This window comes from Chaetodon auriga, chromosome 9, assembly GCF_051107435.1.
Source record: "Chaetodon auriga isolate fChaAug3 chromosome 9, fChaAug3.hap1, whole genome shotgun sequence".
Lineage (NCBI taxonomy): Eukaryota > Metazoa > Chordata > Actinopteri > Chaetodontiformes > Chaetodontidae > Chaetodon > Chaetodon auriga.
The window spans coordinates 24,156,220-24,444,577 of NC_135082.1; the positions used below are offsets into that span (position 1 = coordinate 24,156,220).

General features: G+C 40.8%; 10 protein-coding genes across 28 annotated transcripts in view; 6 read left to right on the plus strand and 4 right to left on the minus strand.

The window, feature by feature from the left end:
* Positions 1-5,498: 5,498 nt before the first annotated feature.
* On the plus strand, positions 5,499-93,156 carry ldb2a (LIM domain binding 2a). 4 transcript variants are annotated; one of them, XM_076738458.1, is made up of 9 exons: positions 5,499-5,786; positions 27,057-27,159; positions 60,125-60,297; positions 71,095-71,217; positions 76,942-77,025; positions 81,272-81,395; positions 83,449-83,502; positions 84,296-84,426; positions 91,214-93,156. In XM_076738458.1, exons 1-9 carry the CDS (start codon positions 5,655-5,657, stop codon positions 91,442-91,444), a joined length of 1,155 nt encoding a protein of 384 aa, XP_076594573.1. In that variant the 5' UTR covers positions 5,499-5,654; the 3' UTR covers positions 91,445-93,156. The 4 variants fall into 4 exon arrangements, with proteins under 4 accessions (XP_076594573.1, XP_076594571.1, XP_076594572.1 ...); XM_076738456.1 differs by having other exon boundaries at positions 83,449-83,501; positions 84,283-84,426; XM_076738457.1 differs by having other exon boundaries at positions 84,296-84,432; positions 91,214-93,151.
* A 2,023-nt stretch (positions 93,157-95,179) lies between these two features.
* On the plus strand, positions 95,180-118,334 carry tapt1a (transmembrane anterior posterior transformation 1a). 2 transcript variants are annotated; one of them, XM_076739292.1, is made up of 15 exons: positions 95,180-95,388; positions 97,418-97,548; positions 99,322-99,440; positions 100,296-100,328; positions 102,885-103,047; positions 103,433-103,568; positions 103,837-103,934; positions 104,520-104,589; positions 105,693-105,773; positions 106,482-106,591; positions 106,728-106,787; positions 106,912-106,980; positions 107,189-107,265; positions 108,583-108,752; positions 114,911-118,334. In XM_076739292.1, exons 1-15 carry the CDS (start codon positions 95,199-95,201, stop codon positions 115,207-115,209), a joined length of 1,806 nt encoding a protein of 601 aa, XP_076595407.1. In that variant the 5' UTR covers positions 95,180-95,198; the 3' UTR covers positions 115,210-118,334. The 2 variants fall into 2 exon arrangements, with proteins under 2 accessions (XP_076595407.1, XP_076595408.1); XM_076739293.1 differs by lacking the exon at positions 100,296-100,328 and having other exon boundaries at positions 95,193-95,388.
* Positions 118,335-122,376: 4,042 nt separating this feature from the next.
* On the plus strand, positions 122,377-199,622 carry prom1a (prominin 1a). Of its 15 annotated transcripts, none has more exons than XM_076738362.1 (29): positions 122,385-122,972; positions 150,770-150,828; positions 151,416-151,442; positions 156,458-156,663; positions 173,108-173,228; positions 174,043-174,106; positions 174,458-174,547; positions 174,928-174,951; positions 177,648-177,877; positions 178,004-178,078; positions 178,282-178,345; positions 178,797-178,956; positions 179,426-179,578; positions 180,182-180,305; positions 181,257-181,360; positions 182,172-182,256; positions 185,646-185,792; positions 187,036-187,107; positions 187,665-187,757; positions 189,332-189,349; positions 189,922-189,975; positions 190,056-190,136; positions 190,219-190,287; positions 190,845-190,934; positions 191,436-191,551; positions 191,913-192,766; positions 194,530-194,891; positions 195,954-195,986; positions 196,534-199,622. In XM_076738362.1, exons 1-26 carry the CDS (start codon positions 122,744-122,746, stop codon positions 191,947-191,949), a joined length of 2,592 nt encoding a protein of 863 aa, XP_076594477.1. In that variant the 5' UTR covers positions 122,385-122,743; the 3' UTR covers positions 191,950-192,766; positions 194,530-194,891; positions 195,954-195,986; positions 196,534-199,622. The 15 variants fall into 15 exon arrangements, with proteins under 15 accessions (XP_076594471.1, XP_076594475.1, XP_076594472.1 ...); XM_076738363.1 differs by having other exon boundaries at positions 194,841-194,891; XM_076738352.1 differs by lacking the exon at positions 189,332-189,349 and adding an exon at positions 193,630-193,680 and having other exon boundaries at positions 192,253-192,276; positions 194,530-194,632.
* A 2,077-nt stretch (positions 199,623-201,699) lies between these two features.
* fgfbp2a (fibroblast growth factor binding protein 2a) lies at positions 201,700-202,622 on the plus strand. The gene is made up of 2 exons (XM_076738381.1): positions 201,700-202,376; positions 202,575-202,622. The coding sequence occupies exon 1, from the start codon at positions 201,700-201,702 to the stop codon at positions 202,366-202,368; it is 669 nt and encodes a 222-aa protein (XP_076594496.1). The 3' UTR covers positions 202,369-202,376; positions 202,575-202,622.
* A 1,627-nt stretch (positions 202,623-204,249) lies between these two features.
* On the plus strand, positions 204,250-205,922 carry fgfbp1a (fibroblast growth factor binding protein 1a). Its single transcript, XM_076739481.1, has 2 exons — positions 204,250-204,332; positions 205,091-205,922. The coding sequence occupies exon 2, from the start codon at positions 205,110-205,112 to the stop codon at positions 205,740-205,742; it is 633 nt and encodes a 210-aa protein (XP_076595596.1). The 5' UTR covers positions 204,250-204,332; positions 205,091-205,109; the 3' UTR covers positions 205,743-205,922.
* A 6,567-nt stretch (positions 205,923-212,489) lies between these two features.
* On the minus strand, positions 212,490-226,704 carry anxa5a (annexin A5a). The gene is given in 11 exon segments (XM_076739491.1): positions 212,490-212,549; positions 214,345-214,467; positions 215,130-215,188; positions 215,407-215,502; positions 216,357-216,450; positions 217,536-217,586; positions 217,958-218,037; positions 218,916-219,006; positions 221,307-221,420; positions 223,067-223,161; positions 226,581-226,704. Coding segments are annotated over 11 exon segments (987 nt in total).
* A 7,315-nt stretch (positions 226,705-234,019) lies between these two features.
* Positions 234,020-237,584, minus strand: ccna2 (cyclin A2). Its single transcript, XM_076739230.1, has 8 exons — positions 237,000-237,584; positions 236,098-236,359; positions 235,792-235,898; positions 235,478-235,701; positions 235,172-235,376; positions 234,875-234,988; positions 234,615-234,748; positions 234,020-234,492 (listed from the first exon to the last, which is right to left on the minus strand). The coding sequence occupies exons 1-8, from the start codon at positions 237,213-237,215 to the stop codon at positions 234,441-234,443; spliced, it is 1,314 nt and encodes a 437-aa protein (XP_076595345.1). The 5' UTR covers positions 237,216-237,584; the 3' UTR covers positions 234,020-234,440.
* A 1,031-nt stretch (positions 237,585-238,615) lies between these two features.
* Positions 238,616-244,351, minus strand: bbs7 (Bardet-Biedl syndrome 7). The gene is made up of 19 exons (XM_076738325.1): positions 243,861-244,351; positions 243,602-243,667; positions 243,418-243,480; positions 243,136-243,311; positions 242,844-243,030; positions 242,674-242,746; positions 242,474-242,581; positions 242,257-242,387; positions 241,734-241,818; positions 241,462-241,564; positions 241,145-241,337; positions 240,924-240,998; positions 240,739-240,807; positions 240,369-240,508; positions 239,992-240,156; positions 239,649-239,758; positions 239,443-239,546; positions 239,184-239,307; positions 238,616-238,975 (listed from the first exon to the last, which is right to left on the minus strand). The coding sequence occupies exons 1-19, from the start codon at positions 243,894-243,896 to the stop codon at positions 238,842-238,844; spliced, it is 2,142 nt and encodes a 713-aa protein (XP_076594440.1). The 5' UTR covers positions 243,897-244,351; the 3' UTR covers positions 238,616-238,841.
* Positions 244,352-244,761: 410 nt separating this feature from the next.
* Positions 244,762-251,519, minus strand: tmem33 (transmembrane protein 33). The gene is made up of 8 exons (XM_076739875.1): positions 251,440-251,519; positions 250,380-250,447; positions 249,030-249,124; positions 248,716-248,903; positions 247,644-247,711; positions 247,190-247,323; positions 246,461-246,544; positions 244,762-245,840 (listed from the first exon to the last, which is right to left on the minus strand). The coding sequence occupies exons 2-8, from the start codon at positions 250,425-250,427 to the stop codon at positions 245,711-245,713; spliced, it is 747 nt and encodes a 248-aa protein (XP_076595990.1). The 5' UTR covers positions 250,428-250,447; positions 251,440-251,519; the 3' UTR covers positions 244,762-245,710.
* Positions 251,520-287,300: 35,781 nt separating this feature from the next.
* Positions 287,301-288,358, plus strand: part of phox2bb (paired like homeobox 2Bb) — a 1,946-nt gene continuing 888 nt past the window's right edge. The window contains exons 1-2 of the mRNA XM_076739684.1: positions 287,301-287,541; positions 288,186-288,358. The exon at positions 288,186-288,358 is cut by the window's right edge and continues 15 nt beyond it. Coding sequence (XP_076595799.1) covers positions 287,301-287,541; positions 288,186-288,358 — 414 coding nt within the window. The remainder of the gene's footprint in view (positions 287,542-288,185) is intronic.

The window sequence follows — 288,358 nt, forward strand, 5'->3', positions numbered from 1 at the left end:
AAGACAAAAAAAAAAAAAAAAAAAAGGCAAATGAGGGTGATTGTTTACACCAGCAGCAGCTATCAAACACAGCTACAACTTTATATTGTCACGCTCTGCTGTGAAACAGGATAAGATGTGTTCCGGGTTCTTCCGAACAGGAGCAGCACCGGTGCGTTCAGGTGCAAAACCTGTAGCACGGCTGCTAGTTTGTGCACTAAAGGCAGGCAGGCAGGTAGGTAGGTAGGGAGATAGGGTATGTTACCATAGTAACACCAAGAGGGAACCCGGCAGAAGCAGACTGTCTATATGTGTCCTGACCCATTTCCATTCTCATCCACAAGTGTTTTGTCTCCCTCACCTTGCTGGTTAACAACTAAAAGCACCTCTCCTTAATCCTTAAAGCATTTTCTGCATTTAACAAACGGTCGAGGGTTGAAACGTTCAGCTAACGGGCGCAGATACAACACTGTAAACTTTCAAGGTGCATTTGGTTTCCTTTTCAGTTCTGTTCAATCCAATTCAACTTTGTTGTCCCTGAGGATAAAAAAGCCCGATGTGAACAGAAATACAGCATAAATGCACAAAAGTGTGGAAAACAAAGTAGAGGATACTGAAGCAATAAATAAGGAACGTTTTCATCTCTTGACCTGCGCTGAAATAAGCCTCCTCCACATAGAGAGCACAGACTGGACTTAAATTAAGATTTCTTCACACTAATTTTGCTGTTTAGTAACTAAACCTTCTGCAATATGACAAATAAGCCCCCATGATTGTGAATGAAGGTGAGAACAGATGACACTTTGACCCCTGCTCCATCCAGCAAAAGATCATCAGTGATTAACATGCAAAACAGCTTTAATTGACTGAGCCACATTTGAAGTTAGTGCAGTATCATACATGATGTATTACAATCAGCACTGCTTCATTTATTATAAATATAATAAAGGAAATACCCTTTTGATGATGGTGAGGCATAAAGGGATTAAAAGTTGGGAGCATCAGGAGTGCCTTGGTGGCTGAACGGTGAACGGTTCGATTTCAGATCGGGATCTTTGTTGTATGTCGTACCTTTCTCTCTGCCCCATTTCCTGTTTGCCTCTGCTGTGCAAAAGAGCCAAAAAAATGAGCTAAATAAAGGAAAAGTTGGGATCATCCAAGCAGTTTTGATCAATACATTATGTTATCCCAAAATTCAAACATGGATAAACAGTGAAATCTGCGTTCTTTGGGTGGCGCGTTGTCTCCTAAAGCACAGAATGCTTTATGTGGTTAATCCAAAAAAACCTTTCAGGCATATTTTACATTTTTCTTGTTGTCAGCAAGTCCCATGAAACTAACAACATGTGTTAGTCCGTCTTTCAATACTTCACGACTTCCTTACCCTGTCTGTGTCGTAAATCTTTAAAAACAGATGTATAGCTTCATTTTTTTTTTTTTTTTAGAGAGAGTGAATAATTTCCTAAAACAGCTGGCCACTGTAGTTTTCTGGATATGTTATTCAAATGGGAGTGAATAATGCATTTGTTGAGGACTATTTTTAGCTGCGGATTAATACGCATTTGGTGCTCCAGTGAGTATTTTAAAGCAGCAGGATTGAGTCAAAACAAACTACAGGGTCCGTGTTCATATTAATGAAGGGACATATCTGCCAGTGCAACACTGTGGCTCACCAACGTCTTTTAATAGGTTTTTGGTGACAATGGAGCTCAATAGCACAGAGGAATAAGATACTCGGATGAAGGTAGACGGATGAATTCATCGTTGCTTTTGGTCTTTTCATTCAGACCAGACTTATCCTTTGGTAAAAATGTCAAGTGATCAGTGGGTCCGATTTTTCATGTCACTCTTTTGTTGCATCACAGTGATTTTACCTGTGACCTTGATGGTGAAGCAGTTCATCTAAATCTGTATGATTTTCAATGGAGGTTTTGAATGTGGCTGGTTTGTGTTTTTGTGTGTTTTCAGTGTTGCGAGCCACTGCGGGCTGAAGAAGAAAACCCTCTTGTCAGTCTGGTCAGTCGGTTTGCAGAGAGACACTCTGCTGTTCATCACACAAATCAGCCGAGAGCCTAACCTCACACACCTATAGGTCCTGTTTACCATCCTCTGTACAATACAACCAAATTTCTATTGAAATCTGTTAAATGAGCTGTTCACTTCAGTGTACTGTACTGCAGCCACACTTGAGTGGTAAGCGCTTTAGGCGAGCAACCAAATCCTGTTAGAAATGTCAATTGAAAAGGTCTTGAGATATTAAAAATGTAGTTTTTAATTAAAGGTTTATTAATAGATTTTTCAAACTTTTTTTTTAATTACCCGACCGGATGCCTGAGGCATTTGGATTACAACTTTTATCTCACTCGATTCAGACTGCCTCTCCCCATTCAGCCATTTTGGATTAAAAGTCAGACTTCATAAATGCTGTTCATTAATTCCCAGTGCGGGCAGTTAATGTGAGATTCGGTTGCAACGTTACGGCCGGTCTGAGTGTCTGTTTATTTTTAGATTCTTGTGGCTACTTTGCAGCCCAGGCCTAATCTGTCACAGAGGAGAACATGGAGGAAATCTTAATCGCTGTGCCAAAAAAAGATTTTCAATGCACTCTGATGTGACTGGTCTGGAAATTCAACATGTTAGCGACACATACTGTCACAGTAAATGATGTTATTGACATGTTTTGCAGGGAACATGGTGTAAAATTGTTGAAATAAATTGCAACCAATTTGTGTTATGCTGTTTGCATGCAGTGATATTAATGTGAATGCATTTCCATGTGTCATAATAAGCAAACTGTAATGATTTGAATTATAGTGTAGAGTGTACAAACTGAGGACACAAGTGTTTTCAGAAACAAAGATTTTTCTGATTTTAGATGAAAAAAACGTATTAAAATATGTCCATGTTCATTCAATAGTAAGTATGCAAGCAAGAAAATCAAACCAGAATGAATCATGGGCAATTTGTGAGATCTGATGATGCATAATTAAAATTCAAAACACACTGGCAGATACCACAAGTTCAGGTGTTCAATTTCAAGGCATTCTGGGAAATGTAGGAAGTCACAGACTAAAGTAGAAGTAGAAGGCAGACGTGGCATGTCAGGGAGTCCAGTGATCGCAAAGAACTATCTCACTCTTTGAAAATGTGGGTACTGCTCCGCACTTCCCAGAGATCATCTGCCCATCAAACTGTGTGGAGGGTACTTTGACCTCTTCGGTTGTCTGTTTGAGTTTCTGTAGGTGGCGCTCTTTACTTTGCATGATCGGCCATAGCGGCTAACGAATACAGCTAACTTCCTCACTCCTAATAAAATCGTGATTAACAAAGTTACCACACAGACTAACACAAATTAAGCATTATTCTAACCTATGAATCCTGGTTTTACTGGATTTAATGTGAATGTGGAGGTGGCAGAATGTGCATGGACATTGCACAGTGGGGGGGGGGTCACAGGGGCCCAGTGGCAGATTTTTGCCCCAGGGCCTCTTAACAGGTTAATCTGGTCCTTTAATGGGTTAATCATTATTCATATGTGTTTATACAACCTGTTCTCACTCCAAACTGGTCACATAAGGACGCTTGGTCAGGACCCCTTGGCATCACTTTTTAGGGCAATGGGTATCCCTTTAGTGTCATTGTTCAACATGCAGGGTCGTCTAATAGACTTCTATAAACGGCCCATTCTCACTCCCGGTGTGTCACATGATGGCTCAAGCACAGGACGTTCACCCAGGAGACGGGGGTTTGTGTCCCACATGAAACCAAATGGAATGGTTGATGTCTTTTGTAAGTGAGGTAACGTAACGTACAGAACTAACGTACATATTTTAAGCCAAATCGTGATGTTTTCCTAAATCCAATCAAGTAGTTTTAAAGATAACGAAAGTGTGACTGTTTCTCAACGTGAACCATGTGTTTATTATTGTTCTCAGCAGACTTTATTTTGAAAGACTAACTGGATGCTGCTAACTGGATGTTGTATATTTATTATTACGAACTTGACAGCAGAGCCCTGAATGTTGAAGAACGAGACTAAAGGCTTAGCCAGGGCTTTAGAAGGTGACACCCAGGGGTCCTGGTCAATCCTATGTGATAAGATGGGGGAGACAATGTGTTGATTCATATATAAAAGTTCTGGTTCATTACTCATATTTTAGTTTGCATATTGTTGCTGTGCTATCATATCTTTTATGATTCTACCACTGTGGGGCGCTAAAATCCAAAATTTTCAGATCTTACACATTGGCTGTACAGTAAGTCTATTTCTAACCACAGTGCAGATGTCACTGACTTAAATGAAAAATCTGTTTTAAATACATGTTTTGGCTTGTAAACATTCACGGTGACACAGTGGATTGTGGACAGACACAGCAGTGCAACCTTCCCTCAATCACAAATTATACCACTTGGTGCATAACTTGCCAGGTACTAAGATTCTGTCATTAGCAGCATTGACCGCGGGCAACATAATCAATACAATACTATGAAATCATGCTACACATAAAATGGCCTGTTTACGAGTGGAGCCTCATCAGATGTGCTGTTCAGCATGCTATCATCTGTGATTGTGATTAAGCACAGCTTTAACTCTTAGAGTGTAGATACAGTACGGCTCAGGAGGAAAAATACAGAACCCATCTTCAGACCAGAGCTCCATTCAAATCCAGCCAAGGCCAGTCGACATTTTATATTGAATTTCAGACATAAAACATGCAGGCTTTAAATGTAACCTCTTTCCTTTTTCAAGACAAACTTCCTGAAAAGTGTTTTTATTCTGATTTTTTCAAAATTATGAAAGCGACTTAAGTTTTTTTGTTTTTTGTTTTTTTGGTCAGTTGCTGACCTGGTGGCTTCCTCTTAGTGTTTCCAATACAAGAGTCAGCTTGCTGCTAGAATACTAATATCTCCTGTTACTGTAAACACCAATGTTATTTCAGCCCAAACTGCAACGGGCTCTCACCTCTTGATTCATGAATACCCTCCAGAGGAGTGTAATTAATGCTAAATTAGTGCTGATGTGCCACAAACTGTTGTTATTCTGATCAATATATTAAACCCATATATTCAGATCAGGCAATGTAACATCTGCGTGAACTGCCTGATGCATCTGCACCCATCTGAACACTGTTCTTCACTATAGGGCTCAATCAGTATTGTCAGGCTCACGTTTCATACCATTAAAACCTCTGAGATTCTTAAAATATGATTACAGACATATTGTGAACGCGGAATTTCAAGACTTTATGGTCACAATATCAGTTCATGTAAACGAAAACATTGCATCACTTTAGAGAAAACACACAAACACACACGCACGCACGCACGCACGCACACACAGGTCTTACTTGAACTTTGCAAGAGTGCAAAACTGAGTGTAGGTCTTGAGGGAACAGGAAACGACTTCCCTCCTCCCCCTTCAATTCTGCCCCCCCTCCCCTGTTCCTCCCCCTCCTCCGCTCCACTCCTCTTCCCTCCTCCTCCTCCTCCTCCTCCTCCTCCTCTTCCAGCTCCACGCTATAGCAGCGAACTAGGCAGGCCAACTTGCAGAGTGCAGCTCAGCCTCGACAGCGGCTGCTTCCCACTGGGGGTCTTCGGAGAGCATCGCACTCCCATGTGCGCTGCCGTGCCCGTTGGATGTTGAAATCGCGCCGTGCGCCTCGCCAGGAGCCACCATGTCCAATCCGACCCACGACCCATTCTACTCGTCTCCTTTCGGACCCTTCTACAGGAGACACTCGCCCTACATGGTCCAGCCCGAGTATCGGATCTACGAGATGAACAAGCGGCTGCAGGCGCGCACAGAGGTGAGCCGACCGCGGCACGGTCCCGTTTAGGCTGCGGTACTGGAGGGAGGGAAGCGGGCTGTGGAGGTCCGGTGCGGGGAGGAGGGAAGAGAGAGAGAGAGAGGGGCTCAGGTCAGCATAAAGGTCTGTCAATCAGGAGATGTGGATGATGCCAAAGTGCCAAACATTCCTGAGGTGAAAGTAAACAGGCTCCGGTGTGTAGACCAGGCTGCAAGAAATATCATCCTCTGAAGTGACGAGTCTTCAAATCTAACATTTAAGTGAGAAAAAAGGTGAAATGTGGAAGAGACGCTTTCACGTGGCCAATTAGCTTGTTTAAAATGCATGACTTCAGTGTCACCTATGTGAGCTGCGTGATCCACCTGAAGTAGGCATGACTTGTTTTAATAAAAACTAAAAATCAGGTGAAACAGTTTAAAGATGAATCAAGATGTGAAGACTTTCCCTGCACTGTTATATATAAGTGCAGAAAGTTACAGCCTATGTAAACAAAACACAGCGAGGAATTGGAAAAAAAAAAAAAAAAAAAAAAAAAAAAGGATCATTGATGTGCAGAGGACTGTTCAAGTCTAACCAGGCTGCATAGACTGAGGCAAAGAAGCCTTTTCACGTGCATTGGATGCATTTGCATACATTTCCATATCGCCTGGTTTTTACATATTTGCACGCTGTGTTCGGTTAAAAACAAGCCCAACAAGAATGTGGAGAGTTTGCCTGCTGAAGTGTTTGTGGTGTAACTGTTCGAGCAAAATAATGTGTCCCATGATTCATGATCCGCCACTGTGTTTCTGGATAGAGTTCCTCAATGAAAGTGACCCCGCTTGCAAAATAAGATGGTCTTAATATAACTGCTGGAGGGGGAATTAATTTCACGTCAGTTTGCTGATGTTTCAACTAGTTGGGCGCTCAGCGAGTGTGGCGTTCAGTGTCATTCAGACTAAACCTTTGGCGATCCCACTGTGAATTATATAGCAAGCATCTGTCTTCAGCATCTGTTCTGTGAGCACAAACGTGTAAACCTGCAGATAAAAAGTTCAGCCAACGTGTCTGGTTCTCCTCGCAAGGAACCTTTAGGGGAACAGACAGTAGCAACATGCAATAAAAAGCATCGTTTAGCAGCCTCACTGTTCACTTTTTGAACTTCAAATGTTAGGACTGTAGTGGAGGATTATTTACAGTATCCATGAATCTAACAGTTGTTTCTCCGTGGATTAAATCATCATTTGGTCTGCAGAGTGTCAGCAAATAGCAAAAAATGTCGTCATGGTGACCTCTGAAAATGACCAAAACCTAAAAATATTCACTTTATTATCACAGGCGAACCAGAAAATATTCAGAACTGAGAGGTTGGAACACATTTTTTTAAAACTTTTCTCAAAACAGGTGCCGATTAATTCTCTATCAATCAAATCAGCTATTAATCGACTCTTTGTTTCAGCTCCAAATATCTAATTTTTTAAAACAATGTGACTTCTGGTTGCTGTTGGAGGCTTTCAGGCTGGAATTAGGTTCCTACTGGGACATTAAAAACTGCAGTGTTTTGGATAAATATGTCATAATTAAATGACGTGATGTGAAATTTTTTGCAGTCATTTTGGAAATCTAGCTTTAAGGCGGGAACCCAGCAGCGTTACTGCCGCAGAATGATGCTGAGTTTCCTTAAGAGGAACTTGCAACTTTAAGCAGACCAAGGCAATGTTGCTGAGATGCAACGGCCCAGTCTGATGCATTATTCATACGGAGTGGTCCAAGCCCCAGTGGACCTCAACTCCCGTACCACACATGCCCAGACACCAAGTGCAATCACTATGCACACTCACACACACACATGCACAAACTCACAGGCGTGCACATGCATGTACACACACACATAACATGACATGTGCATGTGTGTAAACGCACTACCATATGTGTGTCCAGCACGAACAAACATGCGATTGATAACATACATGGATGCCTTTCATGATGTGAGCACATGTCAGTTTAAGCCATTACCTTCATCACCTCAGACTAAATTATATAATTGCATAATAATATAATTAGGTTTTTGTTCCCGTAGGTGTTCATAGCATCTTCAAAGCTCCTCATCTCTTTCTTTCTTTCTTCAGCAGCAGGAGTGTATATTATGTCTTCTCTTTAGCAATGTGCTTATTGTTTGATTAAAATGCAGGTGGTGAATATAATGAGGAAGAAGTAGTGTCTTATAGCGGGAAATTAATGCATCGAGTTTTGCAATTTGTTTGCATCCAGATGTGCCATACAGCTCAGTTCAGGCTTTTAGGAAAATTATATAGCAATTATCCCCGTGGATGCAGAAGTATAGCCATCAATTTACACAAACCTATTGCATGTGAAAAAATATTTGAGGCAGGGAAAAAGATTGTAATAGAAATCTCCCTTGAAAGGGCTTCATATATAATGTCTAATTGTCTCTCTAAGACAGAGAAGGGAAATCGTGCAAAAATATAGTATATGCTTGATGAGACAGACCTACTGAAGCTGTTTACTTCCTGGAGAGCGAGGTTAGCTGCTGGTCCTCTAATGATGATGCGTGCCTGAAGGGTCATTCCGCTGCTTCTTTTATCACTGAGCCGCTGCGCAGTCCATCTCCTGTAAGATGACTTTAAAAGTCAGCTCACATTTAGAAACGAGGCCATGTCAGTATCAGCGTGGGGTCAGGACGATGTTGTTACAAAACAGGAAGTTTGGGATGTTTCGTGCACACACGCACACACACACAAAAAAAAAATCTGGATTCCATTAGAAGAAAATAGCTGAATTGTCCTGCTGGATAGTTTCTTGAATATTTCATCAAGGTTTTGCCGCTAGCAGCTGTTGCAGATCCATATCCTTCTGTGTTTGATAGAAAGTGCTGGCAGTGAACGGACGCTTCAAGTATCAGTTTGGCTAAATTTGAAAATATATTACAATATTAACCACTGTGATTTGTTGACATTTGCTTTACTTTCTCATTGGTTGGGATCCCACCCAACCACACTCCCGCTGAAGGTAACAAAATACAGAAGTGGGCACAAAGCTTTGTTATTACACCAAATGTGAACATTTTCAATGTTTTATGGGCTATGCATGAGCAAATATATTGTTATTTTGATCAGTATGTTATCCTGCACAGTGACTGTACTTATGTTTTTGGTCAATCGGACTCCCTGTAAGTTGTCTCCTTATCAACAAACTGTCGGAAAACTCCAAAGACAGAAGTACAGGTAGATTTATTTGGGATTTGGGAGGATGGTGCTCCATATATAGTACTGCCAACACCAAAAACAAATAAAAAGCATTTAAAAGATGTATTTAATCATGGTTTTCAGCTGACAGAAATAATACAGCTTTTTAGGATGAAGACTCAGCATGTGTTTTGAGCTGTTAACGAGGGCAAACTGAACATCAGGGTTAAACAAATCCTTGTAGTCTACTTAGATTATGAGCAGGGGCTTCTATTGTTGTTGTCTCGTTGTGGAAGACAAATAAGATATCAAGCTGATCCAAAGAACACATAACATGGAGTTTTTCTGGTGGATTTAAGTGCGTAGAGACATATTAAAGCCATTCTTTGACTGGATTTGTTGCTAGATTTTGTTGATCCAGTCAAAACGATTTCAAGCTCACAAACAGCCGTCTTGTCAGAACTATCATCCAAGTAAAGACGCTTAATATCGTGAAAGGACAGCCATTGTTAGGGGTAAGAATTGCTCCGAGCGTACTTAACATCGTGCTTGCTGGCAGGCCGTCATAGCGAAATGACTCACTGTAGTTTGCAGTCCCGTCGTTCCGAGTAGTTTCTTAGCAGGGGAACTGACTAAGCCTCAGTATGACACCGCCTTTTAGGAAAGTGTTGAAGGAGTCGACTGAAGTCACTCCTCTCTTAGAAAGTCTTCCATTTGTCTTATTCATGAGTGTGCTTTTGAATTTGCTTGGCTGGTGGTGCAACTGCCGCTCACACTGGCAGGCGCAGGACTCAAGGACTTGACACTTGGAGGAGACTTACCCCCAGAGGAAGTTATAGTCTGTACGAGTATAAGTGACATCTGTAACAAAAGCTTTATGCAGCTAATCCTCCGGGAGCGAAATAACACGTTGTTCGAATTAGACGGAGACGTGTTATCTTGTTTTTACTCTTTTGATTCCTTACATGTGGTATTGTTGCGCGGACTAAAACTTTAAGTGGACAATGTTTGCAGCATCGTCTCTCTCATAAATCGTTTTAAAAGCCAGAGAAATGATTTTTACCATGAAAAAAAAAATCCACCCTCAAATGCTCTTGTGCCATTATAGACAGTTAAGAGTCAATTTTGGTGATGCTCAGTGCATTAGAGCGGTTGTTTTATGATGTTTTGTAGTTTACTTTTGGGTGTACACATTATCTCATCTATATGTCCGTTTCCTGCAGCCCTCAGAATGAAAAACATAGTGTTTGCTTTCAGCTATGAGGTGTGCGTGTAGGTGGAGAGAGTTGCTGTGTAGGAAAGGGCTGCAACTAATGATTACTTCATTATCTGTTAATCAATTAGTCGATCAGCATGTCAATAAAATCTCAGAAAATGGTGAAAAATCCTTTCTTTGCATCCAAGGCGATGTCTTCAAATGTCTTGTTTTGTCTGACTAACAGTCAAACAAACAGAGAGAAAATCTGTGAATCTTAACGCTTGAGGAGCTGCAAGCAGGGAATTTTTCTTTAAAAAAATCACATAGATGATTAATTAATTATTAACGCAGTTGCCAAATAATTTTCTGAAAACTGACTCATCGTGAAAGCAGCTAATCCTCTCCTCTTTACTGTAGTGATGATGATATTAGACCTGCAACCAATGATTGTTTTCATTAACGATGAATCTGCAGATTTTTTCTCAATGAAACATTTCACTGTGAGAGGTCACGCAGCACAAAACCCAGGTGACAAATTGGCTGTTTTGTCCGACAAACACCCTTAAACCCCAAATTTTTCGTCTCATAAAGTGACGAAAAGCAACAAATCTTCAAATGAGAAGCTGCTCTGAGAATGTTTGGTGTTTTTGCTCAAATTGACTTCTGATGATGATTCATCATTCATCAAAATAGCTGCAGAATAGTTTTCTTTCAATCCACTTCAGTTAATCAACTAATTATTTCCACTTTATTATAGTGCTGATGATGTCTCCCTTTGTGGGTTGAAACACTAATCCTGATGATGTTTTATATGATTTCTGCTCCCAGATTTCATCGTCGTTAATAAAACAGATGTTTGATTTTCAGGTGGAAACGCTTCCATCAAAACACGCTGAAGCGCTGTTTTCTGTTCCCTCTCAGTAACGACCTTCTCACCTGCCATGCGCTCTGAAGCACACGTGGAAATAAGGAAGAATAAATCCTAACGACACAATAAGTCCTGTGTGTTTGTCTGGGATCAGCACTCACCTTTGAACTGATAACTGTGCTGCAGCTTAAACAGTCCTGCTCCTGTGATGACACGGGTCTGTTTCTATCCCAACCTTATTACCTGCTCCATTCATACTTATTACCTGCCTGGCTGTATTTCTGCACCAGGCTGACTGCTATCCCATTACCTTCATTTTACACAATGTGAACCCGCTGTGACCTGGCAATCTAAACAGGCTTTGATGTGGATTTGATGCTATGCATACGGTGTGACCACATTGTTTCTGCGCTGTCGCTCGGGGGGCACTGGCCTCGCCGTACGGAGGCAGCTGCGATGATTTGTGGGGGAATTTGACACTTAAGCGTATGCAAATGAGGCAGCGGATTAACATTCAGAGGAGGAGCTTGGTCGACCTCAGCCGGTGTAAGGCCATTAGCATAGAAGACATTAATATTCAGCAGAAGAGAGCGGGGACACAGAATAACACTGTAAGTAAAACTACAACACAGAGGGTGAAACAGAAGGAAAACAAAAGCATTTTAATGGAGGCGCCATAATAATACCCACAGGGCTGCGTTCAGGAACCTCTCTGCTGCTGCTGACAGTGGGTCTAATGGTCACCCACTTCCTCAGTGGATAGACATGCAATCAGTAACAGTGATTGGCAGGCCATTCATTGGATTCTTGTGTCTATTTCACATAGTTAGTCTCATTCTCATTATTCAAATGGGCCCACAGACCTGACTCATTGGCTCGACCGTGGAACTGGAAGAACTGGAGTGTTCATTATGGCAAAATCCCTTGTTCCTGTGAGGGGCAAAGTGGATCTGTTCCCATCAGCACTACGTGTCAGATTGACATGAATAGGCTTATGATGTAGAGGTCAAGTTGGCACTGAGCTGTAAGGTTCACAGAGCGGGATTAAAGATGAGCCACCGAGACACCGAGAACACAGCCGGAGATTTCTTTTACTGACAATCTGCATTCAAAAGAAGTTTGAATGGCTTTAATTATTGATTAGTCTGACTATTATTTTCTCACTTAATGTTTGGTTCACAATTTCTCAGCGTCCAAGTTGCTGCCTGCAGATTGTTTCTTTTCCACCGTCCAAAGATGTCACATTTACTATCATATATAACAAAAAAAAAAAAAAAAAGCAGCAATCTTTACATTTGATTGGCTGGAAGCAGCACATGTGTTTGAACAATGAATTATAAAAACTGATTGACTGACTGCAGACATGTCAAATAAAGACATCCATCTTTATTTCCGAGCCACATTCAGTGTTCAAAACCAAAAAAAAAAAAAAAAAAACACTCAGATTTCATGTCAAAATGGATCTATTTGATCAGCTCCAATCCTAAACTGAGGATACAAAAGAGACGAGCGTGTTTATTGTTGATTTTCTTGGATGCCCATTGGCTGCTGCCATAGCAGTTACTAATGATCCAGGGCTCCGCACATTAAAAGATATCCAAATAAAACATGAATACAATCATGACAGTGAGATCCAAAGGAAAAAAAAATAGATTAAACAAAGCAGCTAACCTTAAAACAACACAACCAAATCAATAACAGCACAAAGCTATGAATGATATAAATAAATGCTTCAAATATCTCAGATCATGTGAACAAAATAAAGGCAGAGTGAGTCAAACAAATACAAATGACAGCTAATAATGACAATAATACATCTATATTTAAGAACCAAATCATCCATGAGATTCATGAAATCTGAAAAAAATCTGCAGCTATTTTAATAATCAATTAATCATTGTTATTAGTATATATTTTGAGTTATTTTTAACCAAAAATGGCAAAGTTCCAGCTTGTGAGGAGTTGCTGCTTTCCTTTGTCTAATGTGATATTTCACTGAGTGTCTTTGGCTTTAAATGTGCTGTTTGGATAAAGCAAGTAGTTTCATTTCATCATCATCTCAGCTTCAGGAAATCGGTGTTTGCTGACGTTTTACGGACCAAATAATAATCTGTTTAGAGAATGTAAGTAAATATGCAGATATTCAGCATTTCTCATGTCTTTAGCATAAAGCATCAAAGCTCAGCATTGCACGATTTGTTGCCAAAGCTTCTCATAATTTCTTTCATAAAAAGCATAAAACAGACCCTCCATCCGACCGAGAGACATTTCAACATCAACCTCAAGCAGGACTCACTAAGACGAGTAAATGCTCGGGAAGATTTTTTGCAGTGTACGTGTGTGAAACTGGCTGAGCGTAATTACCAGAAAGGTGTTGAACATCACAGTGCCCTTATCTGAACCATTACTGTTGGATTTATCTACCATCAGGGAAAACAAGCCAGCCACTGTAGGTATCACTGAAAAGGCTTCGCATGTGTCACGACTGAGTTTTAATCTTTTTGTTAATGATGTAAGAAGGAACAAAAGGCTTTAAAATCAGTTATTAAGGAACAGAATGTGAAGCATATTGTTGGTGTTTGTGACTTGTTTTCAATTAAAACTGCCCTAAGTGATGCAGGAAATCTTCACAGGTAATTTATTAATTAGTTAACAAGATACAAGTATTGATTGGGCAGTGCTGATTTTAACAGGGTCCATTAAATTATCAAATACCTTTGAGTCAAAGATCACTATTCCTGCTTCCTCCCACTCACCTAACCACAAAACAAACTAAACAGTGGAGAATAAGTCCTGAATAAGTCTAAAACATTTGTTATTTCCTTGGCCAGGACTGGCTAAACAGCTTTATTATTTATTTCTCTATCAGCCGAGTCTTGAAAATGTGCTGTTGTTATGATTCACAGACTTATTGACAATGAATGGACATCTGCTTTTGTGTGCCCGTAAAATGTTTCTCAGAGCTTTTACATTAGAAACAAAAACATTTTATATTTTCATAATGCTGCCAGTCACTGAAAGGACTGAATAACATTAGCTTCTGCCTGCATCCCCCTCGCTAAATTAAAGCATAATACCACTAAAAGGTGAGTGGACAGGTTGATAGTTTTGAAAAGAAGGGAAAAAGTAACCTTAAAATAATAAATAATCCTTAAACAACCACGGTCATTACTGTTAACTTAGCTGAATACCTTCTGCCTGTTTATCATTTCATTCCTTATAAAGCTGCTCTTTGGTGGGAAATCACTGAATAGAGACAGAAAGGACAAAACCATACATTAAATGCAGTTTTTTCACAACTTTACTGTTTCGTTTCACCCTCACCGCTCTCATAGCTTCATTTCTGGGCACATCAAGCAGCTGTTTTCAGCAAAAAACCCCTCCAAAATCAGAACCAAATCACAGTCAACAGATGGTAGAGACCAAACACAGAGCTACAAGAGAGTGAATGTTGGATTTCCATTAATCAGGGAATGATCATCTGCTCTGTCCTGCTGGATGTGCAAATAAGCAACTGTTAGCTAACAACTGTTGTGTTTATGTACATTTGACATACAAACTACGTGTGTCAAAAACACAACTTGTATCTCAGGAAACAAGCCAGTATCACATGTCATTCAGGTGTTTCACGGCTGAAGGCATAAAAGACAGTATAAATGGATCTTTGGAGTATCTTGGCACCCTTCACCAGTCGCTCCACACACTTTTTAGACTGGTGAAAACATCAGACAGGGGATGACCTTCAAACTGAAGTACGGTTTGAACATTTCCTTCTCGTTCTTCCCTCGAAAACCTTTTCTAGTGAATCTTGAGTCAAATCTATTAGGAGCAGCCTTGAGAAATCAAATATTTCAATAAAATCTGACGTCCGTCGACGTTATAAGCTTTGTGTTTTCCCTCAATGTCAAAGCAGTGGAGTTATATAGATATGTACATGCAGTATATGTGGGTTTAGTTTAGAATTGGTATTGTGTAGGTGTTGGATCCAGTCATTTTATGAGGTTTCATTCATTAAGATCAAATATATTTTGTGTTAATTATATAATTTAAGAAGTTTGTTTCTAATTAGGGTCTTTATTTTGTTATTGTAGTTTTATTATTAAACTACGATTGACATTCCTTTAAAGAGTTTTAACACAAAATGAAAATGAAAGGATGGCAGATAAATACATAAAAAAAAGTTATGGTTTAAATATGATATCCTCCACTGTGTGTACTTTATGTGACACATATTCACACGATCATCTCATTTCACCGTGTTGGTCCGGTAACGTTACACTGTGCATGGGATGCTCTGAGAGTATGTTCCCAGAAAATCATATGAAGAAAAAAAAAACAAGGTCTCCGGTCAAACAATGAGCGTCAGTCACATCCAGCAGGATGCTCGGACAATAGACCCACCTTTTTCCTGGCCCTTTCCCATGGTTCCTTCCAGGCTGCACTGTCGCTCAGATAACAGGGGAGACAGACGGGCCTGTAGTCCGTCTATGTCCTGTTGTTCTCTCTCCCCGATGTGGTTAGATAGTCCGTCCTGAAGCGAAGAGGTCACAGGCTGGATCCTTGCCTACAGCCGATGTGTTGAAGGGTGTTTAAGTGAGACATTGAAACCTGCCTTGAGGATTGTTTTTAAAGGTCCGCTGTGTGAAATTTAGTGGGACCTATTGGCAGAATACGGCAGGAAGGCACTATAATATTCATAAGTATGTTTTTATTAGCGTATAATCATCTGAAAATAAGAATTGATGTGTTTTTATTGCCTTAGAGGGAGTGGCTCCACCATATTGCACCACTGTATTTCTACAGTAGCCCAGAACGGACAAGCCAAACATTGAGTTTAGAGGGCGCTTTTCCCAAGTTTCATGGCCACCATAGGTTTTCCTACACGCATGGAAAGACAGGGGTGAGGCGAGGGACCTGGTTTTCAAACAGAACCTAGACTCTGACATTATACTGCAGTTTTTTATGGCACAGTTCAAAGGGCACGGACAACATATGCTGTTTCTTTGTGCCCTCTACAGTGACACATGTAAGCATTTTTATATGGACTGATTAGCTTGTCAGTGCCCTCCCTAAACTATCACACACAGTTGGGTTTGGTGAGTTTTAGGCACAAAAAGTACTTGTAAAGATTGTGGTTTGGTTTGAAATTACATCTTTGTTAAGGGCATTTCGCCATCATGGTTTCAATAACCACCACTCGGTTAAGGTTAAGGGATGACTGCAGGCACAGTTAAAGGAAACCAAAACTGAATTCTATTGGTAGGAAATGGGAAACAAATGGGTCTCTCCTTTTAAAGTCCAGTGTTTTATTGAGCCATCCATCATCCACCACAGCCTCGCGTGGACATGAACATATGCTGATTTGGGGGATTTGATGAAGTGAGTAAAGCTGTCATGTTTTCCTGGGGGGGGGGGGGGGAGGCAGCCTCATTTTTGCTCTTGATTGTTCCATTTCCAAGAATTGTTCGGCAAAGTTCGTCATTATCTGACTTTGTTGGAATGTGTCTCCTGCGTATTTTGCAATTGCAGTTTCTAGCTGAAGTGATGACAAGCTACAGGAATGTTTTTGTCAAGAATATGATAATTTTTAGTTGAAAGTCCTAATTGTCCATCATCCTATACTTTTCCTTTTCCCTTTTCTGTGCTGCTTAAACTGGAAGGGGGTGGACTTCATTTCCATACAGACACACAACAAGCTGGCCCAAAGAGATTTACTTTAGTCCTTTAAAATTGATTTGCTTTGATGCCACACAGCTTGTAGAGAGCAGTGTAACTTGTGCTGTATACTTATATTAAAGCTTAGAATATTTCATCATTGAGCAGGAAAAAGAGCAGCACAAGATACAGTGAACATGGGGGAGACACACTGTACTTCAGATTAGTTTCACCAGGAGCCAGCCTCCGCTCGGCGCCGGTTTCTGGCTGTTTCGTCATTTTGCTGATCAGCTGTTTGAATCCTTGATGTAGTTTAGTGTTTTTTCTTGTTAGACAAACTTAACTATTCTGAATAAATAATGAATGGACAGAATATTACAGGCCCGGACTGTTTTCATTTACTTGTTCATGTTCTTTGTACAGTTGCTGAGCATATATACTCTCCTCCAGCAGCCGTATCATCCAGGCATGAATCTGAACTAACGATCCTTCAGTCAGTCAAAAGCTCTTTGCCAAAACATCCAGCGTGCAGCCAACTGTCTGCGCTACTGAAGTGTCATTAAGCAAGACGCTGGTTGCCCAACACCTCTGGTAACATTGCACTGAGAGGATCTAGAAATTCATCATCATCATTCTCATTCTGGCACCCAAAAAATGCTGGTTTGTTATGATTATTGCAGATCACGCTGCCATTCACAGACTAATTTCTAATCCAGTGGTTTCACATTCACTACCGCTCTTCACATGATACATGACATTTTTCTCTTTTGTCAGTAAAAAGCATGTTCACAGCGTTACAATAACCTGCTTTAACACAATAAGGAACAATAACTGCTGTACAGTTTGACTTTATTCACCAAGATAGTTATTATAATTGTAGCAGTTAAAAATAATGTTATCAGATGAGCCAAATATAAACGTAACACTGTCGAGTAATAAATAAGAGCTTTTTACTCTTATATTATCTTTCGCTTGCTTGATGTGTTAAAAGTAGGAGCTAACTATAGTGACACCAGAGTACATCCTCTTAAACCGAACAATATGTGGGGATGTGATGAAATCCAGTATTGATTGAGTTTCTTGTTAGGCGTTGGGAGGAAGTGTGCCGTGTGCTGATTGTCTGTAGGTCTAATTAGCTCAGCGGTGGAGAGCACGGACTGGATGGGAAGTGTGTCCAAGCCAACCTGAATCCTCACCTTCCTTTTCATTTTAATTTCTCATGGGGGAAGTAAAGAACTTAACTTCCTTGCTTTGTTATTCATGCAGTTTGTTATTGTTTTTGTTGTTCTCATCCTTATTGATGTTTGTTGTCACTTAACGTGGTGCCATAATCGTGTGTCTCTGCTGGTGATATTGACTTATTTCTGTTTGCCCTCATTGAGATGAGGTGTTTATGAATCTCTGCACATTTCTGTTTTCCTCTTCTTTAATTGAATTCATATGTTGAGCTGGAATTAAGGGTTGTGTGACATTTGTTTTGATTATTCATTGAATAGTTTTCGTTTCGTTTCTCAGAGAACCCACAGTGATATCTTGAAATAGCCTGATTTGTCTGACCAACAGTCCAAAAGCCCAAATGTATTGAATTTACAACTGTTTATAAAGAGAAAAGCCGCAAATCCTCTAATCCAGTGTCTCCCAAAGTGGAGGTCAGGACCCCTCAAGGGGCCGACAAGATAAATCTGAGGGGTCACCAGATGATTAATGAGTAATAAATCTGCTCCATAAGATTATGTTTATTTATTTATTTGTCTTTTTTGTAAAATATTGGATAAATTTGCCTCTTCTTAAAATGATCTAATTTAAACAATCTGAATGCTTGCTGCATGCTTGAAGAGCCCACACCTCATAGAAATCTGTAATGTTTGATGAAGGGTCATGAGAAAGTTTGGAACCACTTCCATCGTGACTTCATTCTAAATGATCAAATTATCAGAACTGTTTTCAGGTTTCTGTTGATCTGGTTGATTAATAATTTCATCTCTAGTTATTTGCGAGTTGTGACGAAATTCATTTTTAGGAATTAAGCTGAAGTCCCACTCGTCAGACAGTCGGTGTGTATCTTGATTTTGTCCTTGAGCAGGACAGCAATATTAAAGCTGTTGTGGAGATCAATCGTGCGACCTCCCGGGTGAAAGCCAGTAGTGCTGAATGTATCCTGAAGTCATTGTAGCAGCTCCTCTTCATGCGTGCTTCCTGCATTAAAACAGAAGACAAACGGCTTCTGTGCATCAACCTTAAATCTACACTGTATCACCAACAGCGGCCTCTGACTGCTGCTTGTAGCTTCTGACACAAAAAGAGAGAGAGAGAGCAGGAACAAAGTAAATTGGCAGACGCGCAATTAAACGTGGGAACTTCTTCACTGACTTCATTTATAGAGAGAAAGTTCATTCCCGGTGAACGTGCTGGTGCTGTTCAAGGGCAATGACTTTTTTCCCCTGCTGCATTCATTTGCTCCTCATTTGCATAATGCTTGGCTGGTGGCTGTAATGTGGCCAAATGCAGCAACATGTTAAGTTTGCATTCGATAAAAACACTTAAGAACCGAGAGGATAAACTGCTCTGATATCAAACATTAGTTTGCACTGAGTCTGATATGATTAAAGAGGTGTTGTCTATGTAGTCTAAAGCTGTAGTTCGTGTACTTTGTCATCCAAAGGACCCTTAAGTAGAAACAGTACCTGTGGGACAGAATTCATAATGCGGTGCTGAGAAAGCCATGAAATTTCTTAGTCAAGCCAGTCGTACGTTCTACGCTTTTATAGCGCCAACATTAAGGGAAGCGCTGTAACAATTATTTTCATTAGCTCTTTTTAGAGTGATTGTTGTTTTTATCTGTTACTGATTAAAAAGAATTTAAAAAAAAATAACCCAAAAGAGCCCAAGTTGCTGTCAGCAAATTGCTTTTGAGATGGATATTCAATTTACAATGATGCAATACAGCACCAAAGTACAAATCTACACATTTAAAAAGATAAATCCAGGATTTTAATTTTTACATTTTGCACTCAGATTAATCATCTGTGGGTTGACTGATTGATGAATCAAGTAATTGTTTCAGCAACTGAATTGGATACTAAAACCTTTTTAATATTCTTTAATTGGGATTAAAATTTGAATTAGCGTTGGAGATTTTCTTGTGAATACCTAATCATGAACATTTCTGACATAAACTGCTGCAGCAGAGTGTTTCCTCCGGTGAAGGCGCTGCCACAAAACTCAAGATAATCATGATTGTGGAGAGGAGGTGTGACTTTCTCCAGAAAAAATAAATAGATTTATTAGACTTCTATTTAAAATGTTGCACCTTTCAATGCCTCTCACCATGCAATCAACCAAAAGCCACCTTGCTAAAGATCCTTTTGAAACATCTAGAGAGTCTTTGGTTCTGTTAAGTTGTTATGCTCCTCAGTAACCTGAGGCTGTTTGAATCTTTGACAACAGTAAAACTTCCTTGGCCCACCAGTCAACCGGGCTACATGCTATTCAGGAGCTGAATGGGGTTTCAGACATTGGTAATTCTCCAAGGTCAGGCCCCAGACACGCCTACACTCTTGGAGGCTTTTCTGCCACAAGAGGCTGGAAGCAGCGAAAAAAATACAGACTAACAAAAGCTTGCTGGGAAAATGGTTCATGTTAAACATAGAGACATTAGTGGTTTATGGACTGTTAGATAGAGTGAGGGAAGAAAATGGTGATCTTCTTTTATGCGGCTGCGTGAATGCACACAATATCTATGCAGTAAATAAAGATGTATGCACTGCGAGTACACTGCTGTGTATGCATGAGTATATTTTTGTATAGATGCATATACTGTATGCTGGGTGCAGTTGTGTGCTTTTATATCCAGTAAAACTTCTTTGTGTTTTCTGTTGTCATGTGTCATCTGCCTATCCATCCAGTATGGACATTTCTATATGCGTGGACTTAACCCTCAGCTCTGTTGCTATTTACTGAGGATCCTCCTATGCTGTCCCTCCAATCCTCTGGATTTCCTGTAAATCCCCGGGGCCTGGCCGGCACTGGTGATTTGTGGTCGCCTAGTGGGCAATTGACACATTGATAAATCCCCCCCAGATGAGGTGCGATCTGTTTGAATCAATAGAGCCTTATCGGCTGACGGCCGTCACGGCTGCGACTGTGTCGGTTCACCTCGGGTCCCTCGGAGTCGGCCTGATTTGTAGCATTTGACAATAAACATTGTCACGGCACGTGGTTCGTCAGAGAGTCCGCGGGTGTAAATGAAAGCAGGACGTTTTCTGTCAGCCAGCAGCTGCAGAGAGGACGGTCGACAGACAGAGAGAGGAGAGGGATGTAAAGAGAGACGGGCTGAGATTAAACAAAAAAAGGCTAATGGGATATTGGAGGACAGAACAGTGCAGCCTTCTGCTTTCATAGTAAATATGTGTCATTTACAAGTTTCTAACCTGCTACCAATGTCACAATAAAAGGAAAACTCCTAACATTTCCTGTAGTAAAGGAGGGAATGAAATTGAAGACAACATCCACGGCACCATGAGCCTCCAGTGTGGCTTGTTCAGCTTCAGCCAGAGGATTCATATGGCTTGTGTCCACTGGCTAGGCTTTAGCTGTTCTCCGGCCCGTCTGGCTCAGATCCAGCTTCTCCTCTGTCTTTAGATCCGGGCCAAACCTGGCCGGTCCACGGCTCAGCCAGCCACGTTTTACAACTTGGCAAGACGCTGTCCAAAAGCTGTCCAAAAGCTCTAGTTTGGAGAATTAATGGTTACTGATTCTAAATAGACTGTTGCCTGCATATAATGGAAAGGTTTTGAGCAACATTTAGCTTTATTAGCTAGCGCTACTAAATGCATATTTAATTTACAAAATAGGTGCTTTGGAGAACAGCAATGAAACTGTCAAGTGCCATTTGTTTTATTTTGTGAATGCTGAAACTAAATGCTGTTCATGTCGCATGGAATGTGCTTGTTATTTTCAGATTCCTCTGTTGTCTGACTGGGAGCCTTTTCAACAGAGACACAAACTAAACCATATCATCTATGGTTGGACCCTGCTGACACCGCTGTCAACTCTGCTCTTTGTGAAATACATGCTCTTTTTGGGTGGTAGGCCTGAGCCAAATATCAGTAGACTGCCAGAATGAACTACATAGAGTTAGAACAGAAAATATTGTGTTGTGAAAAGGTTCACTTTCAGGAAAATGCTTGAAAACACCTAAGAGAGAAACAATTTTAAAATCATAGTAAAAGTGAGTCTAAGATATCATACTGGAAAGCAGCGGTCATGAGGGGAAGGTTAACTAACCCTCTTCTGTAAAACTGAATAAGAGGGATTTAAGGAAGACGGTATTCTGTAAAACAGAGAAGTGGGAGCTTAAGTAAAACACTTTCCATTAAAACAGTAAGAGGAAGCTTAATGAATACCAGCGTCTATAAAACAGAGAGATGGGAGCCCTCAGGATGACAGCACTCAAAAAAAATTTATCTCCGGCACTAAATCCAGGCAGTTTAAGTCAAAATTGGGATCACGCTTTTCCATGAAATCGTCTAACCTGTTTTAGCGGGAATAGAAGTTCAACAGTCAATCAAGTGAAACACTTGATTTTCATATTGTCAACAAATCCCATGAAGGCCAAAACAAACAATAAATGTATCCCACTTTCAAGTATTGTCTGTGTATCAAAGCCTGAAATACTGTATCTTATTATTCTGTGCTGTGGACAACATACTAAGAACTTTTACTTAAGTAAAAGTGGTAGTACTACGCTATAGAAACACCACAAGTACAAGTCTTACATTCAAGTTTATGTAAGTAGAAAAAGAAGAAAAAAATAGAAGCAGCAAAATACTAAATTATTAGATTATTATTATTACTAAAAGTATCAAAGTAAACTACTAAGGTTGTAGGTGGTTGAAAAGCTCCTGCCACAGTCTAATAGTTTAATACTGCATTATAATTACTGATACATAGCAGTTGAAGCAGCTTTTAAATGCAGCAGCAGGTTGAGGTGGAGTTTAGTTTAACTGCATACTTTTGGTATGTCATATTTTATAAGATCTGCAGTTCTTATGTACTCAATAAATTTGTTGTTTTCATGTTTATCCAGTTCATACTTATTTTATTAAGATAATATCTCATGAAACATCTGTCATGAATGTTGGAGCTTTTATTTTGAAGGTGCAGCGTTGGTAGGAGGTTCCGGTAAGAGACTGTCGAAGAAAGATGTCGGCATTTGTGTTTGAAAGTGTCGTAGTTAGTGTTTGTTTGGCGCCTGACTGATAATGGCACAAGCTTTGTAAGTATTTCATTTGATATTGTGCTTGACATTTAGTGACATTCTAACGTTTTTTCATAGTTGTAAAGTTGAAAGTTAAGCGCGTGTGAGCTAGCAAGACTGCTATATTAGCTCAATGCAACGTCGTGCTTAGTGTTTAACGGTCAATTAACGTTTGCTAGCCAGAAGAAAACTGGAAGTGCATTACGTTAGCTAGCTACAGTGACGTTATAAAAGGCAAAGTATTGTTAAGTGAAATGGGTTAAAGCTGGATTTTATGTGTGATACTGCTGCCAGCTTTTCCTATGTTTTTATTTTATTCATTGTAGTTAAAATATTCACTTAACTACTTCATATTGAGTTAGGTAGCTAGCTAGTTAGCTAAACATTTTGACCTGAAAGACCTTATTGTCATTTAGTCAGTCGACGTAGTGTAATGTCAGTTGAAGCAGTGTAATGTAATGAAGTAGTGTAATGTTAGAAAAGGGGTAATTCATGACTGTAGTGTAAACAGTATCTCCAGTTGGGACAAATTGAGAGATTGTTTTGGCCTCTCGATGGGATTTGTTGATAAGCAGAAGGATATAGGACAGTAACAGCCTTATCCTTTAATGCTAAACATAGAAGGTATTTGTCACAACAGTGGTTCTAATCTCTGTGTTATGTTACTCTTATTTTGTGTAATTAGAACCAGTTCAAGGAGCAGAATATAGAAATGAACTACACAGAGCAGGATAATCCATAGTTGCCCAGTGAAATCATAGAGAGCTGCTGCTGTGAGTGTGTGTGTGTTCTATTCACCATTCGCTCGGCTGTCAATCCCAGGAGTTCCCGCCTCCTCATGGTACTGGATTATGGGTTGAACTCAATCTGAATGCAGAGTAGCACCAGTCTGTTTCTCTCTCTCTCTCTGTCTGTCTGCTTAGTCCTGGTGTGTCACTCTTCTCCGTCCATCTCTCTAAAATAGATGTATGCACATGAAACAGACACCACACACATGCTGGCTGTTCACACCTGCTGATTCTCACAGTATGACACAGTCAGTCAAACACACACTCAGACAGACACACACGGCAGCTCACGCAGTTGGTTCCCAGTGGACAGCTGGTCAGTGGCACATGCGCATACACAGAGACTACCCTGGCATGCATCCACACATCCATTTGTTGTGAGGGTGGATGATGTATTTTTGAAGTGTTCCATCATTTAAACAATTACACTGAGTGACCTAACGGGAGCGCTATAATTACTGGTTTTCACACCACACATGATGATTTCATTGAGCAGTCCAGTTTTTGATGAAACTTGGAGCATTGGCACAGTTAAATGATGATGGATTTATGAGTAGTAATCATGTTGAAGGGACAAGGATGGTCAGATGTTTCAGACTTGAGAAGGCCATAACTGCTGTAATGCTGCTTTTGTTTTCACAAAACTGAAATGGACAGTTTCTGCTTTATTTAAACATTGGCAAAAAGGCCATACATTTGCTGCATCTAGCCTCTTAGATGTAAGGATTTCCTATTTCTCTCTGTTTCATATCATTGTAAATTTGTAAAAATACAGACAACAATTGTGATGGCCATGTTTCACTCTTTTTTGAGGTTTTATAGACCAAGTGTTGAAACAGTTGGGATAAGGATGTGTCCTGCAGTTTCCAGAACCTTCTATGGGGGGGGGGGATTTATTTGACCAAAATTGACTTTTTCTTTATCCTAACAGAGGCAGCATGTTGTCACATAAAATCAGATTCTTCCTGGTAGAAGTCTGGAAACAAAAGTATTAGATTTGGATGAAAACTGAAACATCTATTTTGAAAACTTGTACTGTTTCTACAAAGGACAAATCTTAGTCTTCCAAAATACCTCATAATTGTTAAAACTGCTTTTTTTCTGAGTCTCACTTCAGTCTGTAGTCCACAGTTCATCTGATTGGTTTTCTTGCCAAAAGACTTCCCCACTAACTCATGATCACCTATTGATTGGCCAGCTGGATGAGTGTCCAGGTCTAGGTCTTCTTAGCAACATCTTTCCCTCTTTGCATCACATGCATCGTGCTTGAGACACATTGACCTGCGGGGCGCTCCGGTTGCTGCTTATTGAGCTTGACACTGCTCGATGGTGACAACGCTAATTGTCAACATCTGGGAAGTGCTTGCCGTCCCTCAGCCCTGCGCAGAATGAAACGTAGTGATCTGTCATAACGTGTCAGAGGAAATTAGCATCAGTCAAACATCGGTGGGTGTAGGGGGTAGAGCAGGGGGAGTGGAGGTTGTCCCGCCAACATTATCTGAGGTTTTTGTGAGGAGGGGAAGAGGGTGAACGGCTGTTTAGGGAGTAATTTCAGGGCAAAGAGATTTACACGTATGCATTTCCTCAGAGAGTTGCTGTCCCTGCTCTGAGAAGATGACTGCTGTTTGTGTTGCTTATCACAAATACTAGCACTAGTACTACAACTACTGCTACTTGTAGTACCACTTATACCTCTACAATTACTACTGCAACTAGTATTGGTATTGTTAATATTACAACTATTACTGTTGCTGTTACTAAAACTGCTATTATCCTACTGCTAGTGTCACAGCTACTATTACAAATAATACACAAACTGTACAGTGTGATAATAATAATAAACTTGATTTGTATAGCACCTTTTGTAAAGGACATGCAGCTCAGAGTGCTGTGAATCATGTGCACCAAGTGCTTCACATGAAAAAAGACATCCCTTTGTACAATTACTATTGCTATTGTTACTGTTGTGTTGTTGGTACCACAGCTGCTACTAGTAGATACTACTAGTAGTGTTACAACCAAAACTTATTCTACTTGTAACATTAATACTAATAGAAATGCCACTACATCTGTGGTTACTACAACCACATATGCCAGTACTATTTTACTAAAGCTGCAACTACTCCTATTGATGCTGTTACTTTTACTACTACTAATACCACTAGTACTACAACAGGTACCATAACTGTCCATAACTGTTGGTATTACTGCTCATATTACTCTTACTATTACTACAGCTACTATTCGTCTGTTATTACTCCCTCTATTAGTGGTAGTGTTTCTAATAGTCTGCTATGACTGTTGCTATTATTACCACAGCTAATACTTCTGCGAATAATACTGTCACTTCTCTGCCACAGCCAAAATGATAACATTCGAGTGTGCATCTGTTTGAAACATTTGTTTATTAATACATGAAAGGAAATAACTATAAACCACCACAACCACTGCTACTACAATAAATAGTCATAATACTCATAATAATAATGATACAAGATACAAGCTAAAGGTTTCTCCAGCTGCTGTAAAAAGTAGAGGAAGCAGTGAATTATAAAGCTGTTGGACCTCAGCTTGTAATTCAAAGTAGTCGGAGCCTCAGGCAGGGCTCTCCCAAAGTCCAGGCTTAAGAAAAGTAAAGGATGTTACCAGGCTTTGGTTTTACATCGACCTGTATGGGAGGCTTAGGTCAGCAGCCAGCATCCTTTTTTGGGATCACTTTTTTTAAACCTGAGTTGTAGACATGTTTTGATATGCTTTTAATTCATTTTTCTAGCTGTTAGCCTTTTGTTCTTATCCTTCATATTGTGATGCCTTTTTATGGCCGTGTCATAATTTGTTTTTGTATTTGACTGTTTTACGGTCCATACTTGATTGTTGAAGCCCTTTGTAAACCCTAACAGTGATTTAAATAAAGCTCATAAAATTCACTTTAATGAAAACGAACAAGGAAGCCAATCTACAATAAAGGGAATACTTGCCCTGCACTGCTGACTTCATGTTGTATATCAAAAAACAATGTTCTTTTTTTATCTTGTCTGAAAGAAAAGCCTGCATGGCCACAATATCTTTGTCTTATCAGAATGAATCAATATTGAATTTATGTAAAAAAAAAAATGCAGCAGCACAAGAGCAACAACCTGGATAAAGGAAATTCACTGAGTTATTAAATAATAGAAGAAAATGAAGAGTTTCATGCCAAACTGAAACAACTCATGGTTATTTTAGACGACGGAGGGCACACCTTTTACATACTACATATTCTGTAATTTGAGTGTTCATGTTGGTATAACTGTTCTCTTCTTTTTGTCCTTCAACAGGAAAGTGACAGTTTGTGGTGGGATGCCTTTGCTACAGAGTTTTTTGAGGAGGACGCCACTCTCACACTCTCCTTCTGCCTCGAAGATGGACCAAAGAGATACAGTAAGAGGCCCTTAGTATTTCTGAACACCACCAATAATGCAATAATTACGTTTTCAAATTGGGAATTATTGAATTCTTTTCAAAGAAAAAGTCAGCTGAAACATATTATTCTTTATGTGAGTTTAAATAAGATGCATGAGTATCTTTTGTTTTCTTTTTATTTGAAAGTGAAAAAACTCAGCGCACACCATAACTTACTGATGGTATATGCATTTATGACATTACAGTCTGCACATCCTTCATGAAAGGTAATGAAATGGGGGGGTATTTGGTATTTTCCACTTTTCTTCCCAAAATTCCTTTAAAGACCTCTAAGAAAAAAAACTGTTAACCTGAAAAGAAAAGATCTGTAGCACTGAGTCAAACATTTCTGCATTGTGCTTTTACTTGCTCCATCTTCTGACAATAGTTTTCTCTTATGTATTTGATTGCTGCACATTTGTGCACACCACACATAACTTCTGGTAACCTCTCTGTGAAAATTTCATCTCAGGCCTGTACTGTGGCCTGTGCTTTTTAGATAAAGATGTAAATGTAAACCACAGTCTTGAAAATAGACCAATTATTGGGTATATCTGTATTGAGACACTTCACAAAACATCTCCCTTTGTACAAGATCACAATGCCGGTGCTTTACGACAGTATGCTGCTATCTAGGCATTTTATTTCCAATAGGGTTTGAGACGTTGGAGGAGTCATGTCGGGCTTCCTAGCTTACAAATGTAAAAGTCATGTTCATTATCTGCACAGACATCAAGGGTAGGAAAATGATGTATTCACCTAGGTATTTATCCAGGTCTTTTTTAATTCTGAATCAATTCTGTGAAATCTATTTATAAATAATTGAGCAATGAGCTGCTGATGTAAAACTCACAAAGACTGACTGGCATGTGATGTGCGTTGTTTTTGGAAATATGACTCATGATCTACAGCCTCCAGGAGTGTATGATTCAACTTTGTCCCAGTGGTCCAGTGGACACTGTTTACATAAACATGTTAAGAGTAAAGTCTGCAACTGCAACTCCCAAGGAGGCTCCCAGTCATAGCCTTTAAAAATCAGTATTAGCGAGCTTAAGCTAAAACTTTGCATTTCAAAATAAAATATTTAGCAGTTTATATCAGTTCCCTTTTAAATTCTAGGTCATTTCGGATGAATTTGGAAAATTTGGCGTTTTGTTTCCAACAACAACAAATAATTTGCTACAGTTCGCATTTGTGCATCTGCCTGCTTCCTCTCCATAGCAACAGTGGCTGAGGCTCATTTTCGCTGTAGTATTTAGTAGGGATGGGCAAAAATAGTATTCGATTTTCACTGGGAACTATTCCACCATTCTTTGAAGATTCAGTTCTTTTTATTTTAATGATTAATGGAAAATTAAAAAATCATGACCCATTCCTACTATTTAGACCAACTACTATACCAAACTAACAGAATAAAACATGATTTCTTAGAAACAGCATTTAAATAATGAAAACCGATGGCCAGAACAAAACCTATAGTATCTTCAGATTATCCTGGAGACTCCCTCGTTTCTACGTTAATGAACATGGAGGATATCATTAAAAGGAAACTTTCACTGGGGAATTTTCAGTAGGGGAACAATACTTTAGGGTCCAACTGTGTTCTCCTTGAGTTGTTGGTGTGCTGTAGGCTACTCATTTAGTCAATTTAATATTAGTTCTTTGAGAGAAATCATGTCAGCTTTAAAGTATAGTTTTTGGAAATATGTTGTCTTGCTCAGAGGTAGCTGAAGACCAGTATGTGCATTAAGTATGAAGCTGGAGATAGGAGACGGTTAGCTTCGCAAAGTATGATGAGGGGAAACCGCTAGTCTGCTCTGTGCAAAGTTCAAAAATCTGCCCACCAATATCTCTCAAGCACACCAATTAACACACGTGCTGTTTGTTTAAACCAAAACAGAAATGTAAAAACAACATTATGAGTTTTTAGGGGACGTTAATAGCTCTAAGAGTTTCTTGGCGAACAACATTGACTTGATAGAATCTTGGCGTCTCAGTGAGGTTGAGGGCCGTTAAATCTTTTACACCATGTAACTCCCCCCAAATCCACAAATGTTTAACTGATGAGCTTTAGAGGTGTTTCCCATTCTTTCCTGTCAATTTTAACTACCTGTAACTTCTGTGTGAAGTCCAAGCTCATTGCCGTCTAGCTCTAACTCCATACTTAACTCACAGACATGAGTGGTATCGATCATCTCTTGTAACTCCCAGAAATAAAGCCTTAAAATGTTATGAAGTGTTAACCTATTGCTTTAAGTTAAATTTCCAGGTCGTAAGATTTACTCTATTCTCATAGGCTCTAGTTCAGTGTTGGTTTTATATAAAGGATGCAAGGGCCTGGATGTCAGGAAATGTTCTCAACACGTGATTCTGTGTACGGAGTTAGAAACACCAAGACTGCAGCTACAGTATGTGGTCTTCAGCAGCAAACGACAGAGCAGAGAGGCTGTTATTGAGTTTGTGATATTGTCCCCTTCATCTCATCTGCATAGGTTCATGTTTTGATATCTGAAACATATTGAATATCACACAGACATAGATAAGGACGTGGTGCTCTGAAATGAGGAGATGTGTGTAGCGTCTGCTGTATTTGTGTGTGTGTGTGTGTGTGTGTGTGTGATTCAGCTCAGTCATGGAGGAGAGAGAGGAGAGAGGGAGTGGAGGATTGTTGTGAGCTGGGCCCTGGTTTGCTTTTCAAATGTAAAAATAAAAATCCCCAGTGGTGTAGAGACGGTAACCCTGTTCCCCCGGGAACAGGAGGCTTAACACCATGGCGATGATGACTCACCGTCACTCGCGAGCGTTCCTCGATTCACATTCAGGTGTGCAACGCTACACACATGCACAAAGACACACAAACACCAGGGAAAAATCCACCACCCTCATGTACCCAGCTACAGATCTGAGTCAAAAGAAAAACTAAGAATGACACCTTCTGAAAGTGATGATGTTGTCTGTCTAGGCTTCTCATTGGCAGCATTATATATAGACAACAACAGGACAGTGAATCATACAGCGAAGACTTGTCATTGTCGCTCTCATTGTCGTAACCTTGTTAATTTTAGCTACAGCTACTGAACGACTTAGAATGATTCAGCAGGTAAGAGGATTTCAATGTCTTGCTTTAGGTTATGTAAGCGTACTTGGGAAAATGAGGTATGGGTTAACTTTCCATAAATTATTATAACGTAGACACATCATCCCGAGTCCGCTGCAGATGTGAGGCTCTTGTGCTCCATGCTAACATATTTTAATGTTTCTGTTTGGTATGGATACACCTTGGTGACTGGCTTCATTTCAAAAGTGAGAAAACTAGGAAAAGTAAGTAAGGCAATGTTTATGACACACATGCATCACTTTATTTTTGTTTTTATATCATGTGATGGTTAAAACCGGTTTGGCCGGTTAGCCTGTATTTCAAGATATTTCCATCTATTATGATACTTTTGTTGCAGCTAATGCTACTCTACAAGAAATTTAAAAAAGTAAATATGGAAATTATGGAGTACTTTTATTGTTGATTAATCTGCCAATCATCCAGTTAATCATTTGGTCAAAAAAAATTCCCATCACAGCTTTCCAAAGCCCCACCTGAGGTCTACATGTTGTGTATTTGTTTGTTTTGTTTTGTTTGTCCAGTCCCAAACCCAAAGTTTTTCAGTTTAATCTCATGGATGACTAAGAAAAAGAAACTTTTGTTATTTTTGTTCCTCCAGAAAATTACTCAAACCATTGCTTGTCAATCACTCACTCCAATTTATTTCAAGATTGAGAAATCAAAGAATATCGCAATCCAACAGTGTATGAATAAAATCTCTAATTTTATAACTGCATATCAGTAAAAAGGATGTAACCTTTTACCTGCATTCATTTTGTTTGGGTTTGAGACATTTGTTGTAGTTTGATTTTCTTTCACTTCACAAGGCAAGCAGATTAAAGTGTTTATTTCACTGTCTACTCCAATCTAAATGAATCTATCAAAACTTCCATCTGTGGATGAAACAAAGAAAACTAGAACTTCTAAGTACTTTTAAATTGAATTAAATGCAGCCATGTCTGAGTGTGCACTAAATATCCCCTTCATAAGCTGCAAGGATTTCTTTATACTGTGACTATATGATATGAACATTGTGGTGACAAAATGAACACAATAGAATAGTTATGTAAAGATAAATATACTAATATGTGGCTTGGCGTGTATCATTTGTTAAACAGTTGCAGTATTTGCATATGTGAATATACTGTTTTTTAGGGGAACAAAAACAGGATTGTCTTCTTTTCTCCCCGAAGCTTTCTTCTGCACCTTTTCTATTATACAGAATCATTCTTGTGGCGCAGGAATTTCTGTCCTGTCTGTTATCAGCGGGTTTTGACTCCAGCATCCTTTGTTTTTTTGATTTTACTGTTGGCAGTCCAGAAATTTAAGCTCACTCTGCTGTTGCGCTCAGTGTTCATCACTCTGTACAAGTGCATCAGCTAACTGCCTAACATACAAAATGTAAATGTGACCACCACTGGCCTTACTCTGAAATAATCTTTGCTTGCAGCCCTACAAAAAGCGCAGATATATGTAGTTATCGTCACGCAGGTCAGAGCAGCACTGACCAGTGGAGATGCGAGGGTGTAGGAGGTGGAGAGTGGTTACCAGTGGTTAAAAGGGCCAACCATACATGTTGGGAGAGTTACAACAAAAGGTCGTAACATTTTTCAGTGGAACAAAGTCTTTTAAGACAGTATTGAGTAGGACATGTTTACAAAGAAGTTCTCAATATGCAGCAGTATGGATTCTGGATGCGAGTCCTAAGGCTAAAGTGGTGGGGTGTGCTTATTATTTTGGAGCTTTATGCTCTACAGTATCACACAACATTTGTTATGGCATTTCTAACCTGAACAGAGAATATTTGTATCTTTTAACATCAAATATACTAAGCAAATGAAAATGGCAAGTCTTCATATATGTGTTTCATTATACAACTGCAGCTTGTAAAACACATGTTATATTTGAGTTTGTTTTTGTTCAGATGTTTCTTTAATATTCCATTTAAAACAATCATAAGCGTTTTATTATTCCATTGAGACACTTTCTGTGTAATATATGGAGGTATAAGTGTAAGAAATCCAATCCTTGTTGAAACTGAATTATGTTTTTTGAGTCATACAGTAGCTTATACGATAATTACAAGGAAACAATCATTTCACTCCAGTCTGACGTGCTCTAATTTCATAACGTTCAGCAGAGGAAAAATTAGAAAAGCCAATTTAACTAATCTGTTTTTTTTATTGCATGGACCTGTGTTAAGGTGTTTTGTAACTTGTCTCCAGCTGGTGTTCATTGTGGCTTCTCAGAGGAAATGCATCATATTGGAAATGCTTGTGTGATAATTGTTGGAGGATGAACACTAATGCATTTCAGTCCTTCATGAGCACTCTTTAGCTCTGTTGCTGTGTTTTCTATCCCGCAATTCTTTATTCAGAAATCAATTCTGACAGCTTAGCCAGGGCAGATTCATTAGTTGATAGAACATGTATCATCAACTTTGTCAATTTTGATAATCGATTAATCAAGTCATTTATCAAGCAAAACGCAAAATGTCTGCTTCATCCTGCTTCTCAAAATGTGAGGATGTGCTGCTTTTTTATTTGACACATTGAGATATTTAATCTTTCGGGTTTTGAACTTTTGGATAGTTATTTGAAGACGTTGCCTCAAGATTGAAAGAGTGAAATTATAATGGGGATTTTCACTATTTCCTGACTGACCAATTAACGAGACCATACACAATTTGACCTAAGATCAACAAAGTTTTAGTTTAACAGACGTATTGGGTCTGCTGCTGCAAAAGACTGAAGTGTGGCTGTTGAAATGTTAAGAGACCTTCTCTTAACTTGCACCCCCACTACAGTATATTTTTTCCTGTGATTGTGTGATTCAAACAGGCAACTTTATGGAGCAAGTTTCTCCAACCCTGATTAGTCTTACTCTTGCTTTAAACCATGGTAAATCCACCTCACTGTGGCTTTAGACTGTATCTCATGCAGTGCTGAAACAAATAGTAGACAAAACAATTTGTTTTCAACAGAAGATTAACAACTGATTTATTATTAGCTCAGTTATGAACCAAAAATGTTGATCAAATCAAATTCACTGATTCCACCTCCTCATACTGGAGTATTTTGCTGCTTTTCTCTATTTAAAATTATCGTAAACTGAGTATCTTTGGGTTTTGGACTGTTGGTTGGAGGAAACAACCATGTAGAACGCTTGCAGTATGTTGTTTGGCCGACTGCTTTATATTGCACAGACACCCTGACACTGCTTCCCTTATGCGTCATTGATTATCTTTTTCTCCAAAGGGTCAGCTTTTCTTTTTGAATGTGAGCATTTGTTGCTTTTTCAGTTTAATTTCGCTGTGAGCTCAGTACCTTTGGCATTGGACAGCAAGCATTTTCAAGGTGCCACCTTGGACTTAGGAAACTGTGACGGGCAGTTTTCACTGTTTTCCGACATTTTACTCAGTGGTTATTTGATTAATAACAACAAAATCAACAAATCAAAATGAAATGTGTTGCTACCTTAATCTCAAAGACAGGGTATTTTCACTGGCTGCTGTGGTTAGCATAACCCCAAATTAACAAGGTAATTTTACTTTTCTTCCAGCCAGCTGAGAATACTGAGATAGAAAACCTTCAAATGACAGTTTGGTGAAAGGGCAGAGATTTGACAGTCTTAAGAGGCAGAGCATGTGACTGCTGTATGAATAATTTCCCACCCTGTGTCACTAATAAAAAGCAAACTTCCCCAGATCGTCTGTTGGGTCTAATTGTAATCTACATGTATCAGTAACAATAACCATGTCAGAAGACGACATAAGCAGCTTATCCAGACAGATTGCATTATTTCTTGCCTCGCCTTGTTGTTGCAAAGATCTGAAGAGCACTAAATGTGAGCAGTGAGAATTTGTAGTCTCCAATATGTCATAATATTTTATAGCATCTTTGGAAATAAAACTTATTAAAGCCTTGTATTGCTATGACAGTATATTGCTTTAATAGAAGTTTATATTTTTAATGTGTACTTGTTGGCATCCCATTTCATCTGTGGAGGGAGAGTGTTTTGGTGCATTTTTGTGCACCTTTGTATGTGTGTAAAACAATTCTCCATCTTCGTAGGCCAATTATTGTTTTCTCCACCGAATATTCAGGAACTCTATCTAATTATACCCCCAATTGCCATGGCCTTAACATTCGCCCCAGTACCTTGTGTGGCTCTGCAATCTTTGAGGCATCTGATGAAAGCTGCACTCCATGATGCAATCAAAGAGCAAGGCTCATTTTAGATGTAGTTCAAACAAGAGAGGGAAAACTCTGCGTGTTTAGTGGGCTGATTCAGGGCAAACTGAGAAAGTGATTCACAACACATTTACAATTCATCTAGTTATTCTTGCATTGCAGCACGCAATAATTGCAGCGATAAAATGACCACAGCTAATAATCTTTAAGCAAGCATGAGGACATAATGAGGAGGAAGAAAACACAGGGAAACAGTTTTATACGAGTGAAGGGATGAACAAAACTGCCTCTCCATGATGGAAGCTTAACAAGGAACTCACTAGGTGCTATGAATTAAAACTGGGAAGTTTTTCATCAGTAAACACATTATGTCTAGTTGGAAATGTGATGATGTTTACATCTTAGGTCAATCTGGCACATACCAGCAACATAATAATGAGCACTTTTAGCAAGTCATAGTCTGGTCTGATTGTATCTAAAAATAGTCTTCTTATATGTACAATTAAACATGACTTCAGCAGATTTTATTCATGTGTGACATTTTGCTTTGTCAGTTTATTTTATGCCTTAGCATAAACAGCAGAAGATTTAATGCGCAGTTTCTCATCAGGGTTATACTCTGCAGTAATGACCAGGCTCCTGTATTTTGTCCCATTTATAAAACTTCTTCTGAAAGGCATTAATCATTTTACTCACTGTATCGATTCAAATGGTTTTATTCCAAACAAAAGGAATTTGTATGCTGCAAACAAAACACTTAGAAGTGTATTTAGCATCGTACTACTCTGTAGCAGACCTGAAACAAACATGATGAGATCTAAACAAACCTGGTATGGTTGCTGTTAAGCCCTCAACTTGCTCGCAAAAATGTTATGTTCTCTAAACACATTTAAAATTAAGTACATGAGAACTGGAAAATATGTCATCTTTATGTTCACTTAGATTAGTGCTGTAAAAATGTGATGTCTCCTTTGTCTCAAAGCGATATTAAAGCTGCATTTATCAATTTCTGACCACTAGGGGAAAGAAAAACTGAGAGAAGCTGGTAAGCTTTATAGCCTTATGTGGCTGTTGTGACTGTTGTGACTTACTAACTAAAGCCGAATGTTGTAACATTACCATCACTCTGGAGCCAGGTTTCTGGACACATGAGGAATGTCATTCCAATATTTTCTGCCTTTTTTGCCTGTTTTGGTCTTCTCCCTCTGAGAAAATATGAAGGTCTTTTAACTGCTAAATGTTCTACTTTGTTCACCAGCAAGTTGCCAACTGTGTTTTTCTGTGATATGGTGCTAGGCAGATTGCATTCTTGCAATTAGTGGTATTATTAGAGTTAGTTTGGTGAAAGTAGCTAAAAAGGACTGACTGAACCATACAGTAAATGTGCCATAAAATTAAAACAATATACTAAAAAAGGCTAAAAAGCTGCATAAAGCTGAAGGTTCACCACCTTTTGAAACACAGGATTGTATAAAGGATTTTACTGCATGAGCTCAGCAACACTTCGGAAACCGCAGTTCATTTGAAGATTATTGTATTCTGTTTTTAATTTACGTTTTATACAGCATCTCAACTTTTGTGGAATCAGGGTTGTAATGAGAATGATGTTTACAGATTGGGTTAATGCAGTATCTGTGCAAACGAACCTGAATGGAGGTCTGAAAGAGTAGGATAAGTCTAGTGCTGTGATCTGACTCCCTTTCTGTTGAATAAAAGATTGACAGCGGAGGGTTTGGGGAAGGGCTTGTCGGAGGGGGCTTGTATTATTGAATTGGGTGGTGGAATGAAGAGAAGGAGAGGTGGAGTCCCAAATGAAGGTATGGGAGTGGTGCAGCGTCGGCCTGCCTGTCTGTTTGTGCATGTGTGTTCATGTGTGTGCATCTATGCCTTCTGTATCTGTATCTTATTGTGAGTGTGTTTTGTCTGTTCGAGCGATGGCGAATGGTTGCGTGTGCATGTTAGTGCGCGTGTGTTGGTTCGAGAGTTAAAGGGGGATCTCAATGCTTCTGTGGAGGGGGTTGTTTTGAAAGGAGGAGGGGAGGGGGGGGGGCGGTGTGCGAAGCTGCTTTACAGAGAGATGGATAGGATGGATTGAAGGTGTAGAGCAGTGATTGGCAGGCGGGATGATGCGGCCCTGGCTCAGCTGCAGCGCTGAGATGTAGGATGCTGCTGATTGACAGTCGAGCCGAGCCTGGGAACCACAGTGCTGGATCGGCCACAAAGAGAGAGACAGAGGGAGAGAGGAGCAATAGAAATTATAGATTTAAACCAAAATATATAGCCTTAACATTTTGCTGTCTCTTCTGTTCCTGCATAGTTCGACACTGCCATCTGTTGTAAACTACGCTTGTGTTGTTTTCGTGATATTTCTGACAGTTGACAATGTGCTAATCAAGTTTCTATGTGTCAAAATGAATTGGGCAAAGAGAGAATGATGGAGAGAAATGCAGAGAGTAGGAAAGAGGACTGAATGACAGCTTACCCTTCAGAGAAACAGTGGAAAATCACTGCGAGGGTGTAGAAATCCATTTAATGCATATGATCAGGCAAAATACTGTAAGTGGTCTGCAATATCTGAATAATAGACATTTAATACAGAGTAGGGTTATTTCATCCTCCACATTAACTTTAACCTAAGGCTGTAACTATGTTTTATTTTTATTATTAATAATTTTTTAATTAAATATTTATAAATATGATTATTGTCTGACCGACAATCCCAAAACCCTAAGATACTTGGCTTGCAATGATATAAAACAGAGACATTGCTAAATCCTCACATTTGCGAGGCCAGGACCAGTTTTCCCTTTGCCAGTTTGACATTTTTGCTGGATAAATGACTTTCATAGTTAAGCATTCATCAAATTGTTGCAGATTTTTTTCTGCCACTTTCGATCCGAATTGCGATTAATTCAGAAACTTTGACAGTATTTAATTTTTTTTTAGATTACGGTCATTTAATTGTCAGTCTGTGTAGTAAAATATTGGACCTTTCTTCAAGTTCTTTTATGTATGTGGAAAAGGTTCAAAAGTGTTTAGAGATGCTGGTTGGTGAGGCCATGTAAGGTGTTTGACTTCATCATGGTCATTATGAAGCTGCTTTTAAATGACTGAATTACTTTTTTCCACGGCTTGCTGATCTATGTTTTGTGTCTCTAACCCTGTATTCAACTTTATACTGTGGCCTTGGATAGGGAAGGTTTCTAAATGACAGTCGAGCAGTAAATACCAGCTTTGTGAAGCTCACAGCACACAGGTTTTGATGAGGCTGTGTCTGAGGTGCTCATTTCATTCTGTGGTAACACAAAACAGTCTTTGTGTGTCTCTATCAGTAAGTTTTTACCAGAGGTCTACACAGTCCACACAGTCTGACCATTACCGCTGGCTCCCGCAGATCCACGATCCCTCTCCTGTCTGAACACCCGCCTGCAACAATGCTTTCTTCTGAAATCCTGTGTGCCCCGTCCTGCAGGGAAAATAAGACGCATTTAGCCCTTATAGATTTTTTTCTAAATCTAAAGAAATGCTATTACAGTTACTCAACTGTTTAATGAGCCACCTTTCGAAGATGTGAACTGAAAATAAGCCTTAGTATATGCCTAAGAACTGCTCCAACTTGAGAGACTAAGAAATGAAAGTGGATGAAAAAAGTTATGTTTCTCTAATAGTTAATGTGGTCTCTCATAAAAACCAATACAGAAAAGATGCTGGAAGGTCTAGTGTCACAAGTGTCACCATTATTATTTACAGGCCTTATCTGAATTAGAGATGGCAAATTAATTAAATGGAATTGCTGTTTATAGGAAAATGATCAGTATCTGACCAAGTAGAGATAAAGAGGTGCAAACTAAACTGAAGCATTACTTGGTAGTATAATCCTAAGTGCATCAATAATGTAAATAATGATGCACTTACTTTTTTATTTTTGTATCATGCATACAGATACGTCCAGCCTGGATGGGCTTGCACTATTCACAAAACTTTCATAATGAGATGTTTATACCTTCATGTCTACAAGACTACAATCAAATGATTACTAACAATAAGCTAGTCCACGTTCCGTTTTTTACATGCTGTTGAGACAAAATTTAATCTAAGTTAAGCAACCATTCTCACTTTGATTAGGTTTACTGTAAGGCGGTGCATTTGAATATAGAGTTAAATCTAATACAACTAGCCTCTCCTGTTCTCATGTATCTTCATGAGCTCATCTTCTGATGATGCGCCACATCATGTAATAGTATAAATATCCTGCAACCACAACATTGGATTTGGGTCCAGTAGGACATATGAGATCCCAATCCTGTTGCAGCCCTCTATTTTGACTTGAGAAAACTATTCAGCACTAAATAAGGTAGTTTATTTTTTGCTATTTGTTTGAAGTCCTTGCGACCTGTGACGCTGCCTTAATTGGCTATTAAAATGTAAAAAAGTACACATTTATTGTTTTGAATAAATATTAAGGGAATGAGTTTGAAAGTCTAATTGAAGTTTGTGGTTTTGTTGTTTTATATATAACCTCTAACTACAATGTATTGAGTTTGTGTAGTTGATTGTTTGGTCAGTGCCAGAACAAAAAGAGTTTTACTATTTCTGACCTTGTCACCCAGCGATAAGCTTGTTATTGTTGCCTCGCTGCAACCGGCCTCCTCTCCTCTCTGTGTGTGGTTTGTGCAGCCAATCAGATTGAATGCCACATGTCTGAGTTAGAGTTGAGTAGGATGAACATGGCGGTGATGTTTCTTTCACCATAGAAGCTATATTTCTATGGTGAAATGATTAATCGATCTCTTACTGTGGCAATTTCGGAGTGAGGCCAGCTCATTTTAAAGGCACCAACAATTATCAGAAGCAGTCGCTCGATTCACACGACGAGAGACAGAAGCAACATGTCTGTATGTAGCTGTCAACTCCCTATCAGGTACCGTCAATGTACTGGCATGACATAAGAAAAGAGATATGTTCCTGTCATACATTTTCCACTTTTGGTTATACCTCTTTCCTCTATTTTGCCTTGTTACCGCTTGTAACATTTGGAAATACTATTAAAATAGATAATACTGCACTGTGGAGTTTCATAGAAATGTCTCAATCATATGTTTTAGGTGCATTCGTCATCAATAATTAAATGTATTTTGTTGTTTAATTTACTGCAGTATATTAAACATTTTATGATAATGAATATTTTAAATGAGTCACTTCCCTTTATGCATGCAGCGTTTATGAAAACATACTGCCTGCAAATACAGCTCTAAGTCCCTGTGCTAAGTGGAAAATAATTTGTGAATATTAGACCATGATATAAAGTTTTTTTTAGCCTTAAAAACAGCTGCAATTAAAATTTGTAGGAATTACCATCAAAGTGAACTCCGAGTGAGCAAGAGGCAAAGACAGGATGATACCCTTATAATTCTCTTTTCTTAATCAACCTTTAACAGTCATGCCAATCAATAAGTGAGGCTTGAATTGATGTGAATCCAGTTTGGATTTCTGTTATTCTCCAAATGATTGTATAATGCAGTATGTGCGAATCTGTGGGTGTAAGCACAGTGTGCATTTTATCCGAGAGTCTGATGAAAATATACAACCGCAGACATGAGCAGGGGTTTTGTTGGACTGTTTGACCAGAGAAGAAAGAGATAGGCCTTTTAAAGACATAATGGGGTTCTTCTGAGGCTGCTGGGAATCGTAGCCTTTTCGTTCTAAAACAATATCCAATATCTGAAATAATTGACGCCTACTCTTGCACAAAAAGCCTGCTGGCATGAAAGTAAAGCACATTAGGAGATACCTGCAATTCATTTTTAGCAAAACAAAACAGAGGACTCTTTCCTTAAAATTGTTATTGTGCGCCATTAGTATTTTCTTGTGTGCCATTACTTCACTTCCACCAAATCAGTTTTGTTTATTGAGTGCTTTCAACAAAGGACTTGAAGGAAAGTATAACATTAAAAGAACACACTTCAGAGTTTTTAAGCAACAGCACCCGAGTTTGTTTGTATATGTGTGGAACAAAGCGTAGGAATAAGAAGAATGCTCTAATTTTGGAAAACAGTATGTTAAGTTTCTGCAGTTCTGCATTTATCTGAAAGAGACTTGAACCCGACCTAGTTTCTATAGAAGGAACATCCGAGAGGTCCTCTCCTTATTGGGATTATGGGCATGATAGTGGAGCAGTGAGCTATGACGTTTAGCTGCTGGCAGGAGGGCCCATAATTTACCATAAAAAATGTCCTATTAACTATTCTGGACTTTTTTATAACAACACATAACTGATGGCTAAAACTTTCCTTTACAATAACTGCAGAGTTAAGAATTTCAAGCACATTAGCTCCTCGGTTAGCAAAAGAGTCAACATGGCAAGTAGAAAAAAAATCTTTAGTTCTGCAGTGTTTTGTGTAGTCTACAAACATATAACTTGATTCTGATCATAGTGGTGTGATGTTGCACTAAATTATGAATAGGATGTTAGAAATTATTTTAAAATGCTCTGTGAATGAAGAAAATACTTTTACCCAGATGGGTACATCTTCATACTTAAATATCCTATGATTCCTGAAGTGTGACTATATTTGAATGTAGAATTAATTCACTTTCCCATAAAAGATGTTAATTTGGCTAGAAAGACGGAATACAAAACATAAACACACATCATGGATTTTATTATTACTTTCTAATTGTGAGGAAGATTCGTTGTACATACTAAGTGGAATATTTTAAAGTTGAAGAACTTCTCTGTCCTCTGGTAGTCAAATTGTAATGGTGGCACCTAAATTACCTCAGAACTAGTTCTTGTTTCTTATTGAATGTCTACACAGCTACCATTATATTTGCAGTAAGCTACTGAAGTGCTGAAAGACAATCTGGGGAAATGTTGTTCTTGTTAGACCTGCATGAACAGGGCAAGACACAGAGGATGAAAATATTGACTTCTTTTTTACTTGTAAGCTGTTTAATCACTGATTAATCAGACTCTTGGATATGGTGAGGTGAGCCTGTCGGTAGGGGGAACCCTAAAGAACTACACAAAACCAGGCCTCCTACAATATGGTATCAACCGTCTATATACAGGCTATGTGGAGAGTGGTCAGTAGGGTTGGTTTCCAGGTGGCCGGGATCAGGGTGGGAACCATTGAGTGTAGCTAACAGGAAGGGGGAATGGCTATCGGAGGGCACCAGCTGTCCGCGAGGATGGGCAGGTCCCCTGGCTTCCTGTTTCTCCACACTCTGTGTGCCCTGGAGCAAAACAAAACCAGCTTCCCCTTCCAGTTTGAGAAACAATAGATGGCGCAAACAGCTCTCCTCTGCTTCCATCCTCTTCTCCCTCTATTTCTCCTTCCTCACCTTGTCTCCATGTTGATCTCTCCTACCTTCTCCTCCTTCTCTTCTTGCTTCCCACTCTTTTCTCAACTCATCTTCTTCTTCCTCCTGTGCTACTTTGTCTCCTAAATCATTCCTCCTTTTGTATCCTCATCATTCCTTCCCTCCTTGCTTCTTCTCCATCTCCTCTTCACCCTCCTCTCCCTCCTATCTCTCTCTCCTCCTTTTCTGCCTTTCCATCAACCTCCTCTCCTTCCTCATTTTGCTTCATATTTTTGCTTGTCTGTTTTACCTGCTAATGGTTGCATATGTACAGGATATACGTGTGTATGTATCTAAGCATGTACGGTCTGTTGTGTGTGTGTTGCATGGCGTTTAGATGGTAAATACAGTGAGAATTTTTTTATTGGCAGTTTTTAAAGACTGCCAATAAAAGAGTTTTTTCTTGGTTCAAACAGGTTTGACAAACATTGTGTGTACATGGTGGAGTGGAGGGATCTAATGACTAGATTTTTCATTTGTTTATATTATATTTTGTACATACAAAACATACAGCAATCCAAATTCTGTTTGACACTATGTGATTTTTTTTTAAGGAGGGATGCCATGAAATCCCTGCAGCATCTTCAGAATTTGGAAATTGCAGTGATCACTAAGACTGTTTGAATTTACTTTATAAATCATGGTGAACCTACATGTTGTAACAAATGAAATAAACATGAAATTACATTTAAAGCATCCAGGGAAAGTCCCATGAGGTCTCTTACCCGACGCATCTGCGATTTGTTTTGCTGAAATGGAATTTGTGAATGTTTGCTACAAGTCATGATGACAAACATGCAGTTCATGAAAAAATGACGAGTGAAGTGCAACATGAGCTTTTAACAGTAGAACATTCCAGAAAGGTCAACAAGATGGGCTCTGAGAGAGAGGGAGGGAAGTTTTATCAATAATGAATAGCATTTTCATCCACACACTGGAGAGTAAAAGAAGAATTCCACCTGGAAAACGTGCGGTGTATGTATACCACACACACAGGCATGCTGGCTTGTGCACACATGCTCATATACAAACACACCGTAAAAGCGAGAGCATGCTGATACACAGTGAGGCAGCGAAGGAGTGCTTGAAAGCTTACACATCCAGCTGCAAACACACACATACACACAAAATTGCAGAACGAGGGCACACCTGGTCTCAAATACAAAGGCAGTAGAAAAAGTGTTGGCATATGTACAAAAACACACAGAGTGCACATGTACACACCCACTGATGTGCACGTTCACAGTGTAAAGTTATTGACACATGGAGAAATCCATATTTATATATAATACAGTGTGGTGGAGACCCATCCGTCTCCATAGTCTACGAAAGGACCTGCACTGCTTTACTTAAGGTATTAAATGTTTATGTGCCGCTTTTTCATCCCTCAATAACTCTTCTTTCAACACACATGCACACACACACTCACAATGGCAGAAACAGCTTCTCAAATCAGACGAGAAATTCACAAGTCAGAATGATATGAAAAATGGCTTTTTCATCTTGTTGGCTCATTCTTTTGTATATACCTGTTTGACAATAAATGGCATAAAAATGACATGATTTTAACTTGTAGTACCCAATTCTTGCACTATAGGTGTATTTCAGTGAGTACCTCATCCTTTATTCTGATTAGAAATACTGTAACAATGAATTTCATTCTTACACTAAGAGTGAGTTGCTCACCAACTGCAGGGTTGGCAGTTTGATCACCAGCTCCCCCGTCAACATGTCCAAGTGTCCTTCAGCAAGACCGCAAGTACCAAATTGCCCTTGATGATTAGACTGGCGTCTTGCATGGTAGCTCACTGCAGCTGGTGTGTGAGTGTGTATGTGAATGAGAGGCAAATTGCAAATAGCTTGCCAGTGCACCTTAAAGGCCCCCCTCATCTTAAACAAGTGCTTTAGTTGCCTAAAATCAGACATTAGTTGCCACAGGCGGATGTTGTTGAGAAACCAAATATTAAATGTTGTTGGTGAACCTGCAGATTCTTGTATGTTCAGCTTGTATGTCTCAGTTATGCTGATGGAAAGTGCGATCTGGTCGACATTACATTTTGTCCAAACCTATTTTTTTATTATTTGTTTGTTTGTTTGTTTGTTTGTTTGTTTAGAAAAAATGTTTGCTTTGAGAGTCGCCCATTTGCTTTAAATTTTCAAGACTTGCATCGCAGTGGGTGGAATTGATTGATTTTAAAACCTCCAAAAGCAGTGTTTCCTAAAGACCCCCCCCCCCCCCCCCCCCCCACCCCAATAACCATAACCCACCCCTCCCTCTCCCAGGTGAGCTGCTGAGAGCCTAGCAGGTATCACAGCCTCTTTTAGATCAGGGCTCGATTATCAGAGGCCAAACAGTGCAAAGCGATGCTCATTACCATTGATTCTTGCTCACCAGGAGTCTGAGTCACACTCAGACTGCGTGTGTTTGTGTTTGTGTGTTTGTTTGTGTGAGCTCTTAATTCACTCTATGAGGATCCCGTGATCAAGTGTTTGGCGTCTGGTTGAGCACTCAACATCACGCATTGTTGGATGATATTCTGCTTTTGTCCTCTCACAGTATGTGTGACGGGAGTTTGACTGAACTTACGGGGGAATGATGCACCTCACCGCAGAGTTCTGGCATTTTTTTCAGTGTTGCACTATTTGGTCCACTATTTGCGGTGTGTGTGGTGGTTGTGTGGTGATGGGGGGGTGTCTTTGTCTCTTCTTGCTCTGCGTGTTGTGTCCTCCCCGCGGAGCTGCGCCCTGGGGGTCGGTGTGGTTGGGGGGGTGGGGGGTGGCCCCTGTTGAATTATGGATGGAGGTGAAGAGGGGATGAGGGCTGGCCTCGGGGGGACATACCCTCCTCCTTCCCCAACACTTCCGACTCCCCCCCCCACCCTTCCCCCATCCTCTCTTTTCCCTCCTGCTTCCCTCTCTGCCCAAACAGTCGCCATCCACGCGTGGCGTGAGGTTGGATGAGGGTGACTGGAGATGTGTCTCTCTCTCTCTCTGTCTTTATGCTTTGCTGTTTTTCTTTCTCTCTTGTTACACTTTCGTCCTTATCTCTCGCTTCCTCTCCCTCACGATTTCTGCTGGGAAAGTCAAAATGATAGAGGTCCGTTCAGCCGAAACTGGTCTGCAGATGTTGAGAAAACGAGACGAAGACATAGAGTATCTATATTTTTTTTCCTCTGTAAATTACCAGCAGTATGCGGCTGCTGTTGAAAGCCCTTCTCTTGGCTTCGGTTTGGTTCTTTGTGTACTATGAGGTTTGCTCAATAGATAATATACGATATAGTTTATGTGTATTAATGAGATATACTAATAAGAAGACATTTTTAAACTCAAATGTTCAAAATATTTGAGTCTCTTTTGCGCTTGTTTCATCATATGATCTTATTTTATTGCCGTTCTTCTATGTTTTGTCAAATTAAAGTGCAGTTTTGAAGAACTGTGAAGGACATAGGGTCCATCTTCGACGTGGCGACTGTTGCACTGAAGTCACATAATAGTGAATGTGACATTTTACAGTACTATGCACAGAAGGGACTGTTTACTGTTGGTTTTTTTTCTAGCCGTGTACTCAACCTTACCCTTGTTAGCTGATAAAGGAGCAGGGAGGAAAGGAATGCCCACCTTGTTACAGCTGCATGTTTCTAAGTGCAGAACTCACATGACGTTACTCTATTTTTTAGCTCGTTAACTCAAAATGAATCTCTGTCCAACAGCATCTCAATATATATATACATCACAAGTATTGAGACAGTTGCATGTCGATCATATTTCTGAATAGCACAAAGCTCCTGTTTTCTTACTCTTTGTCAGTCTTATATAGAACAAACCTGTCTCATAAACATGAAGTTTATATTCTAATTTGCTACAGCAATGTGCAGAAATGTATTTCTCATTAACATAATAAAACATTTTTAATGGATATTTATGCAAAGTCGCAATATGTTCATTCATATGTGCTGTATCATCCTGACTGTCCTGCATCTGAAAAATGTCCACCAAAAACATATTTCAGTTTTCCCAATGCGGACTACAACCGAATATGATTACTGTTTTCTACTTAAGTACTTACCACCTCTAGAAAACCTGCTTTCTTTATGACTTTTAGGCTAATTTCAGTCATGATGCCAAATCAAAATTTAACAAAAAGCGTCTTGATTTTTATTGGGCCTCTGTATGTCTCTATGTGTAACGAGTCATGCAAAAAAAAAACAAAAAACATGCTGCATCTGTCAAAAGCATAAGAAAACTTATGCTAGGGTTTCCTTTTTTGATTAATTTCCCCATCATATACAATAATTTAAGGAACAAAGAGTTTTTGCCTTGTCTTTGGTCAAGCTTTGATCCACTGTGGTCCTGCCTTTTGGTTGCTAAAATGTTGATGGTTGTGAAATTGAACCTAAACTCATTGCTGCAGTGATAATGCAACATAAAAGCACAGATGCTCCTGATTCTCTTTTCTTTTTACAAACTATACTGAGGCATTGGTATGATTATACCTTTCTTGTCCGGGTTTGAATTCCATGGTTTGAGTGACATGAGTTTGATAACAGGGGACCTCTAAAACTCAGCATCACAGTATTAAACACGGGCCGCTCTTCTCTTTGCCACCCAGCAGCTTTCCTTTTTGAAATGTAATTTTGAACTACGTGAACACTGGTTTCCTCCATCTGAAATGTAGCAGCGTTTTAATGATGTGCTTTGGCTTGTGCGTTTCGACAATTGTGCAAAAGGGGTTTTAATGAAATCTATTATTGTTTCTCGTTGCAGGGGCAGTGGGGGAAGTGTTTACCTCACAAAATAGAATACAGCAGCCCCCAAAATGACAGGAAATACAGAGAGAGAAAGAGAGCGAACGAGAGAGAGCGAACGAGAGAGAGAGAGAGAGATTGAATTAAAGTTTTATGACTGATGAATATTTCATGTTCTGGGCAGTGATTCCCACATTCTGGTGTGTGTTTGAGCGAGTGTGTGTGTGTGTGTGTGTGTGTGTGTGTGTGTGTACACTTTTGAGTGCGGGCTCTAGTATGTCTATGTGTAAGTGTGCTTCTAGATATATGCTGGCTGTTTTTAACCCTTTCTCCACTCTTTTGGGACTCTGTACTGTATACAGTATGTTGTGTTGTTGTCAACGTGTAAACACAGATTTCAGAATTAATACAATACCCACATGCCATATGTACAGTCAAAGAGTTGGTGGGTTCAGTAATCATTCCTTTTGTCCATACTGCCCATGAAGAGATCTCTTTCTAATGCGACTACATTTTAAAAGATGGGGGAAAAGATTCACAGTCCTTGCTCTTTGAAGTATATCTTAAGTTGAGCCAAAGCTAAAGTCATGCTTCAGCAGTTAAAAGTGCATCTTCGTCCTGGCAGGCATGTGTACGAGTACTGTTAGTGTGTGTTTTGTCCCGGCAACAAGTCTACATGCAGCTACCAGGACGTATCTCTCCGTCACGGCTCAGCAAGGAAATACCAAAGGGGAAGTTTGCAATTTGGCTAAAGCTGGTTTTTATACTTTATATAACGAGGGAACGATTCGGTTTGGGCTGTATTTCAGTCGGTTAATAGTACCACGAACTACTAGATGGATGTATTGCACATAGTTAGGTAAAGCTGCAATAAGTCAATTAATCAAATTAGTAGATCGAAAGCAAATTGATCTGGACCTGTTTTGACAGTTGATTCATTATTATGTGTCTTATTTTAAAAGCCAAAAAAACAATTTTTTGGGCCCCCCTTTCTTTTAGTGCAGTAAAAACTTATTTTTGAGTTTTGTAGTGTTGATCTGACAGAACGACACATTTAAACATGTTGCCTTGAACTTTGGAAAATCACAATTTTCCGTCATTTTGTATACCAAAGGATTAATCGAGAGAATGATCAACAGATTAATTGATAATGAAAATAATCTTTAGTTGCAGCCCTGTTATCAGGCCATATCATTCTGTAATTATATGTTCTGCAGTCACTGTGGTTAAACTTTTTTATTCACTTTGTGATATAGAGTAGTGTTTCTAAACCTTTTTTTGCTTAGTGAAAAGCTATTTTTACTTTGGACCCATCAACACACGGCATGTGTTCAGCCAGAAAGTGAAACTACTTTCTTGGATTGTATTTGATAGTTTTTTGAAGCCGCAATAACTAAAAATATCCAGTAATTCACAAATTAAGTCGAGGCAAGGCAAATTTATTTATATAGCACATTTCATACCTCAAGGCAAACCAAAGTGGTTTACAGAGTACACAGGCGAAAGCAAAGAAGAAGATGATAAAAGGAAGCAAGCACATAGAATAAAAACAATAAAAAAAACTAAATTAAGCAACATTTTTAGTTTTTCATTTTATGAGACCTTGTGGGTCCTGACCAGCAGGTTGGGCTCTACTGTTACAGGACGACGATGGGAAGCGTCTCCTTTTTTCATCACTGAATGTACGAGTATTACTGTTCACATTCACAGTTCTTGTTCTCAACATGGTGTCTTCGTAGTTGCTGAGCCCTAACATGTGGTTGTATTTTTGAGAAGGTGTGAAGCACAAAACCCCCTTTTAACGTTTTTAACTTTTTTTTACAATGGACTAAAACAAGGTCACCAGTATGGACTGAATGAATGCATAGTCTCTGTCAGTGTTCTTGTCGGTATGTGAGTACTGTATTAAGGTAGAGTTTTTGAAATGTAGAGGTAGAGCATGTTTTTATTCTTTGTGTTGTTCGCATATTTTCGCATGTCCTCTGTGAAGCACTTTGCGACAGTCCTGTTTGTCAGAGGCTTGATAAACAGTTAACCTAATCGGTTTGGCAATGATCTAATACCCCTCCCCATTGACCGAGTAATGGTGGCTCATGATGGGTATTTAGATAGAGATATGAGTCTATGAAGACAGACATTTGTTTGCCAAGTAGTGTAGGCTCTCCTCAACCATCGATTAAGCTCACAGATCAATATGTCAGCTTGGTTTTCATCCATGCTTCTCTCCTTTCGACGATCATCAACAGTAGCTTGCACTGAGGGGTAATGATTGATTTTAATAGTATTTTTAGCTTAGCTTATTGATTACAACACATACTGTAGGTCCAAGCAAGCCCTGGTTTGTACACATGTCACAGGCTGGAAAAAAAAAAATAAATCAATATTACCTATCTGAGTCTGTTGATCTACTCAGTTTTCAGGTGCCATAATCTGTTTGCTTTAGCCTAACCTTATGTATAGGTTATGAGGTGGAGGAGACCAGACTCAGAAACTCGAAAGCCAGAGATTATCCTTGAGAGAGAGACTAAATCCCTGGTCAGTCATTTTAACCACTTTGGACTGGAATCCCTCAGGGAGGAAGTTGAATGTCTTAAAATGTAAAACTGTAGAGCCAAAGTGTTAAGAATCTAGATAGTCCTCTGGGAAAACATATGCTTGAAACAACAGTACAGTCCACACTAAGTGTCTGCCAGTGATCCCAAATGTATGTTTATCTTCATTCAGTATGGTACGACATGATGTCCTGTAGTGCGTTGTGGCAGATCATCCTGAAACTGCAGTGTCACCTACACATCATTTCTGGTCAGATACATAAATATTCAATGCTTTATATCTTCATAATATATTGTTTTGTAATTGCATATGTTTTAGTTGATGACTTCAACAGGAAGCAGTGTAGTTTGTAGTTTTGCCTACATATAACTTGTCCTTTGACCTTAAAGTTTTGGATGCTTTAATCAGCTACTCACACAGTCAAACGGCAGTAATTCATAAAGTCTTTGTATCACCCAGAATTGGAAGTTATGAAATAAAGGATACACATATATTCTATTATTTTAATCGTATTACCCACTCCTTGGAGAAATAAATATTCAGGAAAGGGAAAATAAAATCTGTATTTGATAGTTTGGCATGAGACCTGATCTAAGCTGTAGTGATTTGGTTTTTCCAGGAAGCCACACAGGGAACTGAGCCTCTCACCTTGTAAATGTCAGTGCTCCCTATTTTCCACTAAACTACAAAGGGAATTGAACCCCTAACCAGTAGGTGCCTTGCTCTATTTATTGAGCTCTACCTGGTCATTGACACAAGTCAGCAATTACTTGATTAATATTTGCAGGATGCAGACATTATGGATCATCCAGTTTCTCCTTGCTCTCCCCCTTCTCATTTCCATTCTTTTCTCTTCTGCACTGCGGAGAGCTGCGTTTGCTGCATAATCGCCCACTGAGTATCTCCCGACTTTCTTGCCTCCCCCCCACGCCCCTGTTTTTTAATTTGTCTGTACCAGTATGTGGTTTTGTCATCAACTACCTGGACAGGTTGGACAGAACAGTGCTGACAAGTCTGAGTGGTCCGGGTTTCACTAGTCTCATTCCAAATTGAGATAATGCCATTTACAAAAAAAAAAGGGAAAAAAAAAAAAAAAAAAAAAAGACGGCACAAAATGATTGACAGTGCAAAATTAAGACACAAATGATGGTACTTATCAAAGGATAGAAATAGCTTTAATCTATGGCTCACAAAATGATTACCCCTCAACACAGTAGATTGTCTATATTTTGCAGATATTGGATGATGAACTTTAAGTAATGACTTCCAGGTAATGACTTTCTTTTTGAGTAGAACTCCTCTTGTGTTTGCTGCCACATGGAGGGTATTTAGTGACAGCCTGTCACGCTCTCTTTTATAGTTATTACTATTTCAACCAGTCATGGTTCCAGCCTCTTACTCTCAACTTCATGAAAAATGGGATTGATACTTGGTCTTTGGTTCAGGATGAAATTCTGGGGCTGCTTCGACTCAACAACTATACAGTATTTGCTCTTTCCTCTCTCATATATAGACCTTTAACTGGAAGCGTTTTGGGCTGAATATTTGAGGCATTAACCCTGAAGCTAATGTCTGCCCACATTGCTGTAATAATAATAATACAAGATGGCTTGAATATTGTTTTATAACATTTTCCTATCTTTCGAAAGCAGTTAATCTTTTGTCATATGTACATAAAAATGAATATATAGTCTTGTCAATATACAAAGTAATACAAACAAATCAGAACATTTACTATAAGATTCACCAACTCATTCAAAGTTCTTGTCTATTTAAATGCAAAGTCTTGCATTCAAATCTATAAAAGTACTAATGAATGGTCTGTTTACTCATGAGAGATGTAAGAGGTGATGGCATAGTTCACTTATGTTTCCTGGCACATCTCTGCGTGTTTATGTGTATTTATTTTTGTTCATGCTTGTGGGTGTGCATATTGTTTACCTAGCTGCCTCTGTACTCCCAGGGTGCTTCATTACTGTATGTATATGCTGTATGTGTGTGTATATGTGTGTGTAAGTGGACAACACAGATTCAGCCAGCTCTCAGCATATAGCTCCACTGCTCTCCTGTGCACCATGAATGCCAATTGACACAGACATGAAACACAAGCACAGGCAGAATCACACAGGCACTCAGACACCCTGTGTAGTGTGTATAGTATACATACACAAACACACACTGAGAATCGCAGAACAGTGTACAAGTACATATATAGTAGATGCATATAAAAGTCCATACATATACACACTGCATATAAAACCATTGACACACATGCATTACAGCAAATGCATATAATGTAAAATGTATACAGCACAAGATAAACTAGAACCATGTTCCTACACAAACTGCCCTTGAGTTTTTCAAGTATTTACACACAAATACTACAGATGGCATCAAACCTCAATAACATTATGGGACTGAAGTCTGTCGATGCATTTAGCATTAAACAGTAGCAAAAGTTGTTTATTCATTATTTGTTGGAATAATGCCTGTTTTCGGTCAAACATTTTTTTAATCTATTTTGCATTATTCTTAGATCTATGTTGTTTAGCCAAATAATATACGTATGCCTGCCTCTGGTTTGACTACATTTAGTAGTTGAGAAGTTTGACTCGCAGTAGAATGAACTGCAGTGTTTTTTTTTTGTTTTTTTTTATATCACTACGGATACTCAGGTATTGCACTGGTAATAGTATCACATAATTCCATTCAACACTAATTCTAGCTTTAACTTTTTAGAGATAATTTTGAGTAAAAAGTTTGGTGACGTTCTGTATTTTTCTTAGACACTAAAACAACAACACCAACAATAAATTCTACTAACTTAAGTATTTGTCAGTGTAGCCAAAGCCTGAGGTCTGTTGTCCAAAAACTATTAAAAACAAATCACTGTTTCAGTGGGTGACATGTTTCTTCATTACAAAAAAACATGGGCACTGTAGTTTATTTTGAGACGGTGCCACATGCATCGTCCTGTTTTTGTAAATACTCATTAGTGCACCCAGTGTGTATTAAGAGTCGTACTCAACAAATGGACTAGTTACTGCTGTCCACCCAGCTGTTGAAGAAAATACATATTTGTGACCTGATTTTAAAGATTTACTGTGTGTCATCAGGAGGAATGAATGTGCTCGGGGCTGAGCGCCACAGGCACAGTAGGGAAAGTATTGAGAGACAGACTAAAGCAGTGTTGGTTTTGGTCTTTTGTTGGGATTTGTTGAGAATAACAACAATAGAATAAAGTTTAGCATTTTCTCTACTTACCCCAAACATGAACACACACGCATCTGCACATATTGTGTTTGTTGGTTTGATGTGTGGGCGTGCACACGGGAGGATAAATATTCATGAGTGTGACTATTAACCATATAGGTATGCATATTACTCTGGATATCTGGTTCAGTGTGTTTTTGAGTATGTGTAGTTGCCTGTATGTATTCTGTGTGTGTGTGTGTGTTTGTTTATGCGTGCCACTGTGTGTGCACCAGCCAGCGACCCTCCTTTCTTCTGACGCCCCGCTCGCTTCGGAGCAGAAAAATCACTCTTGCCGTCTCACTGGCTGACGTTGCTGGCAGGAGTCCTGGGGACCGACGGGGGGAAACGATCCCAACAAAGTGGCATGAATTAATGTGACTAATTAACACCACGTTAATTATTTGTAAATTGCATGTTTGGGTACACGTTACTTGAGAGGCATATGCTGCTTGTTGTGTTCGCCCAAACAAGTGCCAGCTAATCTGTATCTCTGGAGTGCCCCGCGTCTGAAGACGGGCCAATCAGCTCAGTGCAGGAAAAAGAAAATGTGAAGAAGAAGAAGAGAGAGAGAGAGAGAGAGAGAGAGAGAGAAAGGAAAAAATAAGTAAGATTGCCAACAAATATATTTCATGTCGCCTGGACTCCATGCATGTTTTTTTTGTCATTCTGTAGTTATTTGTCTGAAGTTTGTTTGTCTCGTGCGCTGTTGGCGAGTCTGTAATCTGACTGCCTATTAAAAGAGAAATGATAGCGGTTTCAACATGGGGCTGCAACATGGGGCTGATGAGGCGACTTCTCTTTGGCAGTGTGGTGAATGACTGGGGCTCGTCTTTTGTCTAGACTTGGTATGTCTTCACTGTTGACTTCTTAATTGTTTTAATGCTTTTACCTCGTGTTGACATATTCTTCCTTCTCTTATTTTGCAGCTGTGTACTTCTGTTTTTTGGATGCAAATCTGCATCTGAAACTAGAACTGATTAATTGATTAATCATAGTCAGTCAACAGAAAATGTTTCAGGAAAAATTAATCGCTTGAGCCATCAAGTTAAAATCCAAACAGTCATCATTTCAAATGCTTTTTTTTGTTTTATATCGTTCTCAATTGAGTATCTTTGGTGTCTTTGAATATTTTTGGATTGGTGGCTGAATAAAGCAAGCAATCTGAAAACATCACCTTCGACTCTTAAAGAGCTGCTACTAACAATTGTTTTCATTATAGATTAATCTGAAGATTATTTCATTATTCATTCACTTAATCAGGTAAAACATGAAATGCATTTGAAAGCCTAAGGTGACGTCTCAAATTACTTTTGGATAATCAAGAGTTCAAAAGCCAAAGATATGCAATTTTGTATTATTTCAAACAGAGAAAAGCAGAAAATGCCCAGTTATCTAATTTTAAGATATATTTTATTTTCATCACTGTTTTCTGAACAGTGCTTTCAAATACAGTAGATCAAAACGTGCACCTGACGTATCCGTGGTTTAATCATTGTTGCACTCAGATGTCCTTTGAAAGTGCCCTTGGGCAAGACGACGAGGCCTGCTGACTTAGAGCAACTCAGCTCAAGTGTTTGCCTACAATGTAAATACTGAGTGAGGGAGCCTAGAAAATATTTGAAGAGAGAGACAAGACTACTGCGCTTGAAATGATCCAAAACTTGCTAGCATGGCTACCATTACATGCTTATCTATCACTCTGTCACCCTGGGTTATGCACACTGGGTTTTATTAGGACAGTTTTGGTTGAGAAGACACAACCAGAACTCCTGCATGGCTTGGTGAGGTGGGCAAGAAGCAGATCTGCGTATCACCTGAGCATCCCCCCCTCCTTTCCCCTGTCTCCCTATCCCTCGCTCTTTCCTGCCGTCTCACCCTCTCTTCCTGTCTCTCTCTCCTATTACCCCTCAGTGAGCCCTTATTTTTTCATCTTCCCTCCTAGTTTCTCCTCCCTCTCTCTCTCTGTTTCTCTCTCTTTCATCCCTTGCTCATTTTTTTTCTATCCCAATCCCTCTACCCCCCACCACACACCTCCTCCTCCTCCTCCCCCTCTACCCTCCCTCCCTCCCCCTCGTCTCCTCAGAGCTCCTCCGCATTAGCAGTCAGCTCCACTCCTAGACGTACTTTGTTTTTCAACCACGGTGGAGGCTGAGCGAGGGAGGGAGCGAGATACAGAGAGCAGAGAGAGAGAGAGAGTGCAGTGCGAGTAATTCAGAGAGAGAGAGAGAGAGAGAGAGAGAGAGAGAGAGCATCATTTACACAGTCATCCACGCCGAGCGGACCCTGCAGCTCCCCCCCTCCCCTCCCCTCAGCCACTGCTCACGATGCCAAACATTTTATGTGTTATTTAGTCATGCCTGACTTTATCGAATTTGAAAAACATGCCAGTCACGGGTACACCCCCCCTCCCCTTTCCCCCTTGCCCTCCCCTTCCTCATCCCCCACACCCTCACCCAACCGCCAACATCATCCTCATCTTCCTCTCCCTCTCCCTCGAATGAGACTCTACCATCCAGGTCTGACCTCAAGAGCCTCTCGAGCCACTGTCTTTGGGGACATTTCACTTCTAAATGAAGTTTTATTCCCAGGCTTCACTCCCCCCCCTTCTCCTCCACACACATACCTCCTCCTGACCACCCACCCACCCTGGGGGAAGGGGAGAAGGAGAATAATTCCAGCCAACAGAGTGTTGACTCTAAGATGGATTATTTCTGCTTGAAATCAGAGGCCATGTGCTGCTGGATAATGTGGCCGTCCCGATTTTTTTTCTAGCTGTGTTCTAATGATAGAGATTTGATGGGCAGCAAAATGTAGAGGAACACAGAGACTTGTTCCACTAGGCGAGGAACGAGAGGCTAAAGGAAATCCCAACATGCTCGCCATCATAATCCCAAAGTCAGGATTTATGGTTGTTTTGTTTTTCCTGTTATTTAACAGTCTGGCGTGGCTCAGTGGGTAGACTGGGTCACTAACACTCAGCAGGATTAGAGGGTTGATTCCAACTTGAACCAATGATGTTAAAAAGAAAGCAAAACAAAGAAAGACAAATATACCCGTGGTGTTTAAAGGAATACTAACATGCTTCTTGACCCTTTTTACCTGACGTATCTGCGCAGCCTTATCAGATGAGCTTGTGTACCCCCCCTTCATCATCACCTCATGATCCAAGTGTGTTTATTTAAATTTATTTTAAACTGGATGCAATTGAGCACTTTAAATTGTATATGCAGACACAGTGTCCCTGGAGTAGCTGGTGTTTAGGCTTGATCAAGTTTCCATTTGTAGTACTACCACTTAGAGAGGCAGAAGCTGGACGTTGCAGTCATTTTATGCATCACCTTAAGTTAGTGTTCGAACCTCTTTGTTCATATGGTTTCTAGTTATCACACTCAGCACATGGTCTAAAGGTGTTTGAAATGACTCAGGTTGGTGCAGTCGGCCTATCATATATATTCATTAATTCCGATAAATTTACTAAACTCAGCCCCAACAAATCCCACTCATCCTCCCGAACACACATATGTGGATTTATTTTTTGTTTAAACTAAATCATCGTCATTTGTTCAAATTACCCGAGCTACTCCACAACCATATGAACCTCCTAGTAACTGCAAAAGTGCTCCTATGGGTACGAGTACCCCCGGTTGGGAATCACTGATTTGGGCTGTGCTCAGACCGACATTAGCCGTGCATAAAAACGCACAGCCACCTCATTCATTTTAATGAGGCCATTCGGATCACGCGGTGAGATGCCAATGCAGAAGCAACGGCAACAACAAAAAAAAAATCAAGGGTCACCCTGGAAGAAAGTTGAACGTCGCTCAAATTTGTCAGAATGAAATGGGGCAGCATCCGGCAAGGTGCTGCTTTGGCGGCACATTCTTTGTAGATAACTTTGTAAGGTGAACAGCGTACTTCTACTGTTAACCTCACGATCGTTGCATCAAAAACGATGGCTGCCACGACAACTTTGCAGAGCTGAAAGAAATCCTATCCCGTGGCATTAGAAACAGCTGTGCAGTGTTTTGACATCTGATCTTTAAACTCCCAGATCTCTTGCTCAAACTGATCCTGCTGCATCATATTTTATTGTCTCACAAAAACACATCCTACCTGTCCCCGCCAACACAGTCCACTACATTCTTTTAATGTTGGACTGTTTTTTTCAAATGCCCACTTAAACACTGTGTGATCAGTGTAGCTCATTGTTGTCTCTATATAGATGGGACATTGGTGCATTGTAAAAATGATCAGTGTTTTGCTAAGATCCCATTAGAGATGGGAAATCTCCAACCAAACAATTGCTGGTTCAGATGCCTTTTAAATTTGAGTGAATGATAAGCACACTGCCCTCCGCTAACTACTGGCTCTGCCCTTGAGCAAGTCAAGTTGCTGAAGTGGAGCAGCCCAGTGATGTTTGGATGAAGCCTGTGGTCGCAGTGCAGCTCTCAGCCATGCATGTGTGCAGGAGTGTGAAGCAGGGCGGTGCTGAAAGTGAGTATCTGTGTTCAGCAGAAACCCTATAGCAGGAGAAATAAAGGCTAGAAAAAGAGGCTTTTTAAGGAGGAATGTGCTGCTCGGATGTGGTATTGTAGATGGTATGGGTCGTTCTGCAAAGTGTGTCTGCACAGCTGCTCAACAAGTAACAGAAACTGCAGTATTGAGCCGTGCAGTTACCAGAAGAGGCTGCAATTTTAGTCCCAAGTGAAAGCTGTTTGACGCAGCTGCTCTCAGTTGGGGCTCTGCAGAATTTCTGATCTACATATAAAGTTGTACACATTCATCTTAATATCTATTTTAACAAGTCATGTAATGAAGTATTGGCTATAATCGGACTTTGGCAGAGAAATAATTTCAATTTCGACAATTGTTAAATCATTTTGCTTCATATTTACATTTTAAATGTCATTAAGTGTGAATATTTGATTGTTTTATTAATGTTCTATAATAGCAATTTTAACATTTTTTTGATTTTGGACTATTGGACATTTGGAGATGTCATCTTAGACTCTTAAAATCTTTAAAATTTTTATTTAATTTGAAGTGACAATAGAGGTTTTGGATTTTGGTTTCATGGTATATACTGTAGCAAAGAGTGCAGCTCTTCACCTAAAGCATGTCAGTCAACATCAAATCCTACAACTCTAATGACAGAAGGAGGTCTATTATATAAAGAGCTGGACTTCCTGCACTCTGGTCTGGTGGATGGAAGACGTGCAGCTGGATTTCAGGTTCTTAGTGGGGAGGTAGAGCGGGATTTTCACTGATGTTGCAGAGGTTGAGGAGCTCTGAGACAAAAGAACCCTTAAGCTGTAAAGCTGAAGTTTACTTCTCGGTGTGATCGTGTTGGCTGTTAAAGACATCGTGGATGGGTTCAGAAACCTTGATGAGGAAGCTTCTGTATGAAGTTTCTTTTTTATTTTTGCCAAATTAACCAAGAGTAAGCTAATAACAAAATATACAGGTAGTGTTTACAGAATCTATAGTTAAAGGCTGAGAAGGAAAGGCATTTCAGGACATTTAATACTACAAAATCCTTCCAAGTATTCAGGAATCTGTATCTTGCATGCCATCACAGTGCATCCATAATGTAATGGGAAATGTAAGCCTCTCTCTCTCTGTATCATCCATTCTTCTCCTTGAAGCCAGCTAACACAGAGGAGATAGAAACCAGACGAAGCCTGAGGGCTATAAAACACTGAAGACACTTTCTCCCTCCCTGACTCCTCCTACAGTTTTCATCATGCAGCCTGTTCATTGTCTCTTTAGGCTTCTGCAAAAAGTTTGCACTGCAGAAGTTGTCCATCTTAATAATTCAGTTTAATACTAAACTTACTCATGGAATCATATTATACTGAAAAATATGTGAAACTACGCTCTTCTCTCTGTGCAGTCTCACTTATATGAGGATTATTCAAAAGTGAGCGTATTATATGAGGTGTCACATCTTGGAAGAAGTGGATTGAGAGGCCCAAATTCATGATATTGTCAGTTGTTTCAAGAAAACCTTTAATCTTCAGATGTGTTGGAAAAAGCTGAATTTACTTCTCTGCTCTGGAAGATTTATTTGACACTTGTTTCGGGGGAAAATCAGACTCAATCTGAGAATAAAGGATTTGAGTATTTCTCTGACGGTGAAAGGGTTTCCTGAAGGCTGCCCGGTGTTCGGTGCTCAGTGAGTCAATCGGTTTCAAGACCATCCAATAGTTTCATTACACTGAGAATCTTGACTGACCACAGTGAGGAGGACAGCTGCTGCCTGATAGCACACATGTAGCAGCGAGCTCATTCAGATTTCTCATGATTACTGCCGTACTGCTAAAAATATTGTAAATGATTTGTGTGGGATTATTGCCATGCAGTTACTGTTTAGTCCCATTAGAAGGCTTTTCAGCTTTTAATGAGGCTGGATAAGGGAAGAATATGAATGGATGCATGCTCTGTATTTTTAAATATGAACATTTTTCACATTTGTATTAATGATTTAATAGATATTCTTAAAGACAAACTTTCAGGGTGTTTGGCAGGATGAAAAACGGAGACTTCTACATTGGCAGTATTACAAGCAAGCAGCTGTAATGAGCACAGAAGTCGAAGTCAAATCAGTAGACGGCTGAGCTAATCTTTCCTGTGTTCCTACAGCAGAATGATTTTTTATGATAGGAACGGGGTCATATAGGAAAAGCAGAACATCTTTACTCTCAAATATTTAATCAGTTTCATTCATTTGGACATCTGATCTGTTTTTCCTCCTCCGAGGAGCTCCTGCAGCAGATGTCCTTATCAAGCCATTTCTTGGCTGTTGTGCTCTCTTTCATCTATCATTTTTATAACCTTGAATATAATTTTGTATTTTTGTTCATATGCTTGTTGAATGTCCAGTGTAATTTGTAGTACATGATATGATATCTGTTATCTGTGCCATGTTATCATTTGATAAATACAGCGACATGCAGCATTACCAGTAAAACTACGATGACAAATATTGCATGTTGTGGTGGTACAGTGTTAGTAGGTGTAATCATTGTACCGACCTCAGTGTGTCCATCATAATATTGAAAATTGTCCAATAGCTTTCATTGATCAGAGCTGTACTGTTAAACAACCTATAAATGTTACATCTTATAAATGGGAAGTAAACTAAAAAGGTGGAGAAATGATAAATTATTAAATTATTATTATTAATTATCATAATATAGAGCCATGAGGTGGTTAGCTCACCCCTCTAAAGCTCACTGATTAACACATTGTGTCTCGGTTTAATCCATCTGCAAACCAAAATGTTAAAATAATGACTTGTGGTTTAAGAGTGAAGCTGCTCGCCGCCAGGCTCCAGCTCCATCCTTAACGCACAGACCTGAGAGTGGTATCAGTCTTCTCACCCAACTCTCTGCAAGAAAGTGAATCTTCAAAAATGTTGAACTGCTCTGTTGAGGTATGGGGGTGCTATCGGCACCAGAGCTCAGGGATCGTATCAGCAGAGATTTTCAAACAATATCCAGCCTTAAATCCTAATAGTAGCAGCAGTAACCTGTAGTTACATACAGTATATCATAGTAGTACAGGAATACCAGCAGTAGCATTAGTTGTAGTTGTTTGTAGTGGTAGTATTAGTGATACTGCATTAATGCCAGTATGTCTCCTCTCTTATCTAAGCCCACTGTCTTCTGTCCAGATCATTTCCTGTTTGGTCTCTTTCTATATTTAGCAGCTCTGCCCTTTCTTTTGTCTCCATGCAGCCATCGGCCGGACGTTGATCCCCCGTTATTTCAGCACTGTGTTCGAGGGAGGGGTCACCGAGCTCCACTACATTCTCAAACACTCCAAGGAGTCCTTCCACAACTCCTGCATCACCCTGGACTGTGATCAGTGCACCATGGTCACCCAGCACGGGAAGCCAATGTTTACAAAGGTAACGGCTGACCCCTGAGCTTCTCCCACCATGAATAATTGATCACAAGCTATGATAATGGACCCGGCAAAGTGTTTAACTGGTTAAAGAGCAAAGCCATTCACACCCTTTGATTCTTTTATCCCACCCCGTTTCATTTTGACCCAGTGTTATCAGTTCACACCTGGTGGCTCTGCTGCATGGATTAAAAAAATTCTGTATAACCTGCAAGGTTTGTGTACATTGTAAATCCCTGTTTTCTGAAGCAAAATTTGGTTTTAAAGAGTAACTTATCCCTAAATACACCTTTTGAGTTAGTAAATTATACATGCTTTATTATACTATCAATTGATTCTGTCCCCATTTTATAGCGTTCATTACAACAGAAGAATTTTCCCTCTCCCAGAGAAAGCCTAATAATTCTGATCTCTACGCATACTCCATGCATTTCTTGACTTAGTAAAGGTGTGTGTTCAAGTTGGGTATTAACTTTCTCTTTAGGGGGGACATCAATAAACCATGTACAAATTAGGACTTCATGTAGTCTGTTTTATCTTAAAGGACAGGTGAACAAATTTTCAAATTGTCTTACAACAATAGTCACATGTGAAGATTGAAACCAGCCCCCCCCCCCCCCCCAAAAAAAAAAAAAAAAAAAGTGCTTCCAGTCCAAGTGATAGGGGACCAAATCCAGCAGTCACTTACACTGGAAGCACACTAGGAAGGGATCTCTTCACAGCCTGTATGAGCAGGGGGAATGATTACAGCAAGCAAAACATGTTTATATGAGTTTCGCTTCAGGACACACTTGAAATATTGTGAATCTATCATGTAAGGTTACACTACAGAAAGAACCTGCAGTCATATGGACGGTTACTTTATGCTGAATTCTTGCATTAAACTATCTCAGCTGTAAATGGCACTAACCAGTTTTTTAGTTGAGAAATCATACAGGAAATGTCACATATAGCCATATTTACCCTCTTTACTTACAGGCATATTGGCCTTCTCCTTGACCTCACACTCCTCTGGCATTTCTTGTGTTAAAGATGTCGACAGATTCTTAAGCCCTCAGATACTCAAAGGCAATGCTTCTGGGACATGAATACAGTAAAGTCTTTGACGAGTATGCTGCGTTTTGCAGTATAAGTGAGACACAGACAGAAGAAGCGAAAAAAAGCAGAGGAAACACAAATTGCGCAGGTGAGATAATCCAAACCTGACACAGAGGTCTTCTGGAAGCACTAAAGCTGAGCTCATCTGCTTTTGTCTTTGGGGAGAGAATCCCCCTGCGAGCCGGAGTGAATATCTGCTTCACCACAGTCTGATCCAGATGGCTAGCTGACTCTTAGTGGTCTTCTGCTGACTGTCTAAATGAATCTGAGGCCAGATACCTTGTCAGCGCCGAGCAGGCGAGCTAAAGGGATTCCATGTTCCCTGTACCATGAACCCTGAGCTACAGCACTAGACCGGATTGTTCTGACATTAAACAGCTACACGCCCTCTTGTTTTCCGGACTTGACAGTGTGCACTCACTCTTGTGTGTGTGTGTAGTGTGCAGAGTCTGAAATTAACTTTTTGGCTGACCTGCCACGGACTGTGAGACTAAAAGGCGATTTGAAAAAAAAAAATTCACTGCAAGAAAATCTCCATTGTAAGTAATGTTTGTTATTAAGATCTAAAGTCTTATTTTCTGAAAAGAATGAACAAAACGTGCCAATGGGTGGAGACTATTTTACCGGTCTCCAATAGAAATTAACTTGATTCAAGAATTTCTTGGTTTCAGCTGTCATGTGTGTTGACTCTAAGATGGTGATCTGATTGGTCTTGTTTCCAAATCTTAAATCTTGTTTTGTTGACCAAATTCTTCATTACAGGGAAATAGAATCAAGATGAATAGAAATGTTTTAAGGATGTAGTAAGTAAGTAAGTAATGAGGGGCCCGAACAATATTAGATTGTTGATATCAATAATGATATTTGAGAGCTCTTAGTTTGACATATTGCAAAAATATTTTTAGTATATTTGTAAACTGATACTATACTACTATATATATATGTATATATATGTATGTATATGTGTGTGTGTGTGTGTGTGTGTGTGTGTGTGTGTGTGTGTATTCTCTTCCTTACGTGTACTCATGTACACCATTTAAAGATACACATTAATATTATTGACTGAAACCCCCGACTGAATCATGTTGTTAGTTAGCTGCTGTATTGGCTGACTAGGATTAGTTCTCCCAGTAGATTTTATGTCAAATCATTTGATGTTAGTAGTCAGTTTCTTGACATAATAATCATAATTCTGATTTAGTCACCCCTGTGATGGGATTTTGGCTCAGTGTGAATGAACAGAGTCTGGAGACTCTCGAATAACTTTCTGAATAGAAATGCGTTCACATCTTTCTTGTAAACATACACCCTCCCTGTGTCTCTGCGCCCGTTTAAGAGCTCAGACTTCTACACAATCAAGAAACATGTTGCAACACTTCACGTTTTGAGATGAATTGTTGTTGCTGTCATCATTTCCACATGGTAAAGTTTTTGAGTAGTGTGGTGCAGGACCTTTATGTAGCATCGCGAAGTCATGACAGGTGTTTACCTCAGTTACCTCAGTGTCTGAGTGTATGTTCTTGTATATTTACATGCATGACTGTGCACATGTGGGTTTGTGTCGCGGGGGTTCATGAGGTTGTATCACTCTTTCTGTACTTTTTGAGGGAAGATGATTTTGTATTCGTGCAGAGGTTGGTGGGTGGTGAGGGTTGGACGGGGTCTCTTTGTGTTGTCATATCAGTAAATGAGTATGAAACATCCTCAATAACACACACAGGAAATGTCCTTTTATGTTGCCGTTGTTTGGTTTTTGTAAACAAGGCTCCCTAAAAGGAACAAAAAATAAATAGATAAATAATATATTACGAGTGTCCGATATTAACCGCACAGAACAGAAACAGAGCGGCCCAGGCCTGGTCAACAAAAAGCTAAATTTGATGCTCGCAGCGCTGCTCTCTTTTCATCTTCACCTAAATTGGATGAGAAGAATTAATTCATTAGAAAAAAAAAAAAAGAATTCCAATAACTGAGCGTGTTCTCCCTGAGCTCCCAGCAGCAGCAGCAGCGAGCCTGCAGCTCTGGAGGCCCGAATCTCAATCAGCTCTGCCTCGCCTCGCTTTCCTCAACCACCACCACCACCACCACCACCACACCTCCTCCCGCTCCACACCTCCTCCCTCTCCACCACCACCTCTCTCTCATCCCCCTGCCCGACTCGCTCGCTCGCTCATTCTCCCCTCGCTCTCTACTCCACCGCTCTCCGTCATCCCCCCTCCTTCCTCTCAGCCCCCCTCCCCTGCACTCTTAACACACACGCACACACACACACACACACACACACACACACACACACACACACACACACACACACACACACACGCATCCTTCATCCCTAGAGAAATCATCCCCAGCTCCCAACTCGCTCTCTTGCTCTCCCACTCTCTCTCTCTGCCTGTATCTGTCTCTTTCTTTGCTCGTCTCTCTCTCTCTCACTCTCTCTCTCTCTCTCTCTCTCTCTCTCTCTCTCGCTCTCTCTCTCGCTCTCTCTCTCGCTCTCTCTCTCTCGCTCTCGCTCTCTCTCTATCTCTCATTCTCTTTCAAAATTTCAAATTCAGATTTGGCTTATTGGCATGGCATTTTCAAGGAATAACTCTGGTTTATTACAATTTGGGCCTTATTTTTGTAGCTTTGGCCATCATTCCTGACAGTAGGAACAACACTTTAGTCACCAAGTTAATTGCTGAGATACAGGTCGCTAAAAAGACGTCATACAGGGCAAGAAACAGATCATACATGCTTTAGTTTAGATGACATTAAAAGAAGAAGGACACATCGCACACACTAACATAAAGATCAAGGGTAAAACAGTAAAGGATCGGACTAATTGCCTTTGTGGTCCTTGATGTAAACATCAGCAGTTCAGGCCAACATGATACTACCAACAAAACCAACACAGTTAATTCCTATACAGGTAATATTGATCAATAAAGCCTCTCTGAGAACATCCACGAAAACTGATGTGTGAAAAACTGCAGAGGCTGGTTCAACACTGACCTGCCGTTCTTGCCGTAGTTGTGCATACACAGTTTTCCTGTGCAATGAGGCAACATTGCCAGCACTGTAAGTGTGCAAACTGAATTAGGTGGATTATGTGCATGTTTACAGGCTCTCGTTCATATTTATTTTTCTGCATGTTTCTGTCACTATGTGCCATGTTCGAGAAAACATTTAGTGTTCCTATGAAAACCTGCAAACATAGGCTGTCGTGTCACCAATCCAAGCTGCAGCACAACTCTGTATTTAACAGTTTTTAACCTAGTGTTTCTTGTTTGTTTCTTCTGTCTTGATATGCTTGAAAACATTCTGTGAATATACAATTGTGGTTAATATTAATGTGTCCCTAAACATTATTAAAAATGTACCATTAAAAAATGGAAATGCTCAAATCTTAAGGCTTCCCCAAAGTGCACATTTTAGGAACCACTTGTAGATAATTTGGTCAAACTGTGGCCTTGTTTCCGGTGTGTTTGATCGTCTTTGCTCGTATTGCTTATCCTGTCTGACTTAATTGTAGTGGTTATCGCCTTGTACCCAGATCGCGGCAGGCAGGCTGCAATTATTCTTTAAGCACAGGCTGCGCCACAGGTTGTGTTTAATTTTTTTATTTTTCTAAAAATGTAACATATGATATACTTTAATGGAGGCAGAACAAATCATTTAATGCAAATCATTATAGTCAATGCACAACAGATTGCTCATGTATAGACTAACGAGTAGGCAGGATTAGCAGGGTGCTAAGAGTGGGCGGTGCCATCCAGGTGCTGGTGAACAGCGTGTGCGTGTTCACAGGGCAGCAAGGTGTTGACAAGGTGACACAGGGTGCCAATTTGACCAAATGCCCCCAACCTCCCAGCCTCCCCCGGTATCCCAGCACCTGTATTCACTACTCAGCAGGCTTCGCTTTCCCTGGCCAGTGTGTGTTAGCAGTGAGGGCACGGCCCTCGTTACCGGTGCCCAGTTGGGGGTTTCTGCATGCTGGGAGGCGAGCAAAGAGCAAAAGACGAGTTTGTGGCACACTGATCTCAGCTCGAGTGAATTTAATTCCCTAAGTATTTTTTTTTTTTTTTTTTTGGGGGGGGGGGGGGGGGGGATTGACTAGTGGATATGTTGTCAACTGTGTGTTTTTCTGAGCTTTGCTTGGATTGTAGTCAGTAGTTTCAAATTCAAATTCAAATTTCAGCCCACCATACTTGTGTTATAATTGTACTAACACTGAATTATTATAAATATTCTAAATTATATTTATATTAACATCGCGGTCATCTACCTTTATCAGTAACTGCACCTTTTAAAATACCAGTAGTCACCCCTAACTGCAAAGTGTGTTAAACTTATAGAGGCGATTCAATACTGTGCCTTCACATGGCAGTCAACAGGGGAGCTGAATGTTATTAATTAGATTCTCATGAGATGTGAAGCATTCAGGACTTCTTTCTGTGAATATAGATAATATCAAAGGCACGAGTCAAAGGCTCGACCATAGCAACAAGCTGCTGTCATTCCTTTTAATACTGTACATTACCATGACCCCCTGTATGTTTAAGTACAGTCGCGCTTGGCATTATGTTACTCATGCTTATATCACTATTGGGTATTGTTATGATTATGTTATGAAAGGAGACCGACACCTAGAGTTCACAACATGCTCCCCTCTCCTTTTCCTATTTATTACTACAGTTGTCTGAAGTTGTTGTCGTGTTGATTTTTCTAAATTTTTCACTCTCAGGTTTTAATTTCATTCGTCTTTTTATGTATGTGTTGTGTTTGCCTTTACATTAATTAGTGAATGTCTGTTCGTCTCAGATGCTCCTGTGAATTGACTCCTTTGTGATTAGTTGTTGCAGCCTATAAAATGCTGGTGGTGTATTGTTTGTTTAATTCCTGATTGAGGTCTCTGACCAGCAGGTATCCAGTCTCTCAATACGTTTTGTACAGGCTGTGTGCAGGAGTCTGCCTCTTTTGTATTCAGCTTAATTTGCCTACAGTATGCACTTCTGACGGGTGAGCGTGCATTAGATTATAAACTACTTTTATTTTTAAAGTAGTTTTAGATTTTTTGACAATTTAAACGTTACTGATGGAAGACAGTAGAGACATTCAGGAAAGAGAGAGAGAGAGAGAGAAAGAGGGGATAACCCATAACAAATGCTGCAATCAAACCAGCGACGCTGCAATCACTGCATACACATGCATCTTATAATAGCGAGGCCACTGGGACAATCCAATCATATACTATGCATAACATGAAATATATTCTTACTACACAATCACATCATATTTATCTAAAAAGATTTTTATTTAATATATCAGAGCTGTTAAATTAGGCCCCTAGTAGTAAGTTGATTGTCATGTTGGGAGAAAGCATTCAATAACATCTTGCAGCCACGTTCATCTTAATGTATTTGCTTTAACTCCCCTAAGGCTGCAACTAATGATCATTTTAAGTATTCATCAATTGATCAATCGTTTGGTCTATAAAATGTCAAATAATAGGAAGGTTTGCTAAACCCAAGTTGGCATTGAAATAGTTTCTTTTGTCCAAAACCCAAAGACATTCCGGTAACTACCATAAAAGTGTAAGAAAACCAAATATTCACATGTGAGAAGCTGCAACCACTGAATTTTTGGGGTAATTTTTCTTGAATACCTGTTTAGTCGAGTATCAAAAATTGTTTAAAAACTGAGCTCTAAACTCAACGTTGCAGTAAGACATTTTAATTGTGTGTACATTAACCATGGGACTTCCTGAATAAAGGGTATTTCCCTCGGGGGCGGTGCCTCATGTCCTGCGTCACACAGTGTGATTGGCTCCTGATGCAGGTTCTCGTCCGCTCACATTGAATTGTCCTCTCACTCCTAATTCTTACCTCAAACATCATCATTTTTGCCATCATCATTTTCCAAAGATACACTAAGATTTTGCCCCTTGTGCTGCTGTGACGGGACTTCCCTGCAGATTTTCAAAAGACTTTAAGACTGTTGGGAAAATCTCACTGTATCCATCATAATGTTATACTGGAAAATATGCACAACTAAATAAAGCTAAAACATACTGACATATGAGTATATTCTGTATGCCTTCATGCTCGTCATGCACTGATCTCATATTGTATGTGTGCTTAAAAGAAATAAAACTAGTCCTTTGCCATTTTCATCAACCCAAAACAATTCAGGATTTCTGTTATGCACTCTTACAAAAGTATCATATGAAGTAGCCCAGAATAAATTTATTTTCATCAAGTCCCAGCTCACAGACTCAATACACTCTACCTTCCTAACTCACAGGCTGTAACAGTCGCAGAGCTCACGGACGTGTGTGCTGCTACGTCCTGCAAAACCAAGAATACCAAGTTTGAGGGAGTCCCCATTAGCCGTGATTAAAAATATATGCTATAACCTGAATATTTTCTAGCTCTTACTTCTGTACTTAATGATACAGAGGTTCATGTGTGTTATTTAGTATGTCATCAGCTTGTTGCTATGATTGAGCATATTTAGTCAACTTCTGTCCAATTAATATTCACCAGAAGCAGTCATGAATGCTCATAATAATCGATTTAACGACCTCCATCTCCTCTGCCGTTAATTGATTGTCATGTTGGGGTACAGTATTGAATAGTGTCTCAGCAGCAGGACGCTGTTATTCTTTGGTGCTCTTTTGAGCCGGAGATCCCCTGATCTCAGCCCCGTACTGTGGAAGATTTATGACCCTGCTCTTAAATCAATGGGGACTCTCTGTGAAGGGCTGTACCATTTAATGGACCACTTTTTAATTCAAAGGGATTTTCCTCCTTTTAGTTTTCATAAGGGAACAATATTTAGCTAAAAAAAGAAAAAAAAATGGTTACGACCATTGTGAGCAATATTAGATTTTAACCAATTCTCTCTCAGAATGGAGGAATAAATAACTCATATGATTGAATCTACTCTGGAATCTGTGCAAAGGGGACTGCTTTGGTTCCATTTGTGGTTAACACAAATTCCTGCACATTTATTGCACATGGCAATTAAAGTGATTCTTATTCTGGTTCTAATTTAGCTGGTTTGCCAATTTATTTATCAGTTACAGAGAAGCAGAAAGCTTGCAGAGAGAAATAAGAGCAATAGTGGAGGCAGTGCTAAATACACAGTTGGCTCAATGGAAAAAGAAATCAATAGTGCAGCGTTGTTTCACTGTAGGCTACAGCACCTGGAAAGCATCAGAAGACACCGGATCACCAGTAAACACAATTCACCTCATTTCACTATTGCTAGTGGGTAATAACCATAAATCTCCAGAAGTACACTCACAGAAATATGTAAAGAATAACTTATTTCCTCATACATGCCAAAGTATTTGGTCTTTTAATGGGATTCAGCAGCCCAAAGGGCACATAATGACCGTGATGCATTTCGTTTCAGAGGAGGAAAAGAAAAAACACCAGTCACAGTTTTTTTTTTTTTTTTTTCACCTTTCAAGATTAGTTTGAGTACGAGTGGATTAATTACTTGCTTTTGGAAAATAATGAATACATATGTGGTTTTAAGGCTTTTTTCAATCAATTTTGAAACTAAAAATCTGCATTTTGTAGCTGTCCTGTGAAATCCTTGTATCTCCAAAATGTCAACTTTTCATGACCGAAGAAAAGTAGCTCTGTTTTCGGCTTTGTGACAGTACATGTTTCAGATAATCCAGTGGGTTTTTAAAGGGTTTATTTAGTGTTAGACGTTCAAGGATTGTCTCAATCCATTCGGGAAGTCAGTTTATCTTAAAAAACTTAAGATCGCCAAATTTGGAGCTACAGGGCTGTGACTGGACAGTGATGGTTTTACACCCACAGTTTGAGTTCTTGGGAAAGTGTTTTAAATGTTGAGGTGTTAGTAGCCCTGTTGCATCCTTCCTTTCACTCTGAACTCAGAGGTCAGCTGTCGGACAAACAGCTGAAATAGACGAAATAAAAAAAATAAAATAAAGACCGTTTTCATTGTCCATTAAACACCAAGGATTATTTCCAAACATTGCTTTAGTCTAATCCACACTTATCTAGCTCAGCTCAGACAAGCCCATTATCCAACCACGCAGATCCTGGATGTGTTTGCACGTAGAAACACTGTATCAGCACTGAATTGTGTTAGTCATTGAATGGAAGTGTTAATTTCCAAACTGCTATATATCTATTTTAAGAAGAAGTAAAATTATACCCTGAAGTTTCACAATCACTTACATAAGAAAAGACTTCATTGAGCCCTGGGGGGAAAGTCGCATTACAGCAGCGCAGCACAGGTGAAGAGAAAGAAAATCTGATTAAAAAGTATGTAATGACATGAATAAATACAATGCAAATACATAAATAAAAAATTGGAGAGGCAAAAATTAAAATCTTCGTGCAATATACACATTACCCTCCCTTAGACTTTGTGAGTAAATTGTGCAAAGATTTATGGGAAAGAAATCAGAATATCCAGTCCATGCATCGGTGTAAGCCTCAATAATAAGTGAAGTAACGCTGTTGTAAAATATCGTAGTGGTGCAGATGTATTGCCGTCTGTATGCAGTAGTCATGGAAAGAATAAAGGTGCAGCCAGTGTCTTTCAGAAGGTGCTTCACTTGTTCTAATCAGGTATTTATTTGATAGTGGGTGTCACTGTTTTTTCCAAGTATGCGATGCTGTTTCATTATGAAACAGAACTCTTTCTATGTGTACTTACTGTAGTCTCAGTTGGTTGAATAACTCAGGAAACGCACCGTTGCACATGGAGTGAGAACATCATACAGCATCCACATTTTCAGTCAAAACAGGGCAGAAGCAGCTCTGCATTCAGGGGTTTTTGGCGCTGTCGAGCTTCTATTTATTCTTTTTTGAGTGTGTTGGAGTTAGCAGTGGAACACGTGATCAGCAGGGGTAGGTGGGTGGGTGGGAAGTGGGGAATGAGGGTGAAGAGGGGGGTTGTGGTGGTGGTGGTGGTGGTGGGGTGGGGGGTGCAGTATGGCCGCTAGCCTCTTTCTTGCTGATCCTCAGGAGACCATCTGCGCTGGGGGCATTGATTAGAGTGTGTCTGGTGGGATTACATCTTTGCCGTTGCCATGCCAACTAATCAGCTGATTTTTTTTCTCCTTCTCTCTGTCTGTCTCTCCATTTCTCTCTCTCTCCTCTCTCTCCCTGGTTGTCACAGCAACGAAATACGGGAGAAGCGCAAGGGCCCCGGCAAGCGCTGAATTCAGCTAAAGGGGCGAAAAACTGTTTTTTTCCCCTCACTGTTTCTCTCTCCGTCTTCCTCCCTCTCTCCTCTCTCCTTTCTCTCTCTCTCTCGCTCTCTCTCTCTCTCTCCTCCTAATTGGCAACTCTCTCTGACCTGAAGTTCTTTTGTCTCTGGTGTAAACACACCCCTCTCCAGATTACATTTATTTTCACATTTTAGAAATAGCTGGATGGTTGAGAGGCCCAAGGACAGATGCTCTGAATGAGGGAAGCAAGCAGAGTAAATATTGGGAGCATAATAGCTCGCTCCATGCTACAAAATCCTTGAACAAATTCCAAAACGGAGACGAAACCCTTCCAGCGTTTTTTATCAAAATCACGCCTGGCCAATAAACACTGATTTCTGTTTTGTCTTCGTCCAAATCAGCTGACGGCCGCCTGCCAGCCGGTTAAAGATTACTGAGAGAGATATCAGGCTGAGGAGAATGTAAAGTAATGCTAACTCTGTGATCTTTGTCCAGGTTTGTACAGAGGGTCGTTTGATACTGGAGTTTGCCTTTGATGATCTGATGAGGATCAAGACGTGGCACTTTACCATCCGGCAGTACCGAGAGCTCATCCCCCGCAGCATCCTGGCCATGCACGTGAGTGTGACATCATTAACATGCGACAACCCCCTACCCCAGATCTGCCTGTTTCAGGTGTCACTTTTTGTATCCTAACGAGGGTCTCTGCACTCTGCCAAGACACTTTTCAGAAGCTATTCATGAGCATATGAAATTTAAACGCCAACAAAGCAGTTTGGAGGGATTTTTGCAAACCAATTTATTTGCAGACATCAAAGGCCACAGAGGATAAAAAAGGGCCCTTGTCTGAAAAGGGAGAGAGAGAGAAAAAAAAAACAAGGTCGAATGAATAATCTGCTTAATTCCACTAAGTGTAACACACATTTAGTCACTGGAGCTGTGGAGTGTAGCTGGAGCAAGCAGAAGGTCTTCTATTTCTAATGTTTTTGAACTGAAGCTGCGTGATACGGCACTGCTGGTAGGAGGAAAAGAAACACAATTTCTTTCAGAAATAAAGGAGGCCAAATTAGACATACACTAAAACGTACCTGGCTAACGAATGCAGTAACCCTTAGCCCATACAATACAGCCTGCCTTCATGAAAATATTAGAAACAACGTAAACCGCAGCCTCAGAAGTGACCATAAAGTTGATTCAACACCTCTCTAAAACAGTTTCAACAAAAACCTAAATGGATTTATAGGATTCATTGCATTGCATTGTGTTAGCCTGCATTAATGTTAGCTAGGTGTACTGGCAGCTGAGTGTATATTCCCAGTGCTATTGTGGTGGTTTTATATGTTTCAAGGGCCCGAAGCTCTCTTAAGCCTCTTTAAGACATCCCTCTTAAAACTAACTGTAATGGCAATTTTACATGTTGTCTCAGGTCTGAATAAGTGCCAGACTCAGTGTTCGTTAATAGGCATAATGGTGATCTTACTCGGTTGACCTCTTTAACATTTCTGCAACACTTCACAAGTCTGATTTGAATGCTGTTATATTAACATAAAGAATACCGCAGAGCAAGGTTAAATCCACAAAGCGAAATTAAACGTACGTGTTGTTTTCATGATTAAGATCTCTGCGATAATTTTCTCCCACACTCAAAGAAAATAAAATCAGCTTAATAAACTCTGAACCGATTTGAATGAGCCGACCTCATGTTGTTAAGGGAGACTCTTCTCCTGTCAGATAAGTTTAGATTTTTTTCTTTCCCTCTTGGTGCAAACGGGACACAAGTCTCAAATCTCATACACCCGCAATAATTAGACGGCTGTCCTCCCGCCTTATATTTTCAGCTTTCAACTCGCTAATAGAAATTCCCAACTTAACATCGGTCTTTATGAAACAGGCAGCAGAATTCCTTATTTAATAAATGAGAAATTGATGACAAAATGTAGTCGGAGATTCACTGGAATAAGAGAGGGGGCGAGTGTCCGCCGTGCTCACAATGCTTATTAATTAATTCTTCAACTCCATCAGCGATGCAACCTGTGAGAGAACAGAAAACACCTTTCTTCCCTCATAACACTCAATGTTTCAAGTGAAGGTGCCAAGTACTGCGCCAGCTCGTGGCTCGTCCTGTAAATGTCTTGTTTGACTGAAGCCATAGGGAACATTTACATAAAAGCCACCTATGTCTGAATCACAAACGCCATGCCCTTAATATACAGATGAAGCCAGCGGTGTTATGCATTCCACGTCGGAAACAAAAATTCATACTGCTCTTATGTGGTTTTTCCTATTCAGCAGTGATGTGCAGTACAAGCAGCTGCCGCCATTTGCTTAATAAATTAAACAAGGTTCCTTCCTACTATTTCCTATTTACCCTCATCGACCTAAAGGTGTGTGTAAGAGGCAGCTTCGTCTGTATAGCCAGATTTCTTATTGGCCAAATCTTCATATGAATTTCACTCGACAATAAATTGGCCCCTCTGGGCATTAACACTAATTCCTGCAGAGTGGGATATGGTGGGGTATTGTGGGTCCTGGCCAAACCTTCAGTGATTTGTCTGAGTGTGAGTTCACTCTTTTGATCGCTGCCTGGACTAATGAAAGCAGATACAGACACATGGGAGTCAGAATAGGAGAGTTGAAACTGCAGATACCAGTGCAGATGTAGGCACGGTGGAGGGCCCAGTTCTTGATGTGAGCTGAACTACTTTTACAGCCACTCATGATGAGCTGTTTTCACTTATTTCATTTTTCAGAGGGAAGAAACAGCCTGTAATTGATATTAGCTCTTACTAATAGATACTATATTGTGTGTGTCTTCAGTATCAAAAAATAAATCTGACCTAAGAACAACATAGTGTGAATTCTGACTATAAAAGGTAACTTATTTTAACTTAATTTAAAATGTACGCAAAATTAAAATTTCCAACAAACATAAGATGACCAGGAGTTAGTATGTATGATGAGGACAACAGGGGGTGTTGGAGGTGAAAAAACGTGCGTAAGTATAAGATAGATATGCATAAAACTGTAAGTAAATTTTGGAAATGATTACACACTATGAAAAGTGTAACTTTTAAACATTATTTATTTGTATAAAAGCTCTTATGAAATTAAGTAGCTTTGCATCAATTCTCAGATAAACACTGGTATTCAAATAATACTCCCAAACAGCAGCTGTCTCATAGTTTATCCTCTTCAACATATGTGGTGTATGTGCAGTTAAGCCTCATGAAAAAAGACATTTCAAGTGTCGGTACATCTCTGTGAAGATGTGCTAAACCATCACAGCTGGTGAAGCCAGAGCCAAAGATCTGCAGTTCCTGTAACGCCCACTAGATGCTGACATCAGAGACTCATCTGTGCTGAAGTCAGTAACAAAATTCAGTGTTTATTTATTTATTTATTTTTCAAAAGGACATTGAAGATTTTTTTGTAAATTCTTACATTTGTCTGGATGGGGCTTTTAATAGGGCTTGTTCCATTGTAAGGAGCCAAAAGAGATGATTGACAGATGGTTCAACTTATCACACTTAACATGCTTGTTTTATGTTTGATCAAGGTCAGGTTTAACTTTATTACCCACAAAAAGCAATGGCAGAAGTATTCTTTGCAGAAGTGAAAGTCATGATATCAAAATTTAAACATATTTAATTAGAAGTAGGAGTCTCGCATTCATAATCATACTTAATTAATCGGTACAGAGGTGTACAAAACTGTACTTACAGTAGTATCAGTAAAAGTCCTCATCATGCCGAATGGCCCCATCTACAGTGTTGTATTACATTACTACGACATTATCAGTGATCAACGCAGCATTTTAATGCTGTAGGTGGTGTAGTTTTTACTTAATTTACTGTTGGGATGTTTTATAATACCTCTTTAAGCATCTGTTGTATTTTATAATCATAATTTAATTGATAGTTTAAGAACTCATCATATGTTCTTAAAATTAACTTGCAAAGTACTTTGTGAGTTTAGCTGTTAAAAAAATAAAAAAAAGTATACTTAAATAAAAAATACAGTATTTTCCCTTTGTGTTACAGTGGAGAAGAAGTATAAATGGAAATAATCAAATAAAGTACAAGTACCTCAACATTCTGCTTAATTACAGTCCTAATGTGAATTCTACTTACTTAATTTTCTTGTTTGAGTGGTGGTAAAAATACACAAAGACAGTAAAAGAATTCACACAGATTAAACACTATGGAAACTGCGCATCATCTCAGGTGATGGTTCCCCTCCCAGACATCTGCTAGCTACACCCCCCTCCCACCCACACATGCAGTATGCATTCACTTTCACACACGCAGTAGAGCTGTGGGTAGAATTTAAACAGCGACATAGAGGGAAATTTAAATTTATGACAATAAAACATTTACAAACAGTGGCAACATGGCAGACTCACAACAGCTGTTAAAAACATTAGCAGCAGCAGTAATACAGTCTGCAGTCTCCAAAGAGACATTAACTCATACGCAGTATATGTACTACATTGTTTTTTATGTCCAAGAGGGCAGGACAGTGTGGGTCTGTTTGGAGGAAGAAGTCGGATCTTTTGAAGTCAAAGTAGCAATACAGCAGCTTACAAATACTCCATAACAGGTTACAGGAAGATATGTAACAGCGCTGTAAGTATTACATATCACATACCACAATGTATCACAATTTATTAATGGATAATTATTATCGATGCATTAATTTAGAAGCAGTATTTTTACTGTGATGGTGGGTCAAGCTCCAGCTAATTTTACTACAATACATATATACGGTTGGGTACCTTAATCCTCAATGACGGGTCATGTTTTATAAGCTGAACATATATGCAACATATATGCAAAGTAACTACAGCTTCAAAGTAGATGTGAAGAGTAATATTTCCAGCTGAAATGTGGTGGATTAAATGTAAACAGTGTCATAAAACGATACCTCAGAATTGAGCTTCAGTGCAGTAATTGGGTAAATGTGTTTAGTCCCCACTGCTGAGCAGCGTCCTGACTTCTCTAACGTTAGGTTGGGTGCATGTACTGCAGATGGCCTTCCTCACTGTTTAAGCGTCTTATTTGGACCGTTGCCATGCGTCTTAAATTCTGAATGTGTGCTCGTTGAGTGTGTACTCCGCTGTTTGTCTGTCTCCGGCCTCTTGAACTGAGTGTCTGTGTTGTCCCTGCACCATATGTGCCAGTATTTACTCATTTTACTCCACAAACTGTTGATACATGGCTGCACCGGTGCTGCCAAGACGAATTCCTGTACAGTACGTTTCGGCTAATTCTACTTGATGAGCAAAGTAGTTCAGATTCTGATGGTCTGCCAATAATGCAGACTAATTCAATCCTCCTGTCACTCATGTCGGTCTGCTGACGGTACAGAAGAACTCCCTCGCTTCCCTCTTGACTTTCTCCACACAGAGATGCGACTGGAGATAGAATTATGCATTTTTCATGAGGCGGTGAATGCAAGTGTGCTCACTGCTCCTCCTCAGTCTGGCTATGTTTTGCTCTGTCAATACCTACAGCTTTTTATGATTTGACTGCTTATTCTTGGAGCGGCAAACAAGCTTACTGAATAATCATGTGTCTTCATGAGATTTTTTTTTTTCAGATGTCATCCTATAATTGCTATCTTGGCTTTTTCTTTTTTTTTCTTTTTTTTTTTGCTTTGTTCTTATTTAAGATTTACTCTTTCACTCCTACACGTACTGTATAATACACAGCAGGGTTGCCATACATTTTCTATTTTACAGTCAATTTATTCAGTGCAGATTTTTTGAACACACATTTGAAGATACTGGTCAGTTCTTAATCATCCGTGTGAACGATGCTACTGTCAGCTGGGCCACATCGCGCTGAATTTATTTATGTGTCACAAAAGCAAAAGTCACCATACATGAAATGTTTGTGTGGGTTATAGCTGCAGTTTTTCAGCGACTTAACATTATTAAACTCATTTTCCCCTCTGCCCAAACCTTTTACGCATACGCTGAGCAACATCATCAAATTCAGTTAAGATATGAAATTGAAAATGTGTGGAAATTTAAATGGAACGACAAAGTGATGTTGATTAATTAGCCCACAGTTTGACATTAGTGTAAATTGAAGACCTGAAATGCTTCCATTCAGCTTCATGGCACAACTGCAATAACAATGTTAAGTAGTTGCATTTATGACTCGAGGGTGTGAATGTGTTGATTGTGCATATCTGATGAATACCAATTAGCCTAATTGCCTGTAGATAATTAGTTTATTTATAGTCAGTTGAATGCAAACATCACAAAATATAGATGTAGAATGTGTAGCGTACATATGTATTTGTTCTTCATTGTCGTTTCCCTGCTGATGACTTTAGGCACAAGACCCTCAGGTGCTGGAACAACTGTCCAAAAACATCACTCGCATGGGTCTGACCAACTTCACCCTCAACTACCTCAGGGTAAGTGTGTGTGTGTGTGTGTGTGTGTGTGTGTGTGTGTGTGTGTGTGTGTGTGACAATGTCTGTGACTGTCATTCTGCTTTTGTTTTTGTCCTCAACTCCACACACTTTAATGCACACAGGGGAACATTTCCTGTCCATTTTTAAATGTAGTAATTCATGTTACTCATATTTTCTAACTAGATCTCTTCCACTAATGCGTCTAGACAGCATAAAGATGTTTTTATTATGTAGAAAATTCATATTTAATGTGGCCCTGTGCATGATTTCATTACCTGCTCTGCACATTTTACACTTACAGGTATATTCAGTGTTTGAATGTCCAAGTTTGACTAAAGTTTCATTTTCCAGATCTGCTTTTTTTTTTTTTTTCTTACATCTTTGTGTTCACTCTTTAGTGAATGTAAATTTTTCTGTCTTACTGGAATTGAAAGCTTTTGCTGTTATTTATGTGCTGAACACGTTTTATGACTCTCAGGCGTTTGAAACCTGAGTGTATAATTTCATGGCATCAAAACAAAAAATAAGCACTTATTTCTTCTTTACTCTCTGCATATACATGTTTTTCTACCTGACGGCAGCAATATAATTTACGGGAATAGGAAGTATAAGCTGGCTGAATACATTAGTGATAATTTCACAGGGTTTTGTTTGTGTTTTTTCGGCACCACAGTTGACTGACAGCTACGATTTCCAAATGGGAGAACAAGAGCGAGCGGGAGAGAGAAGAATTAATTGGATACAGAAAATTAGCATAACATTAATGAACGCTCCCTGTTGAGACTCATAATTGTGAAATGGCGCGCGAATCGGGGAACGGCACCTCCGCTGCTTATAATAACTGAGTGAAGAAAGACACACAGAGAGGGAGAGAGGGAGCAGGGTGAATGTTTTTGTTTTCCTATAACAATGATTTTCTATATAGAAAGCAACTGAAATGCCACTGAAAGAGAGTCGTATCTGTAATTAAACATTAAAGATTTAGCTTCTGCTCACTCCTGATGGTGGTGATTTGGATGGTCAGCGTCCGGCAAACAGGATCAGGCCTTGTTTCTGTTTGCTGACAGCACGCGTTTGATGGACGAGGTTAAGTTTGTGCATAAATATTCTCAACTTTGCTTTTGAACAATGGCTCAGTTTGTTGAAATGACTCTAGACCCGAACTGCTTCAAATACAGCAAATCCTTTTGCGTCTGCTAAATTAGGAATTGGCCGACTTTCCCAGAGCACAATGTGGTTTTATTTTAAACGCTCCAGAAATTGTTCATCTTAATGAGGGATTTAACCTTGTTCTGAGGTTTTCTTTCATTCCAGTAATAATAAAAACATCATAAACTACTTTGATCATTACACTAGTTCAAAAGTAATGATATTATGTTTATTGAATTTGCATTTTAAGCATGTGAGTTTGCCCAGATTTCCTGTTTTAAAGAGCGTCAAGAAGACAGACGTAAGAATTGAAGGGTCAGGCACACATTCAGTGTTTCATTGAGGGTTTATTGTGTCCTATAAAGAACTGGTTTCCAACCTTTTTTGCTTGTCACCTCTCAATAGCTGCGTTTTCATCCAGATGTATTGCACATTTTGAGAAAATCGGCAAAAGAAAATGCGAATGAATGCTTGTTTCCATCTATTACCGCGATTATTGGCAGCTGGTTCATTGAGATAAACAGTAGGTGGCACCAGTTCCCCAGCCGAAAACCATTTTATCATTGCAGAAGAAGAAGGGGCAGTTTCTTCTTTGTCTGTCTAAGTGGAAACAGCTGATCGGTCATGTGAGTTAAAAGTTTGCTGCATCAGAACTTATTCGAAAAAGGTGTTTCTATCATTAAGTGCATTAACTCTTTTCAAAAAGGGAAAAAAAAAATTTCAAGGGAGTTTTTCAGAATTTCGCCATTGTTTCCTTTAGGCTCATCTTGCGACCCCTTCTCGGGCTCCTGATTCCCAGGTTGAACCAGTGCTGAGCAGTCACTGTTGTTCATCATGTCACACACTTAGCAAATTATATTTCCCCCTACTGTTATCCAAGGATGTCAAAGTAAAATACACCCTTTCCTCACATTAAACTGACAATAATGTCCCTGTGAAAGGCCTTTCCCAGCGTTTATCAGTCCCTCCAAAAGAGACTGACGGTTTCCTGGCTGAAGGGTTACAACCGGCCTTTCTCTCACTCTCACAAACACACTCACCCTCCTTTTTTTTTTTTTTTTTTCATTTGGAGTATTTAAGCCTTTCCATGTATTGGAGCTGCCGGCTTCCTACTATTCAGCCTGAAAATAGCCCTTGTTTTCAGGCTGAGAGCCAGGGTTTGTTGACTGAGCTGGGGAGGGATATTACTGTGTCAGGAGGGAACTATCAGAGGAGAACAAGGGATTAGTCTGCTACAGGGATGTTCACTTTACCTCGAGCTGCATGGCATCAAAACACTGCTGTCCTAACACAGGGAATGGCAACAGACATCACTATGCTCATGTAGGGTAATTTAGAGTAAGCAGCTGAGTGTACGATTGTTAGAACGACTAGTTTGAAGCCCAGGACGGGTGAACAGCCCTCGTTTGAAAATTCGTCATGCTAAAACATCTCTGCAGGGATTCCTGGTGTTGTCAGGTGATTTATATAAAAGCCTGCGAACCTGTTTAACACGTACTACTATGTAATAGATAGTGTACGTGATACACAGCCTCCTTCAGAGTTTTTCCCTCGTTCTTTTTCTTTTTACCTCCAAGTGGCTGTACAGTATGGCTGAAGACAGGATGAGCATGTTGATGAGAATTGACATCAGAAATGTAGGGGTGGCGGGATGCTGAAGGTCAGATGAGATCATTTGAGCATTGCAGTGAATGATTAACAGTCTCCTTTCTCTCAGTAACGACTGTCAAGGTGCCCTTGAGCAAGTTAGTCAACCCACGCCTACTTTCTTTCCTGTAATTTTTGACCTTACATCACACTCCTGATTGGAAAACAGTAACAGCAAGTACATCCGCTGCTTGCATGGTTAGCTTTACTTCAGCTGTGTGGCTGCAGTTGCCAAAACCTCTGTTGCGTCTAATGTGTTTCCAATATATTCTTCTGTGTGGGAAAACGTACTTCAATAATTCTTTTAATATGTCCACCGTCTGCAGAAATTCCAAAGAAACTTCTGCAAATTCCCCGAAGTGACACGTGTTTGTAACTTACTGCTACGTATGTCAGGGAAAAAAGCAAATGAAAATACCAAGATTTTGAGGTGCAGTTATTTATTGAAAACTGTATTTGAACATTCATTCACATCGTTCTGGAGAAGTTCTCTAATCAGGTCAGAACCTTCCTGCCAAAACAGATCAATGCAGACAAAATACTTTAGGGCAGTAACTATCGTAGAAATTCATCTGGAAATCTTCTTAATTGTCTTTTAGTTTGCTGAAAAACATCAGTTGTTGATATTTTTGGTCATAAACGGGACGAGAAAAGTCAGGAAGATGAAGAAATCCGTTTCATCCAGTTAGAGGGAAAAGATGGCAGGTTGCCTGGAGTTTGATCCCAGTGTTGACCTGTGATTGGTCCAGCAATAAGACAGCCATATAACTGTCCAATCACTGTCCTCTGACCACATCAACCAGCGTTTGGGTGGTTGCTGCTGTTAAAGAAGGGCCAGCTTGTAATGTTATCCAGATGTTATCTGGCTAAGCTAAGCCTAATGTATTTAAGATGACAGGCTGACCCCCAGTTCCTCTCACTGCGGATCACCAGAGATTTACAGTTTTCTCCAGACTGAATATCGTGCTTAAGGTCTTTTAACTGGAGAATATTGTTGGAGTTCAGTGTGGGAACGAGCGGCTGCTCTGTGAGTCCTTTCTGTCGAAGGATGAAACAGTCAGAAAACTGTGTCCAACGTGTGTATTCACGCATGAGTGTGTCACACACATGTGGAAACGTCTCAACAAAGGCTGCTCATGTTAAAATGCGTCATCCTGCCTGTCTTTCTCCATCCGTCTTCTTGTGCTTCTCCCTAAAGTGCTTGACAATAAACCTGTTTTTTAAAGGCACTTTATTAATAGTGTCTATAAAAAGTAGATTTACTGCACAATTAATCACTCAAAGTCAGTCTGTGGGTGATTAATTGAGCAACAAACTCAGCGTTTTTATGGATGCTGTTTTGCTTTACCTTGATAAGAAGCTGCAGCAGTGGACAGGACACTGCTCCCTCGTCAAATGTTGAATAAATCACCTTGAACTAAACGTGTGGTTTGTCCCGTTGCGTCTGCAGTTGTGTGTCATCCTGGAGCCCATGCAGGAGCTCATGTCGAGGCACAAGACCTACAACCTCAGCCCCCGGGACTGTCTCAAGACATGCCTATTCCAAAAATGGCAGAGAATGGTAGCCCCACCAGGTAAGTACCTACCACTGAAACACACATCTGTACTGTCTACTGGAACGTAGACGGATGGAAAAAAAGCCGTCCTGGTTTTTAACCTGCTTCTCTGAACAAGCCCCAGAAATAAATTAGAGAAGGACTTCTTGTCCAAAATGGCATTAAATCCAGATTCAATGAATGACAGCAGAAAATCATCTACATTTTTTTTTTTTTTTTTAAAGTTGTGGACTTGGTGTTAAGTGTTAATCGTTCCCTGTACTGAGGTTTAACTGACAAAAAAACAGCTTTTAATTCTGTACCATCACTCACTTTGTAGGAACCGGAATATTTTTTTCTCACGCTGTGTTTTTATTGCATCATTTATGTTTCCAAATTTGCTATTATATGTGTTAATCCCTTAAATATGTCTTACCTGTCAGGTATGTGAAATTAATCAGAATTCAGGGCTGCCTCTTGAATCTCAACCTCGCCAATCTTAACGGGCCTCTCAGCTTTCTATGATTGATGTTTTAAGGGCGGTTTCTGAAAAGTAGCAGCCTTAAATTGGCTGCGCGGCCTTAAGCTGGAGAGAAAAGAGTAAGCCGAGTTTTTTGGACACATCGGAGTGGCTGCAAATTACAGCAATGCTTAGCGAGGCGTGACGAGATGTCTTTAAAAACCAACACCAGTCAAAAAGCCTTTGACTCAGACCTGTGTAACTTTAATTAAGAGTGCCGGGTGTAATCAGACTAGTAGATCCAGCTCCCCGGCCAGCGGCTCCCCAGTGTCGACGACGTTCTTCAAAGAAAAGAAAAAACTGAGAGAGAAAAAAAAACATGGAAAGCATTTTATGAATATAAAGTCTGAGGGGAGAAAGCTCTTGTATTGATGGTTAATTGTGCACATGGAAAGGGAACACAGCTTGATAGGAAATCCTATATGAGTAATGCACTTTTATATAACATAAAGCGCGATGTGTGATTTACAGGGAGCAGCTTAATGTGTAATGTCGTTTGATATAATATGCAGCTTTATCGTTTTATTTGATATAGTGTGTGTGGGAATGCTGCTTTTGGATCTATAAGTTTCTTATGGTAACTTTTTAAATATTAAATATAGTAGGTTTAATGTGCTCTTGAAGCCAGCGTGCTTCTCCATTCAAACAGAATGTTTTTCGGGGTAATTTCATGTCATCTGGCCATATTTTGACATGAACTTTGCAGTTGAGCTGGAATTGCGGTTTTCCTTATTGGTGGTGTGTTATTCCCCTTTTCCTGCAATTCTTCTCCAGCTTGGAAACTGGTTGGGTTTTAGCCAGGAAGGAAGCCACAGGCACATTTATGCTCTGATAAGTCCTTTTGGTGGAAATGGAAGTGATTTTAGTGCGTCACGGGTTCAGCATCGAAGGAAACCGGTCGGATAACAGAAATGATTGTCTCTGACAATAGGAGCGTTTTTTTACACACACGTCTGTCAAAGTCAGGAATCAAAAGAGAAAAGACGCCGATAAAAATTCCCCTTATTGTTTTGACTCTGATTTCCAGTTCCAGTTGTGTTTGTATCACGAGTCGCTGGTTGTTGTAACTGAATATGAAAGCATCTCCCTCGGTGTGATTAGCAAGAACCTCGAAAAATGTATTTCATTTTCAGGCATCTGTTTGAAGATCACAGCAGTTTTTTCTCGTCTCTCTTGAGATTAAAAGGAATGATGTTTTCTAACAAATGTTGGCAGAATTTACAAAATCGTGTATTCATGAATTATGCACGACATAAATTATTTTGTAAATTCTAGAAACACCTAGATCTCTACTTAACCTGTGTCAGTACTTTATATCTTTTTAATAATAATGATTTCACTTGTGATTTAATTGCACCTGCAGGAATTATGTATAGCTCATAATTGGAAAAACATCTCTCATCCAAGCATAAGTTTCCCAGTGGTGTTAAGCAGCATCTGTATGGCTCTGAATGTTCAATTATTTCTCTCACTTTTCTCTGTTGTCATCTCTGGTCTCATTCTGTCTTAAATTGTTTAAGAGATTATTTAATCACCTGAATAAAATAAAGCTGATTTTGGCTCCGGTTTCAGCTGGACACCCACAGAACTTCAAAACGGAAATATTTCCCTCAAATCACAAAAAAGGTATCTTCTCTCTTGCACTGTTAATTGTCTGAATTCTCATAAGGAAGCAGCGTTGTAGTGCTTCATCATTCATGGATGCTCAGCTGCATGCTCAAAAACAGTACTAACACCTGTCATATAACAAGTACAGGTCACGTGTGCCAGATTGATGCACGTCACTGCTTAAAACATGACGATTAGAACAATAACACACTCAGGCTCTGCACATCAGATCTGCAGTAATGCAACAAATGTGCAAGAATAGATACAGTTTAACAGCATATTTAGTAAGAGCGTGAATGTGTTTTCTGCCTCAGCAGAACACTTTTAATCTGGCTCATGCTTTTGAGGAACATTGCAGCTGCTGCAGCGCCGAAATCATTAACAAATTTACATTACGTTGAGCATCACGGTCCATTGTTGAGCATTTATGCAAATGAAGCAGGGGCTCTTTCTTACTAGTGCATGTCCTGGGAGACGTTAGCGCTCTTGCGGTTTCACCTCTGAAGAAAACAAAGCATGGATCATTGTAGACTAGTTGCTCTTGTCTCTGTAACATGTCTTTATACGTGTGTGTGTGTGTGTGTATGTGTGTGTGCGTGCGTATGTGTACGTGCTCTCTTTGCATGCATGCATGCATCCAGGAATTTTGTACAGTTTTGCCTGCATGCCTTTGTGCCTCCACTCGCTGTATGATGCCTCGACAGTGTGACGCTCACACTCTCCACACGGCACACACCCTACACCTTGTCTCCATCTGTATGCATTATGTTCTTGGCATTGCCTCTGTTTGTCTTTGCTGGTCGTGCCAAAGCTGAGCCCGCCCGACAGACAACCACGAAGAGGAGGAAACGGAAGAACTCAGCCAGCAGCGCCAACAGCAGCGTGGGCACCACCGCAGGCAAGAAACGCAGCCCCACCACCAACTTCAGCCTCTCCAGTCAGGTACCTGTAAGCATCAGCTCCACTCGGTTTGCCTACTCTTTTATTTTTTTCTGTGACTCCACATGCATGCTTGCAGGGTTACACACAGGCACGAGGTATTCCTGATGGTATTGCAGCTATTAGGTTTAATTTATTTGCACAAAAGAGAAAAAAACACCAGGAGGAGAGGGTAGAAAAGAAACTCAAACCTCAGCAGCGAGACAAGAAACCTCAAGAGGTTTGTGTGCAAACATCTCACCCCAAAAGACATCAAATATCATAAAGAGGGACACAATTGACATTAAAATGATCAAAGCAGAGAATAACTCAAGAACGACTAAAGTTATAAACAACAACTAAAGGTGAGCAAAAGTGTTCCTTTGCTGCAGGTAGTATCATCACTAACTGGAGATATGTAGCTACTTCCTTCCTTCTCTAAGGAAGTTTCTGTACGAGTACGCTCCACATACTTCAGAATATGTTTGTTTAAAAAAGACCCAGCTGACCCCGTTGCTCAACCAAGTGGCCATAGCCCAGAGGTTTGAAAAAAAAAGGTTTGAATCTCAGGACCAAATGGGAAAATGTGGGTGGGGAAAGTGACTCTCGGCCCTCTCTCAGCCACCACTGTTGAAAATGCCCTTGACCGAGGCGCTGAACTCACAGCTGCCCGGAGGATTGGTAGCAGAGTTTGCTTCTGCGTGTCTCGAACCGTCTGAATGTAAAGCCGCCGCTAAAGAGCGCTGGATAAATACTGGCTGTGATGAAACAACTGAAGGAGCCTCATGTGCAGTTCAACTGCAGCCACTTCCTGTGCCATGTGGTCGTTTAGCACCTGCTGAATGTTTTTTGTGGAGGTCAAAGTGAAACATCTGTAAACTCAGCTGCTCCAGTAATACTGTTTCCAATCAGACTGTAGGAACTGGAGCTCAACCACTGGGATTCCTGAGGCTGAAGCTAATATTAAAGAGTAAAAACAAATAACTATAAAACAGGTCTGATGTTTTGTTTTTCAGCAGTAAATTTAGGATGATGATGCGTTCTGAACAGTTAATCAGCATAAACAACACCTATAAATAGAAACACAAATGCAAAACAAAAACCCAATATTATGATGCCAATATTTCATTATGCATGTTGTAACTGGATAAAAAAGGTCAAACATATGATTAGACTGTTCTGTGTTTTTAAGAGAGCCAGTTGAGGTTTTACTTTGTGCACCTCGTCTGTAAAACTTAATCAGTTTTGTGACAAAGAAAATACGTTTCATCCATTGTTTCCCACAGACTTAAAACGTCATTTTGATAGACTTTTTTAAAACATAGACATAAAATGTGGGAGAGTAAAACCAGAATAATGAAATTCGTTTAAGATCTCATTAGCTTTTACTTTTGAAGCACATTGCTGCCTTTAAATTAGAAAATGTGGCACAAATGACTTCAGTGAACAGTTTAACTGCCTTACATCAGCAGTGGACTGTGTGACCAAGCGATACCCAAGAAACAAAATCAGAGACCAACAATAGATAACAACAGCAGATCTGCATTGATCCAAAGCCATCATTCAGAAAAAGTAACCTGGACAAGTTTAGAAATATCTTCCCCTGTGACTCATATGCATACTGTGTTTGAGGGTATGAGCATCTGATTTTGCTGCATGTCTCCATGAGAGCCCTCTTGACACAGTTAGAGGTTAAATGGCCTCTTAAACAGCTGAGTATTACACCACATGCCTGGTACTCCCCTCGAGGATTCGATGCTGCTGTCAGTTTGTTATCTGCTGCAGAGCCTCTAGTTTTCCACCTCTTCCATACACTGCTCATTACACACACACACACACACACACACACACACACACACACACACACTGCATTACATTTACACCACTGCATCCAGTTTACTGTTCTGCAGCCACGCTGCTGTGTGTGAATACAGGTCATTCCAGTGCAGCTCACGGCGTGCTGATGGCACACGTAACTGGATGTTGTTGGCGTAGAAGGCAGCAGGTTGGTATTAATGTGCGTGTTCATCTTGTACACAGGGCTAATTCTGCTTAATGGGAAATTTAAGGGTGCCGGTGCTTTTCTGTTCTCACAGCGTGCGCAATATATCCATCCAGAAATGACGTTTATGTGCTACTGATTTGTTTTCCCTGTTACGTTTTTAAAAGAAACCATAATTTCTGCCTTGATTATGTTGCCCTGCAACTGTAATTCAGGAAGTGTACAAGGTGCAGGACTTTAACACCAGGCAGCTGATTCAGTATTTAACCACAATCTATTTTAACCAAGTGCTTCGAGCGGCTGAACCTAACCATGAAAAAAGTTTTATATGCTTTAGTTGCTATAGATACGATATTGAGTACATATTGTTGGGAAAGTCAATAAAATACGTTGATTGTAAACGTTTCCACAGCATGTTGACTGAAATCTGAGCAGCGTTACGTTTCTTTCTTTCAAAACAAGTAGTGTGTAACCATGCTTTCCAGGGGACAGGGTTGGATATCAGGACATGGAGAAGCTCCACAAGCCCAATTTGGGTGAATATTTTTAATACTGGATGGAGTCCAATTTCCAGCTAGGTTGGGGTTGTTCGTCTGCTTGGCTCTTAGGCTGGAAAACTTCATTTTCCTGGCATTTTTACAGTCTTTCCAAATCAGGACCACTCTTTGTCTCACCCACACACACACATACTGTACTATCCCTCTATTTCTGTCCTGTGGTTGGCTGTCTCGTCATCTTTTGAGATGTGTTGTGCTCCCTCTCTTTCTTTCCCCTCGTTCTCCCCGTCTCGCACATATATAATGTACATCACGCACACGTATACACACAGCGCGCGCAATTGTTTTCTCTCTAGAAGGCAGTTTGGCTGTGTGCCAGCTCTCATTATCACCGATATCTGTATACACTGTCCACCCCCAGCCCCTTCCTCTGTCACACTCTTCACCATCAATGCCCCCCCTCCCCGCCATCCCTTTCCCACCCACACACACACACACCGCCCGTACCTCTCGTGCATTCACATGCCTCTTAAAGACTGGCAGCGCGGCTGGTAACATGCTGGTTACATATGTTGCGCGCCTGCTGTCTTTGTCTGAGAAGTTGTTCGTTTGTGGCTGAGCACAAGCCTACGTGAGCCCAATGACAATAAGGAGTGGACCCTCGCAAGGGGAAGGGGGGGGTTACCAGCGGCTGGATGAGAGGAGGTGCGGGGGGGAGCAAGGTGGGGAAAGTGGGTGTGTTGGGGGGGGGGGGGCACTCATAGGATGTACAACACTGACCTCTAGTGGCCTGAATTCAGTGTTGAACCTGTGTTTTCTTGAACCAGGCAGGCCTCCAGCAGCAGGTTTTTGCAGTTGGTGTAAATCAGCGTCAATCTGCATATTTGATGCAAGTGCAAGATATGTTATGGACTAAACCCATAATTTAGTGTCCATCCGCTGTGTGTCAGAGTGGAATACCTCTCAAACAACGCCTGTGCTCGTGTGGCACTGCCAAAAAAACATCCTGGTGACTCATGCTCACACAAACATCATGACTCAAATCGTAGTTCACGGTCTTATTCACGTTGTGTTCTTTGCCTGAAAATGCGGCTCAAGTGGCGACAACATGTTCTGAACCCCTGAAGGATTACGCTGGTCATACTCTGTTTTTCTTATTGTCAGCAAATCCCATTAAAAGACCAGAACCAGCAATGACTTGATCCTCCAAACAAGCATTGTCTGTGCATCTAAAGCGTATTCCTCTGAGCCCGAAAAAAAACTATTAAAAGCTCAAGAATGAGCCACGTTACACTGTGCGACATGTTCCTGCATCAATATGAACACGGACGCAGCAGTTTGGGTTGATTCCACGTGTGCTGATGAGCAGCTGATTCAGGAAATTTCTGAGCCTTTTTATGAAAACTTATGGAATTGAGAGCACATTGCTGGTTTTGGTTTGTTGACAAGAACAAACCATCGGCAGTCTCATCCTTTAAAGGTGTGTTGTGTTATGATGTTAGCATGTGGTCAAAAAACTAATGAATAATTAGCATAGAAAACAGTAAACTACAGATTCTCTCTGCCTTTTTCTAAATCTGAATAAATGGATGGACAGCTGGTAAACTGAGAGCGTAAACTTGGCGTGTGCGTCACGCCGGCCGCTGCTGCTTTAATGGACAGTTTTACTCTCCGGACCCTCGTCATCACAGTTCTGCCGTATCTTCTTTAAATTCCCACTTGTTGTCTTGGAGGCCTGAGGAGCAAAATGTCCTCCAAGCGACTCGCTGCTAATCTGAAAATATGCTAATGGAACTGCTCAGTGAATGAAGGGAGGCGTTCATCGCCACGTCGACCCTTTCAAAGCCTTGCCGCTTAGCTACCGCGAAAGCTAACTCTTAACGAGATGAGTAGACGAGTAGACAGTATTAATTAGCTCACAATTAGCGCTCCCCTGTCTCAGACTAGCCACCAGCTGTTATCGTCTGAGGGTTTTTTTGGGTTTTTTTTTCTTTTTTGGGCCCAAAATTGGCCAGAGGTAGGTTGACAGGCCTCCTCACAGGAACAGATGGTGAATGCAAGGCTTGTTGGCAATCAGCACGTTTTTAGCTAATGACTTAATTAGCTATGCAAATTGACAAATCAGTGTGGATATTGTCATTTAGTTGAAAAGCTCACCTAAATTAATTAGCCTGATTAAGGCATAGTGGGGTGTAGAAGTGGTCGCTAGGGGGGTTTTGGGGATGGCTTGGATAAATAAAGTGCCTCTACCCATTCATGCTCCTCATCCAAGTGTGTGTGTTTTGATTTTTGGATTGGGGGGGGGGGGCGGGGGTTGAAGTGGGCTAAGTTTTGTTTGGATGCTTTCATGAATGTTTGCTGGTTGTGATCATGTGTGTTTGTTCTGTGCATGTTTGTGTGTCTCTGTGGGATGTTTGTGTAATATTGTGGGTGAGCGTGTGCGCTCCTGCGTCAGTGTTTGTGATTGAGTGGCTTGTGTGCAGTAAACAGGGTTAATCTGAGTTTACAATCAAGTGTTTGTGCGCAGGTGTGTGTTTTTGTGCTAAAGTGTGATCGTACAGTAAGATAATCTGGGTTTGTGTGCCTGCGCGTGTGCGCGTTGCAGACGAGATGGCTGAGAAGAGCGAGATCTCCCAAGCCGGGCGGCGTTGACACACATGGCCAGTGAAGCGTGCGCTCCATTTAACTGTACAGCTTCTTCCCAGGTTACGGTGGGTGGCGCTGGGGCTCGCCAGCTGGGAGATGCTTAGCCAGTCAAAAGGAAGATGAGATTTACAGACTCGGCACACACAAAGGAGCGCAGCCATGATTCAGAGCTCATTGATCAGCGTTTGAATTCACAAATTACACTCCAGTGATTATTTGTCAACAGAACCTGATTCACTTTGTTCATGAAGTGCAGAGGAATTCGCCCTGAAACTGGGGACAGAAGGAGCGCACGCCGGTGCATCCCCTCCTGAACAATCATCAGGATGCCTTCACATCACAACAGTCGCAGACAGCAGTGGATAACAGATAAATCTCTCTCCTTCCCTGCTTTGACCCGCTGCGAGAGGGCCATCTCTGTGAAATATGTCTTACATGATGAGTATTGATTGGGGCGGGTACCGAGCACTGGGGGAATCCACTTTCTGGAGGGGAAGGTTTCATTTGCACAGAGTGCTTGGAGAGGGGTCGACCGCGTGGATGGGTTCAGTGGATACACCAACGCCTGCGCTAAGCAGACACACACACACTGAAACAAACACACACAAACTCCCACTGTTACTCCGTCGCAAGCAGGGGGTCTGCGTTGAAGCGGGAGAACACACACCTCCCATCGTAGGGGGTTTGGGCGCCCCTCTCAGCTGGGACGCACACACAAACACATCCACTGTAAACACTTCAGCTGCTGCGCGAAGGCTCGTAAATGTTTGTCTTCATGACCCTGTGGTATTTTTAAACCTCCATTTCAATAAGTGGTTGATTAAATTGTAGATTACATGAAACAGACAACATGCATATTCATTTATTTGAAGCAATGCAAATGTTATAAGGTCTTTCTGGCCGCATGTGCGTTCACTTGATATTCAGCTGGTGCGCTGGTCTCAGAATTAGATGAAACAGATATGCATTAATTTCTTCTCTGGTGATTTCTCACTCACTTTAGCATGTTAATTTTGAATCACCCCGAGGCTAAATATGGACGGCCCTGCACAAAACTGAAAACACATCTCGGCTGCCTGTGTAAGAATTAATTACACAGTATTTGTGTACCAGTTTTAAAACTGAGTTAGAGGCTGTCTAAAAAATAGAAAACCGGGAAGAAAAGTAAAAGTGGGGTTAGCAAAGAAAGAAGAAAACAAGGGAAAACGTATGTGTTTGTGACTAAAGATGATTTATTTTGTGTATTTTTGTGTCTCCATTTCCTTTATGTAGCTTTAATATCAAAAGACAAAACTAAATACATTTTAAAGGATGACTGAGGATCTTTAGGGCTAAACGCTGGAGGTGTTTGAGTGTACAGTGTTAACTTTGTGCACACACACACGCACACACAAAAATGACAGGCCACTTATTCAAACCCATTCAAAACCCCATTGGAAAAACTACAAATTTGTGTTAGTCCAGCAAAAACAGGGTTGCTTTGCGCCGATCCAGAAAAACAAACCTCACTGTGTCCTAATGCCAGAATTCAAATAACCTAAGATAAATATATATTATAAAAAGTGTTTTTAAGCAACACCATGGTGAGCATAACAAAAAAAAAGTGTGCACCCACACTAATTTCCCTTCTTTTCAGTTTGTACATTTCTGTCTCTGCCCTCTCCAGGACGTGATGGTGGTGGGCGAGCCGACCCTGATGGGCGGCGAGTTCGGCGACGAGGACGAGCGTCTGATCACTCGCCTTGAGAACACGCAGTACGACGCCACCAACGGCCTGGACGACGAGGACGACTTCAACAGTTCCCCGGCTCTGGGCAACAACGCCCCCTGGAGCACCAAACCCCCCGCCGCTCAGGACAGCAAGCCTGAGAGCACGGCGCCCCAGCCCTCACAGTAAAACAAAAGAAGAAGAAGAGAACAGCAGATCCTCGGCTCCATGTGGACTGGACTTTTTAACCTCTCCCCTCCCCCTGATGGCAGTGCTTCAACGCCTCATAACATTGTACTGAATCAGAACCCCCCGTCTGCAAACCCACCGCTGGCGTGTCCAGCCAAAATATGTCCGTCTGGATATTTTCTTCTTCTCTGAATCACCGTAACATCTTGGAGAACACTGAGAACCGGCAGCATTGCACAGCAATATCCACATGTCAGAGACAACACACGCATACGAGTCGTATGCAGCGATGATGTAAAAATAAGGCGGCCGGATTTTTTTTTTTCAGGAGCGCGGAGGAAAATTGCGGATCAAATTCTCCTCCTCGGACCCTCAGACACAAACCTCTCGTCTGGCGGAATACGACAGCTGTGATTGGTTGACCCGCAGGTCGCAAGTCATCATGCCGGCAGACAGTGGGGAGAAAAGAAGAAGAATAAAAATAACAAACAAAACGTGTCAAAAAAAATGGCAAGCTGGTGGAGGAGAAGGCAAGTTGTTTTTTAACGGCCAGCAGAGCCGACGGAAGCGTCGAGCCACATTGGAGACAGATGAAACATTGTTTGAGGCGATTGCATTTTTATTGGAAATTCAGTTGGCTGTTGGTTTGTTTCTGCTGTTGCCGTTTATTTCCATTTCCAATTAAGAGGAAATAAAAGTTCTCTTCCGCTATGGACTCCTTTCAAACGAGGGAAAATCGTGTCCTAGGATTGTTTTTCCACTTTACTGCGGTCGTCACAGATTGTGATTTCATGCAAACCAGTTTGATTGTGTTCGTAGTCTATTGGTATTTTGCTTCTCTCAGAAATCCTTTGCAATCACGTTGTAATTTTGCCGATCAGTATGTGAACTTTGCCGACACGCATTGATGCATTAATGTTGATTTTTTTTAATTTTTTTTCCCTCCTGGAAAATTGGACTTCTCTCCCTTTAACGACCTACTCCCAAACTGATACTAAAGCCTTCTCCTGCATGATTTTATAGGATTTTTATTTTGTTTGATATATGTACTTTTTAAAACACTCCAGTCTGATTTTACTTTTGGGTTCATCAGTTTGGGAACACTGTTACAAGGTTTGTAGCTCTGTAAATAGAGGTGGAATCTATTTTGTCCACTGTAAATCAGCCACTGAAACCAGTTTGGATATGGCAGCTGTTTTGTTTTGTACAGGAGGTTCAGATTTCTGTAGGGTGGTTTGGATGGACACTGGTTTGCCTCTAAGTCTCTAACGTTTCCCGTCCTCTTTAGCTAGTGCAGAACCAAAGCCACAAAGTTAACAAACAGTCGCGTACAAAGAAAATGATCTTACATTTTACAAACAGCAGATAAAATCCCATCCACCCCACAGAAATGGTTTGAGGTCCTTGTATTTGTGTTCACAATTGTTCTTTAATCTTTAAATGAATTGATATTATATCCCTGATCTCTTTTGTTGGACTTTTGTTTGAAATGGGCAAGAAGACAGCGACAGATGTCTTTATACAATTGGATCTTATGGGTATTTATTTGTGCATTTGTAAGGAAGCTAACACATTTCTAAATATGTTTGAGCCTAGTATTATTAGACACCATTTGTACATTATATAGCAGAGGTGTTCAGTGTCATATCTGATGTCTGGTATGTATGCTTTACCATTATGTGTGCCAATAAACCGTGCTTACAGAGGAGTTGAATTTGCTTTGTTACGTGCGTGGTGTGCAGGCGGCATCTGTTTCTTTAACTCCGATAAGTTTGATAAGTCTTTGAAAAGTTTAGCTGACAGAAACAGCCTCGCCACCACCTTCCTCGACAGATTGGAAAATATAATTCTGTCTCGTCCAAGATGGGTGAAAGTCCTTCAAGTGAAAAATGGAAATTCGAACACACAGTCCCCTAACGACTGGACGTCGTCGTATTGAGGAAGAAAGTGCGTTAGAATCGAAAGCTCCTGGACGGCTGCTAACTGGATGTTGCGGTGTTGCATTTTGGGACGAGGAGCAGGGTGCAGTTTCATTCCCACCTCCACCTTAAAAGACAAAAATCTAATTTACACTTCAGGAAACTACATTTCTGGACTGAAATTGTAGTTTTGTGCTCTATTTTTCGTGTTCCTGCTGACGACTGTGAGAGAAAATGATTGGAAATTACATCCAAATGTTCCCTGTATCTGTGATCAGGTCTAATAGCCGAAAATGATGCTGTGGTCTAACCTAAACATCCTGTTTTGGCGTCAGTCTCTCAAAAGTGCCAAATGTTGTTTCCAGAGCTGCCATTTAATGATCACACTGGGAGGATTCTCCTGCAGAGCAACCAGAGAACAGATAGAGGACGACAGACCAGAGGGCAACGCAGCCACAAGACAGGTGGAGTCCTAAATATCATTGTGAACACGCTCCAGTATTCAAACATTAATTCACCTGCTCCCCTGCACAGTGGAGGTCATCGTAAAGAATTCTGGGAAATGTAGATAAATCACTACATGAAGAATACAGTGACAGGAAATTAATTGACACAAGTCTTTGATAATTATATTTAACCCAAGATGCTGAACATTTCATGCTGCTTTTACATGCTTTTACTTTTAATTCTTTTAATATGTTTTTAATGATTTCGAGGTCTGTGAGTGGAGAAAATAGTCATCAGATTAATCCATAATGAAAATAATCACCAGTTACAGTCCTATAGAAAATAAACATAAATATATAAATAATAATAATAAAAATCTGCTCCACCTCAGCCAACAGCTTTTACATTAATGTATGAGTAATAATATTCTAATGATATATAACACTCACAGGGACAACTTTTCTGCTCTGAGACTTTTCACAGTTTAGTACATTTTCCTGATTATACTGACATACTTTAACTTATGTAACATTTTTATTTATAAGAGTATTTTTTGTGATTTTTAAAAAGTAAGTAAAGGGAAATCTGGAACATGGACCGTGAACTACACTTTTTCCCAGATAACTGTACAAACAGGCCTCAGAACTGTTGTTGGGTAAACTTTCAATGCAGGACGGTTTGATGGAGCTTTGGCGACACCAAGTGGAGAATGTCAGGTACTGCAACAACAATCAGCAACTCCATGTTTCCGTTATCGCCACACAAACAACAGTATTAATGTTACTATCATCATTGTTTTATTTTCAATATTATCGTTAGTATTACTATTATTATTGTTGTTGTAATTAAATGATTACATTTTAAAATCCTCCTCCATGTTAAATTAGTTTATATCACTGTTTGTAGCATATTCAAACAGCTCTTGGCAAAAATGAGTGAAGGTTTGGAGTTAATACATTTTTTTTATGCCTGTGAAATTTTCCAATAATCTTCTTCTTCTTATTATTATTATTATTATTATTATTAGTAGTAGTAGTAGTAGTAGTATGTATGTATGTATGTATGTATGTATGTATTAAACAGTTTCAGGAAGTAACAAGCCCAACTCTTCCGAGTTTTCAGCATAAAACAAAATGTATTCAGTATGGCGTCTGATAAAAGCTGTTTTCATAAGTTTTACAGTAGAAACAAACATGAGATTTAAAGGCAAAATAAATGTCTTTTTTCCCCGTTTTCATAAATATAACTACGTAAACTGAGTAAAATCCAGTTGATTCCGGTGGACGTACCTGTGACGCTCACCGTGATGACGTCGTTTGTTTTTACCTACATAGCGATGACGTAGCACGCGCGGCGACGCGGCGGCAGTGACGGTGGTCGAAGCAAAGATGGCGGACCTGTCGGGGACCGAGCTGTCAGAGGAGAAAGAAGCAGACATTGAGCTCAAGAAAAGACAGAAACGACCGTGGGACGATTTGCAAAAGTCGGCTAAAATCGGCATCACCCCAGAACTGCCAGAAACTTTGGGATTTTACGACATAAGTGCCGTCAGGAGGCAGCAGCGGGAGCAGGCAGCAGGTAGACGGTCCCCCCCGCCGTTAGTAACGTACGGCTAATACACGTTACACGTATTCAGTGTATTATTTTAGGCTGCTGAATGTGTACGTTAGCAGTGTTAATGTAGTGACTTCGTACACATATTTTACCGATAACATTAATCTAAATAAGTTATAAAAGCTTCAGGAGTTGTCGCTTTTGTAAAAGTCGAGTCGAGAACTGTTAAAGCTTGTGTAGCATTAGTCGGTGCTAGCTTGATTAGCTGGTTAGCTAATGAGGAACTGTGTCCCGGCTCACTAAACCTCCCTGTTTAAACAGCCCTGCGACCAGGACACTGCAGAGTCACTGTCATGAACTAGTTCTGGATCTTCTCTCACTGTCTATTCACTACACTAATGTCCAAAGTTAGTCTGCATGGCTGCGTAACCTGCGCCTGCAGCTGCTGAAACCCCTGCAGCTCAGTGAGCAGCAAACATTTCTCACGTAAATAACCTCTAACCTTCACTAATCTAACCAGTTTTCACCTCAGGATGTCCATGAATCATGTTTTTCAGCTGCTGCAAACAAACTCGGTGACCCCCCTTTGGTTCTGTGGTCTGATGAGTTTCTGCAAAGTTTAACAAAATCAAAATGTTATCTGATAAAACGGTGATATGATAGATGTGATAGCAGAAGGACTGAAGCCATCAGTCGATTAGTTGATCAGTTGATATACATTAATATAAATGGCAAATAATATCAGTAGCAATGTTAAGCATGCACAGCTTCTCTAGTGCTTTTTTTTTTTTTTTTTTTGGTCATATTTGATGGTGCGCCAGAAGCTCATGTATCAGAGTTTGTGATGTAAATACTGTGAAGAACCACGGTTGGTAACAGGCTGAATCTGTGATCCATCAGTGTCTGTGATGTGTGAGCATTAACGGCTTAAAAAGACCAAAGGGTTGACCGGTGAGCTGTCACTGCTGTAGGGCTGTAACTACTGATCACTTTCAGTATCTCTGATCATTTTTTCGATTAACTGATTAACCCGGCATGGCATAATTAAGTGTCTTGTTTAATCCACAGTCCAAAACCAAAAGACATACATTTAACCTGTCAGAATAAAGCATTAGCAGTGGCGGTATACATGAAATTCCTCATTGAGTCACAGCTTTAACATCTGTTTTAACAACATAATTCATAGGTCACAGTCAGATGGATCTGTATTTGACTCTTCACACTGTGAATTTATCTAGTCAAGAACCAGTAAAGGGTACATCCTGATGTTGGGTAAACACTGCTGAATAAATACTGGACAGGATAACGAACAAATACTCAAGACACTGGAGCTTAAAACTGTTGCAGATTGAGCCAACATTATACTGTTCGACCATGTGATGTTTAATGTACAATGGATTCATCTTTGTCTTCACTTTATGAAGCATGACATGTTTGACAGGTTCACACAGCGTGAAGTCAAGTGGACTCAATGTCAAGACAGTGTTGCAGCATTTAGGATGAAGACTGAGACAATCCAACAAGAGCTGATCCTTAAAACAACTTGTCATAACAAGAGATATTGTTTTATTTTGACTGAAGAGCCTTTAATACTAAAGTGAAGATGTCATCTAGGACTGTGGGAACTTTTGATGGACAGTTTTCACTCTGATTCACTTGAGTCCAAATGATTAAGTGATGAATTGCAATAGCAGAATTCAATCATTTTGAAACTTATGGTTATCGAGTTATCGAGTTATCGAGTTATCGAGTACACTCATTATTACTGTTTACTTTCTTTACAGAGATCCATCTAATAAACCTCCTGTGGATCACAAAGACCTTCGTTCTGCGTGTTCAGCCTTTATAAAGATTCATTCATGATGCACTGAATCAAACAGGGAGCTAAGAATATTGTTAACCCCTCAGTTCCGACCTCTCAGAGAAGTTTCCTTCTCTTTCACTTTGCAGTGGACACTAAAACACTGGCTGCTCTCATTGTGTTCATAGCTGCGGTTGCAGTAGTTGCAGACAATGGCCTCATGGTAACACTGCTGTTCTGATGTGCTTCCAGATCCGTCGCTGACGCGCTTCATCACCGCAGAGCTCACCAGAGGCTACTTCCTGGAACACAATGAGGCAAAGTACACAGAGCGCAGAGAGAGAGTTTACACATGCATGCGCATCCCCAAGGAGCTGGAGAAGGTACCGTATAACACCTGAACTCACCTTTGCCTTCATTTATCTCCATCTGCCTGCTGTCATTCCCAAACAAGAGACTCAAACTGAGTCAGTCCTAAACCTGATCGTCCCCCTACATGTTCTGCACTAACGCTCAACTGATCAGTTCACTGGCTGATTTATCACCTCCATGCTTTCTAATCAATGAACTGTTTTGCTCATTTGTAAAGTGTAAAATACCAAAGATTTTTGGTTAAAGCCTCACAAATGATGATATAAAGTAACGAGCCAGCCAGATTACATACATTAATTTATTAGAATTACTAATTTAATATAGATTATTTTTTGTAATGGAGTAATGGAAAGACTGTTCCCTGGTGAAGATAATCATTAGCTGCATACACACACACAATCACCTGTGCACACACTTTAATAGTTTTGTACAACCTTGATTCCAGAAAAGGTGGGAGGCTGAATGATCCAAACAGGTGTTTTTGGAGCTTTCCACAACTTTCTCAGTCTTTAGTTGTTCCTGTCCCAACGTGTTTGAAACGTGTTGCTGCATCAATTTCAGAATAAGCAGATATTTACAAAAATCAATGAAGTGGATGAGGTGAAACGTGTAATATTTTTGTCTTTGTGCTGTTGAGTAAATGTCTAAAAGGATCAGCTAATCATCACATTCTGTTTTATTTATGTTCATCTTTTGGAATCAGGGTTGTAGTAAAAACGATATTATATAAAAACAACATTTTATTTTTCCTCGTGCCTCCCTGTTGCTGGTTTGTTTTTGTTGTACTTCTCATGAGCCACCAGGTGGCAGTGTTGTAACAGAGAATGTGGATTCATCCGAACTTGCTGCCTCTCTCTGGGAGTGTGCTGCATACTGAATGATACCTGGTAATAACCAATATATCCAGAAACACAGGTTAACATGTAACCTGTTAAGGAGACTGACCCAAGTTGTCAAATTACAGAGATGGATTAAAATCACACAGTTAGCTCACTGAGTGTGTCCACTGTGTTTACATGTGGCGTAAAGGTCTTTGTATATTGTTTCAGAGCTGAGTAGACCCTCTCTCTGCAGAAATGCGTCTGAGTCCAGACCAATGTGGCTCTTACTGGCTTGGTTTTTCCTTGGGGGCAAGAGAGGAATGTGTGTAAACATAAAAAGACCTCAGTGACTTCACTGTGCTCAGCAGCAGACTGACCAACCTCACCCACACCTCACAAGAAAAGTGACACAGAATCCACCAATGAGAGACGAACCCTCCCACCAGCCTCGACCAAAACGCACCTCAGTGCCTTCATGCAGAGGGAGCACGAACACGTCAGCTGGCTCAGATTCACTTCCTGTAAAATGTTCTTTTTAAAATGACGAGGCAATGGCTGCTCACATGTGGGGGACCGTGAAGGTATGTGTCTGCTGCACCGCCGGGTTTGACCGAGGCCTGTTTTCAGTCTCACATGTGGTGGTTATTAGCTGTCACCTGGTATTTCCTCCGACTGAAACCAGATGAAACACGTTTGAACTCCTCACAAATTACGACAAGTCACTTTTTTCGGCTAGCAATGATATTTTGGATGTGAGGAAACTGTCCAGCTGATGCTTTTGCATTTTTTCACCATCTTACTTTATTTTGTTGAACGGAGAATTTATCTTTGAAGACGATGATTAAATGTGTCTACATGTATGCCGTACCTTCGCCCGATGATCGCTGTTTAACTCTGAGCTTTTGCTCGCTCACACCGACGGCCGTCGTTTGACTTGGAGGTGTTGTTGTGTGACTCTTCCAGCTGATGATCTTTGGCATCTTCCTGTGTGTGGACGCCTTCCTGTACGTCTTCACCCTGCTGCCCCTCAGGGTGCTGCTGGCCATGCTCCGCCTCCTCACCCTGCCATGCTGTGGTTTCAGGTACGAGCCTCAAACACACTCTCCGACCTATGAACACACAAAGAACCATTTGATTATATTATTGACGCGTCGGTGGAGCTAAATCACGCACAAGATGCATTTATACAAAACGAAGGCAGATAGACATCTTTAAAGAGGCACACACACACAAGTACATGCACACGAGGCTCTAAAATTAATAAAATCTGTTTGGTATGTGAGCATGATTTGTCTTAAAGTGATGCCGTCTTCCTTTTTGCTCTCTGATTTATAAACTGACGTCGTTCTCTAATGAGCACCAAACTGAAAAGGTTTTGTGAGAATGTTTGTGTTGAATTTCCACATTCAGTGCGGTGGTGATACAAGCTGATCCACTGCAGTAGTGTGTGTGTTATTTCTCTATAAACAGGCAACACATATTGCAGCATCCATATTTGAACATAGCATCTGCTTTAATCTTCCACATGGAGTCAAAATAGGTCTTCAACATGTACAGCTGTCGAGGTTTGTCTAATTAATAGTCTACCTCTTACCAGGATTATGTTGCTGTCTTCTGGTCTATAGATTTTACTGTGTGCTGTAGTCCTGGAAAGTCTGAAATTTAATCTGATAGTGTTTCCAGGCCTTGATAAGTTTGGAGTTTGCATAAAAGGTCTGAAAAATTAGAAAAACAGTGTTGAACGAAGCCTGTAGCCAGCTGTCAATTCACCTGTTGTGAGACACACTGTGTATTGTGAAGAGATACCTTCTACTGTTTAGATACTGAAAAGCAGTAAACATACAGCTACAAGGCACATGTACCCGAAACCCGCTGCTTATCCTCTCCTGAGCCTCACCCTCTGTCTGATTCTCCCCTTGCCTTCCTCCCCCCTGCAGGGCACACACATGCCCCTACTGCAGGAGAAGCAGGTACGCTCCCCAGAGCCTATGGAGGCTTCATAGATGTGATCACTGTTCCGACGGCCTCCACATCCACTCACCCGTCTCTTCATCTCCATTGTGTCTGTTAATACACAGCTTGGCACGTCAGGCCATGTTCCATTCCCCAACCCGGAGCAGCCATGTTGGTTCCTCATAAGTCTGAGTTGTTTTTCATCCAGGGAAGGTTTGCTGAGAGTGCTCATGCATGCTCATTCTCATCACAATCATGCCTGTCAGTGATACAGCTGCTTGAAGTGGAGGGCTGCCTACTGTACAGCTCCTCTGGAACAGTTTGGGGCTCCTTTGTCTTGTTTCTATCTACTAGCATTTGTTGTTGAGGGAGGTAAAAGATGTTTTCATCGTCCCAGCACAGAAACCCCCAGCTGCTCTGCAGAAGCAAAACAGCTTCTTTAACAAGGTTTTGTGTCAGACCTCAAGCTTTCTCCTCTCTTCCCGGTGCAGTCTTAATGCCCACTGTCAGGCTCATACAGTATGAATGGCACATAGTGATGGCTACTTGGAATGCAGCACATAGCTGACTGCACTCAAACATCCATAATATTCAGGTGTGTTATGGACATAATGCTTGTAGACTAGAGATGGTGAGGCCGGCTTTGTACAGGCTACGCTGGCTGCAGCAGCTTTGCCTCCAGAGATCCGTGTGTGTCGCACATGTTGGTGATGAGATGCTTTAGCACCTTAACCACCTGAATACCAAAGCCACTGTTTACCAACAAGACAAGTGTGATCCATTGTTATTTTTAGCCCATGCCTCATTTACATGATGGAGTTCAGATCTGACCACTGGATGGAGCCAGAGCATCAGGAAACTAACCAGAAGACAGTGATTGTCTGTCATGCTTTGGACAGAAAGGCCCAGATGTTCATCTCTTCCAGCTCTCGTCACAGCTCTGTGCTCAGCTGCACACCCATTCAGAAGACAGCGACACTCTTGATTGAGCTAATTTACACGCTTTCCCAAATGCAGCCACTTTATTTCCTCTCTCAGCTTGGAGTCGACTCTTAGGTAGTTCAGATCTCCACACCTTCCAGCCTCTTCCTCCATCTGAACTTCTTTTCCTCTCCCGTGTTTTAAAAAAGTGTAAGAGCCGAGGAGCGGCCCCGTTGTTGCGATGCGACATTGATCAACAGCCGCTAAAGTCGATTAAGGTATTGATGGCTGTTAGAGTAGTTTGTTGTTGTCCTGCCATGTCTTGTGCACCAGTGACTCGGTGTAGTATTAGTCTGTGTGATTTGTAGTGATTTAGTGGAAAACTGTACAGTAGTACTTGAAGGACAGGGTTCAAAAAGTTGAGACGCCATGTAAAACAAATAAAAACACAATGTGATCATTTGCAAATTAACTGTGTTCCTGAGCTCATATAGTAAAATGCAAACACAGTATAATTTGGCTGAATCATGTTTGAAAACCATAACACTAGTGACTATTGAAGCTGGGATTCATGGTCAGTAAAAGCTCATGTGGTGAATAGATGAAGCACATTTTTCTTGCTGTAGTTGGAGGTGGCTGCAGACGTACAGAGCAGTCACACAGCTGACATGTTAAATACGCAGGACGTCTTCAAGTTAAGCTCTCTCTCTCTCTCTGGCTCTTCTCAGTTATCCCTGTCATGGTAAAGACTAAGTAACTGGATACTATGGATTTGTCAGCCCTCCTCTTAACATGCTCCCAAGCCGCCGCTGCCAACCGTTTCTATTAGCTATGAAAGCTACACATGTTTGAAACACCTTACTACCCATTAAAAGTCATGTTGCTGCTCTTGCAGTGACAGCTTATTAGTTTTCTTCCATTTATTTTTTGCTCACCATTTCAAGCATTTCCGTCCAAAACGCTGCACCCGTTTTGGTCACGAAATCGAAATATTTCCATGAAGACAGAGGCTGTGTGGGTGCTGTAGTCTGCTTGGTAGATAAGAAGCACAAAGATTTGATCTTATCAGAGCAGGAGCACAGAGCAAAACAGAAACATATTAAAAGGAGATAATCTGATGAGTGAGATAAGTTTTAGTATAAAGGAGATCGCAACTGCAATACTTCATGTGGTGATTTTTATGTTATTAATAATTATTTACCCCTGTACGTATTGTCTGACTCTACTCGCTTTTTATGAATAGCAGAGATCTTCAGAGTCGTAGTCGGTAAAGTTTGCCATCAGGTGCTGGAACGAATCAGGGCTCAGCTCCCTCTAAGATCTGTGATAAAATGTGTTAATGCGAATCTTTGTCTGTGTCCACGCAGTCATGATCATAACGTGGTTAAATGTATGTGTTTGTCTGCATACATGTATGTTATTCCTGGTTACAAACACATTTAGCTGTTCACACTGTAATGGTTGTTGTGTGTGCATGTTAAGCAAAGTAATCTCCGCATGAACGTCTGTGTTCAAATACACCAGAATGTCCCGAAAGCTCGGTTAAATGTGTCTGTCTCCAGCAGAGACGCTGTAAGTTGATGTGTTTGTGTTTGTGTGTGTGTGTGTGTGTGTGTGTGTGTGTGTGTGTGTGCGTGTGTGTGTGTGGTCAGCGGGTCTCGGCTGCTGCAGCCAGCGCAGGTGTGCGACATGCTGAAGGGCCTGATCCTGGTGCTGTGCTTCTCCATGATGCACTACGTCGATTACTCCATGATGTACCACCTGATCAGAGGACAGTCTGTCATCAAACTCTACCTCATCTACAACATGTTGGAGGTACCTCGCATTTCATACGCTCACACCTGACATTTGGCAGTAGTATTAAAGTGAGTATTAAACGTGCAGGATTCAAACCTGCGAGCGTTTTCACTGTCCGCAGTTCTGGGCTTGAATGTACACACAGTAGATTTGACATCATGTGATATTTGTTATGAAGAGTGATCAATACAGCTGACAGCCTGTAGATCATTTCATTAACTGTAAAAGACGATCGTACGATCTGATCTCGAAAGAGAACAAAACATGTCGGCATAATTGAAACAGCAGAGCAGAATGTGTTCATGAAGGTAAGATAAACGAGGAAATGAGCCTAACGTCTGGTTGAGGTACGTTCCTTTACGACTTTATGAAGCTCTGATCGTATCGGTCTCTCCTCTGAAAGGTGGCTGACCGCCTCTTCTCCTCCTTTGGTCAAGACATCCTGGACGCTCTCTACTGGACGGCCACAGAGCCCAAAGAACGGAAAAGAGACAGCATCGGCGTCATTCCTCACTTCATCATGGCCGTCTTTTACGTCTGTATCCTTCTTGTAACTAAAAGCCAACAAACATTTTTACTTATGACTTTACGACCAAGGACCTGAACCAGTGGAGGTTTCTTGAGCTTACAGTGTGTCCTTCAGCCGTGCTTTCCATGTTTAATTGATCTCTCTGCATTGATTATTATATCGATCTTTCTAGATTTAAGCTGGGTTGTTTTCAGGCATTGACCCAGTGGTCTGTCCAACCATAGTGGTGTTCAAGTTGCTCTTTAAATCAGCTGTTTTCCTGAGCGGCTGTGTGTCAGTCCTCCACGCCATCCTCATCATGGTCCAAGCCTCCACCCTCAACGTCGCCTTCAACTCACACAACAAGTCCCTGCTCACCATCATGATGTCCAACAACGTCAGTACACACACACACATACACACACGTACAGATAACTGTGTGTATGCAGCCTGAGATAATGTAGCGTGCAACAATCAGCCTGATGGTGACTGTTCATCAGCATCAACCTCAGACAGAAAACAGACATTTCAGGGTTTTCTCACCCTCAGCACATTTGCTTTCTTCAAACTGTTCACGTATGGGCTTCAGAAAGTTTTAATTGACAGCCTCAGCATCATTAATTCACCTTTTAGACTTCTTTGTAGCTTTAATTGCTGGTGTTCTTATTAAAATGAAAAACATGATGCTCAGTTGATGTAGCTGCTTCTTTATTGAAGCTCTTCCACAAACAAAATATATGCACACGAGCTACACTTTACTTCAATAATTTGTATGCAGATGTATCCCAGAAAAATTAAACTTGGCACGTTGATGATGAAACATTACTGTTGCAGCTGCAACGTGTGTGTGTGTGTGTGTGTGTGTGTGTGTGTGTGTGTGTGTGTGTGTGTGTGTGTGTGTGTGTGTGTGTGTGGCTTTTTCTGGATCATAATTGCTGCTAACTGCATTTCTTTCTTTGTTCTTCTGTTCTTTCAAACACAGTTTGTGGAGATCAAAGGAAGTGTGTTCAAGAAATTTGAGAAGAACAACTTATTCCAAATGTCCAACAGTGGTAAGAAACTGAACGTCGTATCCGAAATCACATATTTAATGCATTATTTTAGTGTCAAAAAGAGCGAGAGCACAACACATACTCATGTGCCTTCATTTAATTGGCTCGTTATGTAACGTTGTCAGCCTGCATTTAATTTACACCTTCAAAATTAAATGCTAAAACTTTGACAAACTCAGTCTCTATGAATATTTCAGTCTACAGGATGTGTGATTATCGTTTCTTCCACAAGCCTTTTACTGCTTTACTGCTGCTGCTGAGTGTACAAACACTGCATTCAAAGAATTTGTCCTTCAGACTAGTTTTCTGTCCCTCCCCAGAAAACAGCTGTTTGATGATAAAACCAAAACCTCAAGTGTAACTGACGTACTTGTTTAAATACTTTTTTTCCAGCGTCCTTTCAAAGCAAAGGAGCTGCAGCAATTAACAGATTAATCAATTAGTCGATAGAAAGGATATTTTAATATTTAAGTAGTTTTTCAAGTAAAAAGGTCAAGCATGCGTCAAGGTAATAATTTCTGTTATTTACATACAACTCTGTTATGATTCCATCCGTTTGGCTTTGATAGTCTGAACGCAGAGGTATTAAAGGATTGTGCGGTTCCCTTTTAGTTCCCAGAGGCAGCTTGTCGTTATCTCAGCCACTCGTTATTGTTTTCTAATGACAGCAGAAGACAATAAGCCTTAATCAGCTGCCACTTCCCTCTCACTGTTCACTCACATCGTGAAGTTTCCTGTCGATGGAGCCGAGCAGGGTGTTATCAGCACAGACGGTGGTGTGCTGAACATTTACAGCTGTGTCTTTAAATTCTAGTGGATGGATGCTTACAGCGTGCAGTGCTGTGACAAGATGACTGCTGAGCCACTGTAACTGTGATGCTGCTATAATGTATGAGCAGTGACTTATTTCAGACTCTTCTCAAAGCATCTTTTTTAGCCAAGCAGCGTACAATGAAAGCGACTGTCAGCACCTGTTTAAACAGACAGCTGCAGTACGAGGATAGAGAGTGTGGGTGAAGCGTCATTACTACAGTTGTGTTGATGCATTTCAGCCAAGTTGTTCCAGAGATCGTAATCACAGATTTGTTCATGTAATCCTGCAGATATCAAGGAACGATTCACCAGCTACGTTCTCCTGCTCATCGTGTGTCTCAGGAATATGGAGCAGTTCGCATGGAACCCAGGTAATGACCTGTTAATCCTACTGTACTAAATGCTAACAGACACTGTCATCCATCTTGGAATCTGAATTTTTGGGAAGTGGTCAGTGCTTGTTGTTCAGCATTCAGAAAATGTGCTGAGCAGCTCCCTCCCTGCTGTTTTGCTTTTGGCTGACCCACCGCAACACCTCAGGGATCTGTCTCTCCGACAAACCTCAGTGAATATGACAGAGCAGAGTGAGCGATGAGAGCTGGGCGTTCCTGCGCGACAGCCCTCTGAAAACAGTCAGCTCCTTCTGCCAGTCTCAAAGCCAGACACACACTGGATGACAGACGTGGCCTGTCAGCTGAAATCATAACACTGATGTGCTAATACTAGCAGAGCCACAGCCTTCTGCTGCTAAAGCGGTACACAAATCACAGGCCTCCAGTGATTGACTTACCGTCGGTGCTGCGTTAGTGGCACCTGCACTTCTTTGTTTATGTTAAACAGAACTAAAGCATCTGCTCTCAGCTAATTACCTGAGAAACACGTTTGTCAAAATAGATGAAATGAGAGCCAACCCGCTTCACTTTTTGTTACCTGCCATAAGACATTGTGCATACTATGTAGGCACTGTGCTGCTAAAGAAATACAGTGCTGCACGTAGCATTTACAAACTCATGCATTGAACTGTATCATTTCAATATTCATGTATAACCCGTCGTTTCTTGTGCCGTTTTTCCCCTCAGACCACCTGTGGGTGTTGTTCCCGGATGTCTTTATGGTCGTCACCTCTGAAGTTGCTGTTGACATCATTAAACACGCTTTCATCACCAAATTCAACGACATCACTGCAGATGTAAGGACCAAACCCGACATTCAGCATTTCTGGATTAGTCTCATTCACCAGCTGAGTAGTGTATTTGTCCCTTTGTCTTTCCTAAATAAGACTTGCTGGCTCCCATACTGCATCAGTTTGCTTGTCTCTTTCCCAGGTGTACAGTGAATACAGAGCCAGTTTGGCCTTTGATCTCGTCAGCAGTCGACAGAAGAATGTAAGCAACGGCCTCTTTTTTCATACCGCTGTCATTATACTTACATAAACAGCACTGAGCCTACGCAGCTAATCAATGCACTTTTGTCAAGGGCTGTAATCTGTGCTTGTCCGTCACTGTGTAGGCTTGTACAGACTACAGTGACTCAGTGGCCCGGAGGATGGGCTTCATCCCTCTGCCTTTGGCTGTTCTGGTAAGAGAAGCTGCACTCTGTTGCTGTTCAGGCACTAAATACCAGCACAGTTAGTCACTGGCACATAAACATGAGCAAATTCCTTCAAACTTGTACTCGTAATGCCACAAGCTGAGAATAGCTGCCTGGTGGTTGTCACCGTTGTTTAAATTCATTGTATTTCCCAAATCAAAACGTCCATTTATTCTGCCTTCTAATGTCTCTACAGCTTATCCGGGTGGTAATGAGTTCGGTGAAGGTGCAGGGAGCTCTTTCATACACGTGTGTGTTCCTCTTTTATCTCGGGTAAGTCTATTAAAGTTAGACTGATGTTATTACACGATTTTATTGTAGATTGCCCTGCCCAGCATCCAGAATTTCCAGAGCTTTAAAGCCTCGTATTGCTGTACTAGTTGAATTGAACATGGCATTTTCACTTTACATACGCTGCATGTATTTTAATCTGACTGTAAAATGCAGCTGGAGAGGAGATTTAAAGGCTGAAACTGGTTTTGGTTGTCTGAATTGTTCACGTTAATCTGTTGATAAGATGTATTGTCACTCCTTCCCTCTCCTTATTGAAATGCAGGCTTAAAACATTGAAATTGAGGTCAACGTCTATTTTTTAACCTTGACACTATTCATTTAGTCACATATATAAATATTTCAGTGTTTGTTTTTTATTCAATAATCGTGTGTCTAATAAGCACAGAGACTCTGACACAAACACAGGCTCGTATTTGCTGTGTACAGACATGCTTGCAGAGTCTGAATGCACACTAACACATGCAGGCACTGTCATAAACACACACTCACATTCAGAGACACACACCGTTACATAAGCGTTAACGCTGTGCCCTCACGCTCTCCCTGTGCTGAGCTGCTGATTGCCTCGCTCATTCTCATTTGCCAGATCCCATTGGGCTCGTACCATTGAAGAGTTTCCCTCAGGGTGAAGAATACAATGTTGTCATCTCTAGTGCCATCTCTGGCCTTCCCCACCCCCTGATTTAAAAATAGCTCTGGCTTGAACAGACCGCTGTGCTTTGGCAAAGATTCAGCCACACTGAGCCTTTCAGTCTGAAACGCCCTGTCACAGCGAGCGGTGGTCCACAGACCCAAATGTGTCTGTCTCTGTCTCGTCATAGTGTCAGAGGCTGGGCCTTATAGCAAAAGCCCAGAAACACAAAAGGATGGTACACATCAACATCCTGGTGTCAGTGGTGGGATGTGAACAGCGGCGATTGAAACCAGATGGTAGAAGAGATTCAATATGGCTGTGGCCCAGCTCAAGACAGCACTGTGATAACAGCGAGAAAGAACGTGTTGCTTGTCTCGATGTTCTCTCAAAATCTACAGATCATTTTGGTGCTGAATCCATCAGGCAGAAAGGCAGAAATTACAAAAAGAATAAAATTGAATATATTGGTTGCCAAAAGCAGTAACAGACATGCTAACGTGACATGTTTTAACATAGTCAGTGTTCAATAATTTTGATTATCAACTTCACAAATTAAAGCTGCCATCAACAAGAAAGTCTTGTTTTTATCCAAAGTTACGTTCAACAGCAGAAAATTGCTGGAAAAATGCAGCTCTCTAAACAGCAGCCTCCTCCCTCTTTAGGCTGGTTTCACTCAAAGTGTTGAACAGTATCGTGCTGTTGGGGAAGTCTTGTGTTTACGTCAAGAGGGCCAACATGGAGGACAAGCTGTTCGAGAGGCCCTCCACCACTCCATCCTCCTCTGGGAAAAACCCCAGCAAAGCTGAGCAGGACAGGTGTCCCACACCTGCAGGTAAGACACAAACAACTCTTACAACTCTTCAACAGCTCTAACCTTTTCCTCTGCTGCGCTGACATTCCTTCTCTCTCATTGGCCGTGCACACACATGACACACTGAGCTACGCGACCCTTATAACAACAAGAGCACAGCAGAGGACACTGAACGGTTCCTGTCTTTACAAGGAGACGAGCACAGCAATGTTTGTAGGTCCACCTTTTATGCACCGGATCAGTGTGCCTCAACAGATGAGTAATGAAAAAACAACATCCGTAAGTTTAGACGACGGCAACACAATGTGTAACAAGTGAACTGAATTGGACTGCTGGGCCAGCTGGTGAATGCCCTCGGGAGGTGGTAGAGACCAAAAACAGAGCTAAAAGACAGTGAATATTGGACTTATATTCGTCAGGTGGACACAAACGCGCCTCTAAATGAAAGATAATATTGCTCCATGCCTGCTTGATGTGTAAATAAGCAGCTGTTTGCTAACGAGTTTGCCGTATCAACTGAAAGGAGATCATATGTCAATGCTGTGTTCACATTTATGTTTGATGCCTCCGATGTGTAGCATGTCACTGTGCTGACATTTGTTCATCAGTATGACAACAGCAAAATTGTAAAAGTGAGCTTTACTGGAAAAGAGTGTGACCCAGTTTAAGGAGGGGAATGCTCCAAATCACTTTACATTATTCAAACATTTATACACTCAGCGTGATAACAGTCCGGCCTCTCATTAATAACACTGTGTGGAACCTCAGGGTTCCTACGATCAAGGACAACCAGAGTACGTCCTGGAGTATTTAAGCAGCATTTCAGGTCTGTATACAGACACATTTGGATTTATTATGGGCTGAGCTTGAACTTTGTGTGTAGTTGCTTTTTATACGATAATAAACTCAATAATTACCTGATTAAATAACTCCTTTAGCACAAGACCTTAAGCCATCTCTTTTTAACCAATAATCCCAAAATAAATACTGGCACACGAGTCACTGACATGTTATTGTGCACTCATATCTTCAGCATGAAGAACTCAGGAGGTCATCATGCACTGTGAACACAACAGTTTGCTTTTGGGTCTAAATTAAGAAAATGCAGCATGACCACGTTAAAAAAAAGATTCAGAGTTTTTAGCTACTGTGCAAACAAGGACAGGGAATATAGAAAATATATTGATTGTGAATTACACAAATGCTTTTCATCACAAAACATCGGCTGCAGATATTCTACCCATGTAACATTTGAGAAGTTCCTATTTTGGAGACATAAAAAGTGTGAAGACCTGAGAGAATATCCTGGTGCTTCTCTGGAATAGATATCGAGTAAATGAGACGTCCTGGGATTTAATCTCGCCTATGAATAATGTGCATGTTGCTCTCTGCCTCCTACTCAACCGCTGATCTTTCCAGTCTCTCTGCACATTGACATACTGAGTGTAATAAAACAGAAATCTCTTCCAAAGATCAAGCAAATGTTCAAAGGAAACACAGGACTTTTGTTGATATCTCACACCAGGGTGGATAATATTCATTTACACAGTGTTTTAATGCTGCTAGTTAATGTTTCCAAATTCTCTTTGTCCACTGCACGCAGCACAGTTTCTAAAGCAACACTAGGCTAACCAAACCTCGCTTTAAAGAGGCCATATTGTGCTCATGCTTTAATTTTGCGTGTCTACTAGAATCAGTTTACATGCTTTAATGTTCAAAAGCCACATTATTTTTCTCATGCTGTCCATTGTTGCAGCACCACTTTTCTCTCTGCCTGAAACTCTCCGTTTTATCTCCAGTCCTCCTTAAGGCTTCCCTTCCAAATAGCCCAGTCTGCTCTGATTGGTCAGTTCACGCAGGCCTCAGCAGGCATCACTCACTGTCAGCCCTGCCTGTGTTTTTAGCCTCGGCCTCGCTGCTCAGCGGGACACCAGCCTTATAGCCTTTTAATGGGTTTTTTTAGCTAGCTGCTGGGTCCTAATCAAAAGTATACAATGTCCCCAAGCAAACAAATCCCTGCAGTTTAACCATTTCTTACTCTTAGAGTATGTCTTTCAAGTACATTTACATACAGTAGCTACACAGAATGGGTTTTCTATAACAACAAAGTTAACGCTAGCTGAGCTAGCGCAGTGGTATAAACTTCAAAGAGGCTTAACACTCAGTTTCTCTTGACTGTCACTCAATATTACAACATTGGTCCAAATTCGAAGAAGCCACATTAGCCGTGCAGCATGCTAGCACCAAGTTAAACAGAATAACCAACGAAATAAACAGTAAAACAACATAAAACGTGGCAAAACTTACAGCTTCTAAGTTTGAAGTTGGGTCATGGACTTTGTAACTTTACAGATGTTTTATATGCACAAAAAATATATAACACACTGACAGAAAGAGAAAAACCCAAGAAGCCTAACATGGCCTCTTTAAAGGATCATGTTTACATTAACATTTTTAGACATTTAGCTGACCCTTTCATTTACATTTAGACACTTAGCTGACTCTTGTATTCAGACAGACTTGTCAGCAGATCACAGTCCAGCTTCATGGAGCTGATGGACACGTCCACTGTATGTAATAGAGAAATCAAATCTGTGACATTTCTAGTTAGTATAAAAAGCTAAAAGTTATAATAATTACTGTTTGCATTGTGGCTGACGTACAGTATAATGTCAAGTCGTGTGTGTATGGCTGCAACTAGTGATTATTTTTAGCATCAACTAATTAGCTACATATTTTTTCAATGAACGGTTTTTCCGTCTTCGTTGTCATTGTATCGATGAAGGGACCCCAGCGGCAGAACTGGGCACTGTTTGTTTGTTATGGTGATGCAGCAGGTTTGACTTTTTGAATGTAGAACCTCCATTAGATCCACGGCTGTGTAGAGTCAATACATCCAACGCCAACTCCCACAATTCTTAGGGACGACCACAGTATTGATACAGGGAAGCCTCGGCTCCTAATGCATGTAGGCAGGAGGTCTGTCCACAATCAAAATCATCATCATTAGCTGAATATTCTGCTGATTTTCAAGCGGCCTGTTTTGTTGCAAATGCCAGATTTGTATTTATGATTGGTTAAATTAGAAATGCAGGTTTTCATTCCAAAAGGCTTTTTCTTATGTAGCTAGCAATAATAGTTACAAAAATACTAGTTCTATATATATTATTAAATAAGAATTCCAACAGTCACATATTTACATATGAATATTCCTCATTAACGTTCATGTAAATGTCTTAACAAACTGTTAAACAGGCCCTGTATCTGCGACACACACACACACACACACACACACACACACACACACACACACACACGATCAGACACAGATTTGGAGGTGGCAGTATCTCCCTGTCATCCGCAGCCAAATCCCTGCAGATCTTTCCTCCTGTATGCCACAGACCCGCCCGCCATGCTCAGCCAGGAGCTTTAAAATGACAAAGATCCTGATGGTGCATCACGTCATATCAAACATCAAAGCTCCAACTAGCGCTTGTGTTTCAAACGAATCTGGTTTCTCAGAAAGCAGCAGCTACCAGGCTTAAGGCGCCACGCTCCAACGTATAGAGTGTAATAATAACTACTTTGAGGTTGTAGGGAATTAATGTGAGTCTCCTCCTGCTTCCCACACATTTAGCTGCTGGGATTTGAACCAGCGACCTCGCGTCCCATGATCATTTTCTAACATTAAACTACTTTGGTCTGTGCCTCCAGCTTCACCTGCTGCTCCAGTGGATTCACTGCACAATTATGTTCATCTGCATGTCCTTGTCTTTACAATGATCTGTATTCACATGAAAGAAGATATGCCATCTGTCTATACTGCATGTTTTTGTCCAGAGGGCAGAAATGGGTAATGAGCAGTTTCACATCAGCCATTTCAAGCCCCATATGGTGGTTAACTTTTATCAAAGCTCACATATCTTCTAGAAGACACGGAGAACTCTGGGTCTGTTCTATATTAAACCGAAGCAAAGAAAGGTTTAATGGGGAAAGTGAGAGACATGTGCTCTTGTTTATTTATTGAATATCAACTGGCATGCCTGATTCCAAATTCCTCTCTGCTTCACCACTGAATTATTCAGGCAGCACTGAAGGTAATATAAGGCCAAACCTGACATTTTCTAGCATTCAGCTGACCTTCAATGTGTGTTTTCATGGCCTCTATTACAGTTGAAATTCTTTTGAATGCCCTACTCCAACGCGCTCTCTATATGCTCAGTGGGTTGCAGTCGTTCTGTACAGTTAAGTGTTGTTTCAGCTCTGTCTACATGAAGAATTGGAAGTTTGTTGTAGCCAGATAGCCCGGGGCTAGCCGGTTGTCTCTGTGGACGGCCTTGTTAATATCCAATGCTGCTTCGCTCGATTCTCTCTAATATGATGAATTATTCTGTTTGGTTGATTTTCCTAATGTAATACACTCTGTGTGCTAAAAGTTAAAAGGCTCTGCAGTGTTTTCTCTCAGAGAAGTTGTGATAAGAACCAACTGTGCTTCTTAGCGGTCCATGTCAGCTTTCTTTTCTGGCTACACTTCATTATTCTCCCTCTGTGCTGCTTTGAAAGCAGGCAGTCAGGTGGGTGTACGTTGGCTGACTTGTGGACCCGGCAGGTTGAATCACTCGCTGTCACTCAAGCCAGAACACCTTCGCTTCTGCTGTTGCATGCTGAGAATTTCTGCACAAAGAGAGCACATCGCCCTCTCCCACACTGCATCGTCTTCTTCTTCCTCAAAATGATCGAAAAGAAAACTCTTCTCTTGCACTGTCTCACTTCTCCTTTTGGTTTCTTAATGCGTCTGGTGTCAAACGACCGGTCACAGTCACTGTCAGTCTGGAACGAAAACAAGCTGCATAAAGACAGTTGACAACTGTGTCTTTCATTATGTTATCAAAGTCAGATGACTTTCCATGACTTTCCATGACTCTCCAGTTTGGAGACAAGTCCAGACGGAGACCACAAGACGCAGCAGGCTAGCTGTTTCCCTCTGCTTCCACTCTTTATGTTAAGCTATGCTATTCCTGGCTCTCACTGCACAGACATGAGAAAGGCATCATTTTTTTAATCTACCTCTGTCAAAATATTCTTTGAACTGTTTTTTACTCTTAGAAATGTACTTTATGTCCATTAAATGTTACAGCTTACTAACACAGGAGAAGTTTCACCTGCGTAGACGCAGACGGAGGGCAGAAGCTTTAGCTGCTCTGCTTAACATCCTGCGTCGACGATGTCGTAAGAGACCATTTGCCACACTGACCAGTGAATACGCTGAGCGACCCAAAACTCACTCCTAACGACTGATTTCCTTTATGTTTTAGAGGAAGTTTACACTTACATGAGTTGATTAGTTTAAAAGTAAGAAAACAGTCAGAGAAACAGTCAAAATTGGGCATTATTTAATCTGTAATTTTAAGGATTATCTGAAAAAATACTGAGCCTATTATAAGAGCCATTTTAAATCATTAATCACATTCTTCAATAACCAAATCTCCTTTTAAAAGCTACTGAAATGTGGCATGTAGTGCAGAGTATTTAGGTTTCAGTGCTGGTCCGACTGTTGTGGAAGATTTCCAGTGAATTATTATCTGTCTTTATGGACCCTATCTTCTCATGTTTTGTGTGACCAATGGGGACACCAATTTTTGAAATTGGTCCAGTATTGAACGAGAGCGCCGCTGCCAGCAGCCTTAAAATGGGCTGCAGTATAATCCCTCTGGGCACCGTCAGTGTGTGTCCTCTAAAAGTGTTTGTTTTTGCTACCGACAGGTTCTGGTTGTTATGCTAAGTGTCTGACAACATTACAGACGGAGGTAGACCTTTTTGTTTAAGAGTACGATCCAGATAACAGCCGTTACATCGCTCTCACCAAAGCCACCAGACCCCATTTACAGAAACAGTCGTGCTATCATCGTAAGACAGACTTCATTCAAACTTGACAGGAACAAAATAAAACTCACATTCATCTTTCACTGTTCTCTTTCACTTCAACAGTAATCACCGGATAACAGAAACCCTGCCGTGTGTTACGAACACATTATCCTGTAATCTAAGTGTTTACATTTCTAAAATAAGAAGTTTAATGACGAGTGTTTCTGGTGCTGAGTAGTGAAGGTAGCAACGTTGAGTCGACGTCCACTGATCACACACATCTCTAATTTATGCTGTTCCACTACTCTTTACAGGTGAACCCAAGGTGGAGCAGATCTCTGCCACACCCAGCAGGCCACCATCATCCTCCTCCTCGTCTGTGACCACCCAGCCGACCCCCAGGACTGACTTCTTCCCTCCCCCGCCCACTGACGCCTCTGCTGCTTCTCCAGCTAACCGTCCTCCGACTCCCCCACCCGAACCTGAGCAACCTTCACTCTCCAAGGAAGAGGAGGGCGAGGCACAAGGAGCCTCTGAGCTGAAGCACAGGACTCCCAAAAAAGACCTTCTGGAGATCGATCGTTTCACGATCTGTGGTAACCGCATCGACTGACCAGCGGCAGCCGCCGATGTAGCGATTAACCACTCAGGAAAGACGCAGAGCGAAGGACGCTTCAGCCTGGCTCTCCTGGCCAACAGCAGCAGAAAGCTGAGTATTTATTCAAGTTAGTGGCAATACAGTAAGTTATTGTGAACATGGAGACTCAAGTGTCAGACAGTCGTGCTGTCGTTGAAGCCTGAAGTCGAGAAGTTTGACAAAGAAAACTTCAGCTGACTGATTAACAGCAGGAGACAGAGAGTGTGACTGTGGCAGTCGTCAGGATGAACTGTCATGTCTGTGTGTGTGTGCGTGTGTGTGTGGAAGTGTTAGAATGGCTCAGTATTTGGAGTGAGTGTATAAGTGTCAGAGTGTGTGTGAAACAGTGTATGTGTGAGAGCGCACACAAGCACTTCCTGTCTGAGCAGCACTGGGACCAGAAGGAGAGAAATTTCTCGGTTTGTTCAGCAGCCAGAAAACAAACTTCCAGGACTCTGAATCTCGTTTCATTGCTTCAGGTGTTTCATTTTTCCTCAAGAGCACCTGATTTAAAAAAACTTTCTTTTTGTACGTTCCTGGATGTCTTCTGACATATCAGTCCAGTTTGAGAGAAGAAATCGTCTGTTTTTCCAGCACAGCCTTTATAATCAGACGCTGAGTTCATTTTTAGGACCAGTGTGCAAGATTTACTGGGACGTAGCAATGAGGTTGCTGATTGCCACCACCTGAATACTCCTCACCTCACCCCTCCTTTTCAAAGTCTAGGAGACCCTGCCATGGCCCTGAAAGTTGGGAAAAACTAGAAATATGGTAGTGCAACGTGCGTACAGTTCTTATTTTCAGGTGATTGTAAACTGATGAAAACAGAACATGAATATTATATGCCATTTCTGCCAATAGATCCCCAAAATCTTACAAATTGGGAAATTCTATTTAAGGAATTCAGCTAAGAAATTTAGTTTTGAAATTAGCTAAAAAGTGCAAGGACTTTCCTTCAATAAGAGAGTTGAAGTCAATATTTCTCAACCTGAGCGCCTAGCCCTGCACTGCAGTGGTGGTTTTCAGACTTTTCTCTAATTTAAACCCTTTTTCTTGCAAATTGCTGCATAATTTTATCTTTTCTGTTCTCTGAAACTTACTGAAATGACACAGAAAAGCAGAAAACAAATGACTTTTTGTCTAAACTGGTCACAAAGTGTAGACAGTGGTTTGTTTTAAGGGGTCACAAACCAAAAAGGCTGGTAAACACAGCTCTAAGCAGTCAAACACTGATGAGTCTGTTCATTGCTGCTCGCTCCATTAACCGCTCAGTTCAGACGTCTTTACCTCAGTGAGACGATGGTAGAATTCTGAAGTGACGCATTGTTTTACTTTCCAGCATCACCGACAGAGTTATGAACGTGACTAAGAAGAGTGACTTAATTGCAGCCTTAAGTAGAGCCTTTTGTTTACACGGCCATCAGATAAAGTCATTTGCAGCCTTCGTTGCGCCTTCAACAGCTAAAGGACCTTTGATTAAAGCATCCAGTCAGCGCGACATTAACAGAGGCTGCCGGTCAAGTGCTGCTGACACTAAATGTGCTGCTTCTACCAGCCGCTCAGACGAGGTCCACTTCACACTATGAAGAAGAAAACTTACTGTTTATTAATTAAGTACTGAAAATGTTGATAGATGCAGAAGATAATCTTAATTTTCTTCTTGCTTAGGGTACATTTTCTCTTTATATACAGTGTATATACAGGTACACTGCATATAAAAATCACCATTTATTATCATTAAAATGCAGATAATCACTTCAGACCAAGGACGGATATTACATTACGCATCCTTCACCAAATAACCAGAGTCATTTTATTCTGGAAGTGGTATTTCATTCATTCATTCATTCATTCATTTTTGGTCTCGAGAATGTTTGCACTGATGGACCGTATTGTCTTAAATACGATGATGTAACGTATGTTTCTCATTCAAGTCTCAAGTAATGTTCTACTGTTTACATCTTAGAAAATAGAAGCAATATTTCCACAACAAAATGCCTTTTTTTGCATGTGTTTTACATTTTGTTGACTGACCTTCTAAGATTATTTGCTAAGATTTAGACTTTTCTTTCATTGCTATGAAAAATCTATAAATCTAATCAATAATAGACCATTTATGTCATCATCTTTCATTCCTCACCCATGTATGTAACTGAGTGGAAGCAAAATATATATTATTCCTAGAGAGCTTTACAATTCAGTGCCAGGCCATGAAGATCCAGCGGCCGTGCCAAATGTTTCATTTGTGTCAGGACTCTGTGACTTTTGTTATCTGATCCAAATGTGTTAAAATCAAAGAATAATGGTATATAGCACTTTATGGCTTCTTTAAAAATTTCCACTAAGGTATTTTACAGCAAGCTGAGTAGTTTTAGCAGAATTATATAGAGAAATCTGTGACTTGGCTGGTACAAGATATAATAATTAGGGAAATTACCATCAAATCAAACTGGTAAATGTAAAAATGATGTAGGACAGAAATTGGTTGTCTTTGAGTTGAATTTCCTCTTTCTGCTGCTCCTCCTGTCACTCTTAATTTATTTTGGAATTTAAAAAGTAATTGACTGCCCTGTTAATTACAGTAACATATGACTAGTAGTAATATATTGAAGCTGTCATAATGTAAACTCATTTTACTTTAAGCAGAAGTAAGATGTATATAATGTAAACACATATCAGCATTTATTTGATTGTGTTTTGGAGAAAAGGTTCTTTATAATGTTCATTACCGTTGTAATAAGGAAGATAGTTCTATTTTTGGAGCTGCCAGTTGTGATATGATAACATGTTTTGCGCATGAAATGTGACTCTCAGTCCTTCATGTGGTTTTGTGAAACGTCTCGTCTCCACTGGCCTGAGCTCAGTCTTGTTGTGGTCTGTCTGTCCACGGTCAGCTGGTCCCAGTCTGTGCTGGAGATCGACCACAGCTGGACCCAGCTGGGCTCGACCGGGCGAATGGAGATGAGGCAAAAATGTTCTTATGCAAGCTGCGATGGTCCAGTACACTGCCTGCTTTGTTTCATCAGTTTGGTTCCTTATTTAATTCCTACCTCGATATTGTATGAAAATGCCCCTTTTGGATCAATAAAAGTTTGTTCTTAAGTGTGTTCTTTTAATGGAACGATAAGCAGAACTACATTTTTCCCCTTGTCTTTCTGAAGATGTCCCACATGTCTGTCCTCCCTGCTGTAGTCTGTTGGACTTATTTGGAAACAGTTTTTTGAGCTTCAGACTTTGTGCTGTTCAGCTTCCTTTGGAGTCATGATGAGACAAACTTCCTCCACATGTGAAACTACGACCGAAGCTTCACTCAGCGACAGCATCGGTAAGTTTGATTCACTTCCCCAACTGCAGGTTCTGGGTTCAGTCATCAGTTTCTCGGTCATTTGACTTACAAGGTTTCTAAATCACAAGTAAAGCCATGAAAAAAATCCAATATGACTTTTTACGTTTTAGAAAATTACAAAATGTTTCGTTTCCCGCACATGAAATTATCTGACAGTGGAAATATGCTAATTTCATATGTGCAGAAAAACCACATGAGTCTTAATATAATTTTGCAGATCTGTCCACTGACAGACATGCTGTATCTTCACGTTCTTGCCAAACAACTGATCATTTCTGTCTTGCCAATGATGATATGTTGGCCGGAGCGGTTCGAGCTGAATAGCATCTTCCAGCAGAATAATGCTCAGTTTTGTCCAACAGCCTCCACAGTCACCACAGCTCAGTCCATACAGCTGACAGCTCACAACTACATGATGAAAGCTCATCAGCAAGGACCAGAACCTCAAAGGAAAAATGCCAGAACCGTGTTGAATCCATGACACCAAGGATTCAGGTTGCTCTGGGGGCACCCAGTATCAGACAGGTGTACCTAATAAAGTGGCTATTCTCTGTGTGATGCAGTTCACAGATCTTGAGTCAGGACTGTTAAGTCAAATGACTATTTCCAAGTCTTTGTCTTTTAATCCAACACAGACACCTGATGAACACTGTGAGTGGACACTGAGCTGGACTGCTTTGTTAAACTCTATGAATCTCTATATTTCCTGCCTTTGGAAGCATAGAGCTCGTGACACTGATAACAGGAAGTGAAAAGCAGCTTGTTATCAGCGTCGCCGGCAGGAAGCTGAGGTGTGCGTCCGGGGGCCGAGCCACACGCTGTCTGTGGTGGAGGTGAGCTCAGGTACAGTAAATCCACAGCAGACTTAGAGGACTAATCTCCTTACACTGCTGCAGACTGAGACGAGCTTCAGCTGTCACAGATACCAGGAGGCTGTGTCAAGACAAGACGACAGTAGTCGTAGTAGCAGGAGTAGTCCAGTATGCTTTGAGACATGATGGTAACTCTGATGCAGTGAGGATTTCCATTTTCTGCAACTTTATACTCATATACGACTAAATCTCAGAGGCAAATCTTTTACTCCACTACACTGGTCTGACAGCTTTAGTTACTGGTTGCTTTTCACATTTTTTTCATAGCCCTCTTGTCCAGTGAAAACCAAGTATCTCCAACTCTGCTAATAAACTGAAGACAAACATCAGATATAGTATGAAAACACTGACAGTGACCATTTTACTGCACCATGAGTACTTTTACCTTTTATACTTTAAGTACATTTTGCTGATAATACTTACATACATACTAGGTTTTGAACACAGGACTTTGACTTGCTGTGGAGTATTTTTACAGTGTAGTATTAGTACTCAAGTAGAGGTTCTGAATACGTCTTCCACCACTGCTACTCGTCAGGAAACAAAGTTTGACTTGGGTGGGGGAACTTCACGGCTTTTGTAAACTTTACATCAGTTTGAGAATGTTGCCCACCGGCGTACAGTACGTCGAAGCAGCCACAGGTACTACAGTCAACAACATGAAGCTAAAGGATGAGAGCTGGAGGAGGTGAGGAGGCAGAGGCAGCGAGGACACAGACGTCTCACAGAGGACACGAGCTGATCTATTGATCTGTTGGTCGCTGTTAACAGAGACTCAGTCTGCAGTGTGACTTCATGCACTTCACTGATAAACCACAGAGCTGCAGAGTAACATCAGGCTTCACCATCAAACTTTTGACATCACGTCAACACGTCTGTCCACACTCTCTTGTTCGTCTCTCTACTGTGAGCGTGCGTCACACTTTCTTATCTAATGATGGTTTTTCTACCGTCGTTAGCTCCTGTGAGAGTTAACGACGCGGCCTGCTTCGCGTTCATTAGTTGCAAACTGAAACGTTCAGTTCAGCGTTTACCAAAAACACGAGCACGCTCAATGAAGGCACTCTTTTAGCGTCTTCATGCACAACGCTGCAGACTGATACAAGCTAAATGACAAAGAGGAAGACAAACAGCAGCAGCACACACGAGTCTAATTAGGCAGCAGGGAAAATGAATTCATCCGGTGGCCCTGATGCAGAAATGTTTCAAGCATGAATGACTTTGTTTTTTTTTTTGCATATATTTACATGAGAGTTCTTTTTAGACCTAAAAATGTTCTAAAAACTTTTTCATTGCATCAACTGAAAGAGGAAGTCCCCAACCAATCACATGCTGTCCTTCCTCAGTGTCTGCACAGCTAAAAGACCCCTCTGCAGGTCTAATGAGTGTGTGTGATCAGTGGAGGAAGGTGCTCAGAATCACTGATCAAAGCTTTCCAAACAGGAGCCCCCCTTGTTTCCAGGAGTCGGGGGGCCCCACGTGCTCCAGAGAGAGGACAAGGATGTTATTGTGCAAAGAGACAGAAGCAGAGCCCACCTGATCATCGCTCTGCCAATCACATCCCCCCTCTGGGCCGCACCTCAGGTATCCTCTGTCTGCCCTCTGGGTGGAGAAGGGGTCAAAGGTCGGGAAGTGAGAGAGAGCATCTGTTGGCAGAGACAGATGGAAAGTTACCTGAGGGAAGTGAAATACAGTGACGCAGGTGAGGAACTGTACAGCTTTCAAAAGAGTGTTTTAAATGTTCGCCAACATTCACTATCTCAAATAAAAGTGACTTTTATGTATGTTTCTTATGTTTATGTAGCAGCCTAAAGAAAAACTGTCAGAAGTAACCAGATAAACATCCATAATTTAGACCAAGTTCAAAATTTTCCATCACATTCTAAAATGTTCTCATCATATTTTCATCAAGCATTTGGTCTAATTTGTTTTGCCCTTCATAACTTCCAGGCATCATGAAATCTTAAATCAACTCATTATTTCTTTGTATTCTCAATGAGTTGTTTAATTCTTTACTCCACATAAAAGTTGGAAAACTGCAGAGTAAAAATACATTTCTAGTCAAAATGTTTCAATTACAAACGTTTTACACAGAAACTTGACTGAATTTAGAAGTCCTCACGATGTGAGTTATAACATGACATGTCATATCTGACCGGTGCACTGATGGTGAAGATGGTGCTAACTTTAACTATTCAACCTACTGTTGGCCACTTCGATCTATAACAAAGTATTTGTAGTAGCTGATCCAGGTCAGTATGAAACAGTTTTTACTGGGCTTCGTTAATCTGAGAGCCGTAGTTACTCTGCAGGTTTAGATTTTACAAAGAAAACACGATCAGCTCATTAAAATACAAAATATTTTCACAGATTAAAATTCTAACAGCATGTTCAATTATTAGTGGCTTCACCTTGACTACAACATTAAAATGCTGCTCACACGTTGATGCATCAGTGATACTAATCCAAATATACTGTATGATGAAACTACACTCTGACAGAGGCCACTGTCTGCACAATGAGTACTTACTTCTGATATTTAGACTTTTCTGAATATATTTTCATACTTTTACTTGAGAACTTCTACTTGTCATAGAGTATTTTAGAGTGCTATTGTGACTGATGTACAGGAATTCACCATTACTTGCATGTACTTCCAAACTGTAGCCTACATAAGTACAGTAATTAAGTAAATGTACTTAATTCCAATCAACCACTGCCTATTTCCCTCCAGATTTATCTCATATTAAAGGTCGTCACAACTGTTTACTCGCAGACTAAACAGACCATTTCGAGACATCAGAGGTACTGAAATACTCGATGTTGCTTCTCTCTAACTCCATCCTCCTCTCCCCGGCAGGAGGAGCGCTCCCCTCTGGACCAGTCCTCCCTGTGTAGATGTGACGGAGGCGCGCACCCCCGCCCGCTCCCGCGACGCAGCGCATCCCCGTGCGCACAGATGCTGGAGTGGAAGCGACAGGCGCGCTCATCTCGGTGGGAGCGAACGCATCGAAGACCAGAGACGGGGGGAGAAGATCACCCGGCTTGCGTGCGCCAGGAGCCTCAGACCGCGGGGAACCATGCTCAGGACGAGTCTCTCCGCGGGCAGCAGGACTTAAAAAGCCGCGGTCCATCCATCAGGACACTTTTGACATCTACTCTCGCCCCTTCCCCTGATACCTCCCTCCCGCTTAGATAAGGACGATAAGAATCCTCAGTCATATTCTAGTGTGCACTCCTCTTTAGGTGACCCATTTAACCCCATCTGACGGCCAGTCGGGGTCTGAGCGCGATGTGGAAGACCGGGACCCTCCTGCTGCTGTGGGTGCTTCTGGCGTCCGGCGAACTCCAACAAGAGACGGAGCCGCGGAGACTCCCACCCCCGGGAAAGTTGGATTTCGGTTATGTGCCTGCGGGAGTTTACGAGACACTGGCCCATTACGAACCGGGACCGATAGGGATCCTGTTCCACATGGTGCACGCTTTCCTCTACGTCGTGCAACCCAACGCTTTTCCACAAGGTGAGCGTCCTCATCCAGTCTCACAGCGTAACATACAGGACACCAGAGGGATCCGGTAGGGACGCATTCATAGATCAGTGTTAGATTTCTAGGGAATGCTGTGGGGAATTATCACTTTGGAGACATTGAACGGGTCTGACTGCATGAACTTGTTATTAACTGTTACTGTAGGCTATTCGCCATGTAGGATTTATCACTGAGAGCAGTGACAGAGTGGATCCTGTTTGGATCTAGGATTTCATGAATATCACGAACTCCAGATCAGCTCAGACCTCTGTTTGTTACTGGTCCTCTCCCAGCTGACACTTTTCCACTGCGCCTGAACTGTGCATGCAGAGAAAGCTGTTTGTCCTCTGTCTCGTCGCATGAGTAGGTGTCCACTCGCGAATTTGTAGCCCGTTTGTGCGTCACGTCCCTCCGTGCCGCGCGCGTTTTGATTTGCGCGCAGAGCTGACGGACGCACTTAAAGGTGGCGCTTCTGCCCGCGGCGCATTTTATGTCAAGATAATGAAAATTAACGAGCCCTCTGTTGACAACATCGCGTGCCTAGTGGCCGGTTTACACGCGCAGTTTTTTTGCCTGAGTGACTGAATGTTTGTTGGAGGACCGAAAAAGCCTCTGCGCGTGGCTCTACATGTAATACAATTACAGCTGACTGCTTAAGCATACACACATGAGGTGTGTGTGTTTAATTGGGTCGTGGATGCTCAAAAGATGCCTCCCCTCCATGCGTCAGAGTCTGTGTCTGCATGTACTCCATCGGAACATTTTGCAGATTAGCAGCTCTCTGACTCACCTTGTTAATTGGGTAATCCCATAAGCCCCTGCGCCATATGTTGTTGGCCTTTTAGTTTCCAGTTTGTCACCAGCACTCGGGGGCTCATGGTCTAATCCCATGGAGCAGACCGCTGCTCAGTGAAGTTGTCAGTTCATTCATGGGTGCACCCACCAAACGATGCGAGACGGAGAACGGAAATCATGTGGAAATTGTTGGTCTGTACACAATAGTTCAGCACACAAATGCTTGGACATGCTTCTGCATGGCTGTTGTTTTGTCATCCCTTTGACTGCAGGGCTCTGAGGAATTCATTCTTATTTTTGGGTTCATCAGAGTCTAGGTGACGTAAGCAAAGGCCAATTGCTTATTAATAGCAGCAGTGGATGCACGGCTGTGTGGTACGAATCAAGTGACCTGTCGGGTGTGTTTTGATGGATACTGGCTGGTTTGCATGTTGCAGGAAGACGCTCTGCACTGTGCAGTTTGTTGCAAAACATAACTCTGGAGTTGCATTCAAATCTGTGAGACGAATGAAGAAAAGAAAGCACGAGTGGTTTCCACTCCAGCAGTTTGTGACTGGCAGCGTAGATGTCAGAGTGGAGCTCTGTGTGGATGTGGGTGCCTCTTCACTTCAGCCTGTGGTAAGCCACGGCATTAGTCTTCTTCCAGCAGACATTTAAAAAATTAATCACTGAGTGCTCCAGGGAAAAAGCTGCAAAAACTGTCCTTCTTCACAAGTGTTGTTCATCTTGTTTTCAAATTGCATATTCTTCAAGGGGACAGTTCACCCAAAGACACAAAACAGCATTCAGACTCAGCGGCAACATCTCTTTCTAAGTACAGCGACACGAATACACAGATCTGACTGTGAGCGGATCCTGGTATTTGTACAAAGACAGCCAGTTCACAGTGACGCCTGCGTTGTTGTGATATTACAGCTACTTAGGTTGATTTCTGGCCATGTTCATAATCATTTAGTCCATACAGCATCAGAAAACTGAGAAAAATGGGGATCCTAGGTCCTCTTACCAGCTCAGTTTGATTCAAACTGTGGCACTTTTGCAGTTTTTTTTTTTTTTTTTTTTTTTTTTTTTTAAGAAAAACTATCAAGTCGAGGTCTGTTTACTTACAAAACTCTTCAACCCCCTGTAAGTGGACTCTGAATCGGGGGTACTTGTCAAACTACTATTTTCGAGGCTAAAACTGACTTGAATTGGGCGCCCCGTGTCTTAGGAGTTAGGAGGCCGACCATGAACCACATCAGCCAGAGACCTTTGGTGCATCTTCCCTCCTGATAAAAGCTTTTAGTGCCAAAAATACTTAAACAAAGAAACTCAACAGAGTCAAGAAGTCTTAAAAATGCTTTGGAGAAAATCATAAAAGCTTCAGAGATTGTGTGTCAACAGTTCCATGAAACCTGAGCAGACACATTCTAATAAAGATCGTGTAATATGAGAGAAAGCTAAAAAAGAAATCTCTCAAAAACTAGGAATTCCACTGAGAGCAGTGTTCAGCACGAGCTGCATACAGTATCTGTAAATCTGAGCGTGCAGCATCACTAAAGCTACCTGGATGGAAAGCTCAGCCTCTGGGGAAAAGGAAAATACTGATCTGTAGTCAGTGCTCACTGAACAGTCGATGTCAGCCTGATGTATTGGTCTCAGCCTTGAAACGACTCTGACAGATGAACATTATGTTTCTGTGTAATTAGCGACACCCCATCATCACGTCTTCCACAATCACCGCGTGACATTTTACGTTGTACAGAGTCTTTATAATCTCCTGAATGTTTGATGCGGTCGACTGACACGCTCATTCTCTGCGTCTAACGGCGCGCTGGCTCCGAGCTCGTAGGAGGCGTTATTAGCAAAGAAGCAACAAATGTCTATCACTGACACCCACACGAGGCAAATGAACAGTGACATATTCTCTCTAACATTTTCTAACGGCTTCTCGCTGCAGTGTGGAAACCTCACCTCCCTCCCTCCCTCACACCTACTCACACTCTCATCAAGACACAGCCGATGCATGCCAATACGAGGCCGATGCACCCTTTTGCGACATGACAGACGTAACTTTGCCGGCTTCATCAAGCCGTTGGGGTGCTTTTTATAATTCGGACACTGGTGCATTTGACTTAAATCTTCACTGCGGCTTTATTTCAGCATGATGAGACATTTCCAGACAGAGCTGGAGCGATGGTTGGCACCTTGCAGCATCGCAGCAGGAAGAGTTGAAAAGTTTAATGATATGAGGGAAGATGAATGTTTTCTGTTCTCGCTCAGGCTGCATCACTGATGGGTTTTAAAATGTATTTTTGCTGTTGAAGCCTTAATTAAGCATCATGAGCGTGAGGAATACCCCCCCCCCCCCGAGTAAATCTCTTAGGTAGAGACTTCTGCTGTCTAACTTCTAAACTCTGACAGAAACCCAGCATCTTTTAATTACTGTTTATGTTTTGCTGGACGTTCATTTATTCATCCATGCAGTTGGTATGGATCAAAGTAGTAAATGTACGGAGTGAGACAGCTGGTCTGATACTGCGGCTGTGGTTGTGTGAGTTTTTTAATATCTTTTGCTGCAGTCATACTAATGCACACAGACATTTCACATGGAGCAGGGGCTTTAGATTTGGAGGCATTTTTCTGATGCTGCGGTCCAGTTTGACATGCAGGGACTCAGTAAACAGAGTTTTCCTCAAGGAACTTCACTAGAAAGCATGGCTGTAGGTGGACACACATCAGAAGCCATTTATTTTCATCCCCTACTCTCCCCATCTAATTAATAAAAACAGTAAATGTAACATATTGCAGGTCTCTCGTTTTTCCGAGTCTTTTAATTAATCTTGGTGTAAGTCAGCCGTCACTTGAGAATAAGAGGTGCGTTAAGCTCCTTCTGCAGTTTTAACAGTATCATTTCACGCCTGTGGGTGAGCGCGGCTGGGGAGATGATGCCAGCCGCCGTCATGCGGCAGATCCCTGTAGGAAAGTGTTTTCTCATTAGTGTCGATATTTCCTCTGTTCAAGAAACCACGCCTAGGTGGAATTCAGATAACAGGGGCCTGGTGAAGATCTGGCATTAATTCAAGGGAAGTAACTGTTGCCAGGGAAACCCATCGGCAGCTATCACGGCCGGCGAGTTTTGGTTCACCTCGCCGGCTTGCGTGTGTCTCACAGCGTCAGTGTGATGTGAGGCAAAATACTGTGGCACAATCAGCAAAGTAGATTCGTACAGCTGAGGTTATATGATCTCAGGCCATGTTTATTTAATAGTCATCAAAAGGGAGTCCAGAGTATGTTTTCACAGCACAGAGGCGTAAAGAGACTTTGGTGTTCAGTGAAGGACACGCAGACATGAAAGAAACTGAACAGAAACACTTCAAAAGACCAAGGACAAAGCAGAGATCGAAGCGCTTCGTGAGGCGCATCAGAGATTTACTGGAACTATAAAGCAGAAGGCATTCAGGTTTAATGTCCTTCATGTTCAGAGGAAGAAATATCAACAAAGCAGGAGACTCTTTAAGGCTAAATGCTGATAAATCTCAACTATAATGGTGAGCAAGGGTCAACATTTTGAATATTTAGTTTTAACTCAGTCTTTGCACTTTGACCTCAAGTGGTTTTTGCTGCTGTCTTGGTTTTATACAATCAGAAGGTGAAATTTGAACTGTAACAAGCCTGAGTTGTTGCTAATGTTGCTAGCTGCTAAATCTACACACTTCCACAAAGTTTGGAGGTTTGCCAGAGACGTGCTGAAAGGTTAAACACTGACGAAACACCCAAACTGTTGGGCTCTAGTTTGGGTAAAGCTCCAAAAAGCAGTGCTGGCTTAAAGGTCAGAGAAACTGGCTTGTGGAGGTGGAGGAAAGTGAAACAGCGGCACCAGCAGCCCCAGTGGAGCGGCTCAGTGGCTGTGCTGGGTGTAAACGGCTGCATTTATGTCATGTGATAACGTATTAAATATAACTGCTCCATTTAACAAACACAGCTGAATCAGTGTTTCTTCTGGCCAAACGAGCACATCACAGCGGTGAACTCTGGTCTGAGAGTCTGTCAGAGCAGCTGAAAATGACTTTATCTTAAGTTTGGACTTCAGTAGAAGTGATCGGGAGGAGGGGTTAATCCTTGTCTGACTGTATCTTTAGACTTCCCACGTTTGTAAAACTCTTTGTAATGCTGGCTTTCTCTTACTTTCACAGCGTGGATGACACTGCAGTGTGGCTCATCCAAAACTCACGTGTACCCTAAACAATTACACTAATTACTGTTTACACTCACATATTGTAGTTCACCAAATAAGGATGTGATATCATAATTTTGCTTCTAATCTTCTCCAAAAGCCTATTAACATCATTACAGCCCATTAAACTAAACAAAAACCATATTACAAACATGGCAAATCACTGTGAGTGGATTAGACTGCACTCGGCGTATTACAGCTGAAGTGTCAAGAACTGGTGAGATTGTGCGTCTTCAGCTGTGTGTTTTTAAGTTTCAAAACACTGTTCAGTAAACCAGCTTACTGTTCTAGTATTAACACAAAGCACTACTGAAGGAAAAACTGCATCACACTGAATGTGATGTAGCAGGCGGCCCTCCATAATTGATCCAATAAAAAGTGGTTTGATCAGCAGGGTAGTCTTGGTCACGTGATCATTTTGGAGGCTGCCTGGTAGCCAAATAAGAGCACTTTTATGCAGATGGGGGGAAGTTTGTACAGATTTCACTTTAGTTTGATTGTGGTGTTTTAACCTTGAACACAGCTAAGCCCATCAACTCCCGAGGGTTCAATTTAAGTGCACCAAAAAGCCGAAATTAAAATCCGGTGATAGATAATGAATTTGGAGTGTGCCCACAGGTCATCTGAAGCATGTGCAGGGCTGGTATCTGCTGCAGGCACCGCTACCCTGCTGCATAGCTGTTAAGTGATTAAAGAGAGTGTCCTTCAAACTGGAAGGTCGGGGTTTGAGCCCCATGGCAGTAAGCATCTGCCCTGCTGAAGTGTCCTTGAGCAACTTAATAAGTGTTTGAGTGCCAGTCTGTTGCTGACCCTGCACCTTAACATTTCTGTGGTAACTGCAAAAACAAATCATTCAGTTGAGGACGTTCATACAGCATCAGAGGGAAACTAAGTCATTATTTTTCAGCATTTTTCTTGCCACTTGCAAACATTTTCCTAATTAGGGATTTCTTCAGCAGCGGGCACATCTGTGGAGATTATCCTTAGATGCTGTGATGATCCCCCAAAAGGGTTTAAATTTGCAATCATAATGTTTGGCAGATCTGAATCATTTCTTCATTCACGATATCAAAAACAAGTAGATGCGCCAGTGACTTCCAGAGCTACGTGTGCCGAAATGATGAGCTGGTGTTCGGTCTTGTCATCGATTCACTAATTCTTCAGTACTGCAGCATTTGGCAGGGTGGGGCACATCACAGTACGGGTCACCTTATGATGGGATACTCTGCTGGTTCAGTCAGTCACAGGTTTACCACAGCAGGTACCATTAGAAGTTGAAACCATAGTGATTTTAACAGAGTTAAACAATAACTTCTAAATGAATTAGCATAGAAACAAACTACAGCTTTCATGAAATTTTAAAAGCATGGCAGCATGCATGCTTGTAGTGACACTCATCCATAATATTTAAAGTTTTTAGCTGTAATCTCTGCTGTCTAAACACATCCACACTGTTCAGTATTCTGTGTCTAACTCTGTCATTACAGAGCAGGCAGAGATTAGGTCTGACCTAACTGTGGACCCTCGACTCATGGACTCGATTATTATTCAGATGGTGGCATTTAATTTGTGATGGCCTGGGACTTGGGTGAAATAGTGCTCATTTATTGCCACTAAAAACAGACACATTGAATAAACATGAATATTAGTTTCTTTACAAAAAAAAAAAGATAATCTTTCTCTAGACATATGGAGTGAACCACACGACAAACTGTTGAATTAGCTCATGTTCCAAAGCTGGATTTTTAGTTATCTGCGTTGTTAGAAATGTCGTTGGGAGTCTGAATGAGGTTTTCTCACTTCGGAAACAAACCCAGAAGTTCCGGTTTCACTTCGGTTCTTTGGATGGTCGCAAGTTATACGATAAACTTGGCTGCTACAATGCTACAAGCTAGAATGCTACAAGCTGGACTGCTACAGGGTATTCCATGGAGGGATGCTCCCTGAGTTTTTCAGAGCCCAGAGGAGGCTACGTTTTTTTGACACAGTGTTAACAGGCTGAATATGGAGGAATGCTTCAATGTCCATGGTTTGGTACCAAGTCCAAACTAAAAAAAAATAGTTCTAGACATTGTAATCATTATTTAAAGTGCTTCCTCTGACTCACTGCTTTGGGAACTGCCTGCTATATTTAATGAAAAAGCGACAGTTGTGCTATTAATTAATTATATTAAAACACTGATGATGCATATTCCATAATCTAGTTCCCCATTAATTATCAAACCTTGATGGATTTTGTCCCGTTTTCTTCAGTATCACGATATTTGCTCAAAAACACTTTGATGGAAACTCTTTATCGTAGTCTATGTGACATCCACAGACTCTGACAGTGAAAATGGGACTGTGCTGTTGCTTTTCCATTCTTCTGTAGGATTGGATGACTGCCTCGAGGCCGTGAGCATAAACATGTCTGGATGTGAGGAAGGCATTCATGTCCTCAATATTTTAGAGTTTTCTCAGCTTCCATCTGTTACTAAATAAGATCAAATGTGATTGTGGGAAGATTCATTAAAGCATGACTGGACAGGTCTAGTTATCTAAACATCTACTTAAACAGATATTATAGTGATCTGTATGTTTCACAAATAATATTTATTTCCAATAAATGATGCAGTTTTTTCAATCTAAGAAAATCACCTTGGTATAAATAAGCAACCCTGCAAGATCCTGTGCTCGACACAGTCACACTGTAGTAGCATCTGCATGAGAGACAGTGATGTATAAGGTTCCTCTGCAGTGTTTTTATGCTGTCACATGCAGTCATGTCACTGCACTGACAGTGATGGCCGCCAGCACCAGGACGCTTCAGGACACACACAGGCACAGCCTTACGCGCCTGCAGCATAATGCCAGCTGACTGCCAGAGGCAACGTGTCAGTGCAGCACAGAGCCAGGGCGACCATCGCAGGTGAATACACACAGAACCGGCATGCCATTCACAAGTTTCCATCTCTGTGCCCATGTTTACAGTTATTTTATGATTAGGTGCATGTTTGTGCGATGGTATACTCACATTATTATTTATCATAATGCACATGTGCTGAGCTGCTTCTTCAAAAAAAGAAAACAAATAGAAATCTTTATCCAAGGAATACTGGCTGAACACTACACTCCAGCGCTCTACTTATCATTCAAACAGTTCTACACATTCACACTGCTGGTATTAAATCGTACACTGCTGGCCTCTGATAAGGGTTAGCTGAAGATTCAAAAATAATGTCTTTGCATTTGCCAACAGGATAATCTCAAGAAATTTCCTGAAACTCGACTGCAGATAAAGGGTGCTGCGCACTAAAGGTTAAAAGGATTTCAGCACCTCAGTGGGATTACATGGCGCAGGCAATTCTGAAATTGAAAAGGCAAAACGGAGTTTTCAGACGGAACACAAAGCAGATTTTGTTGTTTTTGCACGTTTTTATTCGCCCAAACATCCTGTTGTACCGACTGTACGTAGTACGCCTGTGTGTTCATGTGACAAACTCAACCTCTGACTGGTGTGAAAGGATATATCCAAATACAATGACTTCATATCTCATTATTTTGTTTTTTTCTTTTCCTGGTGGAAATGATCTCTTGTAAGAAACTTACCAGGAACTCCACTTGTTTTGTCTCTCTTGTTTCCTCATCCCTGTATATTTTTGAAGTAAAGCCTCAGGATACAGGTTACATTTCTAAATATCTTGGACATCCCTCCCTAAAGCTTTGCCACCCAGTGCAAACCGGCGTCCACTCGTGTCTTTACTAAAGTTTGCTTCCTATTCATTGTGAACACTGGGGTAGTAGTTTGTATCACCCGACTCTTTTTATCTTTTAATGAAGCAAGTAACCCAAAAAGAGACGGAGACCTCAGAACCACAGCTAGCTATATTGTGGTGGGCTGCTAGCCAAGTTCTCAAAAAAAATATCTCATCCTGGCAAACTCTAGAATAATGAACTTCAATGCAACAACAACAAGGCAGCATGCTGCCAACAATCGACTTGTTTGAGTAATACAGTGTCTTCACGCTCACCTCGAACCCGCATCTTATCTGTCCGCTTTCTGCCTCTTGTGCCTGTTTCTCTCTCTCACTCAAACACACACACACACACACACATGCGCACACACACCACAAAACCAAGCATACAACTGGCTTTTTTCTGTTTCCTTTACAAGTGGAAATAAATTGAAAATAAATGGGAAATAGCAATAGATGGATGTGTGGAGAGGGTTCATTAAAGAAGGAACATATTTAACATATCTTCTATTTTATATTGGGGGGGGGGGGGCAGACTGGTATTTCTCATCACTGGGGAGGACATGGCATAACTTAAGAATGCATGGTTATGCGCTAGTTTACTGTTTCTCTGTTTTATATCATTGTGAATTTACTTTTCCACTATTTTCTGACATCATATAATCTACACATTCGACAGATCAAAAAAAGGCAATTAACAGATAACGAAAATAATCATTATTTGCAGCCAAACGGCTCAGTAACCCTTTCATGTGTCCAACACTGGCAGGTCAATTTGTGTTATCGTCACATAAACCTTTTGTGTTGAAGGAACAAAATCTCCTCATTATCTGTAGTATTGTGTTTCACAATCAATATTCTTCTCATGAAAGCCTGTGACACTGTGCTGCATTTGGTTGTTGGTCGTTAAAGGAGAGAAATGTGCTTTTCATTTCCACCCGAGAGGAGGAGGTCAAAGAAACAAACTGCTAACGCTCTCACACTGGCTCCTTTTACACTGACGATGCCCCAGCTTTGTGAGAGGAGATCACGCTGCATAATCAGAGCACAAAATGAAACATTGTACAGCACTTTAATTCCTCGCCTGCAGCTCCAGTCCAGTGAAAAGATATCAAAATAGCCTTTAGCTACATGTTGTTACTCTTGAAATGGATCCACAAATCTGGGATTAGACTTTCTGAAGGCTCAGCCAGCCAGGCAAGGCGGCCAGTTAGAAATGAACAGCCTCATTTCAAAATGATTATTCAGTCATTTAAATAAAGTTGGGAGGTCGTGTGTAGCATAAATAAAAACAAAATGTAATCATTTGAAAACAAATCTTTGTTCCTGACACCATGTAATTTATCCAATCATGTGTTGGATAGCCAATCATAATACTCTCACCTGTTACCTGTGGCTGTCCCAATTTAATTAAAACATATTGCTGCATCAAATTCAGAATAAGCAGATATTTGCATTTGATGAGGTCAAACATGAAAAATATTGTCTTTGGACTGTTTTCAATTTTATGCCAAAAGGGATTAGCTAATTATCACATTCTCTCTTATTTATGTTTTACACAGCAACCAACTTTTTTGGAATCAGGGTTGTATGCGAAACTTTCTAAGACCACCTGAGGGACAGATAAGAAATGACCGTTTCCTAAAATGGGCATGATGCTACCAAATTGATACTGAACTGATTTAATGGAGGAGACAGCTTAAAACAGGCAGCGGCTAAACATCAACACATCATGGAAAAGATGTTTTGAACAGGCAGAAACCAGAAAGCTCACCTCCAACTTTTTAATCAATGTAAACATGTCAACTCTTTACTCTTAACACGCACGTACAAGAAGACCTTCCTGAAAATACCTTATTTCCCTGGGCGAATTAAAGTTTGAGGACAAGGAGACAAAAGTTTATGTGACATTTAAATCAGCAGCAAACTGAGGACTCAATCTAAATTATGGCTCTGTTAAATTTATTGTAGTTTTATTGAGCCATTACAGTCCATTAAGTTATTATGTCTCTGTGTACATGTATTACCACTCATGAGACTTTTATTGTTTACGGGATCATCAAATGTTTATGAGTGACATGGCACTGAAGGCATGCTTAGCAATGAGACAATCACAGAGTCAGGTCAGATCTCTGTCACAACAGTGCATGTGTCCAGATCTGTGCCACTTAGAGTCCCTCAGCAAGAGCCTCGACCTCACTACCTTTCTTGAGCTGCACTCACGCAGACAAACACTGCAGAAACACACTGCCTCGACATACTGGGGCGCAACACAAAAGGATTTATAACGTTAGCACATTCTACTGTTTTCTTACCTAAAACAAACAGTGCAGCAAAAGATAAAAAGATTTCTGCCACGACGACTTTCCAGAGTTGTAAAATCCATCTGTTAACAGCTGTGTAGCCTCTGATGAACCTTCGAAATCATCAATCTATTGCTACTATTAACGATGTTGCCCTTTGCTTTTCTTTAACCTGTGTTCGGTCTGAACCCCCACTCTGTGATGCTCGAGAATATGCTGACAGTTAAACTCGATGGCTATTTTAGGGCTGAAATGTATGGACTTTGATTGCTGGCAACTCATATAATTTTTTTAATAATCTGCCTGAATTGGCATTAAAAGTAGTATATTAATTAAAAACAATGTCCCCGTACAAGTCACTCACTTTAATATACAAATATTTTAAAGGAAAGAGCAAACTAATCTGTATTTAAGAACAAAAAAAAATACACTGGTGTGCAAATTCCACTTATAAGTTTGAAGGCTACTGCCTCAAATGGAAATCTTCAAATGAAATTATAGCAGTATGGCAGATGCTGATTACTCACTGCCTCCTAATTCTGCCAGCACACAGCACAACCATTTGCTTTGTTGTACTTTCCCATTTCTGCAGTAAATGTGCACTTTTCCTGAGCTGTGTTACAGCCCCCCCCCCCAGCTCTGACAGCTTAATTTGCTTTCACCTTTTGTGTATTAATCTTGTTGGTGCTGTAGTTATGAGGTGTTTGGCTGTGAAGGATTTTCAAATTACTCGTGCTTCAAAGAAACACATTTATAATGAGAGGTGCCTCTTTCATTGATACAGCTGTGGTTAAGTTTTATGTTGACAATACAAACTGTTGAATTCGAGTGGCCCTGAATGGCTCCATCACAACGTGTTGCTGACACACTGACAACATTTCACAGTGAAAGCCCATTCACTGAGTCTCAGTGTTGACGTGTTCTTACAGTACAAAGGGGAAAAGAAGGGATATCAGTTGAGCAGGTCACTAAAACCCGATTGCTGGGTCTTTATGTTTTTGTCTGACCAGACTGTTTGTATTATCTCCAAGATGGGAAATCGCCTTTTCAATGAAATGTGCTGCTTATGCTTCACCTTCTGATGTGATTGATGGTGCACAAAAGACGATCGTGACTAAATGTGGGGACTAACTTGAAATCAAGTCTTCCATTATTCATGTGGATTGGTGCTCCACACTTACTGAATGACAAGCTAGCATACACTGGTTTCTGTCATGGGTATATGTTGTTATATGTTGGGAGTACTGGTCAGCTGGTAGTACTAAGTCCACAAACATATTGCATGATGGGAACTGTTACAGATGCAGTTCTGCCTGGAAGATGCTCCCAGACAGCATCAGAGAGATTAACAACAGGCCGTCGTTCAGTCAGCAGGAACTGATGAGTCTCGCCTAGATTTTTATTTAATTGTTGCTGTTCTTGGATCCTTTTGGTTTGTTTTTGTGTATTTTTCGGTGCCGCAGGTGTGTGATGGTTTTGTTTTTGTTTCCCCTGTGAGTTGCTACTGCTTGCAGTCTCATGTGTAAAGTCAGATCACTTGTTTTCTGATCTTTGTATTTGACTTGTATTGTGCTTTTCTGTTGACACCACGTGACTCTGATTGTCTACTTTTTATCATTCTTGTTTTGTATAGACCCCAGTGAGACTAGCAACCACTTAATGGGGACCCGAATAAAGTAGATCAATAGACTGAACAGGCAGCTCCTGGATTCTGAGAGGAAAGTGATCCATCTCATTTAGAAAGCTTGCTTCACTTGGGGCTGGCATATTAGCAGCCTAAGTAAGGGGAGATAAAAGCTATGGCATTAAGATAAGTTGAACGTTTGAGACATTTCAAGGTAATATTATAATGCCACCATCAGCTTAAGCTCCCAGCTATCTGACAGAGCGGGTGAAAAATGTGGCAAAGTCAGACGGGGTGAACAGGTAGAGACGAAAATCAAAAGATCACTGGAGCAAGGAAGGCTGACAAGATGTCGGCTTATTTAAAGAAGCCAGAAAGCAAAAAAGGGAAGGGGAAAGAAATAAATAGAGGGTGTGCATTGGAATAAGAGCTGCCACTTCCCCGGGTGCTGCTAAAGCCACGTCTCATTCGGGGACGTCATATTTGGGTCAGGCCTGGGTAGCCAAGCAGGAGAGGCGAGGGCGAGGCGACGCGAGCGGCTCAGTCCTGCTGAATGAATAGCAAGTCATGCATTCTCTGTCCCCTTGTTCCGCTTCATTGGTGGATGCACTGATGCCAGCTACAAGTCGACTCCGGGGACATGGTGAGTTGTAATTGCAGATGTGTGGCGGTAAGGGGTCAACCTGCCAACGCCGGAGATGACTACTCTAAACGGCCTTCCTCTCCGACGTGCCGTTTAGCCTCGGCGCTGCTCCTCGTCACACCACTTCACGAGATGCTTGTAGCCTTCGCTCAGTGGTGCAGAGACAGTTCCCCTGAGTGGGATGTGTCACGGGAACATGGCTGTGTCGCAACTCAGAGAGGCTTTTCAGCCTGTAATGACGAGCTGTGTGTCGAGTGTGCTCAATCTAGAAAAGTAGCATTTATCCGAAGGGGTTTGAGATCAATCCCAGCCAATACAGGTTGACTTTATCACATGAAGTGTAGGACAGGACTGCACAGGAGTTCATCAATACCAGCGCTGCCTTTCAGTTTCAGCACTTTCAGCACTCCTACTGATACTCTTAGGTGCACCTTTATGTATTTATATTAACTTTTTTTTAGCCAAGCGGTCATGACCTACTGTTAATTGCTGTTCATCGGGTGAGAGAGTTTGTGTGTCAGAGCTAAAGCTGCGATTGGCTGTCCAGCCTACATGTGATGGTTTCTCTGTCTCCATCTCATGTCTTGAGAGCAGTGAGTCAATAAATGCCTACAGGTCGTTAGTTGCTTCAAAAGCAGGTAACACGTGAGATGTCATGCATCTGAAAGTAGCTGCTTAAGCTGCGCTAGTTAAAGTTAACTTTAGTGTTTCAAATTTTGCTTTAATCTGCTGGTGCTACTTTCTTAAGATCATGACGGTGCAGTTTTTTGTATCTGACAATGAGTGTATTTTTAAGATTCATCACGGTATTGTGGACATCAAAGTAGCTTGGCAACTCGACCTGAAGGTTGCTCACCGATACACCCCTGATATAGCCACACAATGTGAAAGACAGCATCATCATCATCATCATCAACCACACATTAAGGAGTTGGTTTGACAGAGGGCAAACTGAAAATGCCTGATGTTAAATATATGAATAAATGATGTTCATATCGGCCCTCTGCACTCCCTCATATGAGTGACTGATTAACATGACTCTGACCCTGCAGGGCACAGAGGTTGACTGAAGATGTGTGTCCATCAACATACATGTAAGACAAAAGTCCTACATTATGCACAATGCTGTTATGTCTGGATAATAACATCAGCTAAATCACTAAAATGAGCATGAAAGGTTTTTCTTATGAAGTCCCCTTGAGGTGGCTCTGCCCCAGACAATAGATGTTACATTGTCTCCTCTGACTGGCCTGCAGGTCACTGTTCCTGTCTGTCATTGCCACCTTCGCAGCACGGCTTCAGCCTTGATTAGCTGATGGTAATCTGGGACAGCGTTTACCTGGGCCAGGCGGCAGAGCCAATCCTCTTGGCTGTCTGTTCAGCGGTCAACATGCTGACCAGACTGCACTGCAGACCACTTGTCCTTTTATCCCTGGACTCTCAAATGACTACTTAGCCTAAAGGTTAGAATAGCAGGCTTGTAGCAAGGAGATCACAATTAAGCAGTTAGAATTCAAAACAATTTGGTGTTTGGCTGAGCGACACGGCTTACAAAAAATCTTATTGGATGCCGCACTCCTTTTAGGTAGATATACAACATTTTGCATTAAAATAAAGAAACAAATGAAATTACTATAAGGACTGAAGTTGATCACCAGTTATCTTAACTTCTGTCACTGCCTTCATACATTTCTGCACAAGCTTCAGGGTTTCCTCACCAAGCCGCAAGGCAATATGTCTGTGCAAGTTTATCTGATTTATTCCAGCAGTACGACGTCAAAACGTAATGAACTAGTTCAAGGTCTTGAGTTTGCTGTGGTTGTTGGCTTTTAGATGTAATCAAAGAACAGCAGTCAAACTGTCCGGTCCAAGTGGCTCGTACTGGGGCGGAAAAGGTTCAGTATGCTTTAAATAAATTAGTTTGTACGATGTGTCGTCCAAAGGCAAAAGTATTTATACCTGTCAGAAAATCCTGCCGTCAAAGCCTCCTCCCGGGTGCATCACATTGGCTCCCTGATCTCTCTTGAAGAGCTCTGTGTTGTTTGTTTGTTTTTGCAGTTTTGACATCATGAATCATACAAATGGGGATAAGGGCGCACACTTTTGAACGTTCCCTCCTTGAAGGCATTCGGGGCGTTTCGCTTGGTTTTACACACGACAAGTGACGTAAGTGATTGTGTGAAGAATGAAAACAGAGAGCCTGAGAGAGAAGTTCAGATGCTTTTAACTTTCTCGCAAAACTGCTGTGGTAAGTGGGTGTGAATGTCAGAATGTCGCTTTAAGAAAGTTACAAAAATTGCCGCACGCAGCCCCCTCAATTTCAACATCCCAAATGTGTGGAGGGAGGGGGTTTCAGAAGATGTTTGACAGTCTGACAGCGACTTTGTTTGAAGCACATCGAGGTACTAATGAAAAACAGATGATACATTTTTGATGTGACATGACAAACAGCAGAACTGCAACTAGGATGCCCATCGGTTAACTTAAATGTAGTCCACAGAATAACTTGAAATAACTCAGCAGAATGCATAGCATAGAAGAGTGTGTAAGCATGTCGATGAATCATTTACCTGGGAAAGCCGGGTGATTGTCCAGTCACGAGGCTCGTCACCCAAAGACTCTGCGCCTCTTTAAATCTTTCAGTAAATCAACACAGAGCAGCCTGGAATCTGAAAAAGCATATAAAAATGTCAGTAAAGATCAGAGCATCACTTTATAGTTTACTTGTAAAATGAATGCATTAAGTCTTTGCCGTAGTGTTACTGGCAGCCATCTGCAGAATATTAATGATCTTATTTGCTGCTATTCGAGTATAATAAACGCAGTACAACAGAAGCCTATACAGTACGACACACAGTAGACTGTATGTTTCTCCACAGGCGTATCAGCCAACTTTACATGTATCATTCAGAGTCCCAGCACACAGGATTCTTATTGCCATTTCTCAAAGTCAGTGGACGAGATTGCACAAAGTCCCTGTGCAATATAACACTCTTTATTAGACTCTGCTGCCATGTCGCTCAGATTTATTTTTATCTGTGAGTGTTTGCATGTGAGTGTGTGTACGTGCATCTCGTCTGTCATGCATTTCTACCCATCAGTGTGATTTCCACTTGAAGGGAGGCTGTCAACTTTATTAACATACTAAATGTGCAGACTGCACAGTATTTATAGTACAAGTGTAGCATTTCAACATGCATGTTTCTGGTGAGTTTGTGGGAGAATAAGTGATGTGGATGTTAGTTATTTTAGTATGTGTGTGTCTTACTCATGCTCATCTGGCTCCCACTTAACAGAGTTAAGTGGACTCCAGCTGTATATTGTATGTAGCCAAGAGACTCAGCTGTTTACATGTAAAGGGCTGTAAAGTGCTCTCTGTACACCCACACATACACACTTACTGTATGTGTACTGATGAAAAAATTCACAGAGCCCCTCAATGTTTGTTCGACGCGCTAACATCAATAGCTGACAACAGGCCATGAACAAAAACACAGGAATATTCTTTTTTAATTGAAACGTGAGGGATGACGCTCTCATGGCAGGTTAAGCCGTTGAGACCGACTAATACGTTTTTTATTGGTTGCACCATCGTGGGTACCGAAGGAGGGACCCTCTCTCTTTCATCCCCTCAGTTCACTTTAATTCTGCAGATGTCATTGGTTGGAGCATTGCTAAAGATGAATAGTTTTAAATGGAATACCTTCCCAGCCTGTAGTTTTGGAGAGGTGTGTGCGTGTGTGCGTCTGTGTGTGTCTTCTCCTGTTTTTCGGCTGTGTAAAGTTAAGCCTGATTCTCTCTCCATAGTTACAGACTCTATGGTAACAGAGTGTTTACCTTGTGCAGAGGTGTTTTTACACCAAGCTCATGGGAAGTGAGCTCTGATACAAACAGTCAGCCTCACACACACACAAACACACACACACACTTGTTCTCCTTTATCAAAAACATTTCAGTTAAATGTCAAGTCGATGGCTCACATTTACTGGAAGACATTTAGCTAAACAGGATGTGATCTAACCGTGGAGCGAGTGCAGAAAAGCCCACCAAATGCTCGTCCACACAACCTTTTCACGGCCATATTTTAATATTTATGACACACTCTCAGTAAACATCACCATGAGCACTATCGAGGTGATGTTACATAGATGTTGAGGGCACTACAAATTTGTTGTTCTTAAGTAGCATCACCAACTGTAATCCATAGATCACTTACATTTTCCCAGTACATCTGTGCATGCGTATGCTTTTCCTCAATCACCTACACCTGCACTTGTCAAACCGTTTGGTTTCTGACCCCTAAAAACGAAGCAACTTCTGAGCCGCAGTGGTATGTTTCACATAAATCTCTGACTTATGAACAGATCAACCAAAGAGGGATTGTCCTTCTTGGGTTGTTTCATTTTATTAATTTGTAGAGGCCTAAAGAAGTACAACAATGTAAAAAAGTAAAGGTTAGAACAAAGTTAAAAAAAATAGAGGAGAAAAATGATTTTTTTTCTCTCTCTCTCTGTTTGTGCCTTATCCTGTTCATCATGTTGCTCTCAGATTTATCTTGCAACCCGGTGGAGGGTCTCTGGTCCTGGGTGTGTGAAAACAGGACAAACAGGAAATGGAAGGCAGAGACGTCAGTGTGGAGGACGTGTTAGATTAAGGCTGCAATCACACAGATCAGTTTTTGGAGTCTGGCTACTCTTGTCAGTTATTTCCAGGTACACGTCAGCCAACTGTGTCCCGTGTGTTCTGGATGTAATACAAAGTAAAGAGAGTAAGTAAAGTCAGTGAGATCCAGCTGTACTGTATGTTAACATGTGCTGCACATGAAACAAATGAGAGAAATGACCTCTTAAACATTTACACATCATCACTTCATGCACGGTGAGCTGATTGAGTAGCTACAAGTGGAGTGGAGCTCCTCAGTGGAGAGCGCCTTTAAGCTGAGAGATGCAATGGAGCTCAGGCTGTATCGCTGGTGAACCATGTTAATGTAAAATAGTGGATAGAAATCAGACTAAAGACTTTTATTGCATAATTATCCTCTCTCTCTCTCTTTCTTGTCTGCTTTCACTTTGAAAGACTTTTCGAGTAAACACAAAAATGCCAAAGCCATTATCTAAAAATACTGAAAGCTGTTTTGTTGCATAGCAACAAGGATGAAGAAATGCTCCTCGCATGCTTTCAGCCCATCCTGTTACAAGATATTCACAGCATCACCTTGAGAAAAGCCTTGTGTCTGATCACAGCCTGAGGCCCGATGACACCTCCTGAAGGTGTCAAATGCTATCCTGGGTCCCAAAATGTCTCACAAGCAAAACACACTGTCCTGACATATGCAGTTATTACGGCGGAAATCTTCTGTTTCAGTTTTATCATCATTTTGGTCTCTGAGCTGGTGTGATTTTGCACTGCACTTTGGATTACCAGCAAATCAGTGTAGGTGGTGCTTTTCTTGATTTTTCTATTTATGAAGTGTGAGTTTCCTTCACTGGTGCACTTTTCTTTTACTCCTGGTTCTGCTTGTTGTGTTTCCTAAAAAAAGACCTGCCTGAACTTTGTGTTAAATACGCTGTAAAAACGAGGCTTTGTTGTATAGGCACACTATCAGTATCAATGATTTCATTATTTTTAACCTGCATTTATTGACTTTTTGGCAACTTGGGAGAAACAGAAACATGTTGTAATTGCTGATGTAGTGAAGCTGTTAGCCACCAGTTCTAAACATCCAAACATCCAGCAGATACAGAGCAACATTAACATTCATTTAAGATGTTTCCTGTCCACCTGACGAATGCAAATTCATATTCGTTCTCCTTTTAGCTCTGTTTTGTTCTCCACCAGCCTCTGATGGAAATATTTGCCTCCAAAGAAAAAGAGAAAAAAATGTAAAGGAGGTGCTGAAAAGCAGAGAACGAAGTGGCTGAAGGCTGACGCAGCAAAATGTTTTAAAATTACAAATTATTCATTTGGCGCCGTTATTAATCATCCGAGCCTCGCGAGCCTGAAGTCACCGGAGGTGCTGGTTCAAGTGTCAGGCGGGGGTTCGAGTAAAAAACGTCCAGGGGCCATTTGTCTTTTGCAGCCCATCTCTGGCTAAATGCTCTGTAGAGCTGAGGGAAACTGCAGAGTCAGACCACTTTCACACGTGTGCAGTCATTTGATCCATTGTTAATGTAAAAATATTGATTATAGCAGCTTCAAATAAAATGTATTTAAATGAAAAACTCATGAGTTATTACACAGGAGCGTACAAACTGAAAGCACCAGCAAAAATCCTGGCTTATGTCACTTAAACGACGGAAAGGCCAAGCAGAGTTCCCTGTCTGTATTAGCGTTACAACCCCTGCTGAATTTAATTCTTAGCGTGGAGCTCTCTGCCATTTGTGTGTGTGTCCTCAGATAACTTTGTGAGGGAGAATCCACGTACTTGGCAACAGCGTGCCTCTGTTCAGGAAAAATCCCCAACTGGCTGTCTGCTTTGTTGCACCGCACGCCTTACAAGCAAAGCAGGGCTGAATGAAGTTTTGTGGTGTGGAAGTGTATCTCATGGCCAGGCTTACTTATTTATTTATTTTTCTAATAAGCCTTTTAGCGACGGGTGTTGTCACAGACTACTGCCGGGGCTTAGTAGGGAGAATATGAGAGTTTTGTTGATTCGGCTGGTGGCTTTTGGAGCAAGCTGATTGGATCCCACCCCCTTTTTTCCCTCTGAGCAGTTCATGCAGGTTCTGCTGGCCACAACGCCATCAGTAAATACTGCACAGCCAGTCAAAGAGCATGAAAACCCTAGTTTCCATGACATCTACTTTATCTCTTCATCTTTCAATCTTTCTATCTATCCACCTTCCTGTCATCTATGTATCTAATTTCACCCGTGTATGGATCCATCTCTCTCTCCACTTCTCTATTAGTATTCACACTATCTCTTTATACCTCCCCGACTCCTCTCTGCTGTTTTTCTTTGTCCATCTGTCTCAGCCTGTTCCAGATCTTTTTGTTTCCCTCTGGCGGTCTTTCCTTCTGTCTCTTCCTTACTTACACTTTCTGCTTTTCCATTTTAGCTGTTTAGCTTATGTCCTTATGCAGAGCAACTTAGGATGTGAAATAAGCTTCAATTCTGACACCAGCAGCATGAACAGTGTCTAGCAGCAAGTGCACGTCTGCAATTCACAGCAGCATTATCTGTGAATTGCTTTTGGTCTCCTCTGTCAAGCTTTACTCCACAAACTTTCCGGTTTCTGCATTATACCTGGGAGATGTTTTAACTATTGCACAGTGATGAATAAACACTAAAAGATACAGGTAGATCAATAAATCATAATCCAAGAATCCAATATATCAGTCGATATTAGCTTATTGCAGATATGTCGGTATATATACCATCTAATGTAAGACAAGAAATGACAGTACAGAAAAATATGGTCAGTAATACTGTGTATGGTAGTCAAGCCATTAAATAGTTGATCCTAATAATTATTGCAAGCACAGTGACATGTAAAGAACGTTACATCTTAGGTGCACAGACTCTGTGGACGTCTCCAAGCAAACCTGCCATTTTGGCTCATGTAGGTGCAGCGGCATCGAATACAAAAGGGCTGGGTGATGTTGAATATAGATTTGAGGGTGTGGTGATGATTAATAAATATGCTCTCAGTCTGAAACAGCTCAATAAATGGAAAGATGCTTCTCCGGGAAATCGTATTGTTGTCTGAATAGTGCAGAGCTGCACAGCATGAACACATAACACCTCAACTCTGCAGACAGAGGAGGTGATGTGTTTGGGTTTTTTTTCTAAGATGGAAATAAGACTGTGATTCTCAAGATTTATGCACTCTGGAAATCTCACGTTTCCCAAAAACACTGTAAATGTGAAAAAGTTCTACAAAGCCTTGTGTAATCTGATAAATCAAGTGATGTCAAATAAGGCTTAGATTCGAAGGTTTCCAACATTACAGGCAAGAATATTGAGAACGTCAGTGTCAAAGTCACAGTATTGTTGATAAAAGGTAGCAGAGACAGAGTGTGTTTTTGTCCTTATGATCGCTGGCAAGGAAGTGGAAAAAACCTAGGTTCAGTACAAATGTATGTGTTTCTTTTCAGTACTATAGTGGGAAAGTGCTTTGTATGCCCTGTAGCACTTGTCTCACCACCACCAGGCAGCTTCATTGTCAGTTGTTTTGTATGACATTTATTTGAAAAAGGCTGTACTTTCCCAAAGGGACAAGGTTATTGGCTTTTCATAGACTGTACGTTATATGATATTCCTGAATAGTTTATGCTGTTTGAGCCTCAGCTCAGCCTCGACAAAGGTCAGTCATCTCAGTAGCTCTGCCTCAATAACAACCACAGGATGTCCTATTGGTTACACAGACTGTCTCATAACAGAAAGATCCCTGAACCCATCCCAATCTGTAACAACTACTGTCAAAAGGAAAAAAGAAAGAAACTGCTGAGTTGTAAAAGAATTACTACAAATGATGGTAGGATTCAAAAACACAAACATCACCGAACAACAACACAATCTCCATCATACTTGACCTCCTGCCAGCTGTATTACTGCAGATGCACAGCAGACATTCTCTTTCTGTGGTGAAGATCTGTGCTTTATTAAATGTGAAGACGGAGACATGTCCATACCTAGTATGCATGTCACGTCTACTGAAAGTCCAAAACTGCTAAAATCACTTCAGTCTTACTTGGAAAACATTATTTTTTTTCATAGAAAACACTGAGAGCATGAGAGCAAATATCAGTTACACGATGCAACACTTTATCACAAAAATACATTTCTTATGGTTGTAGGGCTGAGCACTGAACCTCAATCCTTTCTGAGCACCAATCAAAATGTGTTTGTGATACTGATTATCAAAATCTATCAGCCCTCTTATCGGTACTGAAAGCTCTCATCAGATCTCATCATACTAAGTCTGTGGTCAGATCGTGGTTTCAGTCACAATCCTCTCAGTTTAAGACTGCTTCATTTTAAAGCTAGCTATGTGTGCACACAGCCCTGGTAAAGGATTTAGTAATTAGGGAGACAGAGGTTTGACTTCGGCTCGCAGTTTCTCTCAAGATATTTATACGCGGTGCAGAGAGCAAACTGACAGGAGGATATAAATATAAATATAAATATAAATATAGAGTTCAACAAAGACAACAAGCTGAACACAGATAAGCAAACAGAAAGCCATTATGTACCGGCACAGTGCTCTGGATGACAGTGTCAAATAAACAAAGCTATGCTATAAAGCGTCTCTCCATGGATTATTCTGCTGTGGTGTAGTATTTGATCAAGCTTGATGCACTCTAAAAGGTCTACGTGCTGAGAAGTAATTTGATCTCAGTGATACGGTCTCAGCTGTTTTCAAAAGGTAACCCAAGCCATGCAAAGTTCACGTCCTAATTTTAAGAAACAGTACGTGATGTAGATGGTTGTGTAGCTAAATGTCATTGTGTATGTTTCACCGACACATCCGACATTTCTGCTGCGAACCATTATAGACAGTCAATGCACAGATGCACATGTGTGTTTATTGTCTTCACTCACGAAAGGCGTAGGCTTGAACACTTCTGTCAAATCATTTAATCCATGGTACTAATCGTCTTTTTTTTCCACGGACACCCAGAGGGGCTGCTGGGAGGATTACACATTGCAGCTTGTCTGCTGTGATGGTTCTGCTCTCGTATATCTTCAACAAATGAAATACAGGATCCTATGGCACAGTGTACAGTAACTATGCACGGCCTCTGTCAGTTCCTCTCACCTACTCGTATTCCAGTTGTGGCTTTTAATTTTTGTTGGGTTTGAAATAACTGTTACTTTCAAAACTGATTAAGAAAATTTTAATTAATCAGTTAAAAATTTGGTCTCGAAAATGTCAGGAAACAGTAAAAAAAACACCTGTCGCAATTTCCAAAGTGACATCTTCAGTTTGCTTCTTTTGTCAGACCAATTGTTCAAAAACTCAAGATACTCAAATTACAATTCAACATCTTTTCAATGTACAGAATCTGATTTAATTACTTTCATTCTCGACATAATTGATCAAACTGCTTATTGTTCCAGCTCTAAGTTCTTGTGTGTTTTAACATGGTTTTAACAAAATGACAAATCCAAGCTGACTTGAACCCTTCACCATGCGATTCATTTTCATCAATCCATCTTTTAGTCTTTAACCTCAAATGATTTTATAGCCACTGTCTATGATATTTTCTACTATTTCTGGATTTCTTCTCGTATTCAGCTCTGCAGAACAGAGAGCTCACACACCTGATGAGTCAAACTAGCAGGAGCTGATGTGTTGTAATAAAAAGTCATGCCTTTGCAGGCTTAATGCAGGCGTCCTCGTCTATGTGAGTTGTATGTTTGCATATTTTAAATGAACTGCAGTAGTACTAAAGTGCTGATATCTGGCAGGCAGCAGGAGATTCTAGCATAGAAAAATCAATTAGGGGCAAAGTGCAGTCTGGGCTGATCATATTAAGCTATTTCCTATGTTTTCTTAGTCGGGATAAACACCACAGAAGGTAAATTAAGGGAAAGAGTACAGACAAATGCATGCAAATGCTAGACTGAGGTTACATGGGCTGGAATCTCATTCGTTTTGACTCCCTGCTGTCAAAATCACACAGGACTGTTCAATAAATATGCTAGCTGAGTTCACGTTCTGTTTGCTGGGCAGTGGAAACAACCAAACCGACTTTAAAGCAATGCTGAAAAGACAAATGTTCTGCTGTAGTTTGACACAGAAAATAGAAACTATGTCTGGTCCAGGAGAGCATTCAGTACCCAGGGAAACCCCACTGTTCATGGCTATCAAAATAGCTTCTTCCACTGCTATTCTAAAACCGAGCAGTTGAACTAAGATAGAGAACTGCTGGATTCCTCTGGGCGGGCGTCTCCCTTCTAGTGAAACTGATGAAAAATTCATCTCGCCAGGTTCTGCTTTATCTTGAGCTCCCTGCAAAGCTTCATTAAATCTGCTGTAAAACCTCTACCTCGATTTGGTTCAGAGCTGAGAAGCTACCGACGCTATAGCCTCTGATATGCATTACATTTACATGAATTGTCTCGTATATTTACACCTACATATTCAATACTGTTTGTGCAGTTTGCTGTGAGAGCAGTTTAGAATCAGTGGAGACACCGTCAACATGACAAACAACAGGTAAGTTGAGAGAGGTTAAAGGCCAAAGCATCCCGACAAACACATTTATGTGCCTTTAAAATGAGTGTTAGCAGTGAGGTGGGGGGTGGGAGGGTAACGTGGGTGGAAACTAGCATCAAGTGAGCTTTTCGTTCATGGAGAGGGATTAGACGCCTCTCACTAGAAACGGAGGTTGGACTCAATCCAGCCCTCTCTCCTTGCTGCTTTCCTCTCTTTCACCTCTCTTATTTTTCTCTTATCCTTCGGTCTTTGATCTTTCGCTGTCCTTTCTTTTTCCATCCTCCTGTTTCTTTTCTTCCTTATGCTTCCTCTTGGCTGAGTATACCCAGCACTGACAAGCTCATTCATTCATTTTTCAGACGTTGGAGTTTCGGCTGGACAAACATTTCTCTAAGGCAGGAAAAAAACTTCCTTTGAGTTAAACCTGTTCATTTCTTTTCAGTCTGATTTTTTTTTTTATTCACACATACACTTGGATGGGCTCCAGCAGCAGCCTTCTCTTTCCTCTGTCACTCCAGTCGCTCTGGGCTGACAACAGTGTCTCCTCTTGATTTGGTTAATGTAGCAGTAATTTGTATGACTAACATGTTTTTGAGAAAACATGATGCAGCTGCGATCACGCTTTGGTTGCTTCTGGCAACTAGTCCTCAGGTGAATTTTGGGAAAGGTTAGGTCCTGATTAAATTTTTGAAGATTCAAAGCTGACTTGAAGCAGGAGAAGACATGCAAACCCCAGTGCCCAAGTCATGTGCTTTGACACGCTAGTTCTCCCATTAGAACAAAACTTTGTCAGTGTAAAAAGTAATTAACACAATCCAACTGCTTTTCATCTTAAAGTGTAATCCAAACCAGCTAGCTGCACATCAGAGCTGAAACGATAAATTGTCAGAAAGTTAACCTGTAACAATTCTGAAAACATTTTTTAAGTAATGTGTTAGGAAAGAAGCTTGTTCCACTCTAGCTGCTAAATTGCTGCTTCTTTGTCTTCTGTGATAGGAAACTGTTTCCAAGTGTTAAAGAGCAATTTGCTATTCATCTCTCTTCGTGTTTTAATCTTGCTCTATGGAGCTGATATCTTGTACCAAAAAATATATCAGCTAATTTTTTGTCATATTACTTCAATGTTTAGGCCTGAAAGCTTATTTTCAGGTTACCATTGTTACAGTCTGTGTCTTGTCAGTACAAAAGGAACTTACAAACACCTTGGACATAAGGTCAGGGGCGTCTTTGAAATGCACACAAAGGGCCACTAGAAAAAGAAATAATGATAGCTGAGCTCAGCCTGCTGTACTTCATTTTTCTTCTAAAAGTGTGGATCATTTTTCACCTCACCTTGAAATGCACAATAGTGACTGATGACAGCCGTTCTGGGGTGGAGGAACTAACCCAGAAGCAGGAAAACTATGGTGGCAGGCTGACCTATAAAGCAGACTTGTGTTTCCAGACCTTGGTGGGAAAATTCTGGCAGGAAAACTGTGTCACAAACTTCAGCAGCTTGCTTACTGTGATAACTATCAAACTGCCCTTAAGCAAGGCACTCTAGCTGCACCTGTTCTTGCTCTGTAAAAAGCAGTACAAACCTGTGGTTGTACCAGGTAGGCGGAACTATACAAGTCTGAGGAACACTAACTGAGACATAAAACATGCTCTCAGTCAAATAATCCTGCATTAATAAATGTTTAAATAAAGGCAATTAGACACGAGTACTTTAAAAGATAAGCTCCTCTCTTCCTAAACAGCTGTAATAACTAGGTGAAGTGTAAGCCTTGAGCACCCTCCCAGTAATACAAATCTCAGGCTTTGAATAATAGGCAGGAATCAAAAGGCTGTTTTGTGATAAATTGAAACAAACATTGTCAACAATTCATCTGTAGGATATATTCTTCCTTCAGAGAAAAGAAACACTGCATTGCAGGAGGAGGAGAAGCCCCTGTGTCATTTGCATCTTATTTTTGGAAACCAATCGCCTCTGAGAAGCTTTGCTGTCTCTGTCATCATTATATGATGAGTCACAGCCAGTGCTGCTCCAGGTGTAGATATGAAAGAGAGCACAGACATACAGTTTTTAATAAGAGATAGGTTTGTTTGGGTTGTTTTCAGATGTCTCCATGGTTTCCACCTTCAAGTGGACAGACTGAAAGTGTTTTTCCCATCTGAAAGTTAAGGTTAAGATCATTCCTTTGCTGTATGAATTAGAAATGTTTTATCTTTGTTGTGACAAGTGGAGTTCTCTTGATGAGTTGATGTGTTGTCAGAGCACCCATGTGCCTCATCAGCTGTTCTTCCAGAGAGAATACCATTCAGAAACACAAAGTTTTAGGATATTTGCAGACTTCTTTCATCATCATCATGAACAAAATATTGCATTGTATCAATGAGCCGATCCAAAATTCATCCAAAATCAATAAAATTGCTAGAACTGCTACACTTCCTGAAAAAGGCAACTGAATTTTAAAACACTGTTGTTAGGTGCTCGTATTTAAAGTTGTATGTATAGTGTTTTGTTCCATTAGCTTTATTTCTAATGAGAGAGATTTCTTTATGCAGCTGCTAGCTGTTTGCTCAGATATCAGTTTAACTATGCTGTTTATCAGTGAACAGTCACATAGCAAGCAAAATTACAAGCATATTCACATCCAAAATTTCAGTTTCCCAAAGTAGAGAGTCACAAAGTTCTTTTGAGGTCCAGAAGGAACCAGAAATTCAACACCACCACCAGGATCCTAACATGATGTCAGTCCAGAAATAAATAAAACAAGAGTTCCTCACCCTGTCAGACTTGCCCCGATCTAAACCCAGAGGGAAGAGATGGGATGAAGGGACACTGCGGTGTCAGAGTTTGGCTCTGGATTTCCTGACACCATCTTGTCAAGATGTCAACTTGCTGCTTCAGCTTGACAGCAATAATTTCTCACATTAACTATATTCTGCAGTTTCTTGCTGTTGGCTGAGGAAAGTTTCCATACCAAACTCATAATATAAAAGTTGAAAATTATCATAAATTGGGTTGTAAAATAAAGACACAGACTTAACGCACGCCATAAAGGAGTTTAGCAGTTAATGAGGGAGCAGTCTTTAACTGTTTCTTTTCCAAGGTCAAGCTAATAATCCACAATGTTTTTGACTTTGGTGATACTGTAGTGGCTAAATATGGTACACACCATGTGAGTAGAGCATGGCAGTGACACAGTCTTCAGAGGCAGCCTGTTTGCGATGGGTGCCTCCCATACTAAAATGTGTGAAATGCAATTGTGATATGGAAAAAAAACAACACACCTCTTCATGTTGTGTTTGTTTTCTCTGTGTTACAGATCTTATTGTCAAACTGGCAAAGGACAAGTTTGGAGCCATTCAGACGGAATACCAAAAGGTAACCTTGTGTGTGTGTGTGTGTGTGTGTGTGTGTGTGTGTGTGTGTGTGTGTGTGACCTTACTGCATGATGTTTTTCTGATTGGATGCAGCAATTTATGATATAAAATTACAGAACAAATGTACCTCTGAGACACTGTAGTCTGGAACTTCTCTGATGCAAGGTGTTAATGGCTTTTACAAGCTGAGGCAAGGCCATCTTTTTACAGGCATCCCAGAAAAAAATGGAAATTGCTTCTGGCACAACCTGTGAATTTAGAGAGAGATACATCATTAGCGTTTTTATGCAGAGGCGCTTTCATAACCATTCGTTTTTTTAGCTCTTTGACAGTCCCTGAGATCTAAAAGAAACACAGTGAGAGTTCACTCTGTACCTTCTTCTTAATTATGGGAGAATATATCTGTACGCAGTGTTACAATATGCAGCTCTGTGGATATGCATGCATCTTTTGAATTCTTTGATTTCTCTTTTTGTTGCTCTGTTTCATCCACATGTTTTTGTTTTGTGGCTTTGCTCTTTCTTTGATGCTGCGTTGCCTTTGTCTTCTGCATGCCCTCTTCATCTGATCTGCTCTGGCATCCCTCAGCCAGAGAACATAGTGCTGACCCTTCAGGTAAAGTCTGCACACTGGACTTACAGTGAAACCCATCCCCTGTCTCATCATGCCCCACTGTCCCGAGTCTCCAGGGTTGCACGATTCTAGCTAAAAATACACTTGAGTTGACATATTACTCCACTTTTTGTTTATTTCAACATCTTTATGATTGGCATATTCCTGATTAGTTGTGCAGCTCTGTGACTCTCACCCATCCATCCTATTCACCTTGCTACCACCAAGTTAGTGAGGCCACAACTGTAGCTCCTCTCTCACCTGAGACGTGTCCTGATTTAGATCTTTTCAGCTTCGTGGAGGAGCAACAATGCTGACTGGATCCCCAAGGAGGAGTTTTAGTGCCCTGAAATGAAATTTATATCTTTTATAAACCATCTGGAATTTTCTTTTACACCAGTGTCATAGCCCCGACTCTCCTATGTTATGCTTATTGTGAAATAGTACCCTTTGTTTTCCTGCTTGGCAGCATGTGAGGAGATGAGCATGAAACACAAACCAGCACATTCCCATCAAAGCCACATCAGCCCCATGGAAAAAATACCAATACAGCCTTGGCAAGTTATACATCAAGGTCTCAACTGTTACTACTCAATTTGTGTCAATATTAATCTGTTTTAATGTCACAGTTATAGAAAAAAAAACATTCTCCTATTATGATCATCTATGATGATAAAGCAGTGATGCTGAATGAATGCATACCAGTACGTGAACGCAAATGTTCAGACAGAAAAGCTTTGAAAGTACAGGTCAGCCATCTAATGTGCTTCTCAGCAGTATTTGCTCTGATATTCACCCAAACCACAACAAGGATGAGCTACACATGAGTGCACGTGCATGCACACATACACACAGTTGTTCTTCTGCGTGCTGATGTTGGCAGAACTCTTTTTACTACTATAAATCTCCACACACTGACCTGGACCACTGACACATAGTGTGCAATACTACCACAGCTTCACAGGGTTGCATAAAACATCTGTTCTCCAAAGAGCTTCAAACACCTCACTTAAGAAATAACCAAAACAAACCACTGCATGTGTGTCCCATTGCCCCCATTAAACCTGCAGTGTGGAACTTCCCCCGTCTGGCAGTGAGAGTAATTGCACAACGACGTGTTTAAGATGCCATCGGCTCCGCCATACTCCTAGTTGCTGCATTTGCTCCCTTTTTAGCTCTGGCAGCCCAGTCATTGCTGGTTGAGGTGAAACACATCACTACCAGTGCACTGGCGCACAAGTCACCACAGACAACAGATTTAAAACCTCCAGTATACTGCGAAATGCAGAGAGTTTTACTTGGAGGTGATAGGCCTAACCAGCATTGTGTGAACACGTTTGGCAAGGGCTTGGATGAGCATTCGTTTATGTGTAAAAGTCCCACACTGCAGCTTTAATGTCATATGAGGGGGATAATCAGTTTTCCAGTCGCTCCATAAATATGTGATTTAAGAGTACAATACTGAAAAACACACTGAACCGTCCAATGTTTACAAATTGCATAACATTATTTGCTTCGGTGATGACAAATCAATTTCTCTTTTTCGCATGCACTCATAGGTCGAAAAAACGTGACTACATGGTCACATCTTAAAAAAATTAGATTTATGACTGTGACTGTGTTTATCAGAAACAGTAATTCCAAGTCAAAACTGACAACGACTAAAAGATAGGATGGATTCTGTTCCAGTATGATGCTAACCGATGTCAATATAGTTCAAAAGTGAAATGTCATCCAATGTCATTCATACTGGTGATGCACTGACTTTGACCATCTCATGTAGGTCACCACCAAGTACAGGCAAAGTAGACCAATCGTGCCTTAAAAGACCGTTTCAACCAAAAAGTACAGCAGATCATTTTCCTGAATGTAGATTGTTTACCGTTGAAGGTTAGCTAATCGGTGAACTGCCCTTGTGCAGTCTCAGTTTAAATGAAAGCCTCAATACAGAGGATTGTGGTTGCGATGAAAGGCTTATGGATGTTGGCAGAACTACACTTCACTTTTGCTACCTTGAAAATCACAAAGAGATCATGAGAATATCATGTTTCTCTCCATCAATCCCAATCCAATTTACAATGAAGCAACAGGATCTGAGCTACAATAATGAATCCAAAGAGGAAGCACGAAAAAAACACAAAGGACACAAAAACAAAGAAAGAATTAATTCACAATGGCTTCTCCGTCTCAGGCTTTTGGCTAACGGTCAATGAGCTGTTTAGGGTAACACCATCTTGGACCATCTCCAGGACACTTCCGCAGGCCTTGTGGCTGCTGCTTTGATTAAATCTGATTAAAGTTACAGAATTGCTCGTCTTCACTACTCAGACATGCTGCTACCTCATCATCCAGTTTGCCCTTATTGGAAGGTCACCTTCTTCTTTTGGGCACTTGCCAAGACAAAGCTATAGTCCAAAAATAGTCTGAGCTGCGGGCCCTTAAGAGTGGTGGTGGAAAAAAAATAAATAAGTTTTGACCTTTTTTTTGTGGAGATTCACCCAATAACAAGCAGAGCCCTTAAGCAGAATGACAATGCAAGCGTTCAGATTTGCACAATGTCCTCAAAAGCTGGGTTGACATTGGTGCTTTTAGATGACATGGGACACACATACACTCACAGAGACTTTTCTTTCCCTCCTTTGCCTCTCTACATCTCCGAAACTCTAGTTCCCTCTTTTTCTCTCTGCTTCTATGGACCCTGAAATCCTCCATGTTTTTAGTCAGAAAGGGCGTGACTGACAGCATTTTTCTTTCTACATCTTGTAAACTATGTTTTTAACACAGCCAGGAGCCTCACTCATCCAAAGCATGCGTTTTGGATTATACTCACTGCCTGACTCTTCCAAGTTTGCACAGAGATTTCCAAATGAACCAGAGAAGAATACTCCTCACAGAGAAGTTCAGAATCCATTTCTTTTCAGCCTGCATGTTAAAATTCAAAAGCCGTGGGTCCCTGGAGAAGGCAGGGTCATTGACTTATGAGGGCGATTAAGATTAGTGCGAATCAGCTGGGAGAGCAGTTCGTCCATTCAGGAGCAGTGATAGCAGCCCCGCTTTGATCCTTTCATAACGAGAAGCTATTGAACATCATTGTGACAAGTTACATACGGTGTGGGAATTACCAATCCCCTATTCAATTTTGCCAATTTCCAAAGCCAGTGCTGAGTGTGGTTTAGATAGGGGCAGATTAAGTGGGAGCACTGTGGTACATGACAAGAGGAGGTGGAAGCTCTGCTGAGAACCTGCCAACAGCAGCAATTTAACTCTCTCAATATATCAGGAAAAATTTGTAAAAAATCGTGTTGAGTCACCTTGAATATTTCTAATACTCAATCAAAGTCCAGAAATATTGAGGCTTTGCGATGAGGGATGAGCAGATTTCACAGTTGACTATTCAGAGACAAAGCACAATCCCAATTCATGCAATACAATCAAACTGTCCAAATACAGAAATACTTTTCATGTAAGAGAAATATATTTTTATGACAGTCAGCATTCCTCCACTCAGTCACTCCTATGTTAACAGCCTCAGTCCCTGACATTTTCATCTTATTGGTCCCTACCAGTTTACTACCTCTCTGACCTCATTCTACTCCTATTAACTGTTTACCCCTAACATCTGCCCTCCAGTCTTAACAATCTAAGTATTCTCTACAGATATTTTATGTGCAAACAACAGCTTATGATGAATTGCATTACGTTAAACCCACTGTTTCTAATATTGGTCTACTCTTACTGATATAAAAGGGGCGCATAAATTGTTATAACCTCCATGAAGGTGAGCTGTACAGCTGTTGTATTAGCCTGCATGATCATTATCTGGGTGTACTTAATGAACTGGCTGTAAACTTCTCACTTCATGAACAGTCCATGTAGTGTTCACCCAACAACATTCACTACAATCACATTTTGAACCCAGTAACAAATATCTGCCACTGCCAAGAGATAATTTCACCTGTGTTTTGTGTTTTCTTTATTGCCTCAACTGACAATAAACTGGACCTGGTTGATTGAAGCACCTTATTTCTCTGAAACTGACACTTGGAGAAGTTGAATTATTGAGAAGGATGAACTGCACTCAAACAGGTGTAATTATCTCGCCCAAGGGGCTGATTTGTTACCTTGTTTCAAGAAAACTCTGGACTTTACGACTCAATACAAGTCTAAAGTACTTGTTACGATAAAGTTTTTCTGCAGTGCACTAACTGCCTTGTAGTCCATTCCCATTGAAGCAGGTTTTTCATCAGATATGCTGTCTTTCCCCTTCATTAGAGTGGGAAAAACTGCACCATGGGGCTACATGGATGGCTCTGACTCCTTTCAGTATTTTCCTCCTTCATTTGTTAATATCCTCTCAGTGCATATTGGAAATTTTGCCGTTTGTTGGAAACTTATCTAAAAAAGAACTTTTAAAACTGCTTACTGTCTCAGTCTCCACCAGCTTGCAGTTGAAGTCTATGAGTAAAGTATTGTTGCCCCACCCATTTTAAGAAAGACAGTCCTGGCATTTCTGTTGCGTACTAATGCAGCTAAGGAGTTGACTGTTGAATTGGCTTGTGGTATTTAAGAATTAGAAAGAAAGGATTCTCCAGCAGTGAGTAGTGTTATGCAATGTGCTTATTGTTTATCCACAAATCCCTTTCTGACCAAGACTAGAGAGAGAATTTCCAGTGATGAGATGCTACCAGATATTTTTAGATTTGTTGCTCATTTTATCCTTTGCCTCCTTGTGTGTGTCCTCCCTTTTTCTCCTGTATGCTACTATTTATCCATCCTTTCTTCTCTCCCTCACTGCACAACTCATCTGCTCTCCATTCTTGATGCAATCCTATTTTCTCTGAACACCCCTCATCTCATTCTCCCCTCTTGTTGTTTCATCTCTTTTTTCTCTTTTCACCTCTGATCCCCCTCTTCTCATCTCATTTCATTCCTCCTCCTTTCTCCATTATGTTTCCCAAATAATTTGTCCTTTGTTCTTCATCACATTTTTTCCCTTCACTCCTCCCCGCTGACCCCAGGCCATCTACTATGAGATAGGCTTCCTAGTATGTGCAGCAGTGGGCCTGCTGTTCGCCGTTCTGTTGCCGATCGTCGGCCTCTTCTTCTGCATGTGCCGCTGCTGTGACAACTGCGGCGGCGAGATGCACCAACGGCAGAGGAAGAACGCAGACTGCCGGCGTGGCCTGCTGGGAACATTGCTCTTCTCCACCTCATTGGTCATCACGTGAGTATGACACATGCATACACACACAACACAGATATGGAAGAACACAGGGATATCAGCTTGCAAGCGGACGTGTGTTTTCTGGTGCAAACTTGCGAACATAATGTATATGCATGCACACAATGAATTAAATGCAAGCTGCACCTGTACAGGGTTGGACTTGCGGACATGTAAACAAGCAGAAACACAGTGCACACACATACACCTCTGGTCATCTTGAGAGTCTGTTTCACTCACACACACACGGTCAGATCAGCCTTCCCCATCCCCCATGCTGTTTGCTATATATAGTAAAGTCCTACTGTAGATACTACAGTATGTGGCAGCACCCTTCATACTTATGCTCAGTCTGAGCAGTGGCCATTATAATCTGCCGGGGAGTCAAGCTGAAAGCTTTCATTTACTGTGGCGGGACTTCTTCATTATGTCAACATACCTAAAATACCAACAAATCAATGATTACTCTCAAATCCACAATATACCTTACAGTTTGATCACAATTATTTTTTATGACTAGGTTCCCTATGTTTCAAATGGTTGGCATTTTCACTTGAGAATACATTTGCAATAATTTTCACCTCACTAGTCTCCTTCCGTTTTTTGTATAATAATTACAATACGTACTGCATCTGCCTTCAGGGTTTGTTATATTACTGCTCCAGCTGTCATTTCCCCATTTTATATGCACATTTTAAGCATTTAACTGATGATTTTATCCAGTGGGAAATACAGTGAGTCTACCAATAAAATGAATTCCTAGATTGTTAACATTTCAAACTGTAGTAATTGTAATTAATTGTTGTAATCTAGGGATTTAATAGACAGAACCTTCAGCTATTTTCAGCCTGGGCCTTGTCACACTAAGCTGCCATCAGTTTCTTGCAGCTATTTCAAACATGAAATGCAAAAATTGCAGAATGTGAAATTACAGATGATGGAAAGGTTGAGCTCCTAGTCTGACAAGGTTTCACCTAATAGCTTTTCTATTTTCAAACTGGATCCTGTATTTTCTATCATTTTCAGTCATACTAATCAAACCAAATTGTCATTAACTGCCCTGAAACCACTACATGCTTGCTTGACAATGTTCAGCTCATCTTTCCACTGGAAAATAGACTTTTTATACATGAAAACAGGCAGCTTCAGGCCATTTTAAAGCATTCGAGGGTGTTAGCACTGTGTATGTAAGAGAAGGTCATGACTTTGCTTAATTGTCAATGGCTGAATAAAACAGTTTCTTCAGAAGATTTGATCTGTGTAACTCGTGCTGCAAAAGCTTTATACTAACTTCAGAAAAACTTTAGAATACATCTTTGCACAGGACAAGAACTGTGGATTTTGTTCCCCCTCGTCTACATCTAAAGTGCAGTAGGAAGGATTGAAATCGTGAAGCTATCCTTAAAGACTGTTTACTTTTTTACTGACGTGTTTTCTTAAGAGTGCTTTCGGGTTCTTCATATTGAAGAGCCACCTTTGAGGCAAGGCAAAAATAATAGTGAAGCAAGTTATGAGATTCCATTGATAATTGCACGATGATGGAAAAATAGGAAGGAGTGGGATGTTGTTGGGAGTAAAGCTTTAAGTTTACTGTGTACTTCTTGAGCCTGTTACATCATGTGGCTGCCCAGCACCTCACTGAAACTCATCGCTCAGGAAATGGACAACAGGAAACTCAATACACTCTCCACTCTGTTTTATAGTCTCAGCGGTAGAACAAGCTATGGCCGCTGGGGAGGTAGCCACAGTACAAAAGGCTTTGGAGAGCTGTGTTTGCCTCTTGTGCTAGACTGAAGGGATCCAGGAGTGTGCTTAGTTTGATGTTCTTTGACTTTCTGTCTTCGTTGGAACGAAGCCTGGTTATTAGAAATTCCACAGCAATATCCTAGCGCCCAGACGCAAGAGTCTGAGAGCATCCTCAGAGCTCTTATTAAATCTCCCTAGCTACCAGGCAGAGATGCTGCAGAGTCTCTAATAAAGCAATTACAGGCAGGAGAGGGATGAGTACTGAGCCCAAGCCCACACTGCTTTTTACCACCACTAGAAAGCTGACAGGCAGGCACAGACGAGTGGCAGGGGTGATATTTATTTTCCAAGACGTGTTAAAATCGGATTAAGAAGGTGAAACGACACCCAGCTAAAGGTGAAGACAATAAATGCCTGAGGATGAGATAGGAGAGTGAATATGCCAAAAAAAATAGTATTTATCAAGGGTGGACATTCTGCACATTCTGTGATCGAAGTTTAGGTCATAGAGTACAGGACCAATGCAGCATTGCATTCATAGGCTTGAGGCTGGAAAAATTTGGGTTTGTAGTCTGGAACTGAGGCTGATTTCTATCCTGTAGTATTGGAGAACAATAACACTGGGTCACTGGTATCAAGGTGGAATGAAAAAAAACAAGCATCAGGTAGACAAGAGTTGGGGGAATTAAGCTGTCTGACAGTTGTTACATATAGCTGCTCAGCACAGGATGATGTGTATAAATGTACCAAACACACCCATATGTCTACTTTAATGTACTGCAGCCAGATCAGGAGTACACTATACAGTCGAGGGAGGTCCACTGCAGAGGCATTACAGCATTTCCTTTGCTACTTAGACCGACCCAGGTGTCTGGGAAGAATCAGTGCAATAGTTTTGTAATTATAATACTGGCAACACTTTACATTAAAGTGCAGATATTCACCATGAGTGGCTTGTTAGCATGTATATTAGTTGCATATTGGTTTTTTTATTGGTCATTATAAATCACTTAATAATACCTTATTCTGGGTGTTAGGGGGTTAGGGTTGTTGAGAGTTAGGGCTAGGTTATTAAGATCGTGAACCTAAACAATGAACCATTATGCTACTAATATGCATACTAATAAGCAGCTAGGTAATGATGAATATGGGTACCTTAACATAACGTGTTACCATATTATTTTACATGGGATTCATGTGAAATAATGGGAACAACACAGAATTGATTGCAACAGTGAACTACATGGAAATAGGAAGAAATAAGAGTACGATAAGAAAATTTCACTGTTGCACCACTCTTTACTCTGAAGAGGGCAGGGTCAGATCCCAGAGAAGCTGCCAGAAAGCTGTGGTTGTAAACGTGAATGAGTATGTTCACTGGGTTAGAGTAGTGCTGCAGGGATTTGGGGTTTGATTCACACGGATGCCAGTCATGTTGAAAATGCACTCACTCCTGCTCATACGCTCTGGCTACGAATGTGCTGCGTAAGTAACACAGACGGGCTTGTGCTCAGATCTGTCAAACAACAGCAGATGTGAAGTTCAGTGCATAGTTAATTCTGTGTCACTGTTTGTTTTTAGATGTTGTGTACTCGAGGCAGAAAACTGGCTCAGCTTTGTTGGAATAAATCTGATGAGAAGATTCTGTAGATTCAATCATGACATTTATATAAACACTAATAATTTCATCAGAACCAGATTAAGGCGATACTCTGATTACTGCCACTGTCTTATTAACACTTTCACCAGGTTAAACAAGGTAAATTAATCTGGGAATCTAAATAAGCATAAACTGATTAACGGGGCTGTATTAGCTGTCAATCCTCAAATTACAGTGCCATATAATTACATTATACGGATTTCTTTCAGAGCTATGAATCTGGGCACATTTCAGATTTCAGAAACAACAGTGTTTCTATGCATGCTGGCAGTCATGGAAAATCAAGGAGAAGTGCGTTAGCATTACGGATGAGATCCCATTCGACATGTAGAGTGAGATGAACTGGAGTTGTTCTAATGGTATTAGTAACGATGCGGTAATAACGAATGATGTCAGCAGCCTTGTTACAGTCATGTTTTGTCTGATGAAGTCAGGAACTACTGACCTCAATAACTTCTTAAATAACCCAACTCACCTAAAATGTTTATTCTTTGTTTTTTTTCATTTGGTGTGTTTTAATTAACACTGCATCAACAACCACATGAATACATTTGGAGCCGTGCCTAGTGCGATGATATTTCCATTAGGAAAAAAATTTGAAACAAAGGTAAAATAGTTTTTCCTGTGCACAGCCTTGGCGGACTGTCCATTTAACTTCTGTATGAACAAAAAGAGATCAAATCTGAATATATGTCTTTTAATCCTCATGTAAATGTGATCACATGTGCTGTGGAAGTTTTGTTGCACAACAGCTTCTCACAGCTTCTCTTATTAACGTATCATGTCTTAGCTCATGCATAAATGCATGTACTGCGTAGTAAACGGCATGTTGCATTACGTCTGCCAGCTATTGAAAGGCCACACTGCACATTATTAAAAGAACAGCGGGAGCTATTTCAGTCTCCACTAATCAGCTCTGATTGCACATAACCCCTGTGTGGATTTATAATGATAAAATGACAGATATAAAATCCTTCCCTCTGCTTTGGCCATGTGAACGACCCCTGCCTCACGCTGCTACCCAGCATGCATTTCAGCAGTCTATTTCAGTCACTGGGTGTCCAACACTATTAACACAAAAGGTCCTAACATTATGGGCTTCGTAATTCATGCTAATCATATTGGGTCTAATTAATGATAATGTAGGCGACAGTGAACTGAGTATCCATAGTACATCGTCCTTGGCTCTTGTGTGGCTGGTTTTTGCACATCTCTCACTCCTCAAGTCTCCTGTTATCTTCACTAACTATAATTCTAAAAAATATTTTGGTAAATGCGTCAATACAGAGTCTTGATGGGTTCCCAAATTCCTAAATGTCCTCCTAGTTTTTAGAATATGGGGATGCTAGAAGTTATGTACATAATACTACTGTCTGTGGAAGTGACCATTGTCACCGTCCTGCACACAGCAAACAACAGTCAGCGTTTGCCTTTGTGGAAAAATTAAATTAAGGAAAACTGTACAAGAATGGTGAAGAGCTGCACAAACAAATTCTGAATTTTCAGGCTTAGAACACATGTTTACATAAAGCAAAAGAGAAGAGAAGCAACATGATGCAAGACTCTCTAAGGGCCTGTGCAGCATATTCTGAATTAAATATGTAATACAATAAAAACTGTTTCACACAACTGTCCACAGACAACCAGAATATCCTTTGAAGTCCTATTGTGTTTCTGATCAGGCTGAAATATTCTGCCTTGAAATAGGACCAGGTGTCTAAATGCCTTGAGGCTGTGTTCAGAACAATGTCCCCCCGAAACCATGTATCAGTAAATATGCATGTAGATAAATTTTAATTTCAGATCGCATTTCAATGTCAACAGACAACTAAGAAAAGATATTTTTTGTTAACCTCTTGATATTGGAGCTTCACCTATTTAGAGGTAATAGACAGGTGAGTGGTATACCATTATGACAATACATAAACCAGAGCAAAACCAGAGAGTGTAGACTTCTGCCCTTGATACAAAAAGTAGCTACTACTGTTTTCAGTGTGTTGAGTTTGTTTAATATCTACAGTGGCTGGACTGTGTCGGGGGAAAAAAAGAAAAAGAAAAAACAGAAAAAAAAACCCCACTCAGTTAATGCAAGGCTCATAGTAGCTCCACTCTTATTTATGTGACAAGAGACATTAGCACTGAATTGTGCTGAATTATTAATAAAGTGACCCAATTAATGGGTAGAAACAAATTTTCATCAGTGGTCCACTTTTTATTGGAGCACAGAGCACTGAAGGGACATCAGCAGGAGCTGAGCCACAGCCTACAGACAATAAGAAGAAGTAGAACAATAATAACAATAATAATGTGTAGTTCTTTATTGAGCACTTTTCAAAATCCTTGTTAAAGTGCTTCACAAGGACAGCAAAATAAAACATTACCTTATTGGGTTTTAAAAGAAAACAGATAAAAAGAAGAAGAGATAAAAAAAAAAAAAGAGAGAAAGCAGGTAAAAATCAGGGAGAGTTCTCCGATAAAAGTATGTTTTAAGAAGGGATCTGTCCCATTTAGTTTTCAGCAAGCCTCTGGAACAGACAAAGACCTCTGCCCGAGGAGCTCGAGGCACACACCGGCACGTATGGTACAGCACGGTACAGTCCACAAACGTTTGTATACAATACTACACACAACTAAAGCTGGACATGTCAAATATCTGTGCACACACTTCTTCACATACACGTATGTGATTTGTCAGGAGACACCCGACTGTACACTTATTGGGATATGAACTGCGTCTGGCAATAGTTTTTACTTCTTTAAAGCTAAAGTTAGAAACTTGAAAGGCCACTGGAATCACTTCCAGTCTCCACTTCTCTTTAAGTTGTGGCACAGAAATAAATTTGTCTGACATTTCCTGACCTTCTGTAACACTCAGTTCAAGTAGCCCTTAATAACTTAAAATAATCCCTGAATGATATTTAATACTTCACTGAACTATGTTTTTTGTTGCAGCTAAGCAGTAATTGTAATGAATCACCTCACCGTACTGCTGACACAAAGATATGAACACAATCCCTCTCAGACACACACAAAAACAAGGCCACAATTAGTCACTTTGAGACACACACCCTCACACATCCTCTGCCTCCTGTAACCTGCACGTCGCTCAGTCATGCCTGAGGAATCATCACATGCAGGACTATTTTTAGGGGATTCATTAATAGTGTGCTGCGCATTAAGCTCACTCTGTCATAAAAAAAAAAGCCACAATGAACTATGAAGATGTCACTGTCTGACTAAATGTCAAGCCACTGGGAGGTCCTCAAGGGGAATTCATTTCCAGAGCTTTGGAAAACGCTGCTCAAAGTATGTGTGGGGAAAATGGGCAGCAGCAGCCAATTATCTGAACATGTGTTGTCGACAATTTCATTAAGTTTAGCGGTCAATAACACCTGGAAGAGAATTTATGTACAGTATTTACATTCATTACTTATGATTCCAGAAGTTACAGTGTGTAGGTGTAAATGAGTCAGAATGACTTTATCGTCAGGAGAATAATTCTCTGTGCAGAGTTTAGCTTTGAAACCCTTTCAAAAACTCAGTTCTCTGAGTTGCTGAATAATTAATATTCAGGAGATCAGGCTGATAGTGGCTGCCTCTCTGTGCTTCTTATGCATTCTTTGGCTCCGTCCAGTTTTATTTTGGTTTTACTCATCTCGTCCTTAATTTATTACAGTTGAGAACTTTTATTTCCACAAGTATGGTCTCAAGCCAAAGTTCATTCCAAACTCCTCTTTATCGCAAAGTTCAGCATCTGCCAGGGAGCAATCATTAGCTTGGAAAGTGTTTTATTGTGTTAACGTAAAGAGTTTTGTCTTGTACATGGCCAATGATACATGACAGTACATCTGACACAGCAAGCGTAGGCAGTGAAAGACTTCACAGAGTACACGAGCACGGCAAAGTACAAGAGATGCAGTAGGTGCTACACAAATGAAGCATCAGGTGTTGCACTTCCTTTTATTTTCACAATTAGTCTGAACATTTCACTCCCTTCTTTCTTACTGTGACTGAAGCCTTAATATCTACTGGGATTGATATTGTTTTACAGTTTTGTTGTTGTTGTTTTTGTTTGTTGTCCCCACTTCTACGTTGACGTTTCCACTGAATAACTTAACTGAGCACATTTCCATTCAGTTTCTGTGTCCGTCCACATATAATAATGCCCAAGTACACGCATGATAGCTGCCCAGCACACAATGGCTGCTGTACATGAACCACTGCCAAGATAATTAACTGGAGAGGCTGTTGTCAGAATCTGCTGTGCATCCCATAATTTATCACATCACCTGGAGAGACCTCGCTCTTACTAATCATTCTAATTCTTCCTCATTTCTGGTTTATCGCTGAAATCCACTTTATTTTGTACTAATTACATTTTATCCTCATCCTGGGGTCTTTTGTGGTCTGCGGGTTCTTGCACTGTAGTGTGCACACGACAAATCAACACACAAGCAGTCTAACTGGAATTCTACAGAGTGAAACAAATTGATGTTCACAGCTTGGTCAGGCTTTCTTTTGAATTCATTGAAGACATTTGTGTTACAGTCACGATGATACGGCACATTGTTGCACCGGAGAGAGAAGGCAAAGCTGCAGGGCTCCATGATGTCATTTACAGCTAGGAGTTGCCGTCTATCTCAGGGAGGACCAGCTAGGGGGATTTATAATGCAGAAACAGCAGCATTTCAAATGCAGATAGAGTCATCTTTCATTTCTTTGTGTCTTTAACTTTGTGGTCAACAGGGTAAGGAATACAGTAAATGCCAAGGCAAGAGCCATAAGCTTGAACATTTTGGGCTTTAGTTGGTAAGGTTTTCTCCTCTACCTGATACTTTGACCAGTAATCAACCACTGTATAACAGCCTTGTGGTTTTCTAAGCCTGACTGTCAGTGACTCACTTACAGAGCTACTCTGGCTTCTGTACCAGTGGTTCTGTTCACTTTAGGAATTACCTTTGGGAGTTACCTTTTCTATAGTGGAGGCTTCTTGTTCATGTCACCACAATCAACCTTCTGTTTCTCAGCAACAAGGAAGTTCTCCTCTGCAATATCAGCAGTTTTGGAAACTTCTTTATCCAAAACACTGAGTGCAAACCTCCTTGGATCACATTGATTCCAATCATTCTCAGCAAAGATGCTGTAGACCCAGTGAGAAATAATTCCCAGACATTGAGCCAGATGTATAAACAATGTGTATGCACACAAACCACGCATACGCAATTCCCCCCATACAAAAACTGATATTTGAACTGAGATGAAGAACTGAGAACTGAAATGCTGAGATATAGGCCAACTAGTCAGGTTTGGTAATTTTACTGATTATTTTTGTTCTGTATTTCTCTTATCTTACCTTCTGAAGCACTTTGTAAAGTCACTTTAAATAGCCACAGTCGAGCATATTGACAGCTGTTCTGCTGCTGTTGGAGAACCTCTCCAAACCAACACATCAAAATACTGATATGCAAACAGATGTTTACAGACTTGTCAGCACTGGGATTTGAAAACATGGGAAGTATTCCAGCACCCACCCTGGGCAATCCCACCACCCTTGCCACTGTCTACATGCCCCTTTCATTTAGTACACACAGTGAATCCTAAAATCACCTTCAGGCAACTGCTTGTTTTAAAATATAAGAGCAACAAGGATTGGCTTAAATAGTTCCTACATTAAGTGACCACAGTTAGGTGGTCAGAATCAGGCACCCAGCTGAAAGTAAAACACTGTGGACATCCATGTATTATATAAATGAAAATACAAAAGGGCATATTGATGTAACACTTCATTTAAATATATATTACTTGAAGGATAAGTACACATCACGCTTCAGTTGTGACTTTTAGAGAGGCTACTGCCAAGAGAGACAGTTGGTGAGAGGGTGGTTATGAAAATGGACGGAACAGATAGTGTAAATGCAGTCTTTGGTGGAGCATGCTTCTGATGACAGGTCTGCCTTTAAGGGCATTTCTACATCCATTTTCGGTTAACTGTGGAAGAGTGGAAATGAGGCTTGTTCACAAGTGCTCGCTTCCACAATGACTGCAATTTATAAAACTGGATCAGGCATTCGCACGGCTTTATAAATGCACCAAAAAGCATGCCCATGCATATCTTTATCTTTGTGTATACACAGAGTTTCAGTCGTGAATCTACACAGAGTTTTGTGCATCTGGCCCCGGGTAGTGTTTGTTCCATGCTGAGCCCACTTAATCGCAAAGGACTACACGATTAAAACCAATCACTGTGATTCAGCAAGTTTCTAACTTTACAGAACTCCTGGTTCCCTAGGAAAAAAAACTTTGAGTACTTATGCTAAAGAAAGTTTTAAACTTCAATTGCTTCTCCTGAGTCCTTGTTGTTAAATAATGAAATGCAAATCATGGCAGAATCAATTCAAAGCAAGTTTGATTTGCCAAGGCTTAATAGAGAGCGAAAACTTGTTATAAAGGTACTGTTTACCGAGTAAATTACCTGCTCTTGGAAATCCTTCAACAGTTGTTCTTTAACAAAAGTTGTTTTCTTATGGACAGCTGACATTTATTCTTAAATCACACCATTAATATTTGCTTTAAAGGTTAATTATTTTTATAACCTCAATCTATCCAGAGATGGTTTCCTGAGCAGAACTAATATGTTACACAATCACCTTCTGTTTTTGATATCCTCATGGAAAAAAGCTGTCTGCCTCACTGTTTCACAAATTACAGAGGAACTGAGGAGGAGCTAAAGTAAAATTCACTGATTATTTCAGAAACACAGCAGCAGAGCAGATGCTTAGTGTTCCACCTGTTTGAGCCTGAAGATTGTAGTTGAATGATGATCTCTAAATCCTCTAATTTATACTTTAGTTTTAGGAACTGAGATGCACAGATAATATACATAGGAGGCAAGTGCCTTATTCAGGGGCTCAAACCATAGACTGTATAAAACATGGATATGGTGTCTGTGATATTACCCACAGGTTTCTGAAGAGCCAATGTGAAGCTCTGTGACAGTGGCTCTGGCAATTGCCATCTTGGCAGTGCCTGACTCCAACTGGGCCAAATGAAGCCTGGTTAATGAAACCTAGTGGCTAGCTGTCACTCAAAGCAGCCATGCCCAGAATTATGCATAACTTTACCCCTTAATATAACTTAAATGAGTGAGTTATATAAAAATGCTCTCCCCATACAGTTGTCATGAACAAGGCAATAAGCCATAGAGACCAAAACTGTTCTTTGTACTAGGCTGCAAACATGTTTATTTCTACTGTAAATTTGGGTATTTTACTATGGAAGTCTAGCTTTTGGAGCCAGCCTCCAGTGGCTATTTGAAGAACTGCAGTTTTTGGCACTCAGTGTCAGCTTCATTTTTCATCCCTGGAGGTTGCTGCTGTGCTCAGACTGACTTTAACCACAACCATTTGTAGGGATTGCAGTCATTGATTTTCCAGTTGAGGCACTGCTTCAAAATCTATTTACTTTTTGCCACTTACGACCATAAAAGGGTCATATTTTACCAAAATCAGTGTAACCAGTGTAATGTCTAACAATGCTCCCAGCTGTGAAATCAATATTTACACTGCTTCTTCTGCCTGGGTGAAAGTTGCATGTTCTTTTTTGCCTTTTGGCCACATTTTTTGTCTTTTGGCCACCCTCGAGTTTTTAAAATGCTACAGTATTTCAGTGACCTTCTGTGGCTGTTTGCACAACTCTGAGACCTACAGGCTGTTTGGCTTAGAGTTTAGTATTCATATCATTCCTGGACTGTTTACTGTGGAATTAATCGACCGTTGTCTCCCATCAAACTACTGGAGCCAGTCCTTAGATGAAACAGACAGCATCTTGCATAATGTCCTTATGGGGGAAAATGAAAACTGAACAAAATAGCACTTTCTTTAAAGGGCTGTCATGCCTAGAGCAAAGAGCAAAGGCCCTGCAGTCACAAAACTCAAGCATTCAATGGCTAATGTCTTTATAAGACACATTAATGCAGTGGGAAGCCAGGTTCAGACTGTGACCTGGCAAGCTCTGAGAAGACAAATAAAACAGCTGACAAAATGGATATAACAATGGCTAGTTGAGAGAATAAGTGGAATAAAAACAAGCTAACCAGAGACTTAACTGAAATAAACAGGGGATCAACTGAATTTAGCAGTTGATGGGACCAAATATCAGTGAATGAAAGACTGTTAAAAATGCGTCAAATATTGGCTTTATGAAATTAAACAGTGACTAAAATGGGTTAAAATGGTGGCTACTAGCCACTGCTGTGATCTCTACATTAAACGATGTGTGTGATTCATGAGCCAACCAATTTATTGTCCCACAAACACACAAAACAAGCTGCTATGTTGTAATGTGTCTGTTCTCTCGAGCTTTTGAATACAGGTCACTGAGGTCAGGCTGGCACAGAAAAGACTAAAAATACCACACAAGTTCCATGTTCAAAGATGTGAATCTAATGTTTTTAATAAGGCCCTGGTCAATAATTAATTGTTTAATAATGCACATGGATTGTTGCCTTGTACACTTCACACCTTGTTTAATTCCATTGTCAACACTGTAGGTCTCAAAATGACACTGCAATAAAATAAAGAGCACTTCATGCATAGCACCATTTTGTTAGTAATATTAATTGCTTAAGATTTACCACAATGCCTACAATTTTCAGTTTTGTATTGAGAAATAATAGAAGTCCAGATCCAGCAGTGTCAAAGCAGGGAGGGGCTGAAAGGCGACTGTCCCAGCCTCACAACTATAATCACACTGAATGCAGGCCATTGTTGGAGTTTGTAAAAGCTATGGAGCCACCAGACCATGTAACACTCACCACCCAGCCCCCAGTAGTGGCCTAGATACTGGGGCACTGCACTATTTCCATGCTCTTCTTCATCTGCTGTTGCGGGGTTTCCACCCTGAGGAAGAGTTTCATGTGTCATTTGGCTTTCGCTCAAATGGGAATTACAGCCCCTTTACAAAGTTGCTAGAGGTAAATCTTCCTCCCACTGTGTTTGGATTGTCCCCTGTGGTCAACAAGAGACACACTATCAACAAGCAGCCATACGGTCATGCAGTCATTAGCCACAGTTTGAGCTAGCGGGTCACTTCAGGAGTTGCTGACAAAAGGGAAATGTGATGATGCAGCACAACAGCACTCATTTTCACACAGTGAATTGATAAATGGCATTTTAAAGGCCAATGGCTGATTTAAAGAGCAACTACTACCTGAAAATCACTATCCAATAGTTTGTACACAAGGATGGTTAAGTAAATTAAAAGTATACAAAAGTTTGGATTTAACAGAAGTTGGAGTAGGGAAAGAAACTCCATAGTTTGTCAGTATGTGTAAATTGGTGGCTTAAAATATATAAAATCAACTTTTATATTTTATGCATTTTAGGCCTGAACTTCACACCCTCCTTACTTAAATCTTCTCTTCACTGCTGTCATGCAAAATTAACATTTTTTTGCACAAGTGAGTTTTATGGCATTGCTAATAAAAAGCTATTCACCGGAATGGACTGGAATATTTTTGTGATAAAAAGGCAGCATTAAATTTAAGGGGAAATGAAGGTGACATGAGAGGGGGGCTGCATCTTTACTGACAGAGGCTGACATGCTTCCTGTTGCCTTGATTCAGACATTATAAGCATCCGTGACAAAATGGGTTTTCTCTCATAAATTCACTCACCAGAATCTGTTATTCAGCTCTGGTGTGTCTTGCTTGTCATCAAGAGTTTGTTATTTATTTGATCTTTTGGTATTCATAATACACAAAAATGCATTTTTGCCTCTTTGTTCTGTTTTATCTCCTGATTTCATTTCATCACTTCTCAAATAACAATTCCAAACTGCTAAATGAACAAGACTACCAAGCTCACACCAAACCAGACTTGATTCTGCTGAAGGTGGAAAGTCATGTACTACACAGCTCGTTGGAAATCGCTTGGCATTTTTCTCAAAGAGTCTTTGTTTGGCTGCAGATTCCAGTGACCTTGCTGGACACCGGCAGGGAGAGGGAGTGAGCGAGAGACAAAGGAAAAGAGAGTGAGGTGGCTATCGGGAGAGAGGGAGAAAAGAAAGAGGGAGCTGAGGGCAAAAGAGGAGATGGGAAGAGAGAAAAGAAGAAAGTGGGTGCTATAGGAAAATGAGAATAAAGCATGAGCCTGCGAGGTACAATAGTGAGAGAGGGAAACAATAAAAAGTATGAGCAAGAGAGAGTGAGAAATAGAGGTGCAGTGAAGGGACATACTGTAGATGAAAACAGATGAGTCGGAGCTGAAAGACAAATGAGAGGGGGCTTGAGAAACAGAAGAGAGGAAAGTATAGGCTTTAGCGATAAAGACAGACACCCAGAGACAGAGAGAGGGACGGTGTGTGTGTGTTTGTGAATTTGTGTATGTAAAGGAGAAAGGGCCAGCATATGTGTGGACTTGTGTACTTGTTTACTTGTGTGTATGTGTGAGAGAGAGAGAGAGAGAGAGAGAGAGAGAGAGAGAGAGAGAGAGAGAGAGAGAGAGAGAGAGAGATGTTTGACAAAAGGCTTTTGTTATAGAAGTGGCCATTTTGAATCCTCTCCTGGTTCCGGATGGCTCCACTTCACTGTGTCCCAGCCTAGTTGTTTGGCCTAGTTTCTCATTAAGTCTCCACTTGTACGATGACAACGTTTACTCTGCTGGCCCACTCACTATTTATGGCAAACATCATCACAATTCCTCCAGACAAGGCTCAGCTCGATGCTACACAAATGAAAAGTTTGTCTTCCAAGGACAGCACATGACCCTATTTGTTCTTTGAGGGTTATACCACTGGTTATGCATGTTTACGCCTGTTAGCTCCAAACCACAAATATGTTTGATATGTGCCAACCATTTTTCAACAAGAACTGTTTTAAAGGTTCTTGTTTGTCCATTCAAAGACTCCTTGACAAGCAGATTTTGACCTCAACTGCTGAACAGCTTCCCCTTTAATGAAATAAAGAACTCAGTTCACTCTCTTAGTTTTACATTTTGACAACATGCTAACATGATGCTCTTCTGCAGCTGTCCTTGACTGACTTTGAGCACCAAAAATAACAAGTTAGAAAGATGGTCAAAATGGCAAATGCTTTATCAAGTGAGGACAAGCAACACTGAAAAAACTAAGGATGGCTAATTGTTCAGTGAGATTGATTTGCTGTGATTGATGAGCTATCTCAAGCGAGTTTTTAGCCGTCACACATTGATTTCTATGCTGTAGCGGAATTAACTGAAATGTGTTGGGAGACATTTCAGTTTAGTATGCAATACAATTGTTGAAGTCATTCATCAAGCACAAATGCCAAACATTAAATGGTTCAAGATTCACAAATGAGGATTTTCACTGTTTTGCATAATTGCAGAATAAATACCTTGGACTGCTGAACAACACTGCTGAGATAAAAGACACAATTCGAATGTCACCTTGGAATCAGTGCTGAAGATGAACATTTTTCACTATTGTATTGATTGAAACTATAATTGGCAGAATAATTATCAGCCCTACTCAGATCTACTGTATATTTACACAGCTACACATGAAAGAGCGTAAATCTGTTAGAAATATCGACTCTTATCTGATTTCACTTCATCAGAGTACTTCATGAAAGTAGTAGATAATATTTTCTGCATTCATTATATAAAGACACTGAACAATGTGACAAAATGTCAAAAGCATAATGCAGGTTACGAGAGACTGGATTAACAGGATTATATCCACAAAGGGAGACTTCTACAGCAGTGCTGCTGATCACAACTGTAAAGATGAAACACACACACACACACACACACCACCTTCTTCATACATTACAATAAGACGATGAATAGGGCATAACCTCACTTTGCACGCACCGCAGTAACATCCATACACACAGGCTGTCGTGCATACCTACACAGACACACAAACCTACATAGAGAAACCTCAGCCTTCTTGTACATTGAGTCACAGCACCCTGATTCATCTCCATTGATCTAAACCTTCACAGTAGCCTCTGAGTCAGTCCTTTTGTTACTTCTCTCTGCGAGTCATCTTACATCATTCATAAAGCTGCTTATTCCACTGAGGCATTTCTTTAAAACACATTCACTATGTTATACAACTGTACTGCCAGAGTTTTGATGTTTCACAATCCGTTCTACAGAAGTTGCCATCTGTTCTGAAGTTAATCACCCCATGAACACCAACCATGCTCACTCGCTCACATCCATGCAGCAATAAAAGCATACATGCACACGCTTAAGACGCATAGTACTACTGTGAAGTGCTGAACTGTAAATTCAGCTGGGATGAGAGTGAGTCATGGAAACAGCTTAATATTATGGGCTGTCTTTCCCTTGATGTTGCTCGAGCTAATTAAGCCTTGTACCAAGCTACTCAGGTCTGTTTGAAGTATGCAAGAAACTCACTTTAATGGTGTGCTTCATGCTATTCTGTGTTTTCACATTTAATTTGAATATGTTTACAACCGAGGGACCTCAGATTATACAGATAGGGCCTCGGAGCTTAATGTAGACACACCTGCATTTCCTGCAGTGAGTTGATCTCCAAATTACTTGGAAAATAAGATCCCCTCCTGAAAGTCATCTCTTATTATCTTAACAATGCAGAAAATAAAGTCTACGACCAACCACCTATTGGCTTTCATTGTGCTGCATTCCACTCTATAAGAAATACACTTCACGTAAATGAAATGTCAGTTTTTATGCCATCAACATTTTAAATTCATTTTGAAAGGGCCAGAGGACAATATTTTTGGTTTGATAATCACACATCAAAACTTCGGTTACAAGATCAGTTATGTGTAAAGCTGGCTGTCACGGACATAATGCTCATTCTACAGGTGCACTCAATGGAAGTGAACAAAGAAAATGTCAAAGTAAATGTGGTGGTACACACTGACCCCTACTGTTGATGGCATGTCATCACCCTCTTCTGTTGAACACACCCCTGGGCCAAACTGTTGACTGATGTGGGAGCAGCAGGGTCACTCAGTGGCACGTGGAGACAGAAAGGTCACAGTGTTTGTGTCTGTCATTTGTTTAGGATCGGGGTGCTGTGTGCATATGCTGCCAATCAGAACCTGAGCTCCCAGGTGAAGAACATACGGCGATTGGTCAACAGCAACATGAGGGACCTGCACACCTTTGCTAATGACACGCCAATGGTGAGACAGATATTCTGTAGAATATGCAGTGGAACATTATCACTCTGCTTTGTGTCCAATGGCTCCAACACAATATTATACCATGTTATGAATGCAGAAACAGAGAAATCTACATTATGTGCTGTCAGTATAAAGATGATCATTACTGTATATTGTGTAACAATCCTACAAATTACATTACAATACCATCAATTGGTCAGGATTTGATTTGCTGATTGTGAGAAAGGACAGCTACTAGTTACAGGAAGTCTTAGCAAGTGAAACGATCTGGGTTAAAGCACAAAAAAGTGTTTGGCTTTGGTTGAATGAAAAGCCAAAATTTCAAATTCACTGGAATAAGAAAAGTTCTTGGTATCTCGGGTATTACAGTTAACCGCAAACATATAAACCATTGTGTGTGCTTTTTCTGTGTCAGACTGCCACTGTTTCTAGTCATTAGTCATTTATTTAATCCTTTCAAGGTGGGAAAAAAGATTCATTTTCACACTTTTTGTGCATGTAACAGTAACAAATTTGCTTTTGAAATCATTCCATGAAATTTCAGGAGCTCAGGAGGCTTCTCTCATTTTACTTGCACATGTTAAAATGGCAGCGAACAAAGATCCAGCAAACTGTTTGTTAAGCATTACATGTTTACAAAGACCTGTTCTGTGTTTTTCATTTTCTCCATTGCATTTTGACAAACAGCACGAAACTGAAATATGTGCTGTACCTCAGAGTTCTTGTCGGAGTCTATGACGAGACTAATGAAATCATTTTCCTCTGCTTCCATTTGTAAGACTCTGCTCTGCTCTGTTGTGTTTCCTGTTTGCAGCAAATTGATTACCTAATATCCCAGTACGCCACAGCCAAGAACAAAGTCATCTATGACCTAGATAGTAAGTAGACCTCCTCTGTGCCTCTGATAGTGAATTAAGTAGACAGAAACGATTCACTGAGTTCTTGCTCTTGGTTGTATATCACGCTTATTATCTGAATTTACTGTGTCTACTTTCTTTGACTTGTTTTCGCAACAGACTTGTGACACAACTAGGTCTAGATAGCTACAGTGGTGACTGTTAGAGACGATCCCTTGAGTATTCATCCTACTTTTATCTTGAAATAGTACTGAAGGCAGCTCTTTCCTGAACGTTAAGACCTGCAAAAGCAGTATTAGCAGCAAATATAATAAAGGGACTTGGACTATGTTACTGTTTTCTATTGTTTATCTGATGCTGTGTTCTGTACAGATATAGGTCCATTATTGGGTGGAAGGATACATGATCAGCTGGATAAGGAGGTACATCCTGCCTTGGACAGAGTGCTCAATATGGCTGGAGGTATATCTGCATATTTTTCATTTCCTCTTTCGTTACAATATGATCATGTTGTTGTAGGCTGCGAGCATTGATATAGAATCCTGCCTTACTTGCAAATATTGTCAGTTATTAGAGGAATAAAATAACTGCACTTAAAAACAACCTTATAAACCCACAATAATTCCATTATCAAATTTTTCCCCACTAAAAGTATGCTGTATTATGATTTTTAAACTAATAAAGGTTAAATCACTTGTTATGGTTGGCATATTCTCCTGTGAACAGTAACAGTTTCGGGAATCTAGTTTCAGGATTTCTTTTTGAAGGTCAGTGAGTTATATAAAAGCTGTAACTTGTAATAATCTTTACTAAATCTTTATATTTTATGCTTTTTTATAAAGTGAAAATCGAGAGAGCCATCAAAGGTAACAGTAACTCAGTAACTGGACAATGACCTACAATCCTTTGTCCCCTGACCTTGTGAACTTTGACACCAGTGTTGCTCCTGTGATTTGTTCCCTTGTGATCTTCCTTTAGCACTTAGCTGAGCCCTGAGATACATCTTAATGAACAGCAACAAAGATTCATAGATTGAAACTGCACTATGCAATGTCTGAGCCTTAGTCCACACATACATGGACATTTCTTAAAACAGGGTTTTTCCTCCTTCATTTAAAAGTAAAAAATCCTATCCACACAATCACCATTTAAAAAAACATCTCTGCCCATATGAAAAGACAAAAACACAACTGAAGATCTGTCAAGAGCAAGCCAAGCCAACAGGCAGCAAAATAATACTAACCCTAAAGACGAGTTGGCCAATCAGAGGCCTGATTAAAATCTATTTAAGGTGGGCTCCTGCATTTAGAGGTCCACTTCGCAACGTTGGTGGCGGGGTCTCTGCTGTTGGATTATGTAGCAGGGACCTCCATATGTGGAAACATGTAAAAAGTCCCGTCAGCAAGGTTAGCACCAGCACTCTTTGGCCCCGTCAGCTATTGTACAGCCATAGCAAACAAAGGAAATAACAGCACACAATCCCTCGTCACAAGCCAAAACTTACACTTTCTGAATATCTTTACCCTGGAAGGAGTTTTCCAAAAGCTCCACTGTCACTGTCAACTGCATTTGTCTGTGGACAAGAGGCCGAAACACAGAAAAAGATTCGTTTTGACAAATACCACGTACGTGTGGACTAGGCATGAGTCTGGTGACTACACATGGCAGATGATTTTGTGTCTTGAATTTCACAATCCAGATTATTACATTGTGTAAAGTGATTTAAATTAAGCGCCACTTCTTGAATATAAAGAAGACAAAATATTTAAAGAGACTCATTGATTCACCAGCAGCATGCCCAGATGATTTCTGCTAGTGCTCTCACCAGAAAAACTGTTTTTATGGCCAAACAGAATGAATCTGTGAACTTCTCCTTTTACACATAGAAACAGATATGATTCCCTTTCCATAAAAAATCTTGCCTAGTGCAGTTTTGGGTTAATAGCATCATCAGATTTTGCCAAAAACCCAACATAGCATCAACCTGCACCTAGACGCCTCCCTTTTTACCCCTGTTGTGTTCCCACAGAGTGAAGTGATCATACAAAAGTGATGTGTTTGTGTGACCTGTCCTGTTACTTTATTTTAACTCTTTAACCAGAAATTACAGTGCACTCTCATGCAAATTAGCTATGGAAGCATTATTGTTTGTATTACAACAAGCAGCTGTATATGGATGTTTGACTACATGGAATATACAGGCTTGTAGCACAACAGAAACAAAGGTGAAATAGTAATAACAAGCATGCCAATAGTTCAGGTGTAAAATACCTGATCACCAGTGACTGTGAATACAGTTTGTGTTCTCAATGTCTGTGTACTGTTGTGTTCCTGCTGGGGCTGAGCCGAGCAGTCACAGGGTCTTAGTCTCTGGTATGACCAGACCAAAACTGTCTGAAAGCTAAGGATCAAGAGTCATACGTGGAAAAAAAAAAATCACTAATGCACAAGCAGAAGTGAATATGGTATTTATGCATTTAGCACATAGCATCATCTGCATTTTCAGTCCCCACAGGTTTGCATCTTTTATACCAATGTTCAAGGCTGCCAGTGATTTTGCATTCATCATCCTGTTTAATTTTAAAAGTCTGCCGCAGGCTGCGCTGTGATTGTTAACTAACACTGGCTGTTGTCTCGTGATGCATTCAATTGGTGGGGAAAGAGTTAATTTATTAAGAGCAACAATTTTTAATAGAAGCTAACAAATTCATAGTGTTCCTGTTTGGTTATTTATAGCAGACAGCAATTCTGTTTGGCAGTCAAGTCTAATGATTTCCACCAGCATGTGAACACACCACAGACACACCCCAAATCCAAACGGTCTTGGATCCATAATACTCGGCTCAGGCCTAGTCCTCACAATAAGTACATACTTTGTGTCCTGTATGAGTCTGTGTTTTTGTGTAACCTGAGCAAATATTATACAGGCTGTGCCAATTTGTCATACCTTCAAAGGTTCAATACATGACGTACTCCTACATACTACATACTATTATGCTGGCTACTAAATCTTTGTGACTGGTAAAACAAAAGTTATTTAAGTTTTATATGCCCCAGAAATGTTCCCGGCATGGCTGAATAAAATGTATTTTACTGGTCTGAATAAGTGCGCATTTATACCACAATTCCACAAAATTTCCCAGGACACAACTAAAAGATTTTAATAAAATATTCCAAATTCTTTATGTGTCATTTTGCAGCTGAGCTCTGCCATCTGGGGCTCATGGAAAAAAGTTTCCTTACAAGTCATTCAATTTTTAATTTTACCTGAAATATATAAGTTAGCTCATGAGAAAACTTCCCAATGTAGTTGAGTAAGTAATGTACTCCAGCTGCATCAATCAGCTTGACTCTTTTTAAATTTTAAAATAACAGTCAAAGTTTGTAGTCGAAACAATGGGAATTGCCTCACACCATTGTTCTACTTTTCACTTTTTTGGAGGAAAATTATGTATTGAGGGTTCTTCGCTCTGATGGGCATTGCTCTTTCACATGCTGGTTTTCCCTTCATTATGGCAACCCAACCTACTTTCAATCTCATCTGTGGTCTCCTTCAATTCAGCTATGCGAGAAACCAAGGAGGCCCTGGAGAACGTTAGTGTGGGTCTGGAGGTCCTCCAGGTAGGAACAGGAAAACTCAACTTCAACCTGAGCCTGGTCCGAACCAGTATCAACCGCACCCTCAACGACCCGGGCTGTCATGACGAGGAGTCAGACGCCACCTCTGCCCAGCTGTGCCGCAACATCCGCCAGTCACTGTTGCAGCTGCAGATCAGTGCCAACTTCACACGGGTACGAACTGAAGGCATCACATTCTGATATGTAGATTACATGCTATGGACACAAATGCAAATAGAATTGTTGAATGCTGATCACTGGGTATGTTTATCAGCGTTTCATTGTCTGTTTATATTTTAGCTACCTAACGTGAACACTCAGCTGGAAAAGGTGAACGATGTATTGAGAACGGACCTCAGCGTTATCGTCCAGAGGGTGAGCCCGCAACACAAAGCTGTGGATACTCTAACACTGTTGGTATCATCAGTTTGTAATGTCGATGCATCCCCAGGAGTTATTTAATGTGCCACAGTGTGTTTCAGCTGTGAACAACTTTTTTAACAAAATTTTTAAAAAAAAAAGAAAAAAGAAAGAAAAACACCACCGTGATCCAACACGTTGTCCATTTCCTCTCACAGGGCTACTCCTCTTTGAACGACACGCCACACATGGTGATTGAACAGACCAGAAGTGTTGTGGAGAGTAAGTGACAGTTTACACTTCTGAAACACTTTTTCTGAAAGCAAACACAAATAATTCCCGTCAGTTCATCTAATATATTCTGCTGTGTGCTCCTACACGGATGGATTACATGAATCACTGGGATTTTGCGTACTTCCTGCTTTCTCCATATGTCTCTGCCTTGTGAGTTTGAGCAAGAGCAGGTGGATTTTAAGTTTGAATCTATATTTCACTGTAAACATATATTTCCAACTTAAAATTTAGAATGTTTGCCATCTTCCATCCATGTAGTGTGGTATCATTTAATGTTATCCAGTCAGAAACTGGACAAACCATTAAACACAAACATATTTTTTAGTATTGAATTTCATGTTTTAGGTGGTGTATCTTGGGCAGCCTATTTTTCCACAAGCCATTTACTGAAACTGATGGATTAATGAATGAATGAATGAATGAATGATCTGTCTCTCAGATGTACGGGGTTTGGTCGACGGCATTGGCAAGAACATCAGCAACTTTTCCAAAGTATTCCCTGTGCAGAGCTGCCTGTCCAACTTCACGATCTTCATTAGCCATGCCCATGCCAAGATTGAGGACCACTACCCGGAAATTGACAAAATGGACTTCTACAGGTACACTGACCCCCTAACATAACTAAAAAAAAAAAACAATACCTATAAACTGTAAAAAGTGTAAATACTTTACACTTGACATTTAGCTTCATGCTGTCCAGCTTGGCCAGAGTCTTTTTCCAAGTTATTGTAAATGCAATGTGTGCTGTATAATCTTGCACTAATATTTTACATTTATGAAATATTCATAGCACTTCTACATTAATTCATTAATGCAGTGGAGGGAAACCCAAGATGATACATCACTTATTTTGAAAGCTTTGTATTATATTTTTCTTTTAGCCCCATTTAGCGTATATGTGCTGTTTCACACTGAGTAAGCAGGTCAGGCTTCACAGTCTTGTTCAAGTACACACGGATGCTGATATACATTTTAGTTGTGATGGAGGAAGATACTGTCATATTTGTGTTATTTAAAGACCATCTTCAGTGAAAGCTGTAACTGTTTGGCTTTGCCTGCTGCTTGCAGGTGGATTGGCTGCATTGCTCTTTGCTGCATGGTGGTCCTGGTCCTGGCTTTCAACTACCTGGGCCTGCTGTGTGGCACCCTGGGATACGACAAGCATGCCTCACCAACAACACGAGGCTGCATCTCCAATACAGGAGGAACGATGCTCATGGCGTGAGTCAACTGTCCACATGACAAACTCTGTCAGTCTCAAAACTGAAAAAGGTGTTGCCACAAGAAAGGTTTTGAAGTCAATTTGATGATGGCACGCTACACTTTAGTACTATACTACAAGTATTTTTAGCACTACTCGTTCGCACATGAACAATTACTACTTCCACAGTTTCGCAGCTGTCTCTACTGCTGCTTCTTCACTATATCACTTCCGGTGTGTACTACGGTACTTCTAAATAGGTAAAGACGACCAGAGCTCATAATCATAATAACATGAGGAGCATTAAAGAGCGAGGATGACCTTGAGGTGCCGGTGTTAAAGATGCAAACAAGGCATATGTGATATATCCAAACAAATTAATGCAGATGTTGATTGCACAACTTGCAGAACCTGTTCCCCTAAAAATAACTTTGACGTTTTTGTGTTCACACAAGAAGTTTTGCATTCACACAGCATTTTGCTCTTTGATGACAATGCTTACTGTGAAAGAAACTTTAGTCTACTTTCAATCCACCCAATCCACTACTACTACTACTACAGCTCCATATGTTACTGTGTGATTCTGTGGCTGTACCTGAAGGCCTGTCTGTCCTTCTCCACAGCGGCGTTGGATTTAGCTTCATCTTCTCCTGGGTGCTGATGGGAGTGGTGACCACCATCTTCCTGGCTGGAGGAAACATGGAGAAACTTGTTTGTGAACCTTTCCACACCAAAGAAATCTTCAAGGCAAGTCAGGAGTCCACCCAGAAATCACACAACTGTTAAATCCCCCTAAAAATTACAAGTATATCTCAAGTAGTAATTTTAATTAAGTTCCATATAGGACATTTTTTAATGTTCAATACAGAGTGCCCCGAACTGTATTGACTGTTCACGCTGTATCTAAACCCCTAAATGAGCATCTCTGTAGTATTTACTGCATAAAAGTCTGTGTCACTTGGGTGGGCTCGGGAGAATAGTAGTTGCTCCCAGCTGTTGGTGGCATGCTGTTGTTTGTATTAAGTCTGCATCCTGAAGCAGTTAAGCCATCCATAATGTAGAAAATAACATTGTGCCTCAGCAAACACAAAAATTAGACAATTACTTGATCGTTTGTCTGTTCAAACAAGTGAAATATGCTCTTATTGTACTTAATTTATGGGGTTTCAGTAATCTGAAAAATGAGAAAACGAAATTGAGAGAACTGTATTTACTCTTATGAACTTGGATTTTATTACTGAACAACAAATTAGACAACTTGTTGAAATTGACATTCTAACAGTATTTTATCCTGTTGCCTCCCTGTTTGTCACTAACTAACTTGTCTCAGTACACGAAAACTTAGACAGGGAGTGACATGGCCTCTCTTCCATGAACAAAGCAATGTTAGTCATGGAATCATTTTGTGAGCATGCATGCGTCTTTCTGCTGCTCAGTCTTAAACAGATATACTTTCATGAAAGATATGAATTGCAAGCTCTTTTCCTGTTAAGAAAAAAAAATACAAAATGAGAACATAGGAAAACGTGGAGCAACAGTGCAAATTTGTTTGGGTCTGTGGGTTGGTCTCGATTACCCTGGTCCTAAATTAAATTCTGCTTTGCAGAATTGGAGTCACGTTTATTTAATTTACTGGTTGATGCCATTTTCTTCCTATGAGAATGAGTGATCACATATCCTCTTTCTCTGATTTGCCAGGTTGTGGATACCCCATATCTAGTCAACCCAGAGTGGAAGAACTTCATCCCCGGCTACATGTACAACGACTCCGACCTGGAGCTGACAGCAGAGAGCTTGTACAGGCAATGCAAACTCATTCTTATGTATTTAGGTGACAGTGTTTTGTCTGCCACCTTTCAGAAGCAATGCTTTGATGGTGATTATTGTTCTTGCGGCCTACACCACATCTATCTTCTCTGCATTTTGTGTTTACATTTGGTTACAAAACAGAATGGATTTTGCAGTAAGACAAACCATTTATTCAATTATAGGCTGAAAAATTACTAGAAGATGCAGTTTTTCACGTTTTGCTTAAATTTTTGCTTCAGCGCAGGCATTGGGTCAGACATCAATCGTGCAACTGAATATTTTATTACCATTGATGAGGATGCAAATGAGAGAGAGAGTTGCTATTAGCCTTGAGTAGCTAATTAGCATCATTTTTCTACGCTGTCTATGCTGCTTCTCTTTAGCCTCTTTCTCAGTGATTACATCAGCTTTCATCATCTCCCTCCAGTGAGAAGCTGCATATCTTCAGTAACTGGGATGGCAGACACGCAGTCATTATATTTCCAAATAGAACAATGTTGCCTCAACAAGTCTTGGCCCATTGAAAAGCAAGCAGTGCTAATACTGTGTACATTATGTAAGTCTATATGGCATGTGGCTGCCTAAATGTTATCATGGAACATTTATCTTTGACACACAGGCTTTTGAGGAACATTACACTGTTTTCTATCAAGGTACATGTCAGTGTGTCATGTACTTCCAGTCAATTTCACTTGGTGGCAGCAAATATTTTCACTGTGAAACTTTTAAGGTGACATTTCTTCTCTCTCTTCCTTTTTCTCTGTTACACTTGTGTGTATCTGTTTGTGTGTGTGTCCTTCTTAGTACTTGCAAAGAGAACAAGGGCATCTACTCAGCCATGCGTCTGGACAAAGTCTTCAACGTCTCCTCTTTCCTGAACACTACAGTGGTCAGTAAACTCAAAACAACCATTAGCAGTTTTACTACAAAACTACTTTGTGAAAAAAAAAAAAAAAAATCACGAAGTTTATCATTAATATGCATAAAAAAGAATGGATGTTAAGGTAGGATGTAGCGCTATCATCAGTTTTGTAAGTTTTGTTGTCACTTATGTGTCAGAGCCAAATGTACAGACAATATACTTAATGGCATTTTGCTGACCTCTCAATGCCATTATGTGAAGATAAGCAGTCTGTGTATGCTTATTTCATGCTGTAACTCTACTCAGTAGTAGTCTTTATAAAATGCTATTATGGGCCGTTAATACACAATAATTTAATGCTCACACCATGATTAGAGTTAATATGGTATGTAAATTGGACATGTAAGCTAACAGTGACAGAGTGTCCAGAAACCTCCATTCTTGGCTGAAAAAGTGTCTGCTGACAGCCAATAGCCGCTACATGCCTCAGCCCTTACCTCAGTGTATGCCCGAGGCATTACATTGATGTAAGTTTCTATTTCTTTTTGACCCTGAGCCAGCCACTTCTGCCTGCCTAACACATTCGGTACTTTCCTGCCAGTTGGCAAGATTGTCTTGGCTCATTCTAGCCAATGGCTGATATGCCCCATGCTATGTCTGCATCTGTGCATTGGTAATTTGTCTTCATTTAATGCTTGCACAGTGACAACCTACCTAAAATTTTAGTAAAACAGACCATGGGTCAGGTATTTTATCACTTGTACAGGCTACAGTAACAAATAGAACAAAATGATGAGGCTCTCTTTAAAAACACAGACTCTGTTTTGTTGGATCTTTGCTGACTGAATCTTTTCAGATTGTGAATATTTCCAAGATTCTTTCCACACCTAAATTTCCCCTTTTTTTCAGTCTGTGTAATACCATGCATTTCATTCCCACAGTGAAATATGGGTACTATCAGTTCACTGTGAAATAAAGATATTGGTCTATTTCTTAGGTTGCAACTAACCAATGATTTCATATATTACTCCCCTTCAAGATGGTCACTTGCACTCAGAAATGGTGCATCATCTTGATGGTACTCATGGTGTCATTTTTGCCAATATGATCATAAAATATTAATCGGTCCAACTTAGCATCTTAGTATCTTGGTCTTTAAGGGAAACCTTTTGATTTTATTATGCTGTAAACCAGAAATCTGACCTGTTCTAGTGTGTCACTACATTATCTGTTCAATAATAAGAACCTGTGAAAAGACATATCATGTACATCATCTTATAGTACTTACAAGAAATTCAGAAACTAAACTCTTTGTAGGGTAGGTCCTCCATCAGTAGTATGCTGAGGGGTTTGGGGCTGCTTTGGCAGGTGGTGTTATATTTCTGCTCAGGGGTTGCAGTTATTAGACAGTGTCCATTCATTCATTCCACCTTAATCCATGAAGTGGAACAGAGCTGTCTCTAAATCAGATGAGACACATCACCTACAAAGACAATGCCATATTAGGTTAATAATACTCAATCTAGACCTGAATTGCTCAGAGTTAACTTTGTAGAAACTTTCAGGTTTTCTCCATTGTTGGCTAATTCCTGATAGCGTCAAAATCCAGTTTTACTTACTGACACCTCCCCCTCACCAAAGTTTTAGCTGTCTGTACAACACAAACATAGCCGACGGCTAACATTAGCCGCTACTTAGCTAGCATTTTGTAGCTGCGTTAGCTTGCGGCTAACGTTGTGCTAACGTTTTTCCGCTATCAGAGCTTACCTTTATTATGATGCCTAACAACGCCCCTTCTTATTCGGAGATAACGTTAACTAAACTAGCCAGTCATAGAGGTGTGGTAAATGGGGTTTAAGTTACAATATGTTAACTTTTTCAATACTACATAAAATCTGAATTTACGATTAATATCATACTATGGTGACAAGTAACTGAACCAGCTTAACGTCAACTCGCTCACTTCAACTGCCGAGTGAGTCTCTGAAATAACGTCCATGCACGAGCTACTGCGTCATAGTTGCAATTGATTGGTTGATCGGGACGGCAGGGAGGCCATTGGTTAGGCTTTGTCCAATCACATTCCTTGCAGATATGACATTCGCTTATCAAATATATGCCCTAAATCTGATTCTTGACTTCATGATATGAGTTGTGATTTTGGAAAACTGAAGGGACATTTTTAATTAAAAGCAGTTCTGTTAGATCTCCATGTGTGTTAGTACTGTGTTACACAATATGTATGATTCTGGTTGTCTTGATGTCTTTCTTGACTGAAAATCTTACTGTAATCCAGTAATTTTGTGAATTTTGTGTATATCTACTGAATAACTATATATAAAATCGTAGTTTCATCATAAAGTGTATAAAGTCTCATGCTTGAAAATACTGTCATTGGATTCATGCTGGATTTAATTTCATCCCTCCAAAAGACTTTTTAAGTTGTTTGAAAAACAATCTTTGTATCCTCAGTAGAATAATGTTGGACATTTTTTATTCTTCTGGGAAATCCAACCCATGGACATACAGTGTCAGCATGTCGTCTTAGGAACAAACAACTTTACTGCCAACATTTTTGTAGTGTTCTCTTTATGCTGCCACAAAAAAGCGTATGTCTTCGTTTTTGGTGGTGGAATTGCATATTACTATTCATGACATCCTTTTTGAAAATGATATTTGCCAACCTATGCCTCTCTGGTTATGGCTTTTAGAAGAGAAAAAATAAAACCTAAACAATATTACAAACTTCTTTATAGTCACTGGCACATAAAGTTGTAGAGATAGAGATTTCTCTTCTGCTCACGTCTACGCTGTAGGAATTGTTTTGCTTGGTTTAATAACTTGTTGGTAAAGAAATGTGACTTTTGCATTCCTACTAAGGCAAGGCAAGTTTATTTGTATAGCACCTTTGAACAAGGCAATACAAACTGCTTTACATAAGACATAGAAGGCCTTAAGACAGGATATAAAAGAGACACAAAATACTAAAAGGAAATGTGTGCAGAAATACATTAATAGGGGCTGTAATTTACAGTAAGAACAAAAAGAAACTTTCCAAACAAACAACATCAATGGCAACCATTCTAGGAAAAGAGGATTTTCACCCAAACCACATTTTTAAGATTTGGTCACTCTACTGCCAACATTTGTTTTGTGTTTTTCTTGGCCTTTCATTATGTCAACAACTTTTATGCATACTTATAGTGATTTCCTCTTTCTGCTACCCACAGACTTGAACTGTGATTTATAGCCAAGCTTTTCCAACAGGCTTAAATAGACGTAGAAATCACAGTACCTTTAAAGCATTTAGCAAGGATAGAATAGTCCGAATACTGTGTTTAAATCAACAATAAAGCTGCAGTGTTTCACCTACAGGCCTCAGCAAATCTATCGTTGTACCTTTTTTATGTTTACAGTTTACAAAGGATGTGGTGGGTCAGCTGGACAGCATTAAGATCGACCTGAGGGGGATAATCCTGTTAGAGGCAGAGGGGAAGCAGAACCTCCTGGACTTCTCTGAAGCAGGGCTGTCAGAAATCAACTATGCAGACTACCTGGAAGAGGTGACACACTCACATACATACAGAAACAAATAGACACACGCTTACACATCTGAGTAAGCAGTAACTAAAAATGGAAAATCGGACTGAAAATTATAAAGGCCAAATTAATGTTTGTGATATTTTACTGTGAAGTGAACCAGTTAGATTGTAACAGGAGGCTGTATGACATTATCGTATGTTAACCCTCTATAGATATCAGTTTATTTGTGAAAGATCAGTGCAAATATTGACTGCAGATTGTGTTATGCATATACTAATATTATTGTTTCACAGTTGTACTTTAATGGTATGTTACCAGAAATATCTTGGTTGCTTAGGCTCCGTTAAACAGCCTCCTGCCTGGCTGTCAGTTAACATACAGCAGGCAGCTGTGTTTTACCTAATAAGAGCTGCGACATGACACAGTACACCCGGTTCTGTCGAGGACCACCGAAGCTCGATTATCTAAAAGGACTCCTGCCAAGCCAAAGAGTATGTAGGAACAAGCCGGGACTTGGCATTCCCTGTCTTCTCCAACACTACCTGTCAGGTTCACTTAGATTTATTTCCTGAGAGAGAGAGAAAAAAAGCTTTAAGGACTCCGTTCAAGTGAACCACCTGTCCTGCTACACGACTCACGCACTCCCCAAAAGTCAAATAAGATATTTTATGTCCAGCAAATGTCTCCTGCTCTGCTCTTTTTTGTACTTTCTTTGGAATAGAATTTAGTCATGTTCGAGGGTAGAAAATATTAGAGCCTTTTTGGTAAAAACAAGCTGTAACAAAATCCCAGAAGAATCCTTACAGTTGTGCCGGTTTCTAATTACTTCATTCAATTGAATCAATGAAGGTCTGCAGCAAAAAATGCCATTTTGGGTGGGGGTATCAGTTGGTTCTGCAATCTGCAACCTCAACACTAGACGTCACTAAATCCTACACCTTGAGTTCAGTCGAAAGTTGAGTTGGGGGTTATGTTTCTTTGTTAACTAGACAACAAATATTTACTCTTCATGAAAATCAAGACATTGAAGTACTTGAATGTTTACCCCTTAAGACAATACTGAAGGAAGATGTGTTGATACGGTTTTAAAATGTCATGATGATGTGTTTTTAATACAGCAGCTCAGTCTTATCCATGTCATGGATTTTGTATTAAAGAAGCAACACAGTGAACAGTAATCTGAGTATTTCCCCCCTGAACATAACTATTGAGAGAAGAATGTTTCCATGTCTTTTTTCTCTGCATTTACCTTCTTATCTTCAGGTCAACAAAGGAGTCACTATGGTGGACCTGCTGTCTTTTGCCAGAGAGCTGGAGGCCCAGACAGACCTCATGGTAAGAACACCCTGGTGCTGGTGCTGTAATTTGATTACTGTATTTATTTACATTGCCATGGGAACACTTTGGTGGATTTCGGTGTCCTTAGTCTCCAGACTTGGTCTTCGTTTGTCCAGAACATAACAGCTCTGCCTAAATAGAGACAGTCTGTTGGAGCGGTCTGACTGAGGGTTTCAGGAAGGCGACACAACACATTTATTCACCTGTAAATGGTGAATCCTGTAGGATTCTCCAGAACGATGGAGCTCAGACTAGTTTAATGTCAAAAAATTCTGCTACAGCATCAACATTAAGGCGCCTTTTGTGTTACTCACACTTAAGGCCAAATTTCCCATTAATTACTGCCTTTTAAAGTGAAGCTCGTGCACCTGATACCTCTCCACAACTCTTAGACAATACAAGAGGAACTGGACTGGAGAAACACATGCTTTCGCCCAGAAAGGCAAAAAATAAGCTCCAAGTCTCTGATATGACTTGTTTAGTAATTTATAGGCTAAAATTCCTTTCAGTGCTTTGATGAATGATTTTTCACCAAACTTGCATGTTTGTTTCAGCCTAGAGGCGCTCTGCAGACCGCCCTGAAAGGCCACGTCGGCACTCTGCGGCAGATCCACAGTCAACAGATCGTCCCCATGGAGCAGGCCATGGTAATGCTCCACTGTGTCTCTGTGTTCAGTCCAGATAATCATGCCTGGCTGGACTCTTGCTTTTTGGTCGGATTTTATGTCTAGTTGTGCCCCTACAGGAGACTTCCACCCGAAACCACTTAAAAACTATGAAAAAGCAGCAACTTGTGTATTTTGCATTCATTTGGTTACTGAGAAAACAGGATCTGACATTGCATCAGGATAATCATATTCACAGCAGAGCATTATACAAAGAGTTTTCATTTTCTATTTTTATGGCTTAATATTTGTCTGCTTGGCTGTCAGACAAAAGCCCAGAATAAAAGGAGCCATAGACCAGTGGTGTCACCCACAGTGGCCTCAAAAGACCTGAGTGCAATGCAGCCACAGGGCATGCTGCGTTTTGACAGGAGGACGCTTTCTCTTATGAAACACTCCAGCTCTTCTTTACTTGTTTACGTACTTGTCTACTTTTGCTGGAGGTGCAAGCAAATTCGGTACACTCTCACCAATTATTCACTGGAGGGATGCTTAAAGGCACTCTGGGAAATGTGGGAAAATGTATAACTTCAGAGGATGAAGCAGTTTGAGGGAAAAGAGAGGAACGACCAGCACAAAATGTGCTAAAGTGGGCTTTTTAATTCGTTTTCAGTATTATGTTGTGTGTAATCATTATCATAATCTAATTCTATTAATTCTATAATTCATCATTATACTACTACTATTGTAATATTGCTGTTACATCATATATTTAGTAGCACTGTAACATTAACTCTATGTCTTTGTCTTTCTCTCTGCCACAGTGCCATGCTTCTTACTCCACACACCTATCTGTCTAAACTCGGATACATATCGCTGCCTCTCATGCAAACATCACCCACTCATACCCGACCTAATCTAATCTAATCTCTACTCCTGCACTCCTATCATATCATCACATACATCACTGTCACGGCTTTATGTTATTGTCTCTATTTCTGAACATATTATTTATGCCCTATGTCACTTTTTTTATCACATTTTTTAGATTAAAAAAACAATGACGTGAGTGTTATGTTTACAGCTTGTTGCACCGCCCCCAAGTGGCCAAAAATTCAGTAAATGCAGGTTTAAAGAAAGCCTCTAAAATCTGTGTTTGGAAGAAAGGTTCATCAGTAAATGGTTGAGATGTGTGATGGTGTGTGTGTGTGTGTGTGTGTGTGTGTGTGTGTGTGTGTGTGTGTGTGCGTGCGTCAGAGCTGCAGCAGGAGTTATTGGTGTTTGAGCCTTGTGCTAATGTCTATGTAAGAGAGTGGTATCATCCTTGACAGAGAAAGTGTATTTCAGCATTTCATTTAGCATCATCAAAAGCAGAGCGTTCCTGACCCTCAGGCGTGTGTCATCAAACATGTCAAGTCTGTGAAAAGCAAATTAAATATTCAGTTTTCTTTTCTCTGTCAAAGGCAATGCCGTTCTTTTGAATAACACAGAGGATGTGCAGCTGCTAGCTTTTCAGACAAGCACTGATGCACTTCAACACAACTTTTACAACAGCTTTTTTATGTTTTTCTTTGTTTTGTTTTTTTTTTTAAACTTTATCCACTTTCAACTACAAGAAATATGTTAGAGCGAGGGTAAGCAGATATGTGTCCATCCTGTGTATTTAGTGTCCCCATTCATTATTTGGAACATTAGAGAGATATTTTATCTCACAGATGACATTTAGTCTGAGAAAATATATCTCATTTTGGGTGGTATTGTAGGATATTGTGTGTGTGTTCTTGTATTTACATTTACGTAAGGATCATATCCTCCATGGGGTGAACATGAAGGGATTTGTACCAAAATATTACAAAATATCCACTTAAGGAAAAGAAATGTTGCTTTGATTCAGTCATTCATTTGGTGACAGCTTTCCATCACTGGTGGGAAAACCACCAATTGTTACATACAATGTATGTAAGCAATTTTATCACAACAGTAAATGAAAATTTTCTTTCTTTTATATTATGGATATTTAATTTTGGAACAAAATTCCTGTGCATGCGTGTACCAAAGGCAGAAAACTGCTCATCAAGTTTTGTCCTTGCCTGGTCTCCATTTGTGTTCCACCGCCGTGTTTCCAGGTGTTGAATGATTCCTGGCTGTATTCTCTGACCTTTGACATTCCTGATGCTAATTTGTGCTCTTAATTTCCTTTTTAAAGAGTGCATTGAACCAGAGTATGAGGTTCCTGGAGAGAACAGCCTCAGACCTGCCTGTAAGTAAACCAGCCCTGCAGTCCGAGTCTGAAATGCTAAGATTTAGCATTGATCACAATGTCTAATTTCTTCTCTGCAGAACAAAGTCTTAGCAGTTCTTGATGCCATTGAAGCAGCCCAGTACCTCATCTCCCAGAATGCTACACATTTAATCAACCAGGTAACTGAAGGATCACTTGCTTTGTTTATATCCTCACTCTGTAAATGGCCTGTAACTCACACTATGTCTTGGTCCTCCTCAGGAAACAGGAAAATACACAGCAACGATTGTTGGCTACTTCCATCAGTACATAGAATGGGTCAAAACATCTGTAAGTGTTTGTGACGACTTGTTAACTTGCTGAAGCGTATGAGATTCTCACTTTCACTGCAGCTCCTAAGCGCTGACTTATATGTTCAGTCCAAGATTCATTTTTGTCCAAACCAAACACCAGTGGAACACAGAGAGTTGTGTACTGGCAGAAAGACCTTTGCATGTTACATAAGAGTGGAGGGGTAAATATAGAGAAGACAAATATAACAATTACAACCTCCATAAATTTGAGGAATTTGCTTTGTGGCACATTGGTTTCTCCTGTAGTTAACTTAAGGATTTCAAAACAAAGTTTAAAAAAAAAAAAAAAAAAAAAAAAGCCTGAAGCTGTTTTGTTGACCTCAGGGTCAACAGGACATTTTGATTTCATTCATAATTTTTTCTGCTGTTTTCCAAGAACTCTTAAATCTCTTTCAAAAACTAGCATGGCAACACAACAGGATTCACACGATTAAGCAAAAACAGAATATAACATACAGAATAAGGGGACAGTGTTACCAATGTACAGCTGAATCTGTGTGCTGACCTGAACTGTTTATATCTTGCTCTCTGTAGTTGGCCCTGGAGGTGGCACCATGCAAGCCCTTCAGCAACATGGTGGACACAACGGAAATCATTGCGTGCAGTTTCTTGGTCGACTCCATGGTAATTGTACAGGGATAATAATACAGATACAGGGAAATAAACCCCACTTAAACAGGACTGTATTTTAAAAGTGGTGGTGGCAATGGTGCATATAAAGCTACAACAACAGCTGCTTTGATGGGATTTTTAGAAAACGTACAACTTGCATGCAAGTTACATTTCACACAGTGATAAGGTGGCCAAAACTACGCAATACAGAAACATGCAGAAAATGTGACTTTTTGACTGTTTTTAATAAGAGTTTGTATCGCTGCAGCTCAAGATTTCATTCATTTTCGATAAAGTTAATTCATTCAATTGTTTTTTTGATTAGTAAATTAATAATTCAGAATATAGAATGTCAGACTGTGTCCATCAGAGTTACCTAAAGCCAGAGGTGACATCTTTTAGATCCACAAAAAAAGCCCAAAATATTTAATGTTTTTAATACTTAAAAGATTCTCAATATACTTCCCGATACAGACTAATCGTTTCAGCTCTAATTGTTTGCTTTTTCCACAGAACACATTCTGGATGGGCCTGGGCTGCAGCACTCTCTTCCTGCTCCCGAGCATCATCCTAGCAGTGAAACTAGCCAAGTACTACCGCAGGATGGACACAGAGGATGTTTACGATGAGTGAGTGACTGCACTTGGTGTTCTGTTATTACTTTACAACTGCATATATTCGTTTATTTTACGGTTTATACTTCATAAAATCAGATATGACATCCTCATATTATGCTGTGAATGGTTGCAGGACATCCTTCTTTTGCTTCCACGTCTTCTTGTGCAAGTCGTATCTAGCTAAGCTGCAGGAATTTCACTTTTCAGTTTGCTAATTTGCTTACTTAAGATTTTAACATCATTTAAAACACTGAGATTCTTTTAATTTTACACTACAATAAACTGAGTTTTAGGTTCAGCCTTTTAGGTGGTTCTCTTTTGTCCACTGGTTTGCTGTTGTTTTACTTTCTCCTCCCTTCTCTCTTCCTTGTAGTTCCTCTGTTTCTGGGACTTGGCATTTTACTTTGTGATAACCATTTCTACTATTTCCATCCTCCATATCTTTTATTTTTCGTGTCATTCCTCTCTGTCAAGCACTCGGCACTTTACAAAGAAACATTGAGGCATTTGTCCTTCCACATTTCTTCCTCATGAACCTTTTGTTCATTCGATCGTTTGATCACGGCTTTGCACAAATGCAACCCAGCGTCTCGATCAGTGGCGTCTCTCGTCATGTGATCTGTGCTGGATTACAGGCAACTTTCTGGTGCGTTTCTGTTGCTGAACATTCAATAACATTTCTATGTTTTTTTTGTGTGTGTGTATCTTCATAGCATTGAGACAATTCCCATGAAAACGTAAGACATTTTACCCCTCCCTCTCCTTTCTATCACTCTGTGCTTTTCTCTGGATCTTGTACATAGAATTGTTTACTAAATTCTCGGTGCTGGTTTACGTTTTTAAGCTTGGAATTGCTCTTATGGGTGGATGGTGTGGCTTCTTGTCGTGTGCTACCTTTGAAAAGTGCCCCTTACCTTTCATGAAGGGCTCTTGCAATCATTACCTTACAAATCCACCTGTTTTTTCTAAGTTATAGTGTAAATACTAAAAAAAGAAAAACACTGCGGTTTGTACTCAAAAAGATTTATCTCCTAACATTCTTGAAAAGTTTGACTACTCAAAAAGAGCATTTTTACTCCAACAGTGTGATCAGCATGCCATGTCTCTCACATCACATTTTTCATCCCCCCCTTTTTTTATACAATATTTTGTTTTCAGTATGGAAATTGGTAATAATGGTTATCATAGTGAGCCCTCACAAGGTATCCCAAATCCTATGATGACAAGGTAAACGCTGTAATAATCCTGTTACTGCATGTTGTGTGAGGTGGAGGCATGCCTGGGGAAGTGTTTTTTTTTTTCACAAGCATAATGACGTGGCTGGACGCCGTGCATGCCTTTGAGGGAGTTGATTCACACACTCACACAAACACGCATACCAGTGTATGGAGGTCAGCCATTTGAGCAATAACAGGAAAGCTGACAAGTAATGGTAGCTTTAAGTAGAAAACATCTAGTATGACATTTTTCTTTAATATGTGTACCGCTGTCTTATCTGTGTGTTAAATATGGACCTAGAGCCAAGAGGCAGCTAACTTAGTTTAGCATAAAGACTGGAAGTTTGTGTCCTGTCTAAAATGAAAAAATCTGCTCACCAACATCTCAGTGTGGCTGTTGCGCCAGTTTAGCAACTATTTACACTTAGTATACTCAAGTATTACTCAAGTGGTGCTCAAGGAATACTTTAGTACTCTTAAGTATACTTGAAGGCGACAGAAATAGCAGAAAGTGTACTTAAAACACTGTCTGTTAATCGCATCAGTAAGTGAGCCTTTGAGGTGCTGATGATCATATTTTGATCTCTGGAGAGACATGGGCGAGCTGGTCCGTGCCAGCACTTTATGCTAAGAGAAGCTGGGCATGTCCTGACTGAAACTCTGCATTTAATGCACAGAAATGAGATTGGTATGATTTGCTGTTGCACATTCTTTGCTCTGTCCATCTTTTGTTCATATACCATTACTTCCCTCTGACTTGTTGCCAAATGTTCTGCTGTCTGGTTTTTGGGGAATCTACCATGTCACTAACACACTGCATGCTCTGTGTGCGCCCTGGAATGAAAAAAAATCTTCCTGTTTCCTCTCATTTAGAGTCAGCCAAAGTCCGATGAATGTACACCTGATCATTTTGTTCAGAGAGAGGCAAGCATGTCAAGCTTTGGTGTGATGCTGGGAATGCTGCTCTTTTGATTTCCTTCTTAATCTAACGTCTAACTGCATGTTACATATATTTTTAAGCTGCATTTGGACGAGGATGCTTTTGGACAGCCAACCTACTGTAACAGAAGCTTAAAGGAAGAGAGCAAAACAGCTAAATTATAGAGAAGACCACACACTTACTGGTCTGTATACATTTAATCTTTAATCTTTGAAACTTTTTGAACTGGTGGAGTTTCATTCCAGAAGGAGCCATCCACTTTTTGCTGAAAATATTTTATTTGATCTTTTGTTGGTCTTTACTTGAAAAACGGAATAGATACAGAACATTGGATTGAAATTTATCACCAAAAATAAAGCATGATTTTAAAGGGGCACTGAGTACTGTATGACCTCTATTGACCATTATCGACAAACATCGAAACACTGACACTTCACTGCTGCTTCCCTTTAAACCATGTTAACCTGTCAAGCCAAAGCAATGAAGTCACTTTACAGGGAAGAAGGTTTGTTTTGTTCATTTATATCGAAATGTGATGGAAATCTGGCGATCAACAACCCCATCAGCTCCACTAATATAATCATGATCTTGCACCGTCAGACAGGAAAAAGCTTTACTTAGTGCCCCTTTAACTGACTGTGCAGTCTATCAGCGTTCAGCCCTGAGAGGATGCTGATGAAGCTGTTCTGCTCTCTGCCTGATGAACCCTCGTCCTGCTCCTCTTTGTCGAGTAGAAGAAGAGAAGCAGGCGGCGGTTGTTTCACAAAATGGTGATAACTGAATTGCCTGTGCTGTTAATGTTGTACCCTGTGTGCGTGTGTGTGTGTGTGTAGCATCCCTACCTATGACACCATGAACAGGTTCCCGCGGGCCTCGGCTCCTCCGAGGCACATCGACTGGTGACAGAGAGCCAGCCCTTGCTCTGGCTCCTGAAAGGTACTGGACAGCTGCGCCTCAGACCTCCGGTTCTCTAACACTATTTACTTTTTCTCCTTCCTTACAAACTCTAATTTTTCTTTTGCACAGCTGCCTTCTCCGCCTGCTGTTTGCCTGCCGTCACCATGCCATCTATCTCTCTCCCTTCTGTTTTTAATCTTATTTTTACGTGCACCTCCTAACCGAACCCTCTAACACTTCTTTGCAGCCTGTTTTAGTGCTTTTCTGCTCACAGTGATTTTGCAGGAAAACCGTCATGGTGAGAAGTGCTAATTTTGGAATCACTAACGAACCATAAATGTCCTCACGGTATTTATGTCTGACCACTTGTGACTGCTTAGTCAGTGTGCTGTAGAGGAGAGATGTTGAATGTGCTTATTGCCCCTTTTTTGCTTTGTTTGATGTTTACATAATTTGGCACTAAAAACTGCGTCATTTACAAAGCAGTCAGTAACCTGTCTGACCAGCTTCATGCTTTTGTTGAGATATTTCTTTTAGTTAGTGTGAATCCTTAGAATTATAATTTAGCCAAACACCATATTTGATACTTTTTCTCAATAGGTTGTTTGCAGTCACAAATTCAGACAGAGGGCTGGAAGTGAAAACTGCAGCAGATGAGATGAAGGAAAGTTCTTACTCTGCTAGTTCAGATGAAATTACAAGAGAAAGGTATAAACAGAAAATCAGTGCTTCCTATGCAGAAAATCACTTCTGGTCCTCCATCTGCAGTTCGCGCCACAACGAAATAGTGATGTGATGTCATGTGCAAACAACCTATTGAACTTTTAAATCAATGACCTTTTGTTGTATTTAAATCTCAATTGCAATTTACAAAAACACCCTCAGTTTGCTGATTTATACAGCGATGCTTTCCTAAAGTTTGCATTTTCGTAAAGGTCGTGTAAAATTAAGATTATGACAAACATATTTCAGAACTTACTTTTGAAAAAGTGCTATTTTTGGTTCCATGAATGTCACATTAACATAATGTCACAGTTTCTGCCAAAATATATACAGCATGTTGGAATGTAGCTTCTAATATCTGGAGGGAAATGCGTTATTCCCAGCAGGTTGTACAGGACTAATATAACAATAGTAAAAATCTTCAATGGCAAAAAGCACCAGGCAGTCTTTGAAAAGTCTCTGTGGAGCTTCATGAAAGCTTCACTGGCTGCACTCATGTCTGTTATTTCACAACACAGCCAGAGCCACATTAATCTCCTGGGCCGTTCAAAAGAAAATGGCAATACAGCAAGTTTTGAATTATTAACTAAATACTTACAAAATCTAACTCATTTTTCTCCAATATTTGCCTTCCTAGTGCCCTCGAAAACTGGAACGAAAACACACCATAGTAAGTTTGCCTTCTTGCAGTTTTACATTTTAGATTGCGGCCATTTAGTTGAATCTGCTAGAATTGATCCAGCAGCAGAATGGGCTCTGATTCCCAGATCAATAACAAATACAATGGCTCAGAACCATTGATGTTAACATTTAACAGGTAATTTATCAAGTCTGAAAATCATGTTTTCCCTAATAAAAAAGTCTGCCAAACGAGAGTTTGTAGCAATTTTGCATTTCAAAGCAGTTTCACTTGAATGGATTTCCAGCATCAAGAAAAGGCTCAATAATGAAAAAAAAAAGTTTCTTATTTATTTAATTTCAAGACTTGATAGAGCATTGATTAGTGCTGGTTTATGTGATTAGCCTGTGTAGTTTTCCTGACAGGATTACAGAAATCATTATGTTAGAGAGCACTGACACAGAGTTAAGAAAAGGTTGGTAAATTGGTACAAAAGTGCAGCAATGTGTGCAATAATCTGTGAAGCAATGTCCAAATACATCCATTATATTCTGAGTTTACTAATCAAAACCTTCCTTTTGCTCCATCTATTTTCAAGATGTTTCTTTCATGACCCCTCAGACCAGAAGAAGCTCAATAAAAGCTGGCTTCCTTACAACAAAACAACACACAAAGCCCTTTGGGTGTTTCTATCTCTAGCGATCAACTCAACCTCCTCAACCAGGCAGATCGTAGCCTACAGCACAGTTACCTGCTCCCTCGTCTCCCAGAAACTCTGCCTGCAGGACATCAAACTCTTCTCCCTCAGCATCAATCTGAGCCAGGCTTGTTCTGCATTTTTCAAAGGACTGCTGTGTCTGCGTTTACATTTGTTCCGACACAAAACCAAGCTGAAAACACATTCAGCAAGAGGACACGACAATAACTGTGATGCCTGTTCATTTTAATGTATTTGTTTGTGCTTAAGAAGACGGTGGCTGAAAGGTCACTGGAAGGTCATGGTGAGCTGTTTCTCCTGCACGTCGAATGGATGTATGGCGTTCAACACAAGCAGCGCGTGTGAGTTAGTAGCTGTGCAGTATTTCAATGTCTGAGAACTGGATGATTTGAACTAAGGAGTAAAAAAAATACAGAAACAGGTTGTTCCCAGGTGGATTTTTGAGGTCAGTATGACCGAAATTTAGCATGACTTCTTAAAAATGTTTACAATATTACAAAACATCCAGAGATTGGCTGGTTTTGGGAAAATTGCAAATGACTGGTTGCCTTTCAGATGTTCGTGTCACCCTGGCATTTTGACAGATGTGCTCCTTCTCACAGGGAAAATCCACCCATGGATGCTCTTACGCCGTTAAAAATCACCTGTCTGTGATATTAAATGTGCACAATGAGATATTTTGTGGTATTGCATTTCAAATATACTGTTTCACTTTTTTTTAGGATACCCATTTTTCCTTAACCTATTTCCTACAGTTCCCAGAATGCCTTTAAACAAGCCTGAAATTATTATAAAAAAGACAAAGTGTGGCTTGTTGCTGCATTCAGGTCTACTAAGACTGATTTCAGTGTTTCTTTTTACATATTACAGTATTTTTTTTTTGGAATGGGGACTGGTGGTTCCCAAATGTTTTGCTAAGTTACCCTTTAAAATTACTTTGTAGTTGCACCCCCTCCTCACAGGTTATATGTGTCAATGAGTGGTAAGAAGTTTAACCAAAGAGTGATTTTCCATGCACATATCGAATCATTTGAATAGTTTTGACACCTGAAATCTTGTATTTATAGTTCATTATGCGCAACAGAATTATATTTTTACTCATTAATCATTTTGGGGACCCCTCAGATTTATCTCGGGGCCATTTAGGGAGCCACCTTCCCAGGTTGGGTACCACTTTTTAAACAGCTAAGAAGCACATCCCCATTGTAGCAGTGCTGGAAATATCTGTCCACAACATCCTGGCATCAATGTTTGTCCAACAACACACCACCAAACACCAAAATCAATCAAGAAATGTGTCCAAATACCATTTTACCAACAGTGTAAGTATTTGGGGTGGATTTTCCCTTTAATTCACATGATAAAGTCAGAGCATTCTTAAATATCACACGCTATGATAAAAGTGTCAGGCTCATAGATTGTTCCATAGATGATGAACTAACAACACAAGCTATCATGTTGAGTTGACTAATTTTATCTGAGATCTGTCTTGCTTTCATAGTGATGATACTTTTCAAGTGGAGAAACACTTTCTCAAGCCAAATTGTTTTTTTTACTGTAGGTCTCAGGTCTTTTAGTGATCTATCAATTATGTGCTTATTTTGTTTCTGCTTTCTAAAAACCCACAGTAGCTATGGATACATTTAAAAATGATTGAACGAGTGAATGTATTCAAGAGCTCTTTTTTATTTTGTATTACTTGTTGATGTTGGCTGAGGAATATGCTGAACTCTGTCACTAACACATTGGGCAGGCCAATCCAGTTATCTCACCCACCCCGCCTCCATGTTTACAGGTTAGATTTGCAGCTGCTGTCAGTGTAGTAATGATGGTGGAAAATTAGACAATCCACTCATGGGACAAGTGAGCACTGTCAATCAAATAGTAGAAAACCAGTAGAATGCTTTACACAGTTGATGGTATTGATGCGCACTGTGAAAAAAATGTCCATCCTAACAGAATTTTACACGTCTCGCTAGTTGTCTCTGAGTATGCTAACAGTGCAATAGCAGAAAAAGCTAACCTACAGTAAGAACCTTACCGTACCAAATGTAAGGGTTTACAGTACTAAAAAGTATGATTTTATGTTTAATCAAAAAAAAAAAAAAGCTATCAACAAGATTAAATGAATAAGTACATTTCAGTATTTTCACTGTATTTTAAGAAAGGGCTGACACAATTCTGAAGTAACTTTGATGCTATCTTTTTGATCCCCTACCGTTAGCATCAAAGTTGTGTCACTTGATCCAACAAAACCAAATAATTAGCATTGAAAACTACAGAAAATATTTAATCTTCTGTACTTAATTCCTTTTGAACGACCATTTTTATTTTACATCACATAAACTAATGAACTAATTTCATAAATCAAAAGGAATAGCTTATAACTTTGATCTTTTTAGGCACCACAAACAATATAGGCTAGTTAGCTACAGCTAGAAAACTAGCTAACTATGCTGTTCTACATACAGTAGGCTAGCTCACTTACTACTACAGTACTGTAGGCCTATACTACAGCATATGTAGTAATAGTATACATAAGCATTGTGCCACACATGCTGTATATATCAGTCTTCAGAATGAATTCTTACTGTGGTATAAATTTAAAATGGCTCCAGTTAGCATTGGATTAATAGACAGCTCTTTTACTTTACATTTCAGTACCCATTTTTTTGTTAAGATGGACATTTTTGAGAATCTGTGTGATCACTTTGACAGGACTATCATTGGTTTTCTTGTATGCTAGAGTCTGGATGTGACCATTCTTGGGAGAAAAACAGTCTGATTTTACTAAGTGCTTGAACTAGATATGGTGTAGGCCTTTCCAGACTCTGGATGGATGCTGTCAGTGGTAGCTGGTTTGAACTGTGATGCTCCAAAGTTGGACACTGATGGAGCCACTGAAGAGAAACTTTTTATGTGGTGGTGAAAAGAGAGTGTATAAATTGTGAATAAACTTTGAAATTCTATTCATTGTTATTTCACTGTCTTTTTTTTTTTTTTTCAGTGTACATTTTAGCGCCTTTCTAAGAATGACAAACAGGTTGTCATTATAAAGATAACAGTGCCTTGAATACATTTTTGGGTAACATATTTCACTTAAATCCAATGAGGAACAAAATTGAAAGTTTTTTTTTAATTTGGTAAAGCAAAAAGAAAAAAAGTGCATGGAAAGAAGGGGGAATTGTATATAAATAAAACTATATCTTAAAATAGTGTGCTATGAAAATATGATAAGATATTAATGATAGTTGTTAATGTGTTTTCTTGCTCCTAGTGTATCTTAAGACTTAACACAACAGTCCACATTCTTATATGGTGAGTCCACTGCTGGCCAGAACCCGCTTGGTTGTCTTACTGGTCAGCTATTTTCAAGACGAGATGATTATTTCCTACCAGAAGGTTCGTCCTGAGGTTTTCTCAGGCACCAAACAGTACGTGAATAAACACCAGCAGCAAAACCACATTCCAACTCATTCCTACTTCTGAATAGTCTTGTTTAAGAGGCAAAAAAACTTCTAAAACATAAGCAGTGGTTCAGAAGAAATCTCTTTTATTGTGTTTATTTGCACTTCAAACTTGCTGGAATGGTTATTTCCCAGATTCTACAGACGTTATACATTACTTTATGTGCAATCCATCTTTAGTTTGATGTAGCCATACACCAGCAATGCCAGCAAGAGCGCCAATGCTTTAACAGCATGCACTTTAAGAGGCTCTGGAGAAAAGGGCTCACAAATTAAAATGCATAGTACTGTTTTCTGTCATGAGGAAAATTCACTAGTTGAGAGCCAGCAAACGTCACATATCCCATTACATTATAGATTAAGTAATTTTAGTAGCATCATTATATTTTTATTTAAATTAATATTTATTATTGCAGTTGCACACACACACAGCTTTTATCTTTTAAGTGTCTCATTTTATTTATTTATTTATTTTTTAAGTTAAAGTTAAGTTAAAATGATGTATTGCGCTGTGCCAGAAGTTAAGGAAGTTTCTCCTCTGAACCAGCATGTGGTGGAGGCTTTGAATATAATGCACACCAGCGAACAGCATTCTAAGCATTTACAATGTGCCAGTGAATTTGCTGCAATCTCAAGGGAAAACTAACACTCAAGAAGTAGGGGAAAGAAGACTTTTGAACAGTGCTTCCATTAGATGACACATTATGTTTTTTGAAAAGTGAAGTTCAGGAAACCTACAGTTCTTTTCAGTCCACTTAGTAAAGCTAAATCTCTTCCTGATGTGTTGACTGCTAGTCCCAAATTACTCACAAAGGGGCCTTTTTCTCCATATGGATCTGAAAATAAAGCCACGTAAGACATACCCTACCCCACCCCCACTATCTGACCTAACAACCATGCTAACCCCCCTGCTCTTACACAGGCATTTCTTGTTCTTTCTTAATTGGCACAGCAACTTCTCACCACACTCTGTGCTGAACTTGGTTGGCCATGTGTGAGTGACTTCTGCTCACGTTTCTTTGTGGTTGTGCAGTCTAATTGTGTTTATGTTTGGAGGGAAATGATAGGCTCCGCTGCATGGGGTGAGCTCCAACTGCCATTTAAAACAAGCAAGAACTTGAGGGCAACAGGAGGCTCGTTTACATGAGTATACAGACGTGCCACATTACTTTTTAATTGAAACTTTCTCAGCAGACACAAGAGCATTGTTGAAAACTATGATGTTTGCATGATAACATACCCAAAAATAAACCCTCTGGCAACAAAAGAGTGTGAAAAATTATTCCCTAAGATACAACTGACATAATTTACTTCCTCAGGTTTTTTATGTATTGTACTCATATTACATGACACCTGGATGAACATGAGCATCACTATCAACATCTCATGCAGCTCATGCTTTCTCCAGATGGCAATAACTACATGTCACTGCTCTCCTCCTCCTTCCATTCAAGTTTAGTCTGTCTGCTTTTTATTTTTTGTAACCTGAATTCTTCGCATGGCCAATAAATAGCAGGAGGGGCCCTCAGCTCGAGCAGTCCCACTCTCCTCCTCTTCCACTCAGCATCTGTCTGACACCATGTGGACCCAGGCCAGCGCTCTGCTCCTACTGTTTGCCTGCTGCTTTCGACCAGCTGAGGCTCAGAACGACGGCAGCCGAAGACAAAGCATCTGGGATGACCCCATCCAATTCAAAACCAAGGAAAATGACTTGTGCACCATGATCGTCACCGGCCAAAGGGAATACACCAGGCTGAGGCTGTCGTGCCAGAGCAATGAGCGCTCCTATTGGTGTGAATACGTGGGCAAGCCTTACACCTGCCGCTCCTACAACAAAAACCCTCGTCACTTCTTCGTCCAGATGATGTGGGGCCTCAGAAAGCTCCGCAATGCCTGCCAGGCACCAAGGCAGATCCAACCGCACATGTGCAGGAAGGCAACTGAAGAGTCTCAGATGGTCTTCTCATCTGCCTCCTTCTCCCGGTCATGGCCAGAGGATCCTTCCAGGACAAGCCCGAGACCACAGCCTGCAAGACCTCGACCTACTGCACCTACAGGGCCTGATTCTGCAAGGCAAACTTCCACAAAAGCCAGTCGCGTCTCACCAAGCGTAAGGATCACGCAGAGAACAAGCCCACAACCAACGACACCTCCCGAGGAGAGCAATGCTAAGAGGATAGCTCGGCAGTACTGCTGGAGGTCACTGCAAGGCATCTGCTCATTCATCATTGGTTTGTTTAGGAATTAACGAGGAAGGTGAGTTTCAGCACTGGGCCTCTTCATTAACACACAGCCTTTATTATGTTGTTACATGACTAATCTAAGTGTTCTGTGTTGGAGTGCAGGATTCAAGTTTGCCTCCAGCATTCATGTGCAAAATTCTTTTTTCCTCAAAATACTGATGCGCATAATTTACAACTGTATATACAATCCCTTCCTCTGTTATATTCACAGATTTAAAATTCTGATGAAGATAGCTTCTGATGTCTGATTAAAGGCCCCTGGGAGGGAAATTTCAGACCAGAAGTTTGTTCGTCCATGGTAGAAGAACTGTAGCGCTCTCTTCAGGGGAAGAGGTGGTACTGCTGTGACGTCCAAAGCAGGATTTCTCAGTGAACTCTGCATGCATCATCTTCCAAATGTAACAGCAGAAAAAAGGTCTTAATTGTGTAAGAACAAATGTTTTGCAAAATGGTTCACACAGTGTGCATACAACTACTACTAAGAGGGTTTTTGTAGCTGCATAAATCATTACAACAATATATGTGTCAGGACAGGAGAGTCACACAACTCATTGGTGTCACTTATTTGTATTTATGTTTGTTACTTGTATATAATCTTCTTGCATCACTTAATATTACCTTGAATATCACATTGCTTGAAAGACCATGGTTTTTATTTTGCTCTGAAAAAGGCTGTGATTTCTGTACTGGTGTATTTGACAGGAAGATATGATGAATGTGAAAACGATTGTGTTAAATAAATAAACACTATTCTCAGTTACTGTGTGTTGAGTAGCTTTATTGTGCCTTCTTGATGACAACAACTACAAAAAATTTGCAAAAAGTTAATTGTCCTGAGTTAAGTGAGATTTGATAGCATAAAAATAGCAACATTGGCTACGACTGCTAGTAACATTATGTCTTAATAGTGGAATTAGCTGCTGTACCATATTTAACCTTTGGGTGCCGCTGTTGTTTCAGTTAGACAGACCACAAAGTTCAGTCAGTCAGTGATTTTCTCCAAGGACATCTGGCTTGTTCCAAGATATTTCAAGTCATGTTATCTTCAGCACACGGCAGTAGCATAAGGTCGAATGAAGGTTTTAAAAGACTCAGAGTTATTGGCGTTTGTTTAAAATCAAGCCTTAAAAGTGAGGTTTACATAAAGCAGGTGGTGCTTCCTGAAGCAGCCAAAACAGATTACTTTGAGTCGACACAAATCTAGTGTTTACAGGTTTATGCAAAAATACAACTGTGATTATTTTAAATACGTTTTAATTAAGATGTCACAGTGCATGAGACCATGAGGAACAGTGGTCTGTGTAATTTTAAGCAAAACTATCTCACTGCACTGGTTGTTAAGCAGATTTAGATTTTAATAGTGTAATTTACTTTGATTTGCCAGAATTATTTCTATAGTTTGATCACAATTACATGTTTAAAAAAGAATGCATATAAGGCTTCTATAGTATAATCTCTAGTTCTGAGGTTTGCCTGCCTTTACAAGCTTTACTGGAAAAAAAAAGCTTTTACAGGCAGTGTGTTTGCTCAAAATACCTCTAAAAGACTGCTCTTTCCATGGCTGACTCATGTGAAGTCAACAATGTTTGCAAGCCCTCCAATCATGTGTGCAGTGTGTGCACTTGTGCAGCTATCCTTGTGAGGACGAATTTGTGTTTAAGACGTTTGGAGTGAGGACATTTTTTGGCTGGTCCTCAATTTTAGACACGCCTTCAAAGGGCTGTTTGAGGGTTGTGGTGGTTAATGCTAGGGTAAGGGGCCAGGGAATGCGTTATGTCAGTGAGTGTCCTCACAAGGGGAGAAGTATGTGTGTGTGTGTGTGTGTGTGTGTGTGTGTGTGTGTTAATGTGTGTTTGTGAAGGGGAGGGGAAGGCTCTTTCTGCAGCAGCGTACTGTAGCTGCAGGTGAAGGCAACTCTCAGCTCTCAGGTGTCAGGACTGTAAACCGAAGTTTACTCTGAAAACTTCAGGTGAGTTAAATCATTCCTGTTTCATCTGCAGTGCCACCTGATTACTAACCTAATTACTTTGGTATCAGTGAAGTGATAGAACTTGTACATTAGTGGTGGCTGCGACTTGCTTCAGTATTCTTTATTACCTTTATGTTATAATACATATATATTCTTGTTGTAAATTTAAAGGCCTACATGTCACTTATCTAATGAAATTCCTTGTGGTATAACGGCTATATCTCTGTTATGTTAGAGAGTGTGTCTACACTTATGTAATATTGTCTTTTTTACTTTATATGTACTATGACTGTTTCATCCTAGGCTTCTTTTAAATCAAGGATGAAGACTTTCTTTGCCATGGGCATTTTTTAATAAATGTTTGGGCCAATATATTAACATCACCATGATTTCTTATTCCTCAGAATCTTTCGAATTACTCCTTAAGAAATGTATTTTCATTCTCTATTCAAATTCCAATTATGTGACTTTTTGTATTGCCTTGTGTCTCACTCATTCCTTTTCTTAAAGCCTTTTTATGTCTTATGTAAAGAATGTCAGATTGCCTGGAAAGAAGCTATGCTAAAAATCTTACCTTGCCTTTCTGTTTCAGAGTCACTGTCTTAAGCCTTGAGTACCCACACAATGTCTTCACAGGAAAATGAGCCATTTCCTTCTAAAACGTAGTTATAATAAGGGATTACAATGTCTCCTTTTAAAGCAGGGAAATGAAAGGGATTTAAGTTTCGACATCTAAATCTGAATTTATCCTCGTGCAGGGTGTGTTTTGCTGATTTCATGGCTCTCCTCACCAATGTCACCATCCTGCTGGTCCTGGCTTGTATTTCCCATCAGCTGATGTTGAGCAGCTGTCATAAGAGCCATGGACGGAGAGGAAGAGGGGTGGACAGAGGACAGCAGAAGGACAGGCCAGGGCTAAAGCTGGGCCGTCAACCCAAATCCGTCGCTGCACGACCAATTAAGGGCAAAATGGTCACCAAAGACAAATCGGAGTGTTCCTGGGCAGCGACAGGTGAGGACCTCTTCATCCTGACAGTCACCTGCAAGAAGGGCGACAGAAGGTTCAGCTGTGAGTACGTCGCCAGACCAGCTGTGTGTCCCCAGTACACCTCCAACGTCAAACTTTACTGGAAGCAAATGGCCAGGGCGCTGAAGAAGCAGAAGAATTTGTGCCAGGACAGTAGTGCGTTGGTCAGGGCAGGTATGTGCAGAGGAGCTGCCAGAGATGCTCATTTCAGACTCCGTGATGCACGGAGGAAGACTGACTCACCTTCCACCCCACGGCCTCTACCCAGAGCTGTCAAGTCCTGTCAGCCTAACAACAAGAAGCTGGCAGAGGAGTACTGCAACGACGCCTGGTCGAGTGTTTGCACATTCTTCTTTACTATGGTGCAGGATTATGATTGCTGAGGCAGCAAAAAGTGAAGAACTGAAATAAATTCAGCTCTCTATGCAGTCTCATCTGTACTTAATATAGATTCTTCACAGATATATTCTCACAGAATACTTTCAGTAGATTGTACTCATTTGAAGTATTTCTCCACATTGTTAACAGGGGATCTATCCCTCAATAAATGCCTTTTCTATCTATCTTTTGATGTTGCCCATGATTTGTCAGTTGCCCTTTCCCTCTTTGTGCACATTTTCATGTCAGTAAATGCTTATTTTCCATAATACTCTTTTTATCCTTGATTCAAAAAACCTACTTAAACAAGCAACCTGTCTTGTCCTTTCAAAACAGTTTCTTTTATGTCAAAGCCCCTTCCTGTCTTTTCCAAATGTGTGCGCACATGCTGAAGGTATTTGCTGGGAGATTAGCAGTTTGAGCATGTTGGGTATTGACACAGTAATTGAACCAGAGTGATTTTTAGAAGCCTTGCCCTGCATACTTTGGCACGAACAAGCCTCTGACTCCACATTCTCAGTGTGAAACCATTAAAACATCACATGCTCAACTTGCAAAATCAAAGTAAGGGAAGCGGGGTCTTGTTAGGCATACCAGATAACTAACAACAAAAATATTTGGCATGAAACTTAAAATTTTAGATTATGTTTGGCATTTATACAGGGTCATTACACCATTCCACTCCATTTCAGTTTCAGAATACAACCTTGATTCACAGTGTTGATCTGCTGCTTTCAACATTAACTTCATTACCGTCTGACATGACTGTCAATGTACTGTAGCTGGCATTGCTGCACAGGGCTCATCAATGGAACTCACTAACCTTCAGTGGTGGTAGAAGTATAAATCATTTACTTACTTATAAAAGCAGCAATGCCACAATATAAAAAATACTCCACTACAAGGGCAAGTCCTGGATTCAAAATGTAATTTGAACACACAATATGTAACATATCTGCATTAAATGTCTACAAACGATGACCTTTCCTATATATTTTGTTGAGTTGTGTACTTACATTATCCCAAATGTTTCCAACAAGGTTCAAACCCAGACAAGTCTGTAATTTTGCTCAAGGTAACGGTGCATTTCATTTGGCCGCCTGTCAATGGAAACACAGGAAACACCAGATGAGTCAGTGAACGGGACTTAATGTAACATCAATAAAACTTTGATATATTACCTCGTCTGCAAACATGCTTCAGTCACATCTGATAGATTTTCATCTGCAATGGTGGCTGTTGAACACTAAAGACAACAACTCCCATGAGCCCACCCTACTTCATGACATCATCACACGACGTCTTTTGTTATTGTTTGATTGAGAGACACAACATGCTGTGCCTTTAAGTAAAAGTTCAGAAGTATCAGCAACAAAATGTATTTAAAGTCAAAAGTAAAAGTATATTATTATTGGATCACTATTATTGATGTAATGATATTTAAGCTGGACTTTAAAGCTGTTGCTGGTCAAGATGGAGCTAATTTTAACAACAGCGTGAAGCGTCAGTATGAACATTCAGACAATCATACAGAGATTTCTGAGCAAGAAAGACACACAACTTTCTCCACCCAGCAGCTCCAACAGAGTGGAACAGAGCAGCCCTGCAGCATGCTGCGATTTGAGAGGGGGTAATGACTCTCATTTTTCTTCATGATTTCAGCTCCATCTCCTGCTGTAACATAATGCATTGCCCATCAAGTTCAGACCCTCTGCAGGTTGCATTCTGGGCGATGCAGGAAATCCCGTAACGTCAGCTGAGGCAGACGGAGCAATGTGGCTGCAGCAAAAAGTAAATTAGAGGGCGGTCACGAAATAACTGCAGGAATGCAGAATTTAGATGTACATTCAGAGGAGTTTTCCTTCCAGCGACACCAGCTGCTGTAAACACTTTGAGTGTGCCGCGCAGTTTGTGAAATGTGATGCAAAGCAGTGCTTTAACAGAGCTAAATTCCTATAAAAACATCAGAAGGGCCGAAAAACACCTGTTCATTCTCAACTTAACAGCTTTGTATATTTGATTAAAGACCAACTGCAGTGTTCACGTCTGCTGAAAACGGTCTCGCATTAGGCACCAACCGTCCTTTCAAAGGCCAGTAAACCATGACAAATATACTACACAGGACATGTTGACGAGAATTAAGAGTTCATTGTCAGCAGTGTTTTAAAATGGTGATAAAATAGCTTTTATGCTCCAATACACAATCATTTTTATGAGCAAAAGTGCTTCTGCCTGCACTCATTTCCTCGAGCAGCTCAATAACCCCCAACTGCTCAGTGCTGCTACACTCTGCCCCTCAGAATAGCAACTATGTCCAGCAAAAAGACACAAAATGAACTGCCGTCCAACAGCATACTGTATGCGTCAGTGAGTGGACAATCAGGTCATGCATTTGGATGAAAACATCCAGTAAAGTGCTGCATTGTGAATATATACTGTAGTTAATGGTGTCCGAGATGCAAAGGTGTTCCTCTATGTTGTTGATGTTGTAGAGGCTTAATGTAATGTTGCAGTGTGGTTCGATTTAGGCACCAAAACCATTCGGTTAAGTTTAGAAAAAGCTCATGGTTTGGGTTAAAGTACATTTACCTATGTACTTGTAAATTATCCTACATATGTAAGTCAACGTTCATTTTTTGTTTTGTCTGACATGAACCTGGTTCTTCGGTGAAACTGCCGTGTTCGGCCTTGTGACAGATGTTGGTATTTGACAACCTGGGAGCGATAACAGTCTTTTACATCCACACCAGGGAAGAATCTCCACGGAGAAAATGTCAAAGGATAATTAAATGTCCACAGTTATTGGAGGAACATTTCTGATGATACAGCAAAACATCAAGCTATTGTAATCATTGTGAAAAGAGTATTTATTGATTTTTGGCTTCCATCTTACTGTATTAAGGTCAGGCTACGTCTTGCATTGTCACTGAATTGCACGGGACATAAATGTGAAGTGTGGATTTGTCTAATTTGGATGTAATTCCCAGAGACACAGACCTGAAAATGCATTGCTGTCATCGGTCATACTGGGCAGTAGATATTTAGGACTGTCAGTGACTCTTTTGAGCTCCTGTTGGTGAGATTTTTGTATTAAAAATGTTTCTGGTAAGCAGTGTTGCTCTGTGTTGCTGTTGGGTTTAAGGTTTAGCACTTCATGTTACTTTAAATCTCTTCATATCCTTCAGTATTTATGGGCTGGGCCAAAACATCCATCCTCAGTGGCCTTTGGGTGGTGTGGACTTACAGGTGGCCTGACCGCCTGTGGCTCCTGATTGGCTGAGAGATGTGGGCCTTGGTCAAACTGAAAGTAGGGAGAACGCACTCCGGCACGACTGACTCTAAGGAGATTTGGCACAGTGTGAATGTGTGTGTGTGTGTGTACAATCAGGCTTACATGCTCCCATGAATGCCTTTGTATGTGTGTGAATGGGCATTTGCTTTGTAAAGAGCTTTAAGCTTGGTGGAGCCAAGATTACAAAGACCTGAAAGGAATTAATGAAACGCCACAAATATCACATTGTTAGTGTGAAATGAGACTGATAAGTTTGTGGTGCAACAAGGAAATCAGCATCCACCTGCACTGCGACTGCAACTGGCCTATAACCGACAAAAATCATTAAGTCACATTTTCATAACAGAGACGAGTGAGCGACTGAATTACAGCAGAGACTTCTGCTAAGGAAGTGATATAACCGGACTGAACTGTGGAAAAACTCTACACCTCCATCATTTTGGATTAGAGAATGAAATGTGACACTGCAGGCTGGTTTACAGCAACTTCCTGCAGTGGAAATGAGCGTCCAGCACAAAGCACGGTGATTTATGACAGTCACAACTCATAGCCACTGGCCACATAAGCGCTGAGTCATTCCTACTGATTAACGACTGTATCAGCCACCCAAACTGTAGGCGTGTCATAGCAGTGCTTTTGTGCTGTAGCACAGTTCAGACCTTAGCTGTTGCACCTATTAAGAAACACATTAACACAAAATTGAGTAATAAAGTCTTATCTTTATTGTAGATTAATGAAGCTTAGCAGGAGTTCAATCAGGAAGACTATCCTCATGCTGACTCAGTACTTACAGTCTCTCTCCCTTCTCCTGTTCTGCTTCCTTCATCAGCTGACCATGGGTGCTTCACTCTTCTTGTTAAACCAATCATATCTCTCCACGACCATGAGCCCATCATCTCGCTGCTGTCTCATGCTTAAAACAGTCATGTTCTTCTCTGCCGGTTGTCATTTCAGTCAAATCAGTGTGGCCCTTCTCCATCCTCATTCACCTCCGGCCCTCATTGCATTCAGCACCCATTTGTCCGCTGAGCTCATCAGAGGTCCTGCTCCATCTCACATCCATCCTCATCTTCAGCGTCTTCGTTCACTGCTTCGCCACCACCATCAGGGGGTTGCTCTGTACATCCCTACCCCCTAAAGATGATGTTACGGTGGGGTCTAATCGGCATAGACTCTTCATATTCTTGAATTTGATTGAAATGTAAATCCTATACTATGTGGTGCCTTTGTTCAGTGTGCTTCCGGATGTGCTTAAGACATTCACATAGATTCAGTTTTGTTGAAATTGTATTATTTTTATTTTTAGAGGTTAAATTTCAGTAGGGTTCAATAAACACAAGCATTAAAACTGGAATACTTCAACTCAGCAGGTTTACTTCATTTAAATTAGAGGATTCATGATTAGAGTACTACTTATTTGTTACTTAACATATGTTTAATATCTTTTCCTTATTTTACTGTATTTACAATAGTCAGGAGCACAATTGACCAAGTGGTATCAGTGGCCTTGAGGTTAACTGGGACTCCCCATCAGCAGTCAGTTAGAACTGAAGAAGCCCCTCACATGAGAGCTGAAAAGATTTCCTGTATCCACAACCGAGTCCAGTTTCCCCAGATTCAACCCACCTTGGATTACCAGGACCTGGATGACTGAGAATCTTCACACACACCAGTTCAACAAGTTGGGAAATCTTATTGTGATACAGTTTGTCAAGGAAGCTGCTGAAAAACCACAGTCAGTCTGAAACACAATAATATAGGAGTTTAAAAGCTCAGACAGCAACAGAAGAACAAACGTTGCTCCTTATCTGAATGACTATAACCACACAGTCCAATTGAGAGTCGTTTTGCAGTGAATTGGAGTTAATACACGTCTGCAAAGAGAGCATAATCCTCTACGGAAAAACATGCCAATACATGAAAACATTTTCCAGCTTGAAACTTAAGGTGGTTTTGGAAGACGTAACACAACGTCTGGCAGACAGAGATTTTATGAACATAAGGAGAGGGCTCCAAACCACAGAGACGTCTATAAATACTCACTTATGCTCAGGCTTATAGGTCTACGTATGAGTGAATGCTAGGATACATTTATGAAACCAAACTTAGACCAAACTTACAACTGTGCGAGTGTAGCAGGTAAATAAGCCTGTTGTTTATCATCCTGTCTCGAATGCATCTTTAAAAACATGAGAAACTGCTGCAGTGTGCATCCTGCTGGTGTCACAGAGACATAAATCAAATAATAATTTCATATTTTAATGTCTTCAGCCCCAGCGACACTTTGATGGGTTCATATTACTGCAAACCCTTGTTTGTAATGTGGAGGACAAGCACTTTTCAAACCCACAACTTTATTTTAAACTGCAGTTCAGATTGAAATGTTAAGATATAAAATACAACTGAATGGGATGAATCACAGAAGACGATACATATGGCTTACTGCAAGTCAAGCAGTGTGGAAAAAAACGTTCTACTTTTATACTTCATTGATAATATTATGAGGTGGTGAGTAGATAACAGCTAATAAAGTTAAATTTGAACCGATTTGAATGTAGTTTTTGAATTCTGGTTAAGTAAACAAGTTTTTCTAACTTGACATTGACTGAAGATTTAAAGAGACAGACCACATAAATTCAAAAATATGACTTAAGTAAAATGTTTAATTATTATAAAGTGGTATTTATTTCAGTGCTATTTAAATGTCTTAAGTGACTGGAAACACTGTGGAGAAACGGTCTGCTCATTTCAGACTGCGCTGCCACCCTGTGGTACACTTCCAAGAAAGTGAAGTAATTTCCCATCTATTGATCTGAGGACCTGATTTGTTTGACATCAGGCTCCTTCATGCAGAAAGACATGGAGGCTGAGGATGTCTTTACATCAGTCAGCAAATGTCTAATAGTGTCCCATTACTTATTGACCACTGACAGCCGCACCGCAATTCAAGAACGGATCAGCCGTTCATTTTTAATTAATAAGAGCAGGAGTGCTGTCGACATGCCAGGTTTAATAATTCAGCAGCAGTATTGGATTTTATGTTGTGTCGAGCGTTGCATTTAGCACATGCTGCGAGCAGTAAAAACAACTGCCGACACTGTTTGTAAATAATGGGCCACATGACTGAAGCAAAACAATTTTAGTGTTTAAAATACAAGCAAATATTTTATTGTTTCAAATATCTACCAATATACTCTACATTAAAACCACCAGTAGTCATCAGTGGAGCTCTTTTCTGTCAAAATGTCCCTACTATCAGCGAATGCACTCTAACTGCTGTCCATGCAGAAGATATTATCAAAAAAGACAAGTGGGTAATTCACACTAATTCAGTCAATAGCAAGAAAAGGCAGAAAGAATCAACGACCCGAGATCGATAACCTCATCTCGTGTGTAGCTTTGTCTCGCAGCAACGTGGTGGCTCATCATTCAGTGCTGCTCGACACATGATAAACCAGCGTTAATCATTCCCACCACAGAGGTAGAGTAAAGCCTTCTGGTAGTCTCCAGCTGTGTCCTCCTGCAAAAACAGTGTGATTATTTTATCAGTCTAATAAAAGTCAAAAGGTTCTTCGTTATTCGCTCAATCAATCAATCAATCAATTCTGAATCGATATATCAGAAGTTCTGGCCACTTTGAGTTACCTCTTATTTACTTTCCAGTGTAAATGTGTTTATTTCAAAATGCCCTATTTTCAGTACTGGTATGTTTCCACTTGTATGTCGCAGTGACTTTTCATGGATGTGGGCGGTTGGATCTCTGGGTGGGTGGATGTCCCGCTCCTCCTCTCCACATGGTGAAGTGTCCTTGAGCAAGAAACTGAACCCCAAATTGCTCATATTATCAGTGTCGCTCTTGATAAAAGTGTCTGTCGGAGTGTTGTGGCTGATCAGAACAACAATTGGGCCTCTATAAGAGTGCAGTGTGACATGCTAAGCCCGAACTCTGAATTTATAAACCACCTGCTATAATAAATAAATACAGTGTACAGACAAAAGCTCAACAATGTTAGAGGCTACATAGCTAGTGAGCTAATTACCTAGCTAGCTTAAATAGCCAATATTTGCCGCTTTTGTCGTTTGCAGCTGCTCGTTAACAAGTGAGACCATGAAAACTTCTTTTAAATTTGGTGAATGGATTGCATAAGTGATTATATTTCATATTATTTGCACAGAACTGCCAGAGATGGTGGCTTTGCGGCCGTTACTGAGAGGTCGACTTGAACAATAGCGCGTACTGTTGGTCAAAGCGATATGACCTGAAGCACGTGAATAGCAAGAGCCATGGTTTCTTTCTCTTGGCTTGTGAGATTATTAACCTGAAGTAAGGTTCGACTTGGTTGGAGAGTGAGGATGGAGGAATTGGTGAATATAATAAATCATTTTCTTGAGGCAGATTTTGGTTGGTGCTGTGTTTTCATCATGTGGATGAAATGAAGTGTTGGGAAAGACTCCCAGAGTTGGTGGTGTGGTGGCTAAAAAAATACCATGTACTGATGATATAGTACAAATCCATGCTAAATATGGATTCAGTTACTTTGAATGACTTTGGTTGAAATGGGTTTGCTTTTTCAGCAGGGGAAGAACAGGTGAGAGTAATTACACTAATGACGGCTCTGGCTCGTTCCTGAAAAGCCAGCGAGCCATGACAGGGATACGTGTGATTGACGAGTCAAAATATGAGCCGTGGGAATATTCTCTGAACACGAAATGTCATAAAAATGGTGTCACTGGGGAAAATACCACTATGAAATATAGATAATGTTGAAAAAGGGAGCAATTTGGAAACATAATTGCTATAATCAAATATAAATGAACCCTGCCAAAACTGTAAGAATATATGTATAAATATATTGGTTCTTTTATATGTTTCACTGCATTTATTCAAAGGTTATTTCATAATGACTTATTTGTCTATTCAATATTGGCCATTTGGCAGTTCCACTGGCAGATGGCAATAACTCTGCCTGAACATCTGGCCCCAGGAGAATACATTAATTCACTTCAGCTTGTGTGAAAAGCAGGGAAGCAGTCTCATCACGCTGAACAAGGCATTTAAAGTAAATCACTAATCTGCACTCCATCACTGCACCGACATGAATGGTGCATATACGCAGCGTAACATAGTACACCCAGCTGGTGCTTTAAAGCATGCAGAGGGATAGATTTTAGATGTTCAGAACATCAGGGGGAAAACTGTGAGGAGAATAAAGTGTTTTGTCCTCTGAGAGATTTGACTATTTAGTACATGATATATAAAAACAGCAAAATCACTGTCATGATAAGCTGCCGCTTTGTGTTTGAGTGAGCCGTACCTGGATAGTGGTGTAAAGAGACGCTCCGTACTTCTTTTTGAAGCTGGCTCTGATGTCCAACATGTCCACCTCGCTCCTTGACACCATTATCCTCATCAGGGTGCTGTCATCAGTTCCTGCGCGCTAAACATACAACGGCAGGAGTTGCTGCAGGTGCTTCAGGTGAAGGGTTTGATTCCCTAACTGTTCTGTAAATCTGCTTTGGAAAGTAACGCTGCTGCCTGAAAATGAGTGCTTTAATAACACAAATGGCTCCTGTAGTTTCATGAGCTACACAGCTACGAATCATGTATATTTTACATTCCTGCCAGTGATTTTCAAAGGCATCCCAGGCTGGTTTAACTTCTGCGTGATATGAAAATCAATTAGTAATCAATCACAGAGAACTTCAACTTCAGAGCCAAGTGTGCCAATCCCCTTGTGTCCAGTCTTTATGCTAAGCCAAGCTAAGCCAAGCTAAGCTTAACCGTACAGACAAGACAGTGCTATCAATCTTCTTGTCTAACTTTTGGCATAAAAGTGAATAAAAGAAATGACAAAGTTGTGGTTTTATGGGTGTTATATTTGCGTATATCCTGAAATTGCAAGGCATCACTTTAATTAAACACATGCCATATCTTTCATTTTTCTGTTAGAAAAAAAAGAGAGATTTTTTTTGTTTTGCATTGTGTTTCTCTGTACTTGAAGTCTTTGGAACAAAACCCTTCAAAAATACTCTTAACCATTAGATAAAAACACATATGTTGAGGGACTCAGGTGTGACTCTGTGGGACACTGATACCTACCCTCATGGATTTATACAGGCATTCAGCAAAAAAATCTGGGACACTCCTGACACATTTCACTGTGAAGAAAAAATACGAGGCATTGACAAGGGTCTTTGTAAACTGCTTTTTTGTCATGTTAATGTGACATTGCATTGGCATTAATTTCTACTGTCAACTGATCTTCTGCTGTGTTCCATTATAACATACATGTCAGGAGAAGCAGACGGAGGAGACCCTTTCTGTGTCGCCTGTTTCAGATCAGTCAAGCATGATCCTGATAAATCACAGGTCTTACCAACAGCTAGCAGCAAGTTCTCCAGATTCCCAGTGGTCTCGCCTTCGATGCTGTCCTCCAAGTCAGAGCCAGAGAGCTTCTTGTAGGCATCAAACACTGCAGACAGCAAAACAACCGGAGTGACTGTTTTATTGCATTGTGTTTCTTAATTTGTGGTATTGTACCCAATCTAATTAGCTGAAAGGCTAATTGTTGCAAAGGAGACACTCTCTGCCACAAACACAAAAGCAATGGTTGTTCACATTTTAAAGAACCTGCAGGCATGCTTTATCATGCTTTTTGTCAGCGTCTCATACAGACATGAGGTCTCCTTTAGCGCCTCTATGAGACGCCCATCAGACCTTTTTTTAATATGAAGTTCCTCTAATGGCCACTCGTTGCTGACTCTTGTTGGCAATCATGCTCCCTTTCACGTCAATTCTTAACCGTTGACTGACCTGTTTTTGAGGCTCGAGTCCGTCCACTTTAATTTTTCAGTGAGTTGTGCGTTCAGCCGGGCATCTGGCAGAATAACCAAGAACACATCTCGCCATTTTCCTCTCTGACTTCTTTGCAGTGAGCAGTTTTTGCCCTCAGGACCGACGCTGAGGTAGTGGTTCACGCCTTGTATGTCTAACTTTTGTGAAGCTTAGACGCATTTCGGCTTCTCCTGCACAGTTCAACCTCACCTTTTCTTAAACATCTGCGATTTGTTGTACTTTTTGCAGTTTTCAGTGTATTTCTGCATGTCAGGATTTTCACAGGTGAACTGTCAACAACACAGATACCAAGTTCTTTAAGTTACTCACACTGCTCAATCTAACATCTACTTGAACAGTAACTGACCTTTTAAATGCTCTCTGAATTTTTTAATGAATGAATGAATGGATGGATAGTGATGGTATGTTTTCTTCAGCAGCTGACGAACTACACATTCACACATCACAACACACAGACACAAACAAACTCACCTTCTCTGAGGTGCTCTACGCTCCTGTTGCCAAGAATTCTGATGATCTTCTCCTCGTCTGTGCCAACCTTGCCCTCACCAGCAGTGTACAAGTCCTGTCGTGGCAGAAACACACTTGTACATTCACACACACAGCAGCCTTAAATAGACATGATTTATTTGGAAATGCAGGGAGAGCAGCAATGACGAGCAGCACAACAGCAAGAAATTCTTTCCTCAGTTCATCTTTGCTGTTAGAGAGGAAATCTGGATTTTGGATCCTTTCACCTGCACCTCTCATCTCAGGCTCAGATAAATAACAAATAATCAGATACAGAAATAGTAATAATAATGTATCAATAATAATTAGAAATGGTTTACAGGACACAATATGTTCCACTCCCAGAGGTTTATATCCTTTAATTAATTTTTCTTATCGACTATTCTTTAGCCTTGCCCTTTAGCTTTATTGCACTTTCGAGAGCAGCCACACGAAAACAATCAAATATTTATCGTGCTGACATTTATAGAAGATAGTGAAATTAAGTTAAATATGATCCGTAGAACTGTGGTCGTCTACCTGTTGTGTAGGATTTTTCTTTTGTTTGAATTTTAAGTGTCTGCTCTGTGTCCCACTTTAACATCAACAAACCGTTCCCACATCAACTTAGTTAATTAGTGTGGTTATTGTGAACAATGAAACCACAATCCGCAGCAGTCTCTAGGATGAAAAACATATGTTTGACTGCTTTATAGCACAAAAGGAAGGGCACACTGTCCTTACAGTTTATAATTTCAAAACTTATCACATACTATGTGTTAAATGGCTTTTATTATCAGTTTTGATGGCATAAACGCCAAGTGATCGGCCCAGTATCCCTACAGGAATTACATCCACACTCGGTTGTATAATGCAGACATTTACAGTCGCACCAGTGCGGCCAACTGTATATCAAGGCAGAAGAGTCCTGCAGTGATGCCCACATCTTGATCTTCCCCTAATCTTAAAGGAATAGTTCGACCTTTGGGGAAATATGCATTTAGAGCAGAGGATCAATACCACTCTCATGACTGTCCACTCAATGCAAGGCTACAGCCAGCAGCTGGTTAGCTTGGCTTAGCATAAAACTGGAACCAGGAGAGGCGCTAGCCTGCTTCAAAAGCATTTTGCTGTATTCATTCTCACGTTCTTGCTTCTTACCTTCGCATCTTTCTCGATCTTTTCCTCGTCTACTCCCTCCTCTCTGCTCCCCTTCACGGTGGGACAAATGATCAACCAGACAGAAGGACAGACAGGTAGAAAGACGGGTTGACAAACGGAAAGCACATGTAGGTCAGTGTTGATGGAAAGACGGTGAGCTCACACCTGCTCAGAGCCTCTCTCAACCCAGGTAACCCCTGAAGATTACATTATCTGCGGAGTGTTCCCAGAACCATGAAGATTACATTTCTGTGTGTAAACCAAAACACACTCGGGAAACCAGCTGTTGTGTATTGTGCTATCATCACCCTCCCCTTCCCCAGCCCACACTTAAACCTCTCATGAATCTGTAATGGCGTCACCAGAGGCTCTCATTATCAGGAAAGGAAATATAAGTCTTCCCAGCAGGCCCCCTCCTCTACCTGTAGGAGGATCACCAGCAGTTTCTGATAGTGCCCTGAGGTGTCACCGCAGATATCTTTCTCCAGCTTGCTGCTGAACTCTGGAGGAAAGAGGAGAAGAGAGGTCAGAAGATTGCTTACATTTCCTCCTCATAACAGGCATTAATAGTTGCAATCAACCCCAGTTGGCCATCCTCTGTTTTGCAGGAAGATCTCCAACTGCAGCATTTGATTAGTCGGCTAAAGGACAGCGTGGCCTTCTCTTCTGTTCAGATCAAATAAACTCGCCTCTTTTCCTTTGGGCCTCCGTGCCTTTGTTGTCACATACTATTTTCCATTGTGGTTTGTTATGATTTAGGTACTGTGGGACTGTGGGATGGGGACTTTGGTGCAGTGACACATTTCAGGTATTAAGAAAGGTGCAACATAATCAAAATGACAGAACTCCTCCAAATTACAGAAGGAAACCAATATATTGTAAACAGGCATCGTGCACCAGGGATTGAAGTCCTCCAAATCTTCGACTCACTGCAGAAAATACTATATACTATACTATATTTTATATTGTGTCCTGCTTTTCCACAGGATTGTACTCTTTACAGTTCAGCTTGTTTTGGATACTATAAAACAAGAAAATATTTTTTCTAACCTGGAATAAAAGTGTTATTACAACAAGTAGGTCTAAAATAATATCTGTAAGCACACCTAAAAGTGATGTCACAGTGTACTGACGCCGTGGAGTACACCTCTATGTCACTGCTGCAAGGTGAGAAGTTAAACCATTAAAGGGCAGTGAAAACAAGATTTTAAGCTGGTGTTCAGCTGCTCTTGAAACTCGATAGTGAAATATTGGTCATGGTCGCATATTTCACCCTCTCGCAATAAAGCACAAAGAAACATCAGTCTAACTAACTAATAACGGTCCCAGTAAACATATTAATCTGCTTTTGTTTCTTTCTTTCACAGCTGAGTAAGTGACCTTTCTTGTAGACTTTGATGATATCTTTTATCTGCTCGCCGGTCCTGGAGGCCAGGATCTCAATCAGCACGTCGTCATCAGTGCCGGCGCCCTGGGAACCAAACACAAGATGAATTCCAAATAAGACAAAATGGATTTGTGTGGCAGCATGTTCTCAAAGAAATCTTATCTTTTGCTGTTCTATCCAATTTTGTGGTTTGTAACGATAATATTAGTGATTAAAAGAGACAAAATCTAAAAAATGTAAAAGAAAAAGCTTGAAGGAAAAGGTTGTAGAAAATAATAAGTATAATTTGTGAGGACAATAGAGTGAAGAGGTATGAAATTAGAGACTGAAAAAGCCCAGTTTACCGAAGAGAGTCAGCTTTGAGGTTCAGCCAGGCTTTAAAACTAATTCTCTTCTCTTTGCTGTAATTAACCTTCCAGCAAAAATAGTCTGACGTACCAAAGGAATGGAGCAGCAGGTGGGAAGAGAATGTCGAGGCCAAGTCCTAAATGCTTTGCCGTCACTTTGATTGAACATTTCATTTGCGCTGGCAATGCAAATGTAAATGTGATTAAAAAATAAAGAGACCTTAAGAGAAAAGTTCCATTTGTAACTTATAAGGAGTTTGCTAAGCCTATCTTCTTCAGCCGAACTTCCCTCAAACTTTAAGAGCTGTAAGTGTGACATAAAAAGCAGCAGAGCTAAGTATGTGAAAAAATATAACGACTCAAGTATCTATGCTATAAAACAAATGAGCTAATAGATCAAGCCTACAGCGGCAATAAGTGATATGTGTTATACCATTACTTTGGTGTGACATCTTGACCTTCGAAGCAGATGGTTAACCAACTCATGAAAATTAAACCACATGAAAGATGATTTTCATTATGGAGCACAAGCACTGTATTGAGTGTTTGGGTCACATGCTAATGCTGCCAGAGGGTCGTTTCTCATGTAAAATTCCACCTGATTTTGGCTGTAGGAACCAAACACATGTACTACAGGCTTATTTTGTTCAATAAGAATGACATATGCTCCAGGACATGGCTGTATGTCGTTATGGGTCACCCTCGTTTTGATCTTAGAGCCAAAAAAACAGCATGTTCATATCGTTTTTATAGCAGATACAAGGCCTCGAGCAATCACAGCTACTGTTATTATTCTGTATTGTGACGTGTTCTGACATTGATGTAACAATGGCAAAAAAGCACTCCATGACTACCCTGAACAGCTAAGACAAACTAGTACAATTAATCCTTGTACATGAAATTAATTGGTCTGTGTCCTTGCCTTTGCTCTGAGTTTTCAACAATGAAAACTGTCTTTTCCTCCCCGTCAAAGCCTAATACTGTAAGATGCTGTTAGCTGGTGAATGCTAACAAAAGAACTGTTTTGTCTTTTCTCAAACAATGAAGTTCTCAGAGTATGAACTGTGTCGCTTGATTATTTAAGACACGTGGGTGTAGAACCCCACATTAGCCCTTTTATAGCTAACATGTTAGCAAACAATTCCCTGCTTACAAATAAAGCACGCACAAATTGATACTAGCATTGATTTAAGAAATTAAAGTTCAGTATTGACTCTTAGTTTAACTCTGGTTTGGTCTGCAACAACATGTGGTTGTTTAGCTGCTAAATGCTCGACTTTGTTCATTAGCGAGGTGCTAACCTTGTCTGGGTTTATCAGAGCTTGTTGAAAAGCTGTGCACAGTAAAGCCACAGAGCGGGATGATAATTCTCTGTGGGGGACGCCTTTCATGATATAATGGCCGAGCTGTTTATTGTTAATGTGAAACGGATTCATTAGTGGAGGTTTAGCCGTCATACAAATTAGCAGATAGCCATTCGAACATGTTCAGAAAACCCCATAAACACGTGTCAGCTTTTCTCTAATGCCGGCTTTCAACCTATGCAGTGGGAACATTATTCCATATTAAAGAATGCATAGGCAATTCATATCAGTTCATTAGGCAGACATCCATACATCCATCTATGATATAAATGCTGTAACCTACAACCGATCCTGGGTGGCTATAAACCACTCAAACATAATATTTAAATGGAAAAGGAGCAGGAAATAGGCCTTCCTCATGGCAGGTGTTTCCACCGGTCAGGTGAAACTGATAGCATCAGTAATGGCTGAGCTCCATTTATATGGGCCACTGCTGGGGCTCTGTTATTGTGCACGCAGGCTTATTGGCATGACTTAAATAGAAGGGAGCCTTTATCGCTGTTATTAGTTCACACATGTGGCTTTCTATGACAGGTTGAAATGAGTACCATGGGATGGTCCATCGTTGAATGTTTAAGCATCAAATGTTGGAGCACATGTGCACAAATACCACAGAAAAGTAAATAAACTTTATTCTCAGAGGATTGGAAAAACAAATCCATTGATCAGTCACCTTAAGAGCCTTGTGCAGTTGGTAAGCATCATATGAGGCAGACGGGGTCATCAGGGCCACAATCAGGCTCTCAAACAGCCCACCAAGCTCGGATTTCAGGGCGCTGACCAAGTCCTGATGATTAATGAACAAGAAGGAGAAGAACAAAAACAATAATGATAATTAACTTTGCATCATTTATACTCTGTAACATGAAAGACACAGAAGAAATTAGATATCTGGTGCTTTGAACTCCAGAACACTGCAAACCAACAAAACAACAACATCATACAATATCATAAGAGCACAGCGACGCTTTAGTGTTCTCCCACGTGCAAAGATAGAAGATGTAAATTATCCTGAAGTTATTACAAATAACTGCTGAAATATTAAAAGAGCATTCAGGCTCCTCATGTCAAAGAGATGAGGGCATTAGCAACACTTCACCGCACTGCGAACATTTTGAAAGAACGAAGATAATCATAAGAAATGTACCTGCAGAAAAGAAAAATATATTTCCTTGAACTACCAACCAATCAAAGAGAATATATTACTCACAGATGGCTTCATCGAAATTGATTTGTGTATCGCAATGAATCACATATTTGGGTATTGCTGAGAACATGATCAGAATATAGCTGCTGAAAAGAATGATAGCATAACTCCTTCTTGTGTGTGTGTATATGTAAAACACCCAGTGGCTCTTGTACTGTACTTGTACACTACATTCGTTGAGACCTCTAACTGAAACCCCCCTTATTTCATTACACGACCCATCTCTCTTTTCACATGACAATCTGCTTCCTTTCTCAGATCTGTTAAAAGTCAAATCTCCATCAACGGTCAGAAGGTGCATTACAGAGCAGAAACTACACACTGCGAGTTATAGAAAAGAGAAATGAGGGTTACACTCTAAAGATATTAGTATTTCTCTTTAGTGTTTGGCACTAGGTCTCATCTCAGATGTTATTGTGAATGAGTAGTTTAAGGCAGTGTCTCTTGCAACCATTACATTTCATAATGTGAGATAGAAGCGCACGGAAATAATGATGAAAGCGAGGGGGCACATTTGTTGGCTTATTTTGATAAAACACTGTAATTTTCAGGAGCTGCTCTGTGATCTGCTGATGTACCTTTATTCTCCCTAGATGCCTCATCTATTTTTACTTCAGGCAGCAGTTACATTTGCTGGGATGTTTTTCACTAACCTGCACAGAAATCAAATTAACTTGCTGCTTTCAATCCACAGGTGGTCATAAAATAACTTGACAGCGTGATAGAACAGGAAGAGCAGGAGAGCATAAAACGACCCGGACATTTTACAACTAAATGAGCTGCATTCTGCTGCACAAACACTGGAGGATATTGGTCTTCCTGCCTCCTCTACGATTCATTTTCCCCTGCATGACTGTCAGCTTGCTCTTTGATGCTTAACGTTTAATATGGCTGAATGTGCAATGAAACCTTTGTGTGTCAGAAGCAGCCAGTGGTGGAAAAACACAGACTGGTTACTTAAAAGGAGCAACACAACGATGTAGAAAATACTACAATACAAGCAAAAATCCTGCTTGAGTGGAATTAAAGAAGCAATATTAGCAAAATATACTTCAAGTATTGAAAGTAAAAATACTTGGTCTGCAGGAAAATTGCTGGACTGAGCGTCATCCAGGTGATGCTGGTGAGTGAGGAGGACACAGTGGCTGACATCACCTGCGACCATCCATCAGTTTGACTCCTGACCGTCATCAGCTCTCTGTTTCATTCCCATCGGCTCACCTTACCTTTCCGTAAGCCTTTTTATACGCTGCCTTAATTTGCTGGCGCTGATCGTTGCTGCGGGCGGTCACAAGCATGAGGATGGCATCTTCATCCGTACCTGGACCAGAAGTCAAATGAGCATTACGTAACATATGGAGTGAGCATAATCACATGTAAGCAAACATCATAAAGACTGAAATCAGCCTTACATTTCAAATTCTTTATCTTTATAAGCTAAGGGCTAATAAAGCATTATTCTATTAGCACCTATCACTGAGCAGAAGCATGCTCAGCTTATCACAACCTGACTGAGAATAATTAAGAATTTGGAGTAAGCTCCCAAATAAAGAGTCGAGCCATGAGCACCCCAGAGAAAACGTCTCATAGGACAAACAGGCTGCAGAGCATCATGTGAGGGAGCACAATGTTAAATTAGTCCAGAGTAATTATGGCACAAAGCTCTGCTGATATGCACGACAGCTCCGACTACAGATGTCCGCTGGGCTCATCTTTGTTCTCCTTTTACTTTATTTGAGTTCCATATTAAATCACCAAGTGGATATTTCCTAATTACTCTTATTGTGAGAGTACTACGCTGACAGGGAGCAAGAGCGCGAGACAAAAGGGATAAAAGATGCTGGTGGTCAGTAAGGTTATATTCAGCAGCAGAAGCACTGATTTTAATTGTTACACCAGTAGTGCACCTTTAATTTGATGACTGTCATCGGGTCATTGATTTACACTAATAACTGCAGAGGGATGTTTCGATTGCGGTTTCCCATTTTCTTTCTCTGCGATGAGAGGAAAATGGGGTCAAAGGTCAGACTATTAAAAAGTAATCCAAATTGAGCTGAACAGCGTTTGACCCGAAGACAAATCACGTGACACGATGTCCTTATATTAGAAGTCTTGAAATGATTCTCAGTTGGAGATTTGTTGGTTTTAACAGGGGGCCTAATGGGAGCAACCCCTGCCCCCACACCGCCAACCAACACACACACATCCCCGAGGACTTTGCTGCTGAGTGCCTTAACCAACACTGTGACGGTTCCAACTCTGGTGCAATATTATATGTGCTCAATATTTATTTTCCACACTGTTGCGATGTTAATTTTTCAATAACGTTACCTGCTACGTGATCCTCTCGCTCTTCAGTGACTTACATTGCGGTGAAGCTTGATTCTTGAGTTACAGGTTACATTATAGCATAGAATTGAGTATCTATAATACATCGTTTTGAAAATATTATAGATCCACGATGAAACTGACAAACCCGCCTGAGACTTCAGCACCACGGACAGCGCCATGGATTTATCAATACACAGCACAATACGGCTGCTGATATTTCAGAGCCACGGTCGGCGTCACAGGTTCTAAGTCACACAAGCCTGTCAGATAAAGGATCAATGAGTCAGGCAGACGAGTCAAACATACTCAGCTAAACAATGCCTCTGCCACTAGGGGAGGGGGGGGTGGTAGGTTAACAAGGAGGATGAGATCCCCCTCATATCTCCTACAGACTATTCTTTTCTTATAAATGCCCCTTAGGTTAAAGGATTTATGACATGTGTTTTGTGCTCTTAGGAAAGCATGTCTGCTTAAATATAGGATGTTGACAATGGACCCTTCGCTAAGCTCCGCCGTCCTTAGCTACTGTTGCTACGCCTGTCAAGCCTTTGTGGATATGTGGAGTTTACAGTGACAACGGTGTCAGATTTACCATTGAAACTGGGAGTAAACAAAAGCAGGCTTCTCATTTTTACCCTCCAAGGTCTTGAGATATCGCTCTTCTTAGAGCCTCATGTTGGGAGGAAAGGTTTATCAAAGGGACAGTTCATAAGGCCTTAAACAAGAGGTTCACTTTGCCATCTTAAAGCAACACTGACATGCACATATATACTTCAAAACAGTTTTTGGATGCTGTAATTGTTCTTGAGCAAAGCTGAAGGCACTGTGAGGCGGCCAGAGATGGTTTAAAATCATATTATAAAGGCATCTCCTCACAGCCAGTGAGACAGGACGGATGATTGGAGCCACCAAGAACTGAGAGTAAAATGTGAACCTGTCTTTTAAGCTGTGCTCAGACTGATCAAAGCAAAACACACACATACACATTCATGTTTCTATCACTTCAAAGGACATTACGCTGGCTTACATTCATTTCCTGGAGACTTATCTGCCTAATGTTCACCCTTACTCTAAATGTAATCAAAACCTGACCTCACCCTAACCACAACCCAAGTCTTCACCCGAAAACTGAATGTTTTATGCTATGAGGACTTGTGTTTTCCCCACAGTGTGATGTGGTGTAAACAGATAAACGTCCCAACATGAGTCACAACATGAGTGACTGACTCACACAAAAATGGCTGTGCTGCCATTAGAGAGGGAGGGAGGAAAAACAAACCAGGAGGTCCAGTCTGAAGGCTTATCAGACTCTCCACAAAGGAGGCGGGTTTCTAAAAATCTAGAAAGTTATCAGCAGTAACAGATTTCTCCTCTAGTGACAATTAGTAGAAAAGGTAAACTGTAGAATTAGCACAACGCTACACACACAACAAAGTATTCTACTTGAACTCTGTGCTTTACATCAGGGCAAAAGTTAAGCTTGGGTCATTTAGATTTATTTGAAAACACTGTATTCTATATATTACATGAAGTATTGCTTGTTTATTAAGTTCATTTATAGATCTCACTGAAGTGAAATCAGTTTAACTGCAAAATTAGTACTGATAGTTGGTGACTGTACTGGGATATTAAAGATACCTTTCACCTTGCTGGCTTGTTCTCAGTGTCACAATATACAGTAACTGTGACAAAATCTAATAATGTCTGGCAAAAATATATTTATCAAATTAAGTATTTTATGTAAAATATGTATTTTTTAATACAAAAAAAGTTCATTTTTCACTTAGTGTGTAATTTCCCTTTGTTTACTATCATTTATTCAGTATTTTTGTTGCCTGAATCATCACTTTATCATGAAGCCTGTATTAAAAACTATTACAACCATCTCAGATTGTTAACAGTTCACCTTCTGCCTCTGCAGTTACATTATAGAGCCGACCGTCTCCGTGTTTGGTGGTACAGTAAGTGCTCATTAATGTGAAATGTGCTGCAACTATTTTGCCATAAAGTTTAAGTTTAAAACTTGGTGATACTCAGTTTCTTTCCTAATTGGTACAAACACAACAGCAAAGAAAAAAATCTAGCCAGCAAATGGAGAAACCTCCCTGATAGCTGTGCCATTACCAAAACAAGCATTAAATCGCATGGCAGAAATACTTCTTCTACTTGTGGGTACAGTATAAACCTACCGCAGCTTAAATGTGTGTGATGAAGCAAATATGTTGAGAATGTTGGGCAGACAGTGTTGAAAAGCAACTCCAAAAGCTTAGAAATATGGCCTGAGAAGCTTGAAGAACCAGTAATAAACCCCTGAAAAACAGCTCTCCACTGTGGACAGATTTCAGTTTTTAGAGTGTGAGCGGGAGAAGGAAACAGCAGCGTAGTGACTTTCCTCTGAAGGAAACTGACCGATTCCTTTCATGGCTTTATGGAGGATTTCAGCATCATGTTTGGCGTTGAAGTTGACGAAAGGTCGAACGCTGCCTCTGAACGCCTGCGGGAGGAGAGCAACACAAATAAACATTCAGCACATTGTTTTCATTGTGCTTCTATAGATTTTTAACAGCTGTTTGCTTATATGTGCAAGTTGTTTATAGAATTTAAATGATACACATGTTTATGCTGGACATTTACAGAACATTATGTTAACACCATCATCTATCGCCACATGAAACCAAGAACAAAAAACCTGCTTTGAAATGCAAGTTTAATATTGTCGTTGTTCTGTAGTGTGGAAAACACTTATCAGCTTAAAAGCAGTGAACGAGCAGAGATGTTAGACCCACTTAGATTAAAATTGCTTTGCTTCATCTGAGTGTTTTAGTGCTCCTTGCTGGTCCAAATGGTGTTTCAAGTGTTTCCCCAACCTAACAAGAATAAAACCTCAACAGGACACCGAGACTGTTTCATTTGTTTGGACATACATTTTTTAAAAGGTAGTGAGTGTTGCTGCGCTATAAAAAATATCACGACTGGCCATCAAAGCCCATCTGGGTTTAAACGATATCTATTCAAAGTCCGGGGCAGGCACTGTAAGTGTCGCTTTAACGCTGCTGCTGAGGCTGCTGCTTTGTGTTCGGCAGGTAATTTAAAAAATGTGCCGCGTCTCACTTGCTCTCCAGTGAAAATGTCATTCGAAGAAAAAGCAATAAAACATCTGCCTCAGCTGCAGCCTTGTTCCACTCTGTGCAGGTGGGAGAAGTGAAAGAATATGATCTCTCGCTCCTCTCAGTAAAGGTTTCTGTTCATCATTTCTTTGTTGGTCGCCTGTTTTCAGACACACAGATGCTGTTCTGTGTTTGATGACCTCAAAAGAACAGCCCGAACATTAGAGCAACGTGAGCATGTTTGCCTTGAAGTGTCACTCAGCAGTCTCAGCTGTGATCCTGTTTGCATGAACCATTAAACTGAGTTTTAATTTGACGGCTCTTTTTCCAGTGAAGCCAGTCATTCATCATCAGTCATCACTTATGTGATAAAATTAAATGGAAAATTTAAATGAAACTTAAACACTTAAAGTCAACGTTTTAGGCAAAGCTTTTCCTAAAAATCTGCTGTTTTATTAGCTTTTCAAAGTGTAGTGGTTCCTTTTGAGTGACAGTGCCATCAGGGATCATTGTCTTCAAAATGTCCTTTGAGGAAATTGTAAGCCACTTTGGATACAACAGACACACGTTCCTGCAGTTTCCATGCACATGGTAATACAATATGATGCAAATTAGACCACCGTCATCAACTGAAACCGAGTTCTTGCCATCATAGGTCTTAAATCAACTCATCCTCATCAGACAGTCTGAGGTCTCAACAAGCTGGAGAGGATAAAATCAAATCAACGGTATCAAATGAAGCTGCTCTTTTTCTTTTCGTGCCGATGTGAGTACACTGCGCGAGTGGAGCCGATGTTTTACTTATGAGTGTGTCGTCACAGGAACCCCTCTCACTGAATTAGGGATGATCTAGAAGTCGAGGTATCTGTACACATCGAGTTTTCGCAGAAACATCGAGGGTTGCTTGCGAATCCGGAGCTGGTGTTGACAGTTATTTGTGATGCGTATTGTTTCTGACTGATCATGCAGTACAGGTCTCAGTGTGGCTTGAAAGGGCACTGACCTTTCAAGAGTCAAGACACACTTCATCACACTAACACCCGGGTGCTGTGGCTAAACCACGCTACTCTTACTTCCATCTTTTTTGTGCAAGACAAAGTTGTTTCTCATGGCAGTTCTCATAGCATTTACCACATTTTAAGGATATTTCTTTCAGCAGAAAATAAACAAAGAAAGGAAACACTTACCATCCTTTTTGCTGATGGAGGACAACTGTCGTCGATTGAAAATGGAACAGGTTACAAAATTCCTATTAAAATAGGCTTTGGGTGAGTATGGAGTTATTAAGAACATCAGTTTTAATTGCTCAGCAACTGCATAAGCATCAATACAAGCAGAATAAATAACTAAGTTATGTGTTAAGCGTGTGTTCTTACCAACAGGCGTGTTTCTTCTGCTTCCTCACAGGTGATCCGCGGCTCAGGTACGAGCTCTTTATTTTCTGTGCAGGCTGCAGCGTCACAGGGGAAAGCTGACAAGATGTTCTTCCTCATCCGCATGCAGGGTTGTCTTTCCCTCACTGTCAGTCACACCAGAGATCATGACCGCATGCATTCGGCTGCTTTGTGTGACCTTCACAAACATGACGTACTCAAGTATGAGTAACAGCACTCAATGCAGAACTCTGTCAAAGTTATACTATTATATGTTGTATTACTTGATTATTAATACTGATAGATTGATGTGGAAGTGTAATTTTACTTGTGGAGCTAATTGTATACATTTTACTGTTGGGTAGTTTAATCTATAAGAATACATCATGTTGTAAGATTGCCATATTTTGCATGTAAAATCCTAACTATAATTGTTAAATACATGTAGTGAGTAAAGGCACAATATTCCTCTCAAATTTGAGGCGCTTAGGAACATTAGCCCATAATTATTTCAGTGTCATGCATCAGTCTGTGGGAGAGGGTGCCATTTGTTTTAAATATACTTAACATGTAGTTTTTAATTAGATGCCCCTTCGCGTTCGCCTCCTATGTCATTCACTTTGTGTTTCATGCTCTACATATCCGCGGATAACATGTTTTCAAGCGTGGACGTTCGAACACTGTTTGACAGCAGACAAACACGAGACGCTTGACGCCTGATAGGAGCGAGGAGATCAGCGGAGCGAAGCGCTGAGGTGCAGCTCACGTATCCTCATCACTGTCCTCGTCCCTGCAAGCTTTAATTAAAGTGAGCACTTGTGAGAAGATGAGAGTGTGAACACCATCTTTCAGGTTATCCAGTTACGGATGCTCGCCGTTTCATCTCACAGCCTCCCAGACGGATGTGAAGCTGAATTTCCTTGGATGGCAAGTAAACAAGCATACTAGCAGCTAATAACAGACTTATCGGATTAAACGAGGTTCTTTTTCCACATAATTGAGCAGTCTTTTAGTCCACAAGCGCCAGGCCTAATTGTGCTGAGTGAATCATGTACTTTGGTTATTAAATGTCAGTATCATTTGAATATTCTACATCGCAAATCTCTCTCAAAAAACATAAGCCAACAAGATGGAGATTAATCTAAAGTAGCAGTGAGCCTGCAAACTGCTGACTGTTGTTTCACTTAATACGATCTTCCCTGATTTGTCAGTTTCCAAACTGAATCAATGCGAGACTTTAATTTGAGAGCGGAGCACCATGGGACACCACGGTATACAGAGCTGTGGACAGCTCAATTTGTCAAGTGCTGATTGACAGACAATAAGCTCCATGGCCAATCACAGAGCCTCCCCTGCCTCCGCTGACCCGCTCTGTTTGCTATCTTCCTCTGGGCCGAGGGCAGGTGTTATCAAATGCAAATGGCTCCATTTCAGCAAATATTACCTGGCCTCGTGGGCCTTTTGAGAGCGTCGACAAAAATCACATCATAACATTTGAGGCAGTTTTGTGGTATCTGCTCTGGCCCTGATGTTAAGAATCAGATTAAGAGACGGAGCGCTTTCATTCTGTTCATTTTCCAAACTACAAGCTTGATTTCAGACAAGTTGGGTCACTGTGTAAAACATAAACAAACCAGAACTGGATAATTTGCAAATCCTTTTTGACATATACTCAACTGAAAACAGTACAAAGACAACACATTTAATGTTTTAGCTCATCAGCTTCACTGATTTTTGTAAATATCTGCTCATTCTGAATTTGATGCAGCAACACGTTTCAAACAAGTTGGACAGGAGCAACAAAAGACTGAAAAAGCTGTGGAATGCTCCAAAAACACCTGTTTGGAACATTCCACAGGTAGACAGGTTCATTGGTAACAGGTGATCTTGCTCAGAGGCAGTTTACCTTACCTATTTTATTAACTCCAAGCAGGTGTTTTCATCTCTTCTTTATCAGAGTAAACCTCTCTAAAATACAACCACAAGGCCAGATAATGGAGACATATGAGACATATTTTTGAACTTTTCTTGAACACAGTCTTCTACTCTACTGTCTGCAGGATAAACCCAGTAGGGATCTACAGTGTAGAGGATACTGGCTCAAAAGCTGCTATGACTCTTTTCATGTCCATCATTACTCAAAGACTTAATGGCGCTGTTTTCATTAGAGGAGTATTGAAAGGCCACAGATGGTCAAACAGTGCCAGAGGACATATTTCACCTCAACAACAGAGGTGTGAAACATGAGTCATGATGTATCCATGATGTCAGACCTCATTAATCCACAGGTGTCTTGCTGAAGGGAGCAAACAAGCAAAGTGACATTTTGAGGCGAAATCCCTAAAATGTTTTGGTTTGAAATAGTGCAGATAGTGAAATGTTTATTGACTGACCATTAAAAGAGTCTAAGAGACTGTGCGTACAGGAATAGTTCGACACTTAGGGAAAAATGTGTTTTCACTTTCTTGACAAGAATTAGCTGAAAAGATTGACATGCCTGTCGTGTATACTAAATTGAAGCTCGAGCCAGCAAATGGTTAGCCTAGCTAGCTTAGCGCAAAATCTAGAAATGATGGAAGCTGGCTCAGTCTGAAGCTAGCAAAATTTGCAAATTGTTTACACTTGGATTTTTGTATAGATCAAACAAAAGACATATAACTTGTTAATTAGTGATGTTTGGTACTTGTTAACTTTTGACAGGGCTGTTTCCAGTCTTCATGCTAAACTGAGCTAACTAGCTGCTGCCAGACTTGACAGTGGTACCAATCTTCTTATGGAACTCTCAACAAGAAAACAAGTATTTCCCAAAATGTTGATCAAATCTAAGCCAGAAAAACACCCAACAATCGAGATCTCCAAACGAATTGATTTAGTAAGTACCATAAAAAAGTATTTTGTGGAACTTGTCTTGACTGAAATTAGCTTAATGATTTCTTCCCCTGCAGAAAAATGCCAGTGTCTACACCCCTTGAGAAAAGTCGACTATGCAGAGGCATCACACACACAGATGCCCTCTGTCTGAACCATGTGTTTGTGTTATTGTGCCGCTGCATAAGGAAATCAACTGTCAATGTGTAATTAACATGCTCCCCCCAGGGGCTAATGGCTATTGATTCCTCTCAGACCCCTCAGTGAAAGACCGCCTGGCCAACTCCGGCTAATGACTGATAAATAATAAAACACAAAGACGTACAGAGACTTATTGAGAGAAAAGTGTCAAACGCCCCTGTCTTTGTGTAGCAACCACTAAACACCTAAGAAATATTAAGCAACATTAAGCCTGTGGGCTCTTGCAGCTGATATTAGCCTTTTGCCTTAAGGGTCTCATTAAACTTGTCCCCTGACATGGACAAAGGATTTGAGAAACCTTGTGGCACACAGCTCCTTTCATATTTTTCATCTGCAGCATATTCTCAATATCCCTCCTGTCAATTCACCAATAAGATGGGAGGAGTGCAAATTGCCCTCCTGGATGCATTGCTTTAATAAGCATGAATCAAGATGCAGATTTTTATCTTGGCTTGTTGTTTTTCTCTGCAATTTAGATGTTTTAGCTCGGCTGTGTAGATTCATCCAGGAGATGAAAAGAAACAGCATAAGAATAACAGTATTTGTAATGACTCAGAGGATATAGATTAGACTCCCTTCGTCATGCGTGGCTGAAAGAGACGTCGTACACACTTTTTAAGCAGCTAAAAGAATAGACGGTTGTTTCTATGAATGAGAACATGAACAGATTTTATATATTTTTTTTGTGAGGAGATATAAACACTTGAGTCCAAAACAATGTTTTTTAAGTCATTTTCTTACATGAATCGGCACATTCAAGCACTCCCAACAAGCCTCAGTCTCGGCAGAGTTTTGGCAGAATTGTCCCATTTTTCACAACACGTACTGAAGCCTCTGTTCTATGCGAGCCTGTCTGAAAGAGCGGACAGGCTGCAGCATGGATTTCCCCACCGAGTTCCTCAGCTGCTTGAGGAGCATCCAGAGAAGAAGCAGCATGAGGGTCAGGAGTCCAAAGAGCATCCCCAGGTACAAGCTCAGGTTCCAGCCCCAGTCCAGTGCCAGGGGCAGCGAGGTGGACGCCGCCAGGAATGTCCTGGGGGCAGGCATGGGGTTAAGGCAGCAACCCGCCCCTCCAAAAATGCTCTTTTCCCACACTTCTCAGGGGTTAGACAGATGCTGCGCTGTAGCTGTAGGAGCCATTGTTTAAACAAGTATCCAACTGGTTTGGCTATGTTATAGAATTCCCATCTGTCCCCATGGTTTAATCCTCCAGTTAGTCACAAGTGAGTGTTGTCAGTGGCCAAGCAAAGCTGCTGCAAGTGTGGTCTTTGAGCTGTCCATTCTCCTGAGATGAAATGGTGGAAGCCTCTCTGCAGCTGGGCTGTGCTTCCCCTCTCTCCTGTTGGACTCCTTGTACAAAGCCAGCCTCCCAATTTATCATGAGAGCGGGAGAGGGGGGGGGGAGCGGTCGAGAGATGCCTTCAACACCACTGGCTGCCTTTACTTCACTTCCAGAGAAAATCAAATCAATGCTGCAGAACATGCCAGTCCTATTCTGATTACGCAGACAACAAAGGCTCATGTTTGTTTGCCACGCATGTGTTTATTTTGGATTCGGCATGTCAGTTTTTGGTACATGCAATCAAGTTGCAGTATCACTTCAGGTAATTGTGGAAACTGCTACTGCAGAGATTTAATTGGTGAATTCTTCATTTTCCCCCTCATTTAAAATTCTTGCTTGCATAAGTGTTTTACTTACGCTCATTCGCCCCTAAAGAAAACATTTCTTTGAGTTTGAAAATGCACTTCTGGCCTTCTTTGTGCCCATCTTGCCCCACCCTCTTTAATTACTGGCCAGTCTATATATTGTTTGATGAAAATCAGTAAGTAGTCTGAAGCCTTCTTACTCAGACATACCAAATTAACATGTGAAGATAAAACTATTGAAAAGGAGTTATCCTTTAATGTTTAGTCACAGCTTATGGTATTTAAAGCCTGACATGCAAAGCGCTGTAGATGAATATATCAGACTTTAAATTAAACCACACTGGACATTTCAGACACACTGAGAAGTCCAACTGAACACATTTATTAGTCTCAGACCTCAAAAAACTGCACCATTGTATTAAAAATACATGTTTTTAAGTCCTTGTGCATCTGAGGAAACCTTTAAAGGACTGAAGGTGGTCCTCTGCTGCCCCCAAGAGTCCAATGTGACCATACAGATTTAGAAATGAAGTCTTACTTTAAATGAATTTTATTTACAAGAGCCATATTTTACAGTGCAGAAGACTCCTTGAAAAGCTGTTCGCTTCCAAGACACCAATGCAATGAGACAGCTGACTCCAGGACAGACAAAATGCACTTTAATCTGCATCTCATAAAGGTCAAATATGTAAGGTTAGACCGTAAGGTGAACCATCAACGATAACTGCTCAGATGCACTAAAACCTTAACGTGGAACGATTAAGGTTTTCTGGGTTTGAGTACATCCACATGTTAGACTGTAGATTAAAGCATAAGGCTTACAGAGCGGTGATAAGACCTCTACATTTTGTCTGATTTAAAGTCAAACCATTAAAACTGCTTGATTAACCAACACAATTGTAGTGCCTGGTACGAATGTATATAAAAATACCATATAAAAAACTAAACATCTGGCTCTACTCCAAGAAGAGCAGGCCATGTTATTTGAAATTGTGGCACACACAAAAAAAAGAAAAAAAAAGAAATTAAAAACCTGGTACAACTCTACATCGACATGGGTAGGGGGGAAGAGGTCAGTTCAGCAGCAGTTTAGTTGGAGGCTCAATGACGGAAACTTCAAGGTACCTGGAAGAGAAACCGTGTTTTAGAACATTTGCGCTAAACTGCATTTAAAATAAAAATCCATTAAGTCTGAAACACAAAAGCCAAAACATGTTTTTGGTCACGTTTATTTACAGACTACGTACTTGGGGCCCTTGTACTTTTCCCGAACAGACTGCTGGGCATGCTGAGCAGCATTGAGGTAAAGTCGGTGCAGATCCTCAACACATGGCATCAGATCCTCCAGGGAGTAGCCAGTCATCTCTGTCAAGGACTTGGGCTGAGGACATAAGTCATCTGGCTTGTTTGCATGCACACGCCACTGAAGCATTATAGTCTTTCACAAATACTCAGACAATAAAGTCTGATTTCAGTTAAATGCATGATACTTCCACCTGAAACTTACCCATGAGCCACCAGCCACTGTGTTGTTGGCCAGGATGTAGGCTGCAGCAGCTGTCTGAGATGGTAGATACTTCAAGAAGGGATCTGAATCCACAAGGCTGAGCTCCCCAAGGTACTGACAAATAAAAAAAAAAAAAAAAGATGAAAGACTGAGCTAGATGCTACTAATGTAGATAAATTACACTGACTAGATTTGGGTTAAGAGCAAGGATTGATCTTTAGCATTTTGGCCACTTCACACATCCAACAGCATAGCCAAACTTATAAAAATGCTTTGTAATATTTCCTGCGAGCTCACCATTGCCAGGCTCTCTGCCTGTTTACTGACTGAGTGGTGGAGGAAGTAGTGGGTGAGAAACTGGTTGATGGTTGGTGCTGCCAGATCAAAGGAGAGCACTTTAAGCACCAGATGCTCCATTCTTAACACTTGCTTCTTGGTGTAGGTGTCATCTGTGATGTAAACAAACTCTGCCACCTCAGGGGGGTAGATCTCTTCAAATTTCCTACATTTGAAGAACATGTAAATAATTGATGTACAGAAAAGGAAAGCCAGTCTGGAAAATACAAAATTTGAACAGAAGAAATGTGAAACATGTATACATACGAAGCCAAGAGCATGGCAGCAGTCCCAACCAGTTGAAGCTTCCCCCTCAGGACAGACATGGAGGAGAGGAAGCGATCGATGTAGTTTACAGCCAGATAAAGTGTCTCATTCTGGAGCTTGTACTCTTCTCCGACCTCCACCAGCCAGTCCACCAGGATGGCCCTCATGCTGTTGGTGATGTCGGGTTGTTTCTTCATGTAGCCTGCTTTAGGCCTGGTTTTTACCTGCAGCACAACACATGTTACGAAAGAAGATAGAATCTTTGCAGGCAAAGTCCATAAACTTCAGATACTGCGTTTCCAGAAACAGCCCACCTCCATCTCCCTTAGGTATGTGTAGATTTCAGCAGCATATTCCGGGACCTCATTTACATTGACTGGCTTCTCCTCCCCCTCAACCACAGACATGTCCATGGGAGAGTCTGAGCAAAGGAAAGTTTAACATTTAGTGCAGTGAAAACTTTCCTTTTAGACAAGTAACCATTTCTGCTCAGACTGGTTTCTATTAGAGAAACCAATTAGGTTGTGACAGCAAATCTGAGATATTAAAAGGGCAACTTCTTGCCATGTCTGCTGACAAGAGGTGCAATGAACAGTCTAATTTTCCTATTTATAGCTCACCAAAGCTGACGTCCATTGCTGATGGAATATCAATGGTGGCCAGGGGCTGGCGGAGCCGTGCCACAGCATTGTTGATTGCGAGGGGAGACTCTTCAACGACCGACTTCGCTTTGACAGCTTCAACCACCGGCTGTGTCTTCTTGGTGCAGGCACCATCAGGCTCGTCCACATGGATCTGGAAAGTGGGCTGTCTGGTGGAGGGCTTCTCATAGCAGCTTTTGCTAAAATCTTCATTTTTACAGGATAGGGGCTGTGATGACTCCTAGAGGCAGGAAATAAGTCAGCACAGATCTTTGTTGGCACATGAGGAAAGATGCTTTTTGCAGTAAGGAGAGGAAAAGGGACAACAGTGACAGTTTGATATTAAAATTCTGTTGCAGTACACAGAACACAAAGGTTCATGTGATTAAAACAAAGGCTGCAACAATAACATGGTGTGTGGAACGAGAGGCAATTTGATATTAAAAAGGCAGGAGTGACATTTGCATTTAGAGAAAATTAACACTAATCTGTTGCACTCATTTTCAGAAAACTGCATCTTAAATATCACCCGTGTTTAACGCAATGCACACAACTGAGAAGAGGAACTTGTGCACTAAACAGACAGTTCTCTAATGAAAGCCTTTGAATACTGAGTAAAAATATGAGGTAACACTAACTTAGTGAGGATATGAAAATGGCGGACAACCTGGGTAACAGACGTAGCTATAGCTACATCCAAATACATCTACAGGTTTATTGAAAACAATAAAATGGTTTAGACTGCTAGTTAAAGCCCGACATGCGCGTAACATTAACCTGCAAGACACATTAGTTGCCTCCAAAACCCACAATGGCAGGACATCATTAGCAGGCAGTAGCTCCAGCTAGGCGAGCTACTTAGCATCGGGACCCAAACTAACCTGTTTCGTGCCGCGCTGGTTCTGGGCTTTGCTCCGCTGGTTGTTCTGCAGAGGTCCCAGGACGGTTCTGTTGGCTGCTTGTTTCGGTGGCTGGTTTTCTTGGTTGTCGTTTGCAGCAGCTCGGGGTTTTAGCGAGCCTCTCAGTCTTGACAGCATATTTTCTTGGTTGTGATACTCACTAGCCGCGCTTCCGTGTCCTCTGTTAGCCCCTGACATCTTTCCCTCAAACAAAAAGTATAACCCGTCTCCGTTTGCTTATCGAGGCACTACAGCCGTCGTGTGCTCTCGTACGAGACAAGTATCAAAGGAGTTCAGTTTCAAAAGATCTCGTTTGGACGGCTATATCGAGGCTAGCATTAGCTGCTATCTTGCCGAGGGAGGTTAAAGAATCGCTCACAATCAAAACTAAGTTGTTGAGATGGCAACAGCAATTGGAACACAGTGGTAAAAACGAAGCAGATAAAAACAAAAAAATGCACAGTTGGCGGTGTAATCTCTATAAAACCTGAAAGTGTTTTTAAGGCGCCATACTCACGAGTTCCGAAATTACTACCAACCTTCAAACAAGAGCGCTAGCCTCGGTCCATTTACTCGGAATCATGCAGAGGTGTTTCTTTGCTTTCTCTCAGTTCAAGTAGCCCGCGAGGATTGAAATAGACCAATCACAGCTAGCACAGGCAGTGACGTAACGGTTGTACGGAAGCCGAGAGAGTGCAATGTTCGCTTAATGACAAATTCAAATCCGGTTTGACGCATTTGAATGTATAGACAAACGTTAGTCACAGCTGCGGCATAATGTGAACCAGTTCATACAATAGAAACGCGCTCGGTATGGTAATTTAATTTAAGATCCTTTATCGATGAATTTACAACAATGTTAAATTCTGTATTCAAACCGTCACATAAATGTAAAGAGGTATTAACAGCAAAATGGTTAAAATGCTCAATGTGTAGCATAATGGCCCCTGACTGACATTTAATTTTGATCTTCAGCAGTATTTTAGTTTTACAGTTGGTTCAGGCGCGGCTAATTTTAACCACTTCATATCCTGTTGTGTGGTTTAATTTTTAACACTGAATCATATTTCATAAACTGGTCTACCTAGACGTCAAACAAAAGGAATAGAATAAATAGTTATTTTGCACCACTGTAATGCAGTTACCGTACTGTAACACCCGATCTTTCGTACTTGGAGTTCTTAAATTCAAGTAAGTGTCAAAAAGACACAAATATTAAGAAGAAGGTATGGTAATTTATTTCTTGACTGAACGATTTACCACTCAAGACGTAATAATTTACTGAATCCAACTTCAACGTGTTGGTCAATGGTATCTTACAGGTCTTTTTCTTCCAGTAGAATTTCATATTCTTATATTAGAATATCTTATATATATTATTTTCTCACTCATCAGCCCCTTGAATGAGGAATCAAACAATCGTTGTAAATAACCTCTACATTTATTTCAACAGGAGGAACTCACATTCCGATGGTAATTATAATATAAAAACATACATTCTGTGAGCTTTTAACTCACATTTATTTATTTGGTCACTGAAATTTCAAACTTCAACCAAAGCTTAGCCACAATAAAAATAGGAACTGCACTATCCTGGCAACCTTGTAGCGGTTTATTAATAACCTCTCCTCATGTTTGGATGCTATCAAAAGACATTACGAATATTTAAATGTTGTACACCATAAGTGGCACAAACAGTATCTAAATGACAATATGACAACATGACAGACACTGTTAGTAACTACCATAAAACAAAACTTTGATATTTACAATACAAAAATAGCATAAATAAAGACATGTATTTACTCTCTGATCTACATATCATCATACCTCATTGAAAAAGTTTAACAGAGAGTTTAAGTCATAATTATCGAGTATCTCCAGCAATGAGGACACCTTGGTTTTCACATTCTGGCCTTTGAACTTGAATTTGTCAATGAAGAGGTCTGTGATCATTCCTAAAGGAAAGAAAAGAAAAATATTCATGTAAATATGAGTTGCCAACAAGCTCTACTGCATAATGTGGGGCTCATTCTGTGGAAATTTCCTTTTGGGTATCTTTTGGTAAATTGTATCTTGCAGTTTTGCTGACGAATATGAAATAAATAAGCAAAAAATGCATTGAAAGAAGGTGAAGTGTTATGAAATGCCATGATAGCATCACACCATAAAGCCTCTCGAGGTGCGCCGGCTGCTTCTTGTACTCCTCGAGGAGATTAGCGGACTCGTCCAAGATGCTGCGATACTCTGGGATGAGGAAGTCAGCGTTCCCCTCGTGAACCTGAAGCTCCTACCAATCAGAGAGGAAGTGGGGTGGAGGTGAATAAGTGAACATAAACACTTAAAAAAACTGTCATCAGCCCTGAGAGAATGGGTGAGGTGGGACACAGTGAATGTACTGAAACAGCTTTTAACCAAAACTAACTTTGAGTGCATCGATAAGTTGAACTTTTCGAGCCAACAACAACTGGTACTCCAGCTTTGGATGTATCATCTTCAGGGTGTGGCTCACAGAGTCATCATTGATATCTGGAAGATAAACAAACAACCAAAAAAGATACATTTAATTTATTAGGTATTATTCCCTCGAAAAACTGTCAGCAAACACTGAAATAATAACAACACACCTACCATATGAAATGTTCAGATTGATTTTCCTCTTGGTAGCTTCTTTTGAGAGAACATCACTCAGGATGGAGATGGTAGAGATGTTGTCTGACCTGAAATGACCCTCTCCTTTGCTAAAAAATTACAAATTCAGAGAAAAAGCATGTTTGATTCCAAGTAGATTCCAACACGAACACCCACTGCAAATTCGAAATGAACCGTGGAAAAAACATAAAACATAAATAAAACATGTCCCAGGCGAACAGACAGGACATGAAATTTCAAAAGCCTTTGCTGGTTATTTTACAATCTCTACAGAGTTATATGCAATCCTAGAAGAGTCCTTCGGCTCTGTGCTAGTATTTACCAGTAGGTGGTTTCAAGCTGTGTGCCGAGAAAAGTGTTATGGAAATAGAAAGTGATGCTCTCTCCCGCTGGTGTTTTCTCGGGCACCTCTGGCAAACAGAAGACCACCCAGGAGTGGATCTCAGCAAAACTGAACTGTCCCACCAGACTGAGCCTGTTCATGGGCCTGTGTGACAGACAGAGAGACAAAGAGTCAAAATCATGAGTGAAAAACTGACGGATGATACCAAATCCAGCCTGAATCAACCATCCCAGTAACATTATCATCAAAACTGAATTGCCTTTTCATTTCACTTAATTCATTCTGAACAGATCTGATGTGGCAGAAGTCTAAAAGCAGGCTACCACAATAGTGGGACTGATGAGTTGAGCTGTTACCTGTCTTGGTCTATGCTGTGTGTCCGCTGGTGGAGGGACAGAGGTTTGATCTGGTACTGGCGGACCTGGCATGTCTTGGGTTGCAGTCTGGGGGTGACGTAAGCCTGCAGGGTCCCATACTGTCCCTCGATGGACCTCACCTAACGTGACATTTATCATGGATGAAACACATAATCTTACTGCACTGCATCATCAAATAGTTTGAGCAAATGAAATGGGCTGCTGTTAATGAATATGTGAAAGCTATACATTTGTACAGGACTCTTTCTACTTTGACACTGCTGAATACTGTCTGTGAGATCAAAGCATCTATAGTCAGATAAGAGAAAGCCCACTCTGGTACTTAAGCTTTTCATGAAAGAAGCATTACCTTGAGCTCAAGTCTGGTAGTGTTAGCCTGACATCTGTATGTGGCCAGTAGGAAGTTCCCGTTAGGCTGCTGGAAACACAGTAAGAGAGTCAGGGTCAGGGTTCAGGGTCCAGGAGCAACAGCAGGTTTGTGACTTTGTTTTTACAGTATGTTTGTCCTGAGCAGAAAGACGTTACACAGCTCACCTCTGAATCACATTCACTGAAACTGACGACAGCTGAGTTCTTATCCACATCCAGCAGGTCTATGGGGACATCACTCTGCACAGGAGATTCCTCTTTAAGCTACATTTTACATGTTTATGTCTGCAACATGGCATCAAGAGTATGACTCATACATTATTAGATAGTCTGTAGTTTTACTGTTACCCAAAGTTGTAACAACAGGTGTTTTTTAATGAGCAGACCTGGAGCAGTAGATTGTCGATGGCAGTCTGCACCTCAAGAGTGAGGCTGTAGCTGGCGTCATCCTGGCAGAGGGTGAACTTGTCGTTGATGCTGAAGACGGGCACAGCAGAGACGGCTGTGCTTGACTGGGAGGTCTGCTGGTACTGCTCGCGGCCCTGCAGGACTTTGACCTGCAGCTGCTCCAGCTCTGCCCTGGAGGGGAACAACTTGGCTGATTGCAGAACAGATCTGTTTGAAACTCACACCTGAACCATTACACAGCAAGTCAAGCACATTAAAGGTACAAGAACATATCGCATGATGAAAACGCTGATACCTGAGTGCTTCTACTTTAGACTGGGTCTCCTTACTCATCCTGATCTCATCTCCAGGGCCGGCTTCTGCCTTCTGGGGCTCAGTGGTCAAACCAGTCACCCACCCTGAAAAAGGTAATGACAGTAATACATGCTGTGCATGTCAGATTTCCTTCCACTACTTCACTTTTTAAGATTAACTATTGGGTTTTAAGCAACCTACTAATGTCATACAGTGCAAGAAAATACTGTATCTCGCTAGGTACACTGTTTTGAATTCATTTATTTATCTAACCTGTGTACGTGGCAGTCAGGACCTCATCATAAGACTCCTTCCCCACACAGCCACCCTGGATGGAAGTCACACTCTCTGACAACACCTGAAGTCAGAAGAGACAGGAAACTTAAGTTATCAATGACAAGTATCAATCATCCAATACAAAAAATGACTTGGCTATCTAGGAAAAGGCCAACAAGGTATCAATATCATTGTACAGAGAAAATATAACTAATACTATTTAATCTCAGAAAAATGGAAGATATAATTTCCTTGTAATTTCAGGAGCATTAACTTGAATTGATCTGAGTATGAAAAAGCCCTTAACAGACATACAAGCTTGGCTTTTATAAAATGAAGGTGAACAGTATGAATACAGCGCAGTATGGCTGCATGACACTGAAGCAAAAAGGATAAAAAATCAAATTTGAATCTGTGGCTGAACTTTACAGTTTATTATGTGGACACACCTTTTCTACTTAATATGGTTCCTCTGCATTTGAAAGCTAAAAGTTAGAATAAATTCTCCACATTAACTCACATGTTCGAAGCGTAATGTGGGCTCACTGGAGTTGCTGAAACCATAGACCTCAACCGTCCCATCATCCCTGCCCACCAGGATGTCATTAACTCCGTCTCCAATAATGTCATAAGTGTCAATGCAAAGAATTCCTGATGGGAGACAGACAAGTGTAAATGTAAGATGTTAGAAGATCCTTAAAACAACAAAACCTTGTATGGTCATGTGACCAACGTACCTCCTTTCTTTTTGTCATTGTCGATCTCCCATTTGGTCGCAGCTGAATGCTCACTGATCTGGACCAATCCTATTTTGCCATCTGTGGTTCCATAAAGGATTTCCTCTCCTGTACAGAAATCATTGACATTATGCCATACCTGTCCTGTATAAAGCCGTGTAATGTTCTATTGTTCCCAGCACACTGGGAGGTGAACTTGCCTCCATCTTTGTTGTACAGTTCCAGGACAGATGGAGGGCCAGGGACCTCAACGTCATAGGCAAGCTCAGATCCCTGCAGGATGAAAAAATAGAACAGAGAATAATAAATCTCATCTAATAGCTTGAGGTGGAACAACCTATGTATCAAAACCAGAACAGTCTTGGTTTACCTGCAAGACTCTGAGAACCCGATCTTGGCACGCCAGCACCGGGACAAGGCGCGTCAGGTTTTCTGAGGACAAACATGTGATGTCATTGATTTTGTCTCCAGAGAGGTAATAGTCTTGGTCCTTGCAGTCACAGTAGTGGTTGTAGATATAACTTGCACACACAAAAAGGTCAGCGCCTGAGACGTGCCTGCAAAAGAGAAAACCGCCACCACTCAGTACAGTGAAAGTCACGCAGTTCTGCGGGTCGATCAAGCAGCGTGAGTCACTTAAAAAGGGGAGGAGTGGTTCCTACATGGCGTTAATGCTTTCAGTGAGGTTGGCTTCAAAGGTGAGGAACTGCTTGCCCTTCTTGGTGAATCCTCGGACCTGAGAGCCAGAACAAACAAAGATCTTTTCTTGTGGAGTTCCCGCGGCTCCTCCAAGGTCCATTCTGGCTATTTTCTGCCCTGGAAGCGTCTTAAACACGGGCTGAAACAGAGAGTCAAATTTCTTGCCATTAGAAACTGAAATTATACACGTTAAGATCCAACTGGCCGTGGGTTGCGGAAAGGAAAATCTTAACCGGGACACACACCACTGCTTCTCCTTTTTTCATCCCAAAACACGTCAGGATACCATCATGATCAGCAATAGCAACCTGAAACGAAGAGACAACAACCACCAACCATGATGATCCATGTATGACACAAGACAGCACACTGCTACAAACTCTGATGTTAATGTTAGGTACAGGCGTTGTTCCGACACATTAACGACACCTTCTGCGTTGCCTTTTTTCCCAGTGCTGGAAGCAGCCTCATAGTTTTCTGGGATGTCACACCGACCTGTGAGGACAAAGCAGAGGCAATTTTATTAGGACAAAAATTGACAGAGGAAAAAAACCAAAACCAAACCGTCACTTGAGGGAAGCAACTTTTGTATAGCAATATGTTGAATGTCTGAATGTTCAAAATCTAGATGTAGACCTCTAGATGAGCAACATAAACCAAACAAACCACCGACAGTACTTTATCTTACCTGTATGTAATCCGCTCGGTTTAGGTGGATTTCCATCGTCGTTCTCCACTGGATGTCTTATTTTAGGAGGAATAAAAAGATAATCTTCCAGTTGTCCGGTGATAAAACTGGAGGAATCGTTAGTTGCTGTCCACCTCAGCCATCTGTCATTCACAACTTGTTCACCAGTTTTCCATACGAATTACAACACGGTAACAATGGTTTAGAGAGACTGGGATTAACTTTCTAACGCAAGGAGATTAGCTCGACGTGCTAACGTTAGCTTGCAAGCTAATTGGCTAACACGATTTATTGGCACGCCAACTGTCTGCTGTGATGCACAGAAGTCATCTGTAACAACATGTAACGTTACTGAGCGCCAAGAAGACACCGGAAGCAACTCACTGTCTGTATGTGTTGAAACACGGACTTGGACTCCCCTTTAAAGCGAATATTAGGCATAAACGTCCTATGCAGGCTAACACTTGAGTACAGCTGAACGCGTTGCCACTAGCGACGCTGCCAGCCGAAACAAGCTGTTACACCATTGGATAAGAGTTAGTACCAGGAATTGTAGCTGTGTTCTGATTGGCTGACGCCTTCCACTGAGCGCTGTCTGTATCATAAGCGCTACACTTTAACATCCTTGAAGAATTAGATGGAGTTGAAAGCTGTTAATTATTATTCTCTCATAATAATGAAATTATAGTAAATTGACTTTGAGTTTTGGTTGTTTGGGAAGCTTATTTTAAAGTTCAGATGAAACTTCTCCTCTCAGAAGATATTTTGATCAAGACAAACACTTTATCATCAATGTATATTCATATCTAAACATAGCAGATACTGTGGTTCACTAGTGTAAAATTAGTTGATCAAATTAACTATAGTAGATAAAACAAAATATAAGCACAAACCACATCACTGTTCTTTAATATTTTATTGGTTTAATTAAGAGATCATTTTATTCTTGTCATAAAAATGTGGTTTGTCTGTAGGCAAATAAACATTAAACATGGAAGAAAAAAAAAATCAGCATGCGCTAAGCAAGAAAACTACAAAGAAACAAATTCAAGAGTTTCCAATCTGACAGACGAGATTAATAAATCTTTCAGAAACATGACATGCATTGTGCAACTCACTTCAAATGAGTCCCGCAGCAAAACGTCTGGTACCTTAAAATATTCTATAAAATACAGCAGATATTTTGATTCTCTCTTCATTCAACACCCATTTTGACATCATACCTACATAGATTGTGGATGCTGTTAAAGGAGTGAGTTGATGGCGTTGATGGAACACATTTAAAGTTAGGCATTTAGACAAATCAGAGCATCAGATACACATAAAAAAAGAAATTGGACTACATAGAAACTGCAAACAAACCTCATCCTCCATCCATCCAAGCATCACATGACTATTAAAAAAAGAACATTTTTAATTATGTATATAAGCATTTTCATTTAAGTTACTAATCTCAGAATGTTAATGTTTCATCACAGAGTAAGAAATCTTCATGAATAAATAAAGACGAGGGAAATAATAAGCGCCGACACACAGAGAACACAGCTGATGTCTACCTGCGCTCCATTCAGTGAACGCAACAACGTGAGGGGCGTCCACTGCCTGAATGAGGTCACATTAAGAAGATGGGAAGAGAAATATCACCGTGAGACTTCAGTGCATTACTGGCTGATCTTCAACTGTACTCGAATAGAAGCTGGAGCACAGACTGTAAAGTTGACATTCAAAAAACAGTTCCTTCTGTTGATGGCAATGTCTGTCCCCATCAAAGTTTAAGTCACATCCTAAATGGTGGGGGAAAAAAAAAAAAAACACAACATAAAAGCAAACAGAACTTTTATGTGGTGTAATCAGACCCCCGTGGGGGCCAGACGGCTGATGAAGGCGATACTGCTGAGGCACATCCTCCTGAAGAAGACGGGGCAGGCAGGCTTCATGATGAAGTGCTCCAGAAGAATTCGCAGCTCTGTGAACAAGGTGCTGGGATGGAAACAGATGTGTTTAATCGTCCACTCTGAAAGCCCCGTAAAGTCATTCAAAGGTCTTTCATGTCTGAACAGCAGACTGTTGTGTTACGTCATCAGATTATATCACTGGAATCAACAACTTCAGCGCATTTGTTAGATTCTAATCAAATCATTGTTGTGCTGGTTTGGTTCCACTTTATAATTTTTCCTTGGGTCATGCTACTTCAAGTCTAATCTTGCATTTTCTCTCTTTGTGCTCTGACAGGCTGCAGCAGCTTCACCATGACACCATGTTATATACTGTGTCTAAGATGAGCTAATGTTGGCCAATAGCATCAGTCCTGCTGAAATATCAGCTCCTGTGGATGCTAGGTACAGACGTTTCAGTGGCTTCAAACATGCCATACGTTTTAGTGTTTTAATTATGATTTGCAATAAAGTAAAACAAATTAAAAACTATTCAATAACGAGTCAAATGATGAATGACTTCAGCAAGCAGCAGCAAAAAACGTATTCTAAAGAAACCTTTAGAATTTCTTAACCCCTGATTCTGCAGTAATCACTACCTTGTGGTATATTATCCTTCACATAAATGTCTGTCCTTTGACAACACTGTGTCATTTAACATCTTACCGGCAGTATGGGTTTCTTCTGGATGTGTAGCGGAGAGTGAGGAATCGATAGTAAATGAAAGGCAACAGCAAGCTCCCCTGGCCACTGTCAGAAAGAAGTGAAAACTGACATTACACATATGTAGATTGCTCAATGTTGTAATAATCAACAATAACATTAATACTAAAAAGCATTTGTTCAGCACTTTTCAAAACATGGTTAATACTAAACTGCACTAACAAGCTAACTGAACACCTGTATAATGTAACGCAATCCAATACAGTGACAACCTGGCCTCTTTGTACCTCTGCAGGTTGCTTTGAAAGTCTGCATATGAAAATAATCAGCATGAGACGACTATTCAAGCCGACACGCTCTGGGAGTTGAGATATAATTCAGTAAGACTGATTCATGTTGACAATTTGGTAACTGGGATTTACAGAATTGCATTTTTGTGCACTTTTTGATTAAATTTTGTACGACCTTAAAGCGTTTCACAACCCAGAAAAATGGTGTGTTTTGTGCTTTATATTCTGTCACAAGTATTTTTGGCAATATAAGGTTTTATAAACTGATGACTGAATAAGCAGAAAACTGTCAGTAATTCCATCATAGTGTCACTGATCCACATATTGGTAGATAATTTAATAACATTCCAATGCAATAAATAAAACATTACAGCGGGGATCTGCAAAGTCTCTTGACAATAACAATGAAAACAAAACACTTCTGAGGGCCGTGTTTGCTTACCTGAAGAGCATGAAAACAGTGGCTGGCATCAAGAAGATCTCGTTGCAGGCAATGAACTTCAGGATGTTCTGCTGATTGGCTGTAAGTTTGTCCAGGAGGTTTCTGATGAACATCAGGCTGCTGGGGCCCATAGACTGCAAAGACAGATATAAACATCAGAAGCTGCCAACGAAGCTGCAGCGAGCAAGCAGCAAGTTTTCAGTGAGTTTACTTGAAATGAGAGAAGTAAATGTGAAGGTAATCACATTATCAATCATCTGCTTCATTAGATTTAAAGGTTGAATTTGGGTCTCTGAGCAATGGCTGGTTGATTGAGTAGATAATTAAAACACCATTTGGCTGGAGGCAATTTTACACCTGGGGGTTAAACAATATTCAGCAAAATGCTTTCTGTCATACATTTTTAACTAACGGCATTAAAAGTCACAGCAGGTGACTGCTGCCTTCTACTCACATCAAGGACTTTCTTTGTGTAGGTAGTTGCATGGAGCAAAGAGAAGAGGAAGACTGGGAAGATGCTCACTGGAGACCAAGGTTAAGGACCAACATCGAAAGACAGATAATAAACCTCCAGTGACAGTTCACTGCAGTTATTATGGTTGCATAACTGTAAATGATAAGCTTATATATTTTAATGATTAAATTCGTGGCACTTGCAATATGTTCAATCCTCTTGAAAGCCAATACATCATGTACTTTGATGTGATACTAATCAGAAGTGCACTCAAACAATCAATAAATGAGATAGCACAGAAAGCCTTCATAAATTGTCCTTGCAAGAATATAATGATGAAAAAAAGAAATAAATTCAGCCTGTAATGAGAGAAAAGAGGCTTGACGGTAGAGGTGGGCAGTGTGGCCCTAAAATAACATCACAATATTTCAGGGTATTTCTGCAATAGTGATATTCTTGACAATATGACGAAATACGGAGTAAAACTTGCCAAAGACTGGATATCGTTATGCTGAGCCAATTTAGTTTTTCTGCTTTGTTTCAAACTCTTTGTTGTACATCTGATCTCGATAAACAAACGACTTCCACACGGCTGAAATCGTCGTGCTCCTTCGCTGTGGACAGCAGCAATGTTGCTTTCACTTTCAGCGCGATTGTTGCTGCTCTTAACACTAGAATATGACTACGTCTATAGTTTAAATACTACCATTATCATGCATTGATTTTCTTCAATAATGAAAATCATACTCATATTACTGTGAGCAATATGATATGGCGCTCGCCTACTTAAAGGGCTTCTGAAAATGGAGCTCAGAATCTGAAAAGTCACTGACTGTGATACAGAGAATTTTACGACAAACACAAAGTACCACATAATACCACAGAGTAGAATTGTTGCTGCACTCAAAGTGATTAAGTAGTCCTTCTTCAATATTTCAATCTATTAAATATGGACAACAGTCATGCAGTCCCAGCAGGCACTCTTTATGACAATGTTAAGAACGCGATGGAAACCGCCACATGAACCATCTCACAAGTTTTGAACACAACATATTTGGAGCTGAAAGGATACTTGTGATGGGGTAGGAGTTGACCAGTATAAGTGAATACAGCAGGTAATGGCAGCTATCCTCCTGAAGAGCCTGGGCCAGGAAGGCTCTGCTCAGCTGAAAGCGTGGAAGTCTTTGATGCAAGCGAAGGGCACTGGTGAGGGCGTTCGCTAACAAGGCTCGCTGATAGAAGTTAGCTGCTGCATAGGGTCTGCAATACACAAGCAGTCACAAATATTCTGACATCTTTTCAGGGTGGGAGAAAGGAGAATATGGTGAAAGCAGTGTATTGCTGTCGTTGCAATGAAGCAAACGTTGTAAAACACTGTGAACTCACCCCAAAATTGGTAGAATAAACATTACAGAGCAGTAGACAGTGAAGAGTCGTGAAAGCCACATTGCAGTTTCCAGCTTGTTGCTCATTAAAAATTGCTGTGGAAGAAAGAAAAAACTACATTCAGGAGTTTAAGGCACATAGGAGTTGTTGAACCTGCTCCATCACTTGTGATGCTGCATCTCAGTTAGCTGGTAAGATTTGCTGTTTTAACATTTGGGCATTTAAAATAAAAGGATGGGTCCTCTGTTTTCTCGTGCATACTGAAAACTGTTTACAGAAAGGCTCAGGCCTTGACTCATGTACTCTCAATGATCAACATAAATCAGCCAAACTGGAAAACAACTTAATTCAATCTGGCAGTTAATTTTGGCGCTCTTTCATCAGAAGTCAGGAGACAAGACTCAGCCGTAACTCATGAAAGAACCTGGTCCTTCAGCTGACATTGCTTGTCTAAGTCCAACTTTATATTTCAAACAGGTTCTACATAATCTGCCTGGTCTGAATACAGAGTGTGAAGGAGGCAGAAAAGTGACTAAATGCACCATTATCCTAACATCTAAGAGTCAGATTTATCAGGACTGCAATTAAGAATTATCTTAATATTGACTTTTCTGCCAATTACCTTCTCAATAAATCATTTGGTCTTGTCAAAAATGATCATCACAAGTTCCCAGACTACAAGGTGACATCTGCATCTGTTTTGTCAGACCAACAGTCCAAAACCAAAAGATATTCAGTTTACACTGATAGAAGATTAAAAAGAGGAAATATCTACACTTGAGCTGATGGAACCCTTGGATTTCTGCACATTCCTGCTCTAAAAATGACGAATTGAGGCAGCTGTAGACCAGCAACTTTGGTGTTCTGTGAGCTAAAATTTGCTGTATTGGTTGATAGAGTCTGGTAGCTTTGAACAGAGAGATACAACAACTGTTTCTGGTTAAACAAAGGGGATCTTACTCTTTGACAAAAAGGTCCATCTCTGTGGGGATCCTTTCGATCACGTAATCAGACAGCTAGAATACAATCTGAGCCTCTTGGTGACAAAAATAAGCACTTTTAGTGGACATCTGACCAGGACATTTGTGACAAAGGATTACACTGCAGCCTGTTTTGCAGCTGCTGGCTGGAGTGACCTACTGGACCAGTTCCAAAACCCTTTGTACCTAGATGTCATTTAGACTGAAAATATGCCAAAAACAGGGCCCAAGTTTACAAATACTGAAATTATCCTTTCATTTATGATGAAACTGCTCCAGCATCTCTGTATGTAGAATCAGTAGAGTGCACTGTACAAAGTGAGAAATATTTCTAAGATGCACCTCTGTGTGTGTCAAAAAGCCAACTTACCAAAGGCCCTAGCTGGGGAGGGCGACTTTGTTGGTTTGTGTCAGCCATCTTTGGGAGTGTGGATTGCTCTTTTGAGATAAAACAAGGTCAGATCATGAAACAACACTGACTAGTCATATCAGCATGAACCATGACTACACTAAAAACCTGGCAGTCAGTGCTATATTACAAACCCTTCCTTGGGCTGCAAATGACAGTTGTTTTCTTTATTGATTCATCAGATTATCTGTCAGGAAATACTGAATAACACCGAAAGCTACATATTCAAAGTGACTCTTATTAGATATTCAAGTGACTGTAGCTTATAACAACTAACAGCTCACATTTGAAAAGATGCAGTCTTTGAAAAAATATCCTCAAAGTCGAAGGTCAACTTTTCATGGGAATTAGCAAATTTCTTTTTTTGTGGTTGCTTTTCGGTAATAACGTTAACATATGATCAACTGAACTCAATCCCAGTTCTTTTCACAGCGTTACCTTAATTTCTTTGAACAAACCAGGAAGACTCTGTGGCTTCAGAGAGTGAAACTGTTCATTTCAATGTGACATAAAAGGCTAACTGTCACAGGAAATATCATGCGGGGAACTTATGAACTGATGGGTCTATCATTTCCTCTAGCCAAAGTGGAAGATGTAACGCTAAATTAGCAACGCTAATTAGCATACCTAGCCATGGTCAGTTTCGCAATGCAACGACCTTTTTTTATTGAATGGAGAACCGAAGCTAATGAAATACACAACAGATTACTACTGATCAAAGTGGATAAGACCAGACCAACGTACGTCAGGAATCAGAAAAGACTCCTGTGGGTGGTTTATTAATGCTAACATGACGCTAGCTAACGTTAGCAGCAGGTGGGTCTAGAATATTCTCAGTTACCATCGTTACTAGCATGCGAGCTAAAGCCTCCGCTAACGTTAGTCTCCTACTAACTCAGCTCATACATACATGTTACGCCGCTTACGCTGGCAAACGTTCAGACTATTTAAATGAGCTCACACAGAATGAATAATACTGTTTGCTCAAATGCATATAACAGTAATGAAGCATTTATCTTACCAGTATCACAGCGTCGATCTACTTCGTTCCGTGCTAGGTTGAAACTGACAGGCTGATGTTCACCACACTGAAGTAAATGATCAGCTGACCTTATGAAGCGAGAGGAGACCTACCTCTCGCGATATTTTGGAATTATAGTTCCTGGATCACACGCGACACTACCTTCTAGTGGTGAAAATATCAAATAACAAGACGTGCTCACTGTTTTTCTGCTCCCTGTTTTAATTCTGACACAGCATCCAACATTGGTGACGCCGTGCATTTGATGACAGAAAATCATCTCTGTGCAATAACTACTTCATATCAAACCATCTACTGCACTTACAAATAACAAAATTTGGGGGGTTTGCCACATTCTGCTGCTTACATATGTAATGGAAACTAGCCTGGAGTGCGCGTCTGCTGGGAAAACGGCCACTTCTTGAAAAGTTCACACATTAATCACAAAACAGGAGAAGACAAGTCTCCATTAAATTTGTCCAACATGTACTGAGGCAATGGCTTTGCACAGATCCACAGAGCTACGTTGTTGATATGTTGCAGAGTTTATTCTCAGCATGAACAGAAAACACTGCAGTGCGCCTGCGCCGAGGCCAACGCCCACAGTTTGAGAGCAGCGTCCAGAAACGGACTCTTCACATTTAGCCGTCGTTCATCCGTCGACTGAAGACCAGCAGATGTTCTGGTTTGTACTTAGATGTTAAAACTGTGCTTTTATCACACATTTACAACCCTTGTTTTGTTTTTATCCAAATCATCTCCTGCTTTATTTGACATTTAAATGCTATTTGAGAAGCAACCACAAGAGGGCGTAGTCGACCAGACTATGATCTTCCTGCAGGTTGGCCTATAGCCGGTGTTGGATAATTATTTTAGCTTTAAGTGCACCTTATTTGGTCCCAACATGTTTTAAAATCTTACATCTGACTGCAGCTGTAGCGCATATATCCGCAGATTATTGGCACGAGTGTCGCAGGATGATGTGTTTGCTGGAGATGCCATTTGAAAATATAGGCAGTGTAAGCACTGTAGAATCTAATTATTTCTTTGCAAAACCTAATTAGGCATTAAAAAAGGTTAACGCCAGCGCCTGAAACGTTTTTGTTTAATAATCCCATTACTGACGGCTCATCATGTATAAAATGGTGCAGGAGGACACTAAGTTTCCACTTGTTAAAGGGAATCTCTGAGAAATAGTCGCAGATTTTTTTGACACTATCTGCGATTGGAAATTAGGGCTTGTAATTAAACTGCGGAGACTCAGCGCAGCGCACAGAGTAAGTAAAGCTGCAGCGTCCTGCCTTGCATGCATTTCTTCTCTTTCACTGATGATTCTGCCTGCAAAAACATTGTCACTATTTTCTGTGTGTTGTTTTCTTCTTTACTTTTGTTGGGCATGACAGAGCTCATCAAACGGTAGCGTGCAGTGCGCTTAGACCTTGATGACTTTTTTTAAGCGTCAGCTCCTCTCGGACCATTACCAGTCACTAGAGAGCTCAAGGTGAGAATTTAAATGAGACAACATTTTATGCCCGAGTTTGGATTTGAACAGACTTCTGAGGGAAGACTGTGGGCTCATCTGGTATCTTTTCAGAAAGAAATAGACTCCGGATTATACACAACATAGATTGACTTGGATTTGCTCATTTTACAGGCGCGTTAGTCCTCAAAGATGCCAAAAAGTCAACTGCGTTGCCGATGAATACCAGAGTCACACAGAGAATTAATGGAGGAATATTAAAGGAAGTCAAATCTCGTTTGTAGTCTTCTGAAAATGGGCCGTTTATTCAAAAATGTTCACTATAATTATTCAGGATGGCCATCAAGTATAACATGCTGTTCTCCTGTTGATTATTTTCTTGAAAGGACGAACCTCTTGAGAAGTAAAACACCTCGTTTTCAGACACGGACACGCAAAGAATTTCGTGCAATTTCGACATTTTCTTCTCCTGCGCAGTAAAAACCTGCAAACTTAGTCAACAAATACAGATTACAGCAGCTTTAAGGAAAACAAAGCTATCAGCTGAAGAATTAAAGAGCATTATGAAAAGGGCTTTTTATTATTATATCTTAAAAATAAAAATGTTGTCAGAGGGCTGCTGCAGTTGAAAACTCCCCTGAAGTCGAAACTGTTTTTATTATTATGATTATTATTATTACTATTATTATTAAGATATTATTCTAAATAATTCCAACGTGAAGTGTTTTCTCTGCTGTAAAGCGACCTTTGCTCTCTCTGCGTAAAAGAAGATTTTCACGTTGTTCCTTCACTTTATTTCATCTTTTGCTTTAAATTTCTGCATCAACAGTTTTCAAGAGAGAGAAACAAAGACTAGAGTGAGTGACAGAGCGGAGTGAAAGCTTTCTAAAGGAAATAAACAGTCTTGTCTGCTCAAAGGAGCGCGCTTGTAGTCGCTCCATCTCCGTCTCTGGATCCATTCGGCCAAAACAAACAGGGTGTGGTGAGGGATGAAACGCGGGACAAGCGAGGAAGACCACGCGAAGAAAGAGCCGGTTTGATGAGGAGGAAAAGAAGGACACGGTGGATTACCCTTAAACCGGTTAAAGCAACAATAAAGCGAGTTATCTACAGACTTCTCCGCCTTTTATGTCTTTGTTGGCTGAGCTAAGAAGGCGTTTCACATCAGCCTCAAGACCGTCAAGATCAGTGCTGCTCTTCTCTGACAGCCCATAGAAATATTAAAAAGTATTTTCAGTAGATTTTCTGATTATATTGACAGAAAACAAAACAAAAACGTCAGTAAAACTGCACGGCTGCCTCTTCATGCAGATTCCTCTAAAGAATCATATTTTCTGCATGATGGAGGTCGAGGCTCTGATCAGCATCGCGCATCTCACTTTACTGCAGCAGATCATTGGTTCATTTGCTTGTTTACTTCATGAAGCAAGCGCTTGAAATATCCAGTTATTTTTCCTCTTTGGCAGATAAGAACAAGCGCTTTTAATCAAAATATGTTGATATCTGCCATTATTTTTGCGGCAAAGAGAAAAAACAGCATGTTGCATGTGTGTGAAGCTCCACGCTCCTTTGGTTTCATCAGGTCAGGCAACATTTTCCAATAGACTCACTTTAAGGCCTCTGTGCTGCTCATATGTGCCCAAATAACTAAATTCACCATGTTGAATCGGCCAGTTGTCCTTCCTGTGGGAGAGTCACAGCAAGAAATGTTCTACTTCAGCTAAACTAACACTTTTTTTGGAGAGATCATCTGTTTTCTTGCAGAAGTGCAGCTTTGCCTCTCTGACGTGGCTGTTATAAACACGCAGTGTCGCTTTGAGCTTTTTCCTTGAAAGTCATCCACCTTTCATGGAAAGTGCTCTGGTTTATAAAACTTCTTATGCTGCTACATGTCCTCCACTTCTTCACTGTGTGCTCCTGTGTATATTAATACGCTCATATAAATCTTTAAGCATCTCTAAGATCTTTCATTTATCCACAATCTCTGCATGTGTGCAAATTATCACTGAATTGATTTCAGGAAAAAAGGAAATCTGCATGTTTTGGAATGCAAAGAGTTAAATCTTAACACAATTAACATCTCCTAACGGGAGAAGTGTGCCCAAACATGGTGTATTATTTAGCTATTTCAAATACATTTTCAAGAAAGAGCACCTTTTGTTTCTTTTCAAATGAAAGCTGAATTATTTTAATTTAATATTTTCAAAAGAAAAATCACTCTTGCAGTGTTCCTGGAGGGAGCAGGTCTGCATAAATGATTCTTACTTTGCCTTTGATGATACAAACAGCATGTTGTTTTCTTCTCACTTACTTCCATAAAGGCTGGAGGGAATCTGATGCCCACAGCGAGCCTCGAGCCAAACACTGTTGACATAGAAAGCAAAGGGGATCCACCAGAAAGCTGACTTTTCCCTTTTTGGGAGGAAAGCTATGTTTGTTTCTGGGTTGAATGGGGGCCTATAATGGCTCTGATGGCATCAGGATTGTCACCACAAATGGTCTGGGCGTTTTGCAAGGCTGTTTGACAGAGCCTATTATGTCATTGGTCACGTCCCTCCACTCCTTGCTCGCTTGGGCTTGAATGGGAGTGAATTAATCAAATGGTTTGAGAGAGATCAGCCAGCTTAATGCACTTTGTGTCAAGGTCTACAGTGATCCGAGACCCCCGGCCTCCCTATACCTGCGCTGCTGGGCTGCAGCCAGACTGAAAACACAAACATATTCCTATAGGGACATTTAAAGTGGCACTCAGACCTGAACTGATGATGACTTTTCATTCAATTAATTTCTGCAAATATCTCCTAAATGTTCGACACGGGGACATCTGGTGTCTCAATGATAGTTTACAGTCAAATTACTGTAAATTAAGTGACTATTTCCCTCTTCTGGTATCACTACGGACAAATATTTTGTTCTTGTATGTACAGTATTCTAAATACATTTTATTTCATATTACTATTTCATAAGGGTATCTATGTGATACATGAGAAGAAGCTCCTTAATTGGACACCAATTACTAGAGTACAATTTTAAAAGGAGGCTTTTTAAAGCAGCAATTAACAGATTTAATTTATTATCTATAATTTATTCCAGGAACGGAGGAATTTCTAAGACAGGGAAAAACTATTGAAACCATCAAGATCTCATTAGATGAAATGAATGTTTGTAGTCTACAGGGGATTTTTGTGTCTGAGGATTTAGTATTGCTCTTAAATGACTGCTGCTGTGGGAAATAGTGTGACACCTATAATTGGATGTCATTCATAATTTGATATTTGTGTAGAAATTCACCCTCGAGGACTCCTGCGGACCCCACCTGCACAACAAACAGAAGAATGGATCTGTGCGCTTAATGATATAAATATTCATATCTATGTTTCGATAAATCAAAGCAAAGCCACCATCGTGTTTGTTTTTGAGGGAAAATGGTCCAACTGGTCCAAAGTCGAGCGCTGTAACGTTATTGCTTTATCAAACACAATCAAAATGTGAATTAATCAAAGCACTCTGCGTTGGAGCGCGTATGCATGAGCATTGTTTGGCTGTAATGGATGGCTTTAAAATTTGACGATATTATTTCCCGTCATTTCTGGAAACAAATTGAACATTTATTGCATATATATTAAAAATTATACAGTCGTCGAGAGAGGCTGATGTCTCTTTTATTGAGGCGCACCGAGAGGTGAGGTCTCACCGGATCAATTTCCCTGTCTTGTTACTCCCGCATGAGGATGTTTGGAAAATGCCTGCACCGCTAAATTGATTCAGAAACGAATTCATAACTTGGGGGGTTTAAGCAATTTCGTGGCGCCCAGTTTTTATCCGCTATCTTTCCTTTTGTTTCATGTTTTGATTTCTTTAAGAAGCCAAACAAAGTTCTGTAGCATTCTGCTTCTCGTTGAAAACGGTTTATTCTCAGTTCTGCGGACATTAGTCCACGTTGGCCTCTTTCTCAGTCTTTTCCAAAAGGGGAAAAAAAAATGCATTTAATACACTGGGTTTGGGGTGGCTTCACAAACATAGCCATTAAGCAGTCACAATGCTTTTATTGTGCACTTGATCTCAAAATAGAGGCTGGTCTGACTGCAGGATCCAGACGAACCTATGGAAAAGGCCTTGTCTTTGTCTGTCTGTACGGAGATGAATGGCCCGTGTCAACCAGATGATTAGTTTGCACTATTAAATTGTCAAAAAGGAAGGATTTTTCCCTAATAGTGCCTTTTCGCGAAGAATTATGGAATTCAGAGTTGTTTGCGACTGCCGGGGAACTTGCGGGGCTTTGCAGGGGCGAGGGCGAAGGTCAGACAGAGTTCTCAGCGCTGCGTCCAGTGTGGCGCAGCAGTCAGAGGGGATATGGAGACAAATGTAGACAAGTCGACATCCGCCAAGATGGGAAGATTAATCTCTACATTGTACCACACGAAGGACACCCATGCAGTGTCACTGTGATTCGCTGAGGTGGGTTTAACAGAGAGTGTATCCATGTGGAGTCACAAAAAGCCCATAATTCGTGCGTAAATGCGCAACAGCGCCAAAAGTGCCCGTTTTACATCAGATACATGGGAAATTGAAAGTCAACACGCGAGCAGAGTATGAAAAGATCGCCTAATGGTCTGTTTTCAGTGACACAAATCAAACTTCAATTAGACTTGAGATCATTTTTATTGCAACATCTTTGCGTGCTGCGTTGGCGCAAACGCATTCAGTGTGGCCGGTAGCTCTCCCCACACATGAGCTGTCTCTCTGCATGTCATGACTGCCATGCTCCATCCAGGAAACCCCCTTCTTTTCTGCTCAACCTCTATTCTAGTGCCAACGTTTTGTGTTAAATGTTAACAACTTGGCCCGATCCATTTAATCGCCAACAACAAATCTGTGTTGACTCTAACACTCGCCTCCTTTGTGCCCATTATGCGGCTGCCCTCACTTGAAGATTTATGTATTTTTGATATTAAATTCCTTCTGTCATCAAGACTGCTCTCTTGTTGACTTTTCTTGACCCGTCGACCTCGTTCCCCAAACTTTCCCATATTTAACGCGGGACCCGCAGCCTCTCCCTCCCTCAGCTTCTTCTTCTTCTCCGCCGCAGCTGAATGCTGTGTGGCTCCTTTTGTTGGCATGTGCTGTTTGCACTGTTCTTGAACTTCAGTGTGCTGCCCTGTCCCCGTCCTGTACTTTGAACCCTGCGGAACAATATTCCCCCCTCAAAAAACGCCGTATTGTTCACAAGCTCATTGGCTGCTATTCATTGCATCACTGTATCTCTAGTTTTTATCGCAATTGCTAAGAACTGCCAGGATATTATATTTTGGTCAGTGTGAGGTTTTATTAGCGGGTCTTAAATGTCCTCGGAGCGGTGGCTTTCACATCAACCTTCACTTCATTCCAGCGCTTCAGTCACAATCCGCAAACTGCATTCATCCAGCGTTGACGCACAATGCCCATACTTTTGCCATATATGACGTCCATGTCGCCTATACAAGCCTCCCTCTGCTGCCCAGCTTGCTAATTAGTTAAACAAACTCTCATACTAATGATCCCACTGGTCTGGTGAGCTTTGGGGGTTTTGTTCGCCGACTTTGCCCCAGCTTTTCCTGCTGGAAACTTGGCCCCGCTGACCCGAGCTATCACGGCACTGTGGAGACGGCTGGACCGCCCTGTCCGGAGTCCAACCCCCCAGGGGCCAAAGGGCAGCGTCCAAAGCCCGGGAATGCCACCACCAGCTGCTATCGGTGACACCATTTACAAAGGGGGCTTGGTGAGCTGCCCTTCTATGGGTTGTCAGTGTTGTGACAGTGTTGGCTTGACATTTATTTACTCTCTCAGAGGACCAAAAACTGCCAGTTTGGTTTAAGTAGAAGAAACTGAGTTCAGTTTGCTTCCAATTACTTTTACTGTAAATAAAACTCAGGTATCTCTTTCCAATAAAGCAGCTGTTTCTAAGTGTTTCTAAGTCATGGTTTATGAGCAATAATGGCTTTTTTATTAGCCATGAAATCGTTTACTAATAAGTTGTAAACCATTAATTAAATTGTGTGTTGGCCGTTTTGAAAACTCTTTGACTCGCTGGACTGTTTTACCAATAATTTCTAGAAAAAAGGCTGCAGACTTGACGATTAACACTCTATTAATGACTTATCAGCATCCAGAAGTACAAATATATAACCTACAACCATGTAGGTTGTCATTTAGGGTGCCTTATTTTGGTTAGTTATATCTTCATGTTGTGTGTGTAAATGTTGGTAATTGATTAACTGATGCTCAGGAGTTCCTAATAGGCCATCAAATAGTCGTCAAAAAATATTAAGTAATAATTAAATAAGTCATTAATAAATGAGTCTGAAGTTGTAAGTGCTCATCAGAGATTGATAAGTGGATTTTGATCATCTGAAGCCCTTTTCAGAGGGATGTTTGATAATTCGCCCCTTCAAAATGTGTTGTTATTTATGGTTTTTAACAGATTTATGAGCATTCCTAAATGATTCATTAATGTTAGTAAAGCCATAGTTACAGCGTTATAAAACCTTAAGGAGTGCTGTAAGTGGTATGAGGCTGGTCATGTTTTCGTTTTTAACCCCACACTAAACTGGTTAAAATCATTCCTGCCCAAAGGTGCCAGGCACGGGGCTGAGCAGCGCCAGACTGTATTCTAATCAAATAAATAAAGATATGTTTTTCTTCCACCCCGAACCATTACGCGTCTGGTGAACTGAACGCGGGCATGAGCGCTGATTTGTCGTTGACATTCACAGGTCTGAGCTTTTTATTTTAGAAACCATCCTGTGTTTATGTCCAGCTCTTCCTAAACTCAAACGTTTTTCTTTCCCCGCAGCGGCGCGCGGTTAACACTGGCCCATTACACGTTGTCATTTGTGGCTCTCGGTGTTATTTGGACAATGTTTGGCCATTTACCCGGCCTGTGTCTGCGCGCTCCAAGGAGGTCTCGACAGAAATTGATACTAATTGCGGGGACTGTACACTGCTGGCTGGTGGAGCGCCTGCAGGCAGTTGGAGGACCTGCTTGTCACCGCCTAATTGACAAGGGCTTGTCTGTCCTGGGAGCAGCTGGTCCTAAGCACTGGCGCACAATCGCAATCTTGACACGGCCTCCACTCGCCTGAAGGAGTTTTGAGGGGAAACGCCGTTAAAGGGAGATTTATTGAACCTCCCTTTGGGTGACGCTGTATTAAGTACGCAATATAGGCTTATATCCGCGGGTGCAAACGGGAGCCACACTCCTGGTATTAATAACAGAAGGTGGCAATTAGGCCAGACAGGTGACATTTCTTGTGACATTATGAATCACTGCAAACAAGACAAGCGCGGGTAAATAAAAGCTATGTGCGGCCCTGCTCTGAAATCGGTTTTAAGGAATGGTTATTTTACTTTTCGCAGCCACATGACGCACAATGAGGCTATATGCGCAAATCGGATGAATGCAGGGGGATGTGTTGCACCAGCCATTCAGCCGGCTCAGAGGCGAGAACACAAATAACATCAACCCTCACAGTAAAATAATCAATTCATTATTCTGGCCTGTTTCTATTAGCCCATGTCTTTATAGCTGAATGCATCAAGAGGAAAAAAGCCAAGCAAGTATTGTTTTCGTGTGCAAGTGGAAAAGGTTTTCCTCCACTTTCCCACTGCCTGTAAAGAAACGCTGCTTTTCTGGCCCTTTTGAACTGAAAATCGTGATTTTTTCCCCTGGTGTTCTCCGGACGCGCTCCTTTCTTTCTGAGGAACAATGACAACACTGGAGCACCCCGCCGGTGCGCCACAGTTGGGGATCCCCCGGATTGTTTTGGACATCTTTGGATTTCATCAATCAAAATGACTGCAGTTTTCCATAAAAATGCTGAATTTGGTCCTGGAACCGAGCGGGCAAGGTAGAAAATACGAAGCTGTCCTTCTCGATGATAAATGGCCATCCTTTGATTGCGCAAATGGAGAAATACGTGCCAAAGTAGTGAGAAACAGGCGAGTAGTGTTAAAGAGAGTCATGACTCATGGTCTTGCGTCAGATCATGCCAGAAATGAATCGACCAGAAACATTTGGCTGCAAAAGCAACTGCATTCTCCCAAACGTCTGAATCCTGCGAGACAACGTGAAGCGGCCTTGACATGAGTGTAATTATGTAAAAACTCACAGGCCGTATGGAAATATGATGAGCTGACTTCTTTTGCTTGGCTATGAGCAGGATGATCCGTATTATGTCTGCGTCTTGGAAATAAACATCAGAACTAACAGCAACAGGATGAAGGTTTCCTCATCAAACCACTGACTGACTGACTGACAGGTCTGAGGCTCAGATACTGGTACTGGATCTTATCCCGGTAATACTGGCCTTTCTCACCAGGTTACTGGGTTTAACAAACCGCATAAGGAGCCAAGAACATATAGGAATCTTTGGCCTGGAACCGCAGGAAGCTGATCCAGCATCCCTGTGCGTTTTCCTCCTGTTCACATGGAAATACCACAAATCTCACTCTCATTGGAGGAAACCTGGGATGAAGTCAGAAAACTGTGACGTAAAACTTTTAATTTCCTGAAAAAGTAATTATGAATTAACGACCACGCAGACGCCTCTGGAAGGGTCCTCCCTAAATGGCCTTAATGCTGAATGCTAATTATCCTGTATTGACGTTTTGTCCCGCCTCAGGTCAGCGGGTCAACAGTTGGAGATTAATGGCACCGGAAAGAGATTATAGGACAAGGAAAAGTCACTGTAGTATTACTGTAATATTGCTTCAGGCTAAAGCATTACATGTTGTCCTTGTTAGTGCCATGATTGTACTTATGTCTTTGGTTTTAAAGTGAGGCTTTTATTGTGTCAGAGCCAATACTGATGTCTTCACCTTATTGTACTTTAAAAAAAAAAAAACATCTATAATTATATCAATATAACATTCATACACTATTAAAATAATGGCTATAGTCTTTGTCCTCTTGCCTGCTTTTTATGTCTCCTTTCTTCTGAGACAGTCCATATGGTCCATACTGTTTATTTCTAATGATTTTATAACAGGTATTGTAGGATAGTTCTTTCTGGTAAGGACACCCCTCCTCCCTCCTCCTTGCTCAGACATATAGCAGAGTTGACTGGCTTGTCGGGCTTGAAGAATTGTTTAATTTCAGGGCCCCGGCGTTTCCTGAGGTGAGGTCTGCATTGGCTGCTAATAGAGATCTAATTGATGGGCCGAGTCCCGTTTCCGTGCTCTCTCTCCCTTTATTGCGCCCCGGCGTCTGCTGTAAAATAGGTCTGTAATCAGATTCCGTCTATTCCTCCTGGAGCAGGATGAGAGCTCAGGGCTGCAGAGAGAGATGGGGTAAAAAAAAAAAAAAAAAAAAAAAAAAGAAAAGAAAAGAAAAGAAACAAAAAATCAAGTTAAGACTTGAGTAGAAATTCGACATACTGTTGAGGCGTGATGAGAAAGAGGAAAGTGAGCTTTAACATAGAAATTCTTCTCTTTCTAGTTTGACTTTTCTTTAAGTAAAACTATATTATTCTCACAGAAACTTCTAGTGTGGCATTAGTGAGTCTGCTGTGATCTTATCGGGTTTAATCTGCCAGAATATTCTTTTATTCCTTTGGGGATTTATAGTTCTGCTGCAATACTTCTATTCTGAACCCCTTATCTAAAATTCACACTTATAGGATTATTATAGATCTTTCATAAAAGGCTTTGTTATTGCTGCCACATGCCTACCATAATTATTATTTTAACGTGGTTATATGTGCTTTTATGACTCAGACTCTCACTTCATGATCTAATCAAATTCCACACAGGCCAGTCTTGGTTAATACCAGTGTTGTCATGCGCCCAGGAGGTACAGAAGATGTCAATCAAATCAGACTTGAGACTGGCAGAAACAGAAACAGGAGTGATTCTCTCTTTTCTCTCTCCTTTGCTTCTCTCTCCATCTCCTATAGAGCTTCCTGGAAGGCTGTGATTGGCCGCCTGTCTGGGCAGTGATAGCGGCTCTGGAGCCGAGGATGATTGATGATGGCGAGGGCAAGGCCGAGCGCTGGCAGCATAAAGCCCCATAGACGCCTCAATAAAGAGCCTGGCTAGTGGAGAGCCTGGGCCCCGTTCAATAGGGCCCCTCCGCCTCCGAGGACCCACGGCTAGAGGAGTGCATGGAGAGAGCGAGGGCGAGAAAGAGAGGGAGAGGAAGAGAGGGAGAAGGAGAGGTGCTCTGTTGTTGGATAATCCATTTAGCTATCGAGCCAGCAGCCGTCTGAGGCTGGATAAGTGCAGCGACGGATGTGTGCGGGGTGAAAATAGCAAGGGTTGGCTGGTGGAGTGCTGGAGGGGGGGATGCAGAGATGAAGGATATGGAGAGAGGGAGTGAAAGAGAGGTAGAGATGGATCATCCAGTCTTAGGATGCACAATGGGAAAAAAGGGGAAGCGGAAGAACAGAACTGGAGATCTGCAGGATGCTTTTCACGCACGCTAGAAACGATCACCAGCCCAAAAAGTTGAGCAAAAGAAAGTTCCTATAGGTCGAACGATACGGCTGAAGCCTCTCTGCTGCTACTCTGGTGGCCATCATTCAGCCTACAGATGCATAACTGTGGTGACCTTTGCTTCAGCAGATCAATGAGACCCTGCTAGGTTGGATTCCATCGGTGCCACGTCCACTGCTGTGGCCCCAGACTGCAGCCCTGTTGTAACCCCCAGCGCACAGCAGCTCTGAAAAGCACAATTAGGCAGCAATCTGCTCCTACCAAGCCAGCTTTCAGTGACTCCAGCATGGCTACACGATGTCCTGCAGACCCTCCTGGCTGGAGTTGGCAGAGAGAAGGTCTGAGAGAGCACCGGGGCCAGAGACTGACGGTCTGAAGATCGTTCTTTACTCTGCAGGGTGTGCAGAGATCAAGGATGAGAAATCAAATATGCTGCTGGCACGGTTTAAGACCCCACATACGCTGCACTTAGATTCGATTTTCAAAGTACTGCACTGATTCAAACAGGCTGAAAGTAAGAAAATATTAAAACCAGATGAATCAATGTTCCCAGATGCTCTAAAAGTCTGAATTGTCGTTTTTTATAAGAGCTAAAACGAGCTTCAGAACATTGTGTGAAAATTTTTTTTGCACGTTCTTTCTCAGCAATGCCTTGTGTAACCCAGTCAAATCAATTTGTATTTTAATGTCCTTAACGTAAATAAATACACCAAATTTTCAAAAATAGTTGCTCCTTGTTCTTTTAATTTCTGCTCTTCCATGCATTGATAAAGGAAATACACAGTATGCAAAGTCAACTCTCAGGGTCTTTTTAATTCTAAATCCAAGCAGTCCCTTCAGTCCGTCTTAACGGTGCTTTTGGAAAATAAAGAAAGAACAAGTCTTCATACATTGGAACACATTTCACTCAAATGAGGCGGCATTATGTCACTGCTGTACATGTTTATGGTTGAGCATAGATACTGAAAAGTTGAAACAGAAAAGCTGAAAACACTCACAGATTTCAGTGAAGGAGCACGGACGCTGCCCTCTGGTTACGGGACGTACATACACCAACATACCTGTTCAGGTGCATTCTGACACAGCATGTCGTTCACTCTCATCCCTGCTTATATTTGACTTGTTATGTTATTAAGGTTCACGATTATAATCAACGACTTCCACCATTTACTAATGAACCTAAAACTGCCTAACTAGCAACAGATTACACCTTATTGCTTTACAGCCAATTAAAGCCACACAAAATCTGTGTGAGCAGCTCAAAAGCAATAGGTTAATGAAAGCGTAACAGTCAAACGTGTCTTTATTGATTTGTGATTAGTGTGGGGGGCTTATTCATGGGGTATCCATAACCTGATTCTGCCTTGGATTTTAATTGCCTAATTGGAGTGATTATTTAGCAATGGGAAACCATTCCACCTGTTCCTCCTCTGCGCTTCTGGAACTGACAACAGTGTTTGATAGTCACGTTGACACGAACACTAAGCTGAACCTTTAAGTAAAAGGGCCCCGACATTGATGTAAAAATACTCCACTACAAGTAAAAGTACTGCACTCAAAATCCTGCTAAAGCAAAGAGGTATTATCAGCAACAAGCATGTGTAGAAATAGAGAAATAACAGTCTTTTTTTTTTTTACAACCTACAATTTTTCTGTAATAATATTTTCAGCAATTATCACAAAACATTTGTACATTTTCATTTATTTTTATATTTCTTCTTGTATTTTTGGTTCCTGACAGCTTTTATTTTTGTTAAATTGACAAAATGATTCCATGTTGGGTAAGTCCTTATCAAAGGTGCTGAAGAAAGACAAGAACAAACCTGAACTCCAGAGGGTGGTAGAAGAATATTTTTTAATTATTTTTAAAGACAAAATTACACTCTAATCTTTGCCTTTTCTGTGAAATATTGAATAATTTTCCCTCTTTGGGATCAAACAGCAGTTTAAATCTGAAACATGACACTGCTCTTTAGTAAGCCAATCTTTCTATTATATTTCACAACTGTGTGTTGTAAAATCTGAAAAGTAACTAAATTAAAGCAGTTAATTGTGTAATGTGATGGTGTACCAGTGGAGTAACCTTCATACTGAAACACACATGTAAGTACAAGGGAACAACATGTGCATAATAATAATGGGGGAATTCCAAATATTTATCTTCATTGTCAAAACCTGCTGCCTACATTACCCACAATTCCACTCCACTGCAGGCAGTTCAGTCTGACTTCTGGGTGTGTGCTGCTGGTAGCGGTTAATGTGGCCTTGAGCCAGTTTGGGCTGCACTTCTTTCTGAGTCCACCCCTCGTCAGATATTTTCCACTTTCAGACTTGTAGTCTTCAGCCCTAACTGACGTTTTTTATCCAACAAATTTTACTCAGCAGCGACAAAAAGCTTTATACAACTTCTTACATGCAGCAGTTCTGCAAAGACATGCAAACAGATGAGCAAATTCACTGGAAGTCCACTTTAAAATTCTACTTGAGTGCAGTATTTAGTTACTTCCCAACACCCTGTTTCAAAAAAATCCAAAAAAGTCAAACATATTGATGATATTTATCAAGATTTGTTCAGCCAAGAAGGATATGATTCGTGATGCCTCCTTTCTGCCTGATATGGAAAACACGTGTTTATGGGCAGCATGAACAAATCTAATCCTGAGTGTGCTTTCAGGCTGGGCCATTATCCAGCAGTGACTTATTTCATATCGCGGCTGTTGTTGTGTGCATTGTTGGTGGGCAGAGGTTAACAAAAGGCCAAGACAAATCCAAGCCACCAGCGTTGGCCGCATGGGGGAAATGTTGGCAAGCGAGCCAGAGAATAATCATAGGCTAATCTGATTTCCAGCTCTGATAATGGAGGCCAGGCTAAATAAGAAAAATTCCAGGCAAATTTGTGCAAATGAAAAAGGATTCCTCCTGACATAATGGTATGGTGCAAGGCAGCCTCTAATGAGCAATAATCTGTCTAAGAGCTTCTCTCTCTCTTTCTCTGTGCTTTGGTTTCTCCCTCCATCTTCTATCTCATCCTGTCTCACCCCTCCACCTCCTCCCCCGCCACTCCAGCTCTCGCCAGCTTCCTCTGTTTTCCTGAGGAGGTGCACGTCACAGCTATGAGACACAGAAAGCTGTGCGACGAGTGTGCAGCATTATTTCAGAGCAGTGAGAGGATTGATAACGTTTAATGAAGGTGTATCACCAGGATCCTGCAAGAATCTCCATCTTACCAAGGAGATGTTCATTATTGAGGCTTAAAAAAACTGAATAACAGAAAAATCTGCCTGTGCAGTGAGAAACGTTTAATGTGTTTCCAGTGGGATGGGTTATTTGGAAACTTTTTAGAATAATTTTCCCTAATTAAGTGCAATTTTTCTTTTCTTCCTTTATTGCAGCAATGAGCTTTATTCTATCTTGCTGTAAGATATTGACACTAATTTCTAAAAAAAATATCTTGAAAGATGTTGACTTGTTGGCTACTAGTAGAATTATTCTCAATGTGGAGGCAGATTTTTTTTTCATTTGTTTAAAGAAAACAGGACTTTTACATACAGTTGCCAGTTTATTAGGTACATCTTCCCTCAGTTTGTGTCACCTAGCTAAACATCTGAAAAGTAAAAGCTTATCTTTGAAAGCCCAGAAGCTTGTTTAGAGGTGCCTTGTGGACAACAAGGCTCCGAAGGGAAGCAATATTGTACCGCTGTTTGCTAAATTATGCCTCTTTTTTATGCTAATCCAAACAAAGATTGCAGCCAGAAATGGACAAACAAAACTTATAAATCGTATGTTAACAGTTCTATTAGTGCACATACTGACAGTTTCTAATATTTAGCCTAACCTCACTGATAAAAATGGAAAAACTTGAAGATTATTGCAGAACTGCTGCATTCGATTGTGTTAGCTTTAGCTCAGTGTATCTAACAAACTGGAAACTGAATGTAGGACTCAATAATAGACTAAGCTTACAATGAAGGGTCAAAGTTTAGGCTTGAACACAGCAGTGATGCTTTGTCAAAAGACCAGTTCAGCTGAGACATAAACGACTAAAGATTCCCTGTTTACTCATATGCATTAGATATCCCTTAAACAAAAACCAGGCCACAAAACTTGAGCTTCACCATAAATTACACGGTCCCTCTTAATGTGATACTGTATGTGAACATGAAACACACCAAAAGGAAATAACAGGCTTTTGTCTCATCACAGCAGTGATACACTGCAGTGTAATCTGTGTTATAATGGCAATATTCACACAGCAGCAGCAGCAGCAGCAGCAGCTGTAAGACAATTTTACCTCCATAGAAAAATAACACCCCCCTCTCCTCCTCCCCTCCTCCCTCACTTCCCCCCTCTCTCCCCCCTCTCTCCCCCCTCGGCCAGCAGCAGCAGCTTGGCTCTGCGTTCCTGACAACTTCCATAAATTATTGGAGATTTTCATATTTCAAATTTCATCTGCATTCATGCGGAGCGGCCAGGGCCCCGTCGGAGGCTAGCGTCGGGGTGTCGGGTTGTGGAGGCAGCAGCCCCCTCGGTAGCAGCGCTGCCACCGGCTGCCTGGCTCGGTGGCCCCAGAGACCCTTGGCTAATTGAATTGCATCCCCTGATTAGATTATCCTTGCGGCAGCTTGCTGCCAATCTGAAGTATGGGTGCCTTCTATCCTACTTAACCCTTCTGCCCCCCACCCGCGGCTGCAGGCACACAGACACACATACACACAACACACACACAGCCAAGGCAGAGTGCCCAATATATTCAGGGGCCATCAAAGTTGGCCAGTTTAGTTATTTTTCTTTTGCATTGTCTTGCCTCGTAAAAGTGGCCATCTTTCACCGCCTGGCGCTCGTCGCTGCTGGTGCTTTACCAAACTGCCGACCCTGGCAAACTGTGAGCGTCATTAGTTTGTTTTTCTGTTGGTTTTGCTTTTTTTCCCACAGGCTCTGCTCAGAGATGGTGTGGCCGGCTGACTGAGGGAATGACTCAACGGTGACAGAGCGAGAGCCGCTGCAACAGCTGGAGTCAGAGCAGGGATCAGCGCTCACAGCTGACGTTACTCCTCTTATCGATATAATTACCTTTTCTTGCTGCAGCGACACTTTAATTTCCATGTGTGGGCTTCTGTTAATGTGTGTTAACCACGTTTTGTTACAGCAGCAGATAATTTTGATGAAAATGCAGTTGTATTAAACTTTTGTCTGCACATTTTGTGAGTATAATAAACCCTGTCTGTAATGTGATGTTGTCATCTCAGATTATTACACAATACAACGCTGTCATGAAATAAAGCCTTTACAAACAAGCAGTGTGGACATGTGCTCACTTCACATTTTTGAGGCACATCATTATTTCCAATTCATACATCTGTACTTCTACTGTACTTGTGTAAAATTTACATACACACACTTCTAAAATCTGTTTTTTCCTTATGAACAGCTAGCATGTCCCACTTATTGTACTAAGCTAACCTATTAATTAAATTAACTAATTCTATGTCTATAATGTTTTCTTATGTGATAAAATGTCTGTTTACATGAACAATTTTCATAAAAACTGCCCAATATTTTTGAAATATGATTGGCCAAGAGACACAAAATGCAGACTTTCCATGTGTAGCTCAAAGTCCTCATTAATGTTTGTAAACATACCTTAAATGCATCTGATCAGAGCTCTACAGATTAGGCCTTAAATAATGTTCACTGTCATGGAGACATGTACTAATACAACAGGTTGGTCAGTTTTTGTGTTTTTTAGAAAAATTATACCTCTTTACAGAAAGCCAAAAAGCCAAATATATTCTGTCTACTATCAGAAAACGAAGAAATCCAAAAGCAGAAAACAGTTTTGTGAGTTTTTCCTTAAAAGTGGATAATTAATAGACGACCAGATTATTTTCTGTCCATGACTGGGGCGAGGCCATATTTTTGTATTTTCCATAAAGGAAACCAGCAAGCATCATAAATGGTCTCCGTCCTCATGACCCTGTGATGACTGCAAACGACGCCCCCCCCAGTCTCTGGCACTACTAGAGGCCATGTCATCTCATGCATTGCCACATTTCAGTTTTGCACCGATGCATAACACAGATGAATATAAGTGTTCGCTGAGGAAAAGTCATGTTCTGATGTAATTATCATCTATTGCTTCCTGTAATCGTATCAGATCTCTTTTGAACAATAATCTCATGGTGAACGTCTGGAACGGAGCCCTCCTCCCTGTTTATTGTTCTCCACTCCGGTAAAACACAATTGAATTGAGGACTCAGCTATTAGATTTTTTGCTCTGTAGAATAAACTGAAATTGTATTTTTGCTGGAAATTATCAATACGTCTCAGAGAGCAAAAGTAAGAAGACAGAGAGCAAAAGTAGACCCTAGGTAGGGAGAGAGGGAGGAAGAAAAGATGACGGATGAGGAAGAGTTGATGGGAAGACTTTCACCAACTGGAAAAGGGATTTATTGACATACCGGGGTCAGATGTGCTCTATATGCTACAGTTTGTAAATCACATCACAACTGCAAAATACTGCTCCTGCACGGAAGATACTTCATTGTGCGCCTGTTAAACCCAGTAAGCACTGCACAGTAAATAAAAAGCAAAAAGGGCTTTTTTTGGAGCTCTGAAAATAAAGCCGTTTTCCTCAGTGAGCAATATCAGAGAGTTACAGAGTTTATGTTAGGAGCTCATTCATTAGAGAAATTACCAACTTTTAAACAGAAGCACAAAAAACAACAATACTGCAGCAAATCATCAGCAGCCGATGCTCTCCTCTGTCTTCACTCAGCTGAACACAGCATAAAAACAACAACTATAATATCTGCAGCTCTCAGGTTTCTGTTTTCTTTTGCTGTGTAAGTGATTCCGACAACTTCAGGAGAAAAGAATGAAAATTATACTTACAGACTTTAAAGCGATGCCTCGGGTCTGCAGCGTTTTGCATCTGGTCTGCTGAAATATTGATGACACACAGAGTTTGAGGCAAACCAATACATATAATTGGATCAGTAAAGTCAGACAGTAAACATGGACAGCTGAAGAAATCCATCCTGAAATGTGATTTTAAGAAAGCAGCAGTGCAGCCAGGGACTGTGTGTTTGGCATTAAGGCATTTACAAATGGGAAATAACAGCACAAACACATACATTTATCTACAATTACACAAGCAGCTATACTGCTTGCAGATACTCTGTTTTTAATCATGTATGACTGGCTGATAAAATGTTATTGCTCAATGCTTTGGTTTCAAAAATAGTGCAGTTTGACTGGCTGTTAGGGCGTCTGTGTCCTCCTGTGACATCTATACTAAAAATCATGGGTGTCTAATTTGGGGAAACTGATCTTTACTTTATCGAAGCCTGAAAACAAACAAAATCATAGCTCTTGATAACAAGATTATGGGTAATGCTAGTCTTTATTTAAGAGACTGACACCATCTCAGGTCTGAATTATCTCTATTTTTGAGTATCAATGTGTTCATCTGTATTTGGAGAACAAGTTTCTGGCTAATTCGTAGCTAACACTGAGGACACGGGGTCATGTCATTAATGTAGTTTAAGGGAATTTGAGTAACACGGAACAGTAACCTGTGAAGTGATGGTCAGGTCTTAAACAGTGCATCTAATCTAAGATTAGCTGCAAATGTTAGTATGTACGGCTAACTATCTTATCCAGCAGTAGCAATCGAGGATTACTTACAAGGCCAAGTTAGCACATCACTAGCTAACTAGGCTACATCGTAGCGTAGTGTAACGCATAAATCTGACATCTGTTAAAGATGCTTTTCCACGTATGTGAGCTGAGCATCCAAACAGGGTCAAGCTAGCATGAAACAACAGTCTGATCTTATATTTTACTTCATCATTGGCAAATTATTATAGCCTGCTTTAAGTGGCTAGACACTGCAAGACACAAACAAAGCTTATTTCCATGTCTTTTACATGATTTATCAGCTGGCAACGATGCAAATTTTTGCCTGAACATGTAGCTTTAGTCTTTGGGCATATCATAGACATAAAGGGAGAATTTAAGATCCTTTTACAGTATAAACATTTTAAAACAAGTAAGCTTTGAAAAGCCAATAAAAGACCAGGTTCTCAGGCAACATAATGCTAATGTTAGCTTCATTAGTTAGATAACTGATAACATCTGCTAGATTCTGGCTAAAGAACAGTTTTCATCTCAGCCAGCAGCATTGACAGTAACAGACGAGACCTACTTCTGTCTGAAATCAGGATCAGGATGTATTATTTTGAGGAGCTGCGTGGTTTGTAAAGTATCCTGTGCAAGAATAACACTAACAAAGGGGAAATAATCCTGGTCTTTCTCCACCAGAAGTACATCTACCTGACTGTGGAGGATTATTTGAAAGCATATTGAACCCATCATGTAGGGTGAAAACATTTAGAGAAAATGTCACTGAACAGTTCGCTGCTGGAGTTTTATATATATTTATATATATATAATAACATCCTCAGTGTGGAAACAGGACTCTCCTGGATTATGTAACAATCCAGTAGGTTTATGTTATGATTTCCTTGCTTTCAAGAAATTATGCTTATTCTGTCATTTAGCATGGCAGACGGATCTGAACACTACAGTAACCATGAGCCCGGGCCAGTCGACAAAAGACAGAGTCATCGCTGCTCAATTAATCCAAAATCCAAAAGTAAATTGATTCAATCTGCACATTATATTATCAGTTTTCTAAAACATGTAATCTCTAGCTTCCACCAGTCATTAGCGCCACACTTAATAGAATTTAGGCTTGGTAATTTAATGCTTTTCGGCAAAATGCACTTTGGGAGTCGAAATTAACTTTCCCCCCAAAATGTTTACATGTAGGTCGTCTGCCTTCGACTTTATCTTAAATGATCAAATCAGATATTTTCTAAAGCTGCTGTTTGTGCTTCGTCTTGATGATTCAGCCGTCAGAGTAGAAGCTGATCCAAAACAAAAAAGTGTGTCAACTGCAAATCATGTAATGTTATCTATGAGAAAAATAAAAAGCCCCCAAAACGGCTCCTCCGACTTTACGCCTCCATGAATAAGTATTTGGTTTCAGTCGTTTTGTAAGGAGGGTGGGGTTACGCTGAATCTGGTCCATGACCGACGACTGTGTTCACCTGTTTGTGCCCGCGTGGAGGCTGAGGATGCTCAGGCATGTGCAGAGGGCCGGCAGCCTCCCTGCTTCCCTCAGTAGCCATCCAGCCATCCATCCATCCAGCCAGCTCTCCTGAGTCACTTTTCATAATTATTGAATTACATTCCTGGCAACCCATTAAGCAGGACGTTCTCTTCTTAACCACCTGCTCTTCCCCCCTCCTCCACCCCATTTTACGCCATCAATCTTTCAGCGTTACCGGAGCCCCTAAAAGCTTTCTGACTGCTCTATAATGGGGGACAGCGCGGGGTCAGGGGGTGCTACAGGACTGTGTGCTCAGGAGCAGTGATGCCTCAGCATTCGGGTGGGGAGCAGGGCAAAGGGACGGGTGGTGGTGGTGTGAGGGGGCAGTGGGGGTCACTCTGTGCAGCCCGGCTGTAATAGGTCACTGACTGGACCTTTGGCTGGGAACAAGAGGGAAAGAACATCTTTGTATGTGTGACTATATGACTCTGTGTGTGTGTGTGTGTGTGTGTGTGTGTGTGTGAATATCATGTGTGTATGTACCCTGTTCAGGTGTTTTATAAAGAAAAACATCCGCCCTCAGACTCAGATACCATAAATCTGCCATGTCAGTACATTCATTTTAACAATAAAGTGTTCAGTTGGAGACTTCCTACATTTCCCAGAATGCCGTTTGACATCCTCCTCTAACTGTAAAGCTTAGATAGCAAGAAACAGCTTTGTTAAAATTTGAGTGAATTCCAATTCTGACGTGTTTTTGTGGCACAGAAATGGTGTCACAGAAGCTTGTAGCACCACTGCTCATCATCAGTCTATGTGCTCAGTTTCAAAATAGTCATCAAATTGCCCAAACATGGATAATTACGGTACTTCTGCTGGCAGAGGTTTGAGGATGTGGCGCTAAATTAGTGCCACAGGTGTACAGCATTAAACTGCAGGTAACCATATCAACAGGCAGCACAGTGGCTTCTCACATGAGAAACAGTCAATAGTTTATGGAGAGAGGTGAAGTGAGTTTTCAGACACTTAAGAATCATCAATATTTTGTGCGGTGTAATGCTGTAACTGTCATCTGCCAAAGGAGAAGCATTGCATTATGGGAGTCTTGCAAAAAGGTGAGGTGCTGAAAATTCAGACACTTAGACAAAATGGTGGAGGGGAAATACAACGCACAAGGCAGTAAATAGGATGAGATATGAATAACTAGGTCACTAGTGAGGCGCTAACCTCAGGTTAAAGGCTCAGTATTCCCCAGGTGTTGTGTGGACACAGCTGGTTTATACCTGTTCCAAGCAGCCACGCTCGAGCCATCTTATGAAAAGTGACAGAGGTGGTTGAGTGAAGAATGAAAAAATAAAGGCCGTGAGAGAAAGTCAAATTTTGCATCCTTTCTCACCTGTGCACACCTGGCCAACCACAGCGTCAAGTGGGTGGGACTGTCAGATTGTGAGGGTTCAGACAGACAGTGTTGATCACACGTATACAAATATTTTTTAAAACAGATATTTTACCTTGTTTAAAATATTTTTAAAAATTAACCACGCAGCCTTTGTTTTCCAAAGTATATCCAAACATGATTACAAAAGGTCAGAAAAGCCTCTCATGTTGTGGTGTCACTGGTCCCCAACATTTTGAAGCTTGCGTCTTTGGATTTAAAAGATTTTAACTGAAAACAATATATTTCTGTAACACCATTTGATTCCACCCTTCTGCAAGTATTTCCACTCAGATGACGTTTGCTACAAACACACTCGTAGATAATACTTGCTCTGTGTAATATTGACACAGTTCGCCATGTTGAAATGCTAAATGTTAACACTCATCACATGAGCATCACTGACGTTTTGACATGTGAGGCGTTTTGGTATTTTGATGCGCCGTGCTCTTTTCACTGTGTTGTCCAGGAGATTCCACTCAAGTCAATGTTAAGTGAATCGTAAGGTTAGGTTCGCCTTTACCCTGCTGGCTTATTGACTCGCCTGTCAATACCACTGCAGGGAAAATCCATAAAGCCTGCAAATGTTATCTCAACATCCGTTTGTGGCTGTGCGTGCACTCATGCATGTGAGGCTTTAAAGGTCTTACACAATATATTACGAGCATCTACATTATAGACATGAATACCTTCTGCTGCGTCGGGAGGAAAACGGTCTTTATGAAACAAACCTGTTTCTCCATGTGTTATGAGAACAACAAAGGCAATTAACCATTTTAATAATAACCATGAATAAACATTTTTCAAAGTGCAGGGCTGGGAAGTGAACTCTCCTGTGTGAAAGCAGATCCTAATCCTGGGAAAAATACCCTTAGATGCTAAATGCTCCAACTGGTGTTGGGAACTGTACTGTGGGTTTATCAGAGCAGCCTGCTGCTGCTGGACACAAGGCTGACAAGAGCAGTGAGACTGATCTGTACAGGAAATGTGCCACAAAACCAAAACATTAAGCTAAAGGAGGCTAAAAAACACCGCAGAGCTGCACAAGTGTGTGATAACTGTCTGCAGGTTTTTCATTACAAATAACTCCTTTCACTTGATTTAATATCAATGTAAAAGTGCAGCTTGGGACTCCGTTTTGGTTAACATTACTGTTTATGAAAGAATGAATGGAGGTCCTCACAAGGATAGAGTAACAAATGTGTGCTTTTGCAAGTAAACAGTATCAGTGCAGATGGAGGGCTTATGCCTCACCTCACAGCATGCTGCTCATTACCTAATGCTCAGATCCCAACACGTATTATTCATCTCTGACAGCTTGTCCGCTTTGCATAAAACAAACACACACACACACACACACACACACACACACACACACACACACACACACACACACACACACACACCTTGCTGCTCACACTCAAGGATGCATGTAAACATAAAGTAACAGGCTGTCATGAATGCATACATGCACAGCTACATAAATCCCATGCACTGTATGCACATGCACACAGAGCACACATATGATGCATACAAAAGTGACCTTGCATTGCCATATTTCAGTGTATGCTCACTACACACACACACACACACACACACACACACACACACACACACACTGAGACCATATGAACAACCTTAATAACACCTCCAACTTTTCCTCTTCTTCTCTCTGCTGGCTGTTTAAATTCACATCCCCCTTTAACGTCGCTCTAATCTGATTACCGCCTGGCTAATGGCTCTCCTTCTGCTCCTCCCAGACGCTCTGCCCAGACCTTGGAAAACACACACACACACACACACACACACACACACGCACACACACACGCACACACACACACACACACACACACACACACACACACACACACACACACAGTGTTCGGGGTGTGTGCCGCTGCAGAAGAGCTACATCTGCAAAGTATGGCCGAGGGAAAAGAGCTGAGAGAAAGAGAAAGGGGAAAGTTGGTGTGTGGTGTTTATATGCATGTGGGTGAGTGTTTTGGGGGGTGAAGAAGGAGAAGGATAGTGGATCAGCAGCCAAGTCCACTCCAAAACCCTCCCCTCGCTCTCCCTTTCTCTTCCCTGCAATACCACCTCCTCCCCCCTCCCCTTGAGTAAATCTATAGGGAGGGAAGGCAGAGACAGGTGCATTTCTCCACAAATTGAGTTAGCCAAGACATGCCACATCCAATTGGACTAAATTGATGTGAGAGTTTGTGATGTCTGCCGTGGGTATTACAGCAAAGGTCAGTGTGCCGAGACAATGACATCAATCTGGTCCACGTGGCCGAGCGCTCGGGCCCCCGTCAGCCTCCTGATTCAGATGCAAACCTGCAAACGCAGCCAGGAGAAGGAGAGGGCGGACAACAGTCGGCTGCAAACTGGTGGGCATTTTGTGATTGCTTTTGAACAGAAGCTAAACAAGACCTCGACACACCCTGGCTGTTGCCTTTGGGTGCTACATGCTGCCGATGGCCAATAAATACTACAGATACCCTATAGATAGACAATGATGACGCCTGTTGCCTTTCCAGGTTATTGTTTTGATTGCAGAGCCTCCAAACCAAAGTCGAGAGGTACTGAGAAGCTTCAGTGACATTCAGAGGAGGCTGTTTACATGCTGTACCCGCATACTTTATGAGGCAACTTGACAGAATATTAATCTCTCGGCTATCTATGATGTTATTCTACTCAATAGAAAAACAAAAATTTGTGAAAAACATACCATAAATTAACAATATTTCCATGTTATGGTAATTAAACAGCCACATGAACTGGGTTTGTCTTAATCAGAATATGAGATTAGAGACATTCATCTACCTGGTTACATGAAACTGTGTAAATTCTAAATTAATTAAACAGATAGAGCAATTACATTTAGCCACAGTAGTAAGTGGCTCTATGGGCGGCACACATTTACAATCATGGACTTGGTGATTCCCTGACTTTCCATCTAAAGCCACTAACAGGTCCAAACTTCCACTTGTGGGAAAAATAAGACCATAAACTCTCATCAGGATATTGCTTGTGTGTGGATTAACAAATGAGATATAACGTATTAATTTTAAAATTTCGGAGAGAGGCTAATTTTTTCCACTGCTTCCGTCTTTACGCTAATCGACTCCAGCTCCACACACACTCCTCCTTTAATAAGAGAACACCTGTTCACCTGAACACCATCAGGCTCAGCAGTTTGAGGTTATTAGTAACACATCATGCTAATGTGTCAAGAAGCTAACTGTTTCTTCATAAGCTAAATAAAGCATTTAAAACTGGGTCGTCTCTAAAAAGCAACATAAAAAGGCTGAAAAGATGATATTTGATGTACTTGGTTTATTACCAAAAAAAGCACAGAAGCAAAAAGTGTGTATGATTTAAATACAGCTTTCACGTTCATCAGTAACAATCAGTTACTTTGCCTTTGTAGCTAATTTGCCACAGATTTAGTAACATTTCTGTAGTTGTTTGAACCAAGTAGCATGTTCACATACTGTCCGACCATATTTAACATATTAGCAACAGCAGCTGGAGCTCATACCCCTTCAGCTAATACTAGCTACCACAGCTAATTTGCTTAAACTTCATTTGCTGCTGATGGCATCGAGTCTCTGTGATGTTATGATGTCTGTAGAACTTCAAATGCTACAACCAACCATTGATAAACTCATTTAATGTCTGTGTCGCATTTTCTCGACTCTGGGATGTGATTTCTGTAGAGGCCCACCTACAGTGAACACATATTGCCTATCAATTTCATATCTAACACGTGAGTGGTAGCGGTTTAGGGCTACTTTGCCTCTACTCTCAGGAAATCCAATAGAAACTTCATCATGCTGTCACCTCTGTCAGGGCCTGCAAACCCAGATTTCAGGGGTATGGCTTTCATCCCACCTCTATTCAGAGGGCCATTTTCTTTGATCACATTAGCTTTATTGCTCCTCTTACGGTTCCCTCCGTCTTCTCACTGCTACTCTATCAGCCCAGGGCTATTGGTTTTCATTCTGTGGCTTCAATCTGGACCTGGACCAGGCTGAGCTAGGCCAGCTTACACTGACGTTAATTCATATAAAAGCTATATGAACAGCCAAGTTCAGCTCCTGACTTCACAAGCTCACTCCATCAATGGGTCATTACATTTGACAGTGTATTTAAAGGTAAATATACAGTAACAGTGGGCTAATTTGTGGATGAATGTAGTTTCCTCAAATTACTCAAACCAGTAAGGATAAATCAATATTCTTCCTCATGTCTTCTGTCTATTTAGGTTTGTTTGGACTTACATTCATTTTTATCAGATACCAACATATACTTTTTAGATTAAAGGCGATCGTTTTCAGCGTAGCTTTACCTCTGTGTCTACTTCATTGTTTAACCAACCAGTGGCAGTACTTATGGGAGCAGCAGTGCAGTTGTCTCACCTTCACATTTGCCAAATGAGCTAAAAATGATTAATCTCACAGAAAAGAATCTGCAAATCCCAGCAGATTAAGGAGAAGGCATCATCAGCTCTCTCTGACAAGGTTTCCCGGAACCCACGGGATCCATGAAAAAGGTTCAATTCATCCCCAGTCAGTGGATCCCAGACCAGAGATTTGTCTGAGAAGCAATTTACTGTCATTTGCCGGAGAGTGCTGGCCTGATGCATAAACATCATCCCTAATATGCCAATTCATCATCAGGCGGCCGGGGGATTCTGGGTGTGTTCTGATCAAATTTGCACCCAGCGATGATGAGGGGCATGTTGGTTTTGATGCAGAAAAGTGCAGATCCAGCTATTTGTCACGTCAAGCTTCAACAGGGGAGGCAGAGGAGGAAAGATACACAGCGTAGAAACAGAGAGGATAGAAGAGAAGCTCAGACACCCACCACAGCAAAAACTAAGACATAGAAAAGTAGGAAACCAGCATCTCAATACCTTCAACTTCCCAACCTCATTTCTGGCCAAACACTTTGGTTTCTATTAAAACAGATCCCAAAAATGTTCTTTAAATTTTCAAAAAAGGCTAAATAATTTCTTTAAACAGCCCAGAACTGTAGTTTTCAGCAAATGGTACTTAACGGTGGGTTTGTTTGGGACTATTAGCAGATTTGGTGCACTAGAGAGAATTCACAGCGGCAGAATCGACTCAAAGTAACCACAGTGCCCAGCTTCATGGTCATGAAGGTACATGTCACACAGTACAACTGTGTACTCTGAGGGCTTTGGATACACAGAATACTTGTTAGAGTCAATTCATGGTTGATTTAGGTCTTTGCATGGGATTTGTTGACAATAAGAAGACACAGCATGTCACAGACTGATCCTTTAATATTGTTGTCAGTGATTCATTTGTCAAACTGTTCTAGAAACTGAGAAATGTGGCACATCCAGCCCTACTGCTGCTTAAAATGATGTTAATATCCTCTAACAAGCAACATCAGTCCTCCGAGCTGTGTGCAATGCAGCACACTAACAGGGATTTTCTGACAGCTTTATAAAACATTCTCAGGCACCAATTTTGTGTACCAGCCAGTTCACCAGTCACATATATTGATTTTAGCCGGAACCCGAATCTATCTCTTCTAGCTCTGTGCTGCAGCACCATCCTTCAGAGATCAGAGAGCGGCCTTGTGGGGACAGGAAGTGAATCAGAGCCTGCAGTGGACAGACCAACCCTGATGGCTCCCATCTGGCTGTTCTTTAAGGATTCCTTCCAATCAAATTAGGTTTGATTGATCAACAGGGGCTGCCATTGGACGGTGGTCATGGCAGTATAAATCACGCTCTGACATCAATATGGATGGCTTTCCTGAGGAAGAGCAATAGTGACAAAGTGAACATGAAATTCAAGGAAGTTGACTTCCTCCTGGCTGATATGCAGTTTAGCAATCGGAGGTTTCTGTTCGTGAGGAGAGGGATGATCACATTATGAGCCCAGTGCTCAAAGATGGATGTGGTTCACTGTAAACTCCTGATAAACAGGAAATCAAGACCTTTGTGCTTCTCAGATGAACAGATCAAAAACCTGCCCCCTGCTCTCATTAAAGCTGTTCATTATATTGACATTATTGGCTGTTGTTAATCACTTCACTGTATATTAAGCAATAAACATCATATAACATGAATTTCCCAAAATGCCTACGTTGTTTTTTTTTTTGTAAACAAAAGTCTTGAGCTCTGTTCAGGGTTTACCTGACTTAACGTCCTCAATTCAACTGATTCCTCAAACAAAGCTACATCTTATCGAAGGACGCGAGCAATGAGGCAGAAAATCTGGTTTTAGTGAGAGCAGCTGATGCTTTCACAAACTGAGAGGGTTTTCAAACTACTTTCACTCTTCTAAGCAAGTGAGGTCTGTGCCTGAATATCCACAATGAATGGAAATGACGTTCCATGTATTTGAGAGTATTTCTGTGCTTTGCAGAAGATAAAGAGTCTGTGTCCACATGTCACTTGAATAAGAGACATCAAAATACTCTTGAAGTGTTCATGGAATAAGTAAGAAACAAAGGTAAAACTGCAAGCTCTAATTGTTGCTTATTTGCCTCAGTTGATCCTCATATTAATGATTTAGGAGGTTCAATTTCTTAGTTGAGAGCATGTTGAAGGGTCCTGTTAGCTAAACTTGCAAAATATTGGAAAATGAAGGCACAATATTGACTGAGAGTTTATGTTGTTGTGTGTGCAGACAGCATAGACCTGTGCTCAGGCTGAGGTTCAGTGGATATATCACCAAACCCTCAGCATGACGTCATCCCACCAACAGGTTAAACAAACTAACAGGAAGTGAAAATCTGAGGGGGACAGCAGCTCCTGAGACCAACTGAAAACACCTGTGTGGGTGACCATGGTGAGAACATGTAGAAGTTATCTCACTCAACAGGTGGAAGAATGCAACACAGCAGTGAGTCAGATGTCAGTCAAGCACACCTGTACCTGCTCACATAATCAGCCACAACAACTCAAAAGATATAAGAGAAGATTTTTGAGTTGCTTAGAGGAGATATTTATCCAAGTTTATCAGATTATTCTGCAATCTCTCAGTTCAGGGTGTGTTCAGTTATGGATTAATGGTGTTTGCCTCTTCTGGTCTATCTGAAACAATATCTGGCACAGCGTCCTGTTGTGCGCGTGTTCTGATTATCGGAGGCCCTTGTTGGGCCTCTTTTGACTATATTGAAATAATAATTCATATGAGCTGCCTGATGGTTTATGCAGATGGAGGCTGGGGGCAAAATCAAGAGTCTAATGTACAACCGAGGCCACGTGTTCAGTCATAACACATAAAAAGAATATGAGATGAGATGGGGGTGCAGGAGGCGAGACAAATTAGCAGCTTTAGAAATTGATAGCAGGTGTTTACACGTGGTATGTTTTGCATATTATAATGTGGGGGGGAGGGGGGTGTAATAAACATTACAATGCGTTGTATAATAATCAATATAATTCACAATGACCTTGACGTTTTATGATGGATTGGGAGACACGGTCTACTGTAATTGCTGCCCACTGCTCCCTCCCTCCTTCCTTCCTTTCACCCTGACGCCTCCGCTCTCACTGGCCAATCTCTCTCTCTCTCTCTCTCTCTCTCTCTCTCTCTCTCTCTCTTTTTTCTGGCATTAAAAACAGCTCCATCATTCTCGATGCGCCGCCTTGTCGCCTGCCGCTCAGATGACCATTAATCGCTTAATTCCAGTAAACCTACGTGCGCACAAAAGGCCGCTGTCTGCCGCTTAATGCATGTGTGATTAAGCTTTTAGGCCGACCACACGGCATTATTAGCCAGCAGGTCCTTGTATAGAGGGCCAAATGCCTTCAGGGGGCCCGAGGGTGGTGTGGGGTAGAAGAGGGGTGGGTGTGGAGCGGGGGAGTTAATGACACTGACCCTCACTTCCCCAACAGCTATTCAATTCAACAATAATAACGGGTCACGCAGCTGATTTATGAGGCTGGGGCTAATAATTGTCAATTGCTAATGCGAGGGTGGGGGGTGGGGTAATGCCAGTAGACTATGCTAAATAAAATATGCCTTGACCCCACTGGGGGTGAAATGCAGGAGGCCAAAAAAGAAAAAGAAAAAAAATGACAGATGATGTTTCAGATAGTCCCCCCTCCCCAAAAGCGTGTTGCATCTTAACAGCGTCTAAAAACACAATGTTGGTTTGGTGTGTGTGGATGAAAACAGTTGCAGGGAATATGCAGCAGCGGCAGCAGCAGCGGCAGCGGCAGCGGCAGCATCCAGGCCAGACCTGCACGCTCCATCCGCCCGCCCGCATGGCTGCAATAAATTAATAACAACCAAACAATGTGTCGTGGAGAGGCGGATTCAATTACTAAGTTTATTTACAGGGAAAATCTCATGAAGGCCATTGACCAACGTTAAACAGCGCGGGATGAAACGATGACAAGAGCCCCGATAAGAATTTAATTCCATCTCATTTCAGACGATTTTATGAATCAAATTCTTGAACACTGGCAAGAGATTTAATGATCACATCTTTGCGAAATCTTATTTCAGAACCGGTCGATGGCATTTCTCTGCGTTAATGTCGACTTAGAGGTTGGAGTAATTTAGTAATTGATTCCTTGCCTGGCTCTCGCTCGTGCCAAGGCCGCGTTTGAGGGTAATATGTTTCCTAATCTTATCCCCCGGAATAAGATTTTTATGTTAATCCACTGGCTGGTCTCTTGGTCACTTGGGAAGCCCAGATAAAGGCTCAGAGGGGCCGGAGAGGCCAGGAGAGACGAGCCGTGCTCTGCAGGATTCGGCTGCAGCATCTGGAAAACAAAGAGGCGAGTTAATGGGAGATAAGAGACAAATGACACACAGAAAAGAACCTGTAGTGCATGAAAATAAAATATTTACCTTTCTGCTCGCGTAGAATCTCCAAATCAATCATTTTGCTTCCATATAGGCTAAATAAAAGGTTGATAAAGGTAATAAATCTGCGTTCATCTCCACTTTATTTTCATATCAGTGTGAGACTTGCCCGCAGATGTTGTTATTTTCGAATTTATAATAAGGTATAAAAATGCATAAACTCCTTTTTCTGCATAAGATTCTGGATACATGAGATCAGGTGGGTTTATCACCCCTGTCTATCTCCATCACCGAGGCGCACAACGCACTCAGATTTATGCCAAAGACAGAATAAATACGCACCAGGTGAAAAGACGTCAGAAACGTCTAATAACAATAACAACAACAACAACACGAGCCTGGACGCAGCAGACTGAGACACTGAAGTCTTTTGTGGTGCACGTTTTTTTCCTGCAGACACAGAGAGAAGACACTAGCTTCTAATTGAATTTTGCCTCTTCTCCAGATGTCACTTTCCATCTGTGCGCTTGGAAACGCGATGCGCCTTTTACGCACCGGCCTGGAACACCTTTAACTCAGATCTTTTTTCCCTCCTCTTCTCTTGCCTGTTAACGTGTTTTCTTATGTGCAGTTTCAGATCTTAAAATCAAGGCAGCATAGAGAAACAGGATATACAAACGTATTATGATTCATTACAGAATCATTGTTTTGGAGACTGGTTGAATGATTGTGGAGCTGGAACCGGAGAGTCACTTTTACCTTTCTGACGCTTTCATCTCTGCATCATACTGGTGAAAGCGCGACCCTCGCCTTTATCCATCCTGTCAAATTGAGACATCAGACTAAATTGCCACGAGAGCATCCCCAAAATGAATTTTTTATCTGCTCTCGAGCCCCTCCCCTGCAACACGCGGCCTTATTAATAACCGTTTTGATAAGCGTAGGATTTCCTCGGGCGGAGGAGTGAGACATTGTGGGTGAAACGTGACAGCGGGACCCTCCCATCGCGCTCTCTCTCTCTTTATCCTCCTCTGTGTCTTTGCCTTTTCGGGGGAGTGGATCCATCCAATCCATCCAGAGACAATGGCATTTTGTTCCTCTTTTTGTCCCTCCTGTCGACCCGCATTCCTATATTGCTGAGCAACGATAGTGCGCACTAAATGGAGAGGAGTTCCTCCCATATCCCGGCTATTGTCCGGCACTTGCCAGGGGAATTTAGGGTCTCGCACACATCGCATTTTGCTGATTTATTTAAGTGAAGGCATATGGTTGAAGCCCTTTATTTGCCACATAATTACGAATTAAGTACCGACTAACTTGAATCAAAGGCTCATTATGTTACTGTAAATCACTGTTTGCGCGCACTGCTGCCGTTTGGAAACGGTGCAACCTGCAGCCTCTGCAGGCCCCTGTGCAGGACGTGAACTGTCTGCACGTTTTGCATCCTGCAAAAGCTCAAAAGAAAATCAATTAAATCAATTCATAGTACAGAGTCCCGCTTTTCGAATTCAATATTCTCACATCAAAATATCAAACTGCGGCTTCTCATCCCACCCGAGCCAGCTGAAAGAATTAAAAGATGTTGAAACTATAAAAGAGGAGGCGTTTCAATAGCTGGTGGACTATGGTGGAGGGACTATAGACCGCAAGAATAAAGAGCGGCCTCAGTGAAAGAAACCGATGGCTAAAAGCTATAATTGTATTTGCCTCGGCGAAATATCAGAAAAGACTTCTCGTTTCTTTGAGCGTTATTAGATTAATTCCCAGAGATGGTTCCTTTTCTCGCTGCCAGACGCGTGGAGGGAGGACGGTGAACCGTTTGGCTCTTTGGTTTCAATAATCAAATTAACCATTTGGTACAACTTTTGGGTCCCAGCTCGTGTGTAGAAAAGGGAAAATAAAAAAGGGAAAACATTTACATAATAGGGACCGGGTTGTGTCAAGAAAGAATTAACTTTTTTCTGGTCTCGTTGATCTCTGAAAAGACAATGTACACACGAAAGAAAAGGGAGAAACACACTGAAACACGTCAGCAATTGTGGGGAAAAATAATTGATGGAAAATGCGAGCGGGTCCATTTTAAGAGATAATATGGGAGCTGCAGCTTGTGGCCTGAAGCGTCTGTGGAGCAAAGGTTTGGTGCCATTTTTATTGTTCCTTTTTCATGCTAAAGCCAAGTTAAGACCTGATCCAACGGCAGCTTTTTAAAATACGCATTTGGTGCCAGCATCTTAAGACTGCAGGTCATTCTCACAGCTTGGAGACACTGACAGGTGTATCTGAAAATGTTTCTTAAAATGAAGATCTTAAACCCAGATGAAAAGATGATTTGCACTGGAATAACTTTTCGACAAACACTGACCTGCATGTGGCTTACGGGACTCTTATTTTTTCCTTTAATATCTCCTGTATTCCCCAATTTTAACAAATTAATGCTTATGCAATGTTTTTCCAGCATTCTTTAATTATGATGAAAAATAAGATCAATATTGTGAAGGATGAAATCCAATCAAAAGGAAAAAAGTGACAGGCAAGATCTATAATAATCGTGTCATAAAATGCAATATGTCGGGAGATAAAAGTTCATAATATTCAGTGAAAAATGAAACAGGAGCCAGACAAAAACACTGATATAAAGTCACAGTTGGGCGTTATGGATACACTCAGGGCCTTAATACAGGAATAATGTAGTGGCATTTTAGTGGAGGGTCTGACAGCTCAGCCTCTGAAACACGACCAGTGGAGCACAAACTCAGACATCAAACACTCATCTGCTAAATCTAATTGATGCACCAGCATTCCTGTTGCGCCTTTTTGTGTTTCCATAATTTGAAAAGAAAAAAAACCCGCAGCTTCAAACGAGGACTTGAACTCGGCCCGATAGAAAAAAAGAAACACACCGAGTGTGTAAGCGCCATACAAAACGGTTCACCTTATTACACAAACCAAATTAACCACTCAGCCAATATTGTGAGCCTAAGAGGTCCGATGACTGCCTCGCCAGTTCGTTACTTTCATTAGAAAGATGTTATTTGCCAAATAAACGGAATAATGAAAGTAATAAAGACAATTACAAACTCATTTGAATCATAAAAACACACCCGGAAGTTTAGCAGAGATACTGCAGCAGTGCAGGGAAAGAATTGGAAAAACGTTGTGTTTATTTGGCAAAAAGGGCATTATTAAATGGAAGCTGGTCAATTCGTTTACTGCTGTGCGTAAATTGTAGCATCAGGCGTCTTTAATACGTTTAGACACTTTCTAGCTTTCATTTATTTACCTCAGTTATAACAGCTGCACAGTCATGAACCAGAAACTGCAAAGACTTTTAAATGTATAAATTACTAATTAAAAATAAAAGAGTCATACCAGTGTAATGTGATAAAAACAAAAATATAATAAAGCGTGTTTTGAGTGCAGTTTATAGCACCGCTGTTATGGATGTGATGGGTGTGCAGACACTGTGGGGGAGAAAAAAATGACCCGAACAAGCCCTTTTCAGTCTGTGTAGCCATTGTTTGTGCAACAATATATTTTTCTCCAAAAAGAAAAGGTGAAATTTAAGATAATTTGCATGTTTCAGTAATTCTCCTGCATGCAGAGTCACGAGGCAAAGCAGAATAACGGAGGGGCATAAATGACGCAAAACCGATATTAAAACCAGCTGCACTCGAAACAGGTGACTTCACCTCAGCTGCACATTTTTGTTTATCCAAAAAGGAGATTTGAAACTTCAGCACGTCGTCACACCTAAACGACAGAATCGGCCGCTGTGCCTGATACACATGCACGTGTGTTGCTGCTCCAGTGCAGAGTCAAAAACAGCCGGAGCAGACGGGCAGAGAGAAGAGGCAGAGGGGGAATACTCTGTGAAATCCTGCCCAAGGTATACGGCCGCTTAAAAGGCTTAAAAGCTTGGAGAAAATTGGATCAGGGAGAATCGTCACCCAACTTTCATTATTTCCAAGTGGTGTGATTGAATTAAAGGGCAAGATGGTGGTTGGAGAGGAGTGGGGTGGATGGGTAGAGGGGTGGAGGGGGGCGGCGGTGGTGGTGGAGGGGTGCGTAATGGCGTGGTATTAAATTCTAATTAGAGATGCAGGGGATCAATGATAGGGAGGTTGGACAGCCCGGGCCCCCAGTGCCAGCCCAATAGACTGATGAGTTATTGTCATGTAAAAAAGCGCTAGCAATAAGACCAAACGCTTTGCTATTGTCCAAGCGGAAAGAGCCAAGTTTATTATGAGGACTATATGCTCTAGAGACCTCGGGCTAGGCGGCTCTTAGGGGGCTTTTCATAAAACAGGGCTAGGTTCCTATAAAGGAGGCCAGTTTTGGAGCAGGCGCTGAGCAGTGAACATCTACCCACCGTCCAGCCTCCTTCCAACCAGTTCAAACCAAACAAGTCATCTTTCCCCCCCAACTCAGACCGCGCGTCCTCCTCATCGTTAGTTTTATTATTTTTTTACTTTCTAACCCAATTTTTGGGGGGTTGTTTTTGTTTTACATTTTTTTTCCCGGGAAGTGCAGCTTTCTAACTCCACCGAACCTTCTCAAATGTATAAAATGGAGTATTCTTACCTAAATTCCTCTGCCTACGAGTCATGTATGGCCGGGATGGACACGTCGAGCTTGGCATCGGCCTATGCGGACTTCAGTTCCTGCAGTCAAGCCAGTGGGTTTCAGTACAATCCCATCAGGACCACTTTCGGGGCCACCTCCGGCTGTCCGTCTCTCACGCCGGGGTCCTGCAGCCTGGGGACCCTGCGGGATCACCAGAGCAGCCCGTACGCCGCAGGTAAGCAGCGGCTCCCGAGCCTCAACCCGGCGTATTATAGGACGTCTTGATTGCATTTGAAAATGGAAATGTGTTTAGTATTTACCAAACGAAATTTGCTTACACAAATGAAAGAATTTATCACGTTAGAAGCGATTGCAGGCAAGCGGTAATTCGGTTACGGGGTTATACTATCCCAGTCACACCCAAAACCGCCAACAGAATTATCTTAAGCTGCCAAAATGATAGGCATAATTTATTTACTTTGCGATGAGACATAAAGCTTCGAAAATAATTAGATAACCAAAGACTAAAGCTCATTATTGACACCGAATTGGAGTTACAGTAGCAACACGCCGGGCGGATGGGAACATTATGACAAGTTTTCAAACTTGAGCCTCAATCTGAGGAGCAACAATTAGTTTAACATTACAATTAACCGCATCACAGGTCAGCAGCGTTATCAGTTCAGAAGTAATTCACAGGTAATCAAAGGCATAACACAATTGAAAGCTTTGGCCCAGCATCCTTAACCGGATTTTATACAAAATATCGAATTTGAGTTTACTTCCATTTGACAACATCACGATTACACACACTCATATCTTACACGGCACAGAGAAGACCACTGCACGTCTGACGGTGACATTTTATTTCGTTTACAGTTCCCTACAAACTCTTCACGGATCACGGGGGACTGAACGAGAAGAGGAAGCAGAGGCGCATCCGGACCACGTTCACCAGCGCCCAGCTGAAGGAGCTGGAGCGGGTTTTTGCCGAAACGCACTACCCGGACATCTACACCAGAGAGGAGCTGGCACTCAAAATCGATCTGACT

Excerpts from the sequence above, each read along its gene's own strand:
- ldb2a (XM_076738455.1), top strand. The coding sequence starts at position 5,655 with ATGTCCAATCCGACCCACGACCCATTCTACTCGTCTCCTTTCGGACCC. Across the intron at positions 77,026-81,271 it reads TCACCCTCAACTACCTCAGG|TTGTGTGTCATCCTGGAGCC; the intron begins GTAAGTGTGTGT and ends TTGCGTCTGCAG. Across the intron at positions 84,433-91,213 it reads GCCTCTCCAGTCAGGTACCT|GACGTGATGGTGGTGGGCGA; the intron begins GTAAGCATCAGC and ends TGCCCTCTCCAG.
- tapt1a (XM_076739292.1), top strand. The coding sequence starts at position 95,199 with ATGGCGGACCTGTCGGGGACCGAGCTGTCAGAGGAGAAAGAAGCAGAC. Across the intron at positions 97,549-99,321 it reads TCCCCAAGGAGCTGGAGAAG|CTGATGATCTTTGGCATCTT; the intron begins GTACCGTATAAC and ends TGACTCTTCCAG. Across the intron at positions 106,981-107,188 it reads CTCTGCCTTTGGCTGTTCTG|CTTATCCGGGTGGTAATGAG; the intron begins GTAAGAGAAGCT and ends ATGTCTCTACAG.
- prom1a (XM_076738352.1), top strand. The coding sequence starts at position 122,744 with ATGTGGAAGACCGGGACCCTCCTGCTGCTGTGGGTGCTTCTGGCGTCC. Across the intron at positions 178,079-178,281 it reads TCAGCGTTATCGTCCAGAGG|GGCTACTCCTCTTTGAACGA; the intron begins GTGAGCCCGCAA and ends TTCCTCTCACAG. Across the intron at positions 193,681-194,529 it reads ATCATTTTGTTCAGAGAGAG|CATCCCTACCTATGACACCA; the intron begins GCAAGCATGTCA and ends GTGTGTGTGTAG.
- fgfbp2a (XM_076738381.1), top strand. The coding sequence starts at position 201,700 with ATGTGGACCCAGGCCAGCGCTCTGCTCCTACTGTTTGCCTGCTGCTTT.
- fgfbp1a (XM_076739481.1), top strand. The coding sequence starts at position 205,110 with ATGGCTCTCCTCACCAATGTCACCATCCTGCTGGTCCTGGCTTGTATT.
- ccna2 (XM_076739230.1), bottom strand. The coding sequence starts at position 237,215 with ATGTCAGGGGCTAACAGAGGACACGGAAGCGCGGCTAGTGAGTATCAC. Across the intron at positions 235,702-235,791 it reads CATACCTAAGGGAGATGGAG|GTAAAAACCAGGCCTAAAGC; the intron begins GTGGGCTGTTTC and ends GTTGTGCTGCAG. Across the intron at positions 234,749-234,874 it reads CAGTGGCTGGTGGCTCATGG|CCCAAGTCCTTGACAGAGAT; the intron begins GTAAGTTTCAGG and ends TTATGTCCTCAG.
- bbs7 (XM_076738325.1), bottom strand. The coding sequence starts at position 243,896 with ATGGAAATCCACCTAAACCGAGCGGATTACATACAG. Across the intron at positions 242,388-242,473 it reads CAATGACAAAAAGAAAGGAG|GAATTCTTTGCATTGACACT; the intron begins GTACGTTGGTCA and ends GTCTCCCATCAG. Across the intron at positions 239,308-239,442 it reads AACTTATCGATGCACTCAAA|GAGCTTCAGGTTCACGAGGG; the intron begins GTTAGTTTTGGT and ends TCTGATTGGTAG.
- tmem33 (XM_076739875.1), bottom strand. The coding sequence starts at position 250,427 with ATGGCTGACACAAACCAACAAAGTCGCCCTCCCCAGCTAGGGCCTTTG. Across the intron at positions 249,125-250,379 it reads CTCCCCAGCTAGGGCCTTTG|CAATTTTTAATGAGCAACAA; the intron begins GTAAGTTGGCTT and ends TTTCTTCCACAG. Across the intron at positions 245,841-246,460 it reads AGAAGAAACCCATACTGCCG|CACCTTGTTCACAGAGCTGC; the intron begins GTAAGATGTTAA and ends TTTCCATCCCAG.